Raw genomic sequence first — 287566 nt, forward strand, 5'->3', positions numbered from 1 at the left:
AAGCTCCAGCCTGCAGGACATTGCTTATATAAGCATGTGCTTGTATGTGGGGAAGAGGGTCTGCAAGGAGGCATATAAGGTTGATAAGAGGGTTGAGGTTGTGGAAGAGATTCCAAAGTTTACGTCACAGTTTTTTCCTGGCTGGGACCACAACCTTGCATTGTGATGCTGTAGGGCCTCTCATTTCAAGATGGAGTCTATTTTTAGCAGACTCTGGAAAGCAGTAACTAGGGGATTTGCTTTAAATAATGGAACATTAGCAAAAGCAGAGGCCTTTGAAGGTGCTCACCCATCAGATCTAGTCTCTTGCCATTCCTGAAGATCCTGCCACGGCAATCATGGGAAGATAGCCTAGCTAACCTGACAGAGGATGACACACAGGGTTACCAGACACAAGTGCAAGGCCATCTTAGGTTATCCATCCTCCAGTCGACTCCACAGCTGGCTCAGAGCCATGAATGACTCCTGTGGAGACCATCTAAGTGGGCTTCAGATCCCTGAGTGACATCTAGCCACTATATGGGGCAGGGCACAATGTCGAAATCATATGTGACTCAATTCAGAAATAAGAGACCCTGGAATATTGTCTCAGAGAGGTGCCTGGGGCAGATGCTGAAAGGGCTATTTTCGAAATGGAGCCAGTCTGGAGGGGCAGGTCCCTGCAGCATTGGGGACAAAGTATGCTCTTTACCTGGCCTCAGCCTGAAGCATAGTATGACCTTAGTGTAGAAAAGGCTGCAGGGGCCCAATTCTGTTTGAACGCTGTGGTGGTTTGAAAGAAAATAGCCCCCAAAGGTAGTAGCACTATTAGGAGGTGGGCCTTGTTGGAGGAAGTGTGTCACTGTGGGGGCGGGCTTTGAGGTCTTTTTCTCAAGCTCCTTTCAGTGTGACTTCAGTCCACTTCCTGTTGCCTACAAGATATAGCACTCTCAACTGCCAGCAGCATGTCTGCCTGCACGCCATGCCACGCTCCCCACCATGAGGATGATGGACAGAACCTCTGAACTGTAAGCGGGAGCCTCAATTAAATGTGTCTCTTCACAGCAATAGTAACCCTAACTAAGGGAGACGCCATGATGATTCATCACTATTCTGACTGGATGGTGAGGCACATCTCTGGTGTCTCCAGAAGAGCACTTCCATGGAAGATGGACAGAGTAGGGAGGACCCACCCTGAGGGAGCAGCACTGTCTCATAGGCTGAGGACCTGGATGGAGTAGAAGGGGAAAGGAGAGAGCCAGCCAAACGCTAGTGATGCCAGTCTCCATTCTCTGCTGCCTGGCTGCCCCGGTGTGAGCTCCCCTGCTCCCTCAGGCCCACCCCTTCCTGAAGGACTGAAAACTCTAAAACAGTGAGCAAAAATAAGTAATTCCTCTCTTGAGTTTCTTCTGTGGGGTATTTTGGTCAAAGACATGGTAAAAGTAATTAATGTGGGCATTTGATAGTTTTGTTGTGTTGGGGGATCCAGGAGGCAGCACCCCCACATACATCTCTGCAGTACTATAAGGGTCAGGCAGTGGTCACTCAGGAAGGGAGCATTCCGGATGGAAGAACTGAAAGACATCAGGGTTCTGTGAGCTCCTCTGAGAACCACTCCCAGGACCACCAGGCATACCTAGAAGGAAGGGTCTTCCAGATGGAATGATCTTTGTGTTAGAGCCACCGAGACAAGTGTGGGGACTCCACCTACACAGATAAGGGTGTGCAGAACATGACCCGTGTGGGGTGCACAAAACAGGAACGTCAGACACCTGTGTGTGCTGAGACCGCAGTGCCTGGCAGAGAAACTAAAGAGATTAAAGGTTTCTTTCTGCTCACGGTTCCAGAGCGTTTCAGTCCATCAGAGCAGGACAGGCATGATGGCGGACCTGCTTACATCATAGCGGCAGGAGCGTGTGGCAGAAACCAGTTGCATCACGAGAGACAAAAAAGCAGAGTGAGACAGGAAATAGGCAGAGATAACAGACTTCTGAGGACCCCCTCCCCTGCCCCTACCCCATGACCTTGTTTCCAGATCCTCCCCAAATAGCACCACGAAGTAGTTGTTGGAAGCCCAGCTTAGAATGAGCGTTTGAGAAGCCAGAATTGTCAATCACATGGGACCTATTTTCTTCAAAGGAAGGAAATTTGAATGACTCCTGGTCACCCGGAATGCCAGGGAAAGTGGTCAAACAACCTGGTGATCCTTTGCTATTCTATAGAAGCCAGCCTCCACCTGAATCCCCCCAATATCCTGAGCATTGTTTAGACCCTAATCCTGGGCTTTGTCTCTCATTGAATAGAACCCATCCCTAAGGAAGAGACCCCATATACTTTGCATCCCCCATCAATAGAATCCATCCTTAGGCTTATTTCATACCCTTCCTTTCTAGGCCCTAGCCCTGAGGTCTGTCTATCAGTCAATAGAATTCATTCTTATTGGAAAGGTCATGGGTGCTTTGCTACTTTGCAAGGGAATTTTGATGTAGCCAGCCCTGGAGCTTTGGTATGAAAACCATCCAGTGGAGACTTCCCCCCAAAATTTTACTGTGCTTAAATGTATTAGAAAAACAAACCACAGCATCAGTTTCTGGAAGTCTTGACCCAATGCCTTCAAAGATGGTACTGACTCTCACATGGATTGTCTCCCCACCTGCCTTGAGGCCTGGGGGTGCTCAACAACTAGGGACTGTGTGTTCAAAACATAAGCCTGTGGGAGATGTTTCAGATTCAAACCAAAACAGTAGGGGATTTGACATGGAGATAACTAGGAGCCAGGAGGCCACCCCCAGCCTAACCTTGACCATCAGCGCTTCTAGGGAACCGAGCACAGAGCCAAGGGAGAGAAGTACTCTGCCCACTGCACCGAAGGTAAGGCCCACAGCTGAGATCCATGGCCAAGGATTGCACATGGTGTTTGTCACAGCAGAAGAAAGTAACTAGAGACATGGCCACTGGGTCTGGTCAGTGGCCACGTCTCTAGTTACTTTCTTCTGCTGTGACAAACACCATGTGCAAGAGCAACTCAGGGAGAAAAGAGTTTCTTTGTCTTACATTCATTTCTCTGTCACACTCCATCACTGAGGGAAGTTGAGGCAGGAACTGAAGCAGGGGACACGGAGAAATGCTGTCTCTCATGGCTTACTCATTTTTTTTTTTTTTAAATACAACACACCTTCCCAGGGATGGCACTGTCCATGTTATTAACCAAGAAAATACTCCTACAGACTTGAGGTTCCCTCTTCCCAGGTGCTGGGGGGCGGGTGTGTGGAACTTCACCCTATTCAGAATATCAGCTATTACCTACCAATCATTCAGAAAAATTATCAGAGACCTAGGAAGCTGCTATTGCCCAGCTCAGTTCAGACAGCATTACAGTCTCAGAATCAGATGCCAAGTTCACAGGCTGCAGGGTGAGCTAGCGGGGCCTTGCTTCCTCCTTTGTTCTTTCTGGTCATTCGGGTCAAACAGCCTGTGGGAAAAGCACGATTTTATCCGGATCTCAAAGATGAATATCACACTCTCTGTTTAGGGCTTGAGGGAAAATGGATTGACTCTTGTCTGACAGTGGGAAGGCCAGAGGCAGCCCCAGCACAGGTGACTCTCCAAAGAGGCATCTGATCCCGGTGCTCGGGCTGCCAATCCACCTGCAGAGCCGGCCGGCTCCCTCAGCACCAAGCTTCCCCAGACTCTCTCGCCTGACTGACTATGGCCCAGAGCTTCTCGGCAGGGCCATAGTCGTTGGAGGTGGGGAGGTAAGCCTTTGTTCACAGGGACCTGAGGGAACTGACTTAAAATCTCTACCAGGTACCACCTCTGCTTGAACGGAGGAGGCAGCGGGAGCCAGGCTGAGAAGAGCTCACTTAATCTTTGTGGCTATTTCTTGAACTCCACGCTGCAGAAAACTTTCTGTCTCTTGTGTCAAGAGCAAACCCCGTCCTTGCTATCACCAGAGACCACTTGCTGTGTGTCTGGGTTCTATTGTTGCTGTGAGCAAAGGCCTGACAGAAATAACTTGAAGGGAGGAAAGGTTTATTTTAGCTTACAGTTTCAGAGGGTTTAAACATGGTCACCATGTGTTTGGACTGAAGAACATCAATGCATTGGGAGTGTGTGTGTGTGTGTGTGTGTGTGTGTGTGTGTGTGTGTGTGTGTGTGTGTTTGTGTGTCTTAGGGTTTCTATTGCTGTAAAGAGACACGATGACCATGGCAACTCTTACAAAGAAAACATTTAACTGTGGTGGCTCACTTACAGTTCAGAAATTCAGTCCATTATCATCATGGCGGGACATGGCAGCATGCAGGCAGACACAGTGCTGGAGAGGTAGCTGCCATATGTTGATATGCAGGCAACAAGAAGTAGATGGCCTCACTGGGCGTGGCTTGAGCATATATGAGATGACAAAGCTCACCTCCACAGTGACACACTTCCTCCAACAAGACCACAACTACCCCAACAAGGTCACACCTCCTATAGTGCCGCTCCCTTTGGGTGCTATTTTCTTTCCAACCACCACATTCCACTCCCTAGCTCCCAAAGGCTTGTAGCCATAACATAATGCAAAAATGCATTAAGTCCAACTTCAAAAGTCCCCATAGTCTGTAACAGTCTCAAACTTATTTAAAAGTCTAAAGTTCAAAGTCTCTTCTGAGATTCATGCAATCTCTTAACTATAATCCTCTATAAAATCAAAATTAAAAAGCAGATCACATACTTCCAACATATAATGGCACAGGATATACAATACCATTCCAAAACATAGGGAAGGGAGCATAGTGAGGAAATACTGGACCAAAGCAAGACCAAAAGCCAACTGGGCAAACTCCAAACTCTGCATCTCCATGTCTGATGTCAAAGTGCTCTTCAAATCTCCAACTCCTTTCAGTTTTGTTGACTACAATACACTTCTTTCTCTAAGTAGCCACAACTTCACTCTGGAGAGTTAGTGCTCTATCCATTAAATATTCACATTTATTTTCAATAAAATCAATTTTGGGTATAAGCTTGTTTTGTAAATCCTGGTTAGCAGATTCCAGAGAATCTTTTTATGTAAGCCTTCATTGCTATCTTTTAAAGCCTGTATTAGTCCCAATAATGACTCATCTTTGTTCTTATTATTAAACCAGTATTTGAACACTGTGTGAATTATTACGATGAATGCCAAAATGGTACAGGCCAGATATGCCTTAGGAAGGTCGTATATTTCCAGGAAAATGTCATTCATCATACAGGCAAAAAGGGTTTTAAATTCTTGTCAGGTAATGTTGTTGGCCATATTACAAGAATTACTCAAAATTTGTTAGTCAGTTTTAAGGTGTAAAATTATTAAGTACTTTTACTTGAAATAAGATGCTTGTTTGCCTAGCTTACCTTTCTGTGGTTTGGGGGGTGTTGTAGCACTTTTCAGCCAGCAGGAGGCGTTGGTATAGCTCCAAAGCAGGTCCTGTTGAATGCCTTGGCTGGCGGCAGAGTGAGCACAGGCAGGAGGCAGTTCTTCCGGTGACTCCCTGGAGCTTCAGAGCGTGGAGAGTTCCAGGCCGCTCTAAGCCCCTCTCTGCCTCTACAGACAGGAGGTCTGCTAGCAGGCCTGGCTCCAAGCCCTCTCTGTGCCTCTGTAGGGTGTCTATTTTAACTAGGTGAAACTGTGGAAGCCTCAGGCTAGGGCGGGAGCTGGCGCTCAGGGAGGAGGGGGAACGCCTCACTCACAGCAGAACTTGCCGCTGAACTGAGACCAGATTAGCTCTTTTTCAGGAATGGAACCGTGTAGGTTTTTCCTGGTTTTCTGGAGCTCTGCAGGCAGTACTTGCAGCTTCAAGTGCCTGCCAGCCAGGGAGGAAGCTGAGGGTGGGAACCACCCAGGCCTTTGGAATTTGCCCCATGTGAGCACCAGATATTGGTGAAATTATTAAGGCCACTCCACGTAATTAAAAGGGAGGTTTATTTTGTGGGGTAACTTACAAGTGAAGGGATAGGTAACAGGATCTGGGAAAGGTGTGGCGCAGTCCGGTCGTGTTCTCTGGAGAACTCTGCTCCATCTACCTCCAGCGTCCAGGGTCCAGGAACCAAGAGAGCTGGCGCATCCAGATCTCGGGTCTTCAGGGTCCTCTCTCAGCCCCACCTTGTAGGCTTGACAGTTACCGAAGCCTCAATGGGGGTTGGAACTTCCAGATCAAAGCTGGAAAGGCTACCCACTACAGACCCTGAAGGTTCCCTCTCCTGTGGGGAAGCATGGGCAATGGACATCAATTCCAAGTTCATTACTCCTTCTATTTACTTATCTTCCTCTAGGAAGAACTCTTCACATCCAACGCCCTTTCATGCTGCTTCTGTGCCCTCCCAATAGCTCAGACAAGAAGGCCGGCCAGGACTGAGGGTAGAGAGATGGCTCAGTGGTTAAAAGCACTTGCTGTTCTTGCAGAGGATCTAGACTCGATTCTCAGTACCTACATGACGGCTCACAACTGCCTGTAACTCCAGCCTCAGGGGATCCATCACCTTCTTCTGGCTTCCTGGGGCTCATACATGTACACTGTGCACATACATGTACCCAGGCACACACATGTAAAATAAAATTAATTAATTTCAAAAAAAGAAGGCCCTATCTAGACTATCTGGAGTACTTACATTCAGGCCCAGCCCCTGCTGTCTGGAGAGCTCACTGTTGAGAGACTGTTGCTCCCACCCCAAGATGGGCACCAATTAGAAGCTTGCTGAGATTGAATGTTGTGTCATGCCATGGGGAAATCAGCAAGAACAGCCACTTTGGCTGAAGGGCATTTTGGAAATATGTATTGAAACCAAAGTGAGTGTGGGGAAAGGAAGGGAGGGAGGGAGGGAGGGAGGGAGGGAGGGAGGGAGGGAGGGAGGGAGGGCTAAGCCTTCTCATTATCTGGAGTAAAGAAATGCCTCTTCATGCAAGGAGATGGAAAGTACCAGCTTGTGGTTGTGATGGAGGCAAATGAGAGGCCATGTGCGGCTGATAAATGATCTCCTGTCTGTCACATGGGAGATCGTGAGGTCAGTTCAGACGTCTGTCCTAGCTCTGCAGGTGTCCGAATGGGAACTGTCTACCCAGGGGTAATGAGAGGCAGAAGTGTGCCGAGTATGTGTACCAGGTGCTTAGAGCATGAGGTCCGGCTGTGGGCTCTCTACAGGCATGGGTTTACATGCTTAAAGCACTTAAAAGTCTAGGAGAAAATAAACTGAAAGGATTGATTTCAGGGAGACGAGAGGGTATCGTGAAGGAGTCTATGGGAGCCGTTCCCCGACACCCCCATTCCACCCCCACACCAACTTGTCCCATCTCAGCTCCTGGCTCCACAGTTACCGGTTCAGTTCTGTCCAGGGGGAGGAGGTCAGAAGATCTGTATGTCAAAGACTTTTTATAGGGACCGTAGACAAGGCTCTCCGGCCTGATGCCTAGGAGATGGTTGAAGCCCTGAGGAATGGAGCTGCCTTGTCTGATGGGCGTTCAGACCTTATGTACCCACTCAGCCGTCCACCTCAGCCCAGTCTTCCACACTCTTGGCTCCAGCCTTCACTACAGACCCTACCCAGGCCCAGAGCCCCTCCTCTTAACTCTAGCTCTAATCACCAACCTGAACTCGGACCCCTGACCCCCCACCTCCATTCTACTAACCACTACCTCTGACTCTCCAGTCTCTCGAGGGGTACTCTTCACACTCCCCTCTCTCCTGACCATGCTCTCCAGCCAGGGCCTGCTAGCAACTCAGGAGAGAAGCCAGCCTTTTGTGGGGTAACTGCCAACAAGAGAGAAAACGGTTATCTTTGCCTTTTCTTCATCAGAAGGGAATGTCCTCCCTGTCTTGCCCACTATTTGCAAGACAGCTCTCAGCCCCTCCTCCTTCCTGGTTTCCTGCCTTCTCTTGGTTTCCATGGATTCAGATCTTTGCTCCCAGCACCTGAGTCCCAAGGGAGGGGAAGGGGGGGGAATGAGAGAGGGAGTGGCCCAGAGGCTGGAGGAGGGGGAGGGGAAGAAGGTTTGGATCAATTCTGCACACATCCACTGACCCAGCCTCTAGAGACCCTCCCAGGAGGTGTTGGGGACTTGCTGGTCCCCAACACTTCTCATTTTCTTTTTTTGTGGGGGAGGGGTGTGAAGGAGCTCCAGAAAAAAATAAATCACTTCAAGATGATATTGAACATCAAAGAAACTCACTGAGGGACTTCCAAGACAGGCAGGGTATGCTGTCTGTAACCACCACAAGAGGGGACACTGTCTAAACCGTGTGATGAGTGTCCCACGCGAAAGAGCTGCCTCAAGTTCTGCCCATTGTCCTTAGCCTCTGACACTATTATGTTCCAAATCCTAAGACCTGGGTCCAGACAGCTCTGGGTTCTGACATTCACATTCAGTAGACCGTAAGGAGACAGGCCAGGCAGTGGTGGTGTACGCCTTTAGTCTCAGCACTTGGGAGGCAGAGGAAGAGTTCAAGGCCAGCCTGGTCTACAGAGTGAGTTCTAGGACAGCCAGAACACAAAGAAACCTGGGGGGGGGGTGTTCAGAGAATACCAAGGACAAGGACAACATCGGGCAACTCCCAATCCTGCCTAGGAACTTGTTTCTGAGGCTCTGGAACTATCTGCAAAACTAACTGGTCCACTGAAGAGAAGGGAGGGAAGGGGGCCACTGCCTACTGGGGGGTGTCCATCCTGCACAGTGTACCCCCAGCCAGAGCAAGGTATTACTGGCTGCTCCACTTCACCAGAGCCCCTGGTGTATGCATGGAGACAAGAGAAAGCGTGGGTACTGTTACCCTCTGTGGCTCTCTCTCTCACTGACACGTTTGTGAGTGTGATGTGCATGAAAAAGTATGTGGGTATGTGCTGCTGTATGTGTGGGTGTGCATGTACATACATGTGGGGTGCATGTCAGGGGTCTTCCACAGTTGCCCTCTGTTGTGGGATATTTGTACTCTATATGAAGATGTATTGCTATGATTGGTGTAATAAAAAGCTAAATGGCCGAGCGGTGGTGGCGCACGCCTTTAATTCCAGCACTCAGGAGGCAGAGCCAGGTGGATCTTTGTGAGTTCGAGGCCAGCCTGGTTTACAGAGTGAGATTCAGGAAAGGCACAAAGCTACACAGAGAAACCCTGTCTCAACCCCCCCCCCCCAAAAAAAAAGCTAAATGGCCAATAGCTAGGCAGAAGATAAAGGCAGGATTTCCAGGGAGAGAAAGGAAGAGGAGGTGGAATCTCGGCATGGAGGAGATGCCAAGAGACAAAGAGTGGAAACAGGAGGTACAAGCTAAGGAATGTATAGAATGTAGATTAATATAAATTAATTTAAGTTATAAGAGCTAGTTAGTGTTGTGGAATAGAATATTTAACTATGTAAAGTTGTGTTGCATTTGTTTGTGTTGCAGAATAATTGTTTAACTATGTAAAGATGTGTTGCCTTGCCTGCCCAAGGCACTTGATTGGTCTAATAAAAAGCCGAATGGCCAATAGCTAGGCAGAAGGGGGGAGGGGCTGGCAGGCAGAGAGAACAAGTGGTAGGAGGAAACTAGGCTTGGAGGAAAAAGAAAAAGAGAGACAGAGGGAGAGAGGGAGATACCAGGGAGACGCCAGGGCCCAGACAGAGAGACTGACATGGAGGAAGCAGGAAAGTAGGACATACAGAGTGAAAGAAAGGTTAAAAAGCCCTGAAGCAAAATATAGATGAAGAGAAACAGGTTATATTAAGTTATGAGTTAATTGGACAAACATAAGCTAAGGCCAAGCTTTCATAATTAATAAGAAGCCTCCATGTCATTATTTGGGAGCTGGTTGGCAGCCCAAATAAAATGCCAATGACAAGTTAGGAACAAACCTAAGCTATAGGCCAAGATTTCATAATTAATAAGAAATCTTCATGCCATTATTTGGGAGCTGGCTGGTGGGACAGAGGAGGACTCATTACATGTGGCGTCCAACATGGGGTTACATATTTCCACACAGGACCTAAGAAAGCTTAAAAAAAAAATTCTGAACGTTCAAACACAGAGACAAACCCTGCTTCCTAGTCCCATAGTCCGTCATGATGGCCACAGCATACAGAGCCATGGCTCCTGGCCACTGCCTGTGGGCTTAGTGGTCCGGACTGAGAAAACCTTTAAATAGACCCAGTTAAAAATGGGTATAGACAGTCACATACAAAAATAATTAGTTTAAAAATAATAAAGTAAAGTCTTTAAAGAGAGAGTAAAGTAATATAAAAGAATATAAAGATGGGAAATACACAAGGTATCTGGATCCTGTATGGTGCTTTGTTAATTTTAGATTTTTAAATGCTAATGAACAAAAAAAGAATAGCTGCTGAGAGCTATTGGATTATGGAAATTACTAAATTAAGCCAACCTACATAATTTAAGAATGTCTTATCTTCACAAAGGAAGTCAGAAAATGTTACCTTTGGGGAGAGGTTATGCCTTTGTTTCCATAGGAAACAAAAAGTTATGGTTCTCTTCAAAATTAATGAAGATCAAATTTGATTTGGAGAGACCTCCTGAAAATCTTGGCTATAGCCATGAAGAAAGAAACCAAGAGAAACTACAGGATAGGTAACATATGTGCTGATCCCTCTATTATGGGAACCGCTCTGAGACTGAATGAGACATGATAAATCTATTGGCTTACAGAATCCTCATGACATGTTATTACATGCCATCTTTTCATAGGGCATGGATAGGGGTTTGGTTATACAGCCCAAACAAACTTATAAAGTTAACAGATGCCTATTACCTGATCAAAGATAAAACAAAAAAAATCATCTTTAATGACTTGTGCACACTGCATATTACATACTTGTGTTAATGCAGATATATATGTTATCTTTAAAACTTTATGTGTTTTCAGTAAAAAAAAAAAAGGGGGGGCCAGGCATCAATAAAGACAAATAGCTCAGGTGATCCAGCTTCTCAGAACATCTCTGTTGCAGTTTCCTCAAAATTCTGTATACAGAACAACTTCAAAGTTGCTAGCTAAGATGATCCAGCCTCATAGATTATCCAACCAAGACTTCAGATAAGCCCTGCACTTTCCCATTACACAGAAACTAAACAAACAATAATACAGCTAGCTTCTCCAGGACTTGACTATTGTCTCAGTTTTCTCAGGGTCCCCTAGAGATGCCATTGTCCCCAGAAAACAGGAAGCAGCCTAGAGAACTTGATCCCCACATTCCCAAGAAGTGGAGTGGGGGGTTTTTGGTCATTTGTTGGGTTATAAATGTTTGTCATCATTTAACTGGTAAGCAGTTGTTTACCAGTTGTTATTGGTAATGGTCAGAAAAAAAAAAGCTGAACAAAGGAAATTAGATTCAGGGATCTCTTTCTGTAAAGAAAAGGGGGGATATAGTATAGAAATGATGGGATAAAAGGGTGGATTGTTGATCTACTTTTGAACAATCACTAGTCTCAAATATTTTATAGTGGTATGGATTTTTATATATTGATACAAATTTAAGGTTATTTGGTTGCACTGTGTATGTGTTTCTCCTCTTGTTGAGGTATTGTGCCTATGCAGCTCATTTAAAACGTAAAGTTTTAGTCCTTGAAAGCTATTTGGATAAAAAAAAAAAAAGACAGGTTAATAGTTAGTCATCTATAACAATCGAACTTATAGTCATGTTAGGTATGTTTTCAAGTCAAACATAGATGTACTTCAAACACTTCCAAAGATCTACATAATATGGCATTTAAAAAGTTTTAAAAACATAAGGCTTTTATGACAGTGAGACACATCTACTCTTGACAGCACCAATTTACTTCAAAAAAGGATAGTGGACATCCAAGAATTTCCATATGGAGTTTGCTTCCAGTGTGGCAAAGCTAGTTATTTGAGCTTGCCTCAACTGCTGACAGTATGCTGTCCAAACTGGACAAGCAGGACACAAAAGAAAGCTACTGCTGAACTTTGCCAAGACAAAGTAGGACAGTCCTTCAAAATTCCTACTTCACAGAAGTCTGTCAGATATTCTTTGCATGTAGTCTGAAAGTGGATGCCTCAATGTTGCAGAGGAACTTTGGGTGACTGTCCAGGCAGCCAGATGTCTCTGACATTTCTATAGTTTTGGAAGTTGTTTGCTCTGCACTTCCTGTACACTCAGGTAACATTATATCCTTCTCAGGTCTTTGATAGAGTTGAAGACTAGATAGTTATTGTTACAGTTTTCTTGTTACCAAATTCAGAAATAAACTCATAAAAGAGTTGTAAAGTTTATAAATGTTGAGAGACATAAAAGCTTAAGTTGTTTATCTAAGAAAATGTTTTAAGGTCTAAAAAGATATTTTTAGGATGGTAATACAAGTTATGGTAGAAAGTGGTTTATGTATAAAACTTTGGACTTATCAAGATAGGATAGATAATAGAATATTTTCTCTGAAATTGCCAAATAGAAATGGACTGGACATTGTGAATGTAATCCTTACCTGATAATTGTTCTTATTGTATATAGTTTTACTGTGTTAAACCATTTCCTTTTTATTTAGACAAAAGGGGGGATGTCATGGGATATTTGTACACTATGTAAAGGTGTATTGCTGTTATTGGTGTAATAAAAAGTTGAATGGCCAATAGCAAGGCAAGAGGTATAGGTGGTATTTCCAGGCAGAAAAAGGAAGAGAAGGAGGAATCTAGGCATGGAGGAGAGGCCAGAAGACACAGAGAGGAAACGTGAGGTGCAAGATGGAAGAGAGGTAATACCATATGATACAACATAGATTAATATAAATGGGTTAATTTAAGTTATAAGAACTAGTTAGAAACAAGCCTAAGCTATAGGCTGAGCATTCATAATTAATAAGAATTCTCTGTGTCATTATTTGGGAGCTGGCTGGTGGTACAGATAAAGAAGCATTACGGGCTTTCACATTGTTTATTCAGTCAGGGTCTCATGCTGAACTAGCTCCCTGGCTCCAGCTAGCCAACCTCCTGGGGGTGCCTTGTCTCGTCTCCTTTGTATATTGGAATTGCAGGTGGCCATCATGTTGCCTGCTTTTATGTGGCTTCTGGGGATCTGAACTCCAGTCTGTCAACTTGTAGAGCGAATCCCTTACCCAGTGAGCTGTCTCTCCAGCCAGTCTTTCTCTTCTGAGAGCTGCTGGGAAGCATCTCAGCCAGAAGAGATTCATGGTGGCAGTGGTTGAACGAGGGTCAGGGCTGGGGGCCAAGGCAGCTAAGCAGGCTGCACAGTAGAAGTACCCATGGTGGGGAAGACACACCCAGGCTGGTTTTGTTTTTTTTAATTCTTATCTAAGCCTAGAGCTTTCAGAATCTAGAGATGGGGACAGCCTTCTAAAGAGGCCCATTCCATTACTCATTTGCCCAAATCCATTGGGACTGTCACACTATGAGCTCTGCCTGACTCAATGTTTGCGTAGTGGCTGGCTTTCACAGGGCAGTTAGGTTCACAGAGTTAGGTTATCTGTGAATGAAGGGACCACTGCCACACAGGTCCACTGGTCCTCTGCCCCAGAGAGCCTCTTCTAATGGTCCAGGGAGCCACCTTCTCTTCCTTCTCCTCCTCCTCCTCCTCCTCTTCTTCTTTTGGTCTGTTGAGACAAGGTTTCACTGTGTAGCCCTGGCCATCCTGGAACTTGCTCTGAAAACCAGGCTGGCCTAGAACTCAGAGATCTGCCTGACTCTGCCTCCTGAATGCTGATATTAAAGGGGTGCACCACCACTGCCTCTTCTAATAGTCCAGAAAGCCTCTACAAACTACTCATGCCCGAAGCTCAGCCAAGACCAACTCTACAAATCTGAAATATCCCCCAGAGTTTGATAGTTTGGGTGCTGGGTCCTGCTTGTGGCATTGTTTTGAAGGCTGTGGAGCTTTAAAGAGCTCAGTGGGTAGACTCAGTTTAGACCAACCACATGACCAGTGTCCTCATTGAGGGCTGCCCCAAGCTCACTGCCACCCTGGCCTCTCTGTCCCTTCACCACCTACCCAAATCCCATCATAGTCTTCACACCCAAACTGACTGACTCAGAAACCCAAGTAAACCATCCATTTGCAGCCTTCAAAGAGACCATGGTTTGACGCGCAAACTCCACTCCTTGCTCTGCATCCAAGTGACTCCTGGGTATCTGTCCACCAAGTCATAGGCAACAGAGCTCCTAACTGAGCCATTCAAAAGAGCACTAAATTGGGAAGTGCCCAATATCATTGATAGTAGACGGATTAATGAAGCAGGAGCCCCTAGAGATCAGAAGAAGGGCCCTGGAACTGGAGTTAGGGGATATTGTGAGCTACCACATAGGTGCTAGGAACTGACTTTGGAAGAACATTAGATGATCTTTAATTTCAAGCCATCTCTCCGGCCCAAGATTTTATTTTTAATTATGTGCATGCCTGTGGGTCAGCGTGGAAGTATGTGTACATGAATGCAATTACCCATGGGAGCCAGAAGAGGGCATCAGGTCCTCTGGAACTGGAGTTAGAGGGGGTTATGAGCATCCCAGCTTAGGTGCTAGGAACTGAACTCCAATCCTTTGCGAGAACAGTAATTCCTCATAACCACTGACCATCCCTCCATCTCATAGTTTTTGCTGCTGCTGCTGCTGCTGCTGTTTTTGTGACAAGGTCTCATGTAGCTCAGGCTAGCCTTGAACTCACTATGTAGCCTAGGATAACCTTGATCATCTGTTCCTCCTGCCTTACCTCCCAAGTGCTAGAATCACAAGCATGTACCAGCACACGCAGCAATTCCATCTACTTAAAGTTAAGAAAGAACACAACAACGCTGGGAGCCACTGAAAGTTAGAAGAATGGCCACCCTTGGTGAGTAGCAGCCAGAAGAGGGGCACAAAGGGACTTTCAAGATCAGGGACAGTGAGTTTAACTCATCCTAATGCTTTCATAGTATATTCAGTTGTGAAGACTCACAAAGATGTGTGCCACCAGGTATCCACTTCTCGGCACATATGTCATCCTTATGAACATGTGACATACATAACCCTGCTGCCCTTGAGGAGAAGAATGCAAAAGGCGAGGGAAACATTTAGCATCCCCTCTTTCCAAGGTGGGAAAGGAGAAACTCTACACAGGAGAAGCCCTACACAGTTAGGTCAGTGTCTTAAAGTCAGCCATGCACTGGTGTCCTGCTGGGCTCTCTCCTGCTGCTCCTCAGAGTCACCTTTCACCCTCACACCTCAGAGGCAGACTCCAAAAGCAAGCCTCAGTCTGGGGCTGGGAGTAGGGCAGGGGAGGAGCCAGGTCGGCCTAGCCTCAGTCTCATTGTTTGGAAGCCACTGGGCACCTTCCACCCTGACCTACTTGGCATCCTTCCTTCCTCCCTTCCTTATTTTTATTTATTTATTTTTTTAGTGTGTGTGTGTGTGTGTGTGTGTGTGTGTGTGTGTGTGTGTGTGTGTCCACTAGATCCTGGGGGTGGTACCCAGAACTATGGACTAGTCAGCTTCTCTACCACCAGGCAACAAACAGATCTCTGCATCTCCCTCCCTTTTTGTTCCTGTGTGTGTCCATCACTCTCTCTTCCCTGACGTCCCCCCTGCCACTCTGGTCAGTCTTCTTCAGCTGCTGAGGCTCCGAACACTCCTCCAAAATCAGGGTCCCTGGACCTCACTGCAGAACTTCATCGTTTCAGCTCTGTCCATGCACAGGCAGCTTCAGCAGCCTGACCTCCAGGCCAGATTCCTCTCTTTGCTCCATATAGCATAACAGCCCTTCTCAGGTGTCACCGGGACAGGTAAAGTTTGAAACAACAATTCCTTGTTCGTGCCCATTGCCACTATCTCAGGGGCCACATGGCCAACAGTCCCACCAGAAATCTGGGTGTCCCCAGATCTTCACAGGTAAATCCCATCTGTTACCAAATGTCATTCTTCACTCCCAGCCCTAGACTTTCACTTCCCCTACGCTGAGCTACTGCTGGAACCTTCCCCAAGACTCACGGACTTCTAGCCAGTCATCCCATCCAATAAACAAAAGAAACCTTATGGAGTCCCCTCAGCTGTTTACAAAGATGGCACGTCACTCTTGGGATAGCCGTGGAGCCTCGGGTGGGCTGCAGCCTAGTGTCACCCAGGGAACCTTCAACGATGTGGCCTGGATCCCACCCCAGTACCAGCTGAGCTAGAGGCCTGAGCCCGGGACCCCAACACTGTCACATCATGACCTAGCTCTAGCTCCAACTCTTTCATTTTACATTCCCAACACAGGACTCCCCAGTCTCCACAGACAACCTGCCTGGACACGGGTCTCCTCTGCGACCTCCAGCTTCCTCCATCTTCGGATTAACTTTCCTTCCTTCTCCCCTCCTGTCTCCTTTGAAGCTCCTCCATGAGTCATCTCCCCATTATTATCAGGAAACGCCTGAGGCAAGCTGCTTTATAAAGAAAGGAGGTTGATGCGCCCAAAGTTGTGGATGCTGGAAGCTCAACCAACAGTGCAGGCTGCAGGCACTGTTACCTCATGGCAGAAACACCGCTTTTCTGCCTGCATGGCCCCTGTTCCTCTCCGTAGAAAGCCATCAGGATTCAGCGGCAGAGGCTTCACCCTAAAGATCTAACTGAACCGCTTTTTGAAGGGGCCAACGTAAGTGGCATGTGATACGTGCTGACACTAACGTCAGCCTCCATGTTTTCGAAGCAGTGCAGGGAGACAAGGGGCATTAACAGGACGCAGCGGAGGGAAAGGAATCCCTCACCCTTCATTTGATTTGTGCTTCTACTGTTTGGAAATCAAAACTTCAACATAACTGACAAAATCAAATCTGAGATCGCTCACATAGAACACTCCCTTTTTCTGAGGAAGAGCTCAAACAAGCCTGGGACTTACAGCCAAAATGCAAGTGACCTTTGACCCCCATGAGCCCTCCTCTCTCATCCACAAACCTGATCAGGGAGTCTCATAAGCCACCTTACTGTTTCAGTTACGAAAGGAAATTCTTGACAAAAATATGTAAAGCAGCTCGTGGTTTTTTGTTTTTTTTTTTGTTTTTTTTTTTTTTACCTTATTTTAAACTCGGCTTAATCCTTGAACCTGATTGGAGTTCCGGTAACTTCAAAAGCCACTGAACCATATACACAGCTCTCACCGAGATACTTAACACTTCTCTCATGCTTCTCTTCACACCGCTGTACAGTGATAAAACACAGGACCTGCTAGGTAGGCCAGGGCTCTACGCTGGGCCAACCCACAGGCCTCGTTACACCTAAACAGTGGGATTTGGAGGACCCAGACACCACAGAGTCATGTCCCGGCATGCTTAAAAATCGCTGTCAACTTGACTGCATTCAGAGACACGAGGGAACGAGTGATATGTAGCATAGGGTGTGTCTGTGACTGCATTTCCAGAGTCAGTCAGATCCCAGGCTCTGGCCTTATGAGTGGATTAGTTCCCTGATGGATTCAAAACATGATACTATTACTGGAGGAAGGGGGGGGGGGCGGGAGAGTCCAGTAGAAGGAAGTGGTCACTGGGGAATGTGGCTTGGGAGCCACATCTTATCCCGGCCTCTTCCCGTATTCTTTCCCTTGGCTTCCTGTCCACCATGAAGAGTAGAACAGTTGTCCTCTGCCAAAGTCTCCAGCACCCATGATTTTCTACTCAAGTACATGGGGTAGGACTGTAGATAAGCCCTCTGAAACTGTAAGCCAAGATTAGTCCTTCCTTCCTTCCCTCCTTCCTTCCTTTCTTCCCTGCCTCCCTCCCTCCTTCCTTCCTTCCTTTCTTCCCTCCCTCCCTCCTTCCTTCCTTCCTTCCTGCCTTCCTTCCTTCCTCCCTCCCTCCCTTCCTGCCTTCCTTCCTTCCTCCCTCCCTCCCTCCCTGCCTTCCTTCCTTCCTCCTTCCCTCCCTCCCTGCCTTCCTTCCTTCCTTCCTCCCTCCCTCCCTGCCTTCCTTCCTTCCTTTCTCCCTCCCTCCCTCCCTCCCTCCCTCCCTCCCTCCCTTCCCGCCTTCCTTCCTTCCTTCCTTCCTCCCTCCCTCCCTTCCTTCCTTCCTTCCTTCCTCCCTCCCTTCCTTCCTCCCTCCCTCCCTCCTTTCCTCCCTCCCTTCCTTCCTTCCTTCCTTCCTTCCATAGGTGCTCTGGTCAGAGCAACAATAAGACTAATAAATAAATAACCCCGTGGATGAATACAAATCTCTTCCAGCAGCAATAGGGTCCTTGGAGATATCGGATAGCACATGGTAACTAGACACCTTCAAATTCGGATCTGGTGAGTGACATGAGGAGGAGAGGGCCTGGGGGGACATAGGAGTGGGGCTCAGAGATGGTTGCGTTGGTCCCACATCCATCCTATGGAACATTGGGAGGGCACATGAGTGCCATTCTTTCCACCAAACCCGCTGACCTTCCCTACGTGGAAATGGCATCCTCTGCCAATGCACCACTGATGGTCCATGGCTGAGACACCCATGTCTCCTGACTGGAGGGGCCTGAGGTCAGCCAGGGCCAGGCTCTATGTCTGTCACCGTTTAAATAAAATGTCCCCCATAAGTGCGTGCATTTGAATGACTGGTGGCCCTGTTTTGGGAGGCTGGGAGAGTTTGGAGTCTAGCTGGTGGGACAGGACACTTGAAGGTGGTATCTGCTTCTCACCCTGGCTGGGCTGTCTGCTTCCTAAGACTGTGAGCAGCCTCCATGGTCCTCCAGGGCCCCAGGATAACTGCTTTGGCTGCCACGTTTCCCCCACCATGATGAAGTGTACCCTCTAAGCTGTGAGCCGAGACTAAACCCTCCGCCCTTAAGTGGCTTCTGTCAGCTATTACATCACAGCCAGGAGAAAAGTCACAGCAGCGTCTGCTCAGCAGCGTCTGCTCAGCGGCGGCCGAGGCCTAACACCCGGTACCACTTCAGTCTAGTCGCTTGCTGAGGATAGAGGAGCCATCGCCATTTTAGAGCTGGAGAAACAGGCTCAGAGAGGCTGAGTACCTTGTCCAAGGTCACACAGTTCTTAAAAGAACAGGACTCTGATTTCTTTTTCACACCTTTTCCTCCCTGGTGAGCAGAGAACAGAACAACTCGTTCTTCACACAGCTCATCGTATATAGACTGAAAAACCGTGTATTTCAACAATGCTCGTACAAGGGTCTGGGAGTACGAGGAATATTTTTCTCTCTTTTTTCCAAACATTTGTTAATGTGCTTTTGTTGTCTGCATTAGTTTTAAAAATCTAAACATTTAAAAACATTTCTCTCCCAATTGCTTCTGTCAAGAGCATGGCTAGGATAATTGTCATTCAGAGGAGTCTGCTCAGGGGACAAACCAACCATTCACAGCCGCTCCAAGCACTGCGTCTCCTGTTTCAACTCAGACTGCCAGAAAGGCATGCCGGGCGGGCGCAGCGTCTCTCAGCTTTCATACAGAGCTGTGGTTTTTTTTTTTTTTTTTTTTTTTTTTTTTTTTTTTTTTTTTTTTTTTTTTTACCGAGCCCCATCTTCTGCTCCCAGTCTCTGCCAAAGATCAATAGACAAAATGTTCGCACGAACACACTCTCTGCCTTTTTTTTCTTAAAACTGCACTGGCAGACACCATCTGCTGTGTTCTTCACATCCCTTGCAAAGATCCAGTTGACAAACTCCTGTTTGGACTCATAGCTGGGGGGACACTCTTTTGATCAGCCTGTGAGGTCTGTAAGTGTTTAACCATGTCTGTCCCCTCATGGTGTTTTCAGAGTCCGATAAAGTCCCCAGCGTTTAACAAGCGCTCAAAAGATCATTTGTTGAGTGAGACCGGGGTTTATTCACCTGCGTTATTGAGGAGTCCAGATGGGTTCTTCAGGAGCAGTCAGATCCAGGTTCCGAATGGCACACCACCAGGAGGACTTCTTTGGGCTCTGCGTTCGTGTGTTATCGGCTCCATTCGCAGGAAGACTGACTTCCTGCAGTAGCAACAGTCACAGTCATTTCCAAAATCACTCTCCACCTAGCACCTCCCCGATTCAGATGAAAGACAGCTCCTCCTTTGCCGAGTCCCAGGCAAGGCTGATCAACTGGCTTAGACCACAGTTCCATCACACAACCCATCAAGTTGGCTAAGGGAATGAGTTCATCTCATTGGCCAGGTGTGGGTCAAGTTCCAGCCCTGGAACCCAGGTGGGAAGAATTGGCGGCAATCACTCAATGCGTACTCGGAAGAGGTCCTGGAGGTCTGCTGAACAGAAGCATAGACCCCTCCTCCCACGGGTCCGATGCTTGCCTGTGATTTCTGCCCTGTGTAAGCTGCAATTCTCCATCTCTAAACTCGGCACAGTCACCAGCGGTCCTGCTTCTAGAGCCAGAGGGTTACGTGGAAACCTGCGGCTACTAGACCTATCCACCCTAGAGTCCAACACCACCCAGCCCAGCAGCTGCTTGATCCAAACCCTTCCCATCTCTCATCCCAACTCTGAAGTGACGCTGTGGAGAAGGTGTTGCACCCATTTTACAGCTAAATATGTTGAGGATGAGCTGAACTAATGATATCCTTTTTTCTGCTTTAAAAAGGGTTTTGTTTTGTTTCTTCTCCTTGTCCCCCTACCTACGATGTGTGTAGGTGCATTCTTCTTCAGAGAACAACTCTGTAGAGACAGTTCCCTCCTTCCACCTTTACATGGGTTCCAAGGGTCAAACTCAGGTCTCCAGGCTTGTGCAGCAAGTGCCTTTAAACCACTGAGCCCTCTGGCTGGCCCAAACGATGTCCTTTTCATTTTGGAGATAAGATCTTGCTATAAGGCCCAGGTTGACCTCAAATTAACAATCCTCCTGCCTCAGTTGCCCAGATATTGGGATTATGACTATGAGCTTCCACTTGAGGGAGTCTGCTTTTTCCTTCTACCATGAGGGTCTTAGGTTATTCCTCAGGTCATCAGCATGGCAGCAGGTGCTGAACTATCTCTGGCCTCGGGGATGCTTTCCCTAGGTTCATGCAAGGAAGCTGGTGGCAGAAACTGGGTAGAGTTCAGGCTTCCTGCTGCTTGGTTCAGAAACACACCACTGCTTCAGCAAAGACCACGAGCATCCACAAGCTAAATGCCTCTACCCAACTTGCCCTTCCAGCCAAGCAGGGCCCCAAGGTCCATGGCTTGGGGACACAGGGCTCCCCAGACAGAGTAGGAGCCACAGCAAGACTCATGTGTGTTCAGGGACTTTGTGGCCACTTTCAGAGAAAGGGTGTTTTTTTCCTGGGCATCAGGTTCCAGGAGTTTCTGCAACCATGTCCAGCTGTGGACACTGGCACAGCGGCCTGGTGGGTGTGTGCAGGGGTGCCTCTCACCATAAAGCTGCAGGACTCGACTTGACCCAAGTGGACGGCACCCCTATTTCACGGTTGTTCATTAGGGCCCTGCATTTGCTTTCATGCTATCCCATTTCTTCCTCATTGCACCCCCCCCCCCACCCGGGAAGCAGATGAGATGATGGAGTTGGAAAGTCAACAGCTTCATCAGAGGTGATTTCTAGAAAGAGACCAGTGGGAGAGATCAGGCAGGGAGAGCTGCGGGTCCTAGTCGAGACCTGATGATGTCACAGCCAAGTTCCTGTGGAGCTCCGCAGCCAAAATGACTCAGGAGAGGAGTCCATGCCTGGACCCTTGCCTTGCTGCGCCGCTGACTGAGGGGTGCTCCAGAAGAAACTGGCTTAGCAGGAAAGCTCCTTGAACTCAACAGTAGTATTCGAAAGGGACACATGTGCTTCATGGAAGCCTCATGGCCCTGCTCATCCGTGTAGGTGCCAGGGCCCAGGCCCCGCTCAGCACACTGGCTCCAGACTGAGCCAGGCTGGTATGAGAGGGAGGGATCAGCCCTCAACGTCTTGCTCACGCCAACCCCAGCAGCACCTGACTCCCAGCTGCTGAGCTGCTGTCCCCCTACCAGTCATGACTCTAGAGGGGCGCTGTCCCTTTATCCTCCACGCAGAACAGTAAGTGGCTGTCTGAGATGGTGGCCTGAAGGGTACCATGCTGGACCTGGACTAAAACTGCAAGAACAACCATGTCCGCCCCCTGCATCCTTCCCTGCATCCTTCCTGCATCCTCCCCACTCCGTCCTCCCTCCTCTTCTCAGACAGGGTATTACTTTGTCACCCAGGGTTGTCCTTCGATTCATGATCCTCCTGCCTCAACCTCTAGTGTACTGAGATTATAGGCCTCACAGTCTTTGACTATCACAGAACTCTTGTACAGAGAGAAACCTATTTGATGGAGCAGCTCCAATTTGAACAGGGGTTCATAAAATAAAAAACAAAACCCTAGCCTTCCCATCTGTTCCCTTCTATCATGGACACCCAACTGGCACCACTGGGTGTCCCTGTAACTCCCACACAGCTTGTGCCACCTGCCTTTATGCCTTTGAGACAAGCTCAAGAGGTGGTTTGGTGGCTATGATTTCAACAACCTCTTCCTAATGGTCAGTTCTGTTATTTCCCAGGAAACGAGTCAGGTTTAGGTTTTTAAGACTAAAGAGCCAGGGGTGATGGTACCAGCACCCAGGAGGCTAAGATGGGCAGAGCAAGTTGAAGATGAGCCAGAACTCAGTTGCAAGATCCTGCTACAAACAAACAAACACCTGGAGAAGCCGAAGTGCTAATGCGTCCTACACATAGAAAGTGAAGGAAGCCATGGGCAGGCAAGATGACTCACCTCGAGCCTGAAGACCTGAGTGCAGTCCCCGGGACACGCGAGGGAAGGAGAAGACTGACTCCCTTAGGTTGTCCTCTGACCACCACGTGCACGCTCTCTCCCTCTCCCTCTCTCTTCCTCTCCCCCTTAGTTTCTCCCCCTCTCCCTCTCTCACACACACCAATTAATTAATTAATTAATTAAAGTTTGTTCTGTTTTGTTGTTTGTTTGTTTGTTTGTTTCGAGACAGGGTTTCTCTGTGTAGGTTTGGTGCCTGTCCTGGATCTCGCTCTGTAGACCAGGCTGGCCTCGAACTCCGCCTGCCTCTGCCTCCTGAGTACCAGGATTAAAGGCGTGTGCCACCACTGCCCTGCATTTTTAAGCCAACGTATCTGAGCAGCCTGGCTTATTGCTCCCACCCCAGGTCGGTTTAGCGCCCTCCCTCCCTCTCCCTGTTTCCAGCAAAGAGGCCACTCTCTTGCCATTGCACCTCTCCATGCTCAGAGGTCAGTGCCAATTCTGCCACCTCCGTCCCTCTCTTGTCCCATGGAATGTACCAGGGGTCCCTGTACTCAACATAGGTAAGGAGCAGCCAGAGAACTCCAGGGTCCCCTGGCACCTCCAGGTAGCTGGCCTGCTAGGACTCTGCTAGTACTCACGTGGCTGCCCTCCACCAGAGAGCCATAGCCATGGTTTACATGTCTTCATCTCCACAACACCCTACTCCCCAGCACCCACATTGAGAGCAGCCCAGCACCACCGAGTCTCAACCTTGTCTGTATATTTCTGTATATGCGATTTTAAATTCATTCTTTGAGAATTTCATACATGCATACAAAGTATTTCAGTTATATTTATCCCCTTCCTCTTCCCTAGCTCTTCCCAGATCCTCCCATCCCCTTTCCCAGCTTCATACCTTTTTTTTTCTTTTTAATAACTCACTGAATCCAATTAGTGCTGTATATAGCCACACCAGTGTGGAGCTACCCACTGGAACATGGTCAGACTACCAGGGACCACACCCCTAAAGAAAACGAATTCTACCTTCCCTAGCAATGACTGCACACGTAAACATATTATAAAGCCATAGACTCATTCTCAAGATCTGCCTGACATGGGGCCTAACATGGGGATTGTTTTAAAGTCAGAGTCCCACTGTGCAGCCCTAGCCAGCCAGAACTCACAGAGCAGGTTGGTCTCAAATTTGTGGCAATCTTCTGCTTCTGCCTCAGGAGTGCTAGGATGGCGGTGTGCATCACCATGTCTGGCCAACTTTTCTTGTTGGACAAGCAGATGTTTTAGGGAAAAAACATAACCTAACAGGTAGTCTATGGCAGAGCACTCTTCCAATGTGTCAGCCTCTAAACTACACTCACTTTCCCCTCAGGCCACATGGCCAGTGCCTTGGCCATCTTCCTGTCTTCCTGGCTCCTCTGCAATGCTGGAAGCCTTACACCTGCTGTGCCCTTTGTGTGGACCAAACTTTTCAGAATTGTCCCTGGTGGCCTCTTCGGCTATCACCTCCCAGGGCCCCTCTCAGAGTGACCTCCTGGACTCCCTGCCTGAGCGGTCTACGTAATCAATCATTCCCAACTCTCTTGTGCTGCCTTCCAAGCCACCCTGTGGAAGAGACCCTTTCTGTTGATCTGATCATTGCCTCGATGCCTCTCTGACCTCCCTGCCGAGCAGCTTGCAGGGAGGAGAGCACTTTCTGTTCTGTCTGATGGGTGTCCATAGCAGAGCTGACCACGGGTAGAATCCGATCACTAGCTGGTGAAGAACAAGCCTCGGTCAAATTTAACATCTGGGTGGGGATTGTGTCTGTGGGATGACTTCCAAGTGTCCAGGCCAACACCCATGGGACTAGCCACAGCAGGCCGCAGCTACAAAACTCCTGTCACCTTCTCCACCGGGCAACATTGCATGCCAGTGTTCAAGGGGACCGTCAGCTGCCGCAGAGTGAATGACTGGGAGGAGGCAAGGTACTGGATCCGCTCAATTAGCACCCCAAAACCTATCATCACTCATAATCTGCCTGAGATAAATCACAGGTGGGTAATTATGATGTCAGGCCAAGTACCAGAGAGAAGTTTTAAAATAGCCATCAAAGAACTTCCTGGTTAATTCAAATCCATCCTCGCTCCCTCCAGGGGACAAAAGCGCCTGGGCTGGAGAGCTGACCAGGTGGAGAGAAATGTGATTGCTCCATGCAGAATGGGGACTTCTGGATTGAATGTTTCTCTTTGTCAGGTTCCAGAATAGCACACCTGTCAGAAATGAAATCAGTGACCATCCATCTGAAGGAAATCATTTTTTATCCCACTCTGCGGTACTAGAGATTGAACTCAGGGTCTTGCATTTGCAAGGCAAGCTCTATACAACAGAGTCACACTGCCAGTCCCTCACCAGTGAGTCCTAAACAAACGTCTATCTTAGGGTCTTCCTAAGTTTTCTTGACTGGCCTTGAACTTGCCTGATAGGTTAAACTGGCTTTGAACTTGGAATTCTCCTGTTTCAGCCTTCTGAGTAGCTGGAATTAATTATAGGCTGATGTTACCATGTTCTGCTCCAAAGTAAATGTTATTGCAGGGATGTTATACATCCTAGATACCAAGTCCAAACTGCCCAGCCTGCTCACCAGGCTGTACCCCTTCTTCTCTAGGGGTACATCTAGGGATCTAAGACTCTTTATCCTGCCATGGACCTGGGATAAATGATGGGTCCTTTGTTTTCCTATACCAGTATGTGGCTTTCATCCAAATGCCCCAAAGACCTGACTCAAGGCACTTAGCCTTCTATACTCCAGGCCTGTCCCAGAGGCCCCTTCAGGAAATCCCACTTCCTGTGCTTTTCCTTAAAAGGCCAAGGCCAGCCAGGCTTATCTCCCCCTGATGTGCTGGACACTTAGGGTGTGGCCAGCTTCAGACTGTATCGAATAGCTGTTCTCAACCACTGGAACCTGTCATGCTCCTGTCTCAGACTTTCAAGTGACATGGATTATAGGCCGAGTACCACCAAGCTGCCTCATTGGATAGGTAACAGAAACCACTTTGGACTAACTTGTCAGAGGAGGGCCAGTGTGTTGGGAAAATGATGAACAAAAGGATGGTCTCCTTGATTGTCAGAGCAGGAATATTCAAGTCACATGCCCACAGTGAAATGTCCCTCACAGACTTGTGTGCCTCAATATTTGATCCTCAGCTGGATGCACTGTTTTAGAAGATTGTGGAGTTTCTGGGACACGGGACCTGGCTGGCAGAAGCAGGCCACTGGGAGCAAGCTTTTGAAGGTTATATTCACTTATCATTGTGACCTGCTTACTCTGTGACCTGTCCACTGTGTTGGAATGATGTGAGGAACCTCCACCGTCCCTACTCGGCCTCCTCCTTCGTGATGGACTAAACTCTCTGAAATCATGAGCCACCCTTCCCCACCTTCAGTTGTGCCTATTGGATATCCGTCCTCGGAGAGGCAAAGCTAATACTGACTCTGAGCCAAGCAGACTCCATCCAGGGAAGCTTAGGTAACGGCAGGGCTGGATGCAACCACAATCTCCACCTTCAGGCTGACTCCGATGGTGATATACCAAACTCTACAGTGGTGAGTTCATTGCCTGCACCTGCCCAGTGCAGAATCCTTAAGATATGGTGGGTCCGGCTTCCAAGTTTCTGAGACAATGGCCCCAAGGCTAGTTGCAACAGGGCCTGATTATTTAACCAGAGCCACATACTCAGCCCAAGTCCAGTTACCATGGTCACAGGAGAACTATGTTGTGATGGACATGGACCCTGGGTCACATGCTGCCCCCTCTAGGGGTAGCTCCATCTACAACATGGGAGTGGAGATGCTCACCAGTGAGTCAGGACCCCAAGAAGGAGGGATGAGTGCTGAGCATTTCCAAACCAACTCAAAGCATGTTCTAATGAAGAAACACTAACAAATATAGGGAGGTCTGAAGCCCTCAGGGATGGAATTCTTTCTCTTCCTCTCCCTGGCTCTGAGCATGCGCAGGGCTCCCAGACCCATCAGCTATGGTCCCTGAGAGAAATCCATCTGGCAGGGTCTTCATCCCAAGCATGGTAGCCAGGGTCTGAGTAAAGGACTTCCAAAACAGGTAGTCATGCTATTGGAAGCTGCTAGAATTTGCGAATACTTGGCCAATGAGATGGCTCAGTCGGCAAAGGTTCTTGCCATGAAGCATGATGACCTAAGGTTGACCCCGGGTCCCACATGCTGGAAAGAGAGAACTGACCCCCATGAGTTATCCTCTTTTACACATGTGCTCTGCGGCACATACCCTACCCCCAAAAATGTTATTAAGAGTTTTCGAGATGTGAATATTGTTCCTCCTATTAAACAGACTTATTATGCAGCCCAGGCTGGCCTCAACTTCCTGATCTTCAGCCTCCTGAGTGCTAGGATGATGAGTGTGTTCCACCACACCATGCTAGAAGTGACCTTCCTTCCCCTTACTCTCAGCATAAGAGCCCTCTGATTTGTACTCTCCTGCCCAATCTCCCAAGTGCCCCAACATAGTGTCCTCTCTTTTTCAGCCTTGACATCTGCCTCGGCTGGAGCTTGGAGCCCTGATGGCATTCCTTCACATCTCTAGGCTGTCTGGTCCTCCCCTGGTCTTCCCATCATGTCCACCTCACGTTACCTGCATGCTCCTCACGTTGCCTCCCTGTGGTACAAGCCAAGCATCAGTGACTACTTCTGTCTCAGCAGCACTCCCCCCCCTGCCCCCCCCCACTCCATATGCGCTTGCTGATCTGGCTAAGCTGCCCTTGAGCATTCTCAGATGCTCTTCTCCGGGCTCAGAGGCTGCGCTGGGAGTGGCAGATGGTGAGCTGCTTGATGAATGGAAGACAAATGGAATCCACTGGAAAACGGGACCGTGATGCCTCTCGGCTCTTGTTAGACTCTTGCATTAGGACACAGGATCATCTCTTATGGTCAGCACTGCATCACCCACAGGATGGAGGTCCTTAGGAGGGATCACAGGAGCTGAGTATGGTGGCACACACCTGCAAAACATGGAATCATGGAATCATGGAGGCAGAAGCAGGAGGATCAGGGGTTCAAGGTCAGCCTCAGCTACACATCACCTCATAATTAGTAACAAACAACAAAAAAAGTTGTAGGCACATGGAGAATGTGAGAACAAAGCTAAGAAAACATCCCTTGGCAGTCCCTGTCCCTTGGCAGCCCCCGGCATGAGAAGCCACTTAACACGAGCTGGCAGCTCATCCCGCCCCAGCGTGAGCTTGAATAAGATCCTAGCCCTGGAGGATTTTCTCAAGATGGAAGACAGCCCTGGGATGTCTTCTGGAATCGTGCATGTGCTTCAGACAGAAGTGTCTGGAATATCCAGGATGGCTGCAGCGGGAGACTTGGACAGTGAGTCCAGAGACCTCGGGCTCATCTCTTGAGGTCTCCTGATTGTCCTGACATCCTAAAGCAAGGGGCTGGTACAGTAAGACAGGATAAATTAAACAAAAAACACAATGCAAAGATTCAAAAGGAAAGGACAAGATTATCATTCTTGGCAGATACTACGCTCGAATTTATCTTGAAAATCCAAGAGGATTAATTGCAAAACAATCAGATAGAGAAAGCTGTAGGCTGGGTGTAGTGGTTCATGCCTTGACAGCAGCACTTAAGAAGACTAAGGTGTGAAGATTTCAAGCCAGTTTGGGCTACATAATAAGGCACTCTCAAAATAAATAAATACACGTAGATAGCATTAAAATAAACAAACAACCCAGAAAGACCCATAGCTTCCCAAGTGCCATGGAAGTTTCTAGATATAATGGAAAACAAACAAAACCTGTCATTCGAATGTCAATAAAGTTTGTGCTGGTTTGGTTGAACTATAAGACAGCCTAGAATCACGGAGGAAGGAGTCCGAGTGAGGAACCATCTAGATTGGATTGGTCCCTGAGTATGTCTAGCAAGGGTGTCTTGATTGGCAGTCATGGACCTTGAGCTGTAGAAGAGCTGAGGCGTGAGCAAGCAGGCGGCCTGGTTCCTCTCTGCTCTTGCGGGTGAGCCTGGTGTGACCAGCCCGTCTCACACTCCTGCCTCGGTGAATTCCCTGCTGTAGGACTGAAACTGGAAGGCATATAAACGCGTTCACCCCCGTATTGCTGTGGGACGGGGTATTTTATCACAGCAATGGAGAAGAAACCAGAACAAAGCTGTAAACCACACAGATGTGACAAAAACCATGTGAGACACATACAGAGAAAATAAACAAAAGCCATTTCAAAGTACCAAAAGACAAGCCTCATTAAAGAGATGGCCCTCCCCGGATGGTAACAACGCCCTACTGAAAAGATACCAGTTTTTTTTTTTCTAAATTTAGCCATTGTGTATGTTTTAAATTGTCATTGCTAACTTTTAAAGTCCCAAAAATATTTCCATGGGAGATTGATGGGAAACACTAAAGTTCATCAGACACAGCACATTCCGCTGGGCTGAGGGGTGTGGACACACCAACGTGTTACATCCTGATGTGTGTGCCTCAGCCAGGGAGGAGGGCTCCGCTCTAGAAGACTCCTGCGCTACCCTGGAGGGACACAGAAGGCAGGTGTCCACTCCTAGGCTTCTTCATCTGTCATCGGAGGCTTGGCTAGTGGCCACTACTATCTTAGGAAAGGGGACCTGGAGGCCCAGTTTTTCAGGAGTGCTGTGTGGAACAGACCAGACACTGACGGCCCAAAAGGAAATAAAAAGTTCTGTTTCATAAGGGTCTTTTCTATGTCCTGAGGGTGTCTGGCCACTGATCCTACCACAAAGGCCAGGACAGACAACAAGTCCAGACAACAAATGACCCACAGAGTGTGCCCTCTTGGCTCCTCCCATCCCACCCACTGCCTCCACGCTGGATCTGGATCCATTTTGTCCCAGAATTCATGGCAGGGCCAGCAGGGAGCTGCAGTGGAGCTGAGGTTACTCACAGATTCATGGGAGTCATAAACCCGCGCCCTATTTCCGCTCTAATTGAGGCTATTTGTATTGTGACTAAAATAATCAGAGACAATTTTATGGGTATATTTTTAAAAATAATTATATCCCATATATTTAAGTTATATAACGGCAGTGGTAATTTAGTTGGGCTCCCCAGGGTCCCTAGCTTAAAGGGCCTATGCTGGGGGACACTCATCTAGTCTCCAGTATCCTGCACCTCCCCAAACGTCTCAAGCAGTAGTGATGTTGTTGATTGACACAGGGCCCTAAGATCTGAGGCACAGTCAGGGTTCTCCCTGGGAACATGTAGTGAGAAAAGGGGGCAGCCGCGCTTGCCCAGTGACCCTAGAATGCTGTAGAATAGTGGGCAGGAGGAGGCTCTTGGACCTCTGTCTGGCCTTTATGGTGGGCATCCGTACTTTGTCAATTCAACACGGAACCCCACACACCTTCCTCGTTCTCTGTTTTTCTGCTTCTGCAGTTGCTGAAGAGGCTCAACGCTGGAGTTAGCCAATCAGGGCATTGCATTCTGCAAGCAACCTGACTGGGTCAAGGCTAAGCCACGTGACTCGCTCTGAGCCCAAGAAACACGGGTGCTCTCTCCATCCGGTTTACTCCTGAGCAGATGACCGTCTGTGACCGCCGGCTGCCATCTTGTCCTCACATGGAGCTGATGGGAGAAGAGCTAAAGCCGAGAGAGGTGGCGCAGGAAAGCTCCCGCCATTGGGACCTGGAGGCTTGGCTCTGTGAGCCCGCGCAAACCCCCGTTTCCGGTCAGCCTGCTGGAGCTTTTGTCATGGCATCGGATTTCTAGCGATACAACTCGAGCGATCGTCCATTTCTCTAGCAGTGCAGGGAGAGAGGACGGGCTCCTATGGGGGTTTGCAATGGCCACGCATGGAGGTTACCAGTGCACCGAGCACAGCCCTCGATCATAGGAACTGTGTGACAAACAGTGGCCCTGCCTTCCAGTAGCGGCTGGATGCTTGTCAGGAAACTACAGTGTGGGAAGAAGAGTCACCGGGAGGAGTCAGTCCGGGAAGAGTCCCTGCCCCCAGGCTCGCAGTGGGCAGGAGCACTTTTCCTCCGGCTAGGAAGCACCCTTGTCTTCTTCTCCACAGGCCTAATCCTATTGATTGCACTCAGCCAGGGCCCCTTACCGCGCCCAAGTCGATTCTGCATTGATCTTCTGTACAAAGCACGGGCTAAAAGGAACTGCCAGAGGGGTGGGAAGAGGGGTGTACCACACCCCACGTGATGGGACCTGACTTTGGAGGGACTGGGCCATCTAGGGCTCTGGTCGCAGGTGGGAGGTGCAGCCTTCCCTCTGTGCCCTGAGCCCCTGCACAGGAGCTGAGTGGCGTCCAGCCTGTGTGCCCATCGGTTTCCCAGGGCAGCTGGGCACAGTAGGCCGCAAGGAAATCCAAGCTCCCACCGCTCTGAGCAGATGCTCCCTACCATGGCAGCCTGACCGTGGAAGCCGCTAATGGGTTGCCTTGCTGGTTCCAAACCCTTTCCTCAGCGGTGAGGGTGTCAGGGACAGCCACCCCGTCCACAGGGAATGACACCTCTGTTCCCGTTAGTTTATCTGACACATCTGCTATCTGGGCTGGCCCTGGAACATCAGCCCACTCAGCGTCCCAAGCCCTCCTGACTGCATGGCCTAGTGGAGACAGAAGCTTGTGTACAAACATTCTCCCATATAGGCATGCATGGACACATGTATACTTTTGCACATATACGTGCATACTTATATATGCACACCATCACAGGTGCACATATACATACCAACCTATAGTCACACACACATACATACCATCACATACACACAAATGCTCTCAATACACCTATGCACATACATGCATGCTACTATGTACGCACACATGCAAGTGCAAACACTAATGCATATACATGTAGGCACATGAACATGCTCACATGTATACACACTTTCACACACCAATACATATGTACACACGCACATTCTCACCGGCACACACGTACATTCTCATATGTGCACACCAGCACACTCATGGATGTCCCCAAATGCTTGTTCTTCCTGCTGGTAGTGAAGACGCCTAGGCCACACCTCCTCGTGGCATTCCACAGGATCCACACGCCATGGGCACTCTTTCTGTCAGCCTGGGGAACTATCTGCTGCAGTGACTGTCCTCATCCAGGTCCCCAGCTGCATGGGCAGGTCACATCCTGCGTCCGTTGACCCCCACCCTTCCCATAGGAGCACAGGCTCCCTGCCCCATGCCTGACCAGAAGGCCTCTCTCTGGTTTCCTGTCATCCGACCACAGATGGCCCAGCTGCCCTCACTGACTGAGATGTGAGGATGCAGAGGACGGCAGACCCGGCAGGACACAGAAGAAAACAGATCCAGGAACAGTTTTGCTGTGCGTGGTGATGGTGTGTGATGGGCACACTGTATCCCTGGGCCTGGGTTACATACTTTCCCTATAGGGGTGGGGTGTCCTAGAGGGCACAGCCAGCTGTGGGCACCCCTACTATCTGTTAGCAATGACCTGAACCTCTTCCCCTGCGATGACAACCTCAGAGGTTTCCGGGCATCGCCCCTCCCCACCCCGGGACGCCCTCCTCTCAACCTCCCACACAGCCAAACACTTATTTGAGTGCAGAATGACCCACAGGCTCATGTGTTTGTCCTCAGCCGGTGGAGCTGTCTCAGGAGGTTGTAGGACCTCTGTCGGAGGAGGGCCATGAGGTGAGAGCGACCTCCATGGCTACACCCAAGCCCTGCATGTCTTTCCCCTGAGCCTCCCGATCTGCCCAGATACGAGGAGTCCCAGCCCCAGGTTTGTGCCACGGTGAACTCCATCAGACTTTCTCCACCATGATGATCCTGAGTCGAAACAAGTCTTTCCTCTGTCAAGTTTCTTTTGTCGGGGACAATTTTGCCACAGTGATGGGCGACGTAACACACCCACCATCTACACACTCAGGCAGGCAGCGTGCCCTGTGGTACCGCACAGGGTCCCTCTCTCTCGTCACTGTGGATTCCGGGCATGTATCTACCAGACTTTGGTGCTACACTAAGCACACACTAGTGCACTCCTCGGAGACTTCTTCTTGCACTCTAGTGTCACTGGGCCAACGCAGCGCCACTGAGGAGCCCCACGGTCTGGCAACCTTAGCTGGGCTGGCCAGGTTTACCATGCCCTTCCTGACAGGGTTCAAGAAAAGACAGGATACTCGGAGGCCCCAGGCAAGCCAAGACGCCTCCTTGAGGACCACCTGCACTGGCTCTCCATGAGGTGGGAGGCTGGGTCAGGACAGAAGGTCCTCTAAGGGTGTACTGCTACATGGTGGCCTTAAGGGTAGACATAGAGCCAGGCCTGCAGGAATGTAGAGCCCGAGGTAGGGCTTTGGGGTACATTGTCCTTGCCCCCTGCTGATGATTCTGGGCTGGTCCGGATAGCCTGGAAATGTATGAAGAAAGAAGGAGAGAGGGATGTTCTGGGAGGTTTGCAAATAAATTTTCTGCAGCCTGGGGCTTGAGAGATGCAAAGGGAACCCAGCCAGTAGAGGCTGATGGACGAACAGGCAGCAACCAGTCAGGCATGTGCCTCACCGTCATGAATGGGTCAAGCCTGACTCCCGGGACCAGCACCCCTAAAGACTCCCCTCCCGTACTCCTTGTGTGGAGGAGGCACGGAAGCCCAGCGGTCTGCTTAGGTTCCACCATGGGAGCCCAGAACCCAGGCCTCTAGCATGCTAGCCTCTTCCTGACCACAGCTCCAAACCGCTCCCTTCCTCAGGCCTCAGTTTTCCTCATCAGCAGAATGAGGCCTTGGGTCATGCGATGCCTAATGTCTATCGCCCACTCGGCAGGATCCAGAATCATCTCAGAGACACACCTTCAGACATCCCTGTGAGGGATTATCTCGGTTAGGTTACTGGAGGTGGAGTGGTTCCCCTTAACTGGGGGCAATACCATTTCCTGGGCTGCCATCTTTGAAAGGAGAGAGTGAGCGAGCCCCGGCTGTCATCACGGCTTCCTGACGGTAAGATGCACCGCGACCAGCTGCCTCAGGTTGTGCTGCCGTGACTTCCCGCCAAACAGAGCAAAACTACGAACCAAAATAAAGTCTTCCACCCTTCTGTTACTTCTTGTCAGGCATTTCGTCACAGCAATGAGAAAGCTAGCCAGATACGGGTCACACAAGACCTGTAGTGCGCGCGCGCGCGCACACACACACACACGCACACACACACGCACACACACACGCACTCATGCATGCAGGCTGTGGCTGGGATATGCATATTTAAGACCCCTCCATCCAAGCCCCAGAGTGAGCAGCTTCCCTCTATTCTCTGCTCCCGGTGCTCAGTACACGAACCTTTTAATACAGTGGTTCTCAGCCTTCCCAATGCTGCGACCATTCGATCTAGTTCCCCACGTTGTAGTGGCCCCCACCATAAAATTCCTGGCGTAGTCACTTCATAACTGTCATTTTGCTACTGTTATGAATCGTTATGCAAATATCTGATATGAGACCCCTGTGAAAGGGTCATTTAACGCCCAGACTGAGAACCACTGCTTTAAACTATTAGCTCTGGGGTGGGCCAGCAAAACGACTCAGCAGGTAGAGGTGCTTGCTGCCAAGCCTACAGACCTGAGTTCGATCTCTGGGTACCTCACGACGAAAGGAGAGAACTGACACCTGTAAATTGTCCTCTGGGCTCCACGTGCGCAACCCCACTCCGCACAAATCCACACACAAATAAAAAAAAAAAATGAGCTCCAAGAAGTTCTGGCATATAGTTCCATGGTAGAGTGCTTGCCTAGCAGATGCAAGGCTCTGCAGAGTTCAGTCCCCAACATTGATTTTTAAAAAAATAAATAAATAAATTAGTCCTCTGAATTATTGAGGGAATGTCTACTTGCTTGTTAACATATTTCAACCAGTAAAAAAAAAAAAACCCAAACAAACAAGAAAGTAGAAGTCAGAAGTGTCCCCCATCCTGCCCAGTTTGCCTCTACAGGTCCCACGGGGCCTCCAGAATATGTGTTCCGACTTGAACGAACCTCCTGTCCTTTCCCATCTTCCCCTGCACACCATCAGTCAGTCTTTCTACAGGATTAAGGAGTGGGCACCAAGGAGCCAGGGATGGCCCCGAGCCCAGGCCTGGGAATCCCTCATCTTTTCAGGCCCTGCCCACACCAACCTCTTTGAAGCACGGTTCCCCCAGCCGTGCCAGCCCCCTACCGCCGAGCCCATGGATACAGGCTCATTATTCCATCCTGCCTGCCTCGGATGCCGCAGAGTGACAGCTGTTCCGTGTTTAATTACTGATGGGCTGAGGCGATGCCAACCCATGAATAAAATTACAGTTTTTCTGCAATGCAAATTCGGCAGCTCCTTGGTGGAGGGTCTGTGAGGTGCGTCTCTTGATTGGCTGGCTGTGTTTAATGAGAAAAGTTGTATTACATTTTAAAGAACGTTAGTAATGATGCAATTCACACACCTAAAGATTTATATAGCACCACGAACAAATAGCAGGGACAGAGCAGGTTATTTATAACTCAACTCCCTCCTGCTCTCTGATTGCATTGTTTTAGGGAGCCAAGAATTCTTAGCTGATAATTGCTTTAATGATAAATGTGGAAACTTAGGCCCAAAATATCTGAACTGTCCTTAAAAGACAAAAGTCTCAGATTTGGGTTGGAATGAGCGGACATGGTTGGGGGTAGGAAGGTAGGTTTGTTCTTTAAGGCTCCTGAGAGGAGAGTGCTTGGCAGACGGTCCATGCTGGCAGGATTTGCCATCCGTGGGTGTCAACCGACCACCAGTTCAGCTTCTGGGGACCAATTCAGGGATGTGACTCTGCCCATGGGAATGCTCCCATGCCCCTGCAGCTAGAAATCTCATCCAAGCCACAGCTGGATGATAAGACAGTTTTGATTTGGCTATTTGAGTTTCACAAACTTGAAAATAGAACACCTGATTTGATTTCCCCTTTTGCTTAGAAGTAGAGCTTTCTGCTGAAGCACTTTATGATGAACAGGGGTGGGAGGTGCCACTCCATTGCTGAGGTCTCTAAGCAGATCCTGTTCTTGGGGCATGGCTGGATTTGGAGAGAAGTATAGCGGGGGTGGGAGGGGACTGTCCAGCTGTCCAGCTGGCCCAGGTCCTCGTCTCCAAACAGGACAAAACTGACTTCAACTCAACACTTTTGGTGGATGTATTTGCACCTTGGTTCTGCAAGCATATATATTCATGGAGGGTTTGCTCTGGGCCAGGTTCCCTGCACACTCAGATGAAGAGGAAATAGTCAAGGGAGACACAATCGAGTCTCACTAATCTTCAATGTGACATGGATAGACTTACAGTTTGAATCTGAAATGTCCCCTACTGGCTCATGTTTTGAACGCTTGACCCCCAGCTTGTGGCAATCTTGAACTAGACAGGAAAGGGGAAAGCCAGATGTTAGAAAGCTGTGGGGGAAGAGCAACTCTGGGTGCATGGAATACAAGCTGTGGGCTCTCCTCAAGTCAGGGGGCTGTCAGTTTGAAGCTGGGGTGGGATGGGGTCAGGCTGAGGTCACCTGTCTCCTCCATTCAGCAGCTCAGAGCACTGATGGATGGTGGAGGTACGGAGAAGTCTGGAAGAGGAAATGGCCAGCAGGCAGCTGGAAGGTCAAGTCTCCTGTCTGCTCCCTTTTTCTTGGAGGTCTTTAGTCTGTTCAGCAAAGGGTCTGGGCTGGCTAGTTTTGGAATGTCAACTTGTCACAGCTGAAAATCACCTGGGGAAGCCATCCTGAATGAGGAATTGTCTAGGTTGGCCTGTGGGCATGTCTGTGGGACTGTTTTGATTGTTAACTCGTGTAGGAAGATCCATCCCATTGTGGGTGGCACCATTCCCTGTGTGGGGGTGGGGTGGGGTCAGGGGAGGTGTCCTGACTGTATAGAAAAGGAGAAGCTAGAAGCAAGCAAGCAGGCCACACGGGTGCATTCGTTTCTTTCTGCTTTTGACTGTGGATCTGTGGTGCCCAACTGTCTCAAGCTCCCGCTGCGGTGACTTCTCTGCAGCTCTGGACTGTAATCTGGAATTGTAAGCCAAATAAATCACTTTCTTCCCTAAGTAGCTTTTGGTCAGGGTATTTAATCACAGCCACAAAAAGGAAATTATAACCAGGCTTCTCCTGCAACAGTGGCTCAGAAGTAGATGGGACAGAAGAATTTCCAGCAAGCAGCAGGATGCTGGCAACGTCTTTACCCCACTGTGGTATGGGCACACATGTGTGACAGTTTTGCTGTGGGGGTATTACTCTGTACATAAGTAAGTGCGTGTGCACTTACTTTGTGTGCAAATGCCTATATACATGCATTTGTACTATGTGAGCATGTGTCTCTGTATTAGCATTTGTGGAAATGTGTACAGTGTGTTTGTATGTGTGAGCATGTGTATATGTCTCTGTGTGTGGATCTTTCACATGTAAACATGCATGCTGGGGTGGATGTGTATCACACGAATCTAAGGATGTGTGGCTTTTCAGGTTGGTGTGCATGCACAGGCTCCTACATTTATCTGAGAGTCTACACCAGACCAGACACTGTGTTTTTTTTGTTTTTCATTTTTTAATAAAGTCTGGCACTGCGGAATTGACGCAGTCTGACACCACCGCTGGAGATTCTGAAATGAATCCCATACAGCTCCTCGCACAGCTCATGCCCTCGGGCGGCTCAGGTTTCCAGGTCTCCTTGGTGAAAGGAAGAAAATGGGAAATTAAACAGCAGCGTCTGCCTCCTGAAACAGCACAGGCCAGGCTGGGGGCACTGGGACAAGCAGGCATCTAATGATAGCTAGCCTGCTCTGGCCATCTGGGCCCACTAGAGCCAGGGGTGGGGGGTGGGGATGCCACCCTGGCCAAGGGGTGACTTCAGGATGCGAAAGGTATTTGAGTGCATATGGAATTTAAGGGGACACGCACATGGGTGTGTGTGCAAGGTGCATGTGTATAATATGTGTGAGCATGCAGGTATGCACATCTGGGTAAACATGTATCCATGTTTTATTTGTGTGAAGATATTGTTCATGAAACAACCATCTTATTTACCAAAGTCACCCAGAAGTGCATTGAAGTTGGTGGGCAAGGGCAAGGGTCTGTAGACATCTCTCTCTTCATATCCCTCACACTGGCCCGGGCTTCCAGGACTGGCACACCCCAGGGCACAGACTGTGCTAATAGCTCCAGGGAGTGCCCAGTCACAGGGCAGACCCCAGGGCTCACTGCGCTGCACCGCAGTGGGATAGGCATTTACTGTCAGCATGGTGCCTGTTCCCTTCTTAATGGCTTGCTTGGGGTCTGGCTGATGGCAGGCCTGAAGTACAGGCCTGCAGTTAGAGAGGTCATGACTGGGTTTCCAGAAGATGCTTGGGCTTCTGGGAGCACGGGAGCTCTGCTCCGCTTCCCTCCTCCAGGCTGACAGGGTGAGGGTGGAGGAGGCTGGGACCTGGGTGGCAGCAGAGGGACCTGGGGATTAAGCGAGTGGAAACCGTCAGCTGTGATCACACCACCGGGCTAGAATGGGCCCTGGGGGAGAAGCTTGTCTGCGTTAACCAGGAGTGTCTGGGATGACAGTTAAGTAGAGATACACAGTTGGACAGCTAGGCAAGCCACCGGGCCAGAGGGAACAGGGAGGTAGTAAGTGGATTCCGAATGATGCCTTTCCTTACAGACACCACCCCCCATTTTTCAGGCCCACAAACTGCAGTCAGAGAAGTTGAGAAACTCCCTACTCCCAGGTGTGGCCAGAGCATAGCCCACACTGAGGTCACCTGGACTCATGGTGTTGACTCCTCCATGCAGCCCTTTTCTCCTGCCCCTCCAAAAAACTATAGCAGAAGTGAAGTAGAGGATAGTACATCCCAAGTGACATGGTGTGACCTGTGAGCACCAGCACACACGCAGTGCACATACACACACACACACACACACACACACACACACACACACACACACACACACACACACTGGCAAACACTCATACATCCATAGAAAGTGGGTATGTGGGCATCAGGCACACACATGGTGCGTATACACACACACAGGCAAATGCACATGCGTCCATAGAGAGGGAATTGGCAGGGATCGCCTGGCGTGGTGAGGTAACATTCTCAACACAGACACTGGACCACCATGATGTTACAGAACACACAAGGTCTCTTTTCTTCTCATCCACAGGATACAAAGCCACATTGGCAAAGTAATGCCCATTTGCCAATTGTCCTTTGAGGAGGAAAACTCCCTTCCTTCGAATTTTTGGAAAGAGCACCTAAACGTGGGTCGTGAGACTGCGATTCAGGGACTCTGGGGTCCAAGCAAGAGAAGAGCCTGATTCTGACTCCCAAAGGAGAATCCTGTCTCCTTGGACATTGTAGAGGTTAAAGATGAACATCAACTCTGGATATCACTGTGAAGGCTGTGGGATGAGGCGGAAACCAGTCCTTCAATGTGTGTATGCGCTTCCTGGACAGACACCCTTTAAAGTCGGGGTCTCATTCTGAGAAGCATGCCATTTGGTGGCTTTGTGACACAAAGTCTGGATGGTCTAGGTCCACCACTTGACATTCCTCATTGTCACAGAGATGTGTGGAGCTGATGCCAGCTTAGCCTGGCAGAGCAATGTCTTGTAGGAGAGTATATTCTAAAATAATGGTTAAAATAAAAAAGAAGGGGCTGGAGAGATGGCTCAACAGTTCAGAACAACGGCTGCCCTTGCAGAGGACCTGGGTTTCATCCTTAGCACCCATAGGGAGGCTCACAACTGTCTATAACACCAGTTCCAGGGGATCCAACACCCTCTTCCAGGGGTACCAGCCACGCATGCTGTGCATACATACACATAGGCAAACGCCCATAGATATAGAACATAAATAAATAAACCTTAACAGTGCAGCTTGACAACCACTGGATAGAACCTGCGCCGACTCAGAATGCCAGGAGCCTGTGAAGGTAGTCATTTCAAGATCCACTTACTAAGTAAGCCTGAGATCCTGCTGGCCATGGGAAACACGCCTTGTGTAAGTCCCTCTTTGGCATACTACTACTCTTTCGGGTCAACAGGTATGAGAACAAGACAGTATTTTCCTGACGCTGGAATTCCAGGATGAGCAGTTCCGGAAGTCTACCACTCTTGTGTTTGACTCACCTTTCATGCTGAATCTGGGGGCAGGTTAACATCTGAACTAAGCTGCTTAAAAATGGGCTTGGGGGGGCTATTTATTCATTTCCTCCCGACTCTGAGTTGCTTTCTGTTGCATCCAGGGTCTCATTCCTGGTGAGGTGTGCATTTGTCCTTTACTGTGATTTCCCATTCTTAAAATGCCTTGGAGGGTTCCTGTTCAAGTTTCATTTTCTTGCTTCACCCCCATCTCTCTCGTTTGTTTTCTGTTTCCCTGGTCATATTCCTATTTCTGAGTGCTTTAAATGCTAATTTTTTTAATGCAGTTGGTTTATGTTAAGCTTTTAACACTTGGGGTTGGGTGTTCTTCTATAGAAATGCTTGTAATTTTCATTTTTCCCTAATGGATTTAAACTTCACTCTTATTTACTATAAATTGTTAAAAATTATTTGTGCTCACAAAGAAAACAAATCTTGTCTAAAATGAGCCAGATGTGGAGGCGCACACCTGTATTTCCCGAACTCTGGCTGTGACCTGGAGGCAGCCTGGACCACACATCGAGCATCTCCAAAGCCGCAGCAGAAGCACAGCGGAGGATAGCCAACGCCGAGTGCAACAGTGGACGATAACCAACGCCGAGTGCAACAGTGGGGGCTGCGGGCTCAGCTGCTGAAGAAGCTGAGGCAGGAGGATAGCTTGAACGCAGGAGTTCATGGCCAGCCTGGGCAACACCCCTACTTCAGAGGAAAAGGGGAAGATCATGATAGACATGTATGGAAATATCATAATGGAACCCAATATTTTCATACTTATTTAAAATAACAAGGAAAAGAAAGGGCTGGAGACATGGCTCAGCAGTTAAGAGCACTCACTGACTGTTTTCCCAAGTTTGAGTCCCAGTACCCACGTGGTAACTCATAACAGTCTGTAGCTTCAATCCCAGGACATCCAGGCCCTCTGGCCTCCAGAAACACGGCATGAGATGATACACAGCAGTATATGAAGGCAAAACACATGTGCACATAAGTGATGTGGGTTGTCTTTCCATACACTGTGAATATGTGTTGCTCCCATTGGTTAACAAATAAAGCTGCTTTGGCCTATGCTAAGGCAGGATAGAGCCAGGCTAGAAATCCAAGCAGAGGCAAGGGTGGGGTCGGGGAGAAGCCAGCCAGCTGCCAGAGGGACAAGATGTATTAAAACACAGGTAAAGCCACAAGACACGCGGCAAAACACAGATTAATAGAAATGGGTTAATTTAAGTTGTAAGAGTTAGCTAGTAGTAAGCCTGAGCAATAGGCCAAACAGTGTGTAATTAATATTAAGCCTCTGAGTGATTATTTTAAAAGCAGCTATGGGACCAGGGTGGGACAGAAAAGCCTCTATTTATGCATAAGGATATATTTTAATAAACAAAAATAATTAAGTCACAAACATTACCATATTTTCACATTTTGAAATAGCAGACAGGGCTCTTTAAAAATGGTTTGCACCAACTAGGTGTTGGTGGTGTGCTCCTTTAATCCCAGCACTTAAGAGGTAGAAGCAGGCAGATCTTCTGTGAGTTCGAGGCCAGCCTGTTCTATAGAGTGAGCTCCAGGACGCCAGGGCAGTTACACAGAGAAACCCTGTCTTGAAAAACAAAATAACAACAACAAAAATTGTTTCCCCGAAATGAGCACATGACAGGGGCCCAGTGCATCTTGCTGTGATGTGACAGTCACACCATCAGTAGGTGGCAGAGAAATTCCAGCTCTGTTGTCACATACTCGGTAGTTGTGGGTGGAAATACCACTGTACAACACATTCACAAACATGGACGTTTTCTTTATCATTCTTAAGAGCGCCTGGGACAAGATTCAGTCAATGGGATAAAGCAGAATAGCTCAGCAGCCTCCCTTCCCCTCAGCAGTGGACTACTTACCCTCCAATGGTCTTTAGTCAAAGTTCTTAGGGCTCAGAATGTGAGGAAAGAGGATAATCCCAACCTTAGGGCCCTTTTGTAGTTTAGAGATTTGCTGTGTGTGTCACTGTGAACGCAGAATGAGATTTGACCAGAGCGTAGCAATTTAACCTGAAAGAGTGAGTTGTAACCAGAATAAAAGCGATCGTTTTTATAGAGTAAATAACATGCCTAAGAATTGCTTGCCCCCGCCCCCGCCCCGTGCAGGGCACAGAGCTAAGGGCTTTGCAGGCACAGGCTCTCTTAATGACTTTCAGCCGGAGAACCTGAAGTGCCATCCTATTATTTTCCCCATCTTCCGATCAAGCCAAGCCTTCCGTCTGCTCGAACATGTCATCAGCCTTTTATCACACACACAAAATATTTTTGTCCCTTCCTGAAGTCTCCGTGGGAAAAGTGGCTCACTAGGTTTCTTAGCTGTGCCTGACACAGTGTGTCAATTACCGGGTGTGAGGTGTGGAATGAAGACGGTGGTGTCAGGAAAAGGCCTCGCTCTCCTCTCTGAAATCAGAATAATTGGGGGGAAAACAAAGTCAGAAGCTTAACTGAGGCTCCAGCACCAGCTCCAGTTGGCAGCCACATTGCTTTTGTGCAAGTGTGACCAAAATATCTGACACAAACAACTTAAGAGGGGGGACCCTGGAGGGGGTGGGGTGGGCAAAGGAAGCCGTGTTTGGCTCATTAGAGGCTTCGTCTGTGGTCACTAACCGTCATGCATTGCGATAGACTCTTGTGGTGTGGGAGTGTGACAGAAACTCCTGTTTTGTTTTCATTTTAATACAGGATCTCCCTATGCAGTCCTGGCTCTCCTGGAACTCGCTATGTAGATGAGGCTAGACTCAGTCTTAAAGAGATCCTGAGTGCTGAGAACAAAAGCTTGACAGAAACTCCTTGTAAGAGGAACTTCTGTACCTCATGACAAACAGGAAGTACATCATGAGAGCCAGATAGAGACAGAGATAGAGGACAAGATACAACTAAGTCCCACTTCCTTCAACTGGCCCAACATTTCCAGAACCACTTGAGATGGTGGTCTGACCTGGGGACCAAGCTCCAAATACATGAGCCTTTTGGGGGACCACCTCATATTCAAACTGTCACAGTAGATTTCAAGAAGTTTCACTAGGTACTGGGCAGCAGACACCAGAGTGAAGCTGATTAGTTGAAGCTGCCCTACATCCCTCTCTATTGAGAGGCAGTGTGGTGTTGGGGACAGGCAGAGGAAATGCTGAAACATCATACATGTCCCCTCTTGTCATGACGAGGTTGTGAGCATGGTCATAACCCTGCCTAGAATACCTAAGTGAGGGGCTGGGGTGTGACTCAGTGGTAGAGCCCCTGCCTAGAATCCCCCAGTGAGGGGCTGGGGTGTGGCTCAGTGGTAGAGCCCCTGCCTAGAATCCCCCAGTGAGGAGCTGGGGGTGTGGCTCAGTGGTAGAGCCCCTGCCTAGAATCCCCCAGTGAGGAGCTGGGGGTGTGGCTCAGTGGTAGAACCCCTGCCTAGAATCCCCCAGTGAGGGGCTGGGGTGTGGCTCAGTGGTGGAGCCCCTGCCTAGAATCCCCCAGTGAGGGGCTGGGGTGTGGCTCAGTGGTGGAGCCCCTGCCTAGAATCCCCCAGTGAGGGGCTGGGGTGTGGCTCAGTGGTGGAGCCCCTGCCTAGAATCCCCCAGTGAGGGGCTGGGGTGTGGCTCAGTGGTGGAGCCCCTGCCTAGAATCCCCCAGTGAGGGCTGGGGTGTGGCTCAGTGGTAGAGCCCCTGCCTAGAATCCCCCAGTGAGGGGCTGGGGTGTGGCTCAGTGGTAGAGCCCCTGCCTAGAATCTCCCAGTGAGGGGCTGGGGTGTGGCTCAGTGGTAGAACCCCTGCCTAGAACCCCCCAGTGAGGGGCTGGGGTGTGGCTCAGTGGTGGAGCCCCTGCCTAGAATCCCCCAGTGAGGGGCTGGGGTGTGGATCAGTGGTGGAGACCCTGCCTAGAATCCCCCAGTGAGGGGCTGGGGTGTGGCTCAGTGGTAGAGCCCCTGCCTAGACTCCCCCAGTGAGGGGCTGGGGTACAATTTAGCAGTTGAGTGCTTGCCTAGGTTGCACAAGGCCCTAGGTTCCATCCCCAGAGCAGAGAGGGGGAGGGAGGGAGGGAGGAGAACAGCTCTGTGTATAATAAGAACCTCCTGCCACAGGAACCTGCTGGCCTCAGAAGACTTGGTATCCTCAGACTGACTCTGTGGCCAGGTTCTTCTTAGACTGTCCTTTTATCCCCAGGCTCAGCCTGTCCTCAGGGTCCTTTCCTGAAAAAGAGGGGTGCACCTCCCTCACAGATGGCATAGGCAAGAATCCACTTTGGTAGTCAGAAACCTGAATGTGAGAATGAACTTAACCACTCAGCACCTGGAGAGAAGGCAGATGGAGCAGAAAACTGTGTTGTAATAATATTAAGAAAGAGAAAGAAGAGAACTCCAGAAATATTTACTCCACGAAACAGAGTTTGTCATTGTTGTTCTGAGACATCCTCTCACTAGGTGGGTAAGGCTGGCCTGGAACTTATCATCCTCCTGCCTCCGTCTGCTTTGTGCTGACATTGTGGGTGTGTTTTACCCCACCTGGCAAGATGCAAGGTTTTCTTTGTTGTGGTGTAGATAGTAATTGACTCTTAGGACCAAAAGATGAAGAGAAGATGAGAACAAGCTGAGACCAAAATGAACCTGGAAGCTGGGTAAATAATCTGAAGAAAAATTGCAGAATTTTGTTATGTTTGCTTTTATTTTTATTGCTTATGCTGAGAATTAAACTCAGGGACCTGAATACAGTTGACAGGTGCCCTACCACTGAGCCACACCCCAGCCCCTCACTGGGGGATTCTAGGCAGGGGCTCTACCACTGAACCACACCCCAGCCCCTCACTGGGGATTCTAGGCAGGGGCTCTACCACTGAGCCACACCCCAGCCCCTCACTGGGGGGTTCTAGGCAGGGGCTCTACCACTGAGCCACACCCCAGCCCCTCACTGGGGGATTCTAGGTAGTGTCTCTCCCATTGAGCCACGCCTCCCTCGACTCTAACTACTCTGGGGATTCTAGGCAGGGGCTGCACTACTGAGTTCTACTTGATCCTAAATGGCAGAGTTTTAAAAACTACACTGATTGTGGGTATATAGAGAAGCCCTGTGGACACTGACATTTCAGAATCCCCAAAGAGGGGGGGTGAGTGAGAAGTAAAGAGAGGACAACACTTCTGAAGGAAAGACAGTGGAAACCCAACCACGATGAGGAGTTTTCATAAAGAATAATACAACGGGAAGCTGGAGAGATGGCTTGGCAGTTAAGAGTACTGGTTATAAGAGGTCACGAGGGCGGGCTAACGTTAGTGGGTTTAGAAAAGTGGGCAAGGGCAGGGAGGATGGCTCAGTTGGCAAAGTGCTTGCGGCACAAGAATGAGAACCTGAGTTCGAATCCCCAGCATCCATGTAGAAGGTCAGGGGTGGTGGTATGAACCTGCAATCCTAGCTGAGGGTGGACGGGTACAAAGCATCTCAAGCTGGCTGGCCAGCCAGTCCTGCTGATTAGGAGAGCTCCAGCTTCCATGATAGACTGTGTCAAAAATATAGAGGAAGACACCTGACCTTGAGCTCTAGCCTCCGCATATAAGCACATACATGTGTTCATGTTCACACACACGCAAAGCTGCCATGAGTGCTCTGTCTTACCATGTGATAGCCAATGCCATGTTAAGATAGAGACACTGACTAGGACAAGCAGGTGCCAACACAGAGGTCTTGGGCCGTCTGTAGCTTCAGAACCATAAGCCAAATTAACTTCTATTCTTTGTAAATTACCAAGTCTTGAGGGCACAGTGGGGCATGCCTTAGGAAACTGAGGCAGGAGGATAGTGCAGCATGGACTACATAAAGATTCTGAGAGACACTGTCAGTGGAAGGAAGAGAAAGAGGAAATGGAGGAAGAAGAGGGGGAGGAAGAGGATGAAACAATGACCCAGTCTCAACGCAGACAACCCACGAATGTTGAGAGCAGGCTTATCAAACAGTCAAAGCTCTTAGGCTAATGAGCAAAGAGCAGCCATGAAGGTATGAACACAGGCTGGCCTCGGGGTCTTTCCCTGCATTGCTGTAGACCTGTTTGTCTTGGCATGGTCTCTCCTTTCTCTTTCATCAACTTCCTCTGCTCTCTTGATCTCTGCTCCCTGCATGTGTTGGACCTGTCATCAGGAAATCCAATCTATTTGCCTCGGGTAGTGGTTCCTTGGGGGCACAGCTGCCTGTGCCTCTCCAACAGAGGATCCCTCTACTGCAGGTGAGATGGGACAGAGAAGCGAGGCCTGTCCTGCAGGTTCAGATCAATGACAGGACAAGCCTCGAGTAGCAGAAGCCACATTGCTTTGGGAGCACATTTTAGACCGAATGGATGCCACTCTCCCCTGAGCCAGATGGTACATTGAGAGCTCATCCAGGCAAAGCCAGATGCCACATAGTGGGGTGAACTCCCTGACACAGGAAGGAAATAGTCCACTAGCCAATCTCTCCTGCAGAAACATAATTAAAATCTCCAACACCTTTTCCCAAGGGTCATTGCAGCTGAAGTGCCTAAATGTCATAAGGGTATGAATGTGTTGCATTTATTATCCTCACCATGGAGACGTCCAAGAAAGCTGACCTTTTCTGCCTCAATAAAAGCAGATTTTGCTGTAGGTCCTTTGACAGCAGCTGAGATCATAAGCTTGGCTGAAACGCAATATTAAACACTACAGGACAGAGGAAGGAGATGCCTTCCCTCGGTCTGTGAGAGTGGCTGGCACCCGTTTGCAATGAGATGGAGGAGACTCAGCCACTCCTGGACTCAGAAGGCTCAGGCTCCTGCTCCCCATCCCCCATCCATGGGACATAACAGTCACATACTTGGTTCAAGATCTTTTCTTGGAGAAAAAAAACCCTCAAAAGCAGACTGCTCCAGAGTTCTGTGGGACTGGCTCCTGTCCTGTGTGAGAACCAACATTCCCTCGAGTAACATGCCTGGGAGCCCAGGCCACCCCATCCTGACGCACAGATACAGCCCATAGCTGACCTTCTTGCAATGACTTGGCCACAATGGTGGGCAAAATCCTTCCAAACTCAGGACTCCACCATTCTGGCTGCCAGGGCCAGTGTACAGAGCAACAAAATGGCAGTCCAAAATGGCTACCACACACAAAAACACCAGACAGTAAAATAAAACCCAGATGTTTCTACTAAAGACAAGTGAATAAATCTCAGATAGCCCCTCTGCCCAATCTTGTCACCATGAAAGCAAAGCCATTTAGAAAGGTATGAGATAACAGGGACAGGACCAGAAGAGGTGGTAACGGCAATGACAGACTCTGGTGGATTTTGGAAGGCAGACAAGGAGGGAGGAATGTCTGACTGGCGAGAGCAGACAAAGTCACACTTGTGACACTGAGGGAACCAGAGGCATGGACACACTGATCATAAATTCCTAGGCAGTGATGGAGGGCTAGGCGGGTTCTGGAAGCTGGAACTGGGAGGATGGTTAGGAGGATTACAAACGGAGACAAGGAATGATGTCACAAAAGGTGACAGACAGGAGAAACGAGTGATGTCATGGATAATGACAATGTTGGGAGCCACAGGAGTCTCTCTCTCCACCCAAACATCTGTTGAGCTGGCAACAGCTGTCTGAAGTGATTGTGTAGAACCATGTCTGCCATGTAGTTGAACACTTGCAGGATTCGCGTGAGACGTGTGACAGAGATGCTGACTTCATTGGTTATTTTTCTCACACTGTGAGAACATAACATAAACACCTTAATAAAAAGATTCACTTATGCCTGGGTGTGAGCATGTGCACCACGTGTGTCCAGGTGCTCTCGGGAGCCAGAAGAAGGCATTAGATTCCCTGGAGATGAAGTTACAGACAGTTGTGAGCTGCCATGTGGGTGCTGGAAATTGAACCCAGGTCCTCTGGAAGAACTGCTTAACCTCTGAGTCATCTCTTCAGCCTCAGTTTTTTTTTAATGGAAAATAACAACTGTTGGTGGGGATGTCAATTAATCAAAACCTCATGTATATCTCCAGTAAGAATATAAAATGGAAGGCGATAGCATGAAGCCCGGGGGGAATCAGCCCGGAGCGGTCTCAAAAAGTTAACATGGGGTTGGTCAGTACAAGACACTCCATTTTGCACCCATGTGTCTTTTGTAACTGTGTTTTAGTAGCTATGGAATACTTATTGCTGGCTTTAAAGTGCCCTAGTTTATACTGTAAAATTGTGTTTCCTTAGTGATGCCACCAACCCTACTAATACACACTCCCTTAAAATAATTTATGAGTATTACTATTATCATTACTATTATTATTTGTGTGGGAGTGGGATGCATATGGAGGTCTGAGGACAACTTTGTGCAATCAATCACTTCTTTCTTCCACCTTTACTGAGGTTCTCAGGAGTGAGATGAGGTGGTGAGGTTTGCATGGCCAGGCAGTAAGCACCTTTACCTGCTGAACCAGCTCTCCACAACCCCCATCCACTTCTAAATAGAATCTCACTATGTAGCTTAGACTGGCCTTGAACCCATAACCCTCCAGCTTAGGCCTCTCCAGTACTACCATCACAGACATACACCACCATGCCCAGCTTTATTTTTATTTTCAACAATTTTATTTTTTCCCCTTCACATTAAAATAAAATCAGAAATGTTTCTCTTTCTGAAAAGAAAGTTGAGGGGCTGTAGAGATGGTTCAGTGGTTAAGAACACTGACTGCTCTTACAGAGGTCTTGAGTTCAGTTCCTGGCACCCACATGGCTGCTCACAGCCATCTGTAACTCCCACCTCATGCGTTTCGACACCTCTTCTGGTATCCACAAGCACTGCACACACATGGTACACAGACATACATGCAGAATAAACACTCATACACATAAAACAAAATGGAAAAAGGTTTTAGGTTCAACACGGAGTTACCACATGTTTACCAACAATTCCGTTCTTGGGTATAAATCCAAAATATCTGAAAATAGAGGAGGAAGCAGATATGTGTGCACCAATTACTCAACAACAACCAAAATGGCGGAAACAACCCCACTCTCATCAATAGATGAATGGATAAAGAAAATGTGCTCTGTACACAGTGAAATGTAACAAACTGAATTCAGAGGTGTGCTGAAGACAGAGGCAAACCTAGGAAAACCCTACACTGAGTGGAAGAAGCCCGGTGTGGAAGGGGTAATAGTGTATGACACTACTTACATAAAACACCTAGAACAGGCAGATTTGCAGAGCAGCAGAGGCTCTTGGGAGTAGGAGCAGATGGTAGAGGTGCACCCCGCAGAGTGCTCAGGGTGTGCAGAGTTGCTGTGTGAGATAGCAACATTTTTCTGGAAATGGATAGCAGTGATGGCTATGAACACTGTAAGCACACTTAATGCCACTAAATTGTATACTTAAAAATAGAAAATGGCCGGGCGTTGGTGGCGCACGCCTTTAATCCCAGCACTCGGGAGGCAGAGCCAGGTGGATCTCTGTGAGTTCGAGGCCAGCCTGGTCTACCAAGTGAGCTCCAGGAAAGGCACAAAGCTACACAGAGAAACCCTGTCTTGAAAAACCTAAAAAAAAAAAAAAAAAAAAAAATAGAAAATGAGCCAGATAGTGGTGGCGCACGCCTTTAATCCCAGCATTTGGGAGACAGAGGCAGGTGGACCTCTGAGTTCGAGGCCAGCCTGATCTACAGAGCGAGTTCCAGGACAGCCAGGTGTCAAGTCCAAAGGAAAGAGGGGACAAATGGCTGTCTGTGCTGTCTGTTAGCATTCCAAGGCACACTTGGCCTCCAGGCTCTCTCAGCTTCGCAAGCACCTGTCACAGGGTCCATGCTGCATCCTGGCTCCTCAGCTCTTCTCACCCTGCTCCCTACCCTCACCTTCTCCAGGACCTGGGCTTTTCTCCACCCAGCTTCCCATTCCTATATAACCCTACCTACCATTCCAGCCATGGCTCCTTCTTGGTCTCCTCTCTTTCGCCTTCCTTTCTTGTCCACCCGTCTCCCCTCATGACCCGATCCAGTCTACTGGCCATGTCTAGTCTACTACTTTCTCTCCCTGCTCTGGACTCTTCCAGATGCCTCTGGCTGTTCTCTCCTTCGTATCTACAGTAAAAACCTTCTCCTCAACCATACCTTGGAGCAACCATGTCTTTACTTTATACATCTGATGCCGAAACCCCTACTTTATACACTAGGGCTGCACAGAGAAACCCTGTCTGGAAAAACCAAAATCAAAACCAAAAAAAGAAAAGAAAAGAAAACAAGAAGAAAGAATGAGGTGAATTTTATGTTTCATGGATTTAACCAAAAACAAAACAAAACAAAACAAAAACATACAAATAGAAGTTAAAAAACAAGAATTGACTAAAGCTGCAACCTGAGTGCTAAGGAAGCTGTCTCCCCTGGATCACAGCCAGGAAATGGGGAGGGGGCAGAGGTTCATTTTGTTAGGAAATTGAACCAAAGAGTTGAACTCACTTCAAGGTATCAGACAGAGCAGAGGCCTGTGGACAGTGAGGATGCCCAGAATTCCACTGGCCAGAGATGGGATGTCCTCCGTCACACAGCCTCGTACTCACCCACAAACATACACATGCCAACCCACTATGTATAGCTATACAGTGTTCTGGCTAGTTTTAAGTCAACTTGACACGAGCTATATTCAAATGAGAGGGGGGAACCGCCATTGGGAAAATGCCTCCCACGGGTCAGGCTGGAGGCAAACTTGCAGGGCATTTTCTTAACTAGCGATTGATGGGGGAGCCCAGCCCATTGTGAGTGGTGCCACCCCTGGGCTGGTGGTCCTGCGTGCTATAAGAAAGCAGGCTGAGCAAGCCATGGGGAGCAAGCAGGTAAGCAGCACCCCTCCATGGCCTCTGCATCAGCTCCTGCCTCCGGGTTCCCATGCCCTCTCAGTTCCTGTCCTCACTGCTTTTGGTGATGAACTGCTATTTGGAACTGTGGGTGAAATAAACCCTTTCCTCCCCAAGTTGCTTTTAGTCACGGTAATAGCAACCCTAACTAAGACACCATATACACACATCTATACACACACTGAACCCACACATGTATTGTTCTGTACCTATACACCCACCATACTCATATCCACATACTATATGTGTAATATGTGTATGAACACAATACATATGATCCATACACACCACACCCATATGTCACATCAATATATGCACACACATACATCTACATGCCGCTCCCCCACATACTCACATACATACCAAACATGTCCACACACAATACAGCTATATAAACACATCACACTTGCACACATACATTGAACCCAAACACACATACTGCACATGTACACACTTGCACACCCCACATGAACACACATACAACATCCACACACATATACATCCATCCACACCCACTACACTCAAACACACACATAACAGCCATATGCTCAAATATCTCTACACACTTAGAACACCCAAACACACACCATGTCCATACACATACATTACACCACACACACACATGAATATACACCACAATCAAAGACATACACAATACTGAAAACATTCACTGAACTATACATACACCATATACATACTGCACACAATATACATATGTTCACATCAACCCCATACACATGCATCATGCACCACATTGATGTATTACATAACACACACACACACACACACACACACACACACACACACACACACACAGAGATCACACATACACAAACATCACACACTGTAGACTAGAATCTTAGCTGGTTCTTCTCATGTAAAAGGAAAGGCACAGAATCAGTTTCTAACTCAGACCCCCAGGGGACCAGAAAGATAAGATTTGGAAATCTCAACCCAGCATACCAACAGGAGTCCAAAAGAGAGTCGTCTGGAAGGAAGACTGGGGTCTACAGAGGCAGTACTATTGTCCCCCACAATCACTCTTTTGCTTTTAGAGCTTTGTGCATGCACAGCTTCGATAACAACATTAAAAGTCAGGCACCATCAAACCTCACAGCTATAGCGCAGGTGGCCCTCACAATCTAGATACTATTTCACATGCACCGGAAAGTCTAATAACTCACCTGAGAGTCCTGCGGATCTGAGCCCGACAGAGGGGAATGAATTATTCTCTCATGGCCCTTCTGGCCGGGCCACTGGCTCTGCTGAATTCCCATTCTCTTTGCTGTCTTGGGTCTCTGTGATTTACTCGGCATACCTTGCCTAGCCTCTCCATATCAACGAAGAAAGGAGAGAGCTATTGGCCTCGGCAGGGAGCTGTTTGCTGGGCACCCCTCTCCTCCTGTCTGAAGGTGGCTCCCACCTGGGCCTGGGCCTGCTGATGCCTCCCCCCTGTGGTGGAAGATGCCTCCAGGAGTGTGCAGCTCACACATGGATGGCGTACATACATATGCATAAGGGTCAATGATGGAAAGAACAGCAAGGAGACTCTTGTTGGATGAGTGGTGCATGCTGCAGCCCAGCATGAAGCAGACTGAGTCATGCAGAGTTCCAGGCCAGACTGGACTACAGAGTGAGTTCCAGGCCAGTCAGATCGACACAGGGAGAGCCTGATTCAAAAACAAAAACAAGACACTGGGCTGCAACTCGGATCAGCACATCACTCGGTCCACTTTAGAGAAGACGCCTGCAGTAGATGGCAATTAATAGAGACCCACAATTGGACAATGTGCAGAGAGTGAGGGACTTTGGAGCTCTCAGCCGTGAATAGGATGTCTTCATCAAAGCCCCCAGGGATGGACATGAAGATTGTAAGAGTTGGGGGGATGGACGACTCCAAGGAGAACAACATCTTCCAGACACAGCAGGACTGATGCCCATCACAGAGACTGTGGCAGTGTGCACAAGACCTGCGCAGGTTCAAATCAGACAAAATTCCAGCACTGAGAAGGGGAGGTAGACACAAATCTGGCTCCTAGACGAGAAGCTATTTGCAATTAATGCCTGCTGAGAGGGGGAAATCACTTTATTTTGTTTTGTTTTTCCAATGGAGTGTCACCATTTAGATCAACCACACTCCAGGGCAGGCCTGTGTCCAGGCGTAGTTGGAACACACAAAACGTTCTCCATGTTTTTTGTGTGTATCCTTTTGCTTTGTTTCTTATTGGTGTTTTTGTTTGTTGTTTTGTTTGTTTGTTTGTTTGTTTTTGCTTTTTTGAGAGAGGGAGAAAGAAAGAAAGAGAAAGAGAGAGAGAGAGAGAGAGAGAGAGAGAGAGAGAGAGAGAAAGAGAAAGAATATGAAGTTGGGTGGGTAGGGAGGTGGGGAGGATCTGGGAGAAATTGGGGAAGGAGATTGAATATGATCCAATATATTATATGAAAAAAATTTATTTAAATAAAATACGCTTTTCCTGTGTAAATGCAGCCAGTGTGGCAGAAACACAAACAAACACAAAACCCAGTTGGCTCTGTGAGAACAGTACAGGAAAGCCCTTGTAATGGCTGTCTCTTCTTCCCCAGGCTCCACCTCTCAGAAAGAGTGATGCTTGAGTCACAGTCCTTCCTCCCACTGCTCATCATTCTCGCTACACACTGATGACCACAAGAGCCACTGAGACGGGTAGTGGTGACAACCAGCCAACAGTCTGTGCTTTGGTGACCACAAAGCTCTTCCCACGACTGCAGTGTCCCTCTCTATCTGCTCAGAGAGCTGTGCAGTGTGCCGGGTACCACGCATCTCAGTAGGATGGGAGTGAAGCCTTGATGAGCCACCCTGAGCTCCAGCAACCCCAAAGGACTGTCTGGGCAAGCTCACCATTCACTCTGAGGTCAGTTCTCGTATTAGCTATTTAATGCTGCTGTGACCACAATGCCTGACAGAAGTAAGAGAGTAAAGATTCGTTTTCAGTCCATCATGGGGCGAGAGGCGTGGCAGAGTCCACAGTGCTGGGAGCATGTAGTTTAGGTTCCTCACATCACGAGTGACAAGGAAGCAGAATGAGACCTGAACGCACACACAGTAAAGGCCTCCAACAGTCAGGCATCACCTTCTGCAGGTGCCCCAGCCTCTACAGTACCATCACTTTCCGGGCAGCAAGTAGTGAAACATGAGCTGGGAGATAGTTTGGATTCAAACTCCTAGCTCCTTTGTCATGGTCCAAGAAGTCTAGTTTACAGAAGCCAATCTTGTCACCACTGCGTTATCTAAGCAAATAAGGGAAAAGCCACTTCTGTATCCTTCCAGCCTGGTTGGGCATCTGAGGTCAAGTCTCTCTTTGTGGGGTGCCACTGTCTACACCAACGTTCTAGGAAGGTGCTGTCCTGATATCCAGCTGGTGGACACAAGGATGGAGCCTTCACTCTGGCTGCTCCTGGACATGAGGCTTGCAGGTGGCTTTCCGAGAAAGGAACTGAGATGCCTGCATCATCTCACCTTTGGGCTGTGTGCTCAGATAACCCCTATTTGTGCAACCCACTTGCCTGTGCCCTCGGGCACTGCAAGGAGAAGTCAGTGGAGGGCCAGGGAGATGTCCAGCCTCAGTGACAAGGCCAACCCACGCTGGTGATGGAGAGAACATTCTGGGTAGAGCACTGCCTAGAAAATGCCCCCAGTGACCACTGACCCAGCACCCCAGCCCATGGTCCTCCCCTTATATCAGTTAATTTTCTCATCACTGGAGGATACTGACAGAAGCCATGCAGAGACAGTTTCATGGTAGTGTTCAGAGTAGCAGGAGCTCCCAGCTGTGACAGCTTATTCACATCTCCATGGCCGACCCAGAAGGAGGAACCTCAGGCCAGACGTGAGTCCAGGCTGTCACCCATGAGCCTCCCACCCCATGGCCCTATGTCTTCCAGCTAGACCCCATATTCAAAAGATTCCACAATGGGCACGGGAGAGGAGGCTCAGTGGCTGCAGTGGCCCCTCACTGCTCTCGCAGAGGTCCTTGGCTCAGTGCCTAGCACCCATATGGTGACTCACACCTGCCTGGAGCTCCAGGTCCAGGAGCTCCAGCGCCCTCTTCTGGCCTCCTTACTTACATGGTGCATATAAACTCATGCAGGCACACACACATACAAATAATAAAGAAATACATTTTTTTAATTTAATTTTATTTTATTTTACAATACAATTTAGTTCTACATATCAGCCACGGATTCCCTTGTTCTCCCCAAGAAATACATTTTTGAAAAAGAAGTCCTATAACTGAGGACCCGATGTTCACATACATGTGGGGAACCCTACACACCCATACCACAACACCTCAGGACTTTGCAGGACAACTTAGAAGGGCAGAAGCAAAGCATCCCGCACAGCAAGGACTCCTTCGCTAGGCCTGGAGAGACTGTCCTGTCCGCCAGTGTCCGGGCTACTTCCATATGCCTTATCATATTGGCCAGCCTCTGGAGGCCTCAGCTCAGGATTGCTTGCTGCTTTCTCCAGAGCCTGCCCTACCCTGATGCCTAGGCAGACATAACCTTCCTCACTTGTCCAGGTTTCTCGATGACCCCTCAAGGTCATGGAACTATTAGAAAGACCCCTGACCCCTTGACCCCCTAAGCCCACTTGACCAGGACTCCCTTCTAGAAACATTGCTACAGGCCATGGGAGGGGAAGGCACTGAGGGTGGATATGCCAGAAGCCAATGCTTCTCTACCTTGAATGCCCTGGAGCACAGTAGGCTTGCATCCAACATTAAGATCCAGGGGCACGTGGCTGGTATCATGTTCCCTGGTCCTCCCACCATCCAGCAGGACAGAGCCCGGGATGTACCCATGCTGGCCAGCTTATATCCTAAGCTGTAAGTAATGGGATGTTTTCTCCCAAGATCTTTGAGTCCTTTGTTCTTGGGGGCTGGGTCTGAGCTCCCAAGTGTACCTACCATCTGTGGCGTTCTGAGCAGGGTGGTGCAATGGGGGAGCCACACCACCCTGAGGAAATGTTCTGTGTTTATTGAATTTGTTCACATCCTGCCCGTCAGGAGACTCACCTTCCGCCAGCGCTTCTGGTTCTCTCTGGCCTCTAAGTCACTGCCGGTCCGATTGATACCGGTGTAAACAGCTTGGTCCTGAGTTGTAGGTTGTCCTTCCTGGTTTGGGACGTAATCCATAATTCAGCTGCCGTTCCTTGGTTCCACAGGAGCCAAGGGGGATGCTGGGGAGAGGGGTGTACGGTTAGGATCCAGGGCATGGTGTTCTTGGGATGGTTCTGGGGAAAGAAATTAGGACCTGTCCTGTAGGATGGCAGCTATCCTGATCTTGATAGATGCACAGCCCTTCTCCCTGAGCCTCAGGAACCTAAACCTTGTTGATCTCACGTGGCTCAGCTGCCCTCACGTCCCTGTCTGTCAAGCTTGCTGAAGACAATTTGTTAAGAACCATCAGTTTAGCCCATAATGAGGCTCGGCCCTTCCATTCCAATTCTGGTTGGGGGTGCTAAGGAAAGCTGGCTTTCCAGGGATGTTCAGGCACGGCCGTGCCGTATCCTGGCAACCAGATCCAAAGCCAAGTCCTCCTGAGATCCCGGCTCTGGTCCAGCTTGGGCAGGGTGGGGGGATGGCCACCACACAGGTTGCTTTTATTGTTCCGCCTACTCCTTGGCTGGCTCATTCCTGTCAGACCCTAAGCCGCGGCCGTACTCACAGAGGTGCCAGCTTCCCCTGTGGTCTCCCTGGGGTTCCCAGGACACTACTTGGCTGTAGCCTGAGTTTCCCATCTGTAACACATGTGGGATGCTGTACCTCCAGACATCTGCCATGGACTCTTGCTGTAACACGGACCTTACCCATTTTGAGGCAAACAAGCATTCTACTGCCGAGCTACATCCTCAGCCCACCGTCTTAGTAGGTCAGGCTGACCTTGAACTTACAATCCTTCTCCCTCAGCCTCCCAAGTGTCCAGGATTACAGGCATGTGCCACCAGGCCTGGCTGCCTGTGAAGTTATTTCAAAGCAATAGCTGTTGAGATGAGAGATGGGGCTGGGCCACTGCAGAATTCCAGACATGAACCTCCCTGGCCTCTCGTTCCCGCCTGCCCCCCCCCCCCCCCGGCTCTTCTGATACAGGAGCTGGAAGAAGATTCACAGCACACTTCAAGCCAGCCCCTTCTGCCCCAGGTGGGTCCCTTCTGGAGAAAGAAATGTGATCCAGAGCCTTCCTTTGCCAAAGAGTTGCACTGAAGAACTCCATCTTGCTCAGATCCCACTGCCCACCCAGCTCCCCACTGTATAGCAATCCTTGGGGCAGACCAGACCCAGGATAGCTAGGAATCTCCTTGCATTCTTCGCTGGGAAGCACATCATCAGACAGGGAAGCAGGGATTTATGGTTACGACCTCTTTGAGGGTGATCCAGTTTCCAAAGACTGCCCGATGTGAGAATACAAAAGGTCTGCCTCTTGCTCTAGTTTGTGGTAACTCTGAAGGGGATATTCCAGCTCCAGAGATCCCCCTGGGGACTGGCTGAAATGTAGCTCATGGTAGGGGATCTCTTTGAGCCTCCTCTTTTCCTAGTCACTTCCTCACGAGGATCTCTCCGGAGAGCCTTGAGTGCAAACCTGCTCAGAGTCAGCTAAGCCTGTGGGCGCTGGGATGAACTGGCCTGTTGCAGGTATGAGGGACTTGTGGTGGTGCTTGCAGGCTTGGGATTTTTCCTGTGAGCTGAGGTGCTACATTCTCATGGTCACAACTAAGTCCTCCTTAGTTGTGACCTTTATGAAGAAGTCTATCTGGAGAGAACTCTATTTGGTGACTCCTTCTGTTAAACCTGAAAATTGCGAGGAGAAAAACCAAGTCCACAATTGTCTGATAAAAGCAAGCTATATTGGGGGTGGGGTAGGACGCTCACCAGGACAGGCCAGTCCGGCTGCCTCTCCCTAAGTCGGGCTTCTAGAGACCAGGTCCCTTTTATAGGAGAGTTAAAGTTTACAGGAGCGAGAGAGTTGGCTGTTATACATTCTCAGAAAACTACAATGAAAAGGAAGCATCAGGATATACATTACGTGAATGAAGTCACAGGTTAATGTAGGTTGAAAAACATGGTTTGCAGTTTACAGATCACATCAAAGAAACAAGAACTTCTTCTTAATTGCAAACAGAAACTTTAACTTGCAAGGACATAACACAGGACAAACAGGAACTTACTCTTTAACTACAAACAGAAATCTTAACCGGAACAGGTATATTGTTCCTGTTTGGAGTTCACACTTCCTCCAACCCCACCCTCTGTTTTGAGATGCCATCTTACTATGGAACCCAGACTGATGGCCTCAAACTGGACTTCCTCCCACCTCTGACTCCCAGGTCCTGGGGTTACAGAAAAAAAGCCACCATCAGTGGACACGTTGGCGTCTGTTCCCAGAATCCCTCTGGTTCCCTTTGCTCATCTTCAGTACCTGAGAGGACTGCTCTGGAAAGGAAGTCGCCCTCCTCACTGGGCAGAGAGAGTGTCAAAGGCCAGGAGCTCAGGACCCCCGGGTGCTCCTTTGCCTCACGGGAACAGTGACAGTTTTGCAGGATTCCACTCTTGCTTGGCTTCTTGCCCTGCACACCCCTCCCCTGGCACATTTCCTGAGAGTTTCCTTCTAGTCACCTGTCTGTGGATGCTCTGTCTGAGGCTCTACCCCACCTAAGACCCTTCTATGAAGACAGGAGAAAAAAAAAAAAAGCAAGAGTCCAGGGAGCCCTGAGACACACACGCTCACTCCTGTGGGCTTGGGGAGCCTTTGCTTTGTCAGCCTAGAAGACGTTTCTCCCACCCCAGTTTCTGCAGCATGTGGACTTTGCACCCACAGCTTCCTGAGTTATTTCTGAGGTCTCCATTTGTTATCACAAGATCTTTAATCCACTGCTTGAAATTCATTTTGGTACATGATATAAGGGAGAAAATCTATTTAATATTTTTTCATAAACAGTTAATTATCACGGCGCCTTTTATTTATCTGTGTGGTTTTAAATTAAAAATAAATTAGTACACGAAATAATCCCCAAGATGTTATTAAGTAAAAAGGAAACCAAAGGGCAGAACAGCGGGTTTAATGAGCTGCTGTTTTTGTTTGTTTTGTTTGTGTTTGCTTGTTTAGTTGGTTGGTGTTTGGAGACAGGATCCCAATCTACAACCCAGGTTAACCTGGAACTCATTATGTATCCCCCGGCTGACCTTGAACCCATGATCCTCCTGCCTCAGCCTCCCAAGCTCTGGAATTACAGATGTGAGCCGCCATTCCTGGTTCTTATTTGTTTTCAAGGAATACATACAGAATGGCTGGTGAGGTAGTTCAGTGGGAAAAATCACCTGCCACCGAGCCCGAGGACCTGAGTTCCATCCCCTGCCACCCAGCCTGAGGATCAGAGTTCCATCTCCTACCACCCAGCCTGAGGATCAGAGTTCCATCTCCTACCACCCAGCCTGAGGATCAGAGTTCATCTAGGGATTTCCTTCCACAATATGGAAGAGAACCAATTCCTATGAGTTGTCCTCTGACCTTCACACACACACACACACACACACACACACACACACACACACACACACACACACTATCTATCTCTCTCTCTCTCTCTCTCTATATATATATATATATATATACATACACATACATACATACCCACACACATACATACAAGAGATTCTGTGAGCATGAGCAGTTTCTGAAAGGACTTATAAAAGCTCTCAGCAGTGTTTTCCTTTGGATCAGAGGTCAAGGGTCATGTAGAGGGGAGGCCTATTTTTCATAAGGAATCCTTAATTCATTATAGTGTTCAATCATTGTATTTTAGTGAGAATGAGTTAATTAAAAAATTCAAGGCTCAGCTGGGTGTTGTAGTACCTTTAATCCCAGAACTCAGGAGGCAGAGGCAGGCAGATCTCTCTGAGTTCGAAGTCAGCCTTGTCTACAGAGTGAGTTTCAGGACAGCCAGGACTACACAGAGAAACCCTGTCTTGAAAACAAACAAACAAATCCAGACTCTGTAAGTTGCAAGGAACAATGAATGGTGGCAGCTGACTTCTGCACGAAGCATGTTGCTTTGTTATGTGTCCCTTGAATTTGCAATCCTCCTATTTCAGTCTCCTGAGTTCTGAGTTACAGGCAGATGTCACCATACCCAACTGGGATGCTCTTTGGGAGGATTTTGGAGGTCATCCTGAAGTCCGTGTCTAGAAGGACAGTCAGTGTTGGAATTCTAAGGACCAGAGGTATAAAGCTCACAGGATGCATCCTCTTGCTTATCCAACTATTTTGATTAGATGTCAGTGAAAAATGCCTGAAACAAGATATCCCTGACTGCCCTACTGGGCAATGACTAGACACAGATCATTACTTTCTTGGAGGCAACATTCACCCACTTCCTCTGAGCCTGGTCTCCATGGTGCCACATGCAGGCTGAGTTCTAATGAAATCTTTCCAGCATACTCCATGAATATATTGAATTTTATTTTAAGAAAGGTCATGTTGGACAGGAGAGATGACTCAGTGGTTAAGAGTGTGTAGTGCTCTTCCAGAGGACCTAAATTTGGTTCTGAACACCCATGGCGGGCCACTCCCAACCACCTGGAACTCTTCTCTAAGGAGTTCCAATGTCTTGGCCTCCATGGGCACCTGCACTTACATGCACATAATTAAAAAATGATAAAAAAATAAACCTTAAGAAAGAAAAACCATGTTAAGAGCCTTCTAGGAATGGAAGTATAATTTGGTGGTAGCATGCTTTCTTAGAAATCTCACAGGCCTGGGTTTGATCCCCAGTACTGAGGAAGAAGCAAAAGAGAAGGGAAAGAGTAGGAGGCAGCTTCTAGAGTAGCCTGAGATGTAACTCAGGGGTTAACTCACTTGGTTAACATGCTCAAAGCCCTGGGCTCAATCTCAAGCATCACAAGAAAGAATCTTCCAGAACAGAATTCCAGTCTACTCATCTACTGAAGCTGGCAACATGACTTCCTGCCCACAGAGGGTGAAGTAGTAAGAGAACAAATTGGCTTTTGTCTTCCATGGGTCTTTTCTGTTAAACTGTTGACCATGGGGTTTCCTGCTGGGCATGGAAGCAAGCTCTACCCACAGTCCTGTGGAATCAGCCTGCAAGGGAGCTGGTAGGGTGCCCAGAGGGAGCTGGATGTCCTGAGGGACTCAGAATCACAAAACCTCTTGACCAGATTTCTTTTTCTTTTTTTTTTTCTGGCAACACAGCTCTAATGAAAATCTCAGTCATGTGATTATGGGGCTTCCTACAGCCCCGCTCTCTGTGGGCTCCTTCTCTTGGAGCCAAGAGCTGACCAGCATCATTGATTGCTTCTCTAACGTGTAAAGCCAGTGGGGAGGTTTCTCACTGTGGGCTGGGAAATCCTCACTACCAACTTTCTCACTGTCATACTGTCCCGGTCAGTCCATTGTTCTTCAAAGAGAGACCATTTACTTACAATCACACTTCTGCTACCACATTTGATGCCTGTTAATGTGCTTCTGATGACATCATGCAATCAGAACAGGCTTAACCAGCATGCTTATGTATTTGTTCGCTTGCTTGCTCCGAGATGGTTGTATCTGTCACTATTACAGAATACCTCAGACAGTCAACTTAAAGGTGGAAGATATTTGTTTTAGCCTGTGGTTTCAGAGGCCTCGGTGTATAGCCAGCTGGCTTTGTTGTTTCTGGGCTGTGGTGAGGCAGAACACTATTGGAGGAATGTATCCACCTTGGTGTGGATGTATAACCTTGCTCACCTTACAGGAAGTAGAGAGAGGGAGAGGATGCCACGGCTTCCCCCATGGCCCCCTTTGGTTCCCCCAGGCCCCATACTTATTGGACAGTGCTGTCTACATTCAGGGTGGTCTTCCTTGCTTATTTAATCCTCCCTAGGAACACCATCACAGACATCTCAAGAAAAGCATGCTTTCTCATTTCCTAGTGTCTCTCAGTCCAACTAGGTGGACAATCAAGATTCCCTTGGGGACTCACCATGCTGTCCAGATTGATTTCAAACTGATGGGGTTTGAGCTAACCTCCTACCTCCTCTTCACTGCTGGGACCACTGGCTAAAAAATGGGTGTTTTTTTGTTTGTCTGTTGTTGTTTTCTAAGTTTGCAGAATCCAGGGACAGAAACTCATCCAGACCTCAGCAAAGCTCATGTCTCAGAACCTTAGCATCACCTGGCTCCAAGCAAGGCAGCCTACCTCTCCTCACCAGTTTGGCATGGGCACGACTGACAGCTTGATCCTAAACTTGTGGTTCTCCTCTGTTCTGGCAATTACTGTTAACCCCTTGCTCAAGTCTCCCACTCCTTCCTCTGCTTCACTCTTGAAAGGATGTCTTTCAGTCATTTCCCCCTCTGTATTTATAATAAAGGTTACATTTGCCAGGTAGCAGAATATGCACATCCAGCCTACTTACAGAGACTCCCAGGCATTTGATCTTTCTTGCCCTCCCTGTAGCATTCTAGAGACAGAATGCAGCGCTCTCACATCCCCTCCTGGGAAGGTTTGCATTAGTTAGCCCTTCCTGCCCTTGAGGGAAAAAAGGGTAACCAGGTTTTTGGTTCTAAACAATGGGCTTAATGGTTCATCAAATCAGTCCTATTGTGAATGAACAAGAGAAGATGAGGGGTTTGTTGGCATTTGAGGTGTGCAATAAACAATGCCCTTTCTCCCCGCCATGCTTTGAAAAATAGAATACAGTAATCAGACAGATGGAGAGGAAATCAGCCTTGGGTTTGATGAAGCTGATGTGCACGGTTGGATCTTCAGCCCCTGGCACCTGGTGGGATATCCTGATGCTGTAGTCCACCCTCCCCTTGCCAGATGGGGCAGAAATATCTGCCAAAACCGGATCCTATCAGAGTCATTATGCTCTGAAACTTGCTTCAGCGTCTTCCTAATATCTGTTACTTTGTGAATCTCCATTAATTGACATCTGTGTTGTTTTAACAAGGGATGATCATGAAGAGAGCTACAGTTAACATCCTAAATTCCTATCTTGTTCAGTACCTGTTTCATGCTTCCATTTCACAGATTTATTTCGTTTTAAATTGTGTGTGTGTGTGTGTGTGTGTGTGTGTGTGTGTGTGTGTGTGTGTGTGTAGGTATAGGTATGTGCACATGAGTGTAGTACCTTCAGAAGCCAGAAGAGGGTGCCAGATACCCTGGAGCTGGAATTACAGAGGTGCAGCCATGAGGGTGCTGGAAACTGAGTCCACGGCCTCTTTAGAGCAGTAAGTGTGCTAATAACTCTCCTAATAAACCCCACACCCCCAACAGTACATCTCAGTGTCTCTCTTGCACCCTTATCTGAGAACTTTTACTTTCCAGGCAGTTATGACACACCTCAGGACAGGTACCACTGGCTACAGGGGTTTTCTTTATCTGTGACTTTCCTCATCAAAGTTTCAAAGTTTCATATAGTTAGATTTATCTTATTTCTGCACGGTGGGGGAAAGGACCTCCTGAAGCCTAAATGTATCAGTTACCTTTTTCCACCCAACCGTTCTCTTTGGAAAGCACTGCAACTCACAATGACTGGTTTTAGTATGATCTGGACAGCAGTTGGACCTAGTTCAGATGGCTGGTTTTTCTGTTGGTCTCACCTGGCTGAAGTGGGCATGTGGTTGTGGGTCCCTCATCCTTCAAGAGGCCACACTGGCCTCCTCTAACGGCACAGTGGGTGGTCTTAGGGGTCCAGGCTCACAAAGTGAAAGTTGCAAATTTTGTTTTTCTTTTGTCTGAATCTTCCCTGTTTTGTTTTGTTTTGTTTTGTTTTGTCTGGCTGTGTACTGATCCTCTTGCCTCAGCCTCCAGAGACTACAGGCATGCCCTGCAGTGCCTCCTCTCCGAAGTGCCTCTTAAGGTGGAAGTTGCTACTTCCCTTAAGGTGGAAGACTCGAATCAGGCAGATTCTTTGTTCTTTGCTAGTCAAGGCAAGTATGGAAGCCAGTCTAGTTCAGAGATGGAGAAAGGAACTCCACTCCTTGATGAAAAGGATAGCAAAGCCACACTGCAGACAGACACAGGGACAAGGAAGTATGATTCACTGAATGTCATTGCTACTGTATTAGAATCAGTCTTTTACAGTGCCACCAAGTATTTCTCTTTTAGGTAAAATTTACATCACAAAGTAACTTCAAGCATACAATGTAACTTCTTGCTGTAAATGTGGCAGCTCTGAGGGGAAAGGTATCCTGGCAGTTGAGTCAAAGAATACCACAAAGTCATACCACAAAAACAAACAAAAACAAACAGAGAAACAAAAACCTCACACAAGAGATTTATTGGGAAAGACACAGGAAGGTGGCTGCCTCTGCTCAGGAGAGAACAGAAGGCGGGCTTATATAGGGTTTGGGGGGGTGTTCCAGGCTGTCCTGGGATTGGTGGGATTTTAGGACAAGCTCTGGGATCTGTGGGATTATGGGCTCAGGGATTGGTGGAATTCTGTGGTCTTATCTTGGGCTTTCTTTTTCTCTGTAGAGTGGAACTTAACTGCCTGTATCTCAAGGGGCTGGAAACAACCATTATGACCTTTAGGGTAATCTGGAGAGGGGAGATCAGGGCCTGGCTACTCCTGTGCCTCAAGGGGCTTACACACACATACACACACAAATAGATACAGTGGCATTTAGAATATTCACATCTTCTTCATCTACTTCTAAGACATTTTTGTCACCCCCAAAGGAAACCCTGGGCCTCTAAGGCAGTCGCTCTCCATTTTCCACCACAGCCCTTTGCAGTCTGCTCTGTGTCTGTAGCTTTATCTCTCGCGGAGGTTTCTGCAAATGGGATCGTAGAACATCTGGTTTCTTTGATGTGGCTTCTTTCAGTTAATGTGGTGCTTCTTTCTTTGCTTTTTGAGACAGGGTTTCTCTGTGTAGTCCTCAATGTCCTGGAACTCACTCTTTAAACCAGGCTGGTCTTGAACTCACAGAGATCCATCTGCCTCTGCCTTCCCAGTGCTGGAATTAAAGATGTGTGTCGCGGCCCACCTAATGTGCCGTTTTCAAGATCTGCTGTGTTGAAGCATGCATCAGAACTTCATTTTTCGTGGCTAAATAAGATTCCCTGCTGTGGCTATACCACACTTGGGCCATTTGCCTGCCAAGTGATGGTTATTTGCTCTGTGTCTGTGTTTGGCTATTCTTAAAAGAACTGTTATGAATATCTACCAATTCTGATTTTGGGGGGAATTGAGCGGACGTGCTACCAGGGGTTGAACCGAGAGTCTTGCACATGTTAAGCAAGTACTCTACTACTGAGCTATATCTTTCCATTTCTTATTTTGATACAAGATTTGACAATGTAGCCCAGGCTAGCCTTAAACTCTCAGTCCTTCTGCCTCAACCTCCTGAGTAGCAGGGATTGCAGGTATACACCATCATGCCTAGCTTGATTCTTCTTTACCATGAAATACTTCCCACATTTGGGGTTCAATTTTGTGCATGGTGTGAGATTAGAAGCCTCCGAATGACATGCTCTCCTCTGCAGTGACTTTGTCTCCCTCTCTCTAATTATATACTGCTCTGTGTCTTTGGGTAAGTTAATTGACATAGCTGCCTTGGTTTCCATGTTTGCAAGCTTAGAGATCATAATATGGGATTTGTCAAGACTTAAATGAGGTAAGATGCAAAGTCCTTAGCAGCAGCCCTGGCAGGTGGAATTCCCAGGCCAGCTTCCATCACTGTTGGCAACCCCAGCTCTCCACACAGGAGAGGGTCATCTTAGTTATCCATTATTGTTTCTTCTCCTGTTCCATTTTAATATCCACTAACACAAGCCTATTTCACTGTTCTTCTTTAAATTAAAAAGAACATTTTACGTGCACGTCTGTGCACCACTACACATGCAGGAGCCCAAGGAGGCCGGATAGGGGTCCCGGGTCCCATGAAACCAGATTTATAGACAGTGCAAGCCGCCATGGGGGTGCTGGGAACCGAACCCAGGTCCTCTGCAGTCACAGTCCGTGCTCTTTACCATGGGGCCATCTCTCTAGCTCTCATCATTCTTTGTTTTTAGTTCTGAGCTCATCTTGGTCATTTGGCAATCCTTCCCAGTGAATTTCACCAGCTTCTTCCCTCTGAGTCCTGCCGGCATCTTTATTGAAATTACAGTTATAGATTGGGGGGGTTGAAATATTTTTACTACTGAGTCTCTGTAGGCTGTTACATGTCTCTCCATTTATGAAGCTCATATTTTGTATCCCACAGTCATTTTATAGATTTTTTTAAAATTCAGATACTATAAATTTCTCTTGCTTTATTATTTCTGGATAGTTTATATTTTTGTTGCTATGGTGAACAGGATATCCCTTCCCCCATTATGTTTAATTGGTTATCATTTGCATTTAGACAATGGTGGATCTCAGTTCTATTTCTGGTCTTGGTACTCTGCCTTTTTATTTATTGAGTGCTTTGAAATAACTACCTTCTTTTTCTCTTTCCTCTTTGTGTTTATACTTTTTTCTTGACATATTGCACAGGCTAAAATTCTTGGAAGGATACTAGACAAGAGATGGCGTCTGGTAGGGGACAGTGTGTGAGGGTGAGTAGCGGGGGAAGTGTTTCAGAGGACCAGTATGAGCGGGGCTGCAAGAAGAAGTGTCACACTCAGAGAACAGCACACGAGGGAACAGCTAGCCTCAGATTCCGAGTGAGGACTGTGCGATCCGTTTGGCAAGCTGTGGGTAGTTATCAGACAGCAGACTGTCAGACAATCCGTAATATCTTTTATTCCCACCCAATCCAAGCTCTAGTAAGGAGCCCGAGTTCAGGTGATCGGATTCTAGCTTTCTGATGTGTCTCGCTCCCTCTTATATGGACGGAGGCAATGCAAGGGGACACTGAATTCTGGGACATCAGGGTGTGTCCATGCATGATGGTGTGTAGACCACAATTTCCTGTACAAACCAGCGCTGGGTTCCTGACTGGTGACTCTGACTTGGTGGACAGTAAAAGGGAGGTGTTGATGTGGGCAGAGTACTGTCGGGTGGACTGGGCAGTGCCTCTGATGCTGGGTGGCCACAGCTCTAACTGGTGATGGGCTCAGCCTTACCTGGGGGTACACAGAGCTTCACTCACCAGTTCAGAAACTCGATCTACCCCTGGAAACAGAAGAGGCAGATCCCAAATAAGGAGGAAGCTCTAGCAGCAACAAACTGTTCTTTTTATTTGAATCGTAAAATGAGAAATTCAAATAAAAAAAGAAAGAAAGAAAGAATCAAACCAGGTGTGGTGATTCACACCCTTAATCTCAGCACTTAGGAAGCAGAGGAAGGCAAGAGCTCTGTGAGTTCGAGGCCAGTCTGGTCTACAAAACAAGTTCCAGGACAGGCAGGGTCTACACACTAGAGAAACCTAGTCTCGAAAAACAAAACAAACAAACAAACAAAAAAATCAAGTTAGGGCCGGGCGGTGGTGGCGGTGCACGCCTTTAATCCCAGCACTTGGGAGGCAGAGGCAGGCAGATCTCTGTGAGTTCGAGGCCAGCCTGGCCTACCAAGTGAGTTCCAGGAAAGGCGCAAAGCTACACAAGAGAAACCCTGTCTCGGAAAACAAACAAACAAAAAAAATCAAGTTAGGTATATTTCAAAATCTGCCCAAACCATGTGTTGATTCAGCCGCATTCTGAGGAATGGACCCTCAGTCCTCCACTTTCTGCATTATGCAAGTCCGCAGGGGCTCAGAACCTCGTGCTGACGTGACATCCTCCATCACACCCTCACCGTCCCTATCTTCAGCAGCTCCCACTTGCCCATTTGTCAGAACCGACCTGGCCTCCTGTCTGAGTCTCACATTACACGTTGGCATCCCTGCCCTCTTCAGAGCCCAGCCTCTTGCCTGGCACTCATACTCAATAACTCAATAAACGTATTAACCCGATGGGATCTATACAGTAAAAGTCTCATTTCCCCTCAGAGGCCACACCCAAACATTGTCCTCAGTATTAAATTATTTTATATACATATATGCTAGCTTTTTTCCTGTTACTGTGATAAACTATCCAGACAAAAGCAACTCATGGGAGAAAAGATTTGGGCTCGCAGTTTGAGGATGCAGGGGCAATGAATCCTTCAAATTGCTCATTCCTTTTTTTTTTTCTTTCAAAGATTTTATATTTATTTTTAATTATGAATATTATGAGTATGGGGGGCATGGTATGCACATGAGTGCAGTTCTGCCAGAGGCCAGAAGAGGACATCAAATCCAGTAGAGTTACAGGTGACTGTGAAGCAGTTGTAGGTCCAGAGAACCCATCTCGGGTCCCCTGCAAGAGCGGGACACACTCTTAACTACTGAGCGATTGGTCCTGCCCCATGCTGCTCGTTTTTATTTTGGTGTTATGGGCTGGCCTCCAGGACGGAACTTAAATTTCCTCGTTCCATGATGTGCTAGAGGGATGACAAAGTTCAGGAACCTTCAACTTGTCAGAATGGGGTAAATCACAATGCTAGGGTTTGGGTGTGGTTGTTGGACACGTAGCTCCCAGTGTGGTGATGTTGTGAGGAGCTGAGCCTTTTAAAAGGTGGAGCCCAATGGGACACTACCTTCGGATGCTCTTGGGAGCGACCGAGGTAGTTCTATGAGACCTTGCTGTTTCTCTGGTGGGCCGGGCTCCCACCCTGTCTCTGCTTGGCTTGTTCAGCGTTGGCCTGAAATCTGACTTTGGCTTGATTTTTGTGTGCTCACATTTGCTGCGAGTAAAGCCCTAGGAAACTAGCATGGAGGGAGCGTTTTAATTAACAGAGATGCTCTGTACATGAGGCGGCCACAACATTGCTCAATGCTGAGGGTGATTGCAGTTTACCATCAGGGGAAGGAAGCAATGGAGGAGATAGATCAGATGAAGCAATATTGGGAGTTTATGAAGTCTGTGCATTTTCCGGAGGCCTCACAGGGCTCTCTTTTAAACTGGCTGTCACCCATGCATGAATTATCCCCTCCACCTGGGAGGACAGAGGCCGACAAGACATACGCCCACACTCAGGGCACGGGGCCCTCGCCAGCCTCATAATTCTTTCTTATGCTGCTAAAGTGGAGAGTGCTGTGATAGCAGAGAGAGACGTGACCCTTGTGATGTCTTCAGAATAAAAAAAACCCTGGGGGCAGAGGAGGAAAGAGGAGAGGCGAGAATAAATAACAAGCCAGGATGCTATTTACATACAGAGGGAAGGCCTCTGAGACTCAGCTCGGGGCCTTCCGTGTCAGTAATAACTCGGTGATGGAAATAAAGAGACTCTTCTGCGAGCCCACATCACCTGAGATGCTATCAGCACCGTTTCTCCTTTGTTTCCTGACGGATTCTAGCACAGCAGTGGGAAGGCAGGGCTGTCAAACGCAACCTCACAACCGCGAGGTGGGGTGTAGGGGTGAGGCCTGTGGTCCCTGTGATGACTCAATTATGTTGGCTGTGAAAAGATTAATTAGAATTGAATGTTCTATTGATGTAAAACCGCCCTTTGCACCTGCCATTGGCGCCCTCCTTACTGGTTTCCCATCATGGGGGATTATGTGGTGCAATGAAAAGGAGTTTATGCTTCCTGGGGGACACTCGTAAATAGGTTTACTGTACTTAACTGGCAGTGAAAGGGTTACCGGAGAGAAACACGACTCAGTCTCTCTCTCTCTCATAAAGGAGCCCCCACCCCTTCCATAAACTACCAAAATAGATCTTCCTGTGCCCACTGACCAGGTTAGGAGCTCTGGGGTAGGTCCCGTCAAGTCTCGCTCACTTTGTGCCTGGCATAGCAGGACAAGGGAGTCAAAGGAACCCTTGTCAGCTCCCTGAACGAGTTGTACTGCTTTGGTTTTCATGTGGCTGCTCCTCCTGCATTAGAAGCTTCGTTCCCCAGTGTGGGGCTGTTGGAGAGGTGGGCACCTGATGGTACCTGGTTAGGTCACTGGGAGGTCCATCCTCAGGAGAGATTAAGGTAGCTCGTGTGGAACTGTTGTTTCTCTCAAGTAGATGACTATGTGAGAGCAAGCTGGTTCCTCCCCTGCCCACTCTCTGGCTTCCTGTCTCGTCATCTGATCTGCCCATCTGCATGGTCCTCCCCCAGGATGCTGTTCACCAGGACGCGATGGAGACAAGGAGGCCCTCACTAGGGGCCAAACAGATGGGTCTGCTCAATTGTAGACTTTCCCAAACTGGCTTTTTAAAAATAATGATCAAGTATCCAGCCTGGGAGAGGGGGCATGCTGTAGTAAGATGAAGCAGACTGATATCCACAGGGGTGACTCTGGGGTAAGGGAGAGACAGAACTAGCGTCCTTGGGATTTGTAGAGCTTGTCTAGGGGAATGGGGAGAGATGCGTATTTATAGGGGTGGGCAGCATCTGTGGACTTGGAAGAAAACTGTTAAACTAATGCCAGGTGAAAGAAACTGCTTCTGGGCCCAACAACATTCCTCTCTTGTGAAGCCGAGCTGAGGAGATCCAGGTCAAGATCAGGACCACCTCAGACCTAAAAGACTCAGCCAATATTTGTTAAACGGGAAACAGGGACAAGAATCCATGAATCCTCTCCAACTGGAGTAATGACTGAGCCTCTGGTACTCAGGTGTCCCGCCTGCTGACCCGTCGCAGACAGCAAGGAGGGGGCATCATGTGTGAGTCAGTGAGATCTCAGTGGCTGGATTTCATCTCCTTCAGTCTGGGTGCTGCCTCTCCAAGGTGGCAATCACCTAGATGAAGGTAGTACTCTATATTTGTTTAAAGGCACGCCTGGAATCTCCATGGTACTGGGGTCTGTCCTGGTCAGCTTTGTCAACTTGACACAGCCTGGAGTCATCTGAGTGGGAAGCCCCAACTGAGGAACTGCCTAGATCAGAAGGGCCTGTGAACGTGTGTGGGGAGCAGTGCTTGATTATTAATTGATGCAGGAGGGCATAGCCCACTAAGGGTGGCACCACCCCTAGGTGGGTAGTCCTGGGCTGAATAAGAAAGCTGAACATAAGCCAGTGAGCAAGCCAGAGAGTTAGCCAGCAAGCAGCACCCTCCATCCACGCTTCCTGTCTCCAGGTTCCTGCCTGTTGTTCCTGCTCTGACTTGTCTCGATGGTGGACTATAAGTCAACCAAACTGTCCCCTCCCCTAGTTGCTTTTGGTCAGAGTGTTTCATTACAGCAGCAGAAAAGCTAGGAAGGGTCCAAGGACCTAGAACTGGGAGCCTGGAGATGGGAGGCAGAAATGGAAGACACCAACCACCCGCACACTAGACACAGGCAGCATGAAGCACCTTCCCCTGATGGTTTTTGGAGAGTTCCACCCTGAGCATCGAAGCTCACGGGTGTCACTGGCTTCCTTGAAAGGCCACAAAGGTGAACACATCCCAGCATACCATGCACCCTGCTTCAGGGAAGTGTCAACAGATTCTGGGTCAAGTGACAGGTTGGCTCCACCCCTCCCCTGACTCCACAGGTTCCTGCGTGGCCTCCTTTGGAGACTTTAAGAATGCCTTATAGATGGATGGTGAATGACAGAGAAGTTCCTGGGGGCTCATCTGTCACCTGGTTCAGATGTGAGGGTGTGTGATGGCCAAAGGAGCCATGAAATGACCTTAGCTATGCAAATGTCATTGACTCACAGACAATAGGGAGCCAGACCTTCACGGTGGGTCAAATTGGCTTTCACATTATTGACATTACAGAATATAGGGAACCCTGTGTCTGGTCTCCGCTGTATATTCACTCAGCCAACATTTATGGAGCTGCCAGGTTTGTTTGGGAATACGGCGGCGAACATGCCAGCATGTTCCGTGGCCTCCAGACCTTATGCTCTGGTGGAAACTCCATGTCTCAAGTGGCCCAAGGCATCATGTTGGGAATTTAGTCATGCCTGCCACTGTTGCCTCTGGGTGTGTGCGGAATGAGGATTAAACTGTGAGATGAAGAACAGATGCTAAGAAACACAGGAGGCTGAAGGGATGGCTCAGTGGATAAGAATTTTACAGAAGACCTGGGCTCTGTTCTCAGCACCCATGTGGTGGCTAGCAACCATCTGTAACTCCAGTTCCAGGGGACCTGACATCCTCTCTGGCCTGCATGGGTACTGGACACATGTAGTGCACAGATATGCACACAGGCAAACACTCAGACATGTAAAATAAAAATGAACCTTTAAATCATTTTACAAAAGAAATCCATTTATCAGGAAGTGATTAGGAGTCACGACCTATTGTTATTCCCATAGGTTAATGCATCTCTCAGCCCTCATCGACAAAGCTGCCGTCTGTGCTAAAGGGTGATCACCACAGAAACCCACACTTGGTCAAGGTGCAGACAGTGGGAGACTTTGGAACTCTCAGCCCTTAATCAGACATCTGTATCACAGTGCCTCCTCCCAAGGCTGAGGACCCTCTGCAGAAGAGAGCGAGGGAAGACGGAAAGAGCCAGAGGTGATGAATGACGACAAGGAGAATATATTTACCAGACACAGCAGGGCAGCCACACATAAGAATTCACAGCCGGCCGGGTGGTGGTGGCGGCAGCAGCAGCAGCAGCAGCGCACGCCTTTAATCCCAGCACTCAGGAGGCAGAGGCAGGAGGACTCTGTAGGTTTGAGGCCAGTCTGGTCTACATGAGTTTCCAGACAGCCAGGGCTAATTAGTTGAGACCTTGTCTCAAAAACAACAAACAAGCAAACAAACAAACATCCAAAACCAAACAAACAAAACTAATAATTCACAGAAGTTACAACAGCCCGCCACGCACAAGCTCAACCCAGACAAAAACCCCGGCACGGAGAGGGGAGGTGGGCACAAAGGCTCACCCGCAACCAAGGAGCTGTGGCCAACTGCCGGCCGGTGAGAGTCAGTTTTCTTGAAGAGTGGCACCTTGGCAAGTCGATGGCCCCACACCCAAGAGGACAAGGGCAGCACAAATGGACTCTGGTGAAAACCAAACCAAACCAAGCCCGGAAGACACAAAGTTTGGTGACTGGGGAAGGGGTGGGTGGTCTGGGTGTTGAAGGAGGGCAGCAAATGTGATCAAAATACGTTGTATGAATTCTCAACTCATAAAAATGAGGGAAAAAAGAAATGCACCTATCATAGAATAAGACAGAGGAAAGCCAAGCAGAGGTCTAACTTAAGCAATTTTTTTTTTTTTCGAGACAGGGTTTCTCTGTGTAGCTTTGCTCCTTTCCTGGGACTCACTTGGTAGCCCAGGCTGGCCTCGAACTCACAGAGATCCACCTGCCTCTGTCTCCCAAGTGCTGGGATTAAAGGTGTGCGCCACCACCGCCCGGCAACGTAAGCAATTTTTATATTAACCCTGTAGATGGAGGGTGGAGCTGCTCCACCCTCCCCAGAAGTCCTCCTGGGACTATTCCCAACCTCCACAGCCCCTCTCCTGGCAAAGCAACCCTCTGCCCACTCTTTTGTTTATGTTTTTGAGCCCAAGTTGGCCTCGAACTCACAGCTGTCTCGCCCCAGCTGCCCATGTATTGGGATGGCAGATGTGCACCACCATTCTGGGCACTCACCTGGCTGTTCTGGGTGTTTGTGCTTCTATTTTGATGGTTTTCAGACACACACCTGAGCGTGCCTCCCAGACACAGAATGTAGTCTGGTTATTTTGAAGCATTCGCTGTCTTCTGAGTCTCTTAGCTCACGGGTACACCCTCACGCCTTTTTTATTTCACAGTTTATGTGTTGAAGAACCTGAGCCTTTGACACTGAGTGTCTACTGTCTAGATTCCTGATTGACATGGTTGGGGGCAGCTCAAGGTACACATTTGATTTTCCCACAGAGTGGCAGGTGGATCCAGGGGTGGAATCGGAACCAGGGTCTCTCCTTCTGTCAAGTCTGTACAGGTGTGGGGTGCTCTAACAGGGAGGCTGGTGGGTCTTGTCACCTCTCAGTGTGTGATGTGAGTCCCTCACATTTGATGCATTAGTCCACTGATTCAGCGGGCAGATCAAAATGGTGGTTTTCTACATGTTTCCACACAGTGCCTTAAATACTCTACAAAGAGACATGTTCTCACAGTCGTCCACTGAGTTGCCTGGCAGTGGAGTTTACATGCTAAAGGCAGTATAACCCCTTGCTTCTTTTCCTTTACACACAAGTTTTGTTTTTGAGACAAGGTCTTATAAATGAATGTTTCCTGTCCCGACTGTGTGGTCTCAAATAACCAACTCAGAGGCTGAATATGAATTATAAATGATCAGCCAATAGCTCAGGTTTGTTACTACAGGCTAACTCTTACGTTTAATTAACCCATATTTCTATTTATGCTTTGCCAGGTGGCTCATGGCTTGTTACCTCATTTTCTACATGTCCTGTTTGCCCAGCAGCTGGCTGGCATCTCCCTTGACTCTGCCCTTCTTCCCATCATTCTCAGTTTGACTTTTTAACTTCCTGCCCAACTACCAGCCTGTCAGCTTTTTATCAACCCATGAGAATAATACATATTCATAGTGTAGAAAAGGATTGTTTTCACAGCAAGGTCTTACAATATAGCACAGACTGGCCTTTGAACTCTCAAACCTCTGTCTCCACATCCAGTGTCCTGGGATTATAGGTGTGGGTCACTGAGCCTACTTAGTTGTTTCTGAGAGAACGGGTTTGTTCGACATCCTCTGAAAGGTGACAGTGATTTTATTTTATTTTTGGTTTTTTGGGACAAGGTTTCTGTGTAACCTTGGCTGTCCTGGACCTCACTGTGTGGATGAGGCTGCCCTCAAACTCACAGAGATCCACCTGCCTCTGCATCCTGAGTGCTGGGATTAAAGGTGTGCTCCACCACTGCCCAGCTGACAGTGTTTTTAAGAACTAAAGATTGAACTTCGTCTAATGGGCTCAATCCACTATAGTTAAAATCTTTACTGATATACGGATGGCTCTCAGGCTGGCCAGTGGGAACCTTCCATGAGTGATTCTCAGGTCCTTTGGACTACACCTTTTAGTCTCAGCTAGCATGTCTTCCAAACCTGAGGTCACCCATCTCTATAAGATGTCCTGCCTTGCATTGTTGCAGAATCATCATTTGTCTGTCCATCCATCCATCCACCCATCCATCCATCCATCCATCCATCCATCCATCCATCCATCCATCCATCCACCATCCTTTTTGTCCACATATGCTAAATGTCAAAATAGACAGCCACAGACTGTGAGAAAACATTGACATATCTGATAATAGATTGTTATCCAGAATATCCACAGACATAAAAATAAAGGAGTCATCAAGCCACAGTCTTGAAAGGAATTAAAATGCACATTGCTGAGTGAAAAGAGCCGTTTCGGAGATTCAAGATGGCTGCAGCCACCCGCACCTGCTGGGCTGTGGGGCAACACCAAGGAGCCTGAGAAACCCACAGAGGCTTCTCGGGGAGATGCAACAGCCGAGGATGAGCCTGCGGAGCAAGTAGTATCTCCAGAACAACAACAACAACAACAACAACAACAACAGCAACAAAAGGCAAGCCTTATGAGAAGATGCTTTTAAAATGTGGTTTCACAGAAAAAAAGACGCAGAACGGAGCATTGTGCTTGTGGCGACGCGTGTGGGAACGGGGCCACAGCGGACAAAGGAGCAAGTCGTTGCCAAGTGGGGCCAGCCCTCAGACCGCTGGGAGGCTCGGGCCACCAACCGATCCGCCTAGCCTCAACCCACAGGCCAAGCCTGTGGCATGGAACCGCTGCTGCTATTGCCGATCACACTGCTTGCCCTGCTGGGGGTAAGCGCACGGGCTTGGCACTGCTCTCAGGCTGCAAGCGTGATAGTCACACCTGGGTGCCAGCAGGGCAACTGGCACCGAAGGCAGGGAGGTGTGGAGCGGTCTCCAGCTCTCGCAGGCCCTGCCGGAGGATCACCCCGATCCTGGGCATTAACAGGGTATCTGAGATGAGTCTCAGCAATATTCCAGTATTCATGGTGCTTCAGAAACCTTGAACCAGATCAATGATTCCTTGCAATAAGTGCTTTCAAGTACAGCTGTTTGGGCAAAATAACATACTGTGTGACACCCAGCAGTTTGCAACACCACCTTGATAAACGAGTGTGCAATAGAGATGGGAAAGATGGCGGATGGATCTGCATGTGTGACGAAGAGAGGCAGACCTGGAGTCGGGGCAGTGGGGGTGACAGGTATGGAGGCACCGCAGAAATGGACAAAGGAGCATGTTGTTGCTAAATAGGATTGGTCCTCGGGCTGCCGGGGTGCTGGGAGGCTTGAGCCACCAATGGGGCCTGGCTCACCTGGGTACCACTGGCCCTGCCTACAGCATGAAGCCGCCGCCGCCGCTGCCGCCGCTGTCACTTGAGCTGCCTGCCTTGCTGAGGGGAGGGGAGCGTGGGCCAAGGTGCTGCCCTCAGGCTGCAGCCACAGTGCTTGTGCCCAGGGTACTGGCGGGCAGTTGGCGCCAAGGGCAGGGTGGTGTGCGGCAGCCTGGAGCTTGTCTGAGTCTTGCCCTCAGACACACTGTCCACCAAACCAGTACCCTGACTCTGAGCAGCAGCAGGATGCTGGAGGTGAAGAGTGGCTTGACCCGCGTCTCCTAGAGGGACTTCCGTGGTCTGTGCTGCCACCAGAGGCCACGTCGACGTCCGTGGTCGACGTCTGTGATCCATGCTGCTTCCAGAGACACATGGACGTCCATGATCCCTGCCGCGGCCGGCTGCTATTGGCAGGGGCTCCTGCAGTGGTATTGATGACTGCAGACTCACAACCAAGCGTGAGAGACGTTGAAGACTTCTGAGACAAACTTTCCCTCCACCCACCCCCCAAAAAAGAGACAAGAAAAGGACAAGGGAAAAGAAAGAAACAGCTCAGACAGGAAGCCATCTGAGAGTCCTTGAAAACTGTGGTAAAGATGCTGAAGAGCAGCTCTTCACAGTTGATGGCTTCAAGCCGAGGGGTGGGCGAGGACTCTTTAAGGGCTGGACACTGGACGTTTGACCATGCTCCAGTGAGTACTTGGGCAACACAAATTGGATTTGGTAGTTTTTTGGGGGGGAGGGGGACACAAGGGTGGGAGAGAGGACCTGGGAGGAACGGGAAGTGAGGTGAGCAGTGCTGTGTGTATCTGTGGGAGAAGGTGCATGAAAACTATACTTTCCACTTAATTTCGTCAAGGCCCTAAGAGTGCTCTAAAAGTCAATGCAATGACATTTTTTTTTAAGTGTCTAATGCAAGGCTAGAGAGATGGCTCAGGGTTAAGAACAATGACTGCTCTTCAAGAGGACCTGAGTTTGATTCCCAGTACCCACATGGTGACTCACAACCCCCTGAGCCTGGAATGTGGCTCCCTCTTCTGGCCTCCACAGGCACTGCATGCATGTGGTGCATAGAACATACTATGGAGGCAAAATACCCATCCACATCAAATAATAAAAGTTTAAAATAAATAAATAATGCCCAGTGGAGGGCTAGGGAGATGGACCAGCAGTTAAGAGCTTCTGCTCTTCTTTCAGAGAATCTGAGTTTGATTCCTAGCACCCACATCAGGCAGCTCACAACCACCTGTCATTCCAGCTCTGGGGAAGCTGACCCTCTCTTCTGGCTTCTGTTGGCACCTGCGAGGAGAGAGAGAGAGAGAGAGAGAGAGAGAGAGAGAGAGAGAGAGAGAGAGAGAGAGAGAGAGAGAGAGAGAGAGAGAGAGAGAGAGACAGAGAGAGAGAGAGAGAGAGAACAATTCTTGCATTTCAAACGCAAAATTATTTAGTGTTTAAATTCTTTTTTATACCTTGGGCCACTTAGCTTTTTCATTGTGATCAAATGCATGGCAGAAGCAGTGAAGAGGACGGATGGTTTATTTTAGCTCATGGTTACAAAGGGTTCAGTTCATGGTCATCTGGCTTTATCAGTTCTGGGCCCGTGTGAGGCTGAACGGATGGCTGGGGGAGCATGCAAAGGAGTGGTCCACTCATCTCATGCTTGTCAGGAAGCAGAGAACAAGAAAAGGACTGGGAACCAGGTGTGACTTTCAAAATCGTGTCCCTACTCTCCTACCTCCTCCCCAAACTTCCAGAACCTACCCTAAAAAAAAAAAAAACAAAAAAAAAAAACCAAAAAAAAAAAACAGACAGACAAAACATGAATACTCATGGCAAAGCACAGGATACATCAGCCTGTGGGAGTCATTTCACATCCCAATCACAACGGACCTGAATTCCTTTTTCTCATCCAAGAATCCTGGTTCTCAAGGAGACAACAGAATCAGCTCACTTCCATTACTTCATCTCACTCACATAGCGGTCGGCATAAAGTATAGATGCTATCTCAAGCAACAGCACCACGGAAAACAGTTAGCATTTTTCCTGTATGCTTTTTTATCCTCTTAGTCCTTAATTCATAGACAGCTACTTTATATCTGTATGGTCAGAGTATACAGCCAGTATACACTATACCCTTCCATATCAATCCTCAGGGGTGTGTGTGTGTGTGTGTGTGTGTGTGTGTGTGTGTGTGTGGAGGTCAGAGGACACTTTTGGGAGTCAGTTCTTCCCTTTCACCACGTGGATTTCAGAGATTCAAACTCAGGTCTTGGTAGCAAGTACTTTTATCCGCTGAGCCATCTTGCTGGTCCCTTAGTCCTCATTTACTCTTAATTCTATAACTGTGTATTTAATATTTACCTCCATATGTTGATACTCTTCTAATCATCTTTGGCTCTCTGAAATTCAATTTCTAGTAAATTCCTCAGGAAAGACTCATAGGAACACTTTCCAAAGTCCTTTCTTACATGCTGGTAAGAATTTATTTGCACCCTGTATTTAGAAATCAGTTTCCCTGGACATAAGATCCTAGCTCATGTGTTCTGGTTCCTTGGGCTTCAGGAATATGTTCCTCTATTTTCTCCTGCATAGCACGGCAACAAAACAAATCTCATGAGGATTTTTCAGCTTCTAAGCCCTTCTTAGCTCTTGTACAATTTTTTTTTGCTTAGATACTCAAAAGATTTTTTTTCTTTTTCCTGAAAGTTCCATCATTTTGCAAAATTATGCCCTGATATGGGTTGTTCTGGGCCAGTATTCTCAGGGCTAATGTTATGTGACCTTTCCATGTGTAGTTTCAAACTTATTTTTCTTTGTTTCTGGGCGGCTTTCTTGAACCACAGCTTTCAGTGTATTTTCTTTGCTGCTTTGGGTTTTTATTTTCTCTCTTCCTGGATTTCCGTTGTCTGCATGTTGAATCCCTTTGACCTCCTTCAAGATTTGTTGCTTTGTCTTTAATCTTTGAGTAGGGTTTGTTTCTTTGATTTTTGCACATTTCCATTTTTCTTTCTTTTTTTTTTTTTTAATTTCTTCCAAGGCATTATCTGTATTCATCTTTGTATTCTCCCCCAGTTTCATTTCTGAAAATACTGTTTTTTCATGTAAGCCGATTCCTCCCTGAATCTGTGATTCCATTTCTGAGTTCTGATTGTGGAGTTCTGCCGCGTCTTCATATCCTCCATCACTGTTGGTTTCTTTGTATTTGTTCTTGACGCATGAGGTCATAGCCCTCTGTTTTGTAGGCATGCTTTTCTCGTGCGTTTTCCCATCGTCTCTGGGGGTATGACTTCACTCTTCATTAGCTCTTCTTCATTAAAATCACCTTGCATGGAAGGGGACCTGAATCCTTTACTGTTGTTCACTTCTATAAAGGTGAAATTAATTTTTCTGAACTTTTACAAAGAGGTTGAGTTCAATAGAGCTTTTCTAACTCCACAAAGCATCTGCTTTTTTTTTTTTTTCCCTTTTGGCAGTGTTGAAAAAAATATGGCAGCCTGTTTTCTGAAATTCCTGGCTCTCATAAAAAATATCTCCCATTACCTGAATCTTCTTTTTCCCCCTCCGTTGTTCCTGTTTGATTTATTTACCCATTTATTGCCATGCTAGTGATTGAACTCGGGGGCGAGCACAGGCTAGGTATGTCCTACCACTGAGCTACAATCGGAAGCCCCCTTTATCTAATTTTGATTCTTCATCAGTGGTTTCCTCTGTGTCTGCAAAGAAAAACCCAGATAGCTTCACGAGTGTTCACGGGAAGGGATGTTCCCGAGTGCTCATGGGTAGGGATGCTCCCTCCTCTTTCTATCTCCTCACTGCGCATGTGCAGTGCTGTACTGAGCAGAACCCTTCTGTGGCTCAGCAGACCTGCGGGCACAAGCCCGCCATCCCAGGTACTCAGAGGCACAGAGCTTGTCCTGTGTGAGACCTGGGTTCAAATCTTCAGTTCCAACAAACCAGAAACCAGCTAGGCATGGTGGTGCACACCTTTAATCCCAGCAAAGGCAGGCAGATCTCTGTGAGTTCGAGGCCAGCCTGGTCTACAAAGCGAGTCCCAGGACAGCTAGGGCTGTTACACAGAGAAACCATGTATCAAAAAAACCAAAACCAAAACCAAACAAAAAACCCCAAAAGCCACCAGATTTCAGCTACCAGTCTCAATGTAGGACTCTGTGCTTTTCAGTAAATATTTATTGCCTATTCCAAGGAGAGATCCCTGCTGAAAGGGTGACAGCCCTTTCCTTCACATGTACCATGTCTTAGGGTCACAGCAGCTGTGATGAAACACAATGACCAAAGCAACTTGGGAGGAAAGAGTTTATTATTTGGATTACTTTTCCACATCACAGTTAATCATCAAAGGAAATTAGGGCAGGAACTCAAGTAAGATACGAACCTGGAGGCAGGAGCTGATGCAGAGGCCGTGGAGGGGTGCTGCTTACTGGCTTGCTCCTCATGGCTTGCCCAGCCTGCTTTCTTATGGAGCCCAGAACCATCAACCCAGGGATGGCCCCACCCACCATGAGTTGGGCCCTCCCCCACTGATGACTAATTAAGAAAATGCTCTGCAGGCTTGCCTGCAGCCCAATCTTATGGAGGCATTTCTCAAGTCGAGTTCCCTCTTCTCAGATGACCCTAGCCTGTGTCAGCTTGACATAAAATGAGCCGGCACAGTACCACCCTGGCTTTGGTAATAATAATTCTTTGAAACAGGGTCTCACTATGCAGCCCCATCTGGTTTCCGGCTCCGGAGCCTCCTGCCTCAGCCTCCTGCATGTCCTGCATGCTGGGATGGCAGGTGCACGTCACCATGCCTGGCTGCCCACCAGCTTCATTCAAGTGCTTCTGTAGTTTGGCTTTGCTGTCTACTGGGCCTGCCTGCTTTTTGTTAGTGGCACATCCAAATCTATGCCACTAGCGTCGCTGATGTTTTTTTTTTAATATCCCAATCATAACTTGTCATTAACTCAGGATGCTTTATTAAAAATCACACCGAAGGAGAACAATACATGGAGTCCTTTATGTCTTACTGTGTGTTGGTTATGGCACGGACACAGACAATTCTGATGCCTGCCCGTGACCCTGCAGCCAACCCAAGTTCAACACCAGGGCAGTCCCACCTGTGGGCCCCTGCACATCTTCTCTCCTGAGGGCTGCCCCTGCCTCTACCAAAGCTTGATGACCTGTCACGTGCTTTCTGAGGTCACTCTCAGAGCTTTGCCTCTGGTGTGCTTTTGTGGGGGCTGGACGTGTGGGAGACCACAGCCTAAGGGAGACACCGGCTGTGGTCCTATAGCACTGGCCTGTTCCAACTTCCTGCTAATGACTTTTAGAAACAGGATAACTTCAATGGCCTTTGGTGAGAAATCTGTTTAGTCTACATAAATGACATGCTCATCTATCCCTTGTTTACAGCTTCCTTATTCTCTCGAGCTCTGGATGACAAGTACTTTACCCCAGACCTTGTCTTTCCTAATGCTAGGCTTGTTTTCCAGAATTCAGCAATCTCTTAACTGTCAACTCCTTGTTTTATTTTGTTTTGTTTGTTGCTGAACACGAAGTGAGAATTCTTTGTCTATAGTTGCCAGGATATCCTTAGAGTTTCACAAAATGCACACTGAGTTATCATCTCTCTGACTCTTTGGAAATATGAGTGAGGACACATCAGGTCAAATGCCACACTGGACCCTGACCCCAGGGAATGGAACTTAGCCACCTACTAATACAGCACTACCACAGTTCGTTTTGCCTTCTAGATAGAAGTCTGTCTGTCTGTCTGTCTGTCTTCCCCCTTAATGGTGGACTTCTTACTTTGGCATCATGCTCCTATCTCTAGGAGACCGTCAAAGACTTGGCTAGGCAGTCTGTGCATGGGGACAGATGGCCCAGGCACCTGCACAGGGAGCTGGGAGTCACCACAGAGCCTGTCTCTAGCTTGCACATGAGCCTGGAGGTCATCTCAGTACACCTGTACCCAGAGCTGAGTTGCGTCCATGCCCTGCCCCCTCAGTCTTGGGATAGGGTATGAATACAGAAGCGAACATTAAAGGTGGATTTGCAGGAGCTGAGACACCACTGCTAAGCCCTAGCAGGAAGGGAGCTCCATGTGAGTAAGGACAGGGATGGGAGACAGAGTGTGACGGGCTCCATGCTGGGATCTTGATGGCTACCTTCATGTCACCAGGCTCTTTGCATGGTGTCAGAAGAGGAGATGTGGACTGCCTTGCTTTCCAAAGCGAACTTTAAATACTGCTGACAGCAAGATGTCTCCTGCAGGCAAGCAGACAGGAAGGCAACTGTCTCTCTGTTTCCATGGCTACAGACAGGACGCCACTGGGCAGTGTTCTGAACTCCGGGCATCCTGGGCTCTGCCTGCAGGATGAAGTTTCCTGAGCTTGGGGAGAACGCAGCAGCAACATTATAAATGCTTGTCTTAGGTCCAGCACTGACTGTCTTCTTTTTCAATGGCAGGAATCCATTTTTTTCAAGGGGTACAGGGTGTCCCTCAGAACACTCCTATACCCAGGAACTTCAGAAATTGGAAACCACCACCTGCCTGATGACCTTGACATCTTCTCCACACCAGGGGATGGTTTAGTAAAGCTCACAGGACACTTGGGAAGGTGACAGACTCTCAACTACTTGCTGATGGAAGGGGTGGATGGTAAGTTTTTGCATTACTCATCGTCGGTGCAAAAAGCCTTGGAGCATTTGAAGGAGCGAGCCCATATAAGCTCTCTTCTCACAGAGAACCTATAGAGTATGGTGTCAGGTGTCACGCCAAGATCTTTCCCGTGGAGGTGACAGAAGCTGCAGAAGCCCCCGCTTGTGTCCCACACTCGGGCTAATGCTGCTGATACGCTGCCCCTGTGGGCCCACTCGGCCTGGTGGATGCCTTTCTCCTGGTCCTGTCTCCTTGGATGCATTCTTCCACCAGGCTTTTGTTTTCTGTTGCGGTGGAACGCTTCATACCACCAGGTGTTGTGTGGGCTCCAAGCACAGTGTGAAAATACCACTTGCTCAGACCACGTGGAGCAGGGCTGTACCTGTCACTGTGCTTCCTTCTCGGCTGCGGCCACCCACACTCTTTACGGCACAAGTTGCCTTGTGCTTAAAGGATCCGAACAAGCCTGGAGACCAACCAACCCGCTGCTCTGGGGAGAATGTCATCTTCAGGCAGGCAGAAGTCATTGCTGAGTTTCACGGTGGCTCTGATCTCTGGCTCCGAGGGTGCAGGGTCCGAAGCGCCTCCAAGATGGGACCCTTCTAGCCTGGCCTCGACATTGCCTCATGTCCTCTATCTTTACAGAATAGTTCTAAGCCTATTCCATTATTCCCCTCTTACCACTGAGGCAGGGATGTCTCACTGTGCACATCTTTACCCAAAGGCATGTCCCTGCTGGCATCTGATAAATGTTTCTAGAATTTTCCACTGGAAATATTTTTATTCGGTTCAAAGCCATCTTTTCTTCTCAAAAATCTCCAAGGCTGATGCTTAATACTAAGCATTAAATTTAGACCAGCATTCAAGTTCGCATTGAAAAAAAATTGCTTTCAGCTGTCTTGGGAACTTAGAAACTACTTAAGCCCCACTCTTTTTCTGCCTCACAATGGAGAGGTCCTTGAGAAATGGGGAGAGGTGTGTCTGTGTGCATTTGAGACAAGGTCTCTGTATGTAGCCTTGAATTCACATCCTTCCTGCTTCTGCCTCCTGAGTGCCGGGATTATAGGCCTACGCCATTGTGCCTGGAGACTGTAGAGGTTTGAAAACATTGTCTGGACTGATGTTACTGGGGATGGGATCCTGTCCTAAGAGGTCCCACTGCCCCTCCCAGACTCCACAGAAAGTCTGGGCAAAGCTGAGCCCTTTACAACTTTTCCTGCATCAAAGACCTCTGAGTCCAGCCAATCCAGGCAAAGCCAGAAGGAGCTGCAGAGAATTAACAAACTCTCCAAAATAGAGAGCATTTAAAACCAAGTGCCACCTTCTTATGTTATACAGTCATTCCCTCGCTGGAATCCTCACCTCAGTTAGTAATCAACCACATATATCCAGGAAAGAGAGACAGCCAAACCAGCCTGGATGAACAGAGAAAACTATTTGTGCCGAGCATAAACCCCCTGTCAAGAGGTGTCAAAACCCATTGCTTAGACCAGCCAAGGGAGGCATCCTTCTGTAAGCCGGTTCCCACGGTCTTTGATTGACAGTAAAAGAAGTAAACTTGAGCCCAGCCCCGCACGACATAAACAGTGAATTAGTGTGGTCCAAATCAAACAGCATTTGCTGAAGGTTACAGATCGGCATTCTCAAATTTTAAACTCTATCTCAGAGTAAAAGGAACCGATTGAGGGCATATTGGACCCCTCCTCCTCGCTTCCTGGAACTGTCCCCTCTTCCTGCCATGGGTAGAAGGGATCTCAGCACAGGCCTGGAACTTGAGGCGTGGCCAGGTTCAGACAACCCAGTGACTGTATTTGTTTGTTTGATTTGTTTGTTTACGTGTGTGTGCACTCACTCATGTATGCCGCACATGCAGAGAAGAGACGGCAGCCTTCACGATGGAGTTCTCTTCCCACTGTGGGGTCCTGGGCATGGCGCTCGCACAGCATGTGCTTCTGAGCCATCTTGCCAGCCCTGTGGTGGTTTTGTTTTTTTAAGGTAAGAGGCATCAAGCCAGGCATGGTGGCATACCCCTATAATCCCAGCATTTGGGAGGCTAGGGCAGGAAGACTGCAAGTTCAAAGCTAGCCTGGGCCACATAGTAGGACTTCACTTTTTGCTGTCTTGTTTGCATCAAAACAAATTTGAACTTAGCAAGACCTCAACAAAGGAGTCCAGTTTATATGGAGAGGCTAGATGTGGGCTGGGGCCCAGATATTTCTTGGACTAGAGAGTCAACAAGCCTCCTTTGTATGCTGGTCCACTTTAGGCTGAGGGAGAAGGGGCCAAGGCCATGGTGGCAGTGGTCTACTGTATCTAAGGAGGCATCCTTTCCTAACAACCCAAAGGGTTGCCCCTCAGTGTATTTGATCCTTTTGCCTTCCTTCAGGCTCCCAGAAACCTGCTCTGCAGAGGAGGTTACACCCCCAAAGAGTGACAGAGACATTTCAGAAATCAGAACAGGTGTATGGGGTGCTATGGTTTGAATGTAAAATGCTCCCCCACAGGTTCCTATGTTTGAGCACTCGGTCCCCAGGACCAAGGTCCCCAAGGTGGTGGGTCCTTTGGGCCTGTAGCCTAGCTAGCAGAAATGGGTTCTGCAGGCTGGCCTCGAAGGCAGTGTCTGCATCTAGGTCCAGCCTGAGTTCTCTGCTTTCTGGTCCAGCCTGAGCTCTCTGCTTTCTGGTCCAGCCTGAGCTCTCTGCTTTCTGATCCAGCCTGAGCTCTCTGCTTTCTGGTCCAGCCTGAGCTCTCTGCTTTCTGATCCACCCACATGCAAAGGGCTCCCACCCGCATCCTGCTGTAGTGGATCGGGCTGCCCCAGCAGCCATGGCTCCACCATGGTGACGTCAGGTATCTGGTTAAAAACTTAGTAACTAACACATGGGGATGCCCCCCAAACATGGATGCTAATGCAGGGGACTCAGCGGTGTGCTGACATTGGGAAACCCCAGGCAATACAACAAGGAAGGGCACAACACAATTCTCCAACTCCTTGTATACCCAAAGGATGACAGAAAAGGGGGCATATCATGGGAAATGGTGGGAAACGACCTGGGAGAACTACTCACTCAATAATGTAGCTAAGAGAATTGGTTCTGAGTTTTCTTCCCAGCCAAGGTGCTTTCAAGACTCAAGGGGCTACATCTCAGGCCTGAAACAGGGGCCAAGAGCCTGGGCCCCATCTCACTCTCATTACCAGGGAGGACAAGGCTTTCGAAGGAAAGGCCATGTGTCCATGCTGGCACCTCAGCTGGGGCAGCTGGGAAGGCAGCCATGTTCCCCGGAAGAGCCACCTGGCTGGTTACCCTGATCAACAGCATGTCATTGGCCCATCTGTCCATCAAATTGACTTGGGGGGAATATGGAAGTCATCAGAGGCCACCACAGGGCCACCTACTTGAGGCATAGATAGATCATGCCCTGAGGCATCTGGCCTTGGTGGCTTAGGGCAGACCATCGAGAGCACATAACCCCAGGTATTCTAGTGTCCAGCATGCACTCACACCCTTCATGCCACAGGACAGTGTCTATTGCCTCCCCCACCTCTGAAAACAGGAAACAGGATCTGAAGGACTGGAAGGCTTCGGAGACCACCCAGCTCACACTGGCACGAGGAGAGTCACAACAACATTCTGGTTGGTTCCCGTTTTTCTCCCCTTTCTTCCATGGACCACCAAGAGCAACCCAATCCTTTCCGGAGTACAGTGCTCTGATTTCTGTTCTCTGATTTGTTGTTATTACTTGATTTTTAATACAAGACCTTATTTAGTAGCCCAGGCTGGCCCAGAACTGGATACATAGTCCAGGATGGCCTGGAACTTGCAACCTCCTGAGGGCTGGGATGATATGCCTGTACCACCATCTTAGTCAGGGGTTCCATTGCTGTGAAGAGACACCATGGCCACAGAAACTCTTATAAAGGAAAACATTTAATTGAGTAGCTTACAGTTCAGAGGTTTAGTCCATTATCATCATGGTGGAACATGGTGGCATGCAGACAGACATGATGCTGGATCTGAGAGTCTTAAATCTTGATAGGCAGGCAACAGAAATTGAACTGTCTCACTGGGTGTAGCTTGAGCATAGGAAACCTCAAAGCCCATCCCCACAGTGACACACTTCCTCTAACAAGGCCACACCTACTCCAAAAAGGCCACACCTCCTAATAGTGCCACTCCCTTTGAGCTTATGGGGGCCAATTACATTTAAACTACCACAGCTACCAACCTCAACAGATAATTTTGCGACAATTAATTTTAATAAGGACAATTATTATTATTTGCTGTGCTGGAGATCTAACCCAGGACCTTGTGAATGCCATGCAAGTGCTCTAGACCCAGGCCACACCCCCAGCTCACCACTGATGGATTCTAGAAGCACTCATCTGTTGAGACAGACCTTCCTCTCACTAGGGGACTCTAGGCAGGGGCTCTACCACTGAACCACACCCCAGCCCCTCACTGGGGGATTCTAGGCAGGGGCTCTACCACTGAGCCACACCCCAGCCCCTCACTGGGGGATTCTAGGCAGGGCTCTACCACTGAGTCACACCCCAGCACCTCACTGGGGGATTCTAGGCAGGGGCTCTACCACTGAGCCACACCCCAGCCCCTCACTGGGGGATTCTAGGCAGGGGCTCTACCACTGAGCCACACCCCAGCCCCTCACTGGGGGATTCTAGGCAGGGGCTCTACCACTGAGCCACAACCCAGCCCCTCACTGGGGGATTCTAGGCAGGGCTCTACCACTGAGCCACAACCCAGCCCCTCACTGAGGGATTCTAAGCAGGGGCTCTACCACTGAGCCACAACCCAGCCCCTCACTGAGGGATTCTAGGCAGGGGCTCTACCACTGAGCCACACCCCAGCCCCTCACTGGGGGATTCTAGGCAGGGGCTCTACCACTGATCAATGACCCCAACCCTCGCCCTGGATCTTCTCATTGTTTTAGGACTCAACACTCAGTTTCCCCTGAGTTTCCAAACACAGTGAGAATCATCAGTCTTGGCCACTTAGCCATGTTACCTTCAGTTCTAAGCAGAAGACAGGAGTCTCCAATGGCAGACAAGGTAGCTATGGGGGAAAAAAAGATGTCAACCCAGAACTGGAGCAAGGGGTTCGCCTGTAGTCTGTAGCTAAAACCTCTCCCCTTCTTCCCTCTCTGTTGAGAGGCATCTGGACCTCCTCCGCAGCTCCAGGGAGCTTAGGCTGTGAACTCACCAGGCCATCCAATGAAAGTGGCTTTTACCTTAGTTGGGATGCAAAAAGATGTGTTTGCCACAAATCTTCTGGTGGAGACACACATATCAGAACCCGCAAGCACGCAGAGGGCTTCATGCCTGGGCTTTGCAATGCGTCTCCACCTCCCGTGCTGCAGAGGCTGAGCCTGACTTTCAAAAAAAGGGCACTGCAGCCCTTACCAAATCTCAGGAGGAAAACTCACTGCTGGTTCCTTCCAGGGACCCCGGCCTCCTTCAGGGATTCCTCTCAGGGGAAGAAAAAACACAAAAATGTGCAGAGTGTCAAAGGCACACAGCGTTGTTGATTCCTCTCGGTGTCTGCCTGAATATTAGATGCAAATAAGTGCTAATAAGTACAGTTGGAAAAGCTAATGGAAAAACCGCCCTTCCCAGGAGGATTGCTGTACACAGGGCAGCCACAATGGCCCGACTAGCTGTGCTCACCGGTCACAGGGAAGCCTGCATGGACCGGCTCTAGGGAAATAAAGCCTGAGAAACCTTGTTCCATGAAAGCAGCTGCTGTCCAAAGCCTCCTCCCGCTTTGTGGCTAGGCTGGGGATGGAAGCTCCCATCATCTCCTTACTGGCCAATGTGTGTGTGTTTACCCTGCACACACAACACCTGCACGAGGGTAGGTGTGTGGGGGCATGTGTGTGTATTTACCCTCCAAAGGGTGCACACTACTGAAGAGGTTCTGAGACTAAATTCCTGGGTTAGTTCAGGCCCAATTGCAGATGTGGAGCTCACTGGCAACCATCCAGTCGAGCTGTGGCAGGGACACAGGTGGGGTGACAGGCTGGAGGTGGAGGGCCTGTAAAGCCCTGGGGACTGCAGCAGAGGCTGGTTGGAAGGCAGGTGGCTTTCTCCCCAGTCCCCTCCGCTGTTTCCAACTCTTCTCAGCTCTGACAGTGTTTGGATGTAGGCTGATGTTTAGACCATTCTTCCTGACTTGTGAGTCCTGCCCCTCACATCCATCTCTCTCAATCTGAACTTGACTGAGGGGACACATATTTGCACCTTCCTTCCCACACAAGTAACCGCTGCAGCCAGAGGAGCAGTATAGGTCACAGCAGAGCCCCGAGCCTCAGACCATCTTGAGCTCCAAGGAGGGTACTCTGGCATGCTGTGGGATAATGCTTTTGTACACTGGTTTAATAAAATGCTGATTGGCCAGTAGCCAGGCAGGAAATAAGGGCAGGATAAGCAGACAAGGAGAATTCTGGGAAGAGGAAGGCTGAGTCAGTAGATGCCAGCCTGCAGTCCAGGGAGCAGCATGCAATGGCACACAGGTAAAGCCACAGAACACGTGGCAACATATAGATGAACAGAAATGGGCTGAGTTTAAGTGTAAGAGCTAGTCAGTAGTAAGCCTGAGCTAATAGCTGAGCAGTTTTAATTAATATAAGCCTCTGTGTGTTTCCTTGGGTCTGAGTGGCTGCAGACCGGGAAGACCACAGGAAAACTTCCAGCTACACTGGCATGAACCCATTCCACTTGGAAAATGGCACACCTGGGCTCAATCCTGACTCCACCACCATCCAAGCTTGCTGACACTAACAACTTGGTGGTGTCCTGACCTGTTTCCTCATATGAAAGGTAAGAATAATAGAACATACTAAGTTGTTGCAAAAATAAGAGACAAAGGGAAGCTGGGTGTGGCAGTATGTCAATGGATTTTCTTTGTGCTGCCAGCTCACAAATAATGACACAGAGAATTAGTATTAATTATGAAAGCTTGGTCTATAGCGTAGGCTTGTTCCCAACTAGCTCTTATAACTTAACCCATTTCTATTAATCTACATTTTACCATGTGTCTCTTTAACCTCTCTTTCATTCTGTATGTCAACCTCCCCCCATGTCTCATTGTGGTGTTTCTCTTTCTCCTGAGTATCTCCTCCTACTTCCTCTCTCTGCCCGGAAGTCCCACCTATACCTCCTGCCTAGCTATTGGCGGCTCAGCTCTTTATTAAACCAATCAGAAGGTGCCTTGGCAAAGGCACATCTTCACAGTATAATCATATATTCCTCAACAGTGGTACATGCCGGAAAAGCCAGCACTTGGAGGTTGATAAATGAAGAGCATGATGTTCATGGTCAGCTTGGACTACACGGCAAGTCTAAGGCTAGCCTGGGCTATAGCCAGAGAACCTATCTCAAAAACAGAAGCAAAACAAAAACGATGGGATATGCTTATCTGTCGTCTCACCTGCCCTGGTGGCAGTCCTTGGATAATTTGAGCTTAACTGAGGCCGTTGAAGAGGCCCCAAGACCACTCAGGCCTTCCAGGAGCTCCAGTGTTAGGGGCCCCTGACGGTGCTCAGGAGTGGCTCGGCTCCTTACCATGGCCGCCACACCCTTATCTGGTCACTCAAGGTCCACAGGTCCATTTCAGGCCCTAACTCATCACCCATCTGCGTCAGCTGGATGGAGTTAGGCTGACCACCCAAACAACAAATCATCTCAGGGAGGGGACCTCTATTCTGTTTTGCTGGAAGCTTCTATGCGTTTTGTCTCGTTTTTCAATTTCATTCTGTGTGTGCCTTCAAGACTGGGTGCACAGCTGGTCTTTCCTCCTACTGCCCCCTGCAGGTCGGGGCTCCTCTTCTGGGGGTGGGGTTGGGGGGAAGCAAGGATTTGAATCCACAGCCCTGGAAATGAGTCCCCGTTCCATCCTGTGCTGTGTGGCTGTGGACCGGTGTGGATGGAGATGGCTTGCTTGCTTCAGCTTTCAGGCTGGTGCCAGGCGGACCCTTAAAAATGAAGTTCACAAACGAGAATCCGTGTCATTGGGTACTTGTGGTTAACTACAGACCCCGAAATTCGGGGGTGAGTGCCAAGAAGAGACAAGGCCTTTATTGAATTCCACGAGGACTGGAGTCTGGGAACCTACCTAAATCTTATGTACATCAATCCCTTTGCAAGCCCTGCGCCCCCGCAGTGTTGGGGCTAGAACAAGCGACCCGGCCTGCTGGCGCCTTTTCTTTTTCCCCAGGTCAGCATGGGGTTACTCGGTGCCACCGCCGGGGCAGTGGCAGCTAAGAAGCTGCGGAGTGGAGCCAAGCGGCAGACCAGAGTCCAGCACTGGGGATCCCCGAGCCGGGCGCAGCCGGCGCCAATCCCGCCCCACCCCCCGCGGCCGCACGACCGCGCCCAGCGGCATCTCCTTCTGAGCGCGCGGCCAGTGGGGCCGCGGGAGCCGCAGAGCGCGCGTGGGTGTGGCGCCCGTGAGCTCCCGGGAGGGCTGAGCGATCAGGGAAGAGATTTCCCCTTTCTTTGCCCCGCCACCCCGGTAGCCGCTTTCCACCGTGGGGCGGGGCCCGGACTGGGGGCGGGGCGCCGGGCGGGCGCGGCGCTATTTCCAGCCTCGCCGGAGGCTTCGCTCGCACTTCGCTGGGAGCCTTCCCGGCGCTGGCGCTGGACCCGGATCCGGTGGTACCGTGGGGAGGAGACAGGACCGGGTGGTGGCGGCGGAGACAGGGGACGCAACCAGTGCCTGGGACCCAATAGGAGCACGCCGCCGCAACCTCTCCCGCGTTCTCCGGCCGCCGACTCCACGCCAATCGCCTACTCCCGACACCTAGGACTACACGGAGAAGGAGACGCAGCCCGGCCCGAGCTGGAGCGGAGATCCTACTTGCTTCCCAAGCTCCTGGGAAGAGGATTCTCCTGCCGCCAAGAACCGCGCCGGACCGGAGGAACCCGTGGCCTGGAGAGCGCCGGCCGCTCCAGGTGAGTGCCTGCGCCCCAAATCATCCTGTCCCCTCCCTGTGCCGGATGCTCACCCGAAGGGATGCCCCAGGGAACCCTTGAGTGAACCCGGGACCGCTCTGAGTGCAAACCTTGCCGCTCGACATGGATCGGAGTCCCAAGCTGCAGGTGCTGATGGGGCGTGTGGTGCTTGGGTCTGGCGGTACTTTGGGGACCGGCCCCCACGAGCGGGAACTTTAATTAGACTTTCGATCCTGGTTTTCTCCGCGCCTGGGAACTGCCTCATTCTCTCTCCTAAGGCTCTCCCGGAGGAACCTTTGCTCCTCCTCCTAGACCTGGATGCTGGGTGCGTGGAGGCAGCTTTGGGAGCTGAGCGGCGAGCGCCCCAGGGCTCGGCTGGAGCGTCCAGGGCGCCGAGGCTTTGGCGTGCGCTTGGAACTGGGACTTATGGGTCAGTTAGAGCCAGCAGGGCGAAAGGGGAAGTTATTGGCGACCTTGGCTTCCTACCGGGAGGCGTAAGGTATCTGTGCGCTCCATCGCGCGCATCTCCTCCCCGCAACTCTCTAGGGCCCCGGCCTGTTTTGTGCTCCTGGCGAGTGTGCGTGCGTCAGTGATCGCAGGGAGGTGTGTGCTTGCGTGTGTCCCAGAGTGCGGGAGTTGGAGCCTCCGGCGGCTCGGGGTAGAGGGCGGCGAGATGATCCTTTTTGCGGTGGGACGGAGCCCAGCTCTAGCGGCGGCTGCAACTCCAGCTCCTGAGCTTTAGGGCTGCTTTGGCTTCGCGGAAGGCCGGCTTGGCTAGGCGAAGGTGCGTTCCCGGGTTTGGGCAAGGCCAGAGGTGGCGCTTGGGCATGAAGTGACCTCTCTTTATTTCCCGCGCAGGACTCCAGACCCTAACTTCAGTTGTACATCTTGTCTCTGGGTCCTGCGGCCCTCACCTGGCCTAGAACAGTCGGGGGTGGGGTGGGGGGTGGGGTGGGGTGGCTGTGTCCAGTGTTGCAGGCATACAGGTCGGATCTTGGAACACTCTGTCCTGCAGCCATTTCGGCATCACCCGTGTCTCTGAGTCTCTGAGCCGCCTCCCAGCAGGACCCTAAGCTTGATTGACTCTAAGGGGAACAGGCTTCTGGAGCTCTGTTTCTCTGGATGTAGCCAGGCAGCAGGCCACAATAGAGACTCAGTTGGGGCAAGGGCAGCTCTAGGTGGTAGGGGTGAGTGAAGGAGGGAAGGCAGATTAACTCTTTCCCCACCTTCCTCCAGGACCACAGGCATGAGCTTCCTCCACCAAGTCCACTTTTTTGAGGGTTCGCCTTTACCTTTGACTGGTGGGTCTTAAGACACAAAGAACTCTTTTAAAAAAAATTTCCTACCCCCACCGTGTCTCCTGAGCCTGTCACTCCCCTAAAAGGACTGTTGGAAAGATGAGGGAGGGTCGGTGGTTCTCGTGGAAGACCCTCTTTCTTTCCTTTTTGAGGCAGAGTCCAGCCCAAACTGGCTTGGAACTCATGACCTCAACCTGCCGAGTGCAGGAATTACAGGTGCACACCATCATGCCCTACAGGACATTCTCTTTTTAATCCAGCCACCCCACCACCTACAGGCAGATGGGGTGCTGGACCTCTTGAGGAGAGTGGAAACATGTTCTGGAGGCTTCGGCAGATTGGCCTCTGTAAAGTGACACACAGAGAGGTGCTGTTCAGACCCTGAAAAGACAGTCAAAATAGGGTGATCAATAATCCAATGGCATTTGAACACGGCAAACCTCAAAGCCTGACCCCATCCCATCATTTGGAAGAGTCACCATGGGACACATGAATGGTCAACTTATTTATTCATTTACCCGGAATCCGACTTGGTGGGAGTGAATTATGTTTCCCTGGTATTGATTTTTGTTTTTGTTTTTTTTTAAGACCCCAAATTTAAAAAGTCAAGGCTTTCTCAAAGTAAGGTCAAGGATTAATTATTTATAGAGAGACATCAATCAGCCGGGGAGGGGGGTGTGCTCATTTATAAATTCCCTGAGTGGGCAAAATGAAATCTGTTTTTCTCTGGCTCCAGCCGGGAGAGGAGAGCTGGCTTGTTGGACGGAGGATGCTTTGTAACTCAGCCTGCTGGTGGAGATGCCTTTTCCATCTCGAAGCTGGAATATCACTTGGGAAATTTTATGCATATTTGCTGTGTTTCCGTAATGAACATTTACTGATTATGGAGTATCAAGGGAATTTGATTTTTTAAACATTTATTCAAATCTCTGTTTATGTAAGCTAATAAGTCTGAGAAAGTTCAGTTAACAACCCCACCCCCCACCCCCACCCCCCGGTGGTTGGGTAAGTATGCTTGGCAGACACATCTCAGAATTTGCCTTCCATTCACTTCCAACAGGGAAAGTCAGATTTCTCTGATTGGAAATACGGTGCTGGCTGCTTCCCTGTACTTTACTCTGAGTTGGTGCCAGACGCTGCTTTTTGTGGTTTTGCTGATGGAGGAGAGGTTGGCGCTCAGAGCTGTGATTGCTGTTTTGCTGGTGTATGGGGTCGGAGAAAGCTGCCGTAGCCGCTGGGAGTGCTGATGGGGGCAGACAGGGAAGGTGTGGTCACCAGCTCACTTGTCTGCCTCTTGCCTACACTGACCTGGAGTCTGACACCCGTTTTAGCGCCCACACATCCCCACCACTCCGATTTGCCTTGTGTGGCAGCTACAACAGTTGGTAAACAACTACCCGGCCCTGTGTTAATCAGAAGGTAATGAGTCCTCTAAGAGGAGCATTATATAATGCTGGTCCGAGGAGGTCAAGACGGCGCTGCAGAGGGACAGCCAAAAATAAAGTAGATGAGTAAAGATGCTCCGCCTGTGTGCATAGGTGGCATCGGCATCAGGACGTCGGCTGGAGGTGGGCAGCCTTCGTGTGACACTGTGGCACCCAGAGGCTCCTGGGCGCTTTGTCCTTGCAGTCGATTTCTAGATTTGTCTGGCTTCAGGGCCGCTGTGTCTTTTCCCTCCCAAGAAAAAGCTGCCCAGGAATAGACGTGACTCACTGGTAACCTGGGGACGGCTTCCTGAGCTCAGGAGGCAGAGGATAGGACGACACGGGCTTGCTTACTTGCTGGCTGTGGCAGAGGATGTGAATTACACATCGGTAGTGTAAGAAGCTGTGACTTCTACCCTCTGCGAAAGTACCTGTCGTTTGTGCTCTGATGCTGGACTCGGTGGGACTTGATCATGAGTGGTTAGGAATTCAGAGAGAGGAACAGTTAACGCTGTCAGGAAACCAGGGGAGGCTGTGTCCTGGGGGCAACAGCCAGAAGCAGCCCTGGCCCTGCTCTCACAGAGTACCCGATCTGGGCCCAGGGCTAGGGGTATCAGCTGCCTCCCCAGGCAGGCAGGATGGGGTTTCCATTCTTACTTCCCACCTGGGAGGCCCCACTTCCGGGGAACTAGCACTTCAGGAGGTCTGTTGACAGTGAAGGTATGGTATCCTTTTCCTGCCAAGCCTGGCTGGCTTTAGTGGGTGACGTTTATTTGAACTAAACTATAATTGTCATGGCTGAAACCTGGGTCCAATGACTCTTGTGTCACACTCCCAGGGCCGGCTCCCAGGCCACTCCCCTTCACTCCGCCACCAGTGAGTGTTTGTTGGGTGTGTACTGGATGTCTGTCACTGCCAGGTCCTGGAGACAAGGTGAGCAAAGGCAGCATCCATCGCTCCATCGTAGGCTAGGCAAAGGCATCGTTAGAGACAACCAGTGCCCGCGGGAGTCTAGGCTTGAGAAAGGTGGGAAGGGCACGCCCAGGTCGTTTCCTCACAGCACTGGACCCGTGTGTGCGAAGCGAGTGCTCTATCAGAGCTGTGACCCCAACAGGAATAGTCAGGTTTATGAGCCCTGCGAGAGAGTGAGCTGACTTAGACTGAGGGAAGGAGTGGCTGCTGTGTACCAGGCGGAAGGGATAGGGCGTGGGGAGGAGCTGGGGGAAGACCAGGCATGGGCAGTAAGTAGCCTGCACAGTGGTCCCTGCTGAAGGAATATATGAGAAGGTTCTGATCACTAGCTATGAGAAGACCTCTGTGTGCCGCTGATGGATGAAGGAGAGGGCCAGAGGTGGCTGGAGATGCGACAACATGGTGCCTAGAGACCGAGTGCACTTGGATTTTATTCAGCTAACTGCTGTGGGTAGGGAGGCCTGTGGGAAGGGAGAGGCCATGACCCTGGAGATACCGAACCTCGGTTCCAAAGGAATTGGTTTGGGAGGGGACATGGTGAGATGGTTGAGATGAGGCTTGTGGGACCCTGGTGAGAAGTCTTGGTTATTGAGACAGAGATCCCCCAGGATCCTGAGCTCCTGTCTACTCCGGGACTGGGTGGTCCAATGGCTGGCTGTGCAGCCAGGTCTCTGCAGTACTTTCCCAGCCCGGCTCCCTCCCACCCCACCATACTTGTCAGTTTGGTTATCGGCTGCTGTGAGAAAACACCAAGACTAAAAACCCGTGGAGAGGCAAGGGTTGAATTCGTCTTACATTTCTCACAGTCCGTTATGGAGAGAAATCAGGACAGGAACTCAAGCAGGGATCTGGAGGCAGGGACTGAAGCACAGACCGTGAAGACCCCTGCTCACTGACTCACCCCCTCCGCTCAAGGTCAGCTGCTTTTCTTATATCTCCTAGGACCATCTGCACAGGGTGGCCCCACCCACAGCGGGCCAGACTCTTCCACATCAATCATTCATCAAGAAAAGGGCCTTGAAAGAGAGGTGGCTCAGTGGTTAAGAACACTGATTCATGTTCCAGAGGACCTAGGTTCAATTCCCAGGCCATCAGTGTTTGATCACGCCAAGATAAAACAATAAAAATAAATAAATAAATAAAAGGAAGAAGAAAATGGCCTTGAAGACATGCCTACAGGCTAATCTGATGGAGGCATCCTCTCAATAAAGGTTCCCTCTTCCCAGATGACTCCAGCTGTGTCAAGTTGACAAACAAAACAAAACTAACCAGAGCATTTTGAGCAACTTTCTCTCTGTGGTCATTAAAAAACAAACAAAACAAAACGCATAGTAGGCACCTGGTGAGTGACAGCCTGGAGCCCTCGGAGGGCCAGACAGAGCACTATTCTTTTCTTTCTGTGACTGACACCACCTCTCTGCTGAACTAGCCTCACTCGGGACACGCCTGCCCCCAGGGCACTGGAGCAAGGCTTCAGCCACCTGCCTGCTCTGTCCTGTGTGCTGGCCACTTGCAGGCCTCGGATGCCCACTTCTTCTGGAGTTGGTCGCCTGCTGCCCACCCCCCATGCCCACTCAGCTTCCCGGTCCTCCAGTAGTTACTTCACCTGCCCTGTAGTTGATCTAACCTGGCACTTGGCTGGCATCTGCCCCAGAAACTCCTCCTCATGTCCCTCTCTTCCCTCCCCACCCCCCATCACACTGTTCCTGCTTCCATCCCTTTGAGAGGCTCTGCCCCAGGCTGAGAGCTCCCCCACTCCTTCTGAAGTCTCAGTCTTCTCAGGCCGTCTGCAGCTCAGGGACCCGGCTTCTCCACGGACAGCATCCCTGTCCCCCAGACTTCCGTCATCCCCTTCCAGAGCTGGGGTGGGGGAAAGCAGGCCTGTGAGTCACTTACTTCCTGGTGTGCCCATGCTGCTGGCTGCAGGCCTGGTTGCCGAGCTGCAGGCAACAGCCCAGGTCGCTGTCACCTTGTCCTCACTCTGTCTGGGCCAGAGCCAGCTGCTTCCAAGCTGGGCCAGCCTTGGGGATGAGAGCGATGACAGGCAAGGAGAGGGTCTGGGCGGTACAGTTTCATGCTTTGTAACCCCTGGCCTCTCTGAGGCTCTTTGCTGGAAGGTAGGCTCTTCTCCCTCACTCTCTCTGTAGTGAGTTCCCTGTGGCTGTCTGCAGCTTGCTCAAGGCTTTCTGTTGAGGCTGGCCTGACCCTCTTCTGCTGTGACTGCTAGCTGTCTATATACCACTGGGCATGCCCAGATACCCATCAGCGGGGAGGTGACAGAGCAGGGTCCCTTTGCCAGCATTCTCTACCCTAGGCTCAGATTGACTCATGCTCAACAGACAAGTCATACCCATCTTCGAAGCCGTCTCTTTTGGGGGGCTGACTCATCTGTCTGGACAAGATTCATCTGCCCAGCCTTGTGAGTACTGAGACCTTCCTCCAGCTTTGTTGGGGGGCAGTGTGCTTCCTGTATTACTGGTGGGGTAAGGGAAGGAGACGGTACCTGCAGGGAGCATCTCGGCATCCTGCAAATACCGACCAAGGTCCTTCTATGTGTGCGGCCCCATACCTCGCCTCGGGGAAGCTGGGCCCATGTACTCAGGCCACAGGGCCACAGAGTTCCTAATGTTGCTCTTTCCTGCTGTGTCAGCCATGAAGAGATAGGTCTGGAGGAGGCACCCAGTGACTGCTGGCTGGCAGGCCTAGAGACCTAGGCTTTCAGTCTGTCTATACCGGTGGAGTCGTTGTGTGGCACAGTCTGTCTACACTGGCTGCATTAGTGTTTGATATAGGCAGTGTGTCTACTTTGTAGAGCCAGTGTGTGGTACATGTGGTCTGTGTACCTTGGTTGAGTCTTGCAAGTTAGCACTGCATTTAGTCTGTCTGCCCACTCTCCAGGGCCTTTGAACAGAGCTCAGGGAGCTCAGACTCTCTAGCTTCAACAGCGTTCTTGGCAACCAGGCTCTGCCCAGGCCCAGACTTCCTTTCAGACCCCAGCCTGGATGTGCCAGTTGTCTTTGTCTTCCAGGGTTTAGGTGGTTAATCCCAGTGGGCAGTGTGGTCTGTCTACACTGTTGGGAACCAGTGTGTGAAGCAGGTAGTCTTTCTGCACAGGTTGAGCCAGTATGCTTGGCAGGGACTCTGTCTACACTTGTTGAGTTCCCAGTTTATGGTACACCACTTGTTTACACTGGGGGAACCCAGCTCACACTGAAGTCTGTCTGTACCACTGGCCAATGGGTACATCATTGAGTCATTCCAAACTGTTTGAGTCGGTGTTCAAAGCAGGCACTGGCTACCTTGGTGGAGTTCAGCACGTGATCCAGGCAGAATGCCACCCTGCTTGAGACAGTGGGGGACATGGTCAGCCTCAGGCTTGCTGGGACCAGTGTTCTGGGTTTCTCTAGAAACCTCTGCCCACTCCCGAGCAACTCTCTCCCTTCCAAGGATACCTCCCTACCTTTCCTCCAACAAATACCTGGGTCCAATGTGGGTCCCATTCCCTAGGGACGGTTCCCATGTCTGTAAATCCTTTCAGCAGAGGCTGCCTGCTGTCCATGGTCAGTCTACCTCCACCATCCTTCATGGCAGCCACTCACACATCTTTATCCCTGGAAACTCATTTAGCGTGGGTTCTGCCTTGGTGTTCATAGTAAATTGAGTTTCTCCTGCTTGGGTCCCTCTTGCTGTTTTCTGCTTAGATTTGGGGTCTCGTGAGGTTTGGCTTCATCTGCAAATCTAATTTCATGACCATTCATCCCGTGAAAGCACACTTTATGCCTATTATTTAACTCTTCCCCATTTCCTTTTCCATGAATTAATATGTCAACAGACAACCATGACAACCCCATACACCCCTCACTCCACCCTAGGGGGCCCCCTCTGGGTTGTAACTGAAGCTGGTATGCAGAGTCAAGCTGGTTCGAATCTTAGCTTTGTCCCTTAGTCATTGTGTGGGCTAGGGACTTGGTGTCTTCATCAGTAAAATGAGAATAATGATGGACTCCACCTCCTAGAGGTAAGTCTAGCAGCTTTTGGCAAAGCGACAGCTGCTGCTATTTATTGTCCTTTGTGTTTGGTCTCTTAGCCTAACATAATGGTCAGGGATCTAAACTGATAATGTGAAGATTTGGGGCGGAGCATGCAGCACCTCTGCCAGTATCCCTCAAGTCTTTATTTTAAAGGAATTGTGTGTGTGTGTGTGTGTGTGTGTGTGTGTGTGTGTGAGTGTACCATGTGTGTGCAGATGCCCAAGGAAACTAAAAGAGCATCTGATTCCCTGGAGCTGCTGTAGGCAGTTGCTAGCTGCCTGTGTGGGTGCTGGGAATCGAACCTGGGTCTTCTGGAAGGGCCCCAAGCACTCTCAACTGCTGAGCCATCTCTCCATCCCCAAATCTTTTTAAAATGGTTTCCCAATGATACAGTGATGTGTTTCACAGGTGCATTTTAAAGCCTTTTATTCCAGTTACAGCAAGCATACACAGAAGTGAGTGGGTCATTGGCGGGCAATGTAGCAACTGTCTGAGGGCCGCTCAGGCCCGTGTTCCCAGCACCGGGCAGGAATCAGTATACGGCTAACATACACCTCAGAGCTTCCCTTTGACCTACTCCAGTCACTCCCCTTCACCACATGTGACTGATGGCACAGGTCTGTTTTCCTTCATCTTAAGCTGGACAGATGTGGACTTACAGCCTATGTACATGTGTGACTGGGTCAGCATCGTGTTTAAGAGATTCATCTGCAGTGTGTGTCTTTGCTGTTTTTCCATTCTGATTATTCTCTAGGGCTCCCACTGCGGTTTGCACGAGTGTCCACCAGAGGCCCACGTTAGGAAGGCTTTGTTCTTAAGGTGATACTAATTGGGAAGTTTTGCAAACCATTAAGAGATGGGGTGTTTTGGGAGATCTTTAGGTTACCATTCAGGGCATCCCTGAAAAGAGATTGTGGAACCATACTGGTCATCTCTTTCTCGCTGCTTCTTGGCTCCGTGACGTATCCAGTCACTGGCACTGGCACCCTCACCAGAACCCCAAAGCATTTGGGGCCACCTGATCATGCATTGAAAACTCTAGGATCATGAGCTAAAACTCCGTTTTCTTTTTACAAAGCCTCATCTGCTTTGTGGTGGCAGCAAGGAGCTGATGGTTACCGTTCCACGTGTGGATATACTCTGATTTACTCACTCATGCTCCTGTTGATTGACATTTAGGTTGTTCAGAGTTTTTGATTATTGCAAACCATATTGTACATGTTTTTGCATGTGTTTCTTGGGTACATATACATATTTCTGAGAAGCTTGGACTTAAGAGTCTCTAGATTAGGGGAATGCATCTTTTTTGGGAACTGCAGGCAGGTTTCTAAAGTGGTCATTCACCCAGGCATGGAGTTGCACACCTGTAAATCCCTGCACTTGGGAAGCTAAGGCCAGAGGATCATGAACTCAAGACCAGCCCAAACTTCCTAGTGAGACCGTTGCGTGTGCATGCGTGCGTGTGTGTGTGATTGTACCACCTTATACCACCTTATTCTCCTCAACAGTTATGTGTAAGGGTTCTGGTCACTCCACATTCTTTCCAGCACTGTGTGTGGTTGGCTTTTGTCATTTTAGCTATCCTGTGACTACGTAAAGCTATCACACTGTGCTCTTAATTTGATTTCTCAGATGACTAATAGAGTTTCTTTTTTGCTCAGGATATTTTGAAACTGAAAACATTCTTCAACAAATCTTAAAATTCACTCCCACCCCCAGATGATAAGATTCTTAAATGTCTGTATAGGTGCATATGATTCCTTTCCGGGGAAGTTTGAATCTGCTCTTCTAGAAGGCGGAGATGGAGGAGTCTGGAGTTTCTGTATGAGAGTGGAAACTATAACAGACACCATGAACTTTGAGTCTGCCCTGTGGGACTCATGTTCACTCCTGTGTTTCAGTGTCCAAGACACCCTAGCACAAAGTAAGGTCCCTTGGCAGTCCAATGATGAAGACCCACATGATGAAGAGCTGCCCATTGGTCTTCCTAGCCCCTCCTACCTACCTGACTCAACAGGAATTTGGTAGTATAGTGAGCTGCCCTGCTAAGGATTCCAGAAGTTGGGTCTGCTGTCTCTAGAAGATATCTTGTGCTACAATGGAGCAGCAGACATGCTTACCCAGTGCTTGCTATAAGCAACAACCATTGAAGAGTACCATTCCTTAGCTGGGCCTGGTACATGGTCCTGTAATCCCAGACATTCCAGAAGCTGAGGCAGGAGGATCACAAGTTCATGGCCTATTTGAGGTACAGAGTGAGTACAAAGCCAGCTTGGGGAACTTAATTTGACCCTGTCTCAAAAAAAAAAGTCTGGGAGTATAGCCCAGTGGTGCAGGCAGGAGGTAGTTTCCCTCGCCTAGAATCCAGCACTGAGGGGCTCCATGGTAGAGCACTTGCCTAGCATGTGTTAGGTTCCATTCCTTCATCTCCATCCTCAATTGGTGTACTATCTGTTGGGTCCCCATGCCCCGTCAAAAGCATGTTCCCTGTGTGTGTTATGGGCTCCTCGGCTTTCAGCGATAGCTTTCCGTAGCTGACATGCTTTCCAGTCGAGTGGAAGCAGAAGCTTGTTCTAATAAAGCACCTCAATGGATGCTGCCACCACTTGACCATAACAATGCCTTCTGCCTTTGGCTGCATCTGGTCCACTTCCTTCCAGTCTGATGGAAGTCTTTGGAAAGCAATGTGGCTGGGCGATGAGAGCCCTGGGTCAGAGTCCTTGGGATGAATATGTTGTTCTTTGTGTTCCTGTTATTCTCAGGGAAGGGAGTAGACACACAGCTCGGGTGCAGCTGACAGAGTGATGGGGTGTCTAAGGTTTGACAGAGTGGGTAAGGGATTCTAGCTGGGGCAGCTTGGCTGACCTCAAGACAGAGAGACCACACCTCCCCGATCAATTGGTGTGAGCCCACCCCTGAGCATCAGCAACAAGAAGTCCACGGGACAAAGACACTGGGTGCCCAAGAGACACAAATACATAAGATTCGTTAGAGGATTCTAGAGGGTTTTCTGGAAGAAGCCAACTTGAGATTCTGTATCTCCAAGGCAAAGAGGTAAGAACTCTCCATCTTGGTACTGGGAGAAATTCTCTCCAAGGTTCGGGATCACCGGGCACACATTCTGTGTGAGCCAAATACAAGTCACTTTAAAACAGGACAGCAAATGACTCTGTGACACACACACATTGTTTATGTGATGAGTAGGCGGGTGTGAAGATGGAGGAGCTAAAAATGGTTTGGGAAAACAACACTTTTTTTTCTTTGGTAGGAAGGCAGATTAGGGAGGTTTATGGTCTTCTGTGATAACTAATATGAAAGGTTTATCAACACTTAAAAAAAAAAGCCTGACGTTTTTTGCGAAATTGATTTGAAGACTTGGCAGATTTGAGGAATCATTCAGTAACATTTTTACGGGTCGATGCTAATTTGATTCTGCCGACCGGCGCGACGCGCCAATTTACTGCCAGACCAGCATTAAGCACGGACCTTCCGTGCGAGTTTTATAGGCAGACAGCTCATAAAGATGTGTGCTTGACAAGTATTCTGCCTCTCTTAGGATGTAGAGTATGAAGTGTTTATCAAAAACCACCTAAATCGACCCTGCTTTGGACTCGTAAACAACCTGGGGACTTCAGTCTCATACTTCATTCAGTATTTCATGTCTCATCACTCCAGATCCTGGTATGTGTGTGCCGGGAGCCTTTGTCTCCAAAAGCCACCTCCAGACACATGACAAATTCCGGGGGAGGGGGATCGGATGTTCTGAAGGATGGCTTTGGAAACAGTCTCCTGCACATAACCACCCATGACCGTGCTTCGCTCAGGGCCCTCAGCACAGCCTCTCTGGGAGGGCTGAAATGTCGCCTCTTAAACAGCTCCCATCTCCAAAGGTTCCTGGGGAGAAATCAAAGGTTACCAGGTATGGTGGCACAAGTCTGACGCCCACCTGGGCCACCTTGTGAGACACTTTTTTAAAGAAGAAGGGCAAGGGAGGAAGAAGAGGAGAATGAGAAGGAGAAGAAGAAAGAGGTAGAGAATAGCGAGAGTGCAGAGTCTGCATCTGAAATAAACTTTGGCCCCAAGGACATACATTTTTGCTTTCATTTTTATTTCCTGGGCTTCTCTGCGATGGATTATGGGTGCTGCCCACTCTCTCTTTGCCTAAGTACAACTGTTTGAGCCTCACCACAGAGGCTCTCCGAAGCTTTGTTCAGTACGCCAGAAAGTGTTTAACAATAAAAATGATCAAAACTGCCCTTCTTTAATCTCAGACTCCAGAGACAGAGGCAGGTGGATCTCTGTGAGTTCTTGGCCAGCCTCGTCTACATAGCAAGTTCCAGGCCAGTCAAAGATACATTGAGAGACCTTATCTTACCAAAACCCTCAACTGACCAACAAAGCCAAACCAAAACAGACCCGTATTTTACAGGTGAAAACCACTGTTGATATTTCCCACAAAGAGGACGTGGCTGTGCACACTTTCTCTTTCTCCCCCTTCTGGAGTGTCTGCCCCAACCAGTGTTAATTGCCCTTAGCTTAAATGAAGAAGATTGCAGGAGGGTGGGGAGCGGATAGACCTTCATCAGCGCAAAGCCTCCTGGGCCTCTGTCAGGGGAAAATCTGATCTTGGGCAAATGTCAAGGTGTCTTTTTGAAATCTGTGTTACGGTATCAGCTCGTCGTGGGCATAAGGCTTCATCTGGATTTCATAAATATTGTATGGGACTCCATCATTGCCACCTTGGTCAGCCTAAGAACACAACAGCATCCCCCCCTTGAGAGAGAGAGGGGGGGGAGAGAGAGAGAATCCTCATCGCCAGTGTAATCCATTGCTGAGTTGTCATGAAAAGCCAATTGGTGATATTTCAATCACAATGTCGCTGTAACAAATTCCATTCAGATTCCTCGGAAGAGAGTTAAGGCTTCACCCCGCTGCTGGGAGAATGAAGGCTAAATGTAGCTTCCTGGGGCCCTGGCAGCCATCCAGGCTTTGTAATTTATACTTCTCCTTCCTGGCTCTCCAAGTGACCTTGGAACCTCTGTGCTGCTAGATTTCTCAGGTTCACGGGGTGCTTTCCATCCCGCGGAGCGAGCCCTCCCAGGCCCACCCGTCCTGAGGGAGTTTAGAGAAGGGATGACTAGACACCCCCCAAGCGCGTGGCTGGCGACGGCGGCAAGATTGTTTGTTGCTGCTGACCTTTCGGCTAAAATGGATGTCAGCTGCGCAACGGTCAAACGCCGTGCTGAAAGGTGGCTTGCGGGTGACAGGAGTCTCTCTCCTAGCCCCAGCCGCCGGCAGGTAACCCTGGAAGAACAAGGCGCGGGTGTGGGGGACGGGCAGCAGTGTGCAGTTACACTCTCATCAGCTATTTTTGGTTGAGGAATAAACAAAGTGACCCCAAACTGCTGCCGTACAGAATCTAGCATGGGAGTGGCGTGTAAGAAAGATTAATGTACAATTAAAACCCGTGTATGGGTAAATTACAGGGTGACAGCTATCTAATGCAAACACCGCATCCGTGTAATTAAGAGGAGCTACAGGCTTCCCAGGATCCGTTAGCTAAGGAAGTGCTGGGGGCTGTCTGTGTGTGCAGGGGTGGAGGCTCCTCCCCAGCGGGCGCTGCGTGGGGGCCAGGTGGAGGCAGCAGGTGGGGGCAGTCTGGGGTACATAGGAATTAGCCTGCCCCTCTGGTCTCCAAGCACATCCAGCTTTCTCCAAACTGCTCTGACCTCTGTCTCCCTCCTCACCTTTGCCTCCAAGGCAGTGAGAACCCTTGAATATCTTTTTTTAAACTGTTTTTAATTTCTCCTGCTTTGTCAGCTTTTTAAGAGATATGTTACATTATGTGGAAATTGGATGCTAACAAGATTTGTATGAATAAATTAGACTCTTAACTTTTTATGTTATTACAAAATTGAAATGGACTCTAATGACAGTCAGAATTAATGTTCTGTTTCAAATAAACGCTGGGGATGTGACTGCGTCTGCAGTGCGGTCCCCCATAGCCCTTCCTAGGTGGCCTTGCCTGAAGCAGTCACCTCTAGCCTCCTCCCAGAGGGGTGGCCCCCTTGCCTTCCCTATGGAACTCCCCGCCCATGCATGGGTTGGGAACATGTTATTTTCTGTTTAGATCTTTGGGTCCAGGCCCTCGAGGGGCTGCTGGGAATAGCTGCTGAGGCTCCCAATGGCATCTGTAGGGAGAACTGGCCTGGACTTCGGGTCATACCCTGACCTGTAGGCAGATGCCCTCTATTAGGATGATGCTTCCAGCCACCAGCTGTAAGGTCTTGAATGGGCTCTCTTCTGTCCATTCTCCTCAAGGCCCTCAGTTGTCTTTGGTCTATATCCCAAAGTTTCCAGGGAACCTAACCTCGACCCCGGGAATATTGGGGTTTCTCTTTCTGGGTCCTCCTTGGCTGAGGTCAGCATCCTCGAGGACCTAACGGTGACTTTGGTATCACTGTGATGAGCTTCCTGACATTGACAAATGGAAAGAGGAAGGAAATATTGTCTCATGACTCAGTGGAGTCAGTCCATGCTCAACTGACCCCATGAGTTAGGCAGAGCACTGTCACAGTAGTGAGGACACTTCACGGAGGACAGGAAGGGGCCAGGGCAAGATATAGCCCCTAAGTACATATTCCAGGAGTCCTGGGAGATGGCTTAATGGCTGAAATGCTTGTTCTTGACTCCCAAGGACCTGAGTTCAAATCCCTGGTATCCACGTAAAAGAGCTGATCTCTGACCCCAGTGTAGATAGGGGATAGGAAACAGGTAGGCCACAGGGGCTTGCTGTGAGCCAGTCTAACTGACCTGGTTGTCTCTAGGCTAAGCCAGAGATCTTGGCTCAAAAAACAAAGTAGAGAGATGGGGAAATGTCCTAGTGGATAAAACACCTACCCTATAGTGTGAGGACTGGAATTCAGATCCCAGAACCTCCATAGTGGCCACCTGTGATCCCAGCACCCATGAGGTAGAGACAGAGGATCCATGGGGCAGGCTGGCTAGTGAGACTGGCCCAAATCTGTGAGCCCAGTGTTCAGTGAGAGACTCTGCACCAATATCTAAGGTAAGGTACAGAGTGATTGAGAAAGACCAGATGTTGACTCTAGGCCATCTCACACATGTACACACATATGAGCCCCCAAACATGCGCGCGCATGCATGCACACACACACACACACACACACACACACACACCCCAACCTAAAGTGGTGTAGTGGTTTGAGTGAGAAATGCCCCCTACAGTATTGGGCGTTTGAACACATGGTCCTCAGTTGGTGATGCTGTTTGGGAAGGTTAAGGCTGTGCAGCCTCTCTGGAGGAAGCACATTGCTGGGGGCAGGATTTGAGAGCAGAAAGCCTTACCTACTTCCAGTTTGCTCCCTCTGCTTCCTGCTGTTGGTTGAAGATGTGAACTCTCATCTTCCTGCTTCTGCAGCCATGCTGGTTGATTTCAGCCACGAGTCCCCACCGTGATGGACTCTTACCCTCTAGACTCATAAGCCAAAATAAACTCTTTCTTCTACAAGTTGCTTGTGGTCCTGGGGTTTTATCATAGAAACAGGAAAGTAGCTAAAATGGGTGACGAGCAATAAAACAAGACACTAAGTGTCAACTTCGGGCCTCCATACACACATGAATGAGTGAGCATACTGCCACACATATGCACACACTCTTACATACACACACACACACACACACACACACACACACTACACTCCAGTGACCTGCTTCCCATAACGGCATACCACCTTCTCCCTGTCTTCACCTCTCAATAATGCCATCCTATTATAAACCCAATATGAGACTATTCATTGATTAGGTCAGCACCCTCATTATCGTAGTGTCTCTGAAAATGCTGTTGCAGACAACTCCAAGATGGGCTTTGCTAATTGACTAGGAGCTTCTTAACGTGGCCGAGGCAACTATTAAGATTAACTATCGGTCCAGGATCTTTCTTTCTGCTCTGGGTCCCCTCCAGCTGAGTTCTGGAGTTAGGGTACTGGACAGGATTTGGGAAGTGGCGGGGCTGCAGAGCTCCCACATGTCTTAAGTTGCCGTCACACAGCTAGGAGTGGGCCAGGCCCCGCCCCCCCGGAACTGAGAAAGCAGACGTCAGTCAGAGGGATTTTTCTGCTAAGGGGCAGGTCTTAGGGGCTGGGACGGGTTCTGCTTCCCACAGCTGAGGAGGGTGGGAGGGAAGGGGGTCCTACCAAGGTGGGGAGAAGGGACATGGGCAGCTCAGGTACTCAGGGGCTGGGACATCTGTAGTAGATTATGCAGCCCGGAATCGGGGGTGGTCAGCACAAGGGGAAGTACAGCTGCCATTAAGAAGGAAATGGGGAACCAGGGTAGGCAAGCATTTGAATACTAATTGCTATACAGAATGGGTCAGGGTGTAGCTTAGTGGTAGATCTCATGCTTAGTGAGCCAGTGGCTCTGGATTCAACCCCAAGGACTACCTAAAATAAAACTATAAACAAAAGAGCATGTAGTGTGTGTGTGTGTGTGTGTGTGTGTGTGTGTGTGTGTGTGTGTGTGTGTGTGCATGCGCTCATGTGGGTGCATGTGGGTGCACATGTGTGCAGGCCAGAGACTGACACTAGTTGTCTTCCATTGCTCTTCACCTTCAGTTGTGAGACTGGGTGTCTGGCCAATTCAGATAGATGGGCTGACCAAAGAGCCCCTGTAGCTAGAGTATTCCTGCCTCGCCCACAGTCAGGACAAATCTCTGTCACCCGCCAGTCCCACAGCCGCTCAGACCCAACCAAGTAAACACAGAGACTTATATTGCTTACAAACTGTATGGCCGTGGCAGGCTTCTTGCTAACTGTTCTTATAGCTTAAATTCATCCATTTCCATAAATCTATACCTTGCCACGTGGCTCGTGGCTTACTGGCGTCTTCACATGCTGCTTGTCATGGCAGCAGCTGGCAGTGACTCCTTCTGCCTTTCTGTTCTTTCTTTCTCCTCTCTGTTAGTCCCGCCTATACTTCCTGCCTAGCCATTGGCCAATCAGTGTTTTATTTATTGACCAATAAGAGCAACACATTTGCCATACAGACCATCCCACAGCAAGCCCCCAGGGTCTCCCCACTGATGCAACTGCAGGCTTGAGCCTCTGCTCCACCTGACTTTTTACATGGGTGCTGAGGATCGAACTCAGATCCTCAAGTGTAACTGACTGAGCCAACTCCTCAGCTTCTAAGTTTGTTTTTGAGGAGGCATTTTGTTGTCTAGCCCAGGCTAGTCTCCTGCCTCCACCTCGCAAATGCTAGGATTACAGATGTGCAACCACCACACCAGGGTAGAATAAGATTTCTATCCATTTCTTGCATATAAATAAGAAGATGAATCTGGAGTTGGATCCAGAATTTAGAACCACAGCCATGCGCTGATCATCAATATCTCCAAATTGCATTTGGCTTCTAGACTTGAAGATTTCATAACCACTTTGTTTGTTGAGAGAGAGAATTCTCTTTCTAAAGACAAGAGCCTGGTGTCTCATGTCTGGACAGAGCAGTGTAAAGGGACCATAACTGCTAAGACCTCAGGCCATGGCCCAGAGCAGCTGGGCTCAGCAGTCACCCCCTGTGGCCTGCACCCTAGGAGGAATGTCCTCTGCCACAGAAGTCTTCAGTGTCCAGGCGTTTGGGCAGGTGGGTTACTAGTTGGCCTCCAAGGTCCTTGGCAACCCCAGCCTTCCAGGTGGACCCTCCTCCCTGGGCTCGGTGGATGAGTGTGTGCCAGAAGGGGTCTGCCAAAACATCCTACCTCACGTGGTAGGAACCTCAGTCTGCACCCCACCCCCACCTTCACAGGAGTGAAAAACGATGCTCCCAGTGGACAAGCATGGTGAATGGGATTTGGCATCCTCTAAGAGCAAGAGGGAGACAATTAAAGTCTTTGCATCTAGCGCCTGTGTGCTCATACATTGTTACAGAGAGAGGGTCTCCTCTATCACTTCATGTTTATAAATGCATAAGTCACATTCATTTTATAAAAATGCAATAATCTTTATGCCTACTGCACATAACCTGGTTAATCACTTTATATATCACGAACACCTTTCCCCGGTAATGGATCTGTTTCTATTCTGCTTCTGACATCTGCGCTGCGTTCCTTCGCATGAATTTATCATAATTTATATACCCAGTTCCCCGTTGGACATTTTGGTGGTTTTCATTTTTGTTTTTCAATTTTAAAGAACGTTGAAGTGAGCGTTCTTTGCCGTCTACCTTTGTGTCGTTACAGCCTAGATTTCTGTTGATGGAGGAAGCTTCCTCAAAGGGTGGGCACAGTTTTAAGACTTGTAACACTTCCCGGCAGATTGCTTTCCAGAAAGACCCAGCGGTGCGTGAGTGTGCCTATTTGTTCTCGTAATTGCACCGGCATAGGGAATCTTTGCTTTTCTAAAATCCTTGTCAATTTGGTAGGTTAAAGAGGGCCATGATGACTGCTTTTTTTAAAACATCACTTTGGGGGCCAGGGAGATGGCTCAGTGGTTAAAGGACTTGCTACACAGTTGTGAGGACCTGAGTGCAGATTCTTAGAACCCGTGAAATGCCAGGTGTGCATGGAGGCCTGCCTGTAATTCCAGTCTCAGAAGTTGGAGGCAGGGGATCCCCGGGCAAGCTGGCTAGCAAGACTACCCACGTACACAAACTCTGGGTTTCACAAGAGATCCTGCCTCAATGAATAAGGTGAAAGAGTGATGAAGCATGATTCTGGACATCAACCTCAGGCGGCATGTGTACCTCCAAACACACACACACACACACACACACACACACACACGAACATACATGAACAGGGAAAAACCTTCTGTATTAAAACTTATTTTAATTTTTTAGAAGATTTATTTTATTATATACAGTGTTCTGCCTGCACGTATGCCTGCACACCAGAAGAAGGCACCAGATCTCATTACAGATGGTTGTGAGCCACCATGTGGTTGCTGGGAATTGAACTCAGGACCTCTGGAAGAGCAGCCAGTGTCCTTAACCTCTGAGCCATCTCTGCAGCCTCCTATTCTAATTTTATATGTACGAGTGTTTGCCTGCATGTATACATGTGCTCCACATGTGTGCAGTACCTTTGGGAGCCAGCAGAGGGCAATGTATCTCCTGGAACTGGAGTTACAGGTGTTGTGAGCCACCCAGTGTAGGAACTGGGAATCAAACTCAGGTCCTCTGGAAGAGCAGGAGGTGCTCTTAACCACTGAGCCATCTCTCCAGCCCCAAATCCATCATTTTAACTATTTTCGTCTTGTTCTTTATGGGATGACACATTTGATTTTCAGTGTCTTTTGGATATGTGCAGTCCAGTGTCAAATAATATCCAATAGAGATTTATGGTGAGTTGTGTCTTATTTATAGATGAACTTAGGATGAATTTGCAAACATACAGACCTCCAAATATACTCACCTGTTACCATGTTGAGTTTTCTGATCTATCCAGTTATTTAACAGATATTTATTGAGAATCTACTGTGTGTGTGGTGCTGTCCTAGGCAACACAGGGCACACATATCAGAAAACAAATCCAAGGGACATTTCAGCCTCCATGGACCATAGTTTAGTAGGAGAACAAGAACTTGGTTAAGTCCCATGAGAACACTAATCCTTCCTGAGGGCATTGCTCCTAACAGGCTAACCACTTTCCACTAATCCCATCTCTTTTTTGGCAGGGCCAGGGGCGGGGGTTTAGAGACAGGGTTTCTCTGTGCAGCCCTGGCTGTCCCAGAACTCGCTCTGTAGACCAGGTTGGCCTTAACTCACAGAGATCCACCTGCCTCTGCCTCCCAAGTCCTAGGATTAAAGGCGTGCGCCACCACTGCTTAAACTCACCTCTTAAGGCTTCCTCAAAAGCTTCTGTCCTGTCTAATTCAGTATACTAGGGTTCAAGCTTCTAACACATGAAACTTTGTGGGTGCCTATTAAAACTTTATCCAAAGGATAACACAGCCTCACTTAACTCTTCGGTCTATCTTCTCCTCTCTCCCACACTTCCAATCCCCTTTACCCTACATGGCTGTTCAAAGCCACTACCATGTTCCCACACTACATGGTAGTTCTGATGGCTCACCAGGAAGTAATCGGTAAGATGGGAAGTGACCCCCCCATGGTAGGCCCCAGAGGACCCGCCTTCCGTGATCTCCAGCTAAGCTCAACTTCCTCACCATCCCACAGTGTCCCCAAATCTCATCACCCTGTTAGGGGCCAAGCATTCAAAATGTAAACCTGCTGGCGACATTGCATATTTAAGCCACAATAGGAAGGAATCTGACTCTCACTCAGGGATGTGGACAGCTGCTGCAGGGATTTAAACAGAGAAGTGCTGTTACTGAGACTTAGTCTGAGGGGTCCATTCTTGGACAGCTGCCATGAGGAGCCCAGAGAGCTGGCTGGGCTGCTACAGTAGGAAAGGATGGTCTGCACCAACATGGTGGCGGAGCGGGCATTTCCTGATGGAATCTGAGGAAAGGAAAGCTTGGGGTCTGAGAGTCTCAACGGATGGAATTGCCTGCACTTGGCACAGGGAGGCCAGCAAAGGCAACAGCCGATAGCGGGGTCTTGACAAGAAGTTTGGGTGAGAGTGTCTACCACGTGAGAGGTCCAGTCCATCTCCAGTATAGATCTAAGTGGCTTGATAAGCCTGGAGTTACAGAGAGGCTAAATCTGGAGACAGAAACTCAGACACCATTCACTCGAAGATGAAGGTCAGTCAAGGACGTAGACAGAAAAAGATGGCCAATAACAGATCCAGGGTGTCTCAGTGTGAAGTGGCTAGAGCAGCGAGGAGGGACTGCCCTCCCCTCCCCCTCCCCCTCCCCTCTCCTGCCTCCCCTCCTCCCCCTCCTCCTCCCCTCCTCTTTCTCCTCCCTCCTCCCTCCCCCTGCTGCTCCTCTCCTCCCCCTCTCTGGTTTTCATTGTTGTTCACAGAATCTCACAACTGCAATATTCCCCCAGCCGAAGAAACTCTACCCTATTACCTGTCACTCTTCATTCTTCCCTGCCCAATCCTAAGCAATCGCTAAGTACTTTCTGTCTCTACAGATCCACCTATTGTGGATATTTCCTACAAGTTGTAACGTACAATGTTTGATTTTCTCTTTTCTCACTTAGCATAGTGATTTTAAGGTCCAGCCATATTTTGTTCCTTTTCATGGCTGAATACTATCCCACTGATGGACATACTACAGTTATCTTTCATCTGTTCATCTATTGATGGATATTTGGGTTGTTTTTAACCTCTTGGCCTCTTGACTATTATGGGCAAAACTACTGTATATATTCATCTACAAGGTTTTTATATTGTTGTATATTACCGGTTCTCTTATTGCAGCAGTTCTCAGCCATGGGTCCTGACCCCTTTGCAGGTCAAATGACTCTTTCACAAGGGTTGCATATCATATATTTTCATTATGACTCATAACAGTAGCAAAATTGTGGTTATGAAGTAGCCACCAAAATAATTGTATGGTTGGGGGTCACCACAACACGAGGAACTGTAATAAAGGGTCACGGCGTTAGGAAGGTTGAGAGTCACTGTTTTAATGGGTCATGAGCAGTGGAATTCTTAGGTCACTTGGTATCTTTATGAGAAATTGTCTGATTGTTTTCGAAAGTGGCTGTGATGCTTTATGCCACCTCCAGCAGTGTGTAAGGGTTCTGATTTCCCTGCCTCTTTGCTAAGTCTTGTTATTGTCTGTCTTTTGATTATAATTGTCCTAGTGATTGGAAACACCTTCTCACAGTAGTTTTGATTTGCATTTCTCTAAGAAGAATGATGCTAAGCATCGTCTCATGTTTTGATGGGTCATTTGTACAACTTTGCAGAGCATCTACTTAGGTCCTTTGCCCATGGTTAATTGGGCTGTTTATTTTTTTAATTGTCTAGTTGTGAGAGATCTTCCCATATTCTGGATAGAAGTCACTTAGTAGATACCTGATTTTAAGTCTGGGGTCTGCATATGAGAGAAAATTTGCAGTATTTGTCTTACTGAGTGTGGCTTATCTCACTTAACATGACTTCCAGTTCCATCCAGTTTTCTGCGATTTCAGGATTCTGTTTTCCTTTGTAACTTTGTAAGATTCCATTTTGTCCATATGTCACACTTTCTAAACTCTTCATCTGTCGGTGGACGTCCAGGCTGGTTCCACTTCTGGCTTTTGTGCAGAGTTGCAGCTTTCTCACAGGTATGCATGCCTGTCTATGGTTACATTGATTAAAGTCCTTTGCGTACACACTTGAGAGTGGCAAAGTTGGATTGTCCGTCAGTCTATTTGGAAAGATATTTTAAACTTAAAAGAACAGTTCACATTACTCATGTTTATAGATAATCAAGGACACTCCCCCCCCCACACAAATGTATTTAGTCTATCTGTAGAAATAGACACAATTTTAGTCTACTGTAGAAATAGACACAAATTTCTCTTTTGATCTATTGGTGCAATAAATTGTATTAATAGATATTTTAATATTGAGCCATTCTGCAATGCATTTCTGAATTAAATTGTAATTGGCTGGTGTACATAACCGCTGTACTGTATTTCCTGTTCAATAACCATAAGGTTTATCATCTCTTTGTGATTCTTTCTCTTATGAATTATTTAGAATCTTAAACATTTCAAGGATATTTTTCCCTTTTAAAAAAATCAATTTCCAATTCTGTTGTGTTGTACTGAGAGGTTGTGGCTTGTGTGATATTGATTATTTAATTTTAGTTGAGAATTGCTTTGTGTTTTGGCTAGGGTGTGGTCCTTGTTCCTTCTGCTTGAAATAATGCATACCTTTAATTGTTAGATGCAGAATTCCATGTGTATCCATCCATATGCATTTTCCAACTTGGTCTTGTTATAGTTATCTTCTTCATATCTTTTATAACTTTCATTTTTTTGCCTGCTTTTATGTATCAACATGAGAGTGTGATGCATTAAAAATTTCCCCAAGTGGTTATGAATTTGTTGATTTACTTCATAATTCCATCAACTTTGACTCTGTTTTTGTAAAGCAATGTTATTAGGGATATACAAGTTCAATGTGATTATATTTCCCTAGATAATTACCCCCTTATTTTTTGTGTAATAATGCTTTCAATCCCATTAATATTCTTTTGATCAAATAAATTCTTGCTTGGTTTATAGTTTACTGTAAAGATAACTTTGTCTTAGTTATCTGTCTGGTATAGGGTGTGTGTGGTGTGTGTGTGTGTGTGTGTGTGTGTGTGTGTATGTGTGTGTCTACTATCTCTTTAGTTTCAACATTTCTGAATCATCATGCTTTGAAAGTTTCGAAGCAACTTCATTTTGCTTTCATGTTTACTGGTGTTTCTGTATTCTATTTTTTATTTAGAAAAAAAAATTATAAAGACTCATTTTTTAAATGTGTGTGTGTGCGTGCAGTGCCCATGGAGGCCAGAAAAGGTCCTTGGATTCCCCTGGAGCTGGAGTTCCAGGAGGTTGTGAGCTGTCGTGTAGGTGCTGTGAACTGATCTTGTCCTCTGCAAGATCAGTATTTTATCTTAACCATGGAGTCATCTCTCCAACCCCTGTATTCTTTCTTAAAGCTCTATTTTATTCTACATGTGTTGGATTTTCATCATTGTTAAAGTCCATCCTGGTTTCGAAGGGCCAACTATACATTGTTCCCTCTTATTTCCTTTTTCTCACTGTACTGGCTGGATTTTTCATCTTCTCTTTTGTTATTCTCCTAGTGTTTATCCTGACGCTGTTAATCTATACATACGGATTGACAGAGTATAACTGAAATCAAAATATCTACTTTTCCTCTAAAACCACACAGTAATCAAAGAATACTTTAGTTCTGGCCACTCCCTCATCTACTTGTGTTAACCCCTTGTGGTTTAAAGTCTCCATGGCTTGAAAGCCATCATTGCCCATCGGTTCCTTTGATTGTTGACTCTTTGTGACTTACTTTGCTCACCTGTTTGCTGCACCCACTCTTTCTTTGTGTATTCTGTTTCCAGCTCCCTCACATAACTGTTGGGATGTTTCCAGGGAAGACCAGTGTAAACTCTCTTAACACATGTTCATTTAGATTTTGTTTTAGTTTTTTTTAATTATTTCTGGTTATTCTTTGAAAATTCCTTGCATGTAGACAGTGTAGCTTGATCATGCCCACCGTTACTTCCTGCTTCATATTTTAATATGAATAGTTGAGCTAGGTATAGAATTCTGTCGTGTGTCTCTCCTCCCTCATTTCTTCTTCTCTCTCCCTCCCTCCCTCTGTACTTCTCTTTCTCCCCTTTCTTGTCTCTTCCTCCTTGTCTTAGTCATTGTTCTATTGCTGTGTAGAGACACCATGACCATGGCAACTCTTATAAAGGAAAACATTTCATTGGGGCTGGCTTACAGTTCAGAGGTTTGTCCATTATTGTTGTGGCAGCATGCAGGCAGACATGGCGCTGGAGAAAGAGCTGAGAATCCTACATCTTGATCCACAGGCAGCAGAAGCAACTGGGTGTAACTTGAGCATATATGAGACCTCAAAGCCTGCCCCTACAGTGACACACTTCCTCCACAGTGACACACTTCCTCCAACAAGGCCATAACTCCTAATAGCGCCACTCTCTATGGGCCAAGCACTCAAACCACATGAGTCTGTGAGGGTCATACCTATTCAAACCACCACACACCTCCTTTCTTCCCTATCCCCATCTCTGTCCACCCGTCCATCCACCCATCTGTCCCTCCCTTCCTCCCACAGAGTCTCACTACAGCCCAGGCTGGCCTCCAGCTCCTGGTCCTGCTGCCTGGCCTTCCTGAGTGCTGGGATTAGAGTTGTGCAGAGCAGGGCTAGGGCCTTTCCTAAATCCTGCAGTTTTGGCCATCATCTCTTCAGTGGTTCTTTTCCCTCTGTGTCAGTCACTTTTCTTGTTGCCATGACAATCTGCAAAAGCAACCTAGGGAAGGAAGGGTTTATTTGGCTCCTGGTTGGAGGGTACAGCCCATCACAGAGGGCTAGGTGGATCAGTGACAGCAGCTCCAGCTGTGAGGCAGGAGCATGAGGCAGCTGGATGCATTGTGTCTTCCGGCAGGAAGAGAGATGCATGCTTATGATCCACTGGCTTCCTCCTTTTTATTCAGTCCTGGACCCCAGACCAAAGAACAGCACCCCCCCTCCCATATTCAGGGTGGGTCTCTCCTCCTTAGCTGAATTTTCTGGAAAAGACATATCAATAAGTCCTGTCTCCTGGGTAATTCCAAGTCCTATCAAGTAAGCAATCGGGGTGAACAATTACATCCCTCTTCTGAACATCAGCCTTTGAAATGCCAGTCACACAGACAGAGTAATAAACTTGGATCCTGCAGAGGGCCACTCAGATTTGACTTTTTCTCCAGCACGCAATAACTAGAGAAAACTGTTTCAACTCTCAGTTCCTCTGTTTAGCTGTCTACAGAATGGGGACAATTGTATTAACAAGCTCTTTGGTCATCGTGAGAATGAAATAAGTTTAAATATGCAAAGCGCTGAACAGGGCTCCTGGTCAGCCTTGGTTCTCAGTGTGCTGTGGAATTCAGCAGGGGCCCGGTGCTGACACTGGCCTGCTTGCCCAGAGCCCATTACTGTGAATTATCTGGGAGGCTCTTAACTTTCTTTGGGTCGCCAGGTTGGCATCGCTGCCAGAGTCTGTGACAAATGACACCACTTGGGGCTTTTCTTTTCCCAGTCTCTTAATGCTTAGGGCTCATGTTTCCTATATATGTAACCTGCCTGTTTATGTCGGATTCATCTGGATGCCAGCATTTCCTACTTCGATAACTAGTCTATTCTTTATCCCTGGAAATGTGTTTTTGAAATTCCAATCACTGTAGTTTTCATTTCTTGAAACTCTGAAGAGATATTGACAATCTACTTCCCTGACTTTTATGGTTTCCTGTTTCTTTTTTATTGCTTTTATTCTTTCTCTTAAAAAATATTCATTTGAGACAGTGTCTCAATATGCAACCCAGATTGGTCTTGAATTTACTCTGTAGCCCAGGCTGGCTTCAAATTCACAGCAATCCTCCTGCCTCAGACATGAGCCCCCTTCCCTGGCTTGATTTTATCTCTTCCCTCAATGGTTTAAAATGGAAATGTTCACATAAACAATAAGTAAATTCATGCAAATTAGATTCTGCCCTCAACTTAGGTTCTGATCTGTTTCCTCATCAAGCGACTCCATGATGAGTCATTTTCCTGTGTGGATTATGGTTCCTATGTAATATTCTACAGAAGCAAAAATTATCCAGACTAATTTAAGGCTGGTAGGGACTTTTTAAACGATATCCCTGTGCTTCTTGGGTTGTCAAAATCGGGAATTATCTCTGCTGGGAGCTTGCATGCACGCATGAGTCTGGGATCTGTTTTTCCTGTTATTTCTGATGGGAGGGTGGGGACTCTGGTATCACACAGGTAACGGAAGTGTAGACTCCACAGCCACAGAGCAGGCACGGGGTATGTGCAGACTCCTTTTTCTTTATTTCTTTCTTTTTTTCAGGAGGCATTTCCCCTTCGGATAGGAATTTAAAAAAAAAAAAAAAAAGTTTTGTTTTGTTTTTTTAATTGCATTTGTTGTATTGTGTGTTTGTGCATGCATGTGCACCTGTGTGTGTTCCCTGGCACACATGTGCAGGTCAGAGGATAACTTTTGGGTGTCAGTTCTCTCCTCCCACCATGTGGGTTCCAGGGATTGGAGGCAAAGTCCTGGTCTTCCTGCGTCTGCCTCCTGAGAGCTGGGATTACAGGTCTGAGGCACCACGCCTGACTTGAGGTTGAGCCTAGGTTTCATTACATTGAGCAGCCCCTATGGAGCCCAGCTGTCTTACAGGGGCCCGGGCTGCACTGAATCCATTCATGGGCACCAAGGCCCCAGGCCCTGACCTCTGGGTTCTTTCACTTTGGGGCTCTTGGGAACATTGGCATCATTTGGAATCTCATCTTCCTCCCTCTCCACCTCTTTCTTCCTCTCCTCCTCTTCTTCCCCCTCCTCCTCCTCTCCCCTTCTCCTCTTCCTCCTCCTCTTCCCCCTCCTTCTCTACTTCCCCCTCCTCCTTCCCTCCTTCTCCTTCCGTCCTCTTCCTCTTCTCCCTCCTCCTCCTCTTCCTCCTCTTCCCCCTCCTCCTCCTCTTCCCCCTCCTCTTCCTCTTCCCCCTCCTCTTTCTCTTCCCCCTCCTCCTCCTTTTCCCCCTCCTCTTCCTCTTCCCCCTCCTCCTCCTCTTCCCTCTTCCTCCTCTTCCCCTCCTCCTCCTCTTTCCCCTCCTCTTCATCCCCCTTCTCTCTCTCTCCCCTCCTCCATAATAAAGAGATCTTGGGAATATGTATTTAATTGTTTTACATTCTGTTTTATCCAGCAGTTCTGTGCATTTGTGCTGGGGGCTGGTGCCGAGGAAGCTGTGTGTGTCTGCCGTGATCTTTTATTTAGACTTTCTGCATCTATAGTAACAAGCAAGATTAGTCTGTGATTTTATTTTTCTTTCATCTTTGGCAGGTTTTAGTAGCAGGGTTATGCGTTATTCATAAAATTAATTAGGAAGTTTTCCTGCTTTCTTTATCCTCTGGAACATTTTAAATGGGATAGAAAATGCCTTTTCCTCGAAGGTTGGAACTAGCAGAGGACAATGCCGTTTGGGATGGGGATGCATGTTTCACACATTTATTTTCTATTCAGATTTCCCACATTTTAAATCAGTTTGTATCATTTTTGCCCCCTAAGTCTACCATACATTCAAGCAGAAAGTTAAAATAGAAATCTGTATGGTGTCCTTGTATTGTAACAACGTTTTTTGCACAAATGCTACTATCTCTTTATCATTAGTGCTTTTTTCCCTCCACTCTTTTTCCTTTTTGCATTGCTGGGCACGAAACCTGGGGCCTTAAGCATGTTAGGTACTGGCTCCTTTGCTGAACCATATCTGCACCCTCACTGGGGGATTCTAGGCAGGGGCGTCACTAGTGAACTATATAGCCTCTTACCCACCCACCCCAATGCCAGGGACCTCTCCTTCCTCCATTAGAACTGTACTGGATATTGGTCTGTCGCATTGGCCTTCGTGAGAAAGAGCCGCTGGGTTCATTCAGCCTCCCTTGAACCTCTCAAAGGCATCACTTTCTCTCATTATCTTAAATACCTGTCAGGACTTACTTTTCTTACTCATTTTCACATTTTTAAAAGTCGAGTGTTCAGGTCCTTTATTATCTTTTAAAAATGAACGTAACAGTCAGGCCAGGGGTTTTCTCCAAGCACAGTTCTGGCTGCGTTCCATAAGTTTTGATGGGCACAAGTTGCCATTATCATAATTTTTCATAGTTTAAAATTGCTGTTTTTATTTCCTCCTTGATGTGAGAGAAGTGTTCAGGAGAATACCTGAGAACATCTATTTTTTCTTTTATTATTAATTTCTAGCTCAATAGTAACAGATACTGTACATTTCTGAAGAATTACCATGCTTTCATGAAATCTAAAATGCTGCTGATTATAATGCACACTGTTGTTTTTTGTACCAGTGGAAGGGGGAGCAGCATTACTTAAACGCTAACATCTCATCAATTATTAGAAGCATCCTGGTTTCAGAGCTGATGTCAAAAGAGATAAAACACCTTAAATGACTGAAATGCACGTTGTGGTGAGGGATGCAATCTAAATTACATTTGTTCTTCGTAATATATTGTAACTGGGCATGTAGTCTGCCATCACTTTAAAAAAATTATTTTATGTGTTTGGGTGTTTTGCCTGCATATGTATCTGTGCACCATGTGCATGTGATGCTCACAGAGGCCAGATGAGGTCGTCAGATCCCCTGGAGCTGGAGTTAAAGGTGGTTGGGAGCTCCTGTGGGTGCTGGGAACTGAATCCAGGTCCTCTAGAAAAGCAGTCAGTGCTTTTAGCCAGTGAGCCATCTCTCCAATGAATACATACATATACATCATATACATCTACACACATATGTATTTCGACACATGTGTGCATGCATACACACACACAAAACCAAGTTTGGACTGTGTATCTCAAATTTTCTATATCCCTGTCATTTCTCTGAAGCCCTATGATCGTTCTGAATTTGAATGAAGCCTGTTGAAATCTTCTGCTCTGCTGATGGCATTGTGAGTTTGTTTGTGACTGTGATATTGTGGCTTTCATCCATGGCTCCTGGCCCTTAACTCCCTCCTGAAGCCTTTGAAAAAAGAACTTCCCTTCCTCAGGGAAGGTCAAGTTTATATTTTCTGCTTTCTTCCATCAAAAACAATGTTGCCCCCAGTATTTTCCCTATCATTTTTAATATTCTATTTTATTTCTTTTTCTGTAGTCTAACATAAACCAATTTTTCTAAATAATCTTTGAGTGATTTAAAAACCTGTATTCTGTTTGCTGAACACAAAAGTGTATGAAAGAAAGCCATATTTCATTAATGAGATTTTTTATATGCCTTTAAAAAAAAGATTTTATTTTATTTTTAATTGTGTATGTACATGTCTCTGTGTGGTTAAGTGCATGTGGATGCAGTGCCCATGGAGGCCAGAAGAGGGCATCTGATCTCCTGGAGCTGGAGTCACACGAGGTTGTGAGCTGCCTGACATGGATGCTGTGAGCTGAACTCAGGTCCCATGCAAGAACAATGCTCACTTTTAACCATTGAGCCATCTCTCCCAACTCCTGTTGTTCTTCACTTAACTTTGTTTTTTGAGAAAAAGGACTCTCTCTAGCCCAGGCTGACCTTGATTGAGTTCTTTCCTACTTTAGCCTCTTGAGTGCCAAGATGACAGACATAAACAACCACTTCCTGCTTGTCCTCGATTTTAATTGCATAGTTTGCCCATTTAAAATGTGTTAAAAGGTGGTGTGCACCTTTAATTGCAGCACTTGGGAGACAGAGGCACGTGGATCTCTGTAAGTTCGAGGTTAGCCTGGTAAACATAGCAAGTTCCAGGACAGCCAGGGATACATAGTTAGACCCCGTCTCAAACAAACAACAACAAAAACATAACGAAAAACAAGGGACTGGAGAGGTGGCTCAGCAGTTAAGAACACTAGCTGATCTTTCAGAGGACCTGGGTTCAATTCCCGGCACCCACACACTGGCTCACAGGTGTCTATAATTCAAGTCCCAGGAGATCTGATGCCCTCTTCTGGCCTCCATGGGCACCAGCACACACACATGGTGCACATGGTGCACAGACACACAAGCAGGTGAGACACCCATATGCATAAAAATTAATTAATTAATAAGCAAATAAATAATTTTCTTAAACCCAAAACAAATCAAGAAATGCTAAAACCTTGAGCACCAGGGGTTTGTGGGTCTCTTTCCCCCCTGACCTTTGCGTTATAGACTTCAATGCTGTGTGGTGAACTTTGTGTCCTCTGTGGGGGTGACTCCTGGCCTCCTCCCAAAGCCGACTTGCCTCTCAGAGTTGGGTGTTTGTACGCTGCCCTGCCTCCTAACCTCTGTGCAGCTGTCCAGATCTCTGTCCTGTGGCTCTCAGGGTCCCCTCCCCACTCTCTGGCTCTTAGCAGCTGCTGTGATTTGGATACATGTCTGCTAAAATCTCATGAGATAAAAGGTTGGTGTCCAGCCCCTGGTGCTACGGAGAGGTAATGGAACCGCTCAAAGGTGGCGCCTAATAGAAGGGAGTAGGAAATTGGGGTATGCATGAAAGGGGATATTGGGGTAGAAGACCCAATCTTTTGTTCCCACTGCTTCCTGGATGCCAGAGGTGAACAGGTCACTTCTACCGCATGCTCCCACGATGATGTACCACACTGCCATGGACCTAAAGCAACCATGCCAAATGACCATGGACTGACACTGCTACGACTGTGAGCCAAATTGAACCTTTCTTCTTTTTAAGTTGATTGTCTCAGGCATTTTGTGACAGCAACAGAAAACTAACAACCAGCTCCCCTCTGTGGATACAGGCCCTACCTTTCGCTCTGACTTTTGTGTTCTGTGCTCCTTCTGGTGGGAATTTGGGAAGAAAAGGAATTCAACAAGTAATGACTCTTCTGGGCCATCTCTGACCCGGAAACTCTTCTGCTGCTGCTTGTCTAAGCATGAAAACCATTTCCCGGGACACAGCTTCCCTCTCCTCCTCGGTCTCTGTTTCCCACTCACTGGGAATGGATGCCATCGTGGACAAGAGTGTGCAGCGGGAAGGGGCAGTTCCAGCACCCTTGACCTTGACGGTGGGAGTAAGAGCTCTGTGGTATTAAGCAGCCCTGATTGTACACTTGAAGCCTGGGGACACTGGACACTTCGGGTGCTAGCAAACACTATGTAATGCTTATCCCTACACATACATACCTATACATAATAAAGCTTAAGCTATAAATTGGCCACAGTAAGAGATTAATAATAACTAATAGTGTAACACCTATAACACTATAGTATACTATAAATCATTTGAAACCTAAGAATTATTTGCAGACCTATGGAATGTTCCAGGTATTATTTGACCACAGCTAGCAGAAACTATGGAAAGTGGAGCTACAGATGGGGGGAGGGGAGACCACTGTGCCTCCCTCTTGTCACTGGGCAGCATGGGAACGGCCTCTTCTGCTGACTGGAAGTTATCAGGTGGCCCTCGGTCGGCACAGCATGTCCACTGCTCCTGACGGGCTGGAGTGCGTTGATTACTGTTACCTCATGAAGTTCTCACTGTGGACCCCCTCCCCCACAGCCAGTGAGGCGAATCCCAAGGTTAGCACCATGCGTGTGGTCACCAGCACAGTGGGATTATAGCTCCTGTCTGTGCTTCCGGTGTGCCCCTTCCAGAAGTGCAGCCCTGCCCCCACAGGGGCCCTTGTCTTTCCCCAAGAGAGAGTTTCACAGCCGAGTCGTCCAAAGACAGATGCTGCCTATGCCCGACCTGGCTCTTCCAACAGCCTACCTGCTCCAGCTGTCTGTGGCCTCCCTGCTATTTCATGTGCCCGCCCCACCTGGAGCCCACAGTGAACAGGCGAAAGAGCCGACCCTCATGACTCTGTTCTCCACCCCCAGCAGAACTGGTGTTGGAAATTTCCAGCATCCCTCTCCTGGTTACAGGCTGCCCATCAGACCTGTGTGAGGAATGCTCTTAGCCACTGCACTGCTCTCCTGACCCTGCCTCCCGACCCGGCCTCACACTTTGCATCAGGCAAGGTGGCATGCTGGGGTCCCTTGCTCAGCAGTATCACTGGGAACTCTGTAGGGTCAGTCAGGTCTAGGCACACCAACAGCACACAGTAGGTGCTCACTAAGGATTTTTGAAACGGAGATGTTGTGAAGGTGCCAGGGAGAGGGGAGGGAGGGAGAGGAGAGAGGGAGGGAGGGAAGGAGGGAGGGAGGAGGCAGCAATTCGAAGTGGGTAGGAAAGGCTGCTGAGCCAGGCCCGGGGCTTGGCTGTTCCAGCTCCCGAGTTTGCCGCACTGTTCCCAGCGGGTGCCAACTCTGAATGCCTGCTTAAGTCACTCCACGAAGCTCAGCTTCTCAATCTGTTTTTTATTTGCAAGGGCCAGATCCGTCTTCCTTTTTTAAAAGTCAAGCTTCTGAGAAAGTCATTTATATTCACAGTGATTCTCCTTTCAAATAGCGTCTTTGAATGGGGTGTTTGGAGTTGTGGATCACAGGGGCTGTGCCAGCAGAGGCTGCAGGGCACAGAATCTCCTTGACAGGACTCCCAGAACAGGTGGGTGGAGGGGACATCCTCAAGGAGACCAGCTCTGTGGCAGGGACCTTCAGTCCATCTACTGAGGGGCCACTTTCTAAAACGATCTGTGGGCCACTTTCCTGTGTTTAGGATGTGACGCATACAGAACAGGGTCATATATGTGAACTCCTGGTCCGCCGACTGATGGAGCTGTTTTGGAAAGCTGTAGAACCTTCTGGAGGCAGGGCTGAGCTGGAGGAAGTGAATCATTGGGGATGGAGGGAGTGCTGGTGTCCTTCTGAGGGCTGCTCCCTGACTTGCCCAGACTCGCGGCATCTAAACTGCACACATCTGAACTGCATTGTGCCTCCCCCACCAGTAACTCTCAGAAACCAAACAAACCTCTCTTCTCTGTGTGCCTGCGGTGGGGTGTTTGCCACAGAGATAACAAGCAAGGCCGGTACTATTTGGGGAAAGGGGAGCTGTGTATGCTAAGCACAGTAGCTGATTCTGGCGTTTGTGTGCGTGGGGATGGGATTCTGTCCCCACACCTTGGAAAATTCTGGCCAGTTAAGAAGCATACGGTCTGTTTGCAAGATATCCTGGGCAAGCTATCCCAAGGCTATGCTTTAAAAAGAAATGTTTTTTTTAATTATTTTTTTATGTGTATAAGTGTTTTGCTTGCATGTGTGTCTGTGCACCACATGTGTCCCTGGAACTGTAGTTATGGGACAGTTGTGAGCCACCCCGATGTGGGTGCTGAAACTTGAACCTAAGTCCTCTGCAAGAACAGGTGCTCTTAACCAACCACTGAGCCATCTCTCCAGCCTCAAGATTTATTTTATTTTTAATTGTGTGTATGTGTGTGTGGGGGGGGGGGTATGTGCACATATGAGTGCAGTTGCCCACAGAGACCAGAAGAGGGCATCGCATCTCCTAAAGCTGGAATTCCACCTGCCGGGGTGCTGGGAGCCAATCTCTTCCTCTGGAAGAGCAGCAAGCACTCTTCAGCTCTGAGCCGCCTCTCCAGCCCCAGGTATGGGTAATTTGTGGCTAAAGCCCACATTCACCAAAGGCCTCTGCTTTCCTCTTTGTAAGTATCCATGAAAAGCAAAGTCTGGAAAGGATTCTGCCAGTGGTCCCAGTGTGGAGTGGTCTGCATGGGTGTTACCTTCACAGGAATCTTCAATTTAATCGAATTGCTTGGAGGTTTTCCTTGTGAGACCGTTTTCCTGTGTGCTCATGTATGGATTTAGAATCGGGAATCGATATGGCTTACCCTCAGCTTCAGGCGTTTTCGTTTCTGTTTCTTTGACTGACTGTGTAGAATGGCTTACCCCAAAGTTTAATGGGCAACCCTACAAGTTAATTGACAGGTAATTTATGAAGAAACTGTGTGTGTAGTTTAGGCCATAGGTCAGAAGGCTTTCTCTGAAAGGTGTGAATGTCTTAGGCTTTAGGCCACAGCTCTCTGCTGAATCTGCTTAGCTGTGATACTGCAGAGTGAGAACAGCCACACAAATAGGTGTGGCTGTGTTCCAGTAAAAGTTTATTTACAGGCCTGGGGATGTGACTCCGTGGTAGAGCACTTGTCTATATATATATATATATTTCTAGGTAGAATCCCCAGCCCTGCAGAAAGCAAATAAAAAATGTAAGCTCGGTTAAGGAAACAGGTGGCTGGCGAGTTTGGTCCGTGGGCCATTATTTGTGCTCTCCTGGTTGGACTGATGTGTACACAGAGGGCTGTGAAGACAGAGGGATGGTGGGAAGTGGGGTGTAGCAGGCTTTTAATCAGAACACTAGCACCGAAGAACTGTAGAACTTAAACTTATTTTTAGATCATTATTATTTACTAGATCATTATTATATATTATGGTTATTAGATTTATTTATTTTATGTGCATGAGTGTCTTGCCTGCATGTATATCTGTACCACATATGTGCCTGGTTCCCTCAGAGGCCAGAAGAGGGCACTGAATGCCCTTGAACTGGAGTTCCAGATGATTGTGAGCTGTCAAATACGTGCTGGGAACGTGCTGGGCTTCTGGAAGAACAGCCAGTGCTAGATCATATCTCTAGCCCCTTATTAATATTTTTAATTATGTGTCTGCATATGTGTCTGTGTGAGTACAGGTGCCCATGGAGACCAGAAGTGTCAGGATCCCTGGAGCTGAAGTTGGGCAGCTGTGAGTTGCCTGATGTGGGTGCTGGGAATCGAACTCGGCTCCTCTCTGAGAGCAGTATGCACTCTTAACCACTGAGCCATCTCTCCTGCTGCCAGAGGTGCTTCACTGAAGCACTGTGCCGCAGTCTTTGCCGCTGGACCAGGGTAGGGCCAGGGCTTCCAGAGGCCCTCTGTATCTCTGTGGGAAGGTGCTCTGGAAGGTAGCTTAGCAACTCTCAATTCTGTGCAAGTTTGAGGAGGCCTGAGCTTGCACATGACTGACTGGCACTCAGTCACAGCCAGAGAGATGGAAAGGTTCTCCCCGAGTGGCTTGCAGAGCCCAAGGGAAGGCCCGGAAGTCAGGATGGAGATCACATCTCAGTTTTGGGATGAAGCCACACAAGAGATATTGAAAATGGCCTCCTTGGTGGCATCAGGAACTGCTATGATTAGCTCATCTTTTCTGAGGATTGTGCATGAGCTGGTGGCTCAGAGGGCTGATGTTGACAGGAAGTGGGCTGCAGGGCAGGAAGAGTCCATTAATGTGGGGCTGTGTAGGCCACGTTGGCTAGCCATGTGACTGTGGATAGCCCACGTGTGTCTGGGACTGAACACTTCCCATAACTTGTGACTGGGAAACTCAGGGACTTCCTTGCCTCATGCTCACCTAAGCCCATATGGCTGCGTGTGAGCATGTGTGAGTGTGCACCTGCAGATGTGTGAGCACATTGGTTAGCTTCTCATTGCTGTTACCAAAATACTCGGCGGAGACAATTTGCAGAGGAGAGATGTATTCTGGGTCACAGGTTCAGAGTTCAGTGCATCATTATAGGAAGGCCTGGCAGAGCAACTCAGTTGACATTCTGTGGCTCAGGGTGCCAAGGGTGGCCAGGGATAATATGCCCCCAAAGACCCACTTCCTCCAGTTAGTTCCCATGTTGAAAGGTTCTGCAACATCCCACAAGGGGACCAGTTTTCAAAACACAAGCCTGTGAGAGATATTTCATATTTGAAATCTTAACGGTGAACAAACACAGAGGACTCCGACATCTCACCCCATTGTCCCGGAGAGAATCCTGTCTGCCTGGTGTCACCAGAGTTCAGGTGACTCTTACCAGTCCATGAAGACTGGATGAGGAAGAGCAGGGTCACCTCAGCAGAGAGAGAAAAGGAGTCTTTGGAAAGGGGGAGGGGCTGAGGTAGGAAGCTGTGAGCTGTGCACAGCAGGGACATTGGCAGAGGTGAGGAGATGCTGACCACAGAAGCTGTCAATCAAGATGAGGGAGAAAGCGAGGACTCCACAAAGGGCCTCCTTTGTTATCTCGGTGAAGTTGGTTGTTATGTGATATTCTTATGCGAATTCTTATGGAAGATGCCAAAAGCCAGCCCGGCAGGCCAGATCTTAGGTGTTCTTGGTGGGCAGGTGTGCACCTGTGTTTGCGCACACTGAGCTGGCACAGATCGGATGTACAGCAAGCATTATCTGACCTTGAATAATGGTGTTTGTGGATGGAGGTTGGAAGAGAGTGTGTACCTTTGTGCCCCAGAAGACCAGTGGTCAGCCCCAAGTGGATGTCACCTGCCACTGCCCAGTGCATTATCTTGTTTATGATTTAAAGCTTGCATGCGTGCGCACGCGCGCACACGCGCGCACGCACACACACACACACACACACACACACACACACACACACACACACACCACACACCTGGAAGAAGCAACTCAAGGGAGGAAGGATTTTTCTGGCTCATCGTTTGAGAGGATGTAGTCCCTGGTGATGGGGGCTAGCAGTCTTGGGAGGCCTCTGTTTACATTGTGTCTGAGGGGGAGAAGAGCGCTCCAGCTTGGATAACTACTTAGAAGCGCTGTGACCGACCCTGTGTCCAAAGCTCCTACCTCTGGCAGAGCGCCACAGCTGGAAACTGTCCCAACACTCGAGGCCCTGGGGGACGTTCTCCACTCAAACCCTAATACCCGAGGCCCCCTTTCCTGGATCCAACGCCGGCTGTTATAGGAAGGACACTGGGGAAAGCAGCGGAGGAGAAGGGCTTACTGCCTCCCCTGAGCAGAATCCCTCCCCTGCAGGAAATCGGATCCAATTCACACCCTTGCCCAGCCCCATGAGAGCGGGCTGGCTCTGGCTGTGTTTGGTAACATCGCAACAAACGGCCACCTTGCCTCTATTTTGGATCCTGCCAGCGAGTCTTCTTTCTACACCTTTTCCAAAGTGTTCCTTCCTTCTGGAAGGCTCCAGTGCCAAGCACCCCCAGCTCCTTCCCGTTTTGGTAAATTAGGGAACAAATGGTGCCAAGTTGTTCTCGGCTCTTTCGCGAGATGATTCGTAACCAGCTTATTTTCTTTTCCTCCATTGAGTGAACGCATTAAAACTAAAATTAAATCATTACCCGCAGCACACACGACAATCCCCTTCATAATTACATTCTCTTAATTGGCATCCAAGAGCCCGGCTCATTTATAGTTCTCACTGCAAAATATCTCAGACACGTTGGTTTATTTTTTAATTTATTTTTTTTTAAGGTTTAAAGGTCAACAAGAATATCTTACCTTAATTTGACAAGTGTGCAAGAAATGATGCTAGACTCATTTATGTTCAGGTAATGTACAAAGAGATCTATAAATCAAGCGGGGTGGGGGTGGGATATTAGATGATGCTGTATCGGAGCCATCTGCCTCCGTTCTCAGAAAAAATCGATACCACAAAGAAAGCGCCCAAGATGTACTGATTTATGCTCCTGTGTCAGGGGGGAGATGTTGGCCATTTTTAGTATCACTTCATATCCTAAAACAACAGGGACTGATGGGGGATGGATGAGAGTGACCACAACCTTACCTTATATATGTAGAAGAGTAGGTCGTGTGTGTGTGTGTGTGTGTGTGTGTGTGTGTGTGTGTGTGTGTGTGTGTGTGTGTGTGTGTTCAAGACAGGGTGACTCGAAGGTCTGCTCATTCCCATGACTTTGCCTCTTCTAACACTGCCTTTGCCAGAGCAGGTGCACATGCCTTGATGGCGTGGACGGGAATTAACCGGGCTGCGCTGTAGTGATGGTTGCCAGGGGACGGAGGCTTCTTGTGGGGATCCTGAGTTTGCCGTTCTGTGCATGCTGCTCCAAACCTTGCCTTCCTTTTGGGGGCCTGGCCTGACCTTCTCCATGGCTGGGCTTGGAGAGGACCCAGAGGCTCCTCTCCATGCTGGATGTTGGGGCTTGGTCCACTGTTGTCTGAAACAGGACGAGGAGAGGTAAGGTGGCTTTGGGAGGCTGGAAAGAAAACTTTGGTGCAGGTAGGCTTTTGGAAAAATAAGCTGAATTATCACATCATTTTCCGCAGGCATGATTGTGGGGTGTCGCACAGTTTTGCAGGGAGATGGAAGAGATGAGGGCCAGATCAGAGGACCCATGGGACGGTGTATCAGGATTACTGGGGAAAGGGGAGGAGCCGAAAAAGAAATCCAGTAATTGGGGGATATTCTGCTGCAGGGATTCAAAACATAAAATTCCATGTTTGTAACCAAACAATGCCGGGAAGCAGAGCCCCTCAACTTGCCACGTGTGTAAGGCTTTGATTCGAGGTTGGATGCTTTGTGTGTGCTGCACATGCTGTATGCTGTCACCATGCACTTATGTTTACATACATGTCGTGGTTCCTGCCACGTCACAAAGGCATTTCCCTTCCAGCTTTGAGGGAAGGTTTGGGTTTCGAAGCAGAGGACTCTGGGATTCAGGAAACTTGTTTGTGCAACATTTTCGGTGTATCCCTTCCGTGAGCTTACGGGGGTCTGAGGGTTGTGACTGGGACCTCCAGGGGCCTCTGAGGCTTCACAGTAGCCTTGTGCAGACAGACCCAACTCACAGACACATTCGGCTGTTTGGAGCCCAATGCAGATAAACGCTTGGCCTGCCGCACGCCCCTCTGGCTCGCCACCAGCGTCCTTCGTGGCATCTTCAAACCGCCCATGAGCATCAGCATTCTTGCTTTTTGATTTCTTTGTCCCTTCTGGGGATACCTGAAAACAATGCAGGATGCTCCTCTTGAGGAGGGTGGGACAAAGCCCTTGCAATCCTTAGAGACACAGATCCTCACCATCTTGGGGAAAGTCCATGAAAGGTGCACCAAGAACTTCCAAATCCTTGACTTGACAAAGAAACAGAGACGATATCCCAGAGGACTTCAAGTTATTATTATTATTATTATTTATTATTATTATTATTATTATTATTACAAATTTAGTTTTTTGAAAGGGATCATGTGCTGAGTGCGCATGTGCAGATCAGGACAACCTGAACTCACAGTGTCAGGCTTGGAGACAAAGCACCGTACCTGACGGGCCGTCTTAGCTGGGTGTGGTGGCGCACGCCTTTTATTACCAGCACTGGGGAGACAGGAGCAGGCAGAACTCTGAGTTCAAGGCCAGCCTGATCTATGTACATAGTGAATTGCAGACCAGCCAGAGCTACATAATCACAAATAAATACATAGATAAATAAACAGATAAGTGAAAAAATAAAAGGGAAAAATGGTATCACACCCAAGGAGCCATCTTGCCAACCTGGGGGCTTTTTAATTTGTGCTCAACTACCAGTTTAATGAACGTGGCAGGCTTTGTGTTTTGCAAAAGGTCAAATCTATTATTTGGCTATTAATTGAGATGACTGGATGAGAAGAGAAAGCACACACAGGCTCCTGGCTGTGCGATATATCATTAAAGATGGCTCTTACTAGGAAGGCTGAGAGGTAGACTTGCAGGGGGAGGAATGACCGTAAGATACTTCAGGTGACCGCAATTAAGTTATATGCCTCAAAATCTCTAGTAGAGAGGATTTGGAATATGCCCAGCACAAAGGACAAGTATGTGAGGTGATGGATATGGTAATTCCCCTGATTTGATCATTACGAATTGCATACATGTATCTAAATGTCACATTGTACCCCCATAGATATGTACAAGGACTACGTGTCAGTTCAGAATTGAAAAGAAATGGGCGCTGGAGGCCCGGCTCAGCTGGGGAAGAGCTTGTCATGCAGATGTGAGGACCTGAGTTTGATTCCCAGAACCCACGTAAAAAATGCTGGGTGGGTGGCGTGTAAGCATATCGCTGGGCAGGCAGAGTCAGAGATCTCTGGGGTTCACTAGCCAGCTGGCCTACTGATTTGAGAGCTCCAAACCAATGAGAGAAGCTGTCTTAATGAAGATGGACATTTTTGTACCTGAGGCTGACACCTTAGTTTATCCTCTGGCCTCCATGTACATTCATAGGCACACAGAAACACACACACACACACACACACACACACACACACACACACACACACATACACACATACACACACACTCATTAAAAAAATCTTTTTTTCGAGACAGGGTTTCTCTGTGTAGCTTTGCGCCTTTCCTGGATCTCACTCTATAGACCAGGCTGGCCTCGAACTCACAGAGATCCACCTGCCTCTGCCTCCGGAGTGCTTGAATTAAAAGCGTGCGCCACCACCGTCCAACAAAAATTAAATCTTTAACAGAAGAAAATTTTTGTTTTCTTAGGCCCTATAGACTCCCTTTATGTGTATGAACTGGAGTCAAAAGTCTTCAAGTTGAACTGGAAAACAATGCCAGATTTCCATTATGGATATCGCAACAATGCCAAGTTTCAGACAAGGCTGGTGTGTGTGTGTGCGCACACACACACACACACACACACACACACACACACAGAAGAAAACCTTACAAATATTTTGAAAATACACTCCATCATTCCCTGCCAAGCATCAACTTTTAGCATTTTGCCAGATTTTTAGGAGATTCAACCTTGCAAGCAAAGTAATTAATTATGTAAAAAGAGAGGGGAAAACACTCCACAAGGCGACAAAAAAATCTACTAAACAGGACGTTAAATGCCACCATTTCCCTGATCCCATGGAGTTTAATACGGGTCAATTCTAATGGCCCACCAGTAGCTGGGTGTGGTGGCTCACAGTTCTGAAGACAGACTTCTGTGAGCCAGGAGAATTGGGGTTCAGAGCCATGCCAGCCTTGATGTTGAAAACTTATTGTGCCCTGGATCCTTCTGAGCCACTTTGACGTCGTCAGAGCTGTTGATGTGATACGGGCTGGAGGGCACCTTAAGCTCAGCTATCAAGGAAGAGACCCAACCACCTCGCACTCTGCAAATAGATCTTCTGCACGGAGCTTGGCATCTCCGCAGCCATGGTTCAGAGAACACTCCGAACACAAACTGTACAGATAAATACCATCCCCACTGCTCTTCGGGACAGCAGCCAATAGAGGTAGCCCAAGGCCAGCACTGGCTGCAGATATCCCGCCAAGAACGTGGCTGCGCTCTCTCTCTTCTTGATAAAGTGCTCATGGGCTGTTTTCCTGGAAGCCCTTTCCAGGAATAGACATTTCTCTGTGCTCTGGAGATATTTCCTGGGGACCTCGTTGGAAGCTTCTACAGCTCTCATTTCTTACAGCTGTAGGATGATGGACTTGCCTCAGAGAGGAGCACGGGTGGGCAGAAGGGGCTTCGTCCGTCTTTCCAAACTAGCAGCTAACTTGAGTGAGGGCTCCTTAAGTGCCAGGCACTGCTCCAGCAAAATCACCCTGACTGCCCATACAGTGCTCAGATTAACCTAGTATGGTAGCCTCATTTTAAATTGAAAAGCAAAAAAATGAAACCGAAGCACAGAAAGGTTAAGTAACTTGCCCTCGGTGGCACAGCTAGCCAGCAGCTGCTTAAGCTTTTCATTGCTCTGGCAATGGATGAATTTATTCTAGCTTGTAGAGTCTGCCATGGTGAAGTGGGCATGGCAGAGAGCATGCCTGGGTTCTCTTTAGCCTCCTCCTTTTTCCCCTCTCCCAGGACCCAGCCTGTGAGGTGGTGCTGCCCACATCCAGGTAGGTTTCTTCCCGTGAGCTGTTCCTCTCTGGAAATGCCTTCATGGACTCACCCAGAGTATGCATTACCCCTCTTCTAGACACTTCTCCATCGAGACTGTCACAGAAGGGAGCCAGAGTGCAGACGCAGGCATCATGGCTGCTCCAGGGCCCTCCTCCATGTCGTCATGACATGCCCCGTTGTTCTAGTCTCGCTCCGTACACATCTGCATCCTTGGCTCCTAAGCTTCCCCGTATAGAAACAGGTAGGAAGAGCCAGGATTGACCAGAGGCATTCACAGTTTGTTCCTAGGACCCACAATATCCATGTCCTTCATCTATTCCGTAGACCAAAGTAAACAATGCGTGTGACCGTCCTCATCAAGACAAAGCTGGCTTCTGAAAACACTCATTCCCCCAGGAGAGGAGCAGACGCAGATCTCCACAGCAGGGCTATGACCTCTCACCTGGCCCCTGACACTGCCTTCTTCCCTGGCCTCTGCCATTGCTCTCAGCATGCCAGGAGGCACACTGCCCAAGTCCAAGTCAAATTAAGCCACCCCCCTGATCTCACCTCCGTTCACGCTTCTGTGTGTGCATCTTTCTCCTAACACACTTCAGACATATCCTCACTCCAGGGCCCTTTGCACAAGCCGCCCCGTACGTCTGTGTGGCTCAGACGGCACCTTCTTTGCACAGGTCACCCCGTATGACCCCGTCTACACGGCTCCAATAGTGCCTCCCCACTGAAGTCATCTCAATGTACTGATGTGTCCTGCGGTGCTGAGACCGGGTTAGTTCCCAGCACGGACCAGTTCTCTCCTTGGTTTCCTCCCCTTGTTCATTTTGTTCTCCTCCCTTCACAGGTAAGGAGCGCCTTCCAGTGCTCCACACAGCTTACTGTGTTCTTTATGTCATCTGCTTTGCTCTGGTTAGAATGTAATTCTGTTCTTTGTTCTGTTGACAGCGGGTGCCAGTTGTCCAGAACAGTTCTGGAATGTATGCTTAGTAAATATGTACCACGTGGATGAGTTGCCTCTGGAGGGGAGAATGGGGGAAGCAGTAGGTGAGATTCAAGGAGAATCCAAACATCAGCAATTGAGACGGAGAGTGCGTTCACTACTATTTGTTTGGGGTTTTTTAAAGTTATTTTTATTTGGTGTGCATTGATTGGTGTTTTGCCTGCATGTGTGTCTGTGTGAGAGTGTTGGATTCCATGGCACTTAAGTTACAGACAGTTGTGAGCTACCATGTGGGTGCTGGGAATCGAACCCAGGTCCTCTGGAAAAGCCACTAGTGCTCTTAACCGCTGAGTCGTCTCTCCAGCCCCTACTATTTGTTTGCGTGGCTAAACGACATAAAGACGGCCCAGCGCTCGCGCTCTCTCTCTCTCTCTCTCTCTCTCTCTCTCTCTCTCTCTCTCTCTCTCTTTCACACACACACACACACACACACACACACACACACACACACACGGAGAGACAGAGAGAATGAGAATTTGTAATCTGTGTGTGAGTTGTATAAATGGAATGGTCCATTTCTCCACCCAAGTGTGCACCACAAGTGGACTCTTCCAAGTTATACAAAATGCTTGCAGACAGAGTCCTTTTGAGTTCCTGAACTGTTCAGCTTGGGGAACATTTGTGTATATAATCATGTCTTAAGGAATGAGACCCGGGTCTAAGCCCAGAATTGGTGTATGCTTCCATGCACATTGTACCCAAAGCCTGCTGAAAGTGGTTTTATACAATACTGATACTAATTTTGTGTGGAAAATCACGTTTCCCAGGGTGGAATTTTCCACCTGTGGATCACATCAACAGCAATGGGGAAGTTGTAGATTTATGAAGCGTTTTGAGTTTAGAAGTTGGGGTGCTCAGACTACATGGGGGTCAGTGACTGCACTGTCGGTTCTCAGTCAGGTGTGTTAACAGTAGAGAAGATGCATGGGGACAGGAAGAGAAGGTGAGCAGGGCGTCTGACCTCAGGGAAGCTTCTGTAAATGAAAGACAGAAGAAGTGAAGGGGGCTGCAAAGCTTTTGTCGGAGTGATGCTGGAGAGGAGAAAATTCAGGGCAGATGGCCATGCAAGCCTGCCCTGGGCTGGACTGCTGCTGCGGTTCGAATGAGAACAGCGCCCATAAGCTCATATATGGGAATGCTCGCTTCCCAGCTGGTGAACTGTTTAGGAAGGATTAGGAGGTGTGGCCTCATTAGAGGAAGTGTCACTAGGGCTTTCCAAAGCCCACCCCAGGCCCAGTCGCTCTCGGCCTGCTGCCTGTGGGTCAGATGCAGCTCTCACTGCTGCCCCAGCACCATGCCGTGCCTGCCTGCTGCCACGCTCCCTGCCATGGTGGTCATGGACTCACTCTCAGAAACTATAAGCCCCCAATGAAATGCTTCCTTTTGGAAGTTACCTGGGGCATGACATCTCATCATAGCAATAGAACAGTGACTACGACATTATTGTGTTTTATTTTTCTCTCCTGAAACAGGGTCTTGCTATGTAGTACAGGCTCACCTTCAACTCATAATCTTTCTGCCTCAGCCCCCCTAAGTGCTGGGGTTTACAGCAAGACTCACCACGTGTAGCTCTGGATGTTTCTGAGAGCAGGGTCCCTCGCATGGTGTCTGACCACAACCTTGGCTGACTGGCCTGCATCCTCTATGTGAAAGAAGAGAATGAGAAATAACATGGGTTGTTTGTTTGTGTGTGTGTGTGTTGAGCCACCAAAAAAGCAATGTCTGAATTGTAAAGGGCTAAGTCCAGAAACGTGGATAAAGATGGAGAGATCTTCTGGGTCAAGAGGTGGCCAAGCAGAATGCTCTTGGCTCTGAGGTCCCAAAGCTCCTAAGATCTGCTTTTGGAGCTGAGTGTGATGGTGCAGACCTGTGATCTCAGCATTGGAGAAACTGAGGAAGGTGGGTCCTGATTTCAAGTTCAACCTGGACAACATAGTGAGTTCAAGGCCAGCCTGGGCCACATAGTGAGTTCAAAGTCAGATTGGGTTACATATGAAGACTCTGACTCAAAAACAAACCAAAAAGGTCTGCTTTCTGGACTCGATGCATTCACTTCTAGTGAGAGGAGTGAATCTCGACTGTGGGCTATGTGGACGCTTTGGTCCAGCCCAGGATAGGACAGCCTGCGGGGGAGGCAAGCAGGCGAGCATCCCAGGCTCTTAGCTGGGAGACCGCATCTGCTCCCCACCATGTTGCAGGCAGCTTCCTGGCCATCAATCAATGTCTCCAGTGAGGACGGCGCCTTCCAAGGAATATCATTGATCAGAGGAGACAGAAAACAAGTGGCCACAATTGGGACAAGTGAATATTCATTTGGAAATGTCAATGAGCAAGTAAAGATTATGCCTGTGGTGACTCGCCTGGCAAGATCAATCCCATCATGAGGTGACCCAGGTGTCTGTGGATGCTGAGCGCTGGAGCCAGGGACCCCCGGTGTGATGGGGAGAGAAACCAAAGGGTGTATGGCATACACTCTTTGTGTATGTCAGACACACCCGCCTATCACCCCACCCCACCCCCACCCTCCCCTTTACCAGAGATGCTGATCAAGGCCGGGGACTGGGTGAACACTTTCTGGACTGTGGGTTCCCTGCCCACGGCCTTTGTCTTGGTGTGCATCACAGCACTGTGACTACAAGGCCCAGAGACACATGCTTGCCTAGAAGGGATTGAAGGACTTCAGGAAATGGGGAGGCATGGGGGCTTCGGCCGTGTCCAGATGGAGGGGACCCTTCTTTCTCCTTCTGTCAGTGGGTCCCCACCATATTACACGTCAGGACTGCACCCAGGAGAGGCAGTGAAACTTGGGGCTGGGGCCCCTATTGTGGAGCCTTCAAGCTGCCTGCTTTGTTCTAGGAAATGTACTAGGATCCCTGCAGGCACATTGCCAGGTGCACTGTCACCTAGGTGTGGCCCACCACTCCCCCACCCCCACCCCAATTAACCATCTGCAGGAACTGCCATGGTGTGGGGGAGGGACTCAGTCCTGCTTCTCTGTGCAGCCTGCTCAGCTAATGAGGGGTTTGTGAAATTTTTAATTATGGCTTCCATGCCTTGCTTAATTATTTGCATATGGCTTTTACAAGCGAGACAGGGACGTCTGCGTGCGGCGCTTCTCCTCAGCCCCACGTTTGACTTTAATTAAAGGCAGAACCTGAGGTCTTCCCATCACTAATGATGGTGGAAAATTAGCTGCCAGTTCCCAGGGGTCACCGGAGTGACGCACCCTGAGGCGGAGAGGGGACGGAGAGGACAGCGGCGGAGCAGCGGCGCAGATGGCGGGTGGCCCTGCTAGGCTGCTGCTCCTGAGCTTCCCCACCCCGCCAGCCCAGGCTGTCCTCCTCCTGTCCTTCCTCCAGGCTCAGAGAAGAGACAGACAGAGCTTTGCTGTGCCCTGGCAGGAAGGAGCCTGACTCTCCCACCCCTTTGAAGAACGGAAGCACCCCGGAACAGAGACGAGCTACCTGGGGATCAGTCCCCATGGTGGTCCAGAGCCGGATATGGCCTGCCTGCGGCTGGACTGTCTAGTTAACGGCAGCTAACAACAGAATGAGGAGTTTGGAAACACATGTATTGTACATTTGGCACATGCTCGTTAGCACACAAGCTGAGCCATGGAGCCATGTCTTCACATGCGCATGTCACAGACATGTTCACACCGGCAACCTCACATGGATAAAGGGTTTCCTAGGGTATAGGACATGAGTCTGTGTCTGTAGCTTCCCTTCTGTAAGGACACTAGTATTTTTTTTTTTTTTAGAAAGGTCTCCCTATGTAGCCTTGGTTGGCCTTGAACTCACTATGTAGACCATCTTTTAGGGACGGGGAGCTTGCTGTTCTATCGTGGCTTCATCCTAACTGTTTAGTCTTCGATAATCCTAATCCCAGATAAAGTCAATTCTGAGTGCTGCGGGGTAGGATGTCAAAATATAGATTAGAGGAGGGAAGAACATCATTCAAACCGTAAAATAAGTGTGTGTGTGTGTGTGTGTGTGTGTGTGTGTGTGTGTGTGTGTGTGTGTAACATCACTAGGTAGGAGGGTGGGACAGAAGGAGACAGAATGGGGCTGGGGGGCGGCATATCATATAGGCTGCACCACACTCTTGTCTCTCACCACCCCGACCGTCCTCCAGACAGAAGCAAAAAAAAGCCTCGTGCTGGAAGCCCACGTTTCTGCATGGGTACCATGAGGTTCCAGAGCGGCAGAGCCAGCTCCTAGCCATGGCAGATTGGCACACCACCTCGAGCCTTTTCTCTGCTCAGCTAATTTTATGCCAGTCTCTGCAACATTAGGCATTCATTACTTCTATCCAGAGATCTCGTGCCTCCTCACACCTGAGGCTGCACTTTTCAGGGCAGAGTGGACCCCAGGGCTCAGGCATGAGGCTTTTGTTTTGTTTTTTGAGACAAAGCCTCACTATGTAGACCAGGTTGGCCACAGAACTACACCTGCCTCTGCCTTTGAATGCTGGGATTAAAGGCATGCGCCACCACACCCTGCCTGCACCTAAGTTTTTATTGCATCACACCCCATCCCTCTACCCCCAACTCGCTCCCTGGTGCTTGAACCTGGGGGTCTCACTCTCACAATGCGCTGTACCATTGAGGTGCACTGTAGCCCATTAAGTAGTCTTTTAAAATCTGCATTGCTTGACTGGCAGGTCTGAGGGTTGGGATCTGCTCCTGAAGGCCATTGGCTGAGTCACTTGAGGAACAACTTGTATTGTACATGTGGTTATTACTGGAAATGAGCTGCTTCTGACAGGGACTCACTAGAGACCAGTGATTGGCCACTTTGGGTCCCTTCGTAAGATGCCTGTTCCACCTATCTTCCTTTTTCTCTTCTGCACCCTGAAAGAAGTTGGACCTAATCAACTCCACTATGGTCAGCTGACAGAGACATTGACAGGCCCAAGGGTGGGACCTTGTGGATGCCATTCCACTTTGAGATGCTACCAGTTGGCTAATGGCTTTCTGTAGCCGTGACCCACTCCATCTGGTAAACAAATATCTGGGAGCACCACCATGTTTCTGGGAGCATCAAGGTTTTCTTTTCTTCTTGTATCATTAAGGCTGAGTAGGATTCAGGATAGTGAGAAAGAGGTTGTGGGCTCAGGAAGAGAGAAACCAGACCTCTCTGCATGTTGTTTGACATAAACAGAGTCAGCTAAGCCTTGCAAAGAATGGGACCACGGGGCTGGAGAGATGGCTCAACAGTTAAGAGCATGTGCTGTTCTTGCAGAGGACCCAGGTTCGATTCTATCACCCACATGGTGGCTCACAACCATTCTAACTCCAGCTCTAGGGGACCTAACCTCTGCTTCTGACCTCCGTAGGCAGCAGGCAGTCATATGGCTTACATACATATATGCAGGCAAAACACTCAACAGGTAAATTTTTTTAAAGAGAGGGGGACCATTTGCGGGATAGCATGCATTGTGGAGAGAAGACTAGGTCCGTCACCCCAGGACATCAGCCCATCACAGCAGGAATCTCCATAAGTAGTCTTGTGGGATGGGTCCACGAGGGACCTACTTACCGCACGGGAAATACGATATGATGATGCCACCAAATGAGAAACACTGTGCTGAACACACGATGCCTGGAGCACAGTGCTCTCTCCTGGTTACCTGTGTTGGAGGAATGCCCTGGGGGCTCGGGACACAGTAGAGAGCAGCACACTTTGATAGGCACCTTCGGGGAATGAGGAGGGATGAAGGCAGGGTTTGGACGTTACCGGGGACTGGCTCCTCTGAGTCCATGGGTCACACTGAGATGTATGGACGTGAGGAGTTGTGTAGGTTTGTTTTGTTTTATTCTTTGGGAGCCTGTCACCCAGCTCCCAAATAAATACACAGAGACTTATTCTTACTTATGAATGCCTGGCCTTAACTTGGCTTGTTTCTAGCCAGCTTTTCTAACTTAAGGTATCCCATTTCTTGTCTACATTTTGCTTCTGGGCTTTTTACCTTTCTTTATTCTATATGTCTTCTTCCCTTCTTAGTCTGTGGCTGGCTGTGTGGCTGGATGGCTGGCCCCTGGCATCCTCCTCTCCTTTTCTCCTCACTCTTCTAGTTCATCCTTAGATTTCTCCTCCTGTGTATTCTCTCTGCCTGCCAGCCCCGCCTATCACTCTCCTGCTTCACTATTGGCCATTCAGCTCTTTATTAGACCAATCAGGCATTTTAGGCAGACAAAGTAGCACAGCTTCACCGAGTTAAACAAATGCAACATAAAAGAATACAACACATCTCTGCATCATTAAACAAATGTTCCACAGCATAAATGGATGTAACACATCTTAAACTAATAAACAGAGTTGGGCGGCTCTGGCCCTGGGATGTTTTTTGAACTGGGACTTAGTGACTGAACACATGGTACAGTTCTGTTTGGAGGTGGGGAGCTGTCCAGGTCCCTGGGTGCTGAACCAGCTTAGCACCAACAGACAGGAGAAGATGCTCGGAAGGCTGGGTCTGCAGCTCAGTGTGGTAAAAGGGAGGAAGAGGCTGGGGGGGCGAGGGGATGTAATTCTGACTTTCTAAAATCCTGTAGAGGGGAAGAAGGGGCCACCAACAGATCAATGAGGCGGAGGAGACTTGGAACAGACATGCTAGTAAGATGGAGATGTGGGGCAGAACCTAATGAGGGGTTGGGCCCCTGCTGTTCATTAGTACTCCTAGGTCACTGAAGGCTGGACTCCATCATGCTGGCCTAGACAGACCTACTCGCTGGACAGAGGAGAGAAAGAACCAAGACACTTGATTGTTCTGCCCTGCTGTCAGCCCTAGAGACCTTAGATTATGATAGACCAGCCTGTTCAGTGGTTAGCTCCATGATGGGGAGTAGAATGACTTAGGAGACAGGGGAGGCTCACTGGTGGCTGTCTGTGAGGATGATCCCAGAGAGGATAACTCACAGCAAAGCCTTCCTTGAATGTAGGCAGCGCCATCCCCTGGGGTGAGAGTCCTGGAAGAAAGGGGTAAGGAGAGAAACCATCAGAGGAATGCCATTCCCTCTCTGCCGTGATGAGAGCCCTTTGCTCCTGTGGACTTTCCCACCCTTGTGGTCTGAAATCCACTCACTCAGGAGCCAAATAAATGTCACGTTCTTCCGTTGTTCCTGCCAGTACTTGGTCAGTGATGAGAAAAGTAATGAATACACGAGTCAAGAGGGGAATGGCTGACCTGGAGAGATGGCTTGGGGTTAAGGGCACGGAGTTTCTCTTGCAGGGACCTGGGTTGTCCCCAACACCATATCGGGTGGCTTCAAACTACTTGTAACTCCAGTTCCAGGGGATCTGACCTTTCTGGTTTTCTCAGGCACCTGTACCTCATATGCAGACAGGTAGACAGACAGACAGAAACACACACACACTACTCTAAAAACTACTAAAAAACAAAACTTTAAAAAAGAAATAAGAAAGGGGTGTTCGCCCTGCATCTGCCTGCGGCATCTGCCCGTCTCAGCCTCATGACTTGAGTTGAAAGGACCCACTGCTCTGGTGTGCATACACATGCCTTCCCCTTTCCTCCTCACAGTAGAACACTGCTCACCACACAGCGCCCAAGCACCTGCTCTGTCCCAGGCATTGCTGGCAGCCGAGTGCCCAAAGGCAAGTCCTCTGGGGCTTCCTTGTGCCAGCCACAGGGAGAGGGATTCCCTGGAAAGACGCCAAGCTCCTCAGCCAGTCTCTCCTCCTCCAGAGTCTCTGGATTGCCGTTGGCAGCTTGGAAGCAGCTGCGCCCTGCCAGGGGCCGGGGCACTCCAGTTTTACTCACACACTCTTCTCTGCCCATATTATGCCCCAACTTTCAATTTGGAGAAGTAAATATGCAATTTTTCCCTTCCCTGTAATTTTCCCTGCTGTGGATGTCAGAGCAGCTGGGAAATGTGAATAGCTTAGTGCTTTCTAAACGCAGAAGGAGGCTGGTCGTGCAACACTGTGCATTCTCGGCTGCTCTGGGCAAGATCCAGTGTATCTACTGGGGAAAGATGGTCTCCAAGCTATAAGTCAGGGGAGCTCTTCACCCGAATAACCCGTGTCTTCTTCTTCTATTAGCAATGCAATAAGTGAGTGTGTACACGCGCATGCGTCCACATCACACAGATGTTAGTGGGGGGAGAGGAGGGGAGTGTATTTGCTTACACAGCCAAACTTTCTGCAAATTCCTCTGGAGGCTTCCAAACCTTCCTGTCTCCGCAACTGAAGGTCAGGACAGTCTGATGTAAGCTTTGTTGGAGAAAGGCTGGGGCTGGCTGGGAGAGACAGGTTTTGAGTCAGACGGATCCGGGATGGCTGTGATTTATGACATAACCTTGAAATGTTTGGTCTCCCTGGGCCTTTGTTTTGCCCACTGGGAGCAGAGGGGCAGACTGAGAGATGTGCTCCTAGCTTTCCAGGGAGGGCTTGCTGACCTCCCCCTGGATATGCGGTCAACAGCCGGTTCCTTCGGGACCTGCCTCGGCCGCAGCAGGCTGCCTCACCTGAGGACACATCCTTCCTGGGCGACCCACACCCAGCCACAGAGAATGCCGGAGGTAAAAAGTCAGCCTTGCTGCCTGCCGCAGGGTGCTCCCGCAGACTGTGCGTGCTGCAGAGGTGCAGAGGTACCTTGCCCCTCCAGTTTCCAGCCGCTCCCCTTCACAGGTGTCGGCCCTTAATAAATACTTACACCTCTGAAGTGTGTCTCAGCTCCTTCTCACAGAGAACCAGACCTGTGACAAATAAGGATAATAATTTTCACTTCAAGAAGTGACCGTGAACCAAGCTAAGTGGGCTGTGTGTACAGTGTCCTGCATAGTCACTGAAACATTACCAAAGCAAGATAAATATCTGTTCCGTTTTCATTCCTCCCTCCGAGAACCATGAAATTCTATTCTTGGATTTGAGCGCGTGTTCCTAACCTGCACTTTGTAAGATGGGCTGTGAAATGCCCCACGGGACAAGTAGCTCTGGACTCAGAGGCCAGTGCTGTGGGGGAAATCCGTGATTGTGGCCAAGGACGCTGGAGCTAGTCTTAGACCTGCGAAGTTCATTATCTGCGAATCGCATCAGCCCTTCTCAAGGATCCTTGCTGAGAAGAAATTGAGCATGCAGATGCCCTTCTATCATAATCACCGTGTGTCCACAGGGTAACTCATAAAGGAGTTGGAGATATATTGAAATTCAATATTGTTTTAGTCCAAATCAATATTAATAATTGTTTGAATTTTTAAAGTGCAATTTGCAATTGAAAAACGCACAAAGATCGGCCGGTAGTTTCGAACACATCAAATTTTCCTATTAAAGGAGTAGTATCCTAACTTTAAGATGTTTCGTACGTACAATGAGGGCTGGCACTGACCCATGATAAGAACTTTCTGTTATTTATGGGTACAGTGTTGGAATTCATTTCCACTAGGCATGAGCTGAAAGGCCAGACATTTTTAGGGTTTATTTATTTTTATTTTATGTATGAGAGTGTTTGCCTGTACGTATGTAGGTGAACCATGTATATGCAGTGCTTACAGAGGCCAGAAGAGATCATTGAATCCTCTAGAACTGGAGTTACAGATGACTGTGAGCCACCATGTAGGTGCTAAGAATCGAACCCAGGTCCCCTGCAAGAGACCTGTGCTCTTAACCATGGAGCCATCTCTCCAGCCCCAAGGACTTTTAATTTTAAGTTCATGGTATCTTAATTAAAAGAAAATTTTTTGGAATATTATATATTTGCACTTGCACAGAACAACCTGCAGAAGTCCTGTGTGCTCTGTGTATTGTTTCTCCTAATAGTTAGTGTTATGCATAATTGTCACAACCCAGACATCAATAATGAGACTGTAAAATAGGGGACGCTTCATCACCGAGTGCAGCCCCATATTGCCCTTTAAAGTTCTTTAAAAATTAAAGATTTTTTAAATGAAAAAGCTGGCTGTTGTTACACTATGATCCAAATCATTAGCCGGGTTGAAATGTCTGCTTTAAAGTGATTTCCATCAGGGTCTGTGTGGTCATGTACATATGTAACCATAGCACTTGGGAGGCGCATAGAGGAAGATCTCAACTCCCAAACCAACCTAGATGCCATAGCATGTTCTAGACCAGACTAAGCTCTCATTGTCTCAGGGTCTCACTGTCCAGGCCCCAGAGATTCCTTTTAGTTCATGGGACACTGTACTGGCCAGGCTCCATGTAGTACACACATAAAACAATGGTGCCCTGCTACAGAGCAGCCCCAGATGGCCTCGTTTCGGCCAGAGTGCCCTCCGGTAGGAAAGTGTGGCTTTGCAGAATCCAAGAACGCAGTGTGCAGCTTGACACTACACTGGGTTGTCGTGGACACCTCTCATGACAGTTGTCATGAAGGTAAATAGCTCAGCAGGACATGCTCGGTCCATGGGGACCCGGCTGCCTCTGCAGCGGTGCCTTTGGTAATGTAGGACTGCAGGGCACAGCCCTAGAAGCCTTCCGGAGCCTTGTGAATGGAAGTGACCGAGATCCGTGATGAAGGACAGGCCTCAGACATGGGTGGCGGACACTCTCTCCAGATGGCCACTTGTCTGCCTGGAAGTGGCTGTGTGGGCGTGAAAGTCACAAGATGTCTGTTTTCCAAGGCTTTTGTCTCACCCCCAGAGCTGCTGGGAACTTGGGAGCTCATCCGCAGCTGATATTTTGTCTGAGGACAGATTGTGAGATAAGGAAAATCGAATCCTGAGGGTTTCACAGCTGGTTGGAGGGGAAGCCAGGCCCAGAACATGAACTCCCTATCTGAGCCCAATGAAAACATAAATATATAAAATACACGTCACATAAAATGTATGACGTTAACTGTTTTCAGAACATTTATTTTGTGTATGTGTTTTACCTTGTCTTTGTGACTTTTCTATTGCTGTGAAAAAACACCATGACCAAGGCAACTTATAAAAGAAAGGGTTAATTTGGCTTCCAGCTCTGACATGGGTCAGAGTCCATGATGGCAGGGTGAAGGTGTGGCAGCAGGAACAGCTGGGAGGTCACCTGTTCAACTGTCAGCAGGAAACAGAGTACGCTGGAGATGTCCTGAAGCTTCTGAGGTCTCAAAGCCCACCCCCAGTGACACACCTCCTCCAACAAGGCCACACCTCCTAACCCCTTCCCAAACAGTTCCACCAACTGAAGACCAAGCATTCGAACATATAAGCCCCTAGGGGGACCGTTCTTATCCAAACCACCATAGTCTTTGTGTCTGTGTGTGCATCACATGTGTGCCTGCTGCCCAGGGAGTCCAGGTGTGAGATCCCCTGGAGCTGTAGTTACAGGCAGTTGTAAGTCACCCTGTGCCAGTGCTGGGACCTGGGCTTCTGCATGAGCAGTGTGTGCTCTTCCTGTGGAGAGGTCATCTTTCCCGCCCCAGTGTCACCATGAGTGTGCAGTCCAGCGGCATTAACTAAATTCACGTTGGCATGCAGCCGTCACCATTGTCTTCCTCCCAACCTTTTCATCTTCCCGGAATGGAACTCTGTACCCGCTGAAACATGACGCACACCCCCTCCCAGACCCAGGCAGTCTCTAGCTCGCCTGCTGTCTCTGAACTTGACAATTCTGTGCACCTCATAAAATGCAATTGTGCAGTATTTCCTGACGGTTGTGGTTCACTTTGTGTACATCTTCAGAGATACCCTTGTGTTGATTTCAAAAAAATTTACATGTGTTTAGTGTGTGTGTATGTGTTCATGTAAGCATGTGAGGTGTGAGGTCAGGGGACAAGTTTTAGGAGTTAGTCCTTTTCTTCCATTACACGGGACCTAGGGCTCAAACTCATATAAGTGTTTTCACTGCTGAGCCTTCTCCCCAGCCCCCTCACACACATTGGACTAACACCCATGAACTGTGAGTTGGTTCTGGGGTTTGCTAACACTACACAGCATTGGAAGGTGTGATGGTCTGGCGTCATCTTCCGTTTGCTGGACTTAAGGTCATTATGACACACCTCGGGGGCTGGAGAAATAGATGGCTCAGAGGTTAAGAGCACTGACTGCTCTTCCAGAGGTCCCGAGTTCAGTTCCCAGCAACCACATTGTGGCTCACAACCATCTGTAATGAGATCTGGTGCCCTCTTCTGTGTACATAATAAATAAATAAATCTCTGAAAGAGAGAGAGAGAGAGAGAGAGAGAGAGAGAGAGAGAGAGAGAGAGAGAGAGAGAGAACACATCCCTGGGAATGCCGATGAAGGTGTCTAGAGAGACTCAGCTGAGGTTCCAGGCTGAACCAAAAGAGAGGGTCAGCTGAGCTCCGCCGCCACCCATCGCTCTGTGCTTCCCGACTGCAGACGCACTGCACGCAGCCAGCCGCTTCCTGCTCCTCCATGACGTCTCTCCCATGTTCACCTTCCAGCTGTGAGACTCCTTCTCCACATTGCTCCTGTCATAACAATGAGAAATGTAGCTAACACAAAAGGCTTGGAAGCCATCAATTTTATGACATCTAATTATGTAAATGTTTTCATATACATTTGCATATCAACCAGAGAGAGGCTCTACATTTACCTTTGAAAACGTAAGTCTTCGGGCCCTGTGTTGTGTACTCTTGGACGGATGGAAGGCTTCCAGGTGATACCCGGATGCACAGTGAGCCTTGGGTGTTTCTGAGGTAACCAACTCCACAGGGTTCTCCAGTGGTTGTACTGCCGTCACTGGACTTGCATCCAGCCCAGACCCAATCAAAACAAACCCATAGCTCCCTGAAATGACCTTTTTAAAATTCCAAGTTCATGGTGCACCTCTCTCCCGACGGCCCCCAACACTTCCGTTTATTAACTCATGCGCATTCCACCTGCACCACAGCTATTGATCACCGCTCTGGTGCCAGGCTCGGTGCTCGGTGCTGGGAATGCAGAGATGGAGAGGGGCCTCCCACCCGGTTCCATGTGAGCCCAGCGGGGGAAGGGCTAGAACAGGAGCTCAGAGCTTCAGGGAGTGTGGGTGCTGGGATCAGCCAGAGTTGGGGTAAGGAGGGGCTCAGTTTCTCTATCTTTAGAATTCCTATCCTCTGCCCTATGAGTGTAAACTTCCCTGAGCAGGTGAGAAGTCCTAGGCAAAGACTGTACCTGTGGTGTGACTTTGTGGCTTGGCTGCTGGTTCTTTGACCAGGTCCTCGGGACCTGTCATGGCAGTCATGAGTTTTTCTGGAATCCTTTAACCTTCAGGGAGACTTTCTGTGTTTGTGCTGGAGTGGGTGAGGCTGGACTGCAGTGTTCATAGGGGCTTCGGGACAAAGTTGGGGATATATGAACCTGATTTACACTGTACCCTCCACAATAGGGGGCCCTTTTTCGGACCTGCGGAAACTTTGGGGTGGGGGGCGATTGGAGGGAACCTGACCTTGCAACAGACCTAGGACAGTGGGCAAATCGATACCTATCGGATTGGGGTGCAGATGAGCAGTGCTGGTCTGGCGAAGCTCCGCCTTGGAGATTTCAGGACTGTATCCAGCACCCCTGAGGCCCGGCTGGTGGAGGAGGACTGGAGCAATTAGGAGCCCGCAGCCCTGCCTCAGAGCCTAAGCCCTTCCAGCCATGAGTCCTCTTCACTGAGCACTGCAACTTTATGCCTACGCATAAAACTGGAGGGGACGCATCCCAGAGTTTGCAGCCGCTGCCGCCGCCGCTGTTAGAACGGGTTTTAATTAGCTGCAGGATTTTAATGAGCTGAAATCAAGGAAGAGCCCCATCTCAGAAGTAAGCCGGAGCCACGCACACAAGAAAGAACTAGTCTGACAAATACAAATGGAGGTGGTGCTCTCAGGGGACGGGCCGTGTGCTCCCTCCGATCGAGGAGGACCAGATGAGTACCCAAGGCCAGGAGGCTGAGGAGGGGGCCCGAGGGTCAGCTACCTGTGCCCAGCTGCAGTAGTGGGAAGAGCCGGGCGCCAGATACCCTCTGCCACTGCGGCAGAAGGCACGGTGCCGGATTCAAGGTGACGGCAGTGCCTGGCTCCATTCTCCTCAAGTTGCCATAGCAGCCTGTCTCCCGACGAACAGCATCTCCCGTAGCCCTCAGCCGGAGAGACAGCATTGTTCACTCCTGCCGGTGTGAGGAGGAAACACCCGGAGAGAGAACTTTCCTGGGCCTGGGGTGTACCCAAGCTGTCTGGCGTGAGGTGTGGGGGTGGGTCCCCACAAGCCAGAGGGGTCCTCTGAGTGACTGAGAGCAGCATCCAAGCCCTGGAGCAGCCACAGCCAGGTGTGTCCTTGGAGTCGTCCATGAGTCCGGCTGTCGTCACTGGAGGTGCGTGTGTTTTGGCTGAATTCTTAAGTCCTTGCTTATAGCCCGAAGTCCATTTCCCCAAAGAGACAAATGTTCAAAACAAATAATTAAGGAGATGGGAGGAATCTTCAGCCTTGCCCTGTGTCCCGGGAGGTGTAACATTAATTGGATCTTTTCTTTCTTGAAGTAAAAAATTGGTGACACCATTCAGGCCTTGGGGGAAGAAACCACTAGAAGGCTTTGTGATTTTGAGCAGGACAGAATACTCAACCAGGCTGCGTATTTTTCATGCCTTAACCAACCCCCTGCAACCTCTTCTTCATGGCCAATAATTAGAGTTCTTATTGTCTGGTTTGGGAAGGGATGCAGGGAGATGAGGAATACTTGCACATGTCACCAGAGCAGAGCGTGATGTATGTGGTGAGGACAGGGCAGTCCCAGGTGGGCGCTGAGGTCTTGCAAATGTATTTTCACGGCCCGGGGCAGCCAGGCCATGGCCTGTGACATGTTGTTATATTGAAGCCCAAGGCAACAGCTGGACTCAAAGAAGAGAGAGACAAATGACCTTTGGACCAGCATCTCCCTGTTTTCTTGAAAATACCATGTGACTAAAGAAGCCTGGGGGGATGTCGGGGAGGGCTCAGAGACACATGTCCTCTGGAGTGTGCATCCTTGGGCCTCTGTGGGAAGAGGGTCCTTGCAGATTCCAAGTTGTCGGTGCCCTCCTAGGACATTATAGATCCAGCCAGATTGCAAGCCACTTCCTCGGGAGGCTAGGCAGCTGGCCTTTAGATTCTCATTTGCATGGAGCCAGGCGTTAGCTGACCAGACAGTCCCTAGTGAGAGCGAACATGAGGAACAGTGTCCCAGGAGGAAAGGCTGGGGACGGGGCTTAGGGGCTGGGTGGGAAGCCACGTGACGTGGGCAGGTGCTTGTGTGCTCTCAAGGGTCTTTGCAGTACAGCTGAGTCTCCTGCCTCCTGCCTCCTCTCCTGGGTCCCAAGCCCACCGGCAGCCGCTCCTGTCTCCATGAGTGGATTTGATTGAACAGATCTGGGGTACATCCGCAGAACCCCTTTAGTTGTTGACAGAAGTGTGCAGTGGCTCTAATGGTGGCCATGTGACAGATGGGTACTCACATCTACAGGGCCAGGCTGGAGACAAGCAAGGCTGCGGTACGGGGGTTCTGAGCCCCTTTCTTTGTCTATCAAATAGCCCTGGGGGTGACCCCATCTTCCCAGGCATCTCTGGGCGTGGCTGTGCTTTCTTCTTCCTCTATTCCTCTGTATCAGTCAGGTGGTTGTCATGACACAGAATACCTGACAAGGACAGGGAGTTCCTAAGGGCCCACCCCAGTTCCACACCTCCTTCAGTTAGGTCCCCCTTCTAGCGTGTCTACAAAGTCCCGCCAACAGGGCACCAAGCCCTAAGACATGAACCTGGGGGAGCGGGGGTGGTCGTCCTCTGTAAGAATTATCTTCATGTCAGAGACCACCAACCTTGGGTCAGACTGGCCTCAGGTGTCTGTCTCAGGAGGTTAGCAGGGCTGTAGGAAGCATGCCAGCATAGACAGTGAGCCATTGATGGTGTGTGTGTGTGTGTGTGTGTGTGTGTGTGTGTGTGTGTGTGTGTGTGTGTGTGTGTGTGTAGATACTTAGCAGGTGTGCATCCTCCGGGAACCTGCTCCAGTCTACAGGTGGGACGGGTGTGTCAGCTTGCCCAGAAGGGCGTCAAACTGCCTACTTCCCCGGGGAAGAGTCTGTTCTCTGCTGTGCCGCCATGGGATGTCATTTCCACCCATCCGACTCCTTTCTAGGACTGTTTGGGTTTCCAAGGGGCTGTGACAGCTGCTCATGTGGGGAGGGAGGGGGGGTTAGTGCCTGGGGATGCAAAGATGAGGCCAGGGTTATAGGCAGCATCTAAGTGTGAGAGAGAATCGCCGCACCCCTCCGGGTCACTCACGCTCTGCCGGCATCCGGAGACTGACGGTGATGGGCCTGACTCTGCACGCTGTCCTGAGAGCAAGAACACCAGGCCGTGCTCGAGGCATCTACATGGAAAGTGGCTTCATCGCTTAGGAGGTCATGAAATCTAAATGGTGCACCTGTGGCTTTGTAAAACAATGGTTAGCCACGCAGGACAGTTCTACTACAGGGAGCCCGGGCTATCCCAGGCTGGGGGAAGCTGTGATTCCCAGTCTGGGCACACTGTGAGCAGGGTGGGATTCCCTTCTCCACACCTCATTGGTGACAGGCAGCAGCAGTCTTTTTTCAGGGCAAGGCTGTTGCACAGAGGTCGTGGCCTGCTCAGAAACCCCAGAGCAGCCTCCACTGATAAACTGAGCCACACTCACTGCTGCTTCCCAAACATAAAAGCTGGGAGGTCGTGAGAACCACCTGCTCTGCACAGTCCAGGGAGCCCAGCGCCGGGCGCGTAGAGGCCTGCGGCAGGTTAATTAAAGTTAACTGAGTGAAAAAATAATTACAGAGACTGCAGAGTGGAGAAACCCAAGCCTGGAATTTATACTCTTCGGTTCCTAAGCTTTTCTGAGAATCAACCTAATCCTTGGGAAAATGTTCCTGGGCACAGAAAAGGGCAGAGAAGGACTTTACAAGCCTCCCTTTCTGCTCAAGGGTCTATAGGCTGGACACAGAGAAACCGTGGTGGATGCTGGGTCCTGTGGCCTTGGTGGTATCAATTTCCTTTGACACTGCCCTGTGCTCGGGTAGGCAAGATCTTTGCAGACTCCTTAGGTGGAAGTAAGGGGTATTCTTTGGCTTACGGACAGGCCTTTAATATAACCCAGCGCTGCTTACCGCTCTGTTCCACGGCCTCCTGGCCTGGCCAGCATGTGAGGCCAGCATCCTGCCATACACTAGTGGACCTGTAGGGAAGATCCACCACACCTTCCCTACAATGCTATGAAATGAAGAGCCAAAATAAAACTTCTCCCTATGCCCCCTGTCCTTTTAATTACCTTTTATGTGTGTGAACATTTTGCCTGTGTGTGCCTGTGCACCGTGTGCGCAGTACCTATGGAGGCCAGAAGAGGGCGCTAGATCCCGTGGAACTGGAGTTACAGATGGTTGTGAGCTGCCATGTGGGTTCTGGGAATCAAACCCAGGTCCTCTGAAAGAGCAGCCAGTGCTCTTAACTTCTGAGCTGTCTCTCCAGCCCAAGTTCTTCTCTCTTGAGTTTGCTTCTATGAAGTATTTTATCACAGCAATGGGAAAAGTGATAAACTCCCTGAGGCCATTTGTCCAATTGCCTGGTGTCTATGAGTCCCTGCAATGGTGTGGGTGTGGGTAGAATATTGTGCATGTCAGAGATCCACCTGTCTAGACCTGCAACAGATGTCTTGGGGACTTCCTCTGTTTCTTACCTTCACCTGGCCCATGCAGGCCTGGCTTAGGCCCCACAACCTCCCAAAGTAGCACCAACAATTGGAGAGCAGGTGTTCAAAGACAGGAATCTTGTGGAGACATTTCAGACTCAAACCATAGTGAAGTGTATTACTGGGTTATGGTGGCGCACACCTTTAATCCCAGCACTTGTGAGGCAGAGGCAGGTGGATCTCTGAGTTTGAGGCCAGCTTGGTGTACAGAGCAAGTCTCAGGACAGTCAGGGCTACACAGAGAAACCCTGTCTTGAAAAATCAAAAATAAAAATGTTGTATTATTTTATGGGTATGAATGTTTAGCTTTTGTGTATGTCTGTGCATCATGTGCGTGCAGTGCCCATGGATGCCAGAAGAGGGTGTCATAACCCCTAGAACAGATGGTTGTGAGCTGCCATGTGGATACTGGAAACTGAACCCAGGTCCTCTGGAAAAGCAGCCTATGTTCTTAACCACTGAGCCATCTGGGTGTGTGCCTGTCTTGATCCACAATCTGGTCCAATTCAGGGCCATTTACTTATACTCAGAGTGGAGGGCATTTCTTCTGTTCTTCTGGTAGAACCAGGGTGAACAAATCATGTATGCATGCTTTGAGTGTGCAGAGGCTGGAAAAGCAAGCAGGGATGGAGGGCTGGGAGCATGGTGCTTACTGGGGGGCTCACAGAGCTGGGCAGGGCCTGGGGTTGTAACTAGTTACCACCTGTTGATGTCCCCAGGCAGCACCCAGAGACTGTGTCTCTGTGGCTTTATGGCAGGTGCAGGCAGGAGACCCTTGTAGGGTGGGTAGAGGTGCAAACAGCAACAGGACTCTATTCGGCTTCTGGGGGCTTCAAAGGGTGTCAGTGGACAGGCATGGCATGCACATCTGTAATCCCGACACTCGGGAGGCTGAGGTGGGGGAATCATGAGTTTGGGACCACTCTGGACTGCATAATGGGTCCCTGTCCAAAGGGAGGGAGAGAGGGAAGGAGATGAGAGAGAGGTCCAGGGTTGGTTGGGGGAATCCAGAGGATCCCCTAGCGTCACTAGGGGCCTTGACCTGTCTGGATATCAACAGCTGAAACCTGCTTCTTCCTTCCGTCTGTAGACCCCGGCCTGATGGATGTCTGGTGCGGATAATGAAGGAAGAACGTGCCTTTTACCCCCAAGAGGTGACCCCGGAGCGTGCCCCGGATGACCCCACGACTTGGAACAATGCGGCTAGCCTGCATGTTCTCATCCATCCTGCTGTTTGGAGCTGCGGGCCTCCTCCTCTTCATCAGCCTACAGGACCCTGTAGAGCTCACCCCCCAGCAGGTTCCAGGTGAGCCCCAAGGTTGCTGGCTCCCCTGGCCAGGCCACATACGGACCTTCATGGTGGCCCTGGGGTACAATAGCCCTGGTAAACAGAGAAGGAACCCTGGCTTTCTCCTAGTGGGTTGGTGTCAGTGTGGGGTGTCTGTCTGAAGGCCGACCACCAGTTTCAAGGTTATGACTTCCTTAGTGGCTGGGCAACCCCTTGTCGGGGAGTGGAGAGGCTGCCCATCTGGTCAGCCAGTTTGCTGTTTTCAGTGAATCTCAGATTGGCAGAAAGTAATGCCAACTCTTGGGGCATCTTCCACATTGTTTGGGACACCCGGGGAATAAATATCTTTCTGTTTTTCAAAAATGTCCCTGGGAATTGAACCCAGCGCCTTCCCACCTGATCATTTATATTATTTTTATTTTGAAACAAGGTCTGGTCTTGAACTTGTGAACCTACCTTATCCTTCTGAGTAGCTGGGCTTATGGCCCATACCACCAGTCTTCCATCTACTTTTGAAAACTTTTGTTATAGTAGTTGTGTTGGAGCATACCTTTGATCCCAGAGGCAGAGTCAGGCAGATCTCTGTGAGTTTGAGGCCAGCCTGGTCTACAGAGTGAGTTCCAGGATAACTAGGGCTGTGTAGTGAGATTTCCATCTCAAAAAATAATTTTGTTACATTTATTTGTCTGTTTGCTTGTTTGCTTATTTATTTCTTGGGTGATGGGCACACGTGTGGAGGTCTGAGGACAATCTTTAAGAGTTGATTCTCCCTTTCCATCATGTGCTTTCTGCGGGTTGAACTCAGGCTTGGGGGCAAGCAGCTATACTGCTGAACCACGCATCTTCCCAGCCTGCATCATCTTGAACTCACAAATACGGAGTGTGACTCAGTTTCCCTATCTAGCCCTGGGGACCCTTTGAATCTGGTTCCTGTGGCTTGGGACAGAAACTCACGGACATACTGGCTTTGTGAGTCTGAGACCAATCCTTACCACACTCTCGAGCTCTCTGTGCCTTGTGACCTATTAGAATGGTCCATGCCTGCTGGGGATGCTGGGGTGCAGACAGTGGGAGCAAAGTGTGGAACCGAACACTCAGGATGGTGGGATGTGGAAAGGGGAGGGCTCCAGGCTCCTGGTGCTGGATCTGACGGAGCTGGCGGTCACAGGCCTGGGGCTGAGGCCAGAGGTTACTCTGCTTTGAAAGAAAAGAAAACCTGGGCTTCCAGGCCACCTCACTGGCAGAAGTCCACTGTGCAGACCCCCAGAGGTGCGCTTTCTCTCCAGGGACATGTCCGTGAACACTCTGTTTACAGGGACAGGATGAAAGAGCTGTGGAGGTCAGAGGTTTAGGCAGATGGCTCCCGGTGATACTCCTGCCTGCAGCCTTGCCCAGGCAGGATGGACGCCTGCTCTCCGGCCAGGAGCTCTTCCCCAGCACTGCCCTCCACGCGCCCCAGCTCAGGCCCCCTTTCTTTGTACCACTTCACTGTTCTGCTTCTGCACACTGGAGCCTTGAACCACCATACAGTGGCCTTGCGCGCAGATTGAAGACCACAGGCCTCAGGAGGGAAGGGAGAGGCGTTCGCACAGAGAGGCCAGAGCTTACCTGGGCCTGGCAGCGGCTGCCAGAGCCAGCATGGGGGAGGCTGATCAATTATGCCTTTCATCACAGACAGGGAGCGAGAAGCAGGTTCAGTTGTGGGCCCTGGAAACAGCGGGCAAGCCACCGTGCTGACGCATTCCCGGGTCAACCCCTACAGCTGGTGGCTGTCAAAAAATGGGTCTGCCTGTTCCCCAGCTTCTGAGGAAGCAAGTGTGCGTGACTGAGCTGGCTCCTCTGGGGACTTCGTAGCCTCTCAAGAGCCCTAGAATAGCGAGTGACATTGAGTCAGCACAGCTGGGTCCCACAGGACAGTGTCATCACAGTGCAGGAAATTGGTCCCTGTGACTATTTGGAGTCTGTGCAAAAAGAAACCGGGGAGCTTGAAAACTGCTTGGATGAAGGGTGCTATATTCCTCTGGTGGATGCCTTAGTGTGTGGCTGTGGTGCGCACAGGCAGAGGATCCGGGTGTCTGATGTCTGCACTGTGTGGGAGGGTCCAGGGAGAAAAGGCGTAAGTGTATGTAGGGGACAGGGTATGGGCCCCTCTGTGGTCCGTGCCTGGGACAGATGATCTGTTGCCAGGTGAAATTCTGCTTTGACGGTCCTAGGGTGTGCCCTGACATGCCAACAGCCAGCTGGCAGAGCAGAACCCTTAATTTCACAAGCCCTGGATTCCTGTCTCTCCTTCCAGCTTGCTTTGCTCTGAAACATCTGCTCCAGTGCACAGATGTGTGAATTACAGGTGGGTGGGAATCAGTGTGGTTGGGAGTTCTGGGACAGAGTGGCATGGCACAGTGGCGAGCTGATTGAGCCTCATACTGGCAGGCTGTGAAGAATCACATGACCCTCAGGTGAGCATCCGCTGTGGTGGGCAGAGCCAGGTGAGGAGCATCGGTGGGTCTTCCCCGTGACATCCTATATCGGCAGGTGCAGGTGGACGTGCCCTCATAATGTGCTACGTGATGGGCGACCCTGACGGTCTCCGTAAATCACACCAAACACAGTCATAAAACTTTAAGTAATGCTTACGTTACTCTCCCCGAGCGAAGCCCTCCTGACACAAGCTGTTTGTGTTGATTTGTTACTATTCATTTATTCCTTCCCTGTACTTCTCACAGCAGCCTAATTGTGATTCGGTACCCAGAAAGCAATATCAAAGTAATTTTCCACAACATTAGTTACAATTTTCTTCTGATCCTTCAAGTGAAACAACCCCATCCTGTTGGCGTCTCCGAGCATATAAACCTTGATTACATTTATCTGCTGGAAACCAGTGCTTACAAAGTGTATGTGCCCAGTTGTGTGGTAGGTGGCCTCGAGGGCGCCTGACCAAGACTTCTCCCTGGGAGTTTCTATCCAAAGGAGCTATCACTAGGAGGCCACCCTGTCGGCAGGGACGCCAGAGGGACTAGCACACGGGAAATTCCGCACTGTGGGATAAACTTTGCCGAGACTTACGGTGTGAGTTCTGTGGATACAGGCATCAAGAAGCCAGCTTGAGAAAGGGAGCGGAGTTCTCATATGTTCCTGGTTCTTGGGGTCCAACACTGATTGGATCTCACTGGTGCAGTTCCCAGATGTTGAAAGCTCGTTGTTTTAAGTTGCTCTCTGTTGCTGTGAGGAACGGCAAGCGGGGAGGGGAAGCAATGTTGGGGTGGCAAGGGTTTGTTTCATCGTATAACCCCCAGGTCACAATCCATCTCCGAGGGAAGTTCAGAAGGGATTCAAGGCAGGAGCCACGGAGGAATGCTGTTTGCTGGCACGCTCCCTTCCTTACTCACTTTGGCTGGCTTTCTTGTATGGCCCACCAGCCTAGGGATGGCACCGCCCACGGTGGGCTGGGCCCTCCTACATCAGTTAGCATTTAAGAAAATGCCCCACAGACAGTGGCCACAGGCTAATCTGTTGGAAGCACTTCTACAGTTAAGGTTCCCGCTTGCAAGGTGACTCTAGGTCTGTGGCAAGTTGACAGATGTAGTTAACCGTGACGCATCCAAATCTCTTCTGGGGTCAGCTAGCCCACTTCAGCCCGGCTAGGGCACTAAACACAATCTTACAGAAGCACCAGCTTTTGTAAAGGTGGGCCATGTTTTCGTTTTTAGAGTGTTCTGTTTTACATTAGCCCTTTTGAAACAGAACTAAATCCATGACAGAGACAGCTATTTCAGCCTCTGTTTTCAGTCCCTCATGGGTGAGGTGGGGAGAAACACTGAGGCCAGAGCTTGAGGCAACGACCCCTCGTGTGCCAGACAGGAAAGAGCACGGACTGAAACTGGAGGGGTGTGACTGCCAAAACCCCAGCCCAGGGACATATTTCCTCCAGCTGGCCACACCTTCTAAAGCCCCCATGACCTTTAAAATGAACCATAAGCATTTAAGACGAGCTCGTGGGTGACATTGTAGATTCAGACTATAACAGAGAGGCACCCGCAAGCTAACCTGTATTCTAAGATTAGATTTTCTTGTTTACTGGAGAATTCTACCTATCTAATTATGATTATTTTCCAGTCTGCAAAATTACCGGTCCTAAGGCCAGAGCTTCTGCCCCCAGTGCACCGCACACTTGTGTGTGGTTTGGTTGCTTTGTTTGGCTTCCTTTGTTTTTGTGATGATGTTTTGCCAGCTCGTTCGGGCTGGCCTCAGATTCACAGGCCACCTTGCCATAGCTTCTCCAGCGCTTGCTAGAATTCCCCAGCTAGGGAGAGTCACAATGTTTATTTATTTTTCAGTGCTAGGGTTTGACCCCAGGGCCTCAAGCATGCTAAGCAAGTACTCTATCACTGAGCCACACGGTCATCCCGGAAGCTCACTTCTTGACACGAGACCCACCCTTTCTCCTAACGAAAGGCCAGACCTGGGCTAACAGGCTCAACACATGGCGCTGGGGACTTCAGAAGGCAGCGTCTGCATTCACGTGGGCAGACAATGTCGGTAGCTGCCTTTCTCTGTGAACTTTGCATTAGAGGGAACAGAGATTAGAATGGCAGATGAACGGACCCCGGGAGCCTGCCCCTCCCCTCCAGCGCCCTGACCCAGCCAGGCTGGCCCCGTCCCTCCCTCCAGGCTTCTCTCCCCAGGTCTGGTTTTTGAATCCACACCAGATATTGAACCAACTCACACATAAATATTTCAGTGTTTTTCAGTTCAAATGATAAGAATTGATGCTTTTAACATTTCTTCCAACCATCTTATATTTCCTTAAAATCATCCACCAGCTAAGCAGGCAATCCATGAGTAGCTGAGACTGGAGAATCTTAAGTTTGGGGTGAGCCTGGGCTACATAACAAGTCCCTACATTAAAAAAAAAATTAAAAAGACTCGAATGTCTAGTCCGTGTTGAAACTTAATTGCCTTATAAATATAAACACATGTATCTCCAGTGGCTTTTCCAATATTCAGCTACAGCCACACATTGCAGTTATGAATCCTTTAAATCTCTCCACATCTAAGTTTCTCTCTTTTCCCTTTTTTTTTTTCCTAGGCTGTTGGGTCATAGGTCATGGGGAATGTTCCCATTTTAACTGACTGCAGTCATCTGTCCTTTAGTCCTCACATCCTGCATACAGTCAGAAAGTTCTTGCACAGCGAGCATGTGTAGGTTCGGCTTTGCTCTTTCTCAAAAAAGATGAGAATTCATGCACAGCGCCGAGATCTGTCGGCGGCTCATGTCCCCCGGCTCTCTAGAGACGTCCATGAGCTGTCAGTGGTCACGCCTCCAGCTGCCCCTTAGTCAGGGGCCACACAGAAGCCTCACCTCATTTTGTCATTCCTTCATTGCTTAAGTGGGAGGGAGTTCATCTTAATGAGGCCAGGTGAGTTGTCACCAGCCACCCATGAAGGGAGGCCGAGGCAGGAGCTTCGAGAGTTCTGGGCTAACCCAGGCCATAGCGTGAGTTCGAGACCAGCCTGGGGTACAGAACAAGACCTTTCCTCAAAAACAAAGGGAAGAGAGAGAGAAAGAAAAAGTGCCCTTTTCAAGCAGACTCTGTTGTATGTACTTTACATATTAATTTTAAATATTACATTTATTTATTTGTTCATTTATTTGCAGCAGCCTATGACGTGGGGTGCATGCAGAGGTCTGAGGACAACTTTCAGAAGTCAATGCTCTCTTTCCACCATGTGGGTCCTGGGGATTGAACTCAGGTTGTTAGACTTAGCAAGCAGGAACCACTGAACCATCTTGCCAGTCCAAGTTCTTCATGGTTTGGCTTTTGCAGAGTGGCTTTTCCTGGCCCCCTCAGTGTGGGTAGCCAGGGCACTCCATGGAGCTGGGAGTCCTTCTCCAGAGTACATGTCACCAACCATCTTTCCCCTGGTTTCTCAGCCCCAAATCTATAGAGCGGAAGTCCCAGTGGACTGACTGACTCAGTTAAAACGTGTGGCCCTTGCTCTGGGGCCCTCTTTGTACAGTGTTGAGGGCCACTCTACAATGGCCCTCCAGTTTCTACAGAGACTACCCTTGTCTACTTGTGTCCCCTGGGAGCTCCAAATCCACAGAGCCGGGAGTGAGCCACAGTGGCAGCACCCCGGAAACTCTCAGCCAGCCCATCAATGTACAGTGACCACCCACCTGTGCCCCAGGACTCAACCCACCCTCCCAGAGGCTGGTGTTGAAATCCACAGTCCTCCCAGGACTGGGGAGCCAGCCCCTCCTGTTGCCATGGAGCTGGCTGCTTTCCCCAAACAGGTGGATTTTACTGGAATCCTCCAGAGTCTGTTTCCCAAAGCCGTCTTCTAACGGCATTGCGGAACATCGTATATATTTCCTCTAAACCTTGTGAGGCTGACACAGCCTTGTTGTGACTGTGAATATCAGAAGTGACATGTAATTGCAGTGATCCATCCTGTTAAGTAGCTGGCAATATATCATTGCAGAATCAGCCGGGCTGGGACTCTCAGATCCCAGTGTTTCTAAACAATAGACCTGTGCCGTCGACAAGCGAGCTGAGCAGCGCCCACAGCTCAGCAGGGACACTTCACCCTCCCTTGCCCCACCTTTCTGGGACCTCAGAGACACATTTTCACCCTGGGGCAATCCACACACTTGGTTTTCAGTTCTCCTGGGACATCCCCCTATGGGTCATATAACGCAGCCGGGTTCTCAGTCAGGGCTGTGGGTGGGCTTACCAGGCCGACTGTTCCTTCTAGGATCGTGAAGCCCTGCCCTTCCTGACCCTTAGACTCGAGGAATCCATGGATAGGTTCTTCCTGGGCCAGCTCCGTCCTCACTCTCCGGCAGGAGGATGGAAGGAAGACCCAGTTGGAGGCATGCACTTGGGTGAGACTAGAAACACCAGATGGTCCTTTGCAGAAGTCAGTCAGGCTCTGTTCACATTGTGTTCAATGCTAATTTAGACTGTGGTGTGAAGGGCAACCCCACAGCTGGGCAGAGGCCAGAATGAAGGAGGTGTGGACACTGAGCCCTCTGTGCCAGTCAGTCACCCAGAGCTAGAAAGAGACAGTCTTCAAGCCTTCAAGCCTGGCAGTTTTGGGGGTTTCAGTGATGCTGGCGTTGGAGCCTGTGTTAGTTAGTTTTTTCTTACTGCGGCAAAATGCCTGAGTAAAAGAGAGGAGGAAAGATGTATGTGAATAAGTTTTCAAAGATTTAACACATCATGGTGGAAGGGTGTGGGCAGAGGAGCCGACCTCTGAGAGACTGGGAGGGAGAGAGCATCTGGACGAGCTGGTACTCACTCCTATTGTACAGGAGTCTCCTGCCCATGACGTGTGCTTCCCATGCGCAGGATGGGTGTTCCCTCCTTGGTCAGTTCTAGAAACATCCCCCAAACACAGCCGAAGTGTGCTTCTTAGTCCAATCAACCTGTCAATCAAAATCAACCATCAGGGGCTAGAGATGGTTAGCAGCATTTAGTGCTCTTACAGAGGATCTGGGCTCAGTTTCCAGCACCCACATAGTAGTTCACAACTGCCTCTGGTCTCTGGGAGTGCCTGGGTGCACATGGCACACATAAACTTAGCCATCGTAGCTGGGCCTGCTAGCATAGGTTTATAATCCTAACTGCTAGAAAGGCCGAAGCAGGTAAATTGCAAGGCCTGGACTACAGAGTGAGTTCAAGGCCATCTTGAATAATTTGACTCAAAAATCAAAGGTAGCTGGGCTATAGCTTAGTGGTAGAGCACTTGTCTGGCATGCACAAAGGCGTGAAGCTCTAGGTTCAATCCTCAATACCAAGGTGAAAAAAATCTCTTTTAACTAGTCTGGGCTGCAGAGCAGGCTCTGTGGTTAAGAGTGCTTCTGCCCTTGTAAAAGGACCTCAGTTCAGTTCCCAGCCCCAAGTCTGGTGGCTCACAACACCTGGAACTCCAGCTCCCGGAGATCCGACGCCCTCTTCTGGCCTCCTTCTGACCTGCATCCACATGTGCACACACATAAATTAAAAGAAATAGAAATAAATCTTTAAAAATAATTAGCCATTTCGTCCCATCCTTGAATTCTCCTGTGTACTTGTGGGAATCCTGGAGGACCTCCATTCTCATACTTTCTGGGAGGCCCTGACTTTGGGGGACCCACTCTGTGTCTACAGCTAGTTGTTATGTCCATACTTTTCCCCTTGAGCCTGGACCTTCCTCCATGGGGTCCCCATTTCCTGGGTCCCCACCCTCCTGAAGATGGAGGGAATATTGGAGTCATCTTGCAGAAGACACCCTGAGGTTTTCAGCCAGAGGCTCACTTTCCTCAGTGCACTGAAATATGCTAAATGAAAAATAATGAGCGTGTAGGAACTAATAACAGGAATCACCTAATTAAATTAGGAAACAGACATCACATTACTGTAATCTGAAAATTGATATTAATAGAAAATGGTCCCAGCATTGTTATGCTAAAGGTTCCTAGGGGTGGAGAAATTAGAAGAGAAAACAGAACAGAAAAGTGGGACAATTGTGACTGATAGAAGTGTGACTTACGCTACAGTAAAAGGCTAAAAATAGAAGCCGGGATCATTGTGTGGGTCTAATGAATTAGGGGACAGAATTGGCTTTGAAACACTACACAGCTCTGCATAGGTACAGGATGACAACTCATAAAACTGGACAATGTAATTCAGCCTCAGTATGTGGCAGTCTTGTTTTGGGGTGCCAGGCACTGTCTTGGGTTCTTTTACCCTGTGTGTCTTTACTCTATGACTTGCTAACCTTCACATGGACGCTTTAAAGTAGTTGTGTGACGTATGGGAGTGGACCGCGCTGGATTCTGACTCATATCTAGGCAAGGCCCATTCCGTCCCTGCCTGTTGCCTTAATGTCAGGGTCTCTGTGTCTTTTTTTTTTTTTTTTCATGTTAGTCTCCTGTTCTTTTTTCCCAAGGACCTTTCTTGACTGAACCCTACAGATTTTGGCAACGCCTCAACTCCCTGATTGCAGGCCCCAAGGCTCCTCCACTGCTTTTGTTAGTGAGACCCCTGGCAGAGATACCTTCTGAAATTACAGTCCAGCTAGGACTCTGGTCCCCATTGTGTGTGGGCCTGGGCACGGATCCGTCGGGGCTGACAGTTCCGATGCCTGCCCTGTCCCCAGGTGGCCTGGTTTTGGATTCTCCCTGTCACAGCAGCTCATTGTCCCCTCCTGCACAGGGATGAATCAGACTGTTCTCATGTGACACACGTCACATGTCCAGCGGGGGTTCTTAGGTGTGGGGTGTCCTCTTTCCCACTCTGCGTGGGCCAGAATGAACTAGAGACTTGGGGCAGGAGGCGGAGGCTAGGATTGTGTGTAAGATGCCCCCAAATGGCATCTGGTAGGACGCCATGTTTGCACCAAGGCCTGGCAGGGTGCCCCCTGAAGACAGAAGGCGGGGTGAATGTCCTGTCTCACCCCCTGGACCCCACACCTGCCCCCTGTCCTCAGTCACTTTCTGACCGGGTACCTTCATGAACACCACCTGGAAACCGAGACTCCAATCTCAGAGTACCGTGAGGCTCCAAGAGAGGCAAAGGGGCCTCCCTTATCTGTCTTGCTGCCCTGTCCCTCATTTTACCTGTCCTCAATTCTGAGGCCCCAAAAGGCGAGGCCTTTGGACACACCGTAAACAGAACAGGGCACCCATTTCTAGCGGAGATGGCCCAGTGGGCTTGCGACAACTCCAGCCTCCCTCATGTCCTTAAGCCCCAATTCTTAATGTAAGCAGTAGGGAATCGCCCCATAGATAAGGTTGTTGCAGCCATCTGCCGGGCCTTTCCATGGCCCCTGGGCCAGTCTTGGTTATTGGAAATCAAGGGAAATGTCACTGCTGTAGTTTTGACAACAGAAGTACTAGCAGGCTGGAGACTGAGGCACAGCCAACGTGGGAAGGGCCTGGGTGTGGGGTAAGGCAATGCACCATGGGACCAGCTGCCAGTGTGAGGTTACACCAGCCCCTCACATTCCTGCGGACCCCATTCTTGTGCCTTAGGGTCAGTGCAGATCTGTTTCTCCCTGATACTATTTGCAGACTGCCTCTAGGCCTCTAGGAAGATCTCATTTAAGCCCAGAGCTCACCGCTACACACCTGCTGATGTTTTCATTAGGAAGCTTGCTTCCCAGGATTTGGGGCTCTGCTATTTTAACTCAAATCGCTGTGGAAGATTCTCTCATTTAAAATTTTTATTTATATGGGCAAATAGTAGAGCGTGTTTGCACCCCTTCTGTATCCTCAAGCAGCGGCAGTCTAGGAATCTCTGACCAACCACAGGCTTCTGACAGAGGGGGCCCAGGACCCCCAGGTCTGTGCCTATCCTCATAGTCTGGGTCTGAGAGGGAAGTTGGGGCTGCCTTTCCTCCCACTCTCAGGCCTGGTTGAGGAATTTCTCGGTCATTCTCAAAGGCCTGAAGCTCCCTGGTAGAGTGGTCTGGCCTTGTCCAGGCTGTCCACTGAGCTCTGCTTGGTTGTCCCCATGGCTGGTGAATCTGGGTCCTGACCAGTGGTCTCTCCCTGGATGAGTGATCTGTACACCTTTCTGTTCTTCCTTTCTTCTTCTTCCTTCCTCCCCCTCCTCTGCCTCTCCCTCCACCTCCTCTTCTTCGAGACAAAGTGCCTCAGCTGCCCAAGTGCTGGGATTACAGGTATGTGCCACCACACCTGGACCTTACTGTATTTTTCAGGGTATTTACAGCTAAGACTGTAACACATTTACCTGGATTCCCAAGGTCGCAACCATAGCTCTGACTCAGGAGGTGTTCGGCAGAGACATGTGGATCCTTGCACTTGGCATCTCCTGTTGACTGCTGGCTACTGAGCCCCTGAGAGCCTGTGTGCTGAGCTGACCCCTCTCATCCAGCTGGACTTGACAGCTGTTTTTCCCTGTGCCCCTGAGAGAACAAGAGAGACAGGGCAGGCACCTGGAAAAAGTGGGTTCTCTAGGGCTAGGGATATTGGTTAGTTGGAGCAGCCCCCTAGAGTCTGCCAGTGAGGGAGCAGAGGTGGGGCTCAATGGCAGAGCCCCCATCTAGGACCCACTAATAAGGCCTGAAAGGATGGCTCAGGGCTACAATGAGCCCCTAAGGAGCTTGGTGGTGTGACTCAGTGGTCCAGCCACTGCAAAGGGTCTACTCGTGACGGGCTGAGGCGTGACTCCTCAATAGAATACTTGGCTAGAGTACATCAGTGAAGGAGACTGGTATGGTTGATAGAAATTTCCTACCTAGCATGTACAAGGCCCTGAACTCCAAGACCCAGCAATGGCACCCCCACCCCCTCTGCAAAGCACAGTGGCTCTCTAAGACCTGGCTGGGAACAGAGCTGCCGGTGCCCAGGGGATGGAGTGGGTTAGAGATAAAGGGCTCCTGCCTGCGTGTTTGCCACAGTGAGCTGAGCTCAGAGATCCCTCCCCTTCCCTGGGGCAGTTCTACCTAACAGGGACCTCCCGGAAGGAGCCAAGCCTGGCCCAATAGGATTCTCCCAGGATACTTCCCCTTCGGTAGCATCACCAAGGCTGTGAGTGGAACCAAAGAGTTCTGAGGGCCGTTAGGGAGGTGAGGTGGTATCTGGGCATGTGCATCTGGGCATCTGGGCATGTGTGATGATGACGGAGTGAGTACTGAGTGCTTTCTGTAGACCAGACACTGTCCTTTATATTCTTTATAGAAATTCTTGCATGGGGCTTCCTGGTCCCCTTCTCCATCTTAAAGAGACAGAATCCCTGGACCAAAGTCACACAGCCTGTGTTTGAGTAAGAATTCTAGTTACCAGAGCCATGAAAATCTGAGTTCTTAACCCATTTCACTGGGGGCTGGGACAGTCCTCTAAGACACATGGCATTGGAGTGCTAACCCTGGAGTCCTGTTGTTTGGAATCTGCTTTGTCCCTGGGCTTTACAGACTCTGTCCGATCCCTGCAACTTCTCGTCTTCAATCCAGTCCAGGTCCGAGTGTGTCGATACCCTGACACAATGCACACCAAAGGATGTGCGCTTCCCTCAGCCTGTAACTCCCGGAGGAAACAGTTCACACCTGAACTTGGGGCTGGATGCTCTGTGTGTGCCCTGAGATTTTCTCCTGCCGCAAACAGGCAGAAAGCCACACTGTTATAGCCCAGACAGAGGCCGGCGGCTCGGAACACAGAGTGAGTCGTCTGTAGATCTCAGCCACGGGAGCACACGAAGAATTCTCATTGCAGAAGGGAGTTGGCAAAAGCGGTGACTGTAAACCGCTCACAGCCAGGACAGACTAAGTAATGAAATTACATTCATAAAATTTCAGGTCGAGTGGTCACTGCTCGAATTAGTTCTTTCAAAGATCCTAGCCAGAAGTGGCAGGGGTGATTAAAGGGTTGGCCTGGCTCAAATCATCCTGAGCTTGGGGCATGTACAGCGCACATGGTGCAGGGCTTGTAGCGCTGGTGTGGGTATCATCCCCTCCCCCCAGCAATGGGTGGGCAATCTGAGAGAACAGAAGCCGACCGCTGGCTGGAGTGGACCTTTACTGCAGGGAGGGATGCTCTAGTTTCACTCATTTACTCAGACAAGACCTTGCAATGCAGCCCAGGCTGATCTCAAACCCACCATGAAAACCAGGTTGGCCTTGAACTCACTGGGTAGCTCAGGCTAACCTATTTCAGGGATTTTTTTTTTTATTATTATTAGTATGTATTCGTTGTATAAGGCCCTAGGTTACATTATGACATTCTCTTGCATATATATATGTCAAGTACTTTATGTTAACAACCCCACCTTCCGTTGCCCACACCTGATAGCTTCTTTCCCCATCCCATGGCTCAGTGGTGGAGCCCCTGCCTAGAATCCCCCAGTGAGGGGCTGGGGGTGTGGCTCAGTGGTGGAGTCCCTGCCTAGAATCCCCCAGTAAGGGGGAGGGGTGAGGCTCAATGGTAGAGCCCCTTGCCTAGAATCCCCAGTGAGGGGCTGGGGTGAGGCTCAGTGGAGAGCACCTGCCTAGAATCCCCCAGTGAGGGGCTGGGATGTGGCTCAGTGGTAGAGCCCCTGCCTAAAATCCCCCAGTGAGGGGCTGGGGTGTGGCTCAGTGGTAGAGCCTCTGCCTAGAATCCATTTTCTTGCAAATGACATAATTTTATCTTATTGGCAGAATATTACATATATATTTACGAAATGTACATGTATATACATATATAAAGCATTTCTTTATCTGATGATGGACCACTAGGCTGATTCCATAACTGGCTCTTATGAAAAGTGCTGGATTGAGACATACTGAAAGGCCCCTGCTCTGGTGGAGTTCACTGTGGATAAGGTGAGGGAGAATTCCTGACGCTACCCTGCCCCTCCCCAAGCAGGCATTTCAGCAATGTCCCTGGGTGAGAACCAGCATTGCCTCTTCCTTTTAACAAGGAGGATATGACTGTGCTGTGACTTCCCACTGAGCGGGGACAAAGAAAGGAAGAGTCACCAGCATAGTGTGGCTCCTACCTATGAGGTCCATTTTCTGTTGCTGTAACAATGTAAATGACCAAGACTAGGTCATTTACAAAGAGAAGAAATCTAATGATCCCTGTTCTGGAGGCTGGGACACCCAAGTGCAGGGCACCCGGCCTGGCAAGGGTCCTCTTGCAATGTCAGAGAACGAGCATGTCTATGAGGGTGTCACATGGCAAGAGAGAGTAAGCATGAACGGCCTGTATTACAAACCCACCAATCCCGCTATAGAGTCCCCCATGACGTGTACCCACCCTAATTACACTCCCCAAAGTGCCACCTCTACATAAAATAGACATAGAACTAACTAAGGAATTACATTTCCAGCAAGTATAGGGAAAACTTTGAGAGTGAAGCAGTGCCCATCTTATCAGCCTGCCCAGCCCCTCACTGGGGGATTCTAGGCAGGGGCTCTACCACTGAGTCACATCCCAGCCCCTCACTGGGGGATTCTAGGCAGGGGCTCCAACACTGAGCCACACCCCAGCCCCTCACTGGGGGATTCTAAGCAGGGGCTCCAACACTGAGCCACACCCCAGCCCCTCACTGGGGGATTCTAGGCAGGTGCTCTACCACTGAGTCACACCCCAGCCCCTCACTGGGGGATTCTAGGCAGGGGCTCTACCACTGAGCTATACCTCAGCCCCTCACTGGGGGAGTCTAGGCAGAGGCTCTACCACTGAGCCATACTTTATTCAGATACATATCTCTCTTGGAGTTGGTTCCAGAACACCCTTCCCTGGATACTCAGATTCTGTAGTATATAAAATGATGCAGCATTTGCATCTATGACCTATGTCCCATATATATTTTTTATCAAGTCTGGCTTATTTAAGATATATAACACAATGTAAATGCTATGTAAATAGTCATTTATACTGAATTGTTTAGGGAATAATGACAAGAAAAAGTCGTACATGTTCAGCACAAATGCAATTCCCCCCCCCCAAATATTTTCAGTCCACGGTTGGTTGAATCAGAGATTGCAGAACTTACGGCTATCGAGAGCAAACTGTATAATTTACATACCATAAAACTCACCTATTTTACATGCACACTTCAGTGATTTTTAGTAAATTTACAGAGCTGTGCAACCATTACTACAATCCAATTTTAGGGTATTTCCACTGCTCGCCCCAAATCCCTTGTGCCCATTCTGAGTCATTACCCGCCTCCCCCCCACCCCCATCCCACTTCATTTCCACCCCCAACTCAAGTAACCACAAGTCCACAGTCAGTGTTCTTTGTAGGTTCCCATCTTCAAGACACTTCCTAGCAGTGTCTTGTGATTTCTGACCTTCCCCATCTGGCTTCTTTCTCTTTTGCATCTCCTTTTTTTTAAAAAAAAAATTTCTTATTATTCTCTGCCCCACTTCTGTGTGTGTATATGTGTGTTTATGTGTATATGTATGTGTGAGTGCATGCATGTGTGCGTATGCCCACAGAGCCAGAAGAGGGCATCAGAGTGTCTAAAGCGTGAGTTACAGGGCAGTTAAGAGCTGCCCCGTGTAGATGTTGGGAACTGAACCTGGGTCCTTGGGAAGAGCAGTACAAACTCTTAGCCACTGAGCATCATGTCCTTCTGTTTGTTTATTTGCAGTTCTGGGCATTTGATCCAGGACCTCGTGTGTGTTATGCAGCTGCTTTGCCGCTGCACAAGGTCCCCATAATTTAGCATAAATGTTTTTTTTGGAGGGGGGCTGTTTGTTTGTTTGTTTGTTTGCTTTTGTTTTTTCGAGACAAGGTTTCTCTGTGTAGCTTTGCGCCTTTCCTGGAACTCACTCTGTAGCCCAGGTTGGCCTCGAACTCACAGAAATCCACCTGCCTCTGCCTCCTGAGTGCTGGGATTAAAGGTGTGTGCCATCACCGCCCGGCCTAGTGTAATGTTTTTGAGGCTTAACTCTTCACAGACTGTATGGGCACTGTCTTAGTTAGGGTATCTGTTGCTGTGATAAAACACCATGACCAAAAGCAACTTGGGGAGGAAAGGGTTTATTTTAGCTTACAGCTCTCAGTTCATACCCATCGCTTACAGAAGTCAGAGCAGGAACTCAAAGCAGGAATCTGGAGGCAAGAGCTGATACAGAGGCCATGGAGGGGATGCTGCTTACTGGCTTGATCCCCATGGCTTGCTCAACTGGCTTTCTTATAGAACCCAAGGCCACCTGACCAGGGGTGGCCCCACCCTCAGTGGGCTGGACCCTCTCATATCAATCATCAATCAAGAAAGTGCACCACACACACACTTGCCTACAGAAATGCAGTCTTCCCAAATGACTCCACAAGCGATGGAGGCGGCCCAGTGTCTCCACATTTTCATCAGCACTTGATATGATCCGCCTTTTAAATCACAGCCATGCCAGTCAGTGTGAAGTGAGGAGACATTTCAGTCATAATTTGCATTTCTGTAATGACTAATGTTACTGGGTGGATTTGCTTGTGTTTGTTGCCATCTGAATATCTTCTTTAGCAAAATACAGTCTTACACCCATGCAAAAACTGGATTGTCTTTTTATTGAGTTGTAGTTCTTTGTTTCCACAGGCCTATATCGTTAGGTCTGCAAATGACGATTCGTCGGCAGCTCATCCTTGTGATTTCTTACTGGCATCTTTTGAAATCCAAAAATTTTTTATTTGAAGAAGTGCGATTCAGCCTGGCAGTGGTGTCTCACGCCTTTAATCCCAGCACTTGGGAGGCAGAGCCAGGCAGATCTCTGTGAGTTCGAGGCCAGCCTGGGCTACAGAGAGAGATCGATCCAGGACAGGCTCCAAAACTACACAGAGAAACTCTGTCTTGAAAAACCAAAAAAAAAGAAGAAGAAGAAGAAGTGCAATTCTTTTACAGATTGTGTTTTTGGTGCTGTGTCCATGACATCTTTGCCTAGCCTAAGGTCAAAAATATTCAATTTTATGTTCTTCCAAAAATTTTATAAATTTTTTGTGTATCTTTGTGGTCTATTTTGAGTTATTTGTGTGTGTGTTTCATGTGAACAAATGCCCTGACTTCATCTTTTTCTTTTTAAATTACATCTATTTATTTATGTAGTGCGCACACACACACACACACACACACACAGCACGGCACGTGTGTACAGGTCAGACGACAATAGAGAAGTCAGTTCTCTTCTTCCACCATATGGATTCTGGGCATCCAACTCAGGTCATCCGCTTGACAGCAAGCTCCTTCACCCAGGGAGCCATCATCCTGGACCCTGACTTCGTCTTTTTCAGTGTGGTTGTCCTATTGCTCAGGCCCCTCCTCCCTCAGTAATCTGGTTCAAGCCATGGTTGCTTTTTATTGCTTCACTTCTTCCCTCAGTGACTTTTCTAGGACACTGGACCTGAACTTAACCATCCATCCATCATCCACCCATCCGTCCATCATGCACACATGCATGCGTGTGTCCATCCATGGTGTTCTTCCCTGTTGCCCTCTGAGCCGCCCCCTTCTGGACAGTGAAGAGCTCCATCCCTGCCCGTGAATGAGTCATTTTCTCACTTGCCTTTCTTAGACTGCTGTCTGGTCAAGGTCACAGTTGTGGGGTGCCTGACGCACTCTCTAGCTGTGTGTCACCTGCCTCATCCCGCTGTCTCCAGCGTGATCTCAGCCCGCTGCTGGAGTTGGTAACCATTTGTGGGCAACAGGGAGCTCTTGCCGAGGCTGCAGCAGTTTCCCCCCGAGAGATGGGGTCAGGAAAGAACGCGCTGACTTGTGGCCAGCTTTTGCAATGATAGGATCAGGCCTCAGGGGAGAGTGGATGGACTATAATTTAGCAAATAGAAGACAAGACTTCTCTGGGACTGTCAGCTCTGCATTCCAGCATGCTCCTCGTTGCCTTGGCAACTCAACAGGTTAAACTTCTTCTCGGGGCATCAGTGACTGCTCAGGCAGAAGGTGATAGGGCCGTGAAGTGTGCAGATCATCGGCAGGCAGACAACGCTCAGGGTGACCTTCACTCCCCTGGTGGCTTAGCTGGCTCTCTCCAACCACCTATCTGTTATGCACCTCCCAACCCCCCACCGTCCATCCCTCAAGCCCCAGACCCCCCCACCCCCCCCACCCGTCCATCTCTCATCCATCCCAACATGTATTTGTCGGTCTTCTTCCCATCAGTCCACTGTGTCATTGAGCACCTGCTGTGTGCCTTGCCGCCTTCTAGCTTCTTTAGCAAGGGTGTAAGTGCCTGCAGCCCAACCAGGAATAATTCTCTGTGGGTCCGGAGGCCCCTGGGTAATCTTGGGATCCAGGAAGTCCATAGAGCCTTTCCCTAGCACATGGGTGGACCCACTTAGAAAATAATCTTAAAGTGTAAACATTGTTAAGTGTGTGGGCTTTTTCTCTGCAGACCCTTCTTTTTAAGATTTATTTTTATTATTTTTAATTATGTGTCTGGGGGTGGGTATGTACATGTGAGTACAGGCATCTGCAAAGGCCAGAGGTATCAGATCTCCTGGAGTTGGAGTTACAGACAATTGTGAGCTGCATTGTGTGGGTACTGGGAACCAACTCAGGTTCTCTATAAGAGCAACAAGCACTCTTAACTGCCCAGCCATCTCCCCAGCCCCGAGGCTTTTCCTATGTGGCTGTCACTGACTTAAACAAATCACACTCCATAAACTGTCCTAATTTTCTGTTGGTTTGAATTGCATGGTGGACCTCTTTCTAATCAGCATATGTAGATTGTAGTTTCCTTCTGAATCTGTGTGGTGTTTATTGTAAATCCATACCATTTTGTTTTGTCCTAAAGCATTCCCAGGATATAGCCCAGGCTGGTTTTGAACTTGTAATCCTCCAGCTTCCGCCTCTTTAATGATTTACATTAAGTTTTGTTTTTAGTTTTTTGTTTTTTATATCACATGAATTATGTCTATTTCCTGGCACTCATCTTGCTCTGTTTGCCCCTTCTGATTACTGTTATAGTTGAGACTTTCCTTAGTGACTTTCATAGTCTTGAGTAGGGCTCCAAATGTCTGATGTAACGTGGGGGAAGCAAGTCCTCAAGGTACTGATGTGAGGAACCTGCCATCTTACTGCAGAGTTCCAAGAAAGTGTGTTAATTAGCTACAGCTGCTGTAACAAAAGCCCCAGGGACCAGGTGGCTTTAACAGTGCTGGACTCTAGAAGTCCTGGGTCAAGGTATTAGCTGGGCTGTTTTCTTCTGAGGTCTCTCAGAAGCTTGTAGGTACCACCTTATTCTTGTTCCTTTCTGTCTGTCTGTCTGTCTGTCTCTCTCTCTCTCTCTCATTCGTGTGTGTGTGTGTGTGTGTGTGTGTGTGTGTGTGTCTTTCTGTCTGTCTGTGGGTGTGTGTACTTGAGTGCAGGTGCCCCCCAGAGCCAGAGTTATCTAGATCTGGAGTTGCATATGGGTGTGAGACACCAACGTGGGTACTGGAATCAAACCTGGGTCCTCTGAAAGAGCAATCTGTGCTCTTAAGCGCTGAGCCATCTCCCCAGCTCCTCACAATGTCTTTCCCTGGTCTTTCCTGTGTGTCTAAAGCCCATCTTTTTCTTCTTTTTCTTCTACAGACATCAGCCCTGTGGGACCCGCTCTCACGGCTCCATCTTAACTAATCTCTTTAAAGGCCTTTCTTCAAATACAGTTGCGGTGTCAGGTCTGGGGGTTAGGACGCAGTGAGTTAGGGAGAGCACACAGCTGAGTCCCTAGCCAGTTTACACTCCCCAGCCTTGGGAAAGGCCTCCTGTGCGCATGCTGGGGAGGAGCCTGGGGTTCTGACTGTTCCATCTGAAGGCTTCTAGTTAACGCTCTGATTTCAGTGCACCCCACCCCCATGCCAACCTGGAGTCTGCTTGTCTTCTGTAGGTCCTTTGGAGGCAGATCTGGCCAAGTGAGAGGGGAAAACTGCCCGGAGCTTCAAGCCCAGCCCTCCTTCCCGCCAGCTCCCTACCCTGTTACTTCCAAATCCACCTCCCTGTACGCTGCGGGTTTAATCTGTGTCCACACACAGCCCATAGGCTCGGCCAGCGTGTCCCTTTCACCCGTGGAAGCTGTTACCACCCTTGATCCTCTTTCCGCTTTCCAGAAATGTGTTGGAATCTGTCATCTGCTGCTGTCCCACTACTGCTGTTTGTCACCGTGGGCTGCTATCTGTTTTATTCTTTGCTGTGATCTCAGAGAGAAGCTGAGATAAATGTGTACGTTCAGTCCTCTGTGTTTACCCAGAAGCCTTCTCAAGAAGAGGTAAAAGCTGCAGGCTGCAGAGGAGGGTGAGGAAGCCGGCCCACCCAGGCCAGCCACCAGCTCTTGGGAGTGGAGGAGACGGAGCAGGTCAGGGCCTGGGCACTTCTCTGTGGCTCCTGAACCCCAGGGGCAACCCGCCCACAGTTCTTGCTCTGCAGGGTGCCTGCTGTTCTGCACTTAGCTGGGTGTCTATTTACCTAGGACTCCATGGCTTCACCCTCCCACACCCCCAGCTCCTCAGCCTCAAGCTCCCAAACAAGCCCAGTCTCCTCTCCACATTCCCACCAATGACGTCATAGGTGGGGCTTTCTACAGTCGGGGACCAGGCAGGCAGTGTCTGGCACCTCCCAAATGAACGTGTTTTCCAAACTGTGACTGATGGTGATAAATATTTTTAAAAGCCGTTTACACTTCCCTGATATAAGACAATTCCTTTTGTCAGCTGGGAATGGGTCAGGTGGAGAACCCCTGGTTCTTGGAGGCATATGACAGGATTGTCCCCAGGCCAGAAGGGGACACCCAGGTGGGGTTGAGTCTTGTCTATCTAGCCACCTGTCCGTGAGGTACGGGACACCCGTGAGACAACAGAAGGGGCTGCTGGTTAAGGCAAGATGACGGATGCTGGTGCTCCTCCAGACTTTCTCTCTCTCTCTCTTCCAAGGCTTTGGGGCTCTTGCTAGGGGAAGTGTGCATTGTGTCTAAGGATCCACCCCCACTCGAGGCTCCTGCTCCAGTGGCTGGAGCTCCCCGACAATTGTTCTCTAGGAAGAGTGAGAGAGAAGTGCTTTGGAGAGAACATAAACAGCCAGGCATGGTGGCACATATTTGTCATGCCGCACTCCAGAGCCTGAGGGTGGAGGGTGGAGAGGCCAGCCTGAGCTACATAACAAGTTCAAAGTCAGCCTGGGCTGCCCCAGAAAAATGAAAGAGTTGGGGGGAGGGCAGGAGGGGATACAATGCCCACAACTCCGAGAACAGAGAATTTTCATGAGGCTCGATGAACTAGCTATTCCTTGTACTGGATGACAAGCCCAGGAATGTAACAGGATTCTAAGAGACAAGACTGTGGGGGGGGGGGGGGGTCACCTGCCTGCAGTGATTGAGGACGACGGAAGGCAGAGGACACCAAGGTGCCCAGCCCCAGACTTGTCAAGCCTGAAGAACTGCCTAGGACTCTGGGAGGGTGATCAGGCGCGGATGGGCGAGAGTGGGCTAGCCTCATTCGGCGGGATGGGTGTAGACAAGCCTGGGGTTCCCACTCAGTGGACTGTGTGACAGTCTCCTGTGTGCTGCTCCAGTGTCCGAGCAGCTAGATGTCCTGTCTTGTGACAGTGCCACCATCATGGCCACAGGTCATTCCACTGGTTGCTATATGAGAATGGGGGGATACCCAGGCCACAGAGGAGACCCCGGCTCAACTCCCCATGTGAGCAGGATAGTCATCCTTATCACGGATGATTCTGCTATCCCTGTGATAGCTGCCACATACTGCTATTCTGCTGTCACATGTGGAAATCATGGCAGCCACCCCTGTGAACCCCTGAAACTCTTCAGCCAAGCCCTCCCTACCAGAGAACCCCCCGTCCATCAGAAGAGGCAGGAGGACACAGGAAGTTTCTAGTGCCCAGAGGAGGAACTAGAAGAATGGTCTGGGCCTGATCATGCACACACTGCCCATTCATGGCATACAGAATCACGCCATACATGCCTACACCACACACATACACAGCACATGCATACATGTACCCATATACACACAGTCCACAAATACACACACACACACCACACAAATGCACCATACATTACATACTGCACAAATACATATACACCACACACATCACCTACACATAATGAATACATATATACATACACACTACATATATGTACATACCACATACCATTCATTCCCACAAATACAGATACACTATACACTGAACACATATGTACACACCATCCATACACAGCAGACATTCTATGTGCACACACAGTACACATATATACATCACACATATATATTATGCAATATACACCTATTATACATTGTACCATACATGTGACACACGTATAGACCATACATGCATACTTACCATCCACACACAGTGCATATATACATGCACAGTGTACTATATATCTACAAATACACATGTAGACATGTTACATACTCTGTCTGTTGGCTTCTGCTGACTAATAGAGAACTGCCCAGCCACAATCCCCATGGCAAAGTCAGAAAAATACAAAGACAGAAAGCAAAACAGACCAAGGCAAGCAAAACTGAGGCATCAGGCTTCTCTGCCTTACCCCTCAGTTCCCTCCCTACTGTGGTAGACAGCAGAGCTGGGGAACTGGGGCCGGGGTCTGAGAGGCCTCTATCATGGCTCAGATCTGAGTGGCTGCTGACACTGGCCCATTTGGGACCCATTGAGGACTGGTACCCTGTCTCTCCCACCTTGGATGGGTGTGATCTGATCAGAGACACCTACCGCACCTGTAACCATCCCCAGGTTCAAGGCAAGTTGATCCTTGAACCTTTGTGGGAAATGACAGAGTTCAATGGGAAGGCTGTCAGTCTCTGGACACCTTCCTGAGGTTGGGGTAAAGCCGGGTTATAATGTTCATACAGCCAGCGATGTGTCCAGTGTGTGTTTGCCTTAGTGCCAGCAGAGGGCGCCCTGAGCCAGCTCATGACATTTGTGTTGCCCTGTCCTCTGACTTTGGCCATTTGTTCCTGGGACAAATGTCTCCTCTGTCATTTCACTCCAGGCTTCCTTCCCGTCCCTATCACCATAATGAGTGCAGGGCCCAGCATATGACAGGTGATACACAAATGTTTGTTGAGCGGACAGAAGGATGGATTGGTGGACGAGTGGAGAGAAGGATGATGGGTAGGTTAGTAGGTGGATAGGTGGGTGGATGGATGGACGGACGGACGGACGGATGAATGGATGGATGGATACATAGCTGGATGGGTGTAGTGTGGATGGATGAGTAGATGAATGAGTGAGTGAGCAGATGGGTGGATGAATGTGTGGATAGATAGATGGGTAAGTGGATGATAGATAGATGTGGAGTAGGTGAATAGGTGAGTGGGTGGATGGGTGAATGGGTAAGTGAACGGATGGATGGAGTGTGGATGGCAAGTGGATGGATGGATGGGCAAACAGATAGGTAGATGGATGGGTAGGTGAATGGATGGATGCGTAGATAGGTGAGAGGATGGACAGATGGATGGATGGATGTAGTGTGGATGGATGAGTGAGAATAGGTGAGTAAGCGGATGGATGGATGGGTGGATGGGTGGGTGGGTGGGTGGATGGGTGGGTGTAGCTAGTATAAGGAATAAATTAGGAGAAGTTCTGCAAAGATTTATTAGACTTAAGCCATTGTCTCTTGTGTGGACCAGTTTCTCCTGGGAAGCAGCGGGGAGCTTAGCATTTCCTGATCTGATGGTCTCCTATGGCTCTTATCCCAGTGCTCCTGGGGTCTTGTTATCTATCAGGTTGCCTCTACCTCTGCCCTGCTCATCTTCTTCCTTCATATTACCCCTCCCTCTTCAACTGGACCTGAAGATTCATGATTGGCACCATGATCCCAGAAGGGACCTAATGGGACACGAAGTTTCCAGAAGAAACAAGTACTGGACATCTGAGCATAAGTAACTCCTAGCTCAGCCAGGCCTTCGGGGGCTGGGGTGACCTGGTACAAGGACCCCTGCAGCCCTCACCCACCATAGCCCACCCCTGCTTCCCTGTTCTTCAGCTAATCATGGCTCAGCCTGTATGCGGCTGCTGATCTGAATACACTAAGTGGATCAATAATGCGTCAGCCTTTTGCCAAGAGCGAGAGGAAGAGGGAGGCTTCATCCATCAAGCCCTGAGTGACAGCTAATCATTTTTCACCTGGTGTTCACCCTGCCGAATGCCAGCGTGGCTCTGCTCCCAGAAGGCACCAGCAAAGTTTTCTCAGCCACACTCCCCTGCCAAGCCCAGGGTGCTGAGCTCACTCACATTTCCTCCACGTGATCCTGAAGTGACTGTGGGGCTCAGTGTCTGCAAGTGTGAGCGGATCTCTGTATCTCTCTGTCTCTGTCTCTGTGTCTGAGTGTGTGCGCACATGCACACGTGCACACACACTCTCTTTTGGAGGCTGAATACTTGGCCTTTGGAGCATGCCATGATCTCTTTTGTGTTCATGTGTGCTCATCCGAACGTTTCCTTGAGAATGGCACACGCGCGAGCTTGGAGAAGAGCCTATCTGTTCGCTGTGTGTGGTGTGTGCATGTCGGAGCCCTGCATCTGTCATCTGATGTGACTGTGTGCCAGACACTGTGGCAGCCTTGGGGGGCCCTAACGTGGGACATCTCCCTGTCACTCTCACCCGGGCACACACTTGGGGTGGGTGGCAGATGGTCCTGCAATCTGCTGTCCCTTCCGCTGGAGAAAGTAGGTGGCCTGAGAGGGGAGGACCTGGGTTGGATGGGAGCATTTCTTTACAAGGGACAGCACCAAGGACAGCCACATTCAGGGGCCATCTCAGTGTCACCAGAACTTGACTGCCTCAAACCCAAGTGTCCTTTTCCTAAGGGGTGGCCCTGGCATTTCCAAGGCTTCCCCGAGTCTCACCCATAGGAGCATATTTGATCCAAATCCTTGGACATGGACAGAGACCGAGCAAGTTGGCCCAGCTGGATCCTGCATCCTTCCTAGTGTGTGGTGCCCCCTAGCTCAGATGGTGGGGTCTTGAGGAAGCAAGTGCTGATATGCATGGCGGTGGGGAAGCCAGGAACAGAAGCGGGAGGTGGGTACCTCCCTCCCTAGTGTTGTACTTGCTTTCCTGGGCACTGTGCCTGGAGCTGGGTGCCCCCAACTCCATATGGATGCTGGCAGCAGCCATGTGTGGGTGAGGCAAACTGCTCTAGCCTCAGGCTGCATCCTTCTTGGCCAGACTTTGCTGGCTGGCTCTAGGAATCCAGACCCTTCTTAGACTCTGGCCAAATCCAGTCCACCTGCTCCATGTTGGGCATGCCTCTTCCTGACAGATGCTGCCCTGGGGCTGTAGCTGTGCCCTGACCCTTAACCCTGTGCACACTCAGACGACAGAGAAGATACTAAGGAGATAGGAGACAGCCAGCCACCACCCCTTCACACACACCTGGGGCCAGGTCGAGCATGGGAGGGGGCCCTGCTTTCCCGGTGGCTCCGTTATTCCCAGAGGAGGACACCTGTGTCCCCCATAAGGCACAGACAGAGGAGCAGCGCGCTCCCATCCTGCAAAGTGTGACTGCAAGGCTGCTCCAGGCAGGCAGACAGCTCTTCCAAATCCCCATGAATAATTGAAGACACCTTAAAATGTGCGCCGCGGCGGCGGCAGCCTCCAGGACACCCTTCCCCCACAGTGTGCGGCTGCAAGTCTGAAGGCTGCTGCTGGTAGGTGGGCTCCACCCTGCCAGGGGCAGTTCCAAAGCCAGGCAGAGGTCGAACCCAGACCGATCATCGGAGCCCTGACTCCCGCTCCTTCTCCTTCCCCACCTCACTTTTCTCTCCCAGTCCCTGGAGATCCAGGGCAGGGTAGGCTCGGCCACGAAGACCTGCTACAGGTCGAGGGTGTAAGACTCCCAAGCCAGGTGGCACAGACGGGCAGAGGCGGGGCTGGGGAGCTGGCCCTTTCTGCAGTCGTCTCCTGGGCATATCCCAGTTAGAGGCCGGGTGCAAAGACGCAAGGGTTCTTGCTGCCTCTGCCTTCCAGGTCCCTGGAGAAGGGCCTCAAGGCATGATGGGAACTGCAAGACATGGTGGTTTTCAGTACTCCAGAGAGCATGTGCAGGGCACAGCCCTCATCAGGAGACCCGCTAGGCTCTGGTTACACATGGGGGTGCATGGGAAGGTATCGTCATGAAGGTGTGTGCTGCGGATGTGGTTTGTGGGGGAAGGAGGCTCACTGTGTGTGCTGTGGAACCCAACCAAGTCTCCAAGGCCTCTGCCTCCTTTTGGTTTCTGGCTGACATCACACACACACACACACACAGCTTCTTGGTTACTCTGTACCTGAGTCTGCCCACACACAACTGTTGAGGGCTCTTCCAATATGGGCTGAGCCAAAAGTTCTCATCCTTCAAATTTGAAATTCCAAGTAATGAAATTTGCAAAGGCAAAAACTGAAATACAGTGGTTTTCTGTATGTGATGTGTTAATACATGCCTGTAAGCCCAGCACTGGGAAGGTGGAGGCTAGCCTGGAGCACACAGTGAGGCCTTATCTCCAAATCCCCTGCTCTGTCTCTCTGTCTCTGTCTCTATCTCTCTCTGTCTCTGTCTCTCTGTCTCTATCTCTCTCTGTCTCTCTCTGTCTGTCTCTCTCTGTCTGTCTGTCTGTCTCTCTCTCTCTCTCTCTCTCTCTCTCTCTCTCTCTCATGTGTGTGTGTGTGTGTGTGTGTGTGTGTGTGTGTGTGTGTGTGTGTGTGTGTGTTGGTCTCTGGTGTGGCCCAGGCTCCCAGCTGTGTCACTGTGGGGGAGGTTTTCCCCAGGGCTGTGCCATTAGCCCAGGGAGCTCCTGTTTCCTTGTCATTCTCTATTCCAGATGTCAGTAAGAGGATGATTTCATCTCCCTTGACTCCCTAGGGCCTCCTCTAGGAGGAGTCTCCCAAACCAAACGCTGGGATCTCAACTCAGAGGTGACAAGAGGTGGGCCGGGAGGGTGGGGCTGCAGTGTTCAGCCTCACCTCTGGTCCTGGCATTGCTTCCCTGTGCCCTCTTGTCTGGTTATGATGGATGCTTTGGGAAGGCTCAGGCCAGAGTGGCTGGTCCAGGATCTGTTCATGGGGGGAGTAAGCTGATGATGCCCAGGCTGAGTCAGTTTGAACACAGGGAGTCCTGAGGATGCAGCCACTCAGGGCTCTGCCCTGGAGGTGGTCCTTTCTCTTCCGGCCTAGTGGGAAGCAGCCTGGATGGAGCATGAAGGTCACTTGCTGGAGCTGGGGCTTTCTTACATTCTTGGTGGGAAGCTGAGATCTAAGTTGACCTTGTTCTGCCCCGAGGCCTGGGCACACTGGGCTCTGGCCCTGAGCCCTTTCAATGTGAGGCATTAGCCTCAAGGTGGAACAGGCCTTTGGACCCCAGAGATCCTTTCTAGGTAGGATCAGGATGGAGCTGTGTCTAATCCATCGCTGTCCCTTCCTTTACTACAGCCACAGGGAGCCACCGATGGTCCCATGAATGCATTCTACTGTTGGGATCTTCTCCCAATGCTCTGCATTCTTCAAACCACTGCCCACAGGCTGACTTTGTGTTCCTGGCAAACTAGGCACCTCATCCCCTTCGAGAAGTCCTCCATCTGCTGGGTCCCAAACCAGGCTCATGGCTTGTGCTAACATGGCAGGCTAGACCAGGCTCCCATGGTGCCCTCTGCCAGGCTGTGCCCTCCGGGGAACAGAGATGACTGCCCATGTTCATGCACAGAATGTACGTGTTTCTGGCCCTTACCAGACTGTGGATGAGAACATGAGTGTTGGCACATGCTTGTGCCATGGAGTCCCAGAGTGGGCTTCCAGAAGCCGGGAGTCACTAAAGGCTGGGCCTCGAAGCTTGCTGAAGCACTGTGGCTCCCATTGGCTGGCTTCTTTATTGTTCCGTTTTGTGAACAGACTTGGGAGTTCATGTTGTGAATCTGGCCATTTGCTCCTGCTTCCTCTGGGCCCCCTGGGAGGAGAAGCACATGTTAAATATTTGTGGTTTTGCTGCTTTAGGTTTTAAAGTTCAGCGGTAATTGCCGTGACCAGGTGCCAAGTGGATCTGCTCCCTGGGGAAGCCTCCTGGCGGCTACCTTCCAGCTTTATTGTTTGTATAACCTGTGTGCCTTCCTCCTGGTGACCATCTTTCCTGGACTCTCCTCTTTGCTGAGCCCCAAACTCGATCAGACTGCACTATTTGGGGATGGAGAGAGAGCCATGCCTTCACCTGCTTGGTACTCTCCTCCTCCAGCGCAGCCAGATGGGGTGGCTCAGGCAGGCTGTGGACAATCAGAACACCAACATGGGGCTGTTATGAATGGAGCCTTGAGACCCCAGCAAGTGCCTTGAGCTTCATGGTAGGCTCATGGCCACACTTGTAGCAGCTCACGTGGGTTCTGGCATGGCAGATGGAACACTCTTTATTTCTAGTGCAGAGTTCACATTTTTAGCTCTAGACCCCAACATGCCTCATCTTTAGCTGTTCTTTCAGGTAAATGCAACCAACCCAGGATGTCTTGGCAGACTCTAGATAACACACACAGTCTTGTCTAGTTAAACTTCCCCGAGTACTTATTGGTATGTTTTTCTTTTCTACAACCACATCTGCTGTGATCTGGATGTGGCTCCAATGTGTCCCCAAGACTCGTGGTCTAGAAGCTTGGTCCTTTGGGTGGTTGTTGGAAGGTCCTCTAAAAAGCTGGGCCTCCCTTTTCCTTCTCTGTTGGGCCATCACGGGAGAAATAAAACCTTCCTCTTGATGGCATCTCAAACAGATGAGGTTACCCTGGCCGCCGTGTAAAGAAACAGGGATTTAACAAGGATGATGTTGGGAGAGATTTTTTTTTCTGAATATAGTGCCCAGGAAAGGGCACACAGGTAACACAGATCCTCCTCAACTTACAATGAAGCTGTGTCACCCAGAATCCACCACAAGTGGAAAGAATCTAAAGTCATCCTGCCACCTGCCCTTGCAGATCCAGGACAGATCGTGGGTTTCATTTCCCCCATCCAGGTGAGGGCTTGCTGCCGAGTGGTAATGCTGCCAGATCAAGTCTGTCTGCTGTCCGCCTGAAAGCCAGCAGGCAGAGGTGGTGGGGAAGAAATCAGATGTCAAGGGCTGGGACCCGAGAAGATGATTGCCCCTGAAACAACCGCTGTAGGGAGTGCGGAGTTGCTATTGGGAGATCTGATGCTATCAGAACCCTTTCATCTTTTAAAAGAGATTTATTTATTTTTATTTTCTGTGTTTTGGTGTTTTGACTGTATGTCTTTGTGCCATTTACATGCAGTGCCCTCAGAGACTGGGAGAGGGAGTGAGATCCATTGGGACTGGAGTTGATGGTTGTGAGCCTCCATGTGAGTGCTGGAAACCAAATCTGGGTCCTCTGAAGAGCAGCTTGTGCTTTTAACCACTGAACTATCTCTGGCTCTTCTTCAGTTTTTTGTTTGTTTGTTTGTTTGTTTGTTTGTTTGTGGTGTGTGTGTGTGTGTGTGTGTGTGTGTGTGTGTGTCCTTATTGGATACATCTAGTACATCTTCATCTCCAGCTTTCTGAAATGTTAAGATATTTGTGCCTTTGTTCTGCATATGAGAGAAAACATGATTTTTGTCTGAGTCTAGTTTGTATTACCAAAATTGCCTGCAGTTCTATCCAATTTTTAAAAAGTTACATGGTATGTTTTTATGGCTGAATAACATCCCATCGCGTATATGAAGTAATCTTAAGTTGCAGTTAGTTCAGTGCACCCCAGCTGACCAAGCATGCTGGCTTAGGAGCACAGCTTGCATGGAGGGTCACTTACGCCCCTCAGTGACCTTGTGGCCACATCCCTAGGTTGCTGCCACTGACCGGCACAAGTAGTTCGAACTTCGTAGAACAGCCCTTGCTTCCTTTCCTTCATAAAGGGGAAAGGGGCTGGAGAGACGGCTCGGCAGTCGGGGACAGGCGTTGCTATTGCACGGGACTCGGGTTGGTTCCTAACGCTCATGTCAGGCAGCCCTCAGCCTCCTGTAACTCCAGTTCCAGGGGGTTTGATGTCCTCTTCTGGCCTCTAAGGGTCCTGTACTCACACGTGCATACACATGGGACACATGTGCATTCATATGATTAAAAATAAATAATAAATATTTTGAAGTTAAAAAATTTAAAAATAAAGAATAAATATTTTGAAGTTAAAAAATCAGCCATAATGGCAGGCAGTGGCACATGCCTTTAATCCCAGCACTTAGGAGGCAGAGCCAGGCGGATCTCTGTGAGTTTGAGGCCAGCCTGATCTACAGAGCGAGATCTAGGACAGGCACCAAAATCTACACAGAGAAATCCTGCCTCGAAAAAAAAATCGTCCATGAACTACTGTTCATTGGGGGCCGTCTGTAACAGAACCTACTTCAGATGGCACGGTGGACGTTAGAGGAGAGACTGAGGACCACAGTCAGTGTGAGGACAAGCAGATGCACGACCTCTCCTCCGTCAGACGTCATTGCTCCATGTTAGGGTTTGGAGTATGGTACTTACAGACAAGGTTCAAGTTCTCCAAAGGCACTCGGGGTGGGGGGGTGGGGGGATGGAGGGGTGGGGGGGCTAGATTCTCTAGTTTGCTCTGTTATGGTTTGAATGAGAAACATCCTCACTAGCTTTTGTATTTGAACCTTTGGTCACCAACATCTGGCATGGTTTTGAGACATGAGTGGCAGAGGTCTGTCACAGGGGGCAGACCACCTGAAATTCTGGTCTGGCTTTCTGTTTCCTGATCCACCATGCTGTGAATAGTCTCTGGCACTCATGCCTGCTGCCGAGTCCTCCCCCACACCTTCCTCAATATACTGAGTCACTGTGAGCCCAGACAGAACCTTTCCAACCTTAAGTTGCTTCTCTTGGGGTGCTTTGTCACAGCTATGTGAAGAAGTACTAATACATACCTGCAGGTTGCACAGACCCAGCGTGGGAGGCTGCCGCAGCCTCGTGGGTGTTGAGACCGAGGTGTGGGAATGAGAGGCTCTCTACAGCAGAGTGTCTCCTTCACGAGCCAGGTCTGCACTGCATGCACTGGTCCTGTGGGTTAGGCTCTGAACTGGGATCCACTACAGTGGACTCTTTGGAAAGCCTGAAAACCAGCCCCCACCCCCACCCCCACCCCCCCACCCCCACAACTCACAGTTGCCCTTACTGTAAGGATGAGGTCAAGGACATTTCTTTGGAGGCCCTATTATCAAATCTTCATATCAGGAATCTTTGTTCTCCACTGGAAGCTCGTGGCTCATGCTGAGCTCATGTTCTAGGCCACCCAGCTGGTCTGGGCTGCAATAAAACTGTGACATTGGCCACCTGAAGTTAACATCAGACCCCACAAGTTAAGGACAGAGTCCTCCATAAGACTGGCCTTTCTTCAGACACCAGCCACACGGGGGGTCTCCAGGCTACCCACTGCTGATACAGACTAGGGAGTTGGTATGGCTACTTCATGTCCAGGATTTGTTAGAAAGATCTGAGGAATTCAGGAGAGTACTGGCTGACATCGACAGTTTATAGAAAGGATCCACCTGGGGCAGAGGCGAGTTGAGTCCTGAACAGAAAGCTGTTCTGTCCTTTGCCCATGGAGTCCAGACTCATGATCCTCCCTGCACACCAGCCTGTTCACCCGGAAGGTCTCCTGAACCTTCTTGTCCAGAATTTTTTTAATTATTATTTTATTTTATGTATATGGGTGTTTTGCCTGCATGTATGTATGTGTATTGCATGTGTGCAGTGCTCACGGAGGCCAGAAGAGGGCGCCAGGTCCCTTGGAACTGGAGTTACAGGCAGCTGTGAGTCACCATGTGAGTCCTCTCAAAGAACAGTCAGTGTCCTTAACCACTGACCCATCTCTCCAGCTCCCCTTTTCCAGAGTTTTAAATGGGTTTTGTTTAATTATGAATAGTCCAGATTTATTGGCCACATAATTGACCCAGTCACCACCATCCTCTCCTCAGACATCAGGCACCCTCCATTTCAAGTGGTTGATTTTTCTGGTGACTGGCCCCTGTCTTGAGGCTCTCTAAGAGTTCCCGATAGTTGGTGACCTCATTTACATAATGAGTTATTCCATCAGGCAGGGAATTAGAGGAGTTTTTGCAGTTATATTGTAGGAACCCGGGGGGCAAAGTCCAGATAATCTTAATTGTACCACAGCCCATTACCAAGTGTGTCAGTCAGCTCCCCATGACTGTAGCAAAATATCAGAGCTAATCAACTTATCATGAGAAAAGGTTTCAGACCATGGTCGCTTTCAGAACGGTTGCTTCTGGGCCTATGATGAGGCCGAATATCAGTGTGTGGCTGAACACATTGCTCACCTCATAGTTGCCAGGAAGCAAAATGAAAGAGGAGACTGGGGTCCGACAGACCCTCCTGGAGGTCCATCCCCAGAGAACCTGGCTTTCTCCCACTAAGCTCCACCTCTTAAAGGTCCCATCGCCTCCCAATAGCACCACATGCTGGAGGCGGAGCCTTTAACACCCGGCCTGCTGGAACCGTCTAAATCACTGCTCCAAGCCGGTCCGCGGCTGTGAACCACAGCTCCCACCTGACTGACTCCTAGACTCCTTATGTGTCTTCCTTCCGTGAATCCCACTTGTGATTTATGCTTTCAGGTCTTCCTCCCCTCTCCTCACCCTCCTCTTCTTCTAAAATCAACTTTTATTGATTATTTGACAATTCCATACATGTATATAATGTATTTTGATCTTATTCATCTCCCGCCCACAATGAACCTCTTCTTCCCAACAAGTCCCCCTTCCTGAATTTGTGTGAGTATGTGTGTGTGCATGTGTGAGTGTGAAGGGCTGGGTGTGTGAGTGAGTGTGGATGTTGGATGTGTGTGTGTGTGTGTGTGTGTGTGTGTGTAGGAAGTTGGGTGTGAGTGTGTGTGAATGTGTGTGAGTGTGGGGGCTGGGTATGTGAGTGAGGGGTTGGGTTGTGTGAGTGTGAGACTATGTGCAGGGTATGTGTGAGTGTGTGTGAGACTGAGTGTGTGTGGGTGGATGTGAGAGTGTGTGTTTCCCATTGAGTTTAATTAGGGTTTACTTGCAAAGAGAGTTATTTACTAAAGCACACAGAGGCCACCAGTGAATACATGACGCTTCCCTTCCTAGCATTAACTGCCAGTAGCTTCTCAGGGAGGGGTGGGACCTGTGAGACCCTCTCACACCCCTGATGAAATATTGAAGGGCCCAATCTTGTGTGGTGACCGCAGTTGCTATGTACTCACGAGTGCGGCAGCTGTGTTGTGTAGAGAAGATTCTGACAGCATCCTCCCATACTCCAGCCCTCACATTTCCACCTCCTTTTCTTCCACGTTCTTGAGTGCTGAGTTACAGGCAAGCATGGCTGGACCAGACATATGCACAAGATGGCCACAGCCTCAGAGCCGAAAGAACATGTTACTAAGAACCCAAACACCCTCTGGCTGTCACACTTCAGGTTTGGAAGCCCCATCCAGGACCCTCAGGTCACACTGCAGCCTGCTTAGAGGGAAACATTTGTGAACCTCGGTTGCTAATCAAATGGACTCTCCAAGGCCAAGCTCCTATCTGCGTGAGAAGATGGTGGCTTGGACCGACAGGGCACGACACAGCGCTGCACCTCAAGAGGAACGGAGATGAGGACTGAGTGACAACAGCCCGGGTGCCAGGCTTGTAGCTCCCACGGGAGTGTTCTTCCACGTGGTTGACGGGAAGACATTCGGTGCTGAGCCAGAGGACATCCACCACTGTCTCCTGTGGGTGAAGACGCACTTGAACGTTCTGAAGCCTGTCCCTAACCCCTCTTGCCCATCACAACTCTCCAGGCAGGGGAGTTCCCAGCCCAGAGGAGAAGAGACATCCTTTTAAAGGCATGCGCTTCCTGGCAAGCTGCAGTGCCAGGCCTGGCTTTGGATCAGAAAATCCTGCCGTTAGGCGATTCCTGCCAAGAGTTTGTCTGTGAAGGGGCGGGAGAGAAAGGGACGGGGCAGCTACGGCCCCTGTCTATGGCCTTCCGTGGAGGCCTGACCTGGCTCACAGCAGAGACTGATGGACACCTCCAGAAGACGAGGCCTCGAACACCTCACGGGCAGAGCAACTGAGCTGGAAGGGAGACAGAGCAAATGGGCTGGAGAGTGTGGATGGGGAGGGAGGAGGCAGAGGGTTGGCCTCCACCTAAGACATCCCACCTCGCTGCACACAGGGCACACACATTCTCAGACCAATCAAGAAAATGATAATCCCCTAATCAATGCCTGTAATGGAGTGGAGTGTCTCTTCCACGTGTCTCTAATTAAGGATGCTTATTTTCTGCAATACCATTCATCCACGTGGCAGTGTCCTTGACTGCTCCCAGCTGAGAGAGGCCAGAGGTGACCACAATCCAACAAAGGCAACAATTTGTGGTGACCAAGACAGACACCAGGAGGCGGGCTGGAAGTCCATCACCAGCTCTCTACTGCGAGCACTTTTGTATGGCTCCCCTGCTGCAGACTCTAAGCCTAGAGACAGTCCAGATGCCCTCTGTCCTTAGAGAACACCCAAATGGAGACTGCCTGGAGTCCGCTGAGGTTGGACTGTACCCCAACGTCCACTACCGGGCTGAACGGCTAGTTTTCTTTGTGTCGGTTGTCTTCTCTGAGCTGAAATGTGGACCATCGGAGGACAAGGAGATGAGAGAAGACTTCGTGGTCAGGCGTGGTTTGGGAAGTCAGCCGTGGAGAACCAACCAGGAATGGAGCATGCCAGAATTACTGTTGGTTCTGCATAGTTCCCATTGAACCCCAACTCCTAAGCACCTCACCTCACTTAATCAACTATATTGATGAGTGATAGGCAATCTGAGTCTAACCAGATGTGTTAATTACTTTCTATTCCTGCAAAAACAAAACAAACAAAAACCACTATGAGCAAGACAACTTACAAAAGAAAATATTTAATTTGGGGGTTCACCATTCCAGAGGGTTAGAATCTGGCCATCATGGAGGGAAGCATGGCAGCAGACAGGCAGGCATGGCGCTGGAGCAGTAGCTGAGAGCTTACACCTGATCCACATGCAGGACACAGACAGAGTTAACTGGGAATGGTGTGCACCTGTGAAACTTCAAAGCCCACTCCCAGTGACTCACCTCTTCCAACAAGGTCACACCTCCTAATCCTTCCCAAACAGTTCCACCAACTGGGGACCAAGTATTCAAATACATGAGCCTATGGGGGCCATTGTCTTTCAGACCACCACACCAGGGTCACCATGGCTGCACATTAGGATCACACAGGATCCTCATTCCTGAGCCCTCCTATCAGAATGGCAGAGATGAATAGTACTTCCGGTGGCTGTTCAGAAAGGCTCCTAGCTGGTTCTGGTAACAGTCTGTGACTCCTTGCTGCTCTGCCCTCCTGTGGGATGACGGCCTCACTTTCACTGAGAAAGGATTCCCCCTAAGGCAGTTAGGTGGTATGCACAACTACTAGGCCAAGTGAGGTGACTGTCCACTTGGGACAGTTGGGAATGGCCAGTCCAGACTCCTGTCCCATCCTTGCAGAAAGTAGCAACCTGGCTACTTTCCCCAGTTCCCGACCCCAAACTTTGGAAGTTGGGGGTCATGTAGAACAAAGCCCATGAAATAATCATTGTTGCTCCACAGTCGGGTGTGGGGCCACCGAGTTATGTGTTCAAAACTGTCCTCAGCCTTAGACATGGACTGCCTTGGTGACTGGAAGGGACATGGTTACAGCTGAAACAAAGATGTACACAGGTCCCCTCTCATGCTGTTAGCTCCTTACATTAACTTTTCATCCTGTGTCCAAAAAATGAGGCAGACGCAACTTGAGAGAGGACAAGTTTATTTTGGCTCAGGGTTCAGGGAACCTAAGTCCATCATGCTAAGGAAGGCATGAGGGCTGGAATGGCTTGGCCCATGACAGTGGCACCCTGCGCATCCTAGTAGACCAGGAAGAGAGAAAATGAGACTGGAAGTGGAGCCAACATTGGTGACACCCATACACACTTCCAGCAGCCACATACCCCCAAATCCCAAAGATTACACAACTTTCTGAGACAGACCTACCCACTAGAGAGCAAGTGTTTAAACACAGGAGCCCGTGGGGAGCATTTCACTGCCCTAAAATCTTTTTCAAAATCTTGTTTACAAAAATGGCTAGAGGTGAAGGCTCAGCAGTGTAGAGGATGGGTTGCTCTTGCAGAGGACCAGAGTTCAGTTGCCAGCACAGGTCAAGTGGCCCAGAACAGCTTGTAATTCCAGCTCCAGGGGATCCAGTGCCCTCTTCTGGCCTCCGTGGGTATCTGCACTCATGTGCGCACTCCCACACACAGACATATATATCCATGATTTTAAAGTAAAATAAATTGTTTAAAATAATAATTTTTTAAGAAAGCCACAAGACAGAGTTCCCAGAAATGAATTGCTCTTGGGGAGCTTGACACATCCTTTCTGAAGTGTGGCCATCTTCCCAGGGTTGATCCCTAGCCAGCCTTCCCCTTGGACTCTCATTGGTCCCTCTCCAGAATGTCCTCTAGCCAGCGGAGTCTCTTGCCAAGCTTTCTCACTCTCCTCCTGTCTCTTGTAACTTACCCTCCGCGTCCGATAGCCTGCCCTCTGGCTGTGACATCAGCGTCTTTCTTCAGGTCCGAATGCATTTGCTCCCATCTTCCAGCAACAAGTGATTGCAGTTTACATTACCATAAAACCAAAGAAAAAGATGTAGCCAAGAAAATAGATATGTGTCTTCCGTCCCACACTTGGAACATCTTGACATTTAAATCCAATTACCCTTTTCCCCATTCTTGATGAGGAAGTGACATGAAGCTAGAGCTCCATGCTAAATAAATATACCATGGCTCTGACTGCTTCCAACTTCCTGGGGCTGACTGGGGGATTCTGTGATGGCCCGCTCCCTGTGGGGGTGTGGGATCATACACTGACCAGGTTAGAAGCCCCTGCCAGTGTTTGCCTGGACGTTTCTCCACAGCATTTGATCTCTGCATTAATTAGGGAAATGGAAGAGATGTAGGCATGTAAGGAGTCAGGAGTCATCTGTCATTTACAGCCCCCTTCCCTGAGATTTTGGCAAAATGCCACAAAACAGATGGCCCCAGGTTGGGCAGGATTAAGTATGTTCTCATATCGCTTCAAAGCCATGGTCCTCTTAGAAGCAAAGAGTAATTGACTCTAAATGAAGCAGAATCCAGAGAGGAGCCCTCGTGCTATTATTCTGCTGTAGATATTAGTTCTCTTCTGACTTCTGTGGAGTCGGAGCCTGAGTTCTTTAGCAAGTGCACAGACTGTTTCCTTGCTAGAGGGGAGAGAGAGGATGGGGAGTGAGGAAATCACCCCGATTCCTTAAGGCTCTGGGGTCCCATTTCCTCGGACTTTCAGAAGGGCTTCCCAGCGTGGGCTGTGTCCACGGCAATCAGGCAGCATCAGCCCCAGCCTCTACCTCCTTCAGAAACTCACTGACCATGAGAAACTGTGGGGTTGCCTTCACACATCGCTTCTTTTCCATCTGCAGAGTGATGTAGAGCGAGCAGGAAAAATGTAAGTTCGTGGAGATTTAGAGACTCATTTTAGTTCCAAGCACCCAACCTCTCCCTCTCGCTGCTCTCAGTCATGACCGCTTCTGGCCTCCGGTGACTCTCCTGCTCCCACAAGATGGGGTGTTTACCAGTAGGACACTTCACCATGACTCTAGAGCCCCGCCTGGACTTCAGTCATCCCCTGGAAATCACAGAAGCGAGAGTCCCCTCCCTCCCTCCCTCCTCCCTCCCTCCCTCCCCTCCTCCTGTCCTCTCATCATGGCCGAATGGCTGTTTATCTTGCTTCTCAGAGGATCTGACCAGCCCCAGCCAGTGTCCCCCGCTCCTTCACCCGGTTGGTTCTGCACTGGTTCGGTCCCGTGTGTGCCGGAGTTGGTGAATGATTAGACACCAGTTCTTTTGTTTAACTTCGCATGGGTCAAGTCACAGCAGGAAGCCTGAATGGTGCTCATGGCTGGGAGAGCTGGGGAGTGTGACTTTTGTGTTGAATGGGAACTTAGAATTTATTCCAGAACATTCCCTCCAGTTCACATGTGCTCACCGACTTTTAAAAATCACCTTGGTTTTTCTGACATTCCCTGATGCTAGGTGTGAGGTGAAAATAAAGTCTCATCTGTGATGTGTCATCTCTGAGAGATCATCTCATCAGAGAGATCTCTGATGGGGTCTTGGCTGGCAAACAAGGGCATCATGAAGAATCAGACAAGCTCCACTATGATCCCCAGGAATCATGTGGCAGGAGGGGACTGAGTCCTGTGGGTTATCCCTTTGACTGCCACTGTGTGCTGTGGCGCGCACACGCTCGCGTGCGCGCGCGCACACACACACGCAGAGTAAATAAATAAATATGTAAAATAAGGTATTTTAGTCTGGAGTGTTAACTTAGCTGGCAAAGTGCTTGCCGCACAAAGCCTGAGAACATGAGTTTGGCCCCCAGAACCTACATTAAAAAATATTGGACATAGTGGCATGGACTTGTAACCTCAGCCCTGGGGAGGTGGAGACAGGTGGGTCTCTGGCCAGCCTAGTCTATTCAATGAGTTTCAAGCCAGAAAGACACCCTGGAGAGAGAGAAGGAGAGAGACAGAGAGAGAGAGAGAGAGAGAGAGAGAGAGAGAGAGAGAGAGAGAGAGAGAGAGAGAGAAAGAGAGAAGGGAAGGGAAGGATCCCATCAAGGTGGACAGACTTCCTGAAAAACCACACACAAGGTTGACCTCTGACCTCCACATGCATCTGCACACACAAGGACACACACTAACAGTTCGCTGGGGTGGCTGCTATTCACCCTGGGATTAGATGGGAACATGAGCCTGGGCTGGTACCTTCCAGAAACCCTTAAGAGCTTGGAGTAGAAAACCTCAGGCTTGCTCACAGGCAAACCTCGAACCCCTCTCCCCTCACTGTGGGCCGTGAGATTCCCTAGCAGAAGTTCCCAATCCCAACAGGTGAGAAGACCTCTTCAGGCCCTACCTGGCAGGCTCCTCCTGTGGTTTCTTAAATACGAAGCATCCATCCCAAACTGTTGCGTTGAATATCTGGTTCCTAACTGATGGCGCTGTATTGACACACTACAGAGTTTAGAAAATGGGGCCTTGATGGAAGAGGTCAGATTCTGAGGACGGGTCTCTTTATCTAGTCTCGTCTTTGGCCTCCACTTGCTGAGGGGAAGAACCACCCCACTACACAGGCACCCTCCACCATCGGCTCAGAGGTGGGGAGACAAATCACCATGGGCTGAGTCCTCCGAAACCATGTCCTCCTTTTAAGTTGTTCGTGAGGGGTATTTCATCAGAACCTTACACAAATGATTGATATACCTGGGGCTAGAACCCAGCAAGGAGTCTCTCTCTGTCTCTGTCTCTCTGTCTCTGTCTCTCTCTCATACACACACACACACACACACACACACACACACACACACACCACTTGAATAAGTCTAGGGCTCTGGAGTCTATCCCATGCCCATCCATCTGTCTTCCTCACTAGAGACTGAAGATCCCTAGAGACAAATTATTTTTACATCAGCCCCCAGAACTGGCACTGCACAGCATGATGTATGGACATCTTGGCTTCTGAACAAATAGGACCACAAAGAACTGCCCACACTGTCGAGGCTTGAGGCTTAATGATGAAAGGAAGGACAGACTTAACATCTTCCATTTCCATAGGCCTGCTGTGCCAGAGATAAGGACCTGGGGTCAGGTAGACTCAGAAGGGGAGGTGGGGCTGGGAGACGCTACGAGGGCAGCTGTCCATGGTCCTGAAAGCAGCCTCCAGCGTCCAGTTGATGGGCTGTGACCTTGGGATCTGCGGTGACTACGAAGCCTGAGGTGGATTGCCTCTTTACCGGTTACTCTGTTTCTGACCTCTGCCAGAATGTCCCCTTCTGCTGCCAATCGCGATCCTAAGTCAACTCTGCTTGTCCCCGGCTCCTGAACTAGGCTCGGTGAGCATCCCGCCTGTGGTGTGCTAGGTTTTCTGTGATAGCGGACTCTGCAGATGAGAGTGCTCATTAGGAGGTGGCTAGGGGCTGGAGCTGTGGATCAGAGGGTAGATGCTTGTCTGTCATGTACAAAGCCCTGGGTTCAGTCCCCAGCTCCACATAAACTGGATAGTACACATCTGAAATCCAACACTCCAAAGGTAGAGGCAGAAGGATTGAGTTCTAGGGCATCCTCAGCTACATAGTTTGAGACCAGCCTGGGCTATAGGAGACCCCATATCAAAAGGGGATTTATTAAAATAATAACAATAACACCTGAGCAGGTGTGGTGGCCCGTGCCTGTAATCTACTGCCTGAGAAACTAAGAAGGGAGGCCAGACCCTGCCTCAAAACAACAAAAAAAATTAACTCTAGAAATGTTTTCTGTCTACACACACTCATTAGATAGATAGATAGATAGATAGATAGATAGATAGATAGATAGATAGATAGATAGATGTTTAAAAATGAAATGCAAAGGATCACTTTCTAACCCTTCATCATACATTCCCTACTATGATGTACTCTCAGGCCAAGGGCACGGAGGCTCTGCCGGTTATCACAGACAACAATTGTGATTGTACCTCCAGGGACAGAGAAGTGACCACCGTGAGTCCATCATGAGCCAGACAGGGACCACTTATCACCTGCTCAGCCATGGGCTCCCAGGGGCCAAATAACCAGGTATAAATCTCAATTTGGACCAAAAGTCTAGGAATGGTTGAATGTCCCCTTTTCTCCAGTGTACAGGTACCCCAAATGTGACAGCAGGTCCCTGGGGAGGGATTGGGGAGGTATCACTGTGTGCATTTTCATGATGTCATGGAGTACTTCCTATTGGGGATCTGCTCGCTATCTTTCTGTCTCTGTCTCTGTCTCTGTCTCTGTCTCTCCCTCTCCCTCTCCCTCTCCCTCTCCCTCTCTCTCTCTCTCTCTCTCTCTTTCTCGATGGCTGAGTTCTGGATCTGGGACACGGCTTGTGCCTTTTTATCAGGAGGTCTGCTCTCTGCCTCCTGGCATCCCTCCTTGATTTCTTTTTGGTGTGTATATTGACAATACCGTCCCTGTTGGTTACCTGTCTCTCTTATCCTTGGAAATGCCATGTTCTATTACTCGTCTGTAGGTGAGTCCCCGGGGCTGACATTGGGATGAGTGTACAGTTTGGTTATCATGGCCACGCATCACCATTTGACTGTGATTGTTCCAGGACCCTGTCCTTCCCATCAGTCAGGGGTCCGAGTGTCTGATGGCATCTTTGACTTTCAGCCTTGAACCTGTCTTAGATCCTAGCACTTCATTAAAAGGGGGATACTGCCAGGTCTCCCACAACACACTCAGCACAGTCTGCGTTGTGTCCCAATGTGAAAGGGTCATCTCTGGCAGCGCTCTGCTCTTCAGCTGCCATCTGTAACAGCAGTTGGACCATCGCTGCTGGCTTGCTTTCCTCATGCTTTTTACAACCACCCTGGTAGCATCTTTCCTGGGATCCGTTCCACATGCTTAAAGCCCGTCTCCCAGGAGAGTGCTCCTCTGTAAATCGTTCTTCCATAGCCAGCTTCACGGTCTGCTCTCCCACTCAGCACCCTCCGCAGTAAGTCCGACTCTCAGGGTTCCTGACTCTCAAGGTGCCTGTTTTCTGGATCTCTCTCGTGTCTTGGGGCATCACTTCTTACTTCCTTAGCAAACCCAGCAATTCCCCAGTGAGGGTGCAGTTGCTGGTTCTGGGGCGGGGGTGCGGGCAGACCTTAAGGAGGACACATGTTCTTGTCCAGCAGAGACCTGTGACTATAAGCCTGTACTGCAGGAGGCTGGAATGCCTCTGAAGCCCAGAGGACTCTGGAAAGTCTGGGAACTTGTCCAAGTCTCAGTCCTGATGTCCCAGTTCATTTTTCTGGGTCTCATTCCTTGTTAGTCAGGTGCTGGACCTAACTTAGAATAAGTTTTAGGAAGCATGCTAGTTTTTTCTCTCTCTCTTCCCTCTCTATCTCCCTCCTTCTCTCTCTCCCCCTACTCTGTCTCTGTCTTTTGTTGTTTCTCTTTCTCTCCCTCTTCCTCTCCTAAGTATTTAGTCCACAAGTGCTCTGCTGCTGAGTATTACCATCCCTCACTGGGGGACTCTAGGCAGGGGCTCTGTCACTGAGTCACACCCCAGCCCCTCACTGGGGGATTCTAGGCAGGGGCTCTACCACTGAGCCATACCCCAGCCCCTCACTGGGGGATTCTAGGCAGGGGCTCCACCACTGAGCCACACCCCAGCCCTTCACTGGGGGATTCTAGGCAGGGGCTCTACCACTGAGCCACACCCCAGCCCCTCACTGGGGGATTCTAGGCAGGGCTCTACCACTGAGCCACACCTCAGCCCCTCACTGGGGGATTCTAGGCAGGGGCTCCACCACTGAGCCACACCTCAGCCCCTCACTGGGGGGATTCTAGGCAGGGGCTCCACCACAGAGCCCAGTTGAGAATTTCTCTATAGGCTTCCAAAGAGGCAGTTGGTAGGCAACTCAATGTCCCCAAGGTACCATGGGCCCCACACTCTTTAACTTTTGGGCACACTTTTGTAGACAACAGAGTATTTCCTTCCACTGGTGTGCACGCTTCATTCACCATCAGTTTTTAACTGCCGCATTAGTGTCTTCCTACCACAGGCAGCGGGCTGCCCGTGCTTACCCGGTGTAGTTCTCCTTGCTGGCTGGTCGGTGGGAAATCAACCCTTCTAACTTTCATCTTAGCATGTGCTGAGGGAGGACCCCGAGGACATTAGAAAGTGTGCCAGGCAGGCAGAGCAGGAAGATGGAGGTGGGAGTGACCTTGGAGCACAGTCCTAGGGGGTAGAGAAGGCAGCAGGAATTGAAGGAGGCACCATGCGGGCTGTGATTTAGTCAGCCAGTCCCACAAGGAGCTCTGGTGCTGACATGGCTTCGAAGCTGTGTCCTGACTGATGGGGGCGTGGGGGGCTGCAAACTCCACTTGAATCAGCAGTGGGATGCAGGCAGCCTCCAGGAGGGAGTCGCGACCTTGGGCGAGGTGACTTCCTGCAGCTGAGAGCAGTCTTTGTGGAGACTCAGCTTTGAGTGGTCTGGCTGGGCTGCCACCGTCTTGTCTGGACTCAGCCTCCCATCCCTGGCTCCTCCAGTGCCCGCCCCGGTCCAGGCTCTCCATCTGCAAAGGACAAGAACTGCCTGGCGATTACTTTCTGGAAACGCAAACTTCATGGAGGCAATGTTTCTACATTGCCTGGCTTATTCAAAGATCACTGAAAACGAATGGTAACTGATGTTATTGGAACTGCTTCCCTTTTCAGATTCACGAAAGCATTCCAAGGGCTGCCATTTGGTTCTGAGATACAAGCAAGATTTCTGCAAAATCGAAATAGCATAAAAAATTAAAAAATAAAACAACCTGGCACTTTAACATTCTAAAATATGTTCATACCATTTTCTGTCGATTTAATTAAGATGTAATATGTAAACAAGAAAACACACACATTGTAAGTGAGCTTTGACAAACAGGTATCATCTTAATGGAGACGCATGGTATTTTCCTCACTCCAGAATACCCCCCCCCATATCTCTACTCACTCAGATCTCCACCTCTACCCCCAGGGTAGCTAGCCATTGATCTGATCCCATCACCAGAAATTATTTTGGCCTGTTCTGGAATTCCATGTCAGAAAGATCTTTTAGCGAGTTCTTTGCTTCTTTGCCAGTGAGAGCATCCATGCTGGCTTGCATCTCGGTAAAGATTTCATTGTATGGATGCGCTGCCATTCCCAGAGCCTCTCATCTGCCGATGGACCCCTTAGTGGCACCGGGTTCGGGAACCAGGACAGTGTTGGGCCTAGTGAGGTTCAGGTGGGAAGAGTAGGTGGGCTCCGTGGACCAGAATCACACACGTCACTCTACTCCAGCATCACATAGCTCCCGAGAAACTCCAAGGAAACAATCCCAGCAAATGACGGGTGCCTCTCACTATTCTATCAAGTGCTCCAAGCGTTTTCTTTGGCTGTGTCCACTGAGCCACATTCATTCTCCTTTTTTAATTCAGGGTCCTAGTCTCTGAGAGACAGGCAAACACAGCAATCTGTTTGGGCACATGCATGTCAAACGGACTATATATCATGACATCAGACATTTTGAGAAAATTGCTTTTCCACCCTGAATGCCAAGTCATAAATAATTTCAGGGTAGGAAGAGTTCTGGTAAGCATGTGTTTGACTCCAAGGAATGGTCTGTAAATACTGCAAGCCATCGAATAAAAAATGAGTGGGCGGGCAGATTTGTGGGGGTCCCTTCCAATCTGGACCTGGCTATAACTTACGTTGCTAGAAGCTTCAGGAACTTTATCCAGGTTGACTTTAACGGGGGTGTGCGCCCATCCCCCACCACCAGGAGTGTGGCTGGACGCTGAGGGGTTCACAGCTGTATCCATTATCACAGATTTGACCTCCTTAGACAGCAGCTGGCGACACTTCCCCCTGGAAATCGCCTGACACTGTTCACATGCTGGTAAACCCCTTCCATGGGGTGGGGGTGGGGGGAAACAAAGGCTGCTGTTTGTAGTGTTTGCCAATTTCTGTGATGTAAATATTTCTACTGAATCCAGTGCTAAGGTTTCCATGTTAAAAAGTTATTATAATTTTTTAGCTGCTTAGAAGTATAACATGAAAAATAATAAGCTCAGAAAGCAAGCAAGAAATGGGGCCTTGGGGACGTAGCTCTGCTGGTGGAGCGTTCGCCTGCCATGCACAAAACCCTAGGTTCAGTCCCTAGCACCCCACAAACCTGGCATGCTGGCGTACCCTGTAATCCCAGCACTCAGGAGGTGGGAACCGGAGAATCAGAAGTCCAAGGATCCTCAGCTACACAGCAAGCTTGAGGATAGCCTGGGCTACATGAGACCTTGTCTTGGGAAAATAAAAGGCAAGTGGTACTGGCAGGTGTCCCTCCAAGAGGACACAGAAGGAACTGCAGAGGCATTGGTGGATTTTAGCATTTTCTGCTGGGTGGTGAATCCTTGGGTGTTTGTGTTGCTGTGGTTATTTCTTTATTTGCAGCGCTGGCCATGGAACCGGGGCTTCGTGCATCCTAGACAAGGACTCGATCACTGAGCCACACCCTCACTCTGGCTGTTAGTCTTCATAGTATCAATATTATATGTGACATGTTTTTTCTTGCATGAATGAAATATTTCTTGTTGAAAAACCTTCCGAGGGAGCCTTGGGAGCTTTGAAGTTGCTTTCACAGCACACTCGGGTAGGATTTTGCTGCAGGCTGTGGAAGTATCCCTTTTCCTCTTGCATGCCGTTGCCTCGCAACAGAGTCTGTTGCAGAAAATGGAAGAAAAATGGAAAAGCCCTCTAACCTGTCCATGAACTGCAGGACCTGAGTTCTGCAAGGGACGAGTGCTCTGTAAAGACAGGAGTTGAGAGGGCCGGTTCAGGGAGGAGGTACGGTTGGGGACTGAGAGGCTCAAAGACGAGCCAGAGGGCTTAGGTCTGAGGGGACCCTGGGAAAGCAGGGGCTCTCTCTCCAACAAGGAAAGATCTGGAAATTTTAAAGAGTTGGGGAGAGTAGGAGGATGAGGGTCACCGAGGGTGTGGCTGACAGACAGCCACAAGGAATGGGAGGATGTGTTTTGGGCATGGCCTACCTCTTGCCTTAATAGGTTTATAGCTGAGTTCAGTTTCTCTGGGGTTCAAAATCCTCTTTCCCAGTGACAGTGTTCATTGAGACAAACTGCAATCTTTTCTGCTCTTCTCTCATCAGGTTAAACCCCTCCCCAGGACCACAGGGGCCAGACCCAAGGGGGAGCCACACAGGCGAGCCCTTCCCTGGGTCCCTGGGTCCCAGGCTCCCAGATCTGCACTGCCAACCCTCAGGCTGCAGGCCAGGCTATCCCACACCCACCAGCAGCCAAGTCACTGGGGGTCACCTTAGCATCCTCACCAGTGGGTCAGCTTGAGTCTCTCTCTAGAAAGGACCAAATTTGGCAGAAGTCAAAATGTTCCATAATTGTGTTCACCAAAGCCTTGGGGTTCTCCCAGGAGACCCTATGAATCAAGATAGGGGAGAGACACTAGAGGGAATTGGCTAGAGCCCAGGGTGCCTGATGCCCCTTACACAGAGCCCCCTCCTCCAGGCTGGCACCCGCCTACTCTGCCAGCCAGGTGGGGAGTGCCTGAGGATTTCATTATGAGCTCAGATTACTCTCGAGTTCAAGGGGATGCAAGGAAGTTGTGAGCTCTCCTTTAATAGGGATCCCGTTTCCTTTTGCGTTGGCTCTTTTTATAACAGATGCCTTACTGAAAATGGAACAAGACGGAGAAGACAGAACAGCAAGTCATTAACTTGGCCAGCAAGCCTCCCCCGGCAGATGTGAGGGATGGCGATGGGGCAGGGTGCCCAGGGTCGCCCAGCCCCACCCACCACACCCTCACCAGAGCCAGCTGCTCGGCTGCTGTAACCACCCCCATCTGCTCCCGCTCCAATGCAGCTCTGCCCCTCTGTGCTGGAAGCATGGAGCCTCCCTCCTGCTGTGCAGTAACTGATGACCATTTTTCTCCAATTAAACTGAAATTGAAGGATCCTCAGACTTAGACGCCCAAGTAAAATAATTAGTGCTTAAAATGTTAATTGTGCTCAGATGTGCACATGCCCGCGGAAGCAATCTGTAAGCCAGCAGGCAGGTAGGTAGTCCCCCACACCCTGCCCCCACCCAACAAGCTGGCCTCCCCCAGGGACCCTGGTGTGGGCTGCCCAGGGCAGGACCCTGAACTCATTCTGACAGTGTGACTTTGGGGTCATGTTGAGAGACCTACCGTGGCCCTCTCCTGTCCCCAAACTCCCATTCTACCCTCCCTGTGGCCAATCCACTCTTCCCTGGACACTGACAGACGGCGGTGGCTCACGGCTAACCCAAAGCACCAAGTCAGACGTGGTCTAGACCTCAGCTCTGCAACCCACCAGGCCTGCAACCTGGACAATAGTGAGACATCCAGCGCCCTTGGAATGGGGATTGTAAGAGCAAACCATCAACAATGCTAGCGAACACGGTTTTCCCTACCCTGTGTCTCTCCCTAGCTCAGAGCTTGGCACACACCAGTTCCCCAAAGAGTGACTACAGAATCGGTGTTCCCCTCCACCATGACTGGGAATGGTAAGGGGAGCAGGTGCAATGTTCTTTACTGTAGGCAGTGACGGGTTCCCAGCTAGCTCTTCCGTGCCTGCTCACCCTGCCTCCTACTTGCTCGGGGTTTGGATACTCAGAGGCCACCTGAGCCCCAGGAGGGAGGGAGGTGGGGGTCATCCACACTAACCACAGTCCCTCCGACCTGCCTGCTGCTGGCTGTGTGCAAAGGAACTCACTTCCACCGGGACTCTGCATGTGTGTTGCGTTGCCCACACATGATCCCCAGCTTCCATCTCCCCAGAGACAGCAGGCCTGAGAGGTTTCGTGTTCTTTGGGCTGTGTGTCCCAAGGAAACGCGCTTAGGTATTCTGTGTCCCCTGACCCACCACGTAATAAGATTCCTTCATCTCTTGTTGTCATGGGAAATATATATTAACTGATTAATATTAATGTGATGGCTGATTAATATTAATATCGGAGGCGATCCATAGTTCCAAGCACTGATGTTGATGAGTGCGGCCGAGCCCAGACAGCTGTCGAGCTGATGGCTCCCCAGGGAGAGGACAGAAGCCGAGAATGACCCCTCCCTCCACTGCTGTTCGTTATGGACACCCTGTCATTAGCCGCGTCCATCAGGGCCGCCAAGGAAGTGTGTTTGGACTCTGATTGTGGCAATTAAAATCCTTGCCATCCAAGACAGCACATTTTATCATTTAAATAACATTTTACATTCTCCTAACATATTTCGCCAGCAACATTGTTAAGTTCGGTGATAAAAGGTTATTTTTTGCTTTTGAAGTTGAAATACGTTACCATTATCCCTTATCTGCCTGGAATTAGGAAGGTTTTCCGAACTTGATGTTCAGAAGGTTTCATTATCAAAATTTGCCAGACTTTACAAAGCAAACAGCACCTCTCCTTTTTCTACCTGTTTTAATCAAAGATGGATGGAAGCTTTGTATTCTGACGCTGGGGGTTGTTTGCAGAGGAAAAGGACAGTGATGTCCTTCCCAGGAGCCAGGCTTCTATACTGAGAGCTCACGCAGGCCAGTGGGTACCCGAGCTCCCCTTTCATCAGGCACCACTGCCATCCAAGTCCCATGTGCTGGCCCTGAGCATCCTGAAGGCTGAAAAGGTCGAGGGGGGTGGGGTGAGCTTCCTGTACTCAGTTCTGTGGGGACACCGCAGCCAGAGGCAGTACCTTCAGCCAGGAGAAGGAGACCAAAGCCTGCCAATGCCGGCCCCAGCTGTCCGGCCTTCTGCTACCCACCCTGGCTGGGGCTCCATCTGAAATCTTTTTCTTAAAACTTGGAACCATCCGTCTCCATCCCTCACCATCGCCATCAACATACCATGCACACACTGTCACACCTACACATGCACACTCGTGCACACACACACACGCACACACGCCCCCATGTGCCTCCATGTACCATCCTCACCATCCCACCTGCCATCAACATGCTGTCATGGGCTTCTCCCCATTATCTGTGTTTCCTTGCGTCTGACATGGGTAACCTGAGCTCCTCAGCACCTCCTGGTGAAGTGCCCCCTGATCCAGGGCCAGCACCTCACTGTATTTTCTGACAAATACTGCCCAGAAACAAAAGAGAAAAGATTGCCTTGAGTTCACAGTCCAGGAGACTTCACTCCATGTAGAGGAAAGGCGCAGCATACCACAGCAACCATCTATGGCAGCAGGAGTGTGAGGCAGTGCCTGTTTACATCATGGGAGACCAGGAAACAGAGGAAACAGGTCAGAGCCAGGGCGATATAACATCCAAAAGCCTACCCCTCGTGGTCTGCATCTGCCAGCCGTGACCTAACTCCCTAAAGCCTGCAAAATATAGCATTACCTGATCAGGAACAAGCACCACAAACATGAGCCTGTGTGAGACATTTCAGATTCACATGCCTTGTAATGGATAACTGTCCCCAGTGCCCGACACCCCTGGGTCATCCTGGACTGGGTCCTCTTATGGGCACCCTGACCTTGCTGTGATATTCTAGGCCATGGGAGTCTTCCAAGGGTAAATCCAGCAGCTGTGCTGTGCATGGCTGAGTCAGGTTTAGCCTGTAACTGGACCCCAATTGTTCCTCTCTCCCATCCACTTTCCCTCTATCTTGCCGCCAGGATGAGGATTAGTTCTACCCATGAGGAGGTACATACTCTCCCCGACTTCTGGCCAGAGACCGCTGGGTTCTCTCCAGAGCTGTCACGAAGTGAACCTTGAAGTTGACCTCGGCTCCTCGGAGCTCTCGCTCTGCAGGGCAAGGGCCTAGTTTCCAAGGAGCATTTTCTGCCCATCATTTGAGACAGAAGTCAGCCTAGGGCCACGCTGTCTGCAGCCTGTCACTCTCCCAGGGAGCTCAGCCCTGCAGAGCCATCTAGCCTGGCCCGTCTCTGCATCTCTCACTCAGGGATACAGTAGGGCATATGGCTCAGGATGCCATCATCGACCATCCATCACTACAAGCTACTCCTTGGAGCTCAGGGGATTTCTGGCTTCTCTAAATCCTTCTCTGAAATCCTTTCTCCTGAAAGACTCAAGCACCAGAAACCCTCTGGTGCCCCAGCCAAACTAGCTGCTACCTGATAGCACCAGTGTCCGGTGGTCACCCTGTGACTCATGCACGTTGCTACCCAGCAGCCCCACTCCCACCTGCAGTACCCCAGTCTGCTCCCAAACAAACAGCAAACACGCTAGTCGCAGCTGGAAGCATCCTTGGCGTGATTTATTGCCATCGTTCCAATATTTTGTTTGGAGCAGTAAACCTTTGGATATAAATCAAGTCATTAGAAGGAATGACGTTTAATCCTGCAGAAGGTGCCTCGATGGGCAAAGCAGCTCAAAAGTCATTAATTCTTGAGCGGATGGCCTACCCACCCCCTCCTCAACCCTCACCACACCCAGGTGTGGAAGGCCAAAGATGCAGCCTAGCCGCTTTTGTTTCCTTGAGTGGCATGTGTCACAACCACAAAGAAGGACCCCAGATATCTGTTTGGTGAGCTCCTCTTGGGTCTTCCTTTCTCCAGAAACACAGCCAGGAGGGACCACCTCTGTGCCTGTCACTTCATCCTTAGAGCAGCTGTGATGGTTGGATTTCACAGGAGCCCAGAGAAGAGCTCAGATTATCTTTAAGTGTCTCTTCATAGTGACCTCAGCCACCCTACGCGTGGTCATTACATGACGACCAAGTGCTGTTTGCCAGGTCTGAATGTCAATCCCCAGTGCACTCAAGGCAAAGACAGGCTGAGCTGTGGGAGGAACATTCAGTTGCCCCCTTACCCCAACCCAGCCAGACGCTGGAATCAAGGTCCCTGCACACCCTGTCTCCCCACATGGAGCTGGGGATAGAGCTGGGAGCATCTTCGTTGAGGGAGTTCCTGAGAAGACTGCCAGATTCTAAGTGTGGACGTTCTGGATGACAGTCTATTGTTCTTGTTTGTGCTGGGTCAGTGCTAATGAGGGTGACATGTGACGATGGTGCTGGGTGTCACAGGGCTGGATTGTGTGGTTTCTCTGCTGCCTCCAAAGCTGAGGTGGGAGGTAGGCATGGTGGCTCATGTCTGTAATCCCAGCACTCAAGAGGCTGATCCATAAGTTTGAAGGTAGCCTGGGCTACAGAGTGAGTCTGCCCCCCTAAAAATAGATAGATGATAGATGGATGGATGGATGGATGGATGGATGGATGGATGGATGGATGGGTAGGGGGAGAGAGGGGGGAGGGAGGGAGAGACAGAGAGGATAAAATAGAAGAATGAAATCAAGCCGGGGTGTACAGTCCCAAACTGGATAACGGGTACTATTTGTACCCAGCCTCTACTGTTTATAGATAAAGAATTCTGCATTCAGGCAGTATTCAGATCTGCATCCAGGTTTGGGGTAACCCAACATCAGTCTTCAGGCTTACTGATTCCTTCATCCCTGACAGAATTGCTCTGTGGAGGATCGGACTGTTTGTTGGAGGCTCCCCTCCCCCTCCTCATGCTCACCCTGACTCAACAAACCTTCCATTATTCAACAAAATCTCCCCTCCCGACTCCTCTCCTCCTGAGTTCATGACCTGTCATTTCCCATCCACACCATGACGTCAGCCCTAATCCAGTTCCACCTCTCTCTTTCCTCACTCACATCAGGCTGCTTCCGAGGCGCCCCAAGCATGACCTCTGAGTAGGTAGCCCTTAGAGACCCGTTCCTTTCTCAGCCTGGGCCCGAGGGACAGTCAACTGTCTTGGCCCGGGTCCAGCAGTGCATGGGGCCTGTGGGGCTGACGTGAGCGCGGGGTGTGGAGTGCTTAGCCCCGCTGCTGACATGGCTGCTCTTCGCTGCCTGGGGTGGTCTGGGCCCAGATGCCCGGTGCACTTATCCCACGGGCCCGGACGAGGTTTCCAGGGAGACAATTCCAGAGAACTGCATACAGTGAGCTGGGCTGGGCAGAGCAAAGGCCGGCCATCACAAAAACAGAGGTGGGCTCTTGCCGGACACACAGGGAAGGTGGTGTCTCCATGGGCAGCCGCTGCCAAGCCCAGTGTTCAGATCTGTCTTCTGAGGTCTTGCCTGCTCGCCTACACATTCAGACCAGAGGCCTCCTGCCTGACTCTTGCTGCAGTCCTTGGCTGCACCTGACTCCAAGTAAAGGCATTTCCTTGCAAATGTGAACTGTAGCTATTAGCAGGGAACAGCTATGCGGGCCCTCCCTGCCTCCCTGCCTCCCCCGGAGTGGTCCGGGGACCTCTTGGCCTTGTCTTAGCAATCCAGTCTGTCACTGGGCACCAGCATGATCTTCACAAGACAGAGGTTCCAGTGTTCAAATGCTGGACGCATGGGAGGGCCCTGGTAGTGTAGCTGCCTACCCATCCTGCTGGAGTCAGGACGGGGAGACTCGGGGTCACCTCTGGACAAAGTCAGTGCTCAGTGTTGGCCACCAGTACACAGCCACCGAGGATCAGAGCACCCACCCTGAGCCCCTGGAAAGGCCCCGGGTGATTCTAAGAGTGCCATGGGGTGGGGTGCCTCCCTCAGGACAGAGTGGCCCGTAAGGGACGAGACCCACTTTAAAGAAGCATGCGCTAAGACGGATTTGCTTTTGTGGCTCTTCAGGGTATCACAGACAGCAGCTGTGACAGGTCTGACAGCCACAGGCCAGCTCAGTAATTGACGCTGCCACCAGAACGACACATCCAGAGGCCAGCCAGAGCTGGAAAGATCATTATCTTCCGGTCAGGCCACTACAGTAATGAGGCTGCCCCATGGACTGCCTCTGAAGGCCAGTAAGGGAGACAGTGAACACACCTGTCCTTGAGTGGCCAACACGGTCTGGGCCAGCCGATGCCGGGGTCACCATGCAGCCTCTCCGTGGGGCCCCCTCAGGCTCCAGTTCCTAGGCGATCCCCTTGTTTTTATTCCCTGGGACTCTACAGCAGGGGTTCACTATTGTTTAAACCAAACTTAGCCCTTCCTGCTGAGGTGATGGGAGAGCGGTCACCAGGGACCCTGTCCTATGAGCAGTCCCATTCACCCGACTTGGTGTGATTTTTGGTTTGGGTTCTTTCACACAGTCCCATGGAGCTGGCCCCGGAACTCACTATGTAGCTGAGGTTACCCCGTTGCCCTGCCCCCACTTCCCAAGTACTAAGATGATAGGTGTGTGACGTCACACCCAGCTCCATCTTCCCGTGGGATCCACTGGGCACAGCCCCACAGCTGCAACTCCAGGCCCGGCGCCTCCATCCTGTTTTCCTGACCCTCCTGTCACTCTGGTAAGAGCTAGCTTTACACACACACACACACACACACACACACACACACACACACACACCACACCACACCAGAGCACCATCGAGAAATGGGCTCCTGGACATGAATGCCTGTCTGGCCCCAGCTCATCCCCTCCTTCCCCACGCTTCCTGCCCTTACACTTGGGAAGCCCATAAGCACCCCAAACTCTAGTGGGACTTGTTCCCTCTCAACAAAAACACACCAGAGTCCAATTTAACACTCAAGCCAGAAACCAGAAGCTGCCTCTCTCCACTCCCAGCCACCCCCCCATGTCCTGCTGGTACCCATGTGCGTCGGAGCCAGCTTTGACCAGCCCAGGAGGCCTTCCTCCACCGATGGAAGTTTTTGAACATTGGCCCCCTCAACCCCTCCTTTCCCACTTCCTTTTTTCTTTCTTTCTTTCTTTTTTTTTTTAATGGTGGCACACAGGCCTTTAATCCTAGCATTCCAGAGGCAGAGATCTGTCTGGATCTCGGTGAGTTCAAAGCCACACTGGAAGCAGCCAGGCATGGTAACAAGAGCCTTTAATGCCAGGAAATGATGGCAGGAAGCAGAAAGGTATTTAAGGCGTGAGGACGAGGAACCCCACTTTCTTTTACTATCTATCCTTTGGGCCAGGCCTCGGGTGCCTCTCCTCGTCAGGGCGGCTTTGCCTGGGGGATCTTGCTGTTCTGTTTTCAGCCCTCATCACACAGTGATCCTTGAGTTCACAACCCACCAGAGCTGAGGTTTGAACCCTGGAGGAGAGTCTGGTGCCTTTAGGACCGTGAAGCCCTTTGCTTGCTGGACCCTTCCAGTCTTTTCAGTCCTGCCGTTCCTCGACACCCTTCAGTCTCTGCATCCCTGCCTTCACCCTGAGCCTGGCTCCCTTCTTCACCCTGAGCCTGGCTCCCTTCTTCACCCTGAGCCTGGCTCCCTTCTTCACCCTGAGCCTGGCTCCCTTCTTCACCCTGAGCCTGGCTCCCTTCTTCACCCTGAGCCTGGCTCCCTTCTTCACCCTGAGCCTGGCTCCCTTCACCCTGAGCCTGGCTCTCGTGAGGCAGAGCAGCTGAGCTCTGCCAGGAATGTCCGCATTCATTTCCTTCGGATGCCAGCTGCTGCCGTCCCCTCTTCTTGGCCGGCCGGCCCTGGCGGCTGCAGCCTCTGGTCCTCCAAGCACATGTAGAGTGACTTATCCCTGCCTTCCCTCCTAACTGGGCTGAAGACCCCGTGAGTTTGAACTGTCCCTTTCCTGGCTAAGACACCGTCCCCAATGGCAGCACACAGCCTGGCCCGTCTAGGCACTCAGTCCACGTTGAGTGGGGAGCACATGGTGGTGACTAGCACGGCACTCTGATGGGGTGGCCAGAGGGCCAGCTGTCTGAGGGGCTGCCAGTGTGCGAGGCAGAAATAGGCGCTCCAGGGGCCACGTGGTGTCCCCTGTGGGCGTCATGAAGTTTATTCCTGCTTACCTGTCTTCCAGGTGGGCATTCAAGTGCACCTGAAGGACAGACAGGGCACACCTTGTGCTAAGCCATGTGTGTAGACTCAGACCAGCAGGGATGTGAACTCAGGTGCCCCCTACCCTGCACATGCCACATCACATCCCAGAAAGCTCACTGTGTGGAGAACACGTGTACAGTGTGGCACACCTCTTTGCCATGCATGATATTGGACTGTAAGACATGTGAATGGAATCTCATCAGTACACAAACATGCATAGTGCAGAGACTGTGTGTGTGCTGTGACCCCACATGTACCCCCCCCCGCCCCGCACAGTGGGCACCACCTACATACTGTAGACAAAGAAGCGCTTTGAAGCTGGCATTCAGGGCCTCTCCCTGTAGCTGGGCGGGGCATCTGGAGGAGTGATATGTTTATGGCTTCCTTCCCCCACCAAGTGATGGGCAGGTGGCTGGTTGTGGGGTCTGGTGGGGCAGCTGCTGGGTCCACAGACCAGCCAAGCGGCTGGCTGGTTGACTGACAGACAGCTTTTACAGGCCAGTCTTTGACAGTTCCGAGGGAATTCACAGCCCAGGCTGAGCTGACAGGGAACTACCCAGTTGAATCCAGAATCCTAATCACAGAGGCAGAGAACGGAATCGCTAAACAAAACAAGCAGCAGCCAGATCCGTCAGGCCAGTGCCCATCAGTCAGAGACAGGGAGACTCCTGCTCCCTTCCTCTGCTGGTCCTCCCAGAGCCCGGCACCACGGCACCACTGTGCCCAGGAGAGGGACCAGGCATCCCCACACCAGGAGCTGGCTGCTCCAAATGACACCTGCACCCCTGTGGACTTGTACAAATGAGTGTTTTAGCTCATTGTGTTGATGAGGGCACAGAACCGGTGAGACTTGAGCTCAAGGTCACACAGACTCACATTTGTCACTCTATTCCACCCACCTTACAGTCCCTCACACTCCTTCTCCCTTTCCGATATACCAATGCCTCACTAAACCGTGTGACTCATACCCAGGCACCCGGGCCTGATGCCACATACCTGTTATTCCCAACACTCCGGAGGGTGAAGCAAGACGATCATGAGTTTAAGGCCAGCCTGGGCTATACAGCGAGACCCTGTCTCCAATAATTAAGAAGGAACTCTCCAGACAACTTTTCTTAACCATGTCCTGGGATGAGTCCGGACTTACAGATCATTGTACCCTCTGCTGTGGATTCCTGTGTTCCCCAAATTCATGTGTTTGCCAACTTAATCACCAGAGTCATACAATGATGGTACTGGGGAGGGAATTAGAGTTTGGTGAGGTCTTGAGGCTAGCCCCATCCCTAGATAGGATTAGGGCTTTAGTGAAAACAGAAAGAGCGCTTGCCTGGAATCCACCAGCAAGAGGCCGTGGGTATGGCTCAGTAGTGGAGTGCCTGATGGGCTTGTACAAGTCCCAGGGTTCGATCCTTAGAACTGCAAGAAGAAGAAGAAAAGGAGCTGGAGTTGGGAAGAGGGAGAAGCAACCTAGGTTGGCAAGCTCCTGCCCCTGCGTGCTCTGCCCGCTGCCAGCCATGCTGCTGGGCTTGCAGCCTTTAGGACCAACCGCAAACTGAACTACGTTTTAGCCGTTACCGAGTCTTGGGTCATTCAGAAAAGGAAGAGTGACCACCTGTCATCTGACTGAATTCACTAGGGTCAGGACACCCGGAGGACATCAACCCACAGAAGGGAGGCTCCAGGTTGGAGGATGGACACCACTGCATGCACAGGCGCGGCTGGGCCACCTGGGAATGGCTGTCTGAATCCCACCTCCCACAGAGTGCTCGGGCCAACCACAGAGCCAACTTCAGGGTCCAGGGGCAGCTGACATCTGTGTCGGAAACAGCTCCACTAGCCGGAAGCCCCCTCCCCCCGCCCACCGCAGCATGCAGCCATGTGGGCACGCACTGCGACCAGTCCAGGCAATGCCCTGTAATCTAGCAATTTAGTAAATTGAATTTTCCTGTGAACACACGTGAGGATTTAAAGCCTTTTCGTGGAGGTTTCTTTCATCCAAATTTGGTGCCTAGAGCCCAGGCTGCTCTCTAATTGCTGAGCACTTGGGTCTTTCACTTTGCATCTAATCTGCATACATTAATGGTCTACCCATGCAGCGTTGCTTGTTCACCCTGAGCTAGTCAGAGGTCCCTGGGAGCAATTCAACCCTCACCCCTGGGCCAGCAGAAACCTCAGGGTCGGAGTGGCCCGGGCTGGTGGGAAGAGAGCCACAGGAAGTGCCCACAACACGGCTGCTGCCACAGGAACAGGACCCCAGCCTAGTGTGCCCCAGATGGCTGCAGAATACAGACATCTAGGGGTGTCTGTGTCAAGGAGAGGCGGGACTTAATAGCCACTGAGCCACGAGGGGCAGCAGATCCTTCTGCTTTGGGCTGCCCCATCCACTTGACCACTCAACTGGTACCTGTCACTCAGACACGCAGGCCCTTCCAGGCCACGGAAATACACTAGAGGAACACTTGGGAAGAGTTGGTGACTCCGGCCAGAACCCTAGCCGCTGTCTCAGCTCCCTCCCACATCTGGTACCAGCACAGCCTGTTAGCATCAGCCTTACCGCAGGCATTTATTGAGCCCCTAGAGTATGCACTAGGCATTGATCCCATCCAACAAAGGCAAGACAAGGACATCAAACTCCAACATTGTCCTTCAAAAACCCAAAGATCCCCGCCCCACCCCACCCCACCCCTGCTGCCAAGATCTAGTCCTTTCCTGCCCTACCCTTAGGACACTCTGCAGACCCATAAAAACATCTCCTGATCCAGGTTGAATTGCAAAGACCTGCCTAGTAGTGTGGGTGGGCCTCACCCAATCAGTGGAAGGCCTCAAAAAGAAAAACGCACGTTATCAAAGAAAGAATTCTGCCTTCAAAGAGCTTTTGGCTGGAGCCTCCTCTCTGCCTGTCAGAGAGACAGCCCTGCGTAAGCTCTCATCACCTGACAAACTCCTTAAGACCCCTCTCTCCTTCTCCCGTTTCTCTTCTTTCCCCACCCTCTCTTGGGCTCTCTCCCCCTCCCTCTCCCCCTCCCCCCTTTCTCATTCCTTCCTTTCCATGTATACTTCTTGTTGGGTGTGTTTTTCCTCAGACTCCTAGAGAACCGCCCCTCACTCAGGAACCTTCCAAGTTTCCTGTAATATGGGATCTGGCTGCTCGCTCAGGCTTGGCCTCTGAGCCTAGTGGGCAGAGCATGTCCCATTCCCAGGCAGCCTCTTCTGCACCTGGATTTTGGCCTCTAGGCTCAGCTCAGCACTGGTCACATACAGGGCTGCCCTGTGCTCTGGGTCCTGTCCAGAGCAGGTGTCAGGTGTGGGCTTCTCATCAAGAAGTGGAAACCGTGGTGCAGACACTAAAACCTGGTTGCCCAGGACACCAGTGGCTCTGCTTGTCCTGAGGGGATGTGAGGGGTGGTGAGCATGGGCTCAGTACATGCAGTGAGGCTCCCGGGACCCAGACCTAGCCAAGGGGAGCAGTCCAAACCCAAGGACTTGCCTGGGAAGCCCCAGTACGAGCAAGCATGGGAAGAAGCAGTATGCACAGCTGTGAGGCATCTTCCGCCCAAAGTTCTGGGATATGGAAAAGGGAAGTAGCTCCATTAGAAAATTCCAGAAGATTCAAGAGTCAGGAGTGGACTTGGATCTGGACCCCACCCTCTGCCTCTCCTGGCCCTGACGTCTCCCATCCCGACACTTCTGTTTTGACTCCTTCTCTGGGGCTCTCCCTCTGTGGACCACAGGGTCCAGAGTGGCAGGACCCTCTCCACCCTGCCCACCGGGACCTGGGCGGCCCAAGCAGCTGTGACCTCAAGTGCAGCATTCCTGGTAATGTGGGGTATTTTCAGCCCTCTCTAGGTACTGTGTTCTTTCTCCACCCTGTTGGTGCCAAATGTCTACACAAGCTGACCACAGGGATGGACACACTCACCTCCTCCAGCTTTTCCTGAACATTAGGGCCTGGGGTTCAGTATGGAAACCAGAAGATCTCCTTATATCTCTGCAGAGGGGTACACATATGATCCCTTTACCCAGAAACCCCACATGCTAGTGAAGACGCTTCCTGACTCTGCCACAGACTCAGACTGCCCCTCCTGATTGTTAAGCTCTGAGAGCCAAGCATGCTGGTACACACCTTTAATCCCAGAGCTTGGGAGGCTGAGACGGGAAGATTGAAGGTCTAAAGTCAGCCTGGGTTGTACGGTGAGACTGTCTCAAAAACACTGTAAAGGAAGGAAAAGAGGAAAGGGGGAGGAAAGAAACCTGGCTGTGAGGGGCTGGGGCGTGGCTCAGTGGTGGAGCCCCTGCCTAGAATCCCCCAGTGAGGGACTGGGGTGTGGCTCAGTGGTAGAGCCCCTGCCTAGAATCCCCCAGTGAGGGGCTGGGGTGTGGCTCAGTGGTAGAGCCCCTGCCTAGAATCCCCCAGTGAGGGGCTGGGGGTGTGGTTCAGTGGTAGAGACCCTGCCTAGAATCCCCCAGTGAGAGGCTGGGGTGTGGCTCAGTGCTAGAGCCCCTGCCTAGAATCCCCCAGTGAGGGGCTGGGGCGTGGCTTAGTGGTAGAGCCCCTGCCTAGAATCCCCTATGAGGGGCTGGGGTGTGACTCAGTGGTAGAGCCCCTGCCTAGAATCCCCCAGTGAGGGGCTGGGGTGTGGCTCAGTGGTAGAGCCCCTGCCTAGAATCCCCCAGTGAGGGGCTGGGGTGTGGCTCAGTGGTGGAGCCCCTGCCTAGAATCCCCCAGTGAGGGGCTGGGGTGTGGCTCAGTGGTGGAGCCCCTGCCTAGAATCCCCCAGTGAGGGCTGGGGTGTGGCTCAGTGGTAGAGCCCCTGCCTAGAATCCCCAGTGAGGGGCTGGGGGTGTGGTTCAGTGGTAGAGACCCTGCCTAGAATCCCCCAGTGAGGGGCTGGGGTGTGGCTCAGTGGTAGAGCCCCTGCCTAGAATCCCCCAGTGAGGGGCTGGGGGTGTGGCTTAGTGGTAGAGCACCAGCCTAGAATCCCTAGTGAGGGGTTCATCAGTAAAACACTTATGCATAAACCCTGAGTTCCATCCTCAGTTCCACAAAAGAGAGAGAGAGAGAGAGAGAGAGAGAGGAGAAAAGAAGACAAAAGAATGAGTCTTACCTATCATCATTGGCCTTTGCTTCCCCTCAGAAGATAACCAGAAAGGTTTTCAGCCAAAATACTGAGAAGAAAAACTTCCAGGCGATCAAGAGTTCAGAGCACGGAGCGCATTTGGCAGTCCCCATAACTCATGCCTTGTTTCTTCTCACGTTGTGTGTGTTTCTTTGAATGTCATCTGTCCAGAAAGAGAAGGAACTGCTTATTTCCTGCTGTGCAGAGGTTTGACGTGCCCTTACAGATCTTAACTTCGTACCGAGAGTAGCAAGCAGGTGACCCAGACAATGAGAACAGAGGGGGGTATGGCTGACCTGGAGGGTCTGCTGTCCTGGGTGAGGGTAAGACACAGGTACATGGCAGCATCCACGTCATTGGAAGGAAGAAGGGAGGAGGAATCCAGCTCATGCTGCCCAGCAAGTTCACTTCATTGTTGCTTTTCTAGGTTTGAAATCTAAGATGAACACCCTACTACTGAGCCATGTCCCCCAGCCCCTACCACTGAGCCACACCCCAGCCCCTCACTGGGGGATTCTAGGCAGGGGCTCTACCACTGAGCCACACCACCTCAATCCCTCACTGGGGGATTCTAGGCAGGGGCTCTACCACTGAGCCACACCCCAGCCCCTCACTGGGGGATTCTAGGCAGGGGCTCTACCACTGAGCCACACCCCAGCCCCTCACTGGGGGATTCTAGGCAGGGGCTCTACCACTGAGCCACACCACCTCAATCCCTCACTGGGGGATTCTAGGCAGGGGCTCTACCACTGAGCCACACCACCTCAATCCCTCACTGGGGGATTCTAGGCAGGGGCTCTACCACTGAGCCACACCCCAGCCCCTCACCGGGGGTTCTAGGCAGGGGCTCTACCACTGAACCACACCCCAGCCCCTCACCGGGGGTTCTAGGCAGGGGCTCTACCACTGAGCCACACCCCAGCCCCTCACCGGGGGTTCTAGGCAGGGGCTCTACCACTGAGCCACACCCCAGCCCCTCACTGGGGGATTCTAGGCAGGTGCTCCACCACTGAGCCATACCCCATACCCCATAACCCTCACTGGTTAGTTTTAAGCAAGCACTCTACCCACTGATCCACATCCCTGCCCCTGTTTTTCTAAGCTGATTCTGGGTGCACTTGAACTTACTCATTGCCTCGGCCAGCCTTGGGCTAATGCTCCTACTGCCTCAGCCTCTTGAGGGCTAGGATCACCACGCTTCACCATGCCCTGCTGAATTCAGTTTTTATCTAGATTCTGTTTATTTAGAACCTCAGGGATGGGGGGTGTTGGGGTGGCTCTGCTGAAGCCATGGCCTCCCTGTCCTTCAGAGTTGTGTGCTCCTGATGTCAGTCCTGAGGACACATCAGGCGCCGTGGTTAGCGGACCCTTCTTGGGTGCCCCATAGAGTTGTCAATGACCCTGAAGCGCAGTGCTTGGGGCATGCACCTGCTCCGGCCTTCAGATACCCTGGTTTCTGGCTCTGGGTCGCCCAGAGCTTCAGTCTTTGTTTAAACGACACATGGGAAAGCCACTGCCTCCATGTGAGAACTGCACCACAGCATCAGGGAGAGTCCCTTGCGTTCCCTTCGTTACGTTTCTCTCTATTCAGAAGTAGCCGTGTGAGAGTCGGGTCCATTGTCACCTAATGAGCTGCCCTGCGTTTAAGGGTTGGCCTTGGACAGCTTTGGGCACACCCCCAGCTCCACGTGAGATCGGTCCTTTTACCTGTTATTAATTGCAAAATAAAATTTCTCTTTCAAGGGGGCCATTGCTACCAGCTTGGCCTGTTTGGGGTTGTGCCCAGGAGGGAGTCTCCCTTTATCCTGTGCCCTTCCTTGATGCCACAGGACTGGCCATCTGTTGAATGTGGCTGGTGGCCGAGAGGCAGCATGCGCAGGACAGGGTCCTCCTCTCCCCTCTGCACAGTGCCCACAGCCCTAGCAGCCGCAGTCTGACTGATGAGTGATGAGGAGCCTCCACAAGTGGCTCGTCAGCCCCACTCCTGGCCAGATTCAGCATGACTCATTTGCTCCGGAAAAGGAATATAAATAAGCACCGTCACACCTTGACAGGTTGACAGGGGCGACAACCAGAGTCAATCCCCGGATCTGAGACGCGGAGGGGGAGAGGTGATTTAGCAGAACCCGCTGCCGTCACCAGAAGAAAATAATTAAAGAACGCCGCGGTGGAGAGGGAAACGGAGCGGCTGCAGCGGGTCCCTTCTGGTGAAGGGATCTGTCATCGCTGGCAGCAGGAGAGGACCCCACACGCCAAAGAGAAATGAACTCTGGAAGCCTGTGCCGAAGAGAGGATGGGATGGGGAGGAGGGACGCTGGTGGGGATGGAATGGGCTCAGCTGAGGGGACACTAGACAGGGCTTCACCACTAAGCCAGTACCCACCGCTCACCCCACTTCAGCACAGAGCTCCCCCTCCCCCCCCCCCCGCCACCAGGAAGGATTGTTTGGAAGCTTTCCCTGTGTATATGTGTGTCCTCACATACACACGGACCTGGGGATACCCAGGAAGGTGGAGGCATGCCATCCTTTGTCCCAAAGGGGCATTACTTGTACCCAATCCAGCAGAAGAAAGTGATAGTGTGCCCAGGATCTGCCTCTGCTTCCATCTCTTAAGGTTTGGGCGTGAAAGGGCCCCCATGGGCTCCCAACTGGTAGTACGGCTTTGAAGGCCATGGTGCTTTAGGAGGTGGGGCCTGGCAGGGAGAAGTGGGTCACTAAGGGTAGAGCTTTGAGTTTATCTCCACTTCTGATTCTGCTCCCGGTCCATCATGTGGGAGGAGTCTACCTGATGCTCCTGTTACCATGACTACCACATGCCTCCCCTGCCATGGTGGACTGAAATCTCTGAGGCTGTGCACCAAAATAAGGCCTTCTTCTCGTTTCTATCAGTGTTCAATCACAGCAGTGAGAAAGTTCTTAATACATTACCTCACTTGGGGGTTGAAGAAGGTCCAGAGGTTATGTATGGTAGCCCACACCTACAGACCTAGCAGGGAGATTGAAGCAGGAGGATTGTGAATGTGAGGCCAACTTGGTAAAAGTGAGACCCTGTTTTGGAAAAGAAGATTCTGGAGTCTTGGGAAACAGCTTAGTTAGTTTAATGTTTTCCATGTAAGCATAAGGCCTGGAGTTTTGCTCATAAGCACAGAAGTGAGAAAACCAGGTCTGGAGGTGCTAGGATGTGGATCCCAAGGGCTCACTGGCCTGTCCATCTAGCTGAAGTGATAAGCACCAGGGTCAGTGAGAGATCCCCAATGAATACGGTGGTCAGAGATGGAGGAAGACTCCAGTGTCAACTTTGGGCCTATACACACACACACACACACACACACATACGCACACACGCACACACGCACGCACACATGCACACACACACACGCACGCACACGTGCACACACACATGCACATATACACACATGCACATACACACACATGCACTTACACACACATGCACATACACACACATGCACATACACACACACATAAATACACTCACATACACATGAAAAACTGAGGTAGAGAATGGTCGAGGAAAGCACCAAATGTATTGACTAGACATACATGCCCCCTCACAGTGATGGTTCCAGGAAATTCAGGCTCTTTGGGCTTTCCATCCCAGAAGGGGCCTTTGTTGGCCTCCTTGCTTGCTAATGAATGAAGGAGATGTGGGGCACAGCCTCAGACTGGGCACAACAAGATCAAGGTCACGGCACTGAAGCCGAGAAACTGGATCCCACGGAGAGATCCACAGAGTCTGGGTCAGTGACCACCTGGATGCCCCTTCACCCGCTTAATATAGCCACCGACCTCTGCCCAACACACAGAGGCGTCAGGGAGTGCTGGCCCCTCAGAAGCACCCCTTCCCTGCCAGAAACCATCAGGTATGGCTGGGCACAGTGCCCCCAAATTCTGGCCCTCACTCTGGCTCTCTGCTCGTGGGAAGGGCAGCTGTTGTTCTGACTGTGACCAGTTTTCAGCAAAGTTTCAGAGCACAGATGTCCACTCCAGGACCCAGGAACAGAGTCCCTGACATCTCAGTGGATGGGTGGGATCTGAAGCAGGAGATCCCTTAACATAAAACCTGCCTTCCCAACCAACTGCCCCCCAACACACCAAATGGCTTGAAGGGGAATTCCCCATCCTGGCCAAGGTTGTTGCCCTGGTTTACCTCTGCCCAGCCTAATGTGACCTCTTTGGTGGGTGGAGGGAACATTCCAGAGCTTGACCAATGCTGTGGTTGGTCAAGTGTGGTTGGTTGGATATGAAGTGTCCTCCAACAGGCTTGTTAGGGCTTGAATGTGAAAGGTCCTTCACAGGCGTGGGTGTTTGAGCACTTGGCCACCTGGTGGCGCTGTTTGAGGCTATGGAATCTTTAGGACCCGTGGCCTAGATGGCTGATATAGGACTATAGGGGCTGGCTAGAGGATTATACCGAGCCTCGGTTTGGGCCTGAGATCTCTGGTTTCCGGTTGGCCGAGCTCTAACAGTTCACTTCCCAACCACAGACAGAAGTCAAATGGCCGTGCCTCACCCACCACGCATGTGTGAGCTAAAAATAAATCCTTCTGTATTCTGTCTCAGTAACAACAAAAGTATTAGTACAAGGTTCGTGTCTTAGAGCCTTGGTCCCCAGCTCTTGGTCCTATTTAGGAAGTTCTGAGAACTTTAGGTGGTGAGACCTAGCTTGAAGGAGTGGGTCACTGGAAGTGGGTCTTAGAAGGTATCTTGTCCCAGGCCCCTTCCTGTGTTGCTCTCTCTGTTTTCTGGTCAGCTGTGAGGATAACAACTCTCCTCTACCACATGATCCCCCCCCATAATGCTCTGTCCTAGCACATGAGGCCAAGCAACCTCTGTAACAGTAGCCCTGAATAAGTCTTTCCTCTTAAAAAAAAAAAAAAAAAAAAAAAAGATTTACTTATTTTAATTGTCTGTTTATGGATGTTTGCTGCAAATATGTTTGTGTGTCACATGTGTGCTGTACCCATGGAGGACAGAAGAGGGGGTAGGAGTCTCGAACTGGAGTTACAGACGGTTGTGAGTCAGTATGTAGTGCTGGGACTTGAACCCAGGTCCTCTGGGAGGGCATATTTCCTCTTTTAATTGGTGTATATCCGGCATTTTGTCATAGCAACCAGAAAAGTAACGAACACAGCCAGTGACAAACAGACCTCTCTCCATCTTCCCCACATCACCAACCAGCACTTGCCTGAGCCTCCACTCTGCTCACACCTGTAGTGGACACCAGGACCAGCCAGACATGAACATCAGCCCCCTGTCTATACCAGGAAGGCCAAGGCTATGACGGGAATGTCAAGGCAAGGGAACCTCCCAGGGATCGTGGAGTGCCTTTCTTCCGTGGGCTTGGTGTTATCATATTCAAGTATGGAGCAGGGTGTGGTGACAGGCATGGAGACAGGCTGGACCGAGCTTTCTAAAGGGTGCTTTGTGACTTAATGCCAGGGTGGGGTGGAGGGTGGCCTGAGGGGGTCCCGCCTGTTGGGCTGGGCAGATATGTGGTACTTCCACACTTAACTCCCACTGTTTAACACTTCTCTCTTCTCTGCTGCTCTCCAGGCATGAAGTTCAGCATCAGGACCCAGCAGCATGTAAGTTCTGAGAACCCCCTAAATCGCAGGTGACTGGGGGAAAGTAGGAGACGGGGAGAAAGACAATTCGGAGCTTAGAGTGAATCCATTCACAGGAAGAAAAACGTGCCAGGTCCTTTCCAAGGGCCTTGGGAACAAAACCCGGGGCTTTGGATCCATGAATTTCTCTTCTCTGTTAGATGGCTCCTTTGGACTGTGCTAACAGACACAGTAAATCTGAGCAAGTCTCCTGCAGGCCACCATTTCCCACCACCCACCCTGGCCAAGCCAAGGTTCCTGGGGGGACTGCACCACCTTGTGGTAGAAATTATATTTGCAGTTCTGATCACACATTTCCGCAATACCGTGTGACCCCCAGGTCTTAGACCAGAGGCTCACACCATCAGCACCAGCCTGTCCCAACTCCCCTTTCCTGAAGATAAATTTAAGCCAGAATGGTTAGAGGCCCCTGCCATGTGGAGGGCTAGGGTTAAGTGGCCCTCCATGCCCAGTTGTCCTAAACATCCTAACCACTTCTCTTCTTGCCCCAGGATGGCCACTTGAGAATACCCACAGAAAGGGTCACTCGAGATTCAACTAGTGGATCCCCAAGAGGCCTCCAACTTCAGGTACCTGACCAGCCTCGACCTCACCCGAAGGCAAAGGCAGTGGGGTCTCCTTTGCGACTCCGGCAGCGCAGGCGGAGACTGCTCATCAAAAAGATGCCAGCTGCAGGGACCATCCGAGGCATCAACTCGTCTGAGACCTTTGTCCAGCCAAGACCCCACGCCATGGACAGTCGCTGGGCCAGCCTGCATCAGAGCCAGCAGGAGCGCAAGCGTGTGATGCGAGAAGCCTGCGCCAAGTACCGGGCCAGCAGCAGCCGCAGGGCTGTCACTCCGCGCCACGTGTCCCGCATCTTCGTGGAGGACCGCCACCGCGTGCTGTACTGCGAGGTGCCCAAGGCAGGATGCTCCAACTGGAAGCGGGTGCTCATGGTGCTTGCAGGGCTGGCCTCCTCCACGGCCGATATACAGCACAACACCGTCCACTACGGCAGCGCCCTCAAGCGGCTGGATACTTTCGACCGTCAGGGCATCGTGCACCGTCTCAGTACCTACACCAAGATGCTCTTTGTCCGGGAACCCTTTGAGAGGCTGGTCTCTGCTTTCCGGGACAAGTTTGAGCACCCCAACAGCTACTATCACCCTGTCTTTGGCAAGGCTATCCTGGCCCGCTATCGGGCCAACGCCTCGGGGGAGGCACTGCGGACTGGCTCCGGCGTGCAGTTCCCGGAGTTCATCCAGTACCTGCTGGATGTCCATCGGCCCGTGGGCATGGACATCCACTGGGACCACGTCAGCCGGCTGTGCAGCCCCTGCCTCATCGACTATGACTTCGTGGGCAAGTTCGAGAGCATGGAGGACGATGCCAACTTCTTTCTGCATCTCATCCACGCGCCTGGGAACCTGACCTTCCCGAGGTTCAAGGACAGGCACTCTCAGGAGGCTCGGACCACGTCGAGAATCACCCATCAGTACTTCGCGCAGCTCTCCGCCCTGCAGCGGCAGCGAACCTACGACTTTTACTACATGGATTACCTGATGTTCAACTACTCCAAGCCTTTCTCGGACCTGTACTGAGGGGTGAGGCCTGCTGGTCAGGGGAGGGCCTTGGCTGCCCACTCACCTCCCAGGAGCTGAGCTACACCGCGGGCCTCAGACCATGTGAGGTGTGGTGGCTGTGGCCCTAGGTGGGGGAGAGAGGCCCAGACATTGGACCTTGACTCTTGTCCCACACCTGTCTGTCTCCTCATTGGGTGGCCTGAGCTTGCTTCTGAGGACGGATGCTCCGCCGAGCTCAGCCAGGATGCTGACAGGGAAGCCTGAGGGCCCCAGCGTAAGGGATGTCCTGCATTCCCTTATCCTCTGCCTTGTACCAGACCACCAGGTCTGCTGCTTTTCTATGACCCAGGGGAGGTCTGAATAAAGCACATGGTTTTCAGATCAGTGGTGGCTACTCCATGTCACGCCGTGAAGTCATAGGGACCTTGGCCTATGCTTTGGGGGAGTTTTCGAATTTTAGTTTTTAGATTTATTTTACTTTTAATCATATGTGAGTATGTGCACGTGAGTGCAGGTGTCTGTGGCGCCCAGAGGCGTCAGATTCCCCCAAGGCCGTTGTGAGCCTCCTGGAGGCGCTGGCAAGCAAACTCTGGTCTGAGCTCTTGACTGCTACGCCATGTCTCTGCTTCCTGCTTGTGTTGTTAAAGCCGGGTCTTGCTATGTAGCTCTGGGTTTTGGGGGGTTCATTCCTTCCTCCCAATCAGCCGGACCACCTGGGGGCCCTCCTAGAGGGAAGTCCCTGTGGGAAAGATAGGCCTGTCCCCACTGAGGGAGTGGGGTCTCTTGTGTCACGCCTTACAGCAGGCTCTCTGAGGACCGCGAGAACAGAGGCATGCTCCCTGCCAGCTGCCCCCCGGGGCTGCTACTGGGGCCCGTGAGGCACCGAGAACAGCGGTCGGTCCGTGTGGTTCTCACAGTGGGGAATGACGCTGTCCCCAGCTTCCCGGATACCTGGCCTAAGCTGACTGAAGCTATAATCTGCACCTCCCTGACCCTGACCATGACCTCTAGCCCTGTCTATTCACCTGACAAAACACTTCAAGGCTGGCACATTACCCGTCCTTGAGGAACCAGCCTTGGGGGAGGGGAAACTGCTCCTTAAGCATATAGTTCCATACCAGAACTGATTCTGAAATTGTCACAAGCCAGAGTGACGTCAGAAAGGTCCCAGTGGAAGTACTGTGGATGCTTAGAGTGTGGGTGTGACTGGAGCTGCGTGGACTGTCTGTAGGGAGAGGGGCGCACTTTGTATTGGGGACAGATGTCTTTGCCTGTATCGACAGGTCTGCCAGGAACCTCTGCTTGCCTTTCTGGACGTATCCAAGGGGCAATCTGCGGTCCTCCTGGGAGTCGGTTCCTAAAGCTGCTCCTACTGGAGAGGACACTGCTGTTGGATCCCTAGGAAGAGACAACGCTGAGTCCTCAGAGCAGTGGACACTGCTGGACTCCAGCTAGCTTCCACACTGACTGGAGCTAGTCCATTTCCATTTTGCCTCCACTCCGGACTCTGGAATCTTCCATGACTGGAACAAGTAGCTGAGGCCACATTCATCCTGGAGCCCTGAGCAAGGGCGAGGCTGCCCTCCGGTTCCAGCTGGAGGTGACCATCTGATAGTGAGGGACCCAGAGGGACAAGGAAGAGGCTAAAATCACAGCCTGAGGGACTTGAGACTCATTTCAGGCAGGTGTTCAAAGGCTCAGAAAGCCAAGAAAGCTGTCCCTCTACCTGAGCCAGAACCAGCTCTAGACCTATGCAAGAGAAGGCAAGAGGGCCTGGCTAACTGTGCCCAGAAGTAGCAGGCCCTGGGCTCCAGCGCTCACAATGCAGAAAGTGTCCGTCCCTGGTCATGGGTGCATTTGGCAGAGACTGGGGCAGAGTTTCAAGTATCGACCACTCGGCCAAAGGACACCTGGAGGTCCAGCTGGGCAGCCTGCCTGTGGTCTGGTATGCTGCTGCTCAGAGGCAGGCAGGATTGATTGCCTTGGGCCACCACCACAGTAAGGGGGGGAGGGGGAGAGAGAGGGAGAAAAAGAGGGAGAGGGAGAGGGAGAGAGGGAGGGACTAAAGATAAAACATGTCACAGGGTCATTTTCCAGGGGCACCAGGCTTGAGCTGGGCAGACCTACATGCAATGTATCTGTTACCATTTATAAGGGAGAGAGGGCTGTGGCAATAATCATAGTCCCCACCTTGGTGACCCCCAGCATGGCCATCAACTGAAGGTCACAGGCCCAGCCCTGAGGCCCTGCCTGGAATTCGCTGCGGTATCTCCAGCCTCCAGCCTCGTGGGCTTGTGGGAGACTGTGCAATATAGCAAAGAGTGTGCGCGCATGCGTGCGTGCGTGCGTGCGTGCGTGCGTGCGTGCGTGCGTGTGTAACGTCTATCTTCATGTCCTTCTGTGTGGCTCCTCCCTATGACTCCGTACCTGTGTGGGCAGGACTATGGACGATCCTGTCCCTCCTCCTCTCTGGCAGCATCTTGTATTCAACAACCCAGTCCTGTCCCATGTGCCCACCATGCTCCCTGAAAGGGGACCATCCGATCAAGGACCTAGGAAAGGTCACCGGGTCAAGAAAATTCAAGTTTGAAGAGTCTCAGGTGCTCTCCTCTAGTATGACCCATCCCTCAGGGCCTCCCTAGGACAGAGAGAGAGAGAGAGAGAGAGAGAGAGAGAGAGAGAGAGAGAGAGAGAGAGAGAATCCCCACCAGGCCTTTGAATGGCTGAGCTTCCCTGGATATGAAAGCCATTGTCTGGATAAAGTCAACAACAGACATCGCAAAGCCCAGGGTTGCTCCTGGGTTCTGAAAGTGAGCCAAGCTGGTAGGAGAAGCCTCTTCTCCAGCCCAAGGGGCTTAACTGCGGACACTGACTTCATAGGTGCAGAACCGCCTATGACCAGCAGGAGGAGCTAAGTCCTTGCTCCTAAACAGAGGCCTGTGCATCCCTAGCTGGGCCACCAGGTGGCAGCAACATTCCAGAGCCAGGTGTGTGACACGGGCCGCCAAGAAGTGCACCCCCAGCCTCTCTACAGTGAGATTTCGGCCTCCACAGAGCCTCTAGAAAGACCCTGAAGGCTACTTTCAAACCCATCAGTTCCAAAAAAACCTATCTCTCCAATACCATGCTCTCCACGACCTCAACTTCTCTCACCTCTCATATGTGCCCAGGATCAGGGCCACCCGCAGCAGGCAGGGGAATGTTTTCCACGGTCCATCCAAGAGGTACTAGGTATTTTCTGACCTCACTGTCAGCATGCATAAACCACACACACACACACACACACACACACACACACACACACACACACACATTCAGACACACACGTGCTTACCCATCCTCGCATTGACACACACCTGTTCTCTCAGACACAGCCAGATCAGACACACGGACACATGCACACACATAATCATAGGCATTGCCTCTCTGTGTATTTAAATAAATGGGAGAGAACCCAGGTAGCCCCCCCCCCCCCGCCATCTTGTCAAATGTAGGCACTTTCTGTTGGGTCCCGTTTTCCTCCAAGCACTCAGTGCTCTCCACCATTCACCCCCTCTCTCTGCCTCCTCCTCCAAGACATCACCCAAGCACAGTCCTTATGCTTTCCCATCAACAGAGCACAGAGCACAAAACTAAAGTCACTCTATCTTAAGAAAAAAAAAAACAAAAGAAAGCAAGGCATGGTGGTGCACACCATGTGATCCCAGCATCCAGAGGCTGAGGCTGAGACAAGTTTAACCGTGCGTTTGAGACCAGCCAGGGCTGCATAGTACAACCCTTTCTCAAAAATAAATAAATAACCCGGGTAGTGGTGACACATGCCTTTAACCCCAGGAGGCAGAGGCAGGCGGATCTCCGTAAGTTCGAGGCCAGCCTGGTCCACAGAGAAGTTCCAGGACAGGCAGGGCTGTACAGAGAAACCCTGTCTCAAAGCATTGATTGCTTTGAGATAAATAAATAAAAGTCTTCCTCCAGAGGTTGCCTCAACCCCGTTCTATCTTTCGCACCCAAACTCACCCCCACTGACTCTCCTCCTCTACCTCCACCCCCACCCCTAGTGAAAACACCCCACCTCCACCTCCACCCCTAATATCACCCCACTCCCACCTCTTTCTAAACGGTTGGCGCGGTTTCTTCAGCCGCCTCCAGTACTGAGTCCAGCACCCACTCACCTGCCTGTGCACCCCTGAAGGACTCACCCCTATGCTGGGGGTCCCGATGTATACCACCCCTGCCCGCACACCCCCAGAGGAGAGCTCACCACCGCTCCTATGATGTGTTCCTGATTTATACACCCCCTGACCTCCGGCGGCCCTCCAGCCCCCTCTGCTAACTGCCGGCCCCACATCCGCATCGGCACATAAAGAGGAAGTCACGGATCTGCAGCCGCGCATGAGCCTGGCCTCCCCCAGCCCGGTTCCTCCACTCTCAGGGTCCTGCCTCCTAAGGGGTCGTGACTGCATCCCCTTCTCCCTCTGTCTTTTCTTCTTTGCTTTCTTCCTTCTGTTAGGGCAGCACCTTGCTACCACAGCCTCGGCTGGCCTTGGAGGCACTCAGTAGCCAGGCTGTCCAGGCTCACCGTCCGCTTCCCTCCACCTCTGTAGTGCTAGAATCAGAATCACAGACACCAGAGCCTAACCAGGTTCTTTTCCCTATGTGGAGCGCCATCTAAACCCATGCCAAGTTGTCCTCTCTAGCATTGGCTCTTGAAGGCATTGAAAAGTAAGGATGGCCAGCTGTGGCGGCTTCACATGTGAAGATCTACCTCTCAGGAAACCGAGGCAAGAGAGATGCTTTGAGTCAAGGCCAGCCTGGGCTACACAGGGAGTTGTAGATCCGTCAGGGCCGCAAAGTAAGGCGCTGTCTCAGATAATGATAGCAATGGGGGGGCAAACCGGCTCGGGACATAAAGGCACCTGCCGCTAAACCTGATGATCTACGTTCAGTCCCCAGGCCCCACAGGGAACTCTTGGAAGTCGTCTTCTGACCTCCACATGTGAGTGGCAGCATGCACACACACACAAAGAAACAAGTAAATGCCGTGAGTTAAAGGACCGGGGCTATTGGTCACGCCTTGGGACGTTGCCTTCTTAGATCCCCAGTGAGGGGCTGAGGGTGTGGTCCTGTTAAAGCACCTGTCAACGTGCTGAGGGCCTGGGTTCAGGCCCCGGCAGTCACACACAAGTCATGGTATTGACAGGCTTACCCCATAACTGCTCTGCATACTTCATGGGTGTATTACCGTATTACCACCATTACCACCCTGTAAGATAGATACAGTGCAATTGTGTCCTCTCCCGATTTTTACAGATAAGGACAGTGAGACACAGAGAGGTTAAACGATTTGCCTGAGGCCGAATAGCTGCGAAAGGCCTGTCTCAGTTTCCAGCGGCAGGCAGTTTGGTCTGGAGTCCAGGCCTTACCCTTGTGAATACTTTGCTGCTCTCAGGGGGATGGTTTGTGAGAGCAAATTAGGAATCCAGTGGTCTGGAGCGAGGGGGGGACAAGCTTTGCAGGGGACTGTGGGGTGGTCTCTGATGAACGCCCCCCCCCATGCCCCGTTGCTGGAAGGTAGCATGGGGAGACCAGATCTGCCCCCCACTCACCCACCTAGCAAATGTGACAGGAAAGAAGGGAACAGATCCTGAGTTGACAAGCACATGCCTGGAATGTGAGCAATCTGGAAGTTGAGACATGATGATTGATGGCAAGTCGAAAGCCATCCTTGGCTACACAGCAAGTTCTGGGCCAGCCTGGGTTACATGAGAGACCCTGCCTCGAAAAGTAAAAAGTAAGGGAGTAAGAGCAGAAGCCGCAAGAACAGGAGGAGGAGGAGAGGAGGAGGAGGAAGAGGAGGAGAAAAAGGAGGAGGAGGAGGGGGAAGGGAGGAGGAGGAGCAGAAGCCGCAAGAACGGGAGGAGGAGGGGAAAGGGAGGAGGAAGAGAAGAAGAGGGGGAGGAGGAGAAGGAAGAGGAGGAGGAAGAGGAGGAGAAAGGAGGAGGAGGAGAGGAGAAGGGGGAAGAGGAGGAGAAAGAGGAAGAGGACGGAAGGAGAAAGAGGAAAGGAGGAGGGGGAAGAAGAGGAGGAGGGAAGGAAGAGGAGGAGGGATCGATCCTAACCAACCTGGTCTGAGAGGGAAGGCTGAGGAGCAGAGAGAGATGGGTGGAAGATGAGAACTGGAACCCTCTCTTGGAGTGACAGCGAAGAGTGGCCCAGGGTGGACAGAATGACCACAGTTCGGAGGACTGGGCAGGTCCCATCCCATAAACATTCCCTCTGGGGTGTCATACACAATGCCAGGAGACCTTGCCTGCTGCCTGCCCATCGCCTGCCAGCCTGCAGCTCCCTGTCATCCACGGCTGAAGGCTGCCCAGGAATGTCTGTGTGTCTGTCCAAGCATCTGGCCAGCCTGGCACCCTGGCCAGGCGGTAGCTGTTAAGGTACAAATTAAAGCTTCTCCTTGAGGTGTGGAGACCTAAAAAAAGGGGGTGCAGGGGATGGAACGATTCAGCCTAGCATCTGGAAGGGAGCCCCAGCTGTCTCAGTGTCTGTGGGTGTCTGGGTGGCAGTGCCCCAGAGACCTGCTTGTCCCACCACTGTGGGAAGGAACAGGGCAGTCAAATCCAGGCCAAGAACAGAAGCTGGGGATCAGAGTTTTATTCTCCAAACCCATGCGCAGATTTTTACTTTGCCTTTTATTTATTTCTTCTTAAATCCTGTTTCTCTCCCTGAGGCATCTAATCTATTATTTAACATCGGATTGTACGATTGAAACTCCCAGGCAAATTGAAAATTATTTGTGTTGGAGGTTTCAGGCAGGATGCTAAGACTACCATTTCTGGGGGACTCTGAGATCCAAGCAAAGGCAAAGACCGGGGCATGCAGCTCTGATCCAGGAAGGGGTCGGGCAGAGCAGTGCGGTGGGCAGATCCCAGGGCCTCAGGCGCCTGGGGCCAGCTGCACTCAAGCCTAGCACACCCTCTACTTCACACAGCTCAGGGCCGTTAATCTCCATGCAGCATTTCACTCGGGAAATTCTCTTGATGCCTCCCACTGGTCAAAGTCCTCAAGAGGCCAAGCAGGTGCGATCAGTCACCTGGCTCCACATCCACCTCCGGGGGAAAGCCTCCATCGCAGGAGAATGGGTGACATGGGGACAGGAGCGCACCATCATTTTTCAGAAGTTAGCTCTCCATGGATTGGCAGCCAGGTAGGCTAGCCTCAGGGATTTGGCTTAGAACAGACGGTGACCACTGGAAGGTGACCGAGGGGCAGGGTTTGGGGTGGCCTGGAGAGGGCAATGATTAGGGTTGCTGAACCTCAAAGATGGACAAGTCATGTGACATCATAGTGCTGTATTCAAAACCAAACATCTAGGGGCTGGGGATAGAGCTCCGCCAGTAATATGCTTGCTGCATAAGTTCAAGGACCTGAGTTCAGACCCCCAGCACCCATGTGCAAAGCCAGGCACAGTAAAGGATGCCTGTCATCCTGGCACTGGGGGTGTGGAGATAAACAGACTCCCAGAGCTGACCCGCCAGCAGCCAGCCTAAAGGCCTCAGGCTCAGTCAGAGACTTTGTCTCAAAAAATAAACTGGAGTGGAATTGAGGAAGAAGCCAGATGTCAACCTCTGACCGTGTGGATGGGTTTGGACCCACAGGAACAGCACAATGGCGGAGGGCCCCTTCCCTGGGCAATGGAACAGCATGTATAGGGAAGGAGGGAGGCTGCCTGCGAGGGCTGACACCAGCTCCCCAGTTAACTGTTAGGTCCTGAGAAGGAGATGAGACTCTGTGCTGCCACTAGGAGGTGGGAAAGAGCTTCGAGGAGCACCATGAGACAGCTTCCGTTTCCCAAAGAGTCAGAAAGGAACCTGAGCCTGGCCTGACACTGCAGGTCATCCAGCTGCCCTACTTGAACTTGAAGCAGGAGGATGGTCAGTTTAAGGCCTGCCTGAGCAACACTGAGAGATTCTATCCTAAAATTAAAGAGAGAAAGATGGAGATGCCACTCAGAGGTAGACTAGTTGCCTGGAATGTGTTAGGTCCTGGGCTCCATTTGCAGAACCTCGAGGTTCTAGAATCCAAGATCAAGATGGCAGTAGCTGGTTTACACAGAGCCATCTCGCTGCCGTGTCCTCACAGAAGGCTAGCAACAAGAGAGCAGCCTTGCGAGGTTTTCATAAGGATGTTCTTGCCATTCCTGAGAGTTCTACACTCATGACCTCAGCCTTCTCAAAGGGCTCATCGTGGGAGTGAGGTTTTTAACCCAGTGCCTCATGTTGGGGAGGGGCGAGTGTTCAGCCCACACCACGGTCACTTGTGGCAGACACTGTGCTAAGTATTGCACTCACCCGGTGACGGCATTTAAGTCGGGACCCAGGGCATCCAGATCACGGTGAAGCGTAGAGATTACTCTACATGGCCCTTTGCCATACAAATGGCCACTAGGGACTTCACTGTCCCTTTAGAAACATGGGTCCTCTCCCTGTCTTTGGGGATGTGAAAGAAAACAGCCTCATAGGCTCATTTGTTGAATTTGTTTGAATGGTTGGTGCCCAGTTCATGAAACTGTTTAGGAAGGATTAGGAGGTGTGGCCTTGGCGGAGGAGGTTGTCTCTGGGAGTGGGCTTTGAAGTTTCAAAAGCCCATACCATGCCCAGGCAGCTCTCTCCCTCTCTGCCTACTGTTTGTGGGTCAACTAAGTTCTCAGCTACTGCTCCAGTGCCAAGCCTGCCTACTGCCATGTTCCCTACCATAACGGTGGACCCTCGGACACTGTAAGCAAATCCCCTATAAACTCTTTCTCCTGAAAGTAACCTTGGTCGTGGTGTGTCTCCACAGCAACAGAAACGTAGCCAGGACCCTGCCCCAGCCACGCTTCCAGGCAGCTGTGCAGACCCTGAAGCCATGACTCCACCCCTTTGATGCAATGGCATCCTACTCCACCCCAGCCTACCTAGGGAATGCTGGGCTAACAGGCTGTGCCCACCAGGGCTCTGTACACCATGTTTGGCCCCAGGATGCAGCCATCAGGTATATTCACCCCCTTCAGTGCACCCCTGCAGGGACCTGAATAGAGTTCAAACCGATGTGAGTGCACTGGGCAAGTGTGTGTGTGTGTGTGTGTGTGTGTGTGTGTGTGTGTGTAACACTATTCAGAATCGTCCTTGTGAATACATGCAACTTCGTCACAGACCACAGGCACACACCATGCGCACACACCTCAATAAATTCCCAAGGAGAGGGAAACGGTAGCCCCATCTTTCGATAAAAATGGTAAGAACCAGCCATTGTTCCAGCTGGCACGTAGTAGTGACCGATAGAGGCTTAAGGCCACCAACTTCACACGGAAAGGACCTGACCAAGCGCTCAGATGATGGCTGGAACCCAAGGCCTGGGACCTTGCATACAGGGGCTCTTTCTACAGGAGACCCCCCTGTCCATCTAAGGGCTCTTTTGTGCCTCTCCCATTTTGGATCTACTTCCTCTGCTATTTCCACAGTCAGAAGCTTGGGCTCTGGGCCTGCTACTCAGAAGATAAGTGGTCTCACCTTCATTCTTTGTCCCAGCCTTGGAGAGACTCATGAGCCCAGACGCTCCAGATCTGGAGATCTGTCCTACAGAGGCTGCCAGCTGGGGACCACACTAAGAAGGAAAATGCCCCTTGAAGCTTTGTATGAGTTATTCTCTCAAAGGCTCAGAAACAGCGGACAACAGCAAATGTTGGTGCTAGCCTTTAAAACCCAAAGAACCCAGGGCTGCAGGCTTGATGTATGCCTTCATTGAGTGGCGCGGTTTGCAGCTTGAAAAGCCAGACAGATCCCAGCTAACAGTGAACTTCTGAACCACACTACCTGTTTAGGAGAATGTAACCTTCCACCCAAGATCAAAGAATGCCTTCGCATGGCTTGAAGCAAGCACTCCTGGGATTTCTTGACCCTGGTTTACACAGAGGGGATCTAAAGAGGGAACCTGAGGCAGTAAACACAGAAGCTTACCTTACTGCTGTGAGTACCCAGATGAGGGTTGATGGCACCAGGCTCGGTGAGAGGTAATGATGGAGTTGTACTTAGGTTTGCGGAGTGCCTCCCCTGACCTTAGTGACAGGCTTTCAGATGACCTCCAGCTTCTAGCCTACAGAGCTGTGTGGGGTGAGATGGGAAGCCTGTGGTGGAGTCCAGGTTGGGAATCCAGCAAGACAGAATGCTGAGTCTTCACCAGGATCTAGTGAGTCTAAGGAATGTTTGGATATCCCAGATAAGGCTGCATCAAGTGGGCAGTGGGATCTGCTGGTGAGAGGAAGCATGAATCTGTGCAGGGTCTAGACAGATCCAGAATGGGCAAACAGGTTGTGCAAATGCGTACACATGAGACCACCCCAACATCCCCGCAGTGACTGATGAAGTCAGGTGTAGTGACGGGGATAGCTAGCTGATCCCGAGTCACCAGATTCAGGCATGCGGGACCAAGGAATGGAGAAGTCCAGAGTGAACTGGATGTTCCGGGTCATTACATCAGGTGGAAGGATGTTTGTGCTTAGACTCTGTTCACAACATTTAAATAATTAGACAGTTGAATCTGGTGGTGCACACCTATAAACTAGGCTGAAGCAGGAGGGTCACAAGTTCAAGGCCTGCCTAGGCTACAGAGACAGGCCCTATCTCAACAACAAAACTAAACAATTATAAAACATGCTTAAAGCTGGGAGAGAGGTTGTGGCGCACGCCTCTGAACCCAGCACTCAGGAGGCAGAGCCAGGCAGATTTCTGAGTTCCAGGCCAGCCTGGTCTAGAGAACAAGTTTCAGGACAGCCAGAGTTGGGGATTTAGCTCTGTGGTAGAGCACTTGCCTAGCAAGCACAAGGCCCTGGGTTCGGTCCTCAGCTCTGGAGAGAGAGAGAGAGAAAGAGAGAAAGGGAGAAAGAGAGAAAGGGAGAAAGAGAGAAAGAGAGAAAGAGAGAAAGAAGAAAATGCAACCTGGATCCTGATTTACCCTCTCAGGCTGGGCCCCAAATGTTAAGATTGGGCCAGATGGCCCTGCTGTAAAGGCATCTGCCACCCAGCCTGAACACCTAAGTTCGGTCTCCAGACCCCACACAGTGCTGAAGGAGAGAAAAGTTGTCTCTGACCTTTACACATACACCCTGACACACATTAAAAAAAAAAAGTCAGCCGGGCGGTGGTGGCACACGCCTTTAATCCCATCACTCAGGAGGCAGAGCCAGGCGGATCTCTGTGAGTTCGAGGCCAGCCTGGGCTACAGAGCGAGATCCAGGACAGGCACCAAAGCTACACAGAGAAACCCTGTCTCGAAAAACAAACAAACAAACAAACAAACAAAAAGTTAGGCATGGTGGCATACGCCTTTAATCCCAGCACTTGGGAAGCAGAGGCAGGAGGATCTCTGTGAGTTCTAGGCCAGACTGGTCTACAGAGTGAGTTACAGAACAGCCAGAGTTACATATTAAGACCCTGTCTCCAAATAAAATAAGATAAAATAATTAATTAATTAAATTTTTAAAATAAAAACGTTTGGGTAGTGACAAGATATGAACTAACACTCGTAATTTTATATAATATCTATAGTATATAGAATTATACACAGTACAATATATAATTAAGTCATTCAGTCATAGCCTAGTATGTATACTATTCTCATGGAATTTGTATATATTTGTATGTGTGTCCACGAGCACACACACACACACACACGGCACAGTTTAGAGTCCTCCACTATTGACACATGATAAACACAAAGTTCTGGAGGCTCCCAGAGGCCTTCATTTCTCCTGCACCGGCCAGTGACAGGCCCAGCCCCACCCTATACAGTCCATTCCTGGGCCTGGCCCGCAGCTGCGGCCTGTAGCGTTCTGATTTGCTAGCTGCAGCCGTCAGGAAGAAGCCCTGCAGCTGGAGGACACATCCCTATTTCCAGTCTCCATTGGCGCCATTCCTTCCCTGTAGTGACACTGTTACGGGGTCTGAAGTCCTTTCTACCCACCACAAAGCCAGTGGCGTGGCGGGCACAGACCGCACTAGGTACTACAGGGCAGGGGAAATCGGAATCAATAATTTAGCCTCTTACACATCCAAACCCAGCTTCCCTACGAAGAAGAAAATGAGATTGCCAGGGTGTGGGGGATTCATTTGTAATTAGTTCTAATTACTAAAGGAATCGATGTTTTAATTTTTTACAACCTATTTGAACTCTCCAGGTCCTTCCATGATAAAGCAAAACATAAGAAGCTTCTGTTCCAGCTAAACACCTTGTGTGTGTGTGTGTGTGTGTGTGTGTGTGTGTGTGTGAGAGAGAGAGAGAGAGAGAGAGAGAGAGAGAGAGAGAGAGAGAGAGAGAGAGAGAGAAAGAGAGAGAGAGAGAGAGAGCTCTTTTTATCAGTTAGCTCGTCTGAAAGACTGGCTAGCTGTTTTGAAAATTACATTTTTTTTTTTCCTTTTTTTAGCTCAAGGCCTCAAACCATAGGCAAAAGTTAATTCTGGAAAAGATGGGAGCCTTAAATGTAAAGACAATGGTTTTTAAAAACTGTACAGAGAGATACTGTTGTGAAATGTGTCTGGATGCCTTTTCTCTCTGTACTTCCTTGGGTGACCTTCCAGGTTTTCTGCTAGAGGCTTGAATGCCCTACAGGTAAAAGAGGAGAGAGGAAGAGAGGAGGGGAGGAGGGGAGGACCTGCAGGGAGGAGGGAGAGAAGGGGGAGGGGAGGACCTGCAGGGAGGAGGGAGAGAAGGGGGAGGGGAGGACCTGCAGGGAGGAGGGAGAGAAGGGGGAGGGGATGCCAGTCGAGGGAGGAGCTGTGGAGTCCCCACAGATCAAGGGAGAGACAGGGAGGGGGTCTGCCATGCCGAGTGATGTGAGCAAAGCAAGTGGCGTGTACACACACACACACACACACACACACACACACACACGATGCCAGAGAAGGCACATTTCCACCATTTAGATAAAACCCCTCTCTCGTGAATCCATTCTCATGTCACCCACAGAGGAGTACAACGTAAGCCGCAAAGGCTGGGTTTTAACTGATTTGTATTATTACCTTTGTTTTGTACAATATCGTTACATTTCGGTGGGGGCTGGCTGCCTACCTGTGATATCGTTTTCTATAGTTTGAAACACACAAGATGGGGGGACTCTGGGGTCTAGCTCAGTAGCAGCGCCAAAGGCCCTGGTTCCATGGTCCACACTTCAAGGGACAAGAAGAAAACAATACACAGGGGGAGGGAAATAGTCTGGGGTTAGACAAATGGCCTAATCCCTTATTTGATTTTATTTTTGCGGGCCGGGCCTCGGAGCCAGCCAGATCGTCTGCCGCTGAGCCGTGCCTCCTGCCTCTGATTCCATATTTGAAAATCACAAGTGTGTGTCTCCGCATGTGTGGGTGGTACACACTCATAAATGTGTTTGTCCCATGTGTAAGCACATGGGCATCTATTACACACATGTACAAACTGGAGTCCCACTTGCCATTCTGTGTTCAGTACTGTGAATGTCTGTGTCTGTCCATGGCACTGTGCCCAGAGTTTTAATCCTCTGTGCCTTTGAGCACGTGTATTCATGCGTGTGTGTCTGTGTGAGTCTAGGTGAGATGAGCACACTGTGTAACGAATAAGAAAAGGCTGGGCAGACCGACTGGAGGGCTCACACCATACTTGTAGGAAGAGGAACCAGGCTGTGTCGTCTTTTTGTGCATTTCACTGAGGCTTATTGTATTTGTTTACAATAATAATGTATTAAGGGAACTGGAGGGATGGCTCAGCGGTTAAGAGCACTGTCTGCTCTTCTAGAGGTCCTGAGTTCAATTCCCAGCAACCACATGGTGGCTCACAACCATCCAGAATGAGGTCTGGTGCCCTCTTCTGGCCTGTAAGCATACATGCAGACAGAACAATGTATATATAACAAATAAATAAATCTTTAGAAATCTTTAAAAAAAAACTGGGTGGTGGTGGCGGCGGCGGCGGCGGTGGCGGCGGCGGCGGCGGCGGCGGCGCACGCCTTTAATCCCAGCACTCGGGAGGCAGAGCCAGGCAGATCTCTGTGAGTTCGAGGCCAGCCTTGGCTACAGAGTGAGTTCCAGGAAAGGTGCAAAGCTACACAGAGAAACCCTGTCTCAAAAAAAAAACTTTTTAAAAATTATATATATATATATCTCAAAAGGGGTTTTGTTAAACTGGGCGGTGGTGGCATACACCCTTAATCCCAGCACTCCAGAGGCAGAGGGAGAAGGATCTCTGTGAGTCTGAGACCAGTTTGATCTACAGAGTGAGTTCCAGGACAGCCAGGGCTACACAGAGAAACCCTGTCTGGAAAAACCAAAAAGAAAAAAACAAAACAAAACAAATCCCCCAAATAGTTTTGTGACCTCTAATGCTTGTACGTGACAATGGGGTTCTGGGTGAAACGTCAGCACCTGTTGTCTGCCCTCGCCCCTTTCCAATATTTTTAAAGACAGTAAAGTGTTTCCGGGTTTGGAAAAGAAAAAAATAAGAACTTCCCAGAAGACGCTTAGGAACTCCTCCCTGGAGCTACGCTGCCCTTTGTCTCCTGGGCCCTGAGGACAGAACCCCAGGACACTTCCTAATCTTGCCTCAAAGATAGCGCCCAAAGCACACAGGACATTTTTCTGAAGTCCTGTATTTTATCTTTAAACCTCAGGCAAATTCTACAGTCTCCCCCTCAAGGTATACATGTTTGTCTTAATTATACAGTCACACAGCTTTAAGCCCCAACTCTAGAATCCAGGGGCTGCCCTAGTGATCTCCACCCAACCTTCCCATGATCCACTCTGTCTCTTGCAGGTAGGCAGAAGGGGTGAGGGTACAACCTAGGCTTCACCAGAGCTGGTCCAAGGGTCCTTTGGAAAGGGCCGCCGCCGCCGCCGCCGCCGCCACCACCATCCCTTTTGGTGCTGGGAAGGAAAGCCAAAGCTTAGCCCATGCTGAGTGGCGCTCCACCACTGAGCCACTTCCCAGCACTCTGTCTATCATCATTTTAAGAAGTACACGCATTCTAAGCATTCAGCCTGGGACTGGCCAAGTTCTCTGCTGTCTGTCCTTGCCTTTAATTTTCTCAGCATTCCCATTAGCTAAGGTCTTTCACCATCCCCACATCGCATGTGAAGACAGACAGGAGATAGCATGCCCAAGGCTACTCAGGTAGACACGCATTCCCCACGCAGGCTCCAAAACAAACCCAAGGAGAAGAAATTGTCTGGGAAGGGACAGAGGGCCATCCTGGAAGCTTTTGTTACACTTTTGTCCTGGGAAAAGAGCCCCAGGACTGGACTGAGAGAGCAAAGGTCACTTTCCTCATGGCCTGTAATTCTTCCTGGGAAAAATTCCCTGGAACTCTTGCAAACGTGTCTACAGAACCCTGTGTCTTATGAGACCAGATGGTCACCTGAAGACACAGAAAGTCACTTAGCAACAAGACCCAAGTGTTGGGTCTGTGTTGTCCTAACAGGAGGATCCCAGAAAGAGCCTGGCCGCCCCCCTCCCCCCACAGACACACACATACACACACACACACACACACACACACACACACACACACACACACACAGAGTTTTACTACCCGCTTGACTCTGGAGGTGGCCCCTGGGTTTCCCACCAACACCAGGCCTGAGCTTAAGTAGAAATCCACTAGCCTGTTTTCCCTGAGTTGACAGGGAGCAGCCCCACCCCCATGCCTGGAGGCATTGCTGGGAGCTACTCCAGGCTCCACTGAGGCAGTTCCCTAGAGAGGAGTGAGCCTTGAGAGGAGCCCAGGTGGCGGCCTGGGGCCAGTGGCCTGGTTTGGTTGCCTGGAAGTAGCCACATTCTGCCTGTCCACCCACCCCCACCTCTGAGCATCATCACCTGAGGGTGTAGGTGAAAGGCCTGTTAAGCCATCTCTGTCTTGGACTCGAGGAACTTCTTTAAAATTAAATATTATGCTGGGCTCGGTGAATCCTTTAATCCTAGCACATCGGAGGCAGGTGGATTTCTGTAGCTTGGTCTACAAAGGGAATCCCAGGCCAGCCAAAGCTACATTAAGAGACCCTGCCCGCCCCCCCCCCCACACACACAAAATGTTCAAATTGTATGTATAGACACACATCTGACTTACTTTTTAAATTTTTACTTCATGTGCATTGGTGTTTTGCCTGTGTATATATCTGTGTGAGTGTCAGAAGCCCTGGAACTGGAGTTACAGACAGCTGTGAATTGCCACGTGGATTCTGGGAACTGAACCTGGGTCCTCTGGAAGAGCAGACAGTGCTCTTAACTGCTGAGCCATCTCTCCAGCCCCTGACTTACTTTTAGTGTTTTTAAATTACGTGTATATGTGTATGTGGGGGAAGTACATACATCGGAGGGCTCGTGGCCCCAAGAGTCCAGTAGAAGGTGTTCATTTCCTTAGGTGTCAAACTCCCAAGCCGTCCCTCCAGCCCTAAAGTTTTCAATATTCCCTAAGACAGGGCTTCATTATGCAGCCCAAGCTGGCTTCAACCCCCTGGTAGTTGAGGCATGTGCCACTGTGCTGGGCGTTGGCAAGGGTCCTGGAAATACCTCACACACTGTCCAGGCTCTAAGCCTGAACACAAAGCCTATCTTCTTTGCCTTTCCCCAGGCCCAGTCCATCTTGGCCCAATGTTCACTTCACTCTCAAGGAAATCTCCGAGCCAGGAGATAAGTCTGATTGTTCAAAGTCTGTTGGCATGAAACCCAGTTTGGGGCAGTAGGTGTGTCGGGGGAGGCCGTGGGGCCAGTGAGGTAATTTCCCTTCTGTCTAACCGTGTCTAGGGAGGTGTGAGGCTTTTGTGTTTCGGCATTTTTGTTTAGCATTTTGTCTTATGTAGCCCAGCCTAGCCTCAAATCTATGATGTAGCCAAGGCTGCCCTTATGATGTAGCCAAGGCTGGCCTTGAACTCTTGATCATCCTACCTCTGCCTCCGAAGTGCTGAGATTACAAATATGGGTTGCCACACCTAGCATATTGGAGACGGGAGCCCAGGCTAGCCTTAAATTCTTGATCCTTCTGCCTCTACTTCCCCAGTGCTGGGATTGCAGACATGGGCCACCAGCTCAATATCTCGGTCTCCATTTTCATTGCTCACATTGGTCTCCAAGTTCTCTAGAATCTTCTAAAGAAAATTCAAGCCAGGCAGTGGTGGCACACGCCTTTAATCCCAGCACTCTGGAGGCAGAGGCAGGCAGATCTCTGAGTTCAAGGCCAGCCTGGTTTATATAGTGAGTTCCAACACAACCAGGGCTACACAGAGAAACCCTGTCTCAAAAAAACCAAAATAAAAATAAAAAATAAAAAAGTTTAAAGTCAGGGGTCTACAAGGTGGAGTTGGGGCCAAAAGAAGATCAATCTGTGAGCGCTGGACCAGCCTGCATGCCTGTTCCTCCTTCCACCAGGACGAAGGACCCTCAGTCTATCCATCTGTCAATCCAGTCCTAACGATCCTCAGGATCCACCTCCCTCAGCCCCCTGAGTGCTGGGATTACAGGCTTGCTTGCGCCCCGACACTTCACTAGTTGGATCTGCACCCTGCCGCTAACAGGACTCCCCTGGCTGGTGCTCTGTGTGGAAACTTAAAGGGGGAATCAAAGTAGAGGACAGATCTGCCTTGCTCTGCAGACTGTGGCGACTTCAGAACTAGTCACATCTAAATGACACAAGTTCTGCTTGGATTCATCCAGTTTCATCTCTTGGATTGTAGTCATGAAAGACAGAGTCCACAAGATGTCCCAAAGTGTTTCCAGTCCTGATTATACACCCTCGATCTACCAATGTACCCCTATTGCAGTAAATCCCACAGATCACCTGTCATGGGCTGTCTGCTTCTCTAGGTATACGAGGTGGCTGACATTTAGCTAGCAACTTAAAAACATGCTTATTTTGTTTTAGATTATGTATTGGGGGAGCGGGGCATGTACAGGTGCCCTTAGAGGCCAGAAGAAGGGAGTTACAGGCAGTTGTAAGCTGCCACGTGGGTGCTGGGAACTGAACTCCTGTCCTCCGCAAGAGCAGCATATGGACCTGACTGCAGAGAGCTGTCTCCCCAGCCACTGAGCCAGGAACTTGTTACACGGGAAAGAAACTACGACCTAAGCTAATGCTCCTTAATGAGACACACACGGAGTTCAGCATTTCAATAAAAGGACTGGAGTATGGAAACAGAGCATCAAGGAAATAAAGGTCCTTCAAAATGGTCAGCCCCTGCTCTGATTAAATTGTGCATTTTTAATATAGTTGGTATCAAGTGAAACTTAAAAAAAAACATGTAGGAATTTAAAATAAAATGAAGCCTGCTATTTTTCGGGGTCAGCAGTACCATGGTGAGATGTGTCTCTTAAACAATGACACTTGCTATCTCTGGAGTTCTGTGAATACTTTTGAAGTGTCATATTAAAACCAATCTCGTGGCCTTGAGGCAAAGGGAAGCAATTAGTCGTGGAGTTGTGAATAAATAAAAATCCATTTATACACCCGTCCTTGACATGTGCCTTGTGAATCTTAGAAACTTCATCTAGAGGGAAAAGGAATGCTAAATCATGAATACCGGTCCTGATCACATCGCCATGTGGCTTCCTAAAACAGCTGAGTTCACGCCAATCTTTTGAGTTTGAATTTATATGTATGTATTCACCGGTATTGAACACAAAACAAAGACCCACCAACAGCCACTCAGGTGAGGAGATGTGAGGGGTGCCGGGGGCCACTAGGGCCATGACGAATAGTTTTCAGAGGGTCCTTGGTCCTCAAGTGAGCTTAGCATACTTTCCTCCTCACTCTGCCCTCTTCAAAGACTTGGGAAAGTTCTATTCCTGAAGCTGAGGGCCTTCGCTCTCCAGCCAGCTCCCGGGAGGACTCCAGACAGGGAGGAGGTGCCGTCCTTGCAAAGTTGTTTTCATGTTGTTCTAGGGGTCAGCTTCTTCAACACTGGGGGATTTGGCTGTTTCTAAGCTCCACTACTGTCCAAAGATCGGGGAGGCCAGCCACAGAACCGAGCTGACCATCCAGCTGGGGATCTGGACCTGGTCTGAAGCTAGCCACAAGAGCAGCACTGTTTGAAGCCAAGCTAGCAGCTAGAAGCCCAGGGGCTTCCGGAGCGTGAGAAGCAAATGTGGGCAGCCATGGCCCCCACAGCTCAGATCCCTGACCTACTTCCCGAGCCCCTTTCTGTTCTTGGAGCAGTTTAAAATCCATAAATTAAGGAAATTAACTGATGAGGCCCGCGGCATCTTTGTAAGCTATTTAAATCTATAAATTTACAACATCTTCTGCATATATCAAGTAATTGAACTAACTGCAGGGATGTAACTTTAATGAGAAAATTTCCCCCTTCTCCAGTAGTTTGAGATAATAAGTAAGTAAGTAAGTAAATAAATAAATAAATAAATCCCTCAGGAGGAAAGTTTCCTATTCCCGCGTCAAGTTACAGACGCGTGGTCGGGATGCTTTCTTGGCACTAGAGGTCCCCAGAATCGGGAGACTGGATCCGCTCCCTCCCCCGACATCATCTTTCCACAGTGCTCGGTCTGGCCTCGAGAGCACCCCCAGGAATTTGGCCAGTAGAGGGCGCCCAGGCCCGGCCGGAGCCAGTGAAGGGGACCGGGGCGCCGCTCCCAGCCGGAGCGCACCCGCCTTCCTAACCGAAAGCCTGGCTTTGGCCCGGGTGTCCCGGGAACCAGGCGGGGGCGCAGTATGGGCAAGGCGCACCGGCCACGATCTGTTTCCTAGGAGCCGGGAAATGGTCGAGGAGGAACGGGCGGGGCGCAAGGGAAGGAGGGGAAGGAGGAAGGGGCAGCGGGGAGCAGCTAGGGGCGTCCTGGGCGCAGGCCCCGCGCCGCAGGGACCTTTGGCCGCCGCCGTCTCCATCGCGCCGCGCTCGTTCAGGAAATGGCGCGAGTGGCCCCGGGCGACCGGCCGGGTGCCCCGCGCCCCTCCCCCGCGGTGGTCACCGCGTGTCCGCAGACGTCACGGGCGGCGCTGCTCCCCGGGAGAGGGGTAGCCGGGGCCGAGACCCCGGGAAAGAGGGAGGGAGAGAGGGAGGTAAGCCGCCTGGCAGCCCAGTTTCTCTCCCCTCCCCACACCAAGTCCCGCCCTCAGCCCCGGGGCGCCGCGGCGGCGGCTGCTTCTCTCCTCTTTGTAACCGAGGAGTCGAGAAATGTGAGAAACGTGCCCTGTGTTACTTATTTGGGAGTCGAAAATTTATGCCCAGCTGAAAGCGCCCGGGGAAATATTACATCAGATGAAATGACAATGATTAAAATCAGCCTCTCCCCCGCCCCCTCCCCGAGCCCGGAGGAGGCCCGGGCGCCGCGTGGCCGGACGGCGGGGGGCTGGGGCGCAGAGGGCGCGGGGCCCGGGCGCAGCGCTCCCGGAAGGGTCCTGGCCGAGCCCCCCGGCCCCCAGGCACCGGCCTCCAGGAACCACGGGTGGGGATCGTGAGGTGGAAAGGAAGTGGTAGTGGTGGGGGAACGGTGCATTTTTGTCGCCGAGCGCGGCAGGCGCGGGCGCGCGGAGCTAATTGCGACTCTAATCCTCTGCCCCGAGGCGCAGCTGAGCCCGGAGCCAGGAGTCGCCCGCGCGCGCCTGCTCGCGCTCGCCGCGCCGGGGTAATTTGGAACCGGATCGCTGCCCTTTGCAATCCGGGCTGGGCCGCGGCGAGGCGCACAGGCTACCGGCTGGGTTTGGGGGGCTGTTTTTTTTTTTTCCCCAGCCATCGGGGGAGGCCGCTGGAGATAGAGGGAGGAGAGGTGGTGGGAGCGGCGGGAGGGCAGCCGAAGAGCGGCGCGAAGAGGAGGCGGCGGCGGCCGCGGCGAGGAGGGAGGAGGCGAGGGGAGGGCGGGGAGGGGAGGCCCCGGCGCGGCGCGCCGCGAGGGGCCGCGCGGAGCGGGGGCCGGGGCGGGAGGGGTGGGTGGGGGGAGGGTTGGGGGCGAGAGAGAAAGTAACTCCAGGACGAGACCGGAGCGACCCGCGCGCATCGAGCACTAGGCGACGAGGCTGCGCCGGGCGCCCGACACCGGCGGCTGCGGGGGGCGGGGGCTGCGCCGGAGCCCGATCCGCCGCTCCGGCTCCGAGGTAAGCCCAGCGCGGGCGGCCACCGCTCAGCGCCGCACACCCCTGGTTCCCAAAGTGGCAGCAATGCCGAGAAAGTCACTCGGCCCGGGGCCGGGACCTGGGCTGGGAGTTGGGGTGGGGGGGGCAGGCTGCTTTGTCCCTCTGCTGAGCGCAGGGGCTGGCGGCGTGGGGGCGCCCGGCACAAAGGCCTGGCGCGCACGGGGCGGGGGGTGCCCACGTGGGCTGGTCCTGGCCGCGGGTGGACCCTCCCCACTCTGCCCGGCTCGGATCTTCCTGCCGCGCGGTGTATGCGTCCAGGTCCTCCGCACTCCGGTTCCAGTAGCAGCTGGAGTGACCTGCAGAGCCGGTGACTTTCCTGAGTCTGAAACCGGCTCCATGTAGCTTGGGTTTCGGGTTGGCGCCCAAATGGGAGAAAAGAAAAAAAGTCTCTAACGGGACAGATGTGCGTCCTCTGACGCCCACCCCACGAGTCCCATGCTAAACGCACTGGTGGTGGGGTCCCAAGACCGGACCTCGGCCTCCATCTCTCCGCTGCCCACACGCACCCCTTGACCTGGATGCGGACACCCTCATTCTCCCACTCCGCGCCACTGTAGCGCCTCTCTGCCCTCTAGAAACCCCGGACTGCAGGAAGATAAAACCTTCAAGTTTTCACTCCGTGTCTCAAATGTGCATGAAGGAATTTAACTGCACGAGTGAATAACAGCATTAGTTTCAATTAATTTTTTTAAATCCCGGCAACAATAAACTTTGAGAACAAAAGCGCTTTTACGTCCTTAATTAGGCAAGCTTCCCATCTGTGGTCTTGAAGTGTCTGCCTCTTGATTTAACTTTGTCCCCGCCCCCACGGTACTCCCACCCCTTCCTCGCTGGGCCCTTAGGGTACCTTGGCCACCCCGCCCCGCGGGGCCGGAGGTTCGGCCCAGCCGGCTCCTGTAGCCCCGAAGTTCACACGGGCCGCCGGGCTCTGCGGCGGGGCTGTCGCGCACCAGGTGGCCCGCCGCGTTCCTCCCAGTCCACCCTCTGGACAGCCCTGCAGGCCCCTGGCACTGTCGCTCCGGGCAGGCGCCCAGGGCGGAGAGCTGAAGGGAACTCAGAGGCGCCTTCTGTTTACCTTTTATGGTTAAAATAACAGCTTAGCAAAGAAGCGACTTCACGAAGAAGCGATTTAGTGAAATCGTCTCAAGCTGCCGCAGCTCAGCCAGTTTAATCACCCCCAGAGAGCTGAACAACTGCGAGCACAATGGGACACAAAATCATTTTGTGTGTAAATGAGCGTGGCATTCTGCTCACTTCCCTCTGCTCAGGCGGGCGGGGCTCGGCTGCGGGTGGGCGCGGGACCAGGGTCTCCCACCCAGCTTGGAGAAGCGGGTCAATGCTGGGCCAGTTTGCAAACCGCCGAGGTCCCTGCAACAGGCGGCTTGGCCAAGCCTCCGCCGCGTCTGGGTCGTGGTGTTTGGTGCAGTGAACTTGTGTCTCCTATCAAATTCACTTCTGTGCTTGTGATCTCAGCAGTGGTCTCGGGAGAAGGGTCGTGGTCCACCGCAGATGCGTTTGTCGGAGGCAGCAGTGGAGATTCGGGTCAAGGCGTAAGGCCTGGGGCTTCCAATGGTGAGTTTCTGGTTTGTGCTGTGGGAAACAGCTTGGGAGATTGGGTGCTTGATGCTACTTGTCACTTAGGAGTTGGGCCCTGGTAGTGGGGAAAACATGGTGCTTTGGTGGAATTTGGGTGGGAATTCCTTCTAGTTCTATTGACCCTTAGTGCATCTTCCCTCATCCCCACTCCCTCCCAGGGCTGGATAAGCCATCGGGTCTGTTTTGGTTTCTCATAAGCTTCCTTGAGATAAGTGACCTGGAATGCCCAAAACAGGGGACTGCACAGCCACCCACCCCCATGGGGACAGAACACCCTCCCTTCACCCCAAACAGTTTAGGTCAGAGAACTTCCCAGGGCACTGGGGGTAGAGAACAAATCGTAGGAGGGGAGGAGCCTTTCTTACATTTGAGGGTTTGAGTCCAATGTTTTATCATTGGATGCCGAATTTTAAGGTATAGAGCCAGAAGAGAGGGTCTAATAGAAAACCCAGGATACCATGTAGTTGGCCTGTAAGAGTTAAGTATATGTCAGAGACGTCTAGATTATGTTTGTGGAAACCCCCTCCCGTGTTTGTGTGTGTGTGTGTGTGTGTGTGTGTGTGTGTGTGTGTGTCCCCGTGTCCCTGTCTCCCTTTGAGACCGCCCAAGCCAGTGGAAGTGGTAGCTAGAAGCCAGAACCCTGCGCTTTTCCACCCTCTGCGAGGGTCCCATAAAAAGCCCCTGGGGGAGCTTCTGGGGACTGAGGCACAGTTTTATTTCAGGTGTCTGTGGCACATAGGAAAGTCTCTGAGTAGCTCTGGGGAGGAGGGGAGAAAGCCCATTTGCTGATTGCTGTCTGGCCTGCTCTGAATGCCTCAAGGGCCCGTGATCCTGAGGGGGTCTGGAATACATTAGGCTCAGGCTGCACCGTTCCAGGGGTCTGGGGAGAAGCAGGGAGGTGCAGAGTAGGCAAACAAAGACAGGTTCTGTCTGCTTTGGGAGCTCTAGGTGATTGGTGGCTTCCCCAGTGACTCGTCCACATCTCTGTGCCCAGGCTTCTTACCAAAGAGGTGTCCTATCCAAACTGCATCTTAACTGGGTGGTAAGAGGTCCTGGGCTCCCCAGTCAGCTGAGGGGAGCTGCACTCCCCCAAGGTTCTCTCCACTGATGCAAGAGGAGACACGCTTGATAACACGGCTCTAACTCAAAATACCAAAGAAATCAGATTTGTTCTGAAACATTGCAGGGCAATAATGGCGAGCATATGTTTTAGGCTGTCATTAGCCAAATTAGCAGACATGGAGCTGCCTAGAAAACGTGTGTGAGTGTGAGTGTGTGTGTGTGTGTGTGTGAGTGTGTGTGTGTGTGTGTGTGTGTGTGAGAGAGAGAGAGAGAGAGAGAGAGAGAGAGAGAGAGAGAGAGAGAGAGAGAGGCAGAGAGAGAGAGAGGCTAGAGCCTGGAGGTCTGCTTTGGGGTATAGAGTGTTGGGAGGGCTTCCTGGGGTATATGGGATCCCAGATAGCATCTTTGTGAAAAATCAGTGACCCCAGGGAAGATCCAGTGCCCATGGCTCCTGAAGGATAAGCCCCCTGTCACTGCTTCCCACAGATACTCTGGGCAGGGATGGAAGCCTAGATGCCTCACCGCAAGGAGCGGCCGAGCGGGTCCTCGCTTAACGCACACGGCAGCAGCGGCAGCGGCGGCGCCACCACGGCGGTGAGCTTGCAGGGTGGGCTGGGTCAGCCCCTCGGCCCTCTGCTCTTTTCTAGGGAACCTGCTCACTAGCTGCCCGTCTTCTGGGACCCAGCACTTAGGAGATAGATATCGACTGACTGTACGATTATGTATTTTTTTTTTAAACGAAAATGCTCTTAATTTGATGTGAAATTTACTACATGTATAAAGCTTGGCGCCTTAGGTGCTGAGGAAGTCACTAATTTAGAGGTGTCTCGTTACTGAGACAAACTTGCAAAAAACCCCTGAATCCCAATTCACAAATTGGTGATTCGTTTGTCAGGGGATATTTCACATCTAACACATAAGCCCGCGACCTTTAATTAGAATTTTGCAGTTTGTTTTATGCCCCTGGAGGCTGACACCTTGAAAAAAATTTTTTTTCTTGATTTCTTATTGCTAATAAGCATCCTTCTCCCCACCCCCCCACCCCCAGTACTTTGAAGAAAATGATGCAAATACACTTAATTACAGTGGTGGCCGTAATTTGTCAGCTGAATATGTGATCAGGCACAAGCAGCAGTGATCTGATTAAATCTGTGATCACATTCGAAATAAAGGGAGGTTTAGCAACCCTTGTTTTTCCATTTATTTCTATCTCTAGGAGGGAGGAAATATGTCCCGGCTGTCACTTACCCGGTCGCCCGTGTCTCCCCTGGCTGCCCAGGGGATCCCACTGCCAGCTCAGCTCACCAAAGCCAACGCACCTGTGCACATCGATGTGGGCGGTCACATGTATACCAGCAGCTTGGCCACACTCACCAAGTACCCCGACTCCAGGTAAGAGCTCCACTGCCAGGGTCAGGCCTGTGGTGCAGACCCCGGGCATTCACAGCGTACTGCACCCAGGCCAGTCGCTCCTCCTGATGATGATGCTCCTGATGGTTTGAGAGATGCCTTGTTTGTTGGAGGCCACATCTGACTGGGGCCTTTGACCCTGCACTAGTAGCCTTTGTGGTATAACATGGAGTTCCTGACCTTAAAGGGCCAGTCCCACATGAGCCTGGCCAGCAGCTGGCTGGTGAGTCTCACAGAGTGACACTCAGGAGTCAGGTGTGGGTGGACATGTTTCCCATGGGAAAAGGCACGGAGTGCCAGCTGCGGTTATACCCTCCTTTGTTTAGGTGGTCACAGTTTGACCCTGAGTGCTAGGAACAATCTTTCCTTTTGGAGCTGGAGGGTGTAGCAATGAGTTAGAAACTGCAGGACAGTCGGGGGTATTTTTTGTTTTGTTTTGTTTTTTTGTTTTTCGAGACAGGGTTTCTCTGCGTAGCTTTGCGCCTTTCCTGGATCTCACTTGGTAGCCCAGGCTGGCCTCGAACTCACAGAGATCCGCCTGGCTCTGCCTCCCGAGTGCTGGGATTAAAGGCGTGCGCCACCACCGCCCGGCCAGTCGGGGGGTATTTTTGACAGTGGCTGAGCATGAGTTCAACACCTTGTAATGTATGGAACTATCTGTGACCAAGGACCCTGACTGGGGACTTTCAGACCCCTCCCTGGAGGGACAGACCCTTAGCAGCATGATGCTGAGTGCCGCCAACTTGCTTGCTCTTACTTCTCGTGGATTTACTTCCCAAGGACACACCTGGGCCTGGCAGCTGGTGGCAAGACTAGTGTGTGTGGGGGGGCCTGTGTCTCTGAGCATCTCCTACAGGTGACACTGTGCAGCTTGCTGGGCCCACACTGCTTGCTCCCGGCAGAGCAGCAAGCACCATCGGCCAGTGGGAGGGCAGCCTGTCAGGCATCACCACTCTTTTATACATTTAAAATAAGAAGAGAATTAATTAATCCCCTAGACACTGAGGGCTCATCACCAGGGTGGATGCTCAGAGCTGAGAGGGTTTCAGTGCACAGAGACAGAACCCTCGTCGTTACAGGACTGCCCCTGGAGAAGGGGATGCAGGAAGTAGATTTTGTGTCTGGTCCAGACAGTGGCAACACAGACTAGGCATGAGGTCTTTATGAACTTGGAGCTTGGGCAGGGCAGGGGCCGTGAGGCTGTATAGTACGTTGGCCACGTGCCTGTTTGCAGAGCCCTGTCGAGACTCCGAGATGAATTCCGTTCATCTCGGTTCTGCCTTCTGCGGTATTCCTCAGTTGTGTGAGATACATCAACCCTTAATCTACTGATGGTGTTTGTGAGTGAGATTCGTAAAAATCTTTGCCCACAAAGACTCTTGGAAGGATGTTTTCTGAAATCCGACGTTGGCCTTCCTGCAGCCATCTCTCCCCAGGCCTGGTGGGCAGGGAGAGATCTCCCTTCACTTTTGTCTCCAGTGGCTTGTGGGGACTGAGGAGCATTTCCCCATCCCTGTCCCAGGGTGTCGCTTGCCAAGCTTATCGACTTGCTGTGCAGGGAGGCGTGTGTTCTCTCTGAGGAGCTGAGGACTTGGACCTGTGATGTGGCCTGTGGGACCCTCCACTGCCTGGGTATGCCCAGAGGGGATACTTTACCAGAGCTGAGCTCAGGGTGCATCTGTCCTTCTGCCTAGATAATCCTGGTTCAACAGAGCTGTTCTCTAGGCCTGACATTGAGGCCTAGAGCAAAGACTAACGTGACCTATGAGACAGTAAAGGCAGTGGGTCACGGAGAGCTACAGAGCTAGTGTGTGTGGAAGATGCCCCTTAGGTCCCCTCGTCTTTAAAAAGTGGATTATTGCAGTCCTGGAAGAGACAATTGGGCAGGTGGAGACGGAGAATTGGCGATTGCTGAGGTCGCCCTTGGAGGCAGCTCCAGATGCCAACAGTGTGTCCCGTCCCGTCCCCCCCCCCCAGCACCGCAAGAGTTGGGGATCCTGGCCTCCTGACTCTGAGCTCATGGCATTGCACCCCGCTCGGCTGTTGGTTGATCTGGAGCCTGTGGGCATGGTGCTGGATGCCTCCTCTGGTTCAGCCTGAGCACATGGGCTGAGGTTGAGTGGTCTGGTGGTCTGCCTCTCCCCGTGCCCTACCCACTGGGTGTCACTTAGCGGCTGCTGACACAGGAGCAGCACGTGAGGGTGGCCGGGAGCTTTGGAACTAATACCATTGCGCACTAACCCCTCCAGGCCGCCAGAGTGGGCACTTTAAAAGGACAGCTAAGAGGAAGATGATGGCGCCTTTATAATCAGGGCACGTGGCTGGATAGTGCAGGTCCCAGCCACCAAAGTGAGTGCACCAGCTTATTTCACAGAGGACCTGCGAAGTCGCACCCTCAGAGACCTGGTATAGGGATGCTTCCCACAGGGACATGGAGCCACCGACAGAACTCAGGAGGTCACATGGGAGCTTGCTCATGAGGCCCTGTGAAGTGATAGGTGTTTCCTGGTGGTCACTGTGCCCCACATCCACTGTAAGGCTTGGCTGCTAGGGCCATGAAGGGCCTCTGTCTTAAGAGGAGCTATCCTGCGCCCATTAGTCCCAGAACAGACACTGAACCATGGAAAGATCTAGAACCTGCTTGTCTTGGCTCAGTAGACAGCCTAGAACCCTGCCAGCCTTGGACTGTGGGTGGACTGGGAATCCTCTAGACCAACAGGACACTCCGGAGGCTCCGCCAACTCCGACGTCAGAGCAGCTTGGAACCCAGCCAGACCCAGCATTTTGCTTGCTACACAGAACATTTGAGCTCAGCCTGGGGAGGGTGGAAAGAGTTCCCAGGAAGGCTGAGGTGTGGAATTTGCTGGCTCACCTGTGCACATGCCTCTGCACTCTTCCTTGCTGGAGCCTGGTGGGGACCCTCAGCTATCTGCCCTAGCACTGGATATCATGACTTAGTCACGTCTATATCCAGGAGTTTTGGGTGCCCCCCTCCCCATCCCTACCCCACAGCTAAATGTTCAAGTTTTGCAGGGCCAGGTCTCAAATGAGCTATGGAACTCACAGGGGTGTCCAGCGGGGTCACCAGGCACTGGAATCCTGAATCACTGACTCGTCAGGGTGGCCTGCATTCAGGGGAGCTAGTGTCAAGAGCCTCATGTCCCCCCTCCAGAGAGAGAGAGAGAGCCAGGCACAGCCGCCTGGGTGTGGGCCCTCGCCTCTGCCCTTCCCTGTATCCTGGGGAGGACATTGTCACCAGCAGCCTCTGGAACCCTAAGGAGTTATATTTGCCAGTCATAGCTCTGGTTCTTCAGGCTCAGGCCTCCACACCTCTAACCCACAGGTTCTGGCCTGCTCACTCCCACCTGCCAGGCAGCCTTGCCCTTTATACTGCCCGCCTGGGCCAGGCTGGGCTGGGTCCCGTCCCCAGGATGAGAACAAGTGATTACATGGCCCCCAGAACTTAGGGCTATGTGGATTGGGGATACCTAAGAAGGGCATGGGGGCTCTGAGCTCTCAGCTCTGGCAGCAGGCGTGCTCTGGGTACACACGGCTGTGGCTGGGAGTGGCTGACTTGGACTAAGCAGGGAGTGGGTGGCAGGAGCGACAGGACAGAGAGGATTCTTGGAAGGGGCAGGGTGGTTGGTGCAGGTGTGAAGCGGCTAGGGCCCCAGCTTGTGCAGGCCAAGTCAAGAAGTCCCCCTAATCCCTAATTCCCTGTTCTCCAAGGCTTTTTTTTGAGACAGGGTTTCTCTGTGTAGCCTTGGCTGTCCTGGAACTCACTCTGTAGACCAGGCTGGCCTTGAACTCAGAGAGATCCGCTTGCCTCTGCCTCCCGAGGGCTGGGATTAAAGGTGTGTGCCACCACCGCCCAGCCTCCAAGACTTTCTTAGGAACAACTCTCCCAGGATCAAAGTCAACCAGCTGCTGAAGGACACTGCCCACCTCCCTTCTGCTCCCAAGAGTGCTTAGCTGACCCAACCCACTTTGGGGCTTCTGATTGTCCAGCTTAGCTTTTGAGATCTGCAGAGCAGTTAGTTAGCCAGACCAGACTCTGCCACTGTGTGCATTAGGGAGGTACTAGCTGGGGCTTCAGGGGATCCCCCAAGTCCTCCCACAGGCCCTGTGTCTGAGGTACTCTCCTAGGCACCTCTCTTCCTTCCCAATCCCAGCCTCTCACCAGATGGCACGTGCTGTGATGTATATGGATAGAGCCTAGACCGCATGCTCACGCGCTTTGGGGGTAGTCCACATGCAGACACACACTCCCTCTTGTCCATGGCTCTTGATGTGAGCAGTTATGGGGCACTTGAGACTTCGTATCTCTGAGTCACTTGTGTTAGCTGGTGAGTGTCATGCCTGAGACTGTGATCCTGTGCCTGTTGTCTGAGTGTGCTGTTATCTGATGTTGGTTGGTGTGGCTTGGGTGTGTGTCCCCAGAGACTTGACTGGTTGACAGACATTTAGCAGGTGTGTGGCTGGGAGCTGGAGTGCCGGGTGGTCAACACATGTTTTCTGGGCACATCTTTCTGTCGTGTGTGTGTGTGTGTGTGTGTGTGTGTGTGTGTGTGTGTGTGTGTTCAGCTCAGACCAGCTGGTTTATGTGGCTGTCTGTGTCTTGCTGTGGTTGTCTAGGTTGCCTGTAATCTGTGTCAGTGGGCCATCAGACAGAGCTGGGTTTGTCCCTTAGCTGCCTATAGCTCGTGAATGTGGCTGGAGTGTGTGACATGGCTGCCCTAGTGTTTGTGTGGAGGTATCTGTCAGCCTCACGTGTATGTGCTGACAGTTGTCAGGATTGGCAAGGTCTCTAAGGGTGAGCTCTTGCTGCTCCAGCTGAGTGAGCTCTGAGGGCTGGGGGGTGGGGCAGGTGATCTCAGCCCTCCCCTCCCCATATCCCATCTTGCCCGTCTCTCCCAGAATAAGCCGCCTCTTCAACGGCACGGAGCCCATTGTCCTAGACAGTCTCAAGCAACATTATTTCATCGACCGGGATGGGGAGATTTTCCGCTACATCCTGAGTTTCCTGCGGACGTCAAAACTGCTGCTTCCAGATGACTTCAAGGTAAGTCCGCAGCCGGCGGCACCCTTGCCCTGCCTGTGTCGTGGCATTACACAGGGGACGCTGTGACTTAATAAATGGACCCACAGTTGTCATGGCAACCACAAAAAGTTAACCGATGAAGCCGAGGGCTAAATCAGTTTTTCTAAACTCATTTTGCTTTCTCACATCTTCAGCGTATTTATCAGGGTGTAACAACAATTAAGCTTTGGCACTTACCCCAGGTTAGTTAGCTGTGTTTAAGGACCTGCTGTGCATTGGGATAAAGGAGTTAGAGGTCCGTGCGTCTGTTCCTTGTTGGCAATTTGGAATGGAGAAAACCCCTAAGAGCCAGGTGGTCACCCTTTAAACAGACATTACTCCCAGGACTCGGGATGAGCTGTGTTAGGTGGCTGATCTGGTTCCCGTGGTCCTGCCTCAGTGCTGAGCCCCTCTGAAGTCCTGGGAATCATGGAGGAAGGAAACTCAGGCCTGGCTGTTGCTGGCAAATGTCTCAGTCTCTGAGCTTCCTTGCTTTGGGGCTTCCTGCGGAGACCACTGTACCAGCAGCCCCGGGGCCCTGTCTCATCCAGCCTGCTTACTCAATGGCAGCGACTGAATTTGATCTGAAAATAGAGCTACACCGAAGGAAGAAAATGGTGGAGAAAATAGAGGATGAGTCTCAAATACGTGGGGCCAGTGCTTCAGAAGTGGTGCGTGCCTGGTGTGGTGGATCCCACCAGGCACACACTTCATTCCAGGCCTTCCAAGACAGAGGCAGGGGGATTGCTGAAAGTTCTAGGCTAGCTTGGCCTACAGAGTAAGACACTATCTTAAAAAAGTCAGCAGGAGTGAACACGCACGCCTTTAACCTCAGCACTCGGGAGGTAAAGGCTGGCTAGTCTTTGAGTTCCAGGCCAGCCAGGGATTCATAGTGAGACCACATCTCAAAACAAATAAACAAAATAGAGCACTAGTCAAATGATGGGGAAACCTGGCCCGGATGGGTTGGAAGGAAAGTGTTGAGCTAGGTGGTGAAGGATGAGAGTAGGAAGAGAGGTGTGAGGACCCTGGTGAGGGTCTGGGATGGCACTGGAGACAAGATCGGGGGCTTTGTGCACCCGGAAGGGGAGGCTGCCGGTGATGCCTGGCTCTCGGTGGGCGGCTCCGCACTTGGCACAGCTGAGAATTGAGAAGAATGACCAGGTTTGCAAACTGGGAGGGACCACACCAGCCTTGGTGTAGAGATGCAGGGAACAGGCTCGTTACTAGCTAGGCCACTGGGTTTCTGGGTTTGCTGGGAGTCGGGGAGAGTGCCATTGAGGAAGAGGGTGCAGTCTGTGAGTGTGGGGTATTGTGTCAGGAGGTGCCAGAGGGTGTGCCCAGCTCACACCTGCAGCCCTGAGTCAGTGAGTGAAAGTCTATGCATGGAACATTCTAGGCTTGGGGAAAGAGTTGGCATAAAGGTGTCAGATAAAACTCTAGAAGCTGGTGAGAGCTGGGAGAACAGAGACCTGGGGTAGAGCCCCAAGGAGTCTTTTATGGAAAGCAGGCAGGGTCACAGCTCACGGTGGGCCCAGATGATGGGATTCTAGGCCTTTGGAGCCTTCGGGGCGGGCTGTGCTGAGGGCTGACCTCCCTTGCTTTCCCCTGGTTCCCTCAGGCACCACCTATGATCTGAGCCCCACTGAGTGGCGTGAGTCATGGGAAGAGGCCACCCGAGAATTGGTGACCACAGGGCTAGTGGCAGGGTCTGAGGTGACAGTTCTTGTGAGTGGGCTGCTTGGTGAACACCTTGTCCCGGGACCTTGCTTCCCAGGGACCTTGTCATATTCTCTACCTGCTTGGGCAGGGACAGGCACTCACCCGATCTTTGTCCTTTCATCTCACTCTGCCTCTCAGGGCCCAGTGCTTATATTCATTGTAAAGAGGGGAAGCTGGCTGGGGGAAGGTCAGTATCAGGTTCATAGGCCTTGTGGCTGATAGGTGACCAGGCTGAAATGCATTCCATGAAGGTCTGCGTGGGAGCTGGGCAAGGGCACAATGCCCTAGGTCCAGGGTGGATTTCCAGGAAGGCAGCACATACCCAGACCCCACCCTCTTTCCTTTCCTTTCCTCCCTCCCTTTCCCCTTCCTTCCTTTTTTTTTTTTTTTTTTTTGGTTTTTCAAGACAGGGTTTCTCTGTGTAGTTTGGAGCCTGTTCTAGAACTCGCTCTGTAGACCAGGCTGGCCTTGAACTCACAGAGATCCTCTTACCTCTGCCTCCCGAGTGCTGGGATTAAAGGTGTGCGCACCAGCAGCAGCTTCCCGCTCTTTCTGTGCCACTTCTGTTTGTCATCCAGTTGAAGGTCCGGGAGGGGAGTCTCACCAGGTGCGCCCCGGTCTGCTCTTAGAGTCTTGGTGTTTGGGGCATTGGAGTCTTTGTTCATCTCTACAGTGGAAATGACGGCCATCCTAGTCCACACTGTGACCTGGGAGTTAAGATGTCTGTGAAGAGGGACAGGAGCCCCACTGGGGGCAGGATGAGCCAGCCAGACGGCACGGCCTCCTGCTTCCCTGACGCTGTGTGCTTGTCCACAGGACTTCAACCTGCTCTATGAGGAGGCCCGCTACTACCAGCTGCAGCCCATGGTTCGTGAGCTGGAGCGCTGGCAGCAGGAACAAGAGCAGCGACGCCGGAGCCGGGCCTGTGACTGCCTAGTGGTCCGAGTCACCCCCGACCTGGGCGAACGCATCGCCCTCAGCGGCGAGAAGGCCCTCATCGAGGAGGTCTTCCCCGAGACCGGGGATGTCATGTGCAATTCTGTCAACGCTGGCTGGAACCAGGACCCCACGCACGTCATCCGTTTCCCACTCAATGGCTACTGTCGACTCAACTCTGTGCAGGTGAGGGCCGTGGGTGCCTCCCCCAGGGGCCCCAGGACGCAGAGAGAGATGGAGGGAGACACGGTCCCAGAATGGAATGGACGAACCCCCCGTACAGAAAAGGCAACAATGTGCCGATGCATAATTTATGCCTTGCTCATAATTAAATGATGGTGCCTGGGGGATGGACTTAAAAAAATTGATCTGTACTTTTCTTTTTCCCCTAAAAGGATGTTCTATAAAAAAAAAGAAAAGAAAAAAAGGCCCAGAGTATTTTCAACGGAACATGCTTCATTTAACATGCAGAGGCTGACTTTGGATTCAAATTAAACCCAGGCACCAGGAAAGGCAGGGAGCCTTCCCATGAGGCTGGCCCTGGGGCCACTGGCAGGCAGCAGCTGCCTCAAGCGCTTCTTTCTTTTGAGACAGACTCTTCTGTGTAACCCAGGCCTGGTGCACACCTCAGCCCCTCCTGCCTCAGCTCCCTGTTTCTGAGAGCTTTTTCCTGACTCACAGACACATAGATTTGGGGGTTAGGACAGAAAGGACCCTTTGGGGAAAGCCCCTCACTTCCTGCAGGCTCTGAGTAAGAGGTTGCTACTTGCTGGACACAGATGTAAGACCAGCCCCCACCTTCCCAGAGACATAAACCCAGGAGGCCGTGTAGGCCTACAGAGACTCTCACCCCGAAAGGACTCCCCCTCTTTCCCTCCACCTAGAACTCTTTGAGCTGATGAGCCCTCAGGCCTCAAACCATCTGGGACTCAGCTCCAGGAAGCAGGTGGCTACCCTGAGGCTAGGGGGCGGGGGCTTTCCATTATTGGAGCAGGAGATCGAGAGAAGGGGTGCCTGGGGCCGTGTGTGTGTGGAGATGGGGTAGGGCACACTCTAGATAACAGGGAAGGGACCCAAAAGCCCCCTTTGCTCCCCTAGTTCCTGGCTATACACCCCTAAGAGTTGGAAGGAGTAGCCTGGGTGGCATAGCACAGCCACCCTGGTTGGATAAGTTGAGGGCCCCCCGGACCTGACTGCACCTGCCCTCCGTAGGGCAGGACCCAACTGGTGATGTCAGTGAGAGACACCGAGACCCACAGACGGTAGCTTGTTTGCCTGGCACCCACCTGCCCGCGTGGCCAAGCAAACTCCAGCAGCCGGCACTGCTGACCCCCTTTTCTTCCCCTGCAGGTCCTGGAAAGGCTGTTCCAGAGGGGGTTCAGCGTGGCTGCATCCTGCGGGGGTGGTGTGGACTCCTCCCAGTTCAGCGAGTATGTGCTTTGCCGGGAGGAGCGGCGACCGCAGCCCACCCCAACTGCCGTCCGGATAAAACAAGAACCCCTGGACTAGGCCCTGCCTCAGGGCCCACCTGAGACCCCCTCAGTCCTGGGGCCACCCCAGAGACCTGGAAATAGTGCTGAGGAGTCCTGCCTCTTTGTGCTTCACCCTGGGCACAAGACTGAGGGTGGGAATGGCAGCCGATTGAGGGGTACCAGAGGCATCCCCATGGGAGGACTGTTGATGTGACCCAGAGATGCTGTGGTGCAACCATGCTGCCAGCCTCCAGCCCTTCTGCTCCTCAGTCTGGAACAGCGTCCTCTGCTGGCTCACTTCAGAGCAGCTGTTTATTCTTCTCCACGCTTGGTGGACGTCGCAGGCCTCCTCTCGTTGGAGATGGCTTATTTTTCTACAGTATTTAAGACACAGCTGTTGCTGCACAGGTCGGTAAGGCCAACAAGGACCGCCGCCGCCGCCGCTGTTTTTACCTGGTGCTCAGTTCTCAGTCCAACGTTCAGCAAGCCTTGCAAAGGATGGGCTGCCAGCATTCAGGCCCAGGTGCCTGCTGAGCTGGGGCTGTGGGGACAGATGTGACAGTGGGGTGCTGCCAGAGATGGAGCGGGCCCCAGGGGCAGGGCAGCTGGGAGGAGGAGGGCTGTGGGGGCAAAGTGACTGTGACTTTCATCTGAGACACTCTGCTGCCCCCTGCCTCCCAGGCTGTACTTGGTGCACACCTGACCTGCTAATGCCCAGGAGCTTCCAATCCCAACTGACTGTGCTCACATCTGGGTTCTTGGAGAAGTCTCCACCCATCCAGTCAGCATGGGGCCACAGCTTATCTCAGGAATGGACCCTTCTACCAAGGGACCCATCTGTCACCATCAATCTCTGGGTCCCCAGCTCAGGGAGCCACCCTCTGCCCCAGCTCCAGTTTTCCCACACTCATCTGCACATCAAGTTTTGATTAAATGTACTAAACTAGCCTGTCAGTAAGGTACAGACCCAAGCTTACCCAGTGCTCTTAGCCCCACATTCCAACAAGGACTGGCCCTGAGAGGTCCTCACAGACCTGTCTCCCAGACGACAGGCCCAAAAGATGGACACCCTGGCCTTGTCACATCTCCCCTAGCTCCTCCCAAGTGGAGGGACTGCAGAGAACTGATGGATGGGGTGCCCTGGCCGGCTCCCCGTTTGTGTATAATGCCTGTAGACTTGTATATGACTCCTTTAATATTGTAAAGATGCTGATGTACAATTGTTTTGTGTTTGTGTAAACACATTGCGTTCGTGGTTCGTGCCATAAAGAACGCTACAAAGCAAAAGACTGAGGCTCTGTCCTGAGTAAAAGTTGCAGGTTCCCACACATGACTGGGCGGGGGAGGGGGGGGTGTTCCTTCCCAGGTTCAAATTGAGGAAGGAGCAGCCGTCGGTGGGAGGTGCATGGTCACATCCTTGCTGTTGCTTGTTGCATTAGGGTGTTTTAGTTACTTATGGGTCCCCCTGGGCCACACAGATTCTGCATTCTGATTCTTAGCCCCTAACCAGATGCAAAACAGGTTTCTGAGGGGTTTGAGACCAGACTTTGGGGTTTGGGGTTTTCTGGTATTTAGTTGGAGCTAAGTTGATGTTCCTCCTCCTCCCCATCTTTTTTTTACTTAGGAGAACTTACTGTGTATCCAGGCTGGCCTAGAACTCACTGTGTACTCCAGACTCGCCTGAGAGCCCCAAATCCTAAGACAGCAGCTTTTGCTACGTCCAGCTCGTTCTCTTTAAACCCCTACACACAATGGTAGGAGAAGGTGACACGGAATGTCTCAGGCCAGCCAAGGGGCAGAGGCTAAGCAACCAGCATGCAAACTGGATTCCATTATGTCCCTTCCCAGGGAAAGAGTCTGAACATGTCATACAGGCCTCTAATTTTAATGAGCTTTTTAAATTTTTACTCAAATCCCCGTATGCTCAAACCCACGAGGACCCATTTTATGTGCTTGCCCAGGGCCACCAGCCTCCATCTGCCTTGGAGCTTGGGAGTACAGGCCAGCACCTTCAGTCTGAGGCCGCAGAGACGCCATCCCGGCATACAGTCTAATTTGCTGGACAAACTTGTTAGGCTTCTCTGCTTAGCAACATGCCTACAGCTGGCACATCTGCATTTTGGCATCAGGCAGGCATCTGAGAGGAGGAAAAGGGTTGTATTTGTTGCAAGGAAGTCTTGTGGAAACACCTAATGCTGTGTTTATGGATTTTCTTCCTGGCATAATAACTAGTGTGGGTCCTGATGGGTGGAGATTCTCTAGTACTTTCAAGTCCTCCTTTTGTGCAAGAAGCCTTGCACGGCAGGGCATGGTGGGCATTCCTGAAATCCCAGCAGTTGGAAGGTAGAGGCAGGAAAATCAGGAGTTCAAGACCACCCTCTGCTACCTAGTCAAGAAGTGTAATTTTACACAGGCCTGTAACTCTAGCTACTTGGGAGCCTAGGGCAGGAGGATTCCAAGTTCAAGGCCAGTCCAGGCAACTTAGTGAGATCCTGTCTTAAAAGTAAAAGAGGGCTGGGTGTGCCCCAGGCCCTAGGTTCAATCCTATCTCCTTTCTCCCTCCTCAAACAAAATAACACATCAGTTTTACAACAATTGAAGAGTTTCTGAATTTGCAGGGAAGTACTGTGCTCCCATGGTGATCTTGTCATAATCATCTTCCTGCCAGGCGGTGGTGGTGCACACCTTTAATCTCAGCACTCGGGAAGCAGAGGCAGGTGAATCTCTGAGTTCCAGTCTAGCCTGGTCTACAGAGTGAGTTCTAGGACAGCCAGAACTGTTATATAGAAAACCTCTGTCTTGAAAAACCAAAAAAAAAAAAAAAAAAAAAAAAAAGGAAAGGAAAAAATTCATCTTCCTGATGATCAACATGCACCCTTTCCTTAAAGCACAAAGAGGACGTCTTACATCTTTCCATGAAATACCAGCACTATTTTTACCTCTCTGTAAACCTCAGAACTAATCATTCTTCATAAGCAACTGGACAGAGAGAGTTGGGACAGCGCTGCCTCGCAGGCCCCTGCCAGTCTAGTGCCAGGGAAAGCTGCCGCAGGTGGCCCCGCCACTGTCCCGTTCATGAGCTCAAAGCCACTTCACAACATTAATTGGGAAGTGTGGGATTTTTCTTAAAAGCTATTGATTGTGTTCCCTAGAAACAAAAAAGGGTATTTTGTAAATGACAACCGCAATGCATGTTTTCAGCACTCTGAGGCAGCTGTTAGGAGACTCGGGTTCCACAGAACCTTGAATACAGATTCCGTGTTTAAATGCCAGGATTCCTGACCTGAGGATCCTGGTGAGAGTCAGGCCCATGGAAGCTCCGTAGTCTGCCAACACCCAGTGTGTGTCCTGCTGGCAGATGTTACTATGAGTGAACATGAATCCCAGGTACCTTCCCAGATCCCAGGCCTGGTCTCGGTACGGGGACTGTTAGGGTGTGAATGTGAAGGGTCTCCCACAAACATTTGAATGCTTGATCCCACTGGCTGCACGGGTTGGGAAGGCCAGAGAACTTTAAGGACATGGTCCTAGCCACATCGGCCACTGCCACTGCCCCGCTGCTGTGCCTTTCTGGCCATGATGGACTGTGCCATACCCACTGGGAGCCCAAATCAGTCCCTCCTCCTTGAAGCTGCTTTGTGTCAAGTCACAGTGAGGAGTAAAGTAATAGCATGTGTGAGCCAGGCCAAAAAGGGGACTGAGAACAAACCTTTGAGAACCAAGGATCCAGATCCCACTAAGCACCCCCCACCCAATCAAGAAAAGACTCGAACTTGGCCCTCAACAGAGCCTTTGTCCTTTCCCTGTGTTCTTTGGAGATGTCTGCCTGGATTGTCTCAACTCATCACACTCCTTACTCTGGAGACAGGTAAACAGTTGTAGTGGCCCAGAAGGATACTCCAGGCCACCAAGATGGAAGAGACCCCAGACAAGTCTCCCTCAGTACCTGTGGCTGCTCCAGCACTCCTCACCCCGCCCCTACCCTAAACCTCTCCCCCAGGGGCGGGGCTTCCACTTCCCTTCCCCCAACCCTGATCCTCTATAACTCAGCCATTTTGACTACAGCAGTCTCTTGGTCAGCGGTTCCGCTCTCCTCTCCCTCCCCTTCTCTCCTCTCTTGGTTTAGTCTGCCAGCCACGTTCAGCCCAGACTCTCCCCTCTGCCTGCTTCTCCCTTACCTTTGTTTTGTTTTGTTTTGTTTTTGTTTTTGTTTTTTTGAGACAGGATTTCTCTGTGTAGCTTTGGAGTCTGTTCTGGAACTCACTTTGTAGACCAGGCTGGCCTTGAACTCACAGAGATCTGCTTGCCTCTGCCTCCCGAGTGCTGGGATTAAAGGCGTGCGCCACCACCACAGCCCAGGTTTCTCCTCCTTTTTATTTCATTTTTATCCACTAACTAAATGACAAGGTGGGACATATAGGCAGGCATCATCGGAGGATTATCAGGACACTGGGAACCAAATAATGCAGGGTTCTGACCAGAGCCAGAGGTCTAACTGATGGCTGGGGGGGGGGGGAGTTGGCTACAGGTCTAGACCCTGACATTTGCGCTGACACAGGCATTGAGCACAGTGTGGTGGGCATCGCTTGAGCTAATGTACATGGGCAAAGCTGTTTGGCTACACAGCTCCAGCTGCCACATGATACCAATTGTCTTGTGTCCTTTCCTGTTGCGATGATGAAACACTCTTGACAAATGTGACTTAGTACAGAAACCATTTATTTGGCTCTCAGTTCAAGATTATAGTCCATTATGGTGGGGAAGCCAAGGCAGCCAGAACTTAGGTGTGGGGGAGGGGAGATAAACCCATAATCGCGAAGATATCAATGAATGCCTGCATGGCCACTCAGCTCTCTCCTTTTTCCTTCAGACCAGGGCCCAGCCCTAGGAATAGTGCCTCCCTACACATAGAAGATGGGTCTCCCCACTTCAGTTAACCTGATTAAGAAAGTCTTTCATAGGCATGGCCGCGGGACAACCCAATCTAGAATATTCCTCATTGAGATTCCCTTCCCACATGATTCCAGACTGTGTCAAGTTGACAATGAAAATAATCACACCAGTCTTGTGCCCCGCGTGACAAGGATGTGGCAACCTTTCTTTCTGTCCCTCAACCTGCAAAGCAAGTGATTCCTAGTAGAGAGAGGGCTTGTCCCCTATTCCCCTCTGAGCATGGGCAGAGGCTCAGTGACATTGAGAGGTCTGAGTTACTACACAGGGTCAAAGCTGAAACTGTCCACTGCCAGAAGTTATCTGCAAAAGGATGTCTTTAAAAGTAGTCGTTAAAAAGGGCCACATATGATGGCATACACCTTTAATCCCAGCACCCAGAGGCAGAGGCAGGCAGATCTTTGTGAGTTCTGGCCAGCCTGGTCTTATCAAGTTCTAGGCCAGCAGGGGATATACAGACTTGCTCAGAGAGAGGTGTGGGAGCGGGAAAGAATTGTAACAATTGTTAACAGCAGGAGGATGATCTCAGTGTAGCTGCCCACGCCTTTAATCTCAGTGCTCAGGGAGTAAAGGCAGGCAGATCTCCGAGTTGGAAGCCAGCCTGGTCTACATTAAAATATAAAAATCAGCCGGGCGGTGGTGGCACACACCTTTAATCCCAGCACTTGGGAGGTAGAGCCAGGCGGATCTTTTTGAGTTCGAGGCCAGCCTGGTCTACAGAGTGAGATCCAGGAAAGGCGCAAAGCTACACAGAGAAACCCTGTCTTGAAAATATATATCTTTTAAAGATACATATATCTTAAAAAAATAAAGAAAAGAAAGTTGTTTTTCCCCTTGAGATAGGGTCTCTCACTCAGTAGCCCAGGTTAGCCCCAAACTCTTTAGCCTCTTCCCTCCTTAGCTCCCTAAGTGCTGGGATTATAGATGTGTGCCACCGCTCCTGGTGAGGAATGGTTTTAATGTCTGTTCATCAAAGGCAGCTCTGCCTTTACGGACGAAAGGTTTCTCACTAGCCAGCGCAGGCTTGTTGTTAGTATCCAAGGAAACCTTCAAAGATAAAGCTTTAACGTCCAATGGGAACCCCAAGACAATTTCCCTGCTGTATTTCATAACTTCACCTGGATCTGAGGGAGAGAGTCAAGGGCACCTACTCACAGAAACTCTACAGTATCGGCTGCATTTAGATTAAAATTGTTAAACTCACCAGCCGGGACCGAGAGGCCTAGAAAAAACGCTTCCGCCGGAATCCCTTTTTGCTAGAAGGACATCCTGACAATGCACTATGGTGACTGGCTGATCTCTGGAGCACTAAGGAGTTGCCCTGAGTGGACCAAGACAAAGATAAAGGTGTTGTTGACATCTCAGGGTCGCTTCCTGCCAGGAGCAAGGTTGGTACTGCTGTTCTCTAGGAAGCATCAGCATTTTTGGTGGTGGCCCAAAAGGGACACAAGCCCAAAGAAGGAGAGCTGACTGGGCACCCCCCACCCTCTCTCAGGATCTTACAATTTGGTGGCTCAGTCATCACCCTCATGACCGTGAGAGCTTTCAGCAAAAGTGAGACTCGAACCCAGTGCTGCCCGTGTGTCTCCTAACGTATGATTTGGGTGTGAAATGACTCCCACAGGCTCATGTGTCTGAACGCTTGGTTCCCACCTGGTGATGATGTTGGGGAGGCTGTGAAACTTTTAGGAGGTGTGGGGGGCTAGCTGGAAGAAGAGGGTCACTGGAGGGGATGGTGGAGCTTGGTGGTTATAGGCAAACTCTTGCTTGCAGCCAAACCCCCTCTGTTCCCTGGTGTGCCTCGATGTGAGAAGAAGAGACTCAAGCACCCCGGCCATCATGCCTTTCTTGCTGTGATGAGAACCTCCCCTTTTTATGTCCCTTCCTCGGCTACCTTCATCCTAAACTAACCCTTAGAGGTGGGAGCCCTGCAGAGTGGCTCTCTTTTCCCACAAGCCTCAAAGCTGAGCAAACGGGGTCACCAGTCTGATCCACAGTGGGACCCTCCAAACCTCAGAGCTTCACTCCTAAGAAGGGGCTACTCTTGGGATGTGAGTCCAGGTGTGGCTGTCCATCAGTCGCTGCTTATCTACTGAAAACACAGGTCTCCAGTGTGCCTGTCTCCAGCCCTTGCCCCAGAGGAAGGATGTGCTAGAATTCACGCTGTTCAAGGGCTAGCCGTTCAACCATAACTTGAAAAGGTGGTGTTGGGCATGAGTTATGAGAAGGGTCTCTGCTCCGACACAGACCTTCATGCTTCTGCTATGGTTGGATATGAAGTCTCCCCAGAAGGTTCGCGTGTCCAAGACTGAGAGCACCATGCTCCAAAAACACAATCACCAGAGCACCAGCTTCACCGACAGGTCAGCCCACCGCTGGACTCCTAGATGGACAGGTGGGGCTTAGAGGCAATAGGTCCCTGTAGACGTGACTTTGAACGCCATGTCTTGTTCCTGGACACACACACACACACACACACACACACACACACACACACACACACACACCCCGCCCCGCCAACTCTGCTCACTAGTTGTTGATTGGGGAGCAACTCTGCTCTATCATGTATGCCTCACCACAGGCCCGCAGCCTCGGAGGTCAGGCTCACCACAGGCCTGCAGCCGCCAAGGTCAAGCAGCTAAGGGGGGCCAAGTCTGAAACTGTCAGGGAAAGGTCAGCCACTACAGACAGGTACATGAGAAATGATAGCCCACGAGGCCAAGACATTTGTTTATCCACGTGGATTATTCACATTCCATCCTTTATCAGAGGTGCTGTCAGATTATGCAGAAGAGGAACCATATTAGAGTTTCTAAATTCATCGTGTCACCAAACACAGGTGTATGACCCCAGATCGCACGTGTGGGTGAATGAACAATCTCACAGGCTGGGGGGGGGGGTAACACACAAGGAGAGGGACTCCAGATGGGCTCCATTTTAGAATGTTGTCTTTATTTCCATCAGGACAGCCAGATCTGGCAGCCTTGTGATCCCTGGCGCTGTGGGGTAAACTTCCTGACCCAAAGCCATGGCTGAAGAATAATAGTTGGTCATGGGGGACTGACTCCTAGGATCCACCTTAAACAAAAATTACAAGCCAGGCCGGAGTGGTAGTTCACACCTGACATCCTCGCACTTGGAAGGGCGAGCCAGGGTTGCCATGAGTTTGAGGCCAGCCTGGACTACATAGTGAGTTTCAGACCAGCTTGGGCTACAGAGTGAGACCTCCACTCCACTCAAGAAAACATGCCAAAACAAAACAAAAGTCACAAACCAGGACAGAAACTCCGGGACAAAGTCAGAGCCTGCACGGGCAAAGACCTGCACGCCAGGCTGAGGCTTCCGAGGATGCCGATCCTGCTCACAGGAGGACACGGGCCATGTAGGTCGAAGCCTGTGTCCAGGATGTCACCAGGGCTTCCTCATCTGGGTCCTGGATGGGGTCCAGGGCTCCCGAAGTGGCTGTGGTTTGCGACCAAATAGGCTGCAAGGACTGGGCTGGGCGCAGGGCTGGGCGGCTGCCCCCGCGGCGGACGCGGGCCACGCCCTCTTGGACGCGAACACACCCCCCATTTCCCCGGGCCCAAGGAGACACGCCTGGCCCTGCAGACAAACAGGAGGCAGATTTGTACGAGTAAGTACAAGGTCCTGGAATGCTCGCCCTGTTACCACACACTATACAGAGAATAATTGGGAGAAGATTGTGCAAGAAGCTGGGGCGTGCAGCGAGATCTCCAAGTTCCCATCCCCAGCGTCGGGGGGAGGTGGGGGACCGGATAGGAAGGGGGCAGCTTGGAAAAGAGGAGGGCGCCACCTTCAGGTGGCATGGATGCCTCGCTCTGGCAGGGGGCAGTGTGGCTCTGCAGAGGGCTATGCAGCCTAGGTCCCTGCTGAGGGTTGGTAGAGGGGACCACGCCCATAGCCCCCGGGTGGCTGCGGCTTCAGTAGAGGCATGGGGCCCCGCCTGGCTGTGCCTAATGAGGCACAAAACCGTCGCCAAGGCCCCCAGGCTGGACGCACACCAGGTCCTGGGGGCGGCGGGGAGAGCTGGGGAAAACCCCACCCAACCAACTCCAAAGACAACCCCTGCCGCACCCCAGGGTCTGTGCCTGGCCAGCTGGGCTGCATTTTCAATCCCACGGAGCCCCCAGAGGTGGGTCCAAGCCGGAGGCCCAGTGACTCACTTCCCCAGGCCCTGAGGCCTCAGTGGAAGGTGCCTCCCTCTCTTCTCAGGCAAAGCCTCCTTTGTTCTCTTGCTGGCTTCTCTTCACAAGCCCTCTCCCTCCTCTGCCTTGCAAACTCTAGTCCTGCGGTGTTTCAGTGGTACCAGCTGTGATCGGGGAGGAGCGGGCACGGGCAGGCACCTCTAGAGTGGTCGGGCTTTGCAGAAGGCTTGCCTATGGCCCCTGTCCCCCTGGCTCTCCCACTGCCCGCGACACCAGGGAAAGCCCCCACCTCCATGTACAGGTTGTGCAGCTTCCTGGGGTGCAAGGCTGCTGGATGGGGACCAGAAGGAGGGTGGTTTGGATAGCTCATCCTGATGGGCACCACCCCGAGCCGAGCCGCTGAACTAGCCTTGGCACTAATCTTACATCAGGGAGAAGTTTCGAGCGACACCTCACTCTGCTGCCCCCCGCCACTCCCGTGGGCCTCCCCTAGTTCCCATGTCCTGCTGGAGGGACCACGTGGAAAGCCAAGCCCAAGGAGGGAATTCATTAAGCCACCTCCAGACACAGCCTCTCCTGGGCTAAGGTCTAAGTTGCCTTCACTCTCACCTTCCAGCGCCATCTCCCCTCCAGGCAATGTGCTCGCTACCATGAGGCGGGCCAGCTGTCGTCAGCTGACCAGCTCGGCATTGAGAAGCTGCCAGAGCCTTGCAGCCTGCCTGGTCCATTTTGAAGAAATATAAGACAATTCCTATTTATTGTTGTTATTATTATTATTTAGTTGGGTTTTTTTTTTAGGATTTCATATATGGTTTTTGTATCTACATTTCCATCCTCTTTCTCTTCCTCCAATTTCTCCCATGTCCTTCCCACCACTCAAAATGATGACCTCTTTTTATTTTATTTTATGTGCCACCATATTCTGCCTGCATGTGTGGATGTGTATCACCTGTGTGCAGCGTCCATGGAGGCCAGAAGAGAGTGGTGAATCCCCCTGGGACTGGAATTACAGGCAATTGTGAGCCAAAATGTTAGGTGCTGGAAATCAAATCTAGGTCCTCTGGAAGTGCTCTTGACCACTGAGCCACCTCTCCAGCCCACATGACCTCTTCTTTAATCATTATTGTTACATATATACACACAAACTACTGAGTCCGTTCCTGAGTTTAGGGCTGGCCACTTGTGGGCTCATCCTTAGAGAAAACGGACTCCCTCTCTCAGCAGCCATGGATCTTGGGTCGCTCCTCATTTAAGAGTGACCTTTCTCCCTTCTCCTGTGACCTTTCTCCCTTCTCCATCAGCATGTTGAGGGAGGGGCTGCCATTATGTAGGTCTTGTTTGGGCAGCCATATCGTTGAGATTCTGTAAGTACAGCTTCCCTGTCCTGTCTAGAAGATGCTGTGTCACAGCAGGTGCCCTGGTCCCTGTCCTGTCTAGAAGACGCCGTCTCACAGCAGCACCCTGGTCCTCTGGCGTTTTCCCTTCCTTTTTGATGTTCCTGGAGCCGTAGGTGTGGGGTTTATGTTGTAGATCTACCAGCAGAGGCTGGGCACCCAATGGTAGAGGACTAATTAAAAGAAATCCCTATATACATAAGTTCTCAGTTTTATTTATAAAAGTCAAAAATGGGGGAGGGAGTTCCTGATGTCCTATAAACAGGAGAGACAAAATTTTGTTTATGAATTAGAAGTTGCTGGGGGAGTGTTCACTCGTCAGGTATATTTAGTGTCTGCATCAGCCAGGCAGGCACAGGGCCAGTGGCCTAGAAGAGACCCTGCTGGAGGCTAGGAGCTGAGCCATCTGGATGACATGAACGGCCCACTCATTCGGTCCGTACACCTACCGCACATGGGGACAGAGCATTTCATAGTTTCATTTGGCTGGGCATGGTGGGGCACACCTGTGTCCCAGAATTCAGGGGGGTGAGGCTGGAGCAGCACAAGTTTAAGGTTAGCTTGGGCTACAGAGGGAATTTGAGGCTAGCCTGGGCTACAGAGGAAGTCTGAGGCTAGGTTAGACCACAGAGGGTGTTTAAGACCAGTCTGAGCTACACAGTAGGACCCAAAATCAAACAACAAAGGTAAAGCCAGAAGAGAAAAGGCCCACTTACTCAGGAAACGGGGATCTAGAACGGCTGTGTCGGGCTGTGAGATGGCTCGGCAGGTAAAGGTGCTTGCAGCTAATCCTGACGACCTGAGTTCAACCCCCGGGACCCATCTAGTCAGAGAAGAGAGCCAACCCCTGCAAGTTGTCCTCTGACTTCTATACGTACACTGTGGCACCTGTACAAACTCACGCACCTACCCACCCACGCAAAAACAGAACCTGCTTTTGCAAAGGCCTGTATATGGCTTTCCTGTGTTGCCTCTGACAGACCGCCATAAACCCTGTGGCACAAAACAGTCTTAAATTTGAGATGCAATAATTTTTGTCCTGTTCTAGAGGCCAGAGTGAAACGGGACTCGTGGGATTATGAGCTGTGCTCTCTCCTAGTGATCCTAGGGTCACAGCCTTTCTTTTATTTCTAGCTTCTGGAGGCAGCAGCCTGCATTCTTGGCTTGTGGTTTCTTGCTCCAGCCTCAAAGCCAATGGCCCAGCATCCTTAAATCTCTCTGGCTCTCTCTTCTGAGCTCCTGTCATTGCCCTGCATCCACAGGTAATCCAGCCTAACCTCCCTACCCTAAGGTCAATGGATCAACCTTAATTCCATTTGGAAACTTGATTGTTCTGTACCACACAGCCTTACCTGTATTGGGATACCCGTTGAGGGTCTGTGGATATTTAGGAGGATTCTTGTGCTTATCACAGCTGAGTAGTAACTTTACTCAAGAAATCTCAGCTGGGTGTAGCTCAATGGTTGAGTGCTTGCATATGCAAGGTTCTAGGTACCATCCCAGCATCACAAAATAGTGACTGTGATGATAATGATGAAGATGGTAGTGATGGTGGTGGTGATGATGGTGATGATGATGACAATGGTGGTGGTGGTGGTGGTGATAATAATGATGGTGGTGGTGGTGGTGGTGATGATGGTGATGATGATGACAATGGTGGTGGTGGTGATAGTAATGATGGTGGTGATGGTGGTGGTGATGATAATGGTGGTGATGATGATGATAATGGTGGTGGTGGTGGTGTTGATGATGATGGTGGTGATGATGATGATAATGGTGGTGGTGGTGATAGTAATGATGGTGGTGGTGGTGATGGTGGTGGTGGTGGTGGTGGTGGTGGTGGTGGTGGTGGTGATAATGGTGGTGGTGGTGGTGGCTTCCCCAGCAGATGGCAGAGTGCTTGGGTACTATATGAAAGGCCCTGGGTTCCATCCCTAGTGCTGAAAAGAAAAAGAAAAAGAAAAAGAAAAAGAAAAAGAAAAAGAAAACCTCTTTGAGATTTATTTTCATTTATGTGTTTCTGTGTATGTCACATGTGTGCAGGTTCCCACAGAGGCCGGAAGATAGCACCGGATGTCCCAGAGCTGGAGTGACAGGTAGCTGAGAGCCCCTTGACAGAGCTTCTGGGAAGCAAACTCAGATTCTGTGTAAGATTGGGGTGCACTCGTAGCCACCAAGTCAGTCCCCATTCCCCAGTGGAAATGTTAAGGTGTAGGTTTTTTTGTTTTTTGTTTTTGTTTTCACTCTTTGGTGGCCCGCCACCCATCTCCCAAATAAATACACAGAGACTTATTCTTACTTATGAATGTGGGGCCTTAGCTTGACTTGTTTCTAGCCAGCTTTTCTAACTTAAACTATCCTGTTTTCTCTTTAACTATATTTTGCCTCCGAGCTTTTTACCTTTCTTTATTCTAAATATCTTTTTGTTGTTGTTGTTGTTGTTGTTTTTGAGACAGGGTTTCTCTGTGTAGTTTTGGTGCCTGTCCTGGATCTCGCTCTATAGACCAGGCTGGCCTCGAATTCACAGAGTTCCACCTGGCTCTGCCTCCTGAGTGCTGGGATTAAAGGTGTGTGCCACCACCACCTAGCTATTCTAAATATCTTTCTTTCCTTCTTACTCTGTGTGGCTGTGTGGCTGGCCCCTGGTGTCCTCCTTTCCTCCTTTTCTCATTCCTTCCCCTTCACTCTCAAGTCTAGATTTCTCCTCCTATTTATTTTCTCTGCCTGACAGTCCCAGATTTCTCTCTCCTACCTAGCTATTGGCCATTCAGCTCTTTACTAAACCAATTAGGTGTTTTAGACAGGCAAAGTAACAAGGCTTCACAGAGTTAAACAAATGCATCATGAAAGACTGCAATACATCTTTGCATCATTAAACAAATATTCCACAGCATAAACAAATGTAATGCATCTTCAACTAATATTCCACAATATTAAGGGGCTGGAGAGATGATTCAGCAGTAAAGAGCACATGCCGCTTGTAGAAAGAACCAAAGTTCAGTTCCCAGTACCCACATATCAGTTTACAACCACCTGTAACTCTAATTCCATAGGATCTAATATCTTCTGGCTTCTCCAGGCACCCGCATGAATGTGGTGCACATAAATGCACATAGGCCTGCAGGCATACACGTAAATTTTAAACTAAATAAATACATATTTAAAAAAGAAGAAAATCTTAGTTGTGCATATGCTAAGTTCAGAGTGCTCTTTTAGGATATAGTAGTGAGTGAAAACAAGACCAACAAACAAAAATATCCCAACCTTGCAGTGCTGACACCTTGTGAGTCACGATGGGAATTAAACAGAAGAACCGTAGGCGCCATCATGCTGTCTGCTCAGGGTAAAGATGAAGCGGGAAGGTGGACAGGAGTGCTTGTGTGTATTACTAGTTCGGCGTGTGGCGGGGATCATCCATCACTCGCCCTTGCTTCCTGCCTCGTGCCTGGAGGCTGACAGCACAAACAGGGTAAAGGGGCTTCCTTCCCCTCTGGCTTCTTGCTTCCTTGCCTTCTGGCTTCTCCTTGGCTGTGGCTGTTGGGAAGCACACTTGGGAGACTGGAGGGCAGAAGACAGTGAGGTCAGCATCTCTCATCCCTCCTCCAAAGGCCTCAGCTCGGCAGGCGGCTTTTCCACGGGGCTGGGGCTGGGGCCGCATCTTTCTTCACTCTTACCGACTAGAGGTGGCAACTGTGGCTGGAGCAGAGGGCTCTCATCTCTCTGGTTGCCCTGTGCCTTTACAAATAGTCCTTGTCCTTTAAATACTATTTTTTGTATTGTATGTGTGTGCGCATGTGATGTACGTGTGATAATATCTGTGTGTTCATGTTCATGTGTGTAAGTGCTGGCATGTGTGTAGAGGTCAATGGACAGTCTCATGTCTTGGTCTCTGCTTTGAGTCTTGTTTGAGACATTGTCTCTCTGTTATTCACTGCTTTGTTCTCGGCCTAGCTGGCCCTCTAGCTTCCAGGGATTCTCCTGTCTCCACCTTCCACCTTGCCTAGGGACACTCAGAATGCAGATACATGCTACTACGCTAAGCTTTATGTAGGTCCTGAGGATTCGAACTCAAAACTCCATGCTTGCATAGCAAGTGCTTTACCCACTAAGCCATCTCCCCAGCCTGTAAATAGCACCTTACTAAAGTGTCTTTAGATTGTCCTTATTGGGAGGCGTCATGTTCTTTTTACCAAGAAGGCCTTACTGAAATGGTAACATTTAAAGAAAGATCCCAAGAAGACGAGGCTGGTGCTCTGGTTACACCTTGTGTCCCTGTGACCACTTTGTGTACTTGAAGAGAAGAAGGTTTTGGGGGGTTGTGGTTTCGGGGGGTTTGATCTGTGGTCACTCAGCCCTTTGTGTTTAGGCAGGACATCACAGAAGTGGGAGAGACTCTGAGCATGGGGCAGGTGAGGGACTTAAGAGTCCCTGGAAATGTCATGCTCAACCAGTGTGGAGTTAGGATAGGGTAGGACGGCCCAGACCTCTCCTTGCCTTTTGCATTTGACAGTGGGAGGCACGTTCTCAGCATCTCTCAGATGGCCCCAGTGGGGAACTCAGGTTCCAGTTGCCCACATGGTACCTCACTTAAACATGCCTTGTGTCTGCTCCCTTCTTTGCCTGTACCTCTCCAGCATACACCCAGGAAGTACCTCAAAGGAACTGCTTGTGTTCAAGGGCTTGGCTAACTTTGGCCTTTGGCTCCCGCAGAGTCCTAATCTAAGACACTTCTTTGAGCTGCTGCTGAGTGACAGGCAGGGAATGATAGACTGAAGGACAAGGGGAGAGGGGTGGGGGCCCAGTGGATGCTGCTATGAGGGCCCAGGGGAGAGCTGAAGGTGGCTGGGAGGAGATAGAGGCTGGAGAGGTGGTGAGAGGAGGTTCCTGGGTGGATATATACTCTGGATGTGAGATGTGAGGACCACAGAGGTGTCTATGGTGACTTCGAGCATCCAGCTCCAACGAAGCAAGGATGGAGTTGCCTTTTGCTGGGATGAGAAGGACTGCAGAGGAAGAGCAAGAGGGGCGGGCCCGGGGACTCGGGTGGGAGCATGTTGGTTTGAGATGCCAGTTAGACACAAGAGTTGAAAAACTGGGAAGCAGTGTTCACCCAGGGAGGAGACTGGGAGACAAGATGGAACTTCATTGGCAGATCAGTGACATTCATTTCAAGCCAAGACTGATGAGGTCATCAAAGGAATGAATGGCCGACCATGTGCTGGGCTAGCCTCCAAAGAGAGACTCCTTTTCTCTCTGAGTCATCAGGACTCGGTGGGCAGCTGCTTAGAAGCTGTGTAAAGACCCTGCTCACCGAATTTCCCATCTGTTCATTTATCTGTTGATAGTCTAGTCTTTCATTTATTTATATTCTTTTACTGTCCATTAATGCCCATTCTCTCCAATAGGGGATCATCTGCCGTTTTATTCTGAGGCTTCCCTTGCCCCACATTTGGCTGGAGGGAGCCCCTTCATTGTTGTCTATCACGTCCCTTAGGCTAGCCTTGAACTGCTGACCCTGCAGCTTCTACCTCTGTAGTTATCACACCTGGCTTTGCTTTGACAGCCTTTGGACATGCCTCCGCTCTGTTTTAAAAAAAAGCTTATTTAATTTTTTATTTATATGTCTGTGAATGTATATGTCAGAGAGGGTGTTGGGTCCACTGGAGCTGGAGTTATAGATGGTTGTGAGCCACCTGATGGGTGTGCTGGGAACCAAGCTTGGGTCCTCTGTAGCAGCAGGTGCCCTTAACCAGGGACGGAGCCTCCTCTCCAGCCCCCTCCCCCGTTCTGACCACCTCCTTGTTTCCTGGCACACGCCATTTCTATCTCAGTTTGTATTGTCTCTACCAGCCTGAGAGGCACTTCCGACAACTCCGTTCTGTTTGCTGGAAAACACTATTTAGACACCAAGAGACTGGCTCAGTGCTGTCAGGGTATCAGTTCCCAGTGGGAACTTCTATGAATATCCTAGTGCGTGTACACATATGCTTGGGATTTGAATGTGTTTATTTCTGTTTTTGTTTTTGTTTTAAGTTTTCTGTTTGTTTGTTTTAACTTTTTAAGACAGGATTTCCCTGTGTAGCCCTGGCTGTCCTGGAACTCACTCTGTAGACCAGGCTGGCCTAGAACTCAGAGATCCGCTTGCTTCTGCCTCCCCAGTGCTAGGATTAAAGGCATGCTGCATTTTGATGTTTACAGAAAATGATGGAACCATACTGGTGCTTCTGATTCTAATCTGACACCTCACAGCACAGTCCAGTGTCCTTCCTGGTTGTAACTCAGCAACCTGTGAGAAACATGACCCCTGAATCCTTAAAATAGCTGTGCACTGCCCTTCTCTAGGAACCTCAGCCACCTCCCTCACCCTGCGTGGCTCTGACACAGACTCAGCCAGCATACTGGGTAATAGCTTCCCCCACCCCTGCCACCCTGGTCTAGCCTCCCCTACCCTGTGCTCCATCCTCTCAGGTTGCAAGCTCTACTCTGGACCAACCCCAGCTGTGCCCCCCACCACCACTCAGCCCCATAAACAAGCCCGCACAGAAGTGTTCAGGAGGGAAAGAGGAAGAACCCTGAGAGGACAGCAAGCATAAGCTGGACCTGGCTTGTCATCCATCTACTTGGGACACTGAAGCAGGAGGACTTTGAGTCCTGGCCTGCCTGGCCTGCAGAGTTAGTTCAAGGTGAGCCTGAGCAACCGAGTGAGTCCTTGTCTCAAAATAAAAAGTAAAAAGAAGGCTGGTGTTGTAGTTTACCACTAGAGTACTGCCTAGAACCCCCCAGTGAGGGGCTGGGGTGTGGCTCAGTGGTAGAGCCCCTGCCTAGAACCCCCCAGTGAGGGGCTGGGGTGTGGCTCAGTGGTAGAGCCCCTGCCTAGAATCCCCCAGTGAGGGGCTGGGGTGTGGCTCAGTGGTAGAGCCCCTGCCTAGAACCCCCAGTGAGGGGCTGGGGTGTGGCTCAGTGGTAGAGCCCCTGCCTAGAATCCCCCAGTGAGGGGCTGGGGTGTGGCTCAGTGGTGGAGCCCCTGCCTAGAATCCCCCAGTGAGGGGCTGGGGTGTGGATCAGTGGTGGAGCCCCTGCCTAGAATCCCCCAGTGAGGGGCTGGGGTGTGGCTCAGTGGTAGAGCACCTGCCTAGAATCCCCAGTGAGGACCTGGGGGTGTGGCTCAGTGGTAGAGCTCCTGCCTAGAATCCCCCAGTGAGGGGCTGGGGTGTGGCTCAGTGGTGGAGCCCCTGCCTAGAATCCCCCAGTGAGGGGCTGGGGTGTGGATCAGTGGTGGAGCCCCTGCCTAGAATCCCCCAGTGAGGGGCTGGGGTGTGGCTCAGTGGTAGAGCACCTGCCTAGAATCCCCAGTGAGGACCTGGGGGTGTGGCTCAGTGGTAGAGCCCCTGCCTAGAATCCCCCAGTGAGGGGCTGGGGTGTGGCTCAGTGGTGGAGCCCCTGCCTAGAATCCCCCAGTGAGGGGCTGGGGTGTGGATCAGTGGTGGAGCCCCTGCCTAGAATCCCCCAGTGAGGGGCTGGGGTGTGGCTCAGTGGTAGAGCCCCTGCCTAGAATCCCCCAGTGAGGGGCTGGGGTGTGGCTCAGTGGTGGAGCCCCTGCCTGTCATCCACCAGGGAGGGGCTGGGAGAGTTGGCTCATCAGTACAACTTCTGTCTAAGAGGAATACAGCTCTGGGTTTGAGCCCCAGCACTCAGCACCACCAGCACCAACAACAGAGACACTTTTTTTTTTGGCTGAGTGTATCATATGTCCAGTACATGGAGGGAGGTGATGGGAGCAGAGCTACGGATCTGGAGAGGTGGAGGTCAGTGAGACACACTCATGAAGAGGTGTTCAGAGTTTGCTGAGCAGGGGTGAGGGCGGGCAGCCGGGGCTGGGAGGCAGGGGCAGTCACAGCTCTCAGAGTTACAGCCATGGCCACTATCCCCAGGGAGGGCAGCTTTCTGGCTTCTAGTCCCCCATGTTTCTAGGGGCTTTTAGCTAGACTGGGGGCCACAGGGAGAGCTCCCAGGCTCTTTCTTCCTCACCACAGAAATGCCTTTTCCTCTCCCCTCCGTCATATAAAGGGCTTCGGTGCACAGCACTTGCTGCAAGGAGATGTGGAGGGGCCGGAGCAGAGGGATTCTGATGGGATCAGAAGAAACAGAAACCACAAAGGGGCTGGGGACTCGGCTCAGTTGGCTATGCAAGCCAGAAGACCCGAGTTTGGATCCCAGTAGCCATGTGAGAAGCCATGCTCTGAGAACCTCCACAAGAACATCGTTAGGCAGGCGGCAGTGGCAGTCTGAATGTCATTGGTCCCCACAGGCTCATAGGGAGTGGCACTATTAGGAGGTGTGGCCTCGTTGCAATCGGTGTGGCCTTGTGGGAGGAAGTGTGTCACTGTGTATAGCAGGACTTTCTTTGGACCGCCAGCTCCCAAATAATGACACAGAGACTCATTATTAAGTATGAAAGCTTGCCCTCAGCTTAGGATTGTTCCCAGCTAGCTTTTAAGACTTAAATTAACACACTTACATTAACCTACCAAGTGGCTCGTTACCTCTCCTCCATACTCTATGTTCGACCCCCTCCTCTGGCAAATCCTCTGCCCCTCACATTCTTCTCAGAGTTCCTATCTCCTCCTGGAAATCCCGCCTATCCTCTCCTGCCTAGCTATGGGACATTCAGTCTTTATTAAACCAATCAGAAGGTGTCTTGGCAGAGACCCATCTTCACAGTGTACAAAAAGATTATCCCAGGACAACTGTGGGGGCGGGCTTTGAAGTTTCCTGTGTTCAAGGTATTGTCCAGTGTCACAGTCCTTCCCGTTGCCTTCTGATCAGGATGTAGCCAGCACCAGGGCTGCATGCACACCGCCATGCTCTCTGCCATGATGACAATGGACAGAACCTCTGAACTGTAAGCCGCCACCTCAGTGAAATGTTTTCCCTTATAAGAGTTGCTGTGGTCACAGTGTCTCTTCACAGCAATAGAAACCCTAATTAGGACATCAGTGAAGCCGGTATAAGGCAAGTCTCTGGCCCAGCCTACTGCTCCTAGGCTGTGAACACACTCGGCTGTCCCTGAGCTGGCTGAAATACAGGGGCAAATCTCTGTGTGTCTGGACACCTCGGAACAGCCTCATCCCAATGCCGATGCGCTGCACTAGGTGTCGGGATGGTTACAGGGCCATCAGGTGGTAGGAGTTGTCGGTCTCCATTACGTCCATGCAGGACCACAGTGGTATGTATGCTGTGTTGCTGGCTACAGTATTCTAAAGTAGAGCCTGACTGTATTTACTCACATAACAGACAAGCTCAGAGAAGGCTGCTTCATGCGTGACTGGAGGCAGCAGAGCATGCCACTTGGGCCCCACCCCCTTCTGCCAGCTCTCAGCTCCCTCTCTGGGGTTTCTCTTTCCTTTCAGTTTATGCCAAAGACTATCCTGGTACCTGCCCACTTACCATGCTTCTCAGCTCCCCGGATAAGACTGTGCTTGTGACCCTACACAAGATGGCTTGCTGCCCTTCCAGAGAAATCTTTTACCTTAGCCCAACCAGTTTGTTCTCAAGCCAGTGCCTGCTAAAGTGAGTTGATGGTCGCATGCATATGAAGTTAGACTCCGTGTAGAAATATCGGGATCATTGAAAATCACCAGAGTTGGGCTGGAGAGACGGCTCAGCGGCTCAGTGGTTAATGGTCACGTGATCGCTGCTCTTGCAGAGGATGGGAGTTCAGTTCCTAGCATCCATGTCAGGTGACTCTGGTGACACCCACCTCTAACTCCAGCTCCAGGAGATTTGATGCCCTCTTCTGGCCTCTGTGGTCATCCACCCCCAGGTGCATATACCCACACACAGACAAAGATGCATAATTAAAAATAAAACAAATCTGGGGGGAAAAAAAAGTCAGACAAGAGCAGAGAGCCTTCAGTGGCATCACCACACTGGCCTGAGGAGGCGGAGCTCTGTGCCCATAACGAGTGCACAGAAGCAGTGGATGAAACCGAGCGGCAACTAATCTCTGCAGTTCACAGAACCCTTTGACTGCATTGCATGGTGCAACGTGTGAGAATAAAAGAAAACGTAAATCCTGGAGACGAGGAAAAGGAGGAGAAGCCGGGGCAGAGCTGCCGGCTCAGGGTGGAGGCCGCTGCCGATGGTGTCTGGAGCTGCAGGCAGAGGCCAGCGCTAACATCTGTCTGAAGTAACTGGTGTGGCCTTGGGTGGCCCGAGCTGAGGACCCAGGACTCAGATCCTTGCCTGAACCCGGGGCCCTAGAAAGTCTGTCCACTCTTGTGAAAAGGAATTCTGAAGGGAAGAGGCTGCTCAGGGGAACGTCGGAAAGTGCATTTCTACTCGTGTGTGCAGATGAGAACACATCCACATCACAACAGAAAGCTCCCCGGCCTCTCTCCACAGAGCCAGAGCGAGGAGTGCGTACATACATGTGAGCAGCACATCCAGATCATACCACACACATGGCAACGGCCTGAGGCAAAGAGACATAAAAACTGAGTGAAGAAACTTCAGGGCTTTCTAGTGTTAAAAAACCACAGTTCTGGGCGACGGAGATGGTTCAGCTGGTAGAGTGGTATGAACTCGGGGACCAGTGCTCCACCCCAGAGCCCATGCAAAAGAGCTGCACATGCCTATAACCTCAGCATGGCAAGTGTAAAACAGGCAGATCTCTAGGACCTGCTGACAGACAGACAGACAGACAGACAGACGGCTAGTCAAGTTAGTGAGGGCCCCGGCCTCAAAAAATGATGTGGAGAGTGATTAAGGAAGACACACATGTACACACACCTGAATGCACAGGTACACACACACACACACACACACACACACACACACACTTCTGTGGAAATACTGCCATAACTCAGAGTATATGGGTTGTGGGGCAAGGGTGTGATGCAGCTCTCTGTTGAAAATAAACTGACAATGGAAAGTTCATGCACAAAAAGATAGGGACAATAACACACACCTGTTGTCCCTGGTACTGGGGAGGCTGAGGCAGGGGGATAGCTTGAGCCCAGGAGATACAGAAGGAAAAGCAAGGAGGGATGTTTTCCAGGAAATATCAGTTCAGATCTTCCTTGAATTGATAACAAATTTCCACTCACAGTTCAAAGACCCTCAGCAACAGGTGCTGAGGAGACAGAAAATTGAGGTTAAGGTTCAGGTGAGTTTATTGTCCAAATAGCATAACCTAACGTGTCTCAAGTCATTTTATTATTTTATTTTATTTTTTGAGACAGGGATTCTCTGTGTAGCCCTGGCTGTCCTGGAACTCACTCTGTAGACCAGGCTGGCCTGAACTCAGAGGTCCACCTGCCTCTGCCTCCTAAGTGCTGGGATTAAAGGCTGTGCCACCATGCCCAGCTTCGTTTTTTTTTTTTTTTTTTTTTTTTTTTTTTTGGTTTTTCAAGACAGGGTTTCTCTGTGTAGCTTTGTGCCTTTCCTGGGACTCACTTGGTAGCCCAGGCTGGCCTCGAACTCACAGAGATCCGCCTGCCTCTGCCTCCCGAGTGCTGGGATTAAAGGCGTGCGCCACCACCGCCCGGCTCGTTTTCTTTTTTTAAAAAATGATTTTTTTTTATTTTATGTGCATTGGTGTTTTGCCTGCATGTATGTCTATATGAGGGTGTCTGGTCCCCTGGAACTGGAGTTACAAACAGTTGTGAGCTGCCATGTGGGTGCTGGGAATTGAACCTGGGTCCTCTGGAAGAGCAATCAGGGCTCTTAACTGCTGAGCCATCTCTCCAGCCCCATAATTCATTTTCAAATGCATTTTAAACTAGTCAGTTGATGAGGCTGGGGTGACAGCCCAGTGGTTAAGAACATTTGCTGCCCTTGTGGAGGACCTAAGTTTGATTCCCAGCACCCACATCGGGCTGCTCACAACCAGCGGTCACCCCAGCTCCAGGGGATCTGGTGCTGCCTCCTAGCCAATGCCAGGACCTTCGCTCATGTACACACGCACACATTCAAGACACACACACGTGGACATAACTAACATAAAATAAACCTTTAAACTCTTCTGGTTATTATTTTAACTTATATCCCACTAAAGATGGAACCCGGGACCTCTGACGTGCTAGGCAAGCGCTCTGTCGCTGAGAGGTGTCCCCAACAAATTAGGGGTTTTTTCTAAGTCACCGAACAGAGAAGTCCTCAGAGAAGGTAGCTGGCTACAGCGTGTCACCATCCTGAACTATACTTGAAAGGCACATCATGTGACAGGGGTTACAGAGACAAGCTAATGCCCACTTGTGGGGATAATGTGATCAAGGAGAATGGGGGCTGGGCACAGGTTCAGGAGGTGCGAGTGCCGCTGCTCTTGATTGACAGCAGACACCCACAATAGGTGGCTCACAACCAGCTGTCACTCCAGCTCCGGGGGATCTGACACCCTCAGACTCCCCAGGACACACACACACACACACACACACACACACACACACACACACACCGCACATTCACACTAAAAAGGAAGGGAGAAAAGGTTACCATTGCTGGGTATAGAACAATGGGGCTTTCATCACCTCAAGAAATGGTAGAAGAAGAAAGAAGAAAGAAAGAAATGGTAGAGGAATCAAGTGGAGTCCATGAATGCTTCACAGCACGGATTCCTTTCTCCTGTGTGGTTTCTATCAAAGAAACACGAATAGACGGTAGAGGAAGTGCTCCAGGATGAAGGAATATAAAATCAAATGCAAACGGATCAGCACAAAGGAAATGGTAGGTAGATGGATGTTATAAGCACTTCCTTCTTCCTCTTTCTTTTCTCATTTGTTTGTTTGATTGTTTTGAGACAGGATCTGAGATCGCCCTGCCTCAGCTTCCTGTGACAGGAAAGCGTGGTTACAGCAGCGCCTCCTGGCGGTAGGACTGTGTAGCGGCAAACCAGGGACCGAAGTAGATGCAGGAAACCATTCAGAGTGACCTACTTTTGCCCGCCAGATCCCATCTCCACTTCCCCACCCCCAAGCCCCCCACCTGCTTCCAAAGACTCCACAACCTTCAAAACCGGCACAAACTAGCTGGAGAACAAGAGTTCAAAACATGCACTTGTGAGGGATATTTAGAATTCAATCCAAACTCATTCATGCATGCATATACACACGTGTGTAATACACATACAGCTGGTTTTCCTATCCACTCTGCATACATACCTTCAACCTACTCCACATCAAAAATATTTGTAAAAACTGTACTGACTTTTTTGTTATCTTTTTCTCCTAATTAGTCCAGCAGACCAGCTATGAACAAGGTATTGTGCTAGAGACACAAATTATTTAGAGATGGTTTAAAGCTTTTGGGAACATATGGGTGCTTTACATGCAAATATTATTCCATTGCATATGAAAGACTTGAACATCCTCAGATTTCAGCATCCACAGGGGTTCTAAACCAATCCCCCATAGATACTGTAGGACAACTACATGTATATGGGAAGGAAGAAAGACCGGGAGAGGAATGGGGGCGGGGAGAGAAGGGGGGCACTGGGAAGGAGAGAAGAGGGTGGGAGATCTAAAAAGTTTGTTTAAGGCCCAGAAAGGAAAGTGTGGCACAGTACCCCTTAGGAGAGGTTCCGCCCACTGCAGCTCCCTGGAAGCGGAAGCTCTCAAGATTGGCGAAGGCAGACCGCTGAGGCGGGCTTCCCAGCCCTAGGGCACCCCCACAGATACCCCACCCCCACCCCAGCTCTCCATCAGCCAGACAGCTCCTTGTTCTGTGTGGGCTGCAAGTGGCCTGCGCCTCACCGGTGGAAACAGACTAGGAGCAAGCGCTGCGCTCCCACACGCCGGAGGAAGGCGGGAGCCTCCAGGGTCTCTGGCACTCTTTTTCCCCCCTGCCCTCTCGCTTACCTGGGCTCCACACACTTCCTTGGAGGTTCCTCAGTGTCACATTTTGAAATACAAACGCAGATTTGAAAACAGCAGCAGCAAATCCTAACATAAACAACCCAACTAAATAATCTGACTTCCTAACTCTCCCCGTTTGCAAGTGGTTTATAGGTTGACACTTGTTCCTCCTAAGTGAGAAAAAGGAAGCCTGCTCCTCCATTCCCGAGCAGTCACACCCGTCATTGTGGACCCGTTCAGAGATGGACCAGTTCACGGCTGTGGTTTTACACTCCTGTCTTCTGATGCCCCTCTCAGACTGGGTTGTCAGGAAGAGACAAGCAGATCTGAAGGTGGCCTCTGACCAGTCCCCTCTTGGTGGCCTTTGCTGGTCTTTTGAAGGGAAGTTAAAAAGCCTCAATTGAGCTTAGTGTGGCAGTGCATACGGGCATTTCAGCACTCAGAAGACACCCCCACCCCCAACGCCCCACCCCGCTCCCCGAACTGGAGTTACAGATGGTTGTGAGCAACCATGTGGGTGCTGGGAACCAAATCCCTGTCCTCAGCAAGAGAAACAAATGAGCTTAACTGTTGTGAAATATTTGATTACATTGGGTAAAGATATGTCACTGTGACTGGTTTAATAAAAAGCTGAACTGCCAAATGGATCCGACCATTCTGCCTGGGGCCAACCCAGAGCCCAGCTGCCGATCCTGCAAAACCCAACAACTTGGAGGTGTTGGTGAGATTGCCCTTCTAAACAACCTGCTTAGCTGAGATCCATTCAGGAGAGGATTCAGAATCCTACAATTTGCAGTCTGAGGAAACAAGATCAGCTAAGGAGTTGACGAATGAGCAAAATGTGACCTGAGAACACAAAGGAAGGCACCGCCCAGCCACCGAGCCAGATCACCAGAATCATAAGCCCCCGGCTACACCGACAGGTAAGTCCCCACCTCCGCACCTGCAGAGCAGGTCTCTAGCCCCTAGGCCCCACCCATCGGAGTCCCAGGGACCAGACAGCTACCTTTCCCTGCTCCCCCCCCCCCAAAGCTGAACTGCCAATAGGTAGGCAGGAGAGATGGACAGGACTTCCAGACTGAGAGAGCTCTGGGAAGAAGAAAGGAGGGACCACCAGCCAGATTCTGAGGAAGCAGGATGGGCAGTATAGAGATGAGGTGATGAACCACATGCCAGAATGTAGATTTTAAAATGTGGATTAATTTAAGTTATAAGAACTAGTTAGGAACAATCCTAAGCTAAGGCCAAGCTTTCATAATTAGTAAGAATTCTCCATGTCATTACTTGGGAGCTGACAGTCCTGATGAGAAGCTCGTCTACACTTAACCTCTAAGTCCTGATGTCTGCCACTTTGTAAACTAATTAAAAATAACAGAAAGGAGCCAGGCAGTGGGGGGTGCACACCTTTAATCCCAGCACTCGGGAGGTGGATCTCTGTGAGTTCAAGGCCAGCCTGGTCTACAGAGTGAGATCCAGGACAGGCACCAAAACTATAAATAAATAAACAAACAAATAAATAGATAGATAAATTGATAAATAAATAAATAACAAAAGGGCTGGGAGCCGGCTCCGTGGGGGAGAGAGAAGCAGCTCCTATAAGCTGTTTTCTGATCTGCACACGTGTGCTATGGCACACATGAGTGCACATGCACGGATAACCCCCCACACACACACACACAAAATATAGAAACTAATGTAAAATAATACTTTATAAAAAAGAACAACGATATTAATATGAAAAAGTAAAACGAAGAAAAGAAAACGCAGTTAACAAACTCATAGGATTGGGTGGGGAGTTTTTTAAGTTACAGTCGGATACCTAATAACCAGGAATGAGGAAGTGATAATAAGGCAAGATCACTGTGCTGGATGGTCTATGTCAACCTGTCACAAGCTAGAGTCAGCTGACAGGAAGGAACCTCCATTGAGAAACACCTCCATGAGATCCGGCTGTAGGGCATTCTCATTTAGTGACCAATAGGGGAGGGCCCAGCCCATGGTGGGTGGGGCCATCCCTGGGCTGCTGGACCTGGGTGCTATAAGAAAGCAAGCTGTGAGGAGCAAGCCAGTAAGCAGCACCCATCTGTGGCCTCTGTGACCCTGCCTCCAGGTTCCTGCCCTGCTTGAGTCCCTGTCCTGACTTCCTTCAGTGCTGTGGAAGCAGAAGAGAAATAAATCCTTTCCTCCCCAACTTACTTTTGGTCATGGTGTTTCATCACAGCAATAGTGACCTGTTTTTGTTTGTTTGTTTGTTTGTCTTTGTGTTGTTGTTTATGAAAGAGCCCGGATCGGGAAGATGGCAAATTCGAGGAAAGCCTGGGCTACTTAGTGAGACTTTGTCACAATAAGTAAAAATAAAATACGTAAGAATAAAACGTAAAACCTCAGCGTCGGGGATGAAAGGATCCGTCCTGTTCCCTGGAAACTGCTAGGACGCGGGACTTCCTACCTTCCCTCTGCCCTCTGCAGCCGCTCCGCTCCGAGCCCACTGGCTGCTGAGATGCTGTTCCATCCACTAAGGCTGAAGGCAGTCCTGTGTCCCAGGCCTTCAGATGGGCCCACACCCTGGGATGCTCTGACCTGAGAAGGAAATGAGAGAGGAGAGTCGGGGGACACATTGCTTCCCTTCAGGGGTGCCCTCATCCAAGGTCCCTCCCCAAAGGGGCTCTGACATGGCCCTTGTTTTCTATGTACTCAACACAACCAGTTTCCTATGACAACAGCCTACAAGGAAAAAACAAAAACAAAAACCCATGTTGCTGTTTTCTTAGCAACTTCTATCTTCCTTGCTTGTTTCACAGATTCACTCACAGCATCTGCTTATGCAGCGGGTTACTCTGTGCTAGGTCCTGGCAGGTGAGGGAAGAGATGCTCTGCCTTTGAGGGGATCTTTGAGTCCAGAGCTGTAATGGGCTGCCAAGATGGAGGGCGTCAGACATGGAAAGCATTTGAAAGGTGGCCCCCCGGGCCCCAAAAGAGAGTGCCTGCTCCCCGACAAGGCCCAAACACCTGGGTGTTGGGAGCAGTACTAAAGTTGGATCACAGCCTTTCCTTGCACTTCAGAGTATCTAATTCCTGGGGAAGGTTGTGTCAGTAATCAGTCAAGCTGTTGAAAGGTTTTGGGGGGAGGAAGTAGCCACTGGGCACTGGAAATGCAGGGAAGGTTCTGGAAGAGATGGATTCCAGTGAGACTCTTCTCACACCTTTAACAGAGTCCAGAAAAGTATTTACGAAATAAAGCAGAATAATAGTAAGCCATCTAATGACTATTAGTTTCTGACTATGAGTGGGAAATAAGAACCAGGAAGTTTTCAGCCATACACATATATGTATACACACACACACACACACACACACACCAACAGCCTTTATTCTCCCAGGGGACCAGGTTTGCAGATCAACGCAGAGAGTAGCCCCAGGAGTGATTTTCAATTTCTAAAAAGTGATTTTCTTTTTTTTCTTTAAAAAGCTTATTATTATTCATTTTTAAAGATTTGTTTTTATTTGTGTGTCTATGTGTGTGCATGTGAGTGTGGGTGCCCAAAGAAGCCAGAAAAATGGGTGACCCCTGGGAGCTGGAGTTACAGGCAGCTTTGAGCTACCTGATGTGGGTGCTGGGAACCGAACTCTGGACCTTTGGAAGAGCAGCAACTGTTGAACCATCTCTCAAGCCCGTGATTTTTCTCTTCTACATCACGACTATACAATTTTAATTTGTCAATGATATCCTGATAAATCTGGGAAGGGGGACTTGGGTACTATCCATAGGACATGGATAGTGACCTGTGACCCAGGAACCCACTTCCAGCATTTTCTTAGCAACATCATTTGGTCTTTGCAACTGAGGAGTGATGGATACAGGCCACCTCTGTGGGGTGGGGATGGGGGCCTCGTCCTGATTCTATTAAAACAGCATCAGTTCAGGCATTCTAGTGCACACTCGTAATTTCAGCTCTCAGGTGTCAGAGACAGGAAGGTCATGACTTTGAAGCCAGCCTGGACTACATAGCAAGACCCTTCCTCCAAATGAAATAAAATACCCCAACAGAGCAGCATCACAAGTCTAGCAGGCATCCACTGACCGCCTGCTGCTCTGACTTTGTGGACGGTCACAGAGCAGCATCACAAGTCTAGTAGGCATCCACTGACCGCCTGCTGCCCTGACTTTGTGGATGGTCACTGCACCCTTCCAGGCGAGGTGGGAGAAGGGTAGAGTCCTGGATGAGAAGAGACAACATCGAGCCCCCAGACCAGGTGGAATTTGGAGGGGTCATAAGGGATAATAATAACAACAATAAGGAGAAGGCACAAGCCAATCTAGAAGCATCCTGTGTCTATATTAAAGCATTATGTGACATGTCATACAGTGCTGGGCTGAGCCCCCTGAGGTAGCCTCCAAATGACATCCCTACTTAATGGGTGATGAGTGTGAGGTGGAAATGGATGAGTGACTGACTTATAGTGAAGTGACTCTAGTAGCATGTGTTCTTCACCGGGTGCCAGAGGATGCTGAGCATACAGTGCTGGGCACACAAGGGGTACCACAGCAGGCTAGAGGCACAGGAGGTCCGTCAGGAGACGCTGTAGAGAGGCGGGTGGAGGGGGTGGAGGGGGTGGGGGGGCCCAGAGAAGCTCGCCAGCCCTTTAGGCAGAGGTCGCCCTCCCACCAGCCCCTTTCATTCACATAAAGCTGGGTTTGTTTCCATTTATCTGCTTGACTTTTCAGCCAAGATGCTGTTAGAAAAACACACTGCTCTGATTCAAGCCACATGTGCATGCCCTGGACAGAATCTAAAAGGAAATGTCGAGGCCTGAGTCCTAGACTCCAGATTCTTGGACCCATCAGCCGAGAAGGGCTCTGGGGTGACCCTGAGCACCTTTCAAGGCTCTTCCTTGAAATCAGTGCCCTGGGTATGGGATAGGGAGTGTGGACTGTGCATATTAGCGTCTGTGGCTCGTCCCTGCACCTGCTCGCCCCTGCACCTGCTCACTGCCAGCCAAAGACTACAGGAGGACTTGGGTGCAGTATTCACTGCATCTTGACTTCTAATCATCTCCATCCCCTCTCCTGCTCAAAGTCAAGGTCTCCACTCTGAGTCTGCCAACACCGACACAAAGCAACGTGTCCCAGCACGGGACAGAGCGGGTGCTTCTGTCTACACAGCTGAAGCGGCAGATCTCACCCTGATGCTTGGCCATGCATGGAATGAGGTTTAGGGAACGGCAACCACACCTCACTGATGCAAAAACCAACAGAGAACAGCGATGGTGTGCTCATCCCAAGATTGTTTTCAGGGCTGGAGATCTAGCTCCTCCTTCTGGCCTCCCAGGGCACTGCACACCTGCGGTGCACAGCCACACATGCAAGCACAATACCCATACACATAGAGTGAAAACCTTTAAAAAAGATTGGCTTCACTCTTTGCCCCTGTAATAACTTGTTTGGAGTTAGACTGTATTATTTGGATGAATTGGTTGGTACCCGTAAGTGAGAAAACTTCGAAGACCCACCTCATTGGTGTGTTATTTATTCAGGACAACCACTGAACAACAGAACCAAAGAGTGTGATTTTGATTCAAGATTGAAGACCCTTCTGACGGGCTCAAGCCTTTATGAGGTAGCTTGTAAAGCAACAGTCCTCCTTTCCTGGGTGCGCCAGCCCTAGGTTTGCCCTCCGCATGGCCTGGCCTACATTCTAAGCAAACTCACATTAAACTTTCCGGTAAGTGAAGTGACCGGTTGATAGATACCTGGGCCCTAGGAGGGTTCACCCTGTAGCTAGCTTACACCCAGGACCCTCAGGGATCCCTTGTCCCCTTGTGGCATCTAGGAGTTGAGCCCACAAATCTTTCAGCCAGTGAGGACCAGAAAGTGGCTGGCATAGGTGGGCCTCAAATGCTGTGGGGGAAATTTGGGGAGATTGTGGGGTTCACTTTTGTGTTGTTGTTTTTGAGACAGGGTCTTTTGTAGCCCAGGATAATCTTCGACTTCCTGTATAGTCAAAGGTGGCCTTGAATTTCAGCTCCTCTCATCTCTGGCTCCCAAATGCTGGGGTTACAGGTGTGATCCACCATGCCCACCTCTGTGCCAGGCAAATTTTAGGGTTTTGGTTTGTTTGTTTGTTTTTTAAGATTTAAGAAAAAATATTGTAAATGGAGAAAGAGAGACAGAGACAGACAGACAGAGATCATAAAGTTGGGTAGGGAGGCAGGTGGGGAGGGGCCAGGAGGAGCTAAGGGAGGGGAAAACATGATCAAAATATATTTTATGAAAAATTAATTTAAAAAGACTTACAAAGCTTAAAAAATGTGTAAGTCTATGTCACATGTGTGTGGTGCCTAAGGAGGCCAGAGGCGCTGGATTCCCTGAAGCTGGAGTCGGGATTGTGCCGTCTGCTGTGGGTGCTGAGTATTGAACTTGGATCCTTGGGAATATGTGCTCTTAACCATTGAGACAGCTCTCTAGACCAGGTTTTTCCGGTTTGTTTTTTAAGATTTTATTTTTTAAGAGTGTGTGTGTGTGTGTGTGTGTGTGTGTGTGTGTGTGTGTGTGTATGTACATACGTATGTGCACTATGTGCATGAAGAGCCAGAAGAGGGTGTCAGGTCCCCCGGTGTTGGAGTTTCTGGTGGTTGTGAGCCGCCTGATATGGGTACTGGGAACTGAACTCCAGTCCTCTGCAACAGCAGCAGGCTCTTTGAACCACTGGGCCATCTCGGCAGCCCCAGATGGCAGGGGTTGAAATGGTGCTAAAACACACTTCTATCCCAACGGGCAAAGGAGAGCTGTGGGTGTCGCTCAGTGGTACAGAACTTGCCCAGCATGTACAAGGTCCAGGGCTTCATCCCTTGAGCTGATAAGAGAGGAAGAAAGGAGGGAGGGAGGGAGGGAGGGAGGGAAGGAAGGAGGGGGAAGCGGTAAGGAAAATGGAAACAGTGTTGAGAGTGCCAGGTGCAGCCAGTCTCCATCTGCTGCCCAAGTCAGAGAGTGCTCCTCACTCACATCCGCATCCTTCGTTTGCTCCATCGAGGGCAAAGTAAGGCTCTGGAGTCTCCCAGCCTGCCAGGAACTATTCTGGCTCAGCTTACAGCCAGGATATAGCTACATGGATTTCCTCCAGGCTGGGAATGGCCTGGAAGGTTCTCCTGGGGCGTGTCCCATGTCCCTCTGGGTCTTCTCCCTCCAGATGGGCAAAGGTAGGGAAGTCGTGATGACTCTTGCAAAGTCAAGCATCCAGGCAGGTTTGGGCCGGGGGTGGTGGTGGGTGGTGGGAGTGGGTGGGTGGGTGTGGTGGGGGTGGGGGTGGGGCTCTAGTTCTATGGGAGTAGGCTAGCTACACTGTGGCCAAAGCTTTGGGGGGATCCCATGTGGGGAAGCCAGCAGGCCACCGCATAGCTGAGACACTTGGCATGAACCAATGCTGAGGGAGCAGACTGGGAACAGAGTGAGTGCTGGAATACCAGCTCACAGATGTTCAGCCCTGACCTATGGATTCCAGAATGATTGGAACTCTGCAGCTGATGGACTGATGGGAGGCAACGAGAAGGAAGTACCACCCCCACCTCCACCAGTGTGGCAGCAAGTCCCCGGATGGATACTAGTTGCTACACAAAGATTCCAGCTAGGAGATCTGGTCCACTGCAAAAGCAGTGTGCCCTTGGCCGGGGCTGGTCCTAAATCTGGGGTTATCAGATTGGTCATCTCAAGTTCCAGCAACCAATTACGATGAAACGGCTCACCACTAGCCAGGTTGGTAATGGCTAGACAGCTGTGTGCCTGATTCAAACTCATAGCCATCAAGGGTACTCTTGGCTGCCTCTCTTCCTCTGATGGAAAATTTCTTAGGGTTTAACAAGAATTTGATGTGATTTTTTTTTTCTTTCTCCTCCCACAAAAGCTTGGTCTCAAGACACCAAGCTGTACAGTAACCCTGTAATCTTGGGGCTTAATCAAAACATATTCCTACAACCTATTCTGGCGCTCCGAATGAATGTTTATTTTATAGCAATTTGCTATGGTTCTTTATTTTATTTCATTTTTAAGGGAGAGAAAGGAGAGAATTCCTCAGAGCTAGACTTTTCCCTGCCCCTAAGCAGGTCTTTCCACTCAGAGCCTGTGTCAGATGCTCAGCGCCTAATTAACCGCAGAGCCGTTTGAGGAGAAAGAGGGAAGGACAGGGCATGTGACAAAGAGTTAACAGATGTCATTTTCAGTGGCGGCTGGCCCACCGCTGCTGGGTCATTTGTTGGATGGAAGCCGATTCGACTGCTGTCGTAGACATAGAGTAGAAATAATTATATGCAGGCTGCATTAGCCATAACAGATTGGCTGTAGAGCATTCTATTAAAAAGCTGCCCTATGCTACTGCTCTCCAGAGTGAGTGGAAGTGACCCCTACCTCCTGGTTTTGAAAGTGCCTCCAAGGAGCCTTACAGACTATCCCGTAGGGAAGTAGGTTAAGTTCCACCCCCAGCAAATTCTGCCAAGGTCTGGAGATGGCCCCAGCGTCTTACCTAAACATACTTTAGTAAGCCAACCCCATGCCGAACCTCAGCCACTCCATATTTGCTACTTGAAAAATGAAAGAATTAAATTCAAAACAAACAACTTCAATTTAACACCAAACTACAGGATAACCAATCTTAAAAATGTCACAACGTAATGGATCTTAATACCCATTGAAAATACAGAAAAAACCACCACGGCACCATTGTTCCCCAGCCATGCAGAGCAACCTCACAGAATCTCAGTGAAGGAGAAAGAAGGGAAAAACACCTTATTACTTCCAAGCCCTGCGAGCCATTTTGGTCTCCAAAGGTTTTGGGCTGCCCGAGGCCGTGTGTCTGCAGTGTTTCGGGAAATGACTTGCCTTCGCTCGAATGCTGCTCGGCTCTGCAGCGAGGCTGCCTGCCCTGGAGCAGCGCCGCTCCATTTCTGGTTAACTCTTCCTTCCCGGGCCTGCCTGGCGCTGGCAGGAACAAGGCCCAGGGATGCCAAGGCCACTGCAGCCAGGCCTCCTGCAGGGCGGCAGGGGCTGCCGCTCCTAGGACCCAGCAACTTCTCAACGGAGGCAGCTTCAGCAGAACAGGCAGTTCGCTGTCTCTAAAACCACTGTCATCACCACACACACACACACACACACACACACACACACACCGAAGCCAAGGGACAGAAGTGGAAATTTGGAAGATGAGGATGGGCAGTCCAATTTCTGGGGGCATTCAGCAGAAGGCAGCTCTTGTCTCTATCTCCCACTCAAGTGAAAAACTCTTCCGGTTCATAGCAAGCAAGAAGGGTCTAGCCTGTTACCAGGACACACCTCGAGCCTGAGGCTTTTGCTTTTGTGTGTTTGTCTGGGGTACTGAGGATTGAACCCAGGACCTTGCGCGTACTCGACAATTGCTCTATGCCACACCCCCAGTCCCTCTCTAGGGTGGATTCTACATGTGCTCTATGACTGAGCTGGGCCCTCAACCTCTCACTGGGAGATTTTTTGAGACAGGGCCTTGCTAAATTGACCAGGTTAGCCTCCAACTCCCTATGTATCCCAGGTTGATCTTAGAGTTATAATCCTCCTGCCACAGCTCAGGCCTGACGATTTTCATTTCCCCTGTGACCTGGATGAGGAAAGTCCGGTGAGGAAGCGTGTTTGAAGAGCTGAAAGACAGAACGCCACTTAGTACTGAAGAGGTTAATACGATTCCTAAGTGTTCGGCAATCACAGCGATTTAGTGCCATTTCGATTATTACACAATACACAGACCATGTTGTCTGGAAGCAAATTTTTATGAGTATAGCTGAAGGGCCTGCAACTTATTTAGCTGCTGAAACTCAGGGAAAGATCATTTCGGAAC

At 50.3% G+C, this 287566-nt stretch overlaps 2 protein-coding genes across 5 annotated transcripts; both read left to right on the forward strand.

Annotated features, from left to right (window-relative positions):
- The first annotated feature begins 91031 nt into the window (after positions 1–91031).
- On the forward strand, positions 91032–219313 carry Chst8 (carbohydrate sulfotransferase 8). Its single transcript, XM_028877781.2, has 4 exons — positions 91032–91416; positions 152564–152779; positions 217297–217328; positions 217859–219313. The coding sequence occupies exons 2-4, from the start codon at positions 152650–152652 to the stop codon at positions 218948–218950; spliced, it is 1254 nt and encodes a 417-aa protein (XP_028733614.1). The 5' UTR covers positions 91032–91416; positions 152564–152649; the 3' UTR covers positions 218951–219313.
- A 20582-nt stretch (positions 219314–239895) lies between these two features.
- Positions 239896–254569, forward strand: Kctd15 (potassium channel tetramerization domain containing 15). Of its 4 annotated transcripts, none has more exons than XM_028877784.2 (7): positions 239896–240032; positions 241545–241643; positions 243216–243323; positions 243946–244121; positions 249057–249201; positions 251758–252063; positions 253228–254569. In XM_028877784.2, the coding sequence occupies exons 3-7, from the start codon at positions 243243–243245 to the stop codon at positions 253384–253386; spliced, it is 867 nt and encodes a 288-aa protein (XP_028733617.1). In that variant the 5' UTR covers positions 239896–240032; positions 241545–241643; positions 243216–243242; the 3' UTR covers positions 253387–254569. The 4 variants fall into 4 exon arrangements, with proteins under 4 accessions (XP_028733617.1, XP_028733616.1, XP_028733618.1 ...); XM_028877783.2 differs by having other exon boundaries at positions 241548–241643; XM_028877785.2 differs by lacking the exon at positions 239896–240032 and adding an exon at positions 240975–241295.
- The last annotated feature ends 32997 nt before the right edge of the window (positions 254570–287566 follow it).

Source organism: Peromyscus leucopus, chromosome 1, assembly GCF_004664715.2.
Source record: "Peromyscus leucopus breed LL Stock chromosome 1, UCI_PerLeu_2.1, whole genome shotgun sequence".
NCBI lineage: Eukaryota > Metazoa > Chordata > Mammalia > Rodentia > Cricetidae > Peromyscus > Peromyscus leucopus.

Bases quoted from the DNA above. Each gene is read 5' to 3' on its own strand.
- Chst8 (XM_028877781.2), top strand. From the start codon at position 152,650: ATGACCCCACGACTTGGAACAATGCGGCTAGCCTGCATGTTCTCATCC. The intron at 152,780-217,296 runs GTGAGCCCCAAG...GCTGCTCTCCAG, and splicing joins CACCCCCCAGCAGGTTCCAG to GCATGAAGTTCAGCATCAGG. The intron at 217,329-217,858 runs GTAAGTTCTGAG...TTCTTGCCCCAG, and splicing joins GCATCAGGACCCAGCAGCAT to GATGGCCACTTGAGAATACC.
- Kctd15 (XM_028877784.2), top strand. From the start codon at position 243,243: ATGCCTCACCGCAAGGAGCGGCCGAGCGGGTCCTCGCTTAACGCACAC. The intron at 243,324-243,945 runs GTGAGCTTGCAG...TTCTATCTCTAG, and splicing joins GCGGCGGCGCCACCACGGCG to GAGGGAGGAAATATGTCCCG. The intron at 244,122-249,056 runs GTAAGAGCTCCA...CGTCTCTCCCAG, and splicing joins ACCAAGTACCCCGACTCCAG to AATAAGCCGCCTCTTCAACG.